Raw genomic sequence first — 288,358 nt, 5'->3', positions numbered from 1 at the left:
CATCCCTCCAGCTTTTGGAGACCAAAATAATAATCATTTTTAAGGCCCAAAAAATTGCCCACTCCCTGGGCTGGATGAAGGACATGGATGCCCAATGCTCTAAGAAGGAAATTGTGTTAGCTCATCATTACAGAGCTGTTCACATCATTTTTCCAACAGCTTTTTTTCTGCTAACAAAACAGTGGGACTAAACCCACCAGAGATCCTTGTAAGAGGTAAGAGGATTTTAAATGAAAGAATCCTTGTGAAACCCAGGTTTGGTTTTGCTAAAACCCAGGGTTAGGATACCTGGGGTGCCAAAATCCAGACAACTGCTAGCTGGGAGCAATGACATACAGAAAACTCTATTCCTTCGCTGCAGTTTAGAGACTGTCCAGATTTGTTCAGCTCAGATAATATGATAACTTAATATAACCCTCCTGCTAGATTCTGAGACAGGTGAATCTTGAAGCCTCTGTTCTATTTTCCTCCCTAAGTTGAACAGAGCTCATCAAGGTATGATGTTGATAGATGTCACTCCAGCAAAGGTAAATTCCATGTGAGTGAAACAAGAGGGTCCAGCTCCTCTTACAGATCTGCCAGGAAATCCATTAAAAATGTCTGTTTCATTGTGTAGCCAGCCATCTTTTGTCATTCCTTGTTTTGTCAGGCAAGCACCAGGCCATTCATTTTAATGTATATTTGTTCTTCATTCCTCAGCACAAATAAAAGGGGTAAATAAGACTGAAATCAGGCTTAAGTGCCTGGTAGTAGATCCTTGTGAATGCTGACTGTTATTTAGATTGGGGCCAGAAGTACATGACCACACGCATATGCGTGTGTGTCTGCATGCATGCACACACACACACACACACACACACACTAGCACAATCCTTTTTTTCCTGGTGTCTATAGTTAAGTGGTATTAATTGTTATGTATACTACTTAACCAAGTATATCACAAGCAGCACAGAAGAAGTGCTCTCAGCACTGGTGTTATGCATCTGGCAAGTATGCAGTATGGGAATACATGATTACAGAAATAAAAACAAGCTCATCTTTTTCTACAGCAGGTTAACACTCCGGATACCATACACATAGCAGTCCTCATTGCTGGACCAGGGAGTGGCCCATTCAGTGTAATGACCGCCTTTCAAACACGGTTGCCCTGACTTCTATAGCACATACTCTCAATGGTTAACCATTGTTGTTGTTGTTTTTTTAAGTTATTCTATTTTTCTCCTTGCCTTTCCAACAGAGATCAAAGCAGCCTACAGGCTATTCTTTCTCCCATGTTTATCTTCACAACTACTGTTAGGTGAGTTGGAATGGGAAATAGAAATTGGCCCAAATTCACCCAATGAACATCTTCTTTATTTAAAGACATTTCTCTTCCTTCAACGAGGCTCCCAGACTACCTGGCATAATGTCAACAAGAAGCCATCTTTCTCTCCTGCCCACAGCTTCTGGGAGGGAAGAAGAAGTTCCTTCACAGTTTGGTGAAGCAGCAGCAGCTAGAGAAGGTGATCATGGCAATATGCCACATTAATGGTCCTTTTGTTTTCTTGGAGAAATGGGGATATGGACCCTGTCTCTACAAAACACTCTGCAGTACAAAATGTTATAATATGTACATAATTTTATAATATGTACATATAAGATACATAATAAAGAACACCACACGAAATATGTCTTCTACTTTTCTTCTCCCATGAAAGGGACTTCTGTTTTCTACCATGACCTCAGAGTTCTTTCTTTCAAATACATTTAGAAGATGTTTTGGAGCTTCCTTCATTGTCGTGAGGTTGAAAAGGGTTGACATTGCCTTGTGTCTCTCTATCACTCTTCAGCCTCCTTGGCTGCTCCTGCTTCCGCCTTTGAAAAAGTGCTATCGGAGAAGTTCTCTCAAGAGGGTTTCCATTGCGATTTCGCTGAAATGTGGGAAGCAGATCTTTGGAGAGATTATTGTAGAATTAAAGATACAGACATCCTTTGTCCATTTTGTTACTAAAGGTACATGCAAGAATCCTGTGGTACCACCAAAAGAATTTCACCAAAATCTTATTTGCCTTTGAAAAATAAATCAAAAGTGATTTCTTTTCCTAATGAGATTAGTAAAACAAAGAGTCAGATTCAGTACAGCTCATATGCCATTGAGGTTACATTTTAGATTAACATTTTATCATATATTTTACTACCTTTTCTAATGCACAAAGGAGAACCAATCAGGAATCATTCCCCTTGCATGGCACGTAAATTTACTTACGCTTTACAGGTAGTCGTTTAAATGCTCTGCTAATACGTGCCATCTTTGGAAACCAACAGAGTTCTGCTCTCTACAGAACTGGTTTGAAACAATTTATCATAATGTATGCAGGGAGGAATGTACAAAGGAGTCATTTTCAAATCTCTTTATATTTTTGGGATTTGTATATTCAGAGTTTGCAAAGGAAAAAGGAAGGCAAGTTACTTCAACGCAGTGCGTGTGTGTCGGTGTGTGTTTTACAGCCAGCTCACAGAGTCTTACAATGGCGTAGGCTGATCTTCCTGCAACAGTCTGACGGTCTATTGATAGGAAGAGGCAAAGCAAGCAGATGCTTTCAGCAGTGCTGAATTTTGAAGGAGGCCAGCTGCTTGAGGCGACAGACTATTGTCTGAAACGTGAAATTTATTACACAGGACAGCACACACAGGCAAAATTAGGTGATCCAGAAGGGAGGAGGAGGGCGGCAGCAGCAACCGTGCTCTGTGTGTGTGTGTGTGTGTGTGCACGTTACATGTCTGTGGAGCTTGTCTGAGCGAGTTCATGGTGTGAGGCGGGCAACAGGGGGGCGGCACAGTTTTTTATAACATTGCCTTTGAGATGGCATCATAACGGGGTTCCTTTAAACTAACACCTCGGGAGTCACACTCCAGTGGCCAGTGAAATAAAAAGAGCAAACAATAAAGACAACCCAGGATTTGCAGAAACAGGGTTTCATTCTCCCACCCCCACCAAAGGGAGGTGGGGCTGAAGCCAGGCTGGGGCCTGTCAGTTTGTAGAAAAGTTTAATAAATTCCATGTCACTCTAAAGACCATCATGTGCCGAATTGCCCAAGGCTGATCAAAGCTGATCAACCTCTTGATAGGCGACTGCAACGCTCCAGCACACGTTATTGCTTGGATACATTATACTGAGGGGAAAAGGGTGGTTGGGTGGTTTTTCCCTTTTTTTTTTTTTACTGCTAGTTTGTTTGCTTGAGGTGTCATTTGTGGGTGTGTGAATTTGTGCTTTAAATATGGGCAGACAGTTTACAACGCTCTTTCCTGTACATTTTTCAAGAAATGGTAAAAGCACTTAGGAATGTTAAATGTGTAGCTGCCATCTGCAGCTACTTCACTCCCTGAAGTGAATTGGAGCTCTGCAGAAATGCCATCTAGCAATCCATGCGTAGAAGTTTGTGTAATCTTCTCCTTGCAGTAGGAAGGAAAAGGGCGTCTTTGATATTCTGTTCCAAAAGGGTTAGACCCTGTCCCTTTCAGACATATTAGGATTTTTTAAAAAAAAATTTGGGTGCCTTCGAGTCAGTGTTGACTCCTGGCAACTGCCTGGATTAGTCCCTGAAGTTTTCTTGGCAAGATTTTCAGAAGTGGTTTGCCTTTGCCTGCTTCCTGGGGCTGAGAGAGAGTGGCTAGCCCAAGGTCACCCAGCTGGCTTTGTGCCTCAGGTGGACTAGAACTCATGGTCTCCTGGTTTCTAGCTTGCTGCCTTAACTACTACACCAACTGGTTCTCTGTATTAGTACAGTTCCCACAACTCAGCTAATGACTGGAAATCCAGAGACATTGTAATCTCAAACACATCTAGAAAGTACCAGTTTGGGAAAGTCTGCCGTACAAAATAGCTCCAAGCCAGAAAAACCTCATGCTGACATAATCTACATATATCCTTTATTTGGTTCAGAAGTGATGCTCACCTGCATTTGAAACCATTCTTTTACACATGATGAGTGATGGAAGCCAATGTTGTGTTTCCAGGCTCAGAAGTTCAGATACGAGACCAGCATTATGCTCATAATGTTCCTTTTCCGGCTTTGATTTTAATCCAAGCTTGAGAAGAAATCAAGTTGTCCCTCTCTTTCATCTATTTCTCCAGTTTCCTTTCCATCAACATGCTTCTTTGGTACGAAGGAAGGAAGGTACTTTTCCCACTCTGTGATGTAAGTGGGAATGACCTTGAGAGACAGGAGGAAGAGCCGCAGCCTAGATAACAGTCTGATAAACAAAATTTGAGTCTGAAGGAGGAGGGCTGGTGAAAGCATCTCTGAAGGGACCCTCCTTAGTTTTTGGGAGAGTAAAAGTGGAGGACAGGAGGGGTACTTTTAGGCTTGCAAGATTCTGTTAATGCAACCTTACAATAAAGATAGAGCTAGTAATCATAGTTTCACTTTTTGTCTGACTACCTCCCAAGGCTGATACATTCTAACTGGGAAAGTTTTCCTAGTGCTACTTCTATTTCACAGTGGTAATAGATAAAAACATTTCAAGGAAAAAAAACCCCACTAAGTTCTCACAGCTAGACTCAAATGGAGAGACATCTCCTCTCTTTTATCATCACTAGAGCATCAATCCAGAGAAGTGGTGGGTTTGGCAAGAGAGTAGGGGTGGAGCTTGCAGAGAGGCAGCAGGCTGGAAGATGAAGGTTTAAGAGGAAGTTGGTAGGTTCTTGGGGGATCTACAAACCATTTTGCTCCCACCAACATTGTTGGATGCACAACAGGCCTGTTTGCGGAGGTACCTGTGGGGGAAACAAGAGTAAATGGCGGAAACAGTGTCTTGCCACCATGATCCAAGCTCTGTGCCATCATGATACGCTCTCTGCTCCTTCTGGATGTGCTTTGTGAGTCACACATATACAAAAGGGGCAGAGCTTGTGTTACAACTGACCCCGTTTCAACATTTTGATGAAAGCCTTCAATCCTGCAGAGGCCTCTGCCCAAATGGGCTGAATCTGGACTTCGAATGCATTAAATTGATTTTTGGAACTTGCTGAGCCAAGTTACAAGCCCTGTGGAAGCAGCTTGGAATAATGCCTCCAGCGTCCTTTTCTCCTCCTGATCAAAGTATTTAAAAGCCAATGCAAAAGAAAGAAAATAAGTTTGGAAAAATGCTCCCAGTTGATTCAAGCCAGCAAGCCATTCAACAAAAAGCCAAATATTAAAAAGCATACAGAAAATTGCTATATAAATATATATTTTTTAAATGTTCCTGTTATATTTTATATTTTTCTGCAGCTTTAGTTTGTATGCTTTCTGACTTGGGAGAAATAAATGTTGTACCTGCTACATTTGTTTAAATGTAGTTGGTGTGAACTGTTTTCTGAAAATAATGCAGTTTAATGAATAAAAATAACTTTTATTTCTGTTTAGAAAGGAAATGCAAAGCATACTTTTAGATATGTATACATATGTCAAGCCCTACTTTTTCCCCCTATGAAATATCAAAAAGTTCAACGTTTAAAGCAAACAGCTTTGAAAACCCAATTTCTGCTTCACGTTTCCATGCTGTTCCAAGGACTTTTTTCTCAGCCTGCATCAATTAAACTTTCATATTTGTGTGTGAAAGTGTAAGACTATTTTAATCTTGACTCATGCAGGAGTAAAGGGCTGTCAAGCATTCTCAAATGATGCAATAGAGTAGAAACATCAATGGTTTGCATTATAAATGTTTCAGCAGAGTGACTATTATTAGAAATGTTTCTGTTTATGCTAATTAAACTCAAGCCTGAATGCAAAATCCAGAGGGAGGGTGGTTTAAAAGGAGCTGTTCTTGTCTGAAAAACTGTGACCTAACCTTATTCCTATGAAATGACAATGATACTGTATCTCCTCTATTTCTTGTGAAGCCAGCATAGTAATACTCCATGACTGGTACATACTCAGTAAAATAATCCTTACGTGCGTGTCTTTTGTTTTGAGCCAATGTTTACTTATTAATTTATTAATGGACTAAATCCCATGCTTTAATAAAGAGTAGCATAGAAAGTTATAGTATAACCAGGAAATAAAATGGCAGAAGTCATGCAAACACAGAATATATATACTGTGTGTGTATGTCTGTATGTCTGTATGTATATGTATATGTGTATGTATGTATGTATGTATGTATGTGTATGTGTGTGTGTGTGTGTATATATATATGTATGTATGTATGTATGTATGTATGTATGTATGTATTTAAATTGGATTGATTGATTGATTGATTGATTCCCAGTCCCTAGGGAGGGAAGATCTTTTCCAGGCATGGAAAAAAAAGAAGCCTGCTTAGGGAGAGCATTTGGTATGCCTGACACCACATTCAAATCTGTCTGTCTGTCTGCCTCTGTTGCCAGTTGCAGAATTTCCAGAAAACAATTAAAATAAAGGGCTAAAAAAAAGTAATTAAAGGCCATTTGAATGTTTATTTATTTCATCAAAGTTATTACTTGCCATAATCATAACATTTTTGATGAGTTATAGTGATGAAACATAAAAAGTAAACCATTCATGGTACAATATTAAAATATTAAATCATCCATGGTACAATATTAAAAAGTGACAAAACCATAGTATCCCCCTCCCAAACCTTAGTACAGTCATACATCCTAGGCATGATGTATGAACCCTAGGTCCTTCAGAACAAGTCTTGTTTTCAATCATTTCTGGAAGACCAAAATTGCAGAAGTAGGGGTATCCTCAGGGGGAGGTTAAGAAAGTCAAGAGGGTAGCTGAAACTGTTATGTGATTGAAGCCCTCCTCTTTTGGAAAGGGGTGGGACTTCAATCACACAGTCATGGCCACTATTTTAGCTTTTTTGACTCTCCCTCAGTTCAAGTTAAAGGTTATCCCACTGTATGAGTGCTGCCATAAGAAAGCAGCCCATAGTATGTAACTCACTGTACAGTATAAATGTCCATAGTACGTAACTCACAAAAATGGGAAATTATCAGCACTTTCTTTGGGGACAAGCAAGTTCAGTGGGTTAATTCCAGTTGGAGAAAGTAGTCCTAAAGATACCAAGCCATATAGGGCTTTATAGATCATGATCAGCATCTTGAATTGCACTCAGAAGTTGATTAGAAACCAGTGCAGACTTAGAGCACAGGTGTAATATGTGTGTAGTGGCAAGTCCCTGCCAATAAACAGGCATTCTGGACTAAATGAAGCTTCTGGTGGTCTTCAAGAGCAGCCCCATGTACAATACACTACAGAAATCCAGAGACATGGTGATGATGGCATGAATTTCCTATTGTTAATATCATTAACAGCATGGGATAACAGGATATACTGGCCTTTTTAAAGATGATATAACTATTGTACATGAACAGGTCTGTGGAAAAATTCCATGAGAGGAGGCATCAAAATAGACAAAAATCTTGTGAGGAAGATGGAGAAATAAAGCCCCACTTGTAACCTTTCACATGCTAATTTTCTCACTGAAATAAACATGCATGGGTAAGTACTTCAGCTACTTCAAACCAGCATGAATTTATTCAACAAATTATACGGCCATGTTTTTCTTCTTCTGGTCTTTATTTCTTGTAAGTTTCCTCCCTTATATCAAGCTGGTTAAATGTGTAAAGAAACTATTAACAGCCATCACATCACTGTCCTCAAGTCAAGCCCCAATTTCCTTTTTTACTGTCTCAGTCAGTTACCCAGTTCCACTGTCTTTCCCTGACAAAGGGGGTACCACTTAGCTTTCAGAGTAACCATCATCAAGGGTCCTTTCCTATCTTCATTTATCCCTTTGTAAGATTGCCCAAATATTCCCTTTATGAGATGCAATACATCCTACTGGGCTTGAATTATGCAATGCTCCTTATATAAATATAAAAGATTACTTTGCTAAGTTCATCTCATCAGTAGATTCCCTTTGGTCAAAATCATACCCGCCAAAGGGAAAGAGAGGGTGAAGACAGCTTTCTCTCTCTCTCTCTCTCTCTCTCTCTCTCTCTCTCTCCCTCCCTCCCTCCCTCTCTCTCTCTCTCTCTCACACACACACACACACACACACACACCATTGGATTTGTCATTGGAGAACTGATATTATTCTGGAGCTACTACTCTTGGCTTGTACATATACTTATTTGGCACTGCAATCAGTTGTAAATCAACAGACTGTACAAAAACAGTAGTCTTCTGCCTTCTGAATGAAATAGTCTAAATTCTCTGGTGCTTGGAACTGAAGGGAGAGTGAAACCATCTTTTTTCATTTTAGGAAAAAAAATGACTTTTCTTTTTAAATTGTATGGTGCTCCGTGGGGAGAAGGGGAGAGAGGGAGAGAAAGATTTCAGATCACATATCTATTCTTTCAGAATAGATCACCTGTCCTTGGCTCCTTTCTGCTTCTCTGTGCTATTAGCTCAAGTATTTGAGCTAGAGATAGATTGGATTTCTCGTGTGGGCCTGCAGAACTGTTACTTGGATGTGATGGGAATGAAATGCATTTTACGTGGAAGCCTGCAAGGGGAGAGAGGGAGAAAGTATCTGCAAATCTTTAATGTTGCCCATTTTTCAAGAGTGTTCACTTTGTACATCATAATCCCATTTTCTGCCTTCAATGTGTCATTACTGCCCACCGGATTTGGGGTGAGAGGAGGAAGAAATGAGCTGGAAAAACATGAAACAGGTTTTTAAAAAAGAAAAAGAAAAAAAATCATTCGCACTTTACAGATACTTAATGAACTACACACAGTTCCCACTGTAGGTAAGTCTAATTCTATTTGTGGATGGAAAGAAAGTGTAAATACACATACAAGCATGGCAAAGGATTGGACTTCATTTAGGAACCCCAAGAAGTAAAAAAAAGTTCTTTGTGTATAATGTTGTTCTGTGTCCATTACTGTCAGAAGGCAAGGGGTTTTCACTAGTATTTCAATTAAACAATCAATTTTGCAACTCAGACCTGCCAACCCTCCTTCTTTGGCTCATAAGCTAGGACACGGATGTGCTGACCTTGAACATTTCAATCTTATTGATTTGCTCCTATTATTCTTTCATTTTGTTCTGCTCTGTTAACAAGTGCTTGCTTCTTCTTCAGGGATGTAGGACACAGTGCTGGGTTTCTGGGTGATAGATTCTGACACAGCTTTTCCGGTACAGGAATCATTGAAGAAAGAAGTTTTAAATTCCCTCACACACACACACACACACACACACACACACACACACACCCTTCCAATCCTGCTCACTGATCAATTGTACCTCTTCCAGCCTGGCAAACAACTGGGTGGAGAGGATAGCAGTATCTCCTAATGAAGTCAAGAGGAGTTTGCTTTTTCCCAATGCTGCAGGGAAAGTCTCTTCCTGTGTGTGACTGGGGGATAACTCAGACCTGTGCTCACCTGATGAGGAAGTGGTGCTTCTAAGCATCTCACTCAAATACATAACAGCCCTCAAGGAAACTGCTTGCTCCTAGCCCTATGCAGAGCTTTGAGGGGGTACTTCAGTTTGATGAAGGTTTGATTGAATCACCTCATTCACTGAAATTAAAGCAGAGATCCACTTTGATCTGGCAAAGTGAATCAGCACAAATTCAGTGGCTTTTCTTCTATTTCTGGGGGTTAAACAACATGCAATATGGCAGTTTCGCATCCATACATGGAAAATGCTGAGAGAGATGGGTTGAGTTTCGCGATGGGCCTTCTGATATGAACATGTTTAATAATACTCTCATGGAACCACACAAATCAGTGATCAGAAGAAGCCAAGCTATAGCTGTCCACAGACAAAAGATAGATAGATAGATATTTAGATAGATACTGTAGATAGATAGACAGACAGACAGACAGACAGACAGACAGACAGACAGAATGTGAAATGCCTGCTAATGTCAGGCCCAGCCCAAGAACAGCGATGAAACAGTCCAGTCTAGTACAGTTCCTTTATTTGCTTACACCTTATAGACAGAATCTTGCCAAACTAAATCTATACTACAGCAACAAGTGGATATACCCTGTGAGGTTATAGGGAGTGGCTATCCTGAATCTCTTACTCTTCTCATGCTCCTCCTGCGGACGATGCTGCCTCTTGTCTCCTTTCTCCTCCTGGAATGCACCCCCTCCTTCCTGATAGCCTTGATCTCCCACATTACTCTCCTCCTTGTAGATACATTCAATCACATCTAATCTTTCTTCCTTCCCCCACTAGGATTGCACTTCCACATACTATGAACCTTGGTTGTCTGTAATTTTCAAATGTATAACAACCTGATCTACCACAGTGGCTATGATCAGTAGCTTCTATTTCCTATAGTTGCCAATCTGTGGGATCGCTAAGCATTCAAAGTCCATTGTCCTTGTGCATGATCAAATGTTGAGTTCTCTAACCCTTTTGTAACTCAAGAAAATGAAAAAGATCTACTGATGGCATGAACTGGATCGTATTTATTTATTTACTTTTATATTTAATATGTTTATATACTGCTTCCTATGTTGAAGCAAATATCTCGAAGGAGCTTATAATCAAAGCTGCAATAAAATCCATAATAAATAGTACATTTTAAAAATTAAAGCAATATTTAATTTAAAAAACCCAAATATTAATTGAAATGATGGATAGGAAAGAGAAACAGAGAGAGAAAGCCTTCCAACATTCATACCGGGAAGACTTAGATAAAGAGATGAGCTTTTAACACCTACTTTCCCGAATTCCTAGAGAGCCTTCTCAATTATCCAGCGAATATCAGCTATAATTTATCTGGTTCTTGGCCTTTTGTAAAGCCAGCATGAATATCCGGTATCCTCCTTTCCATATAGGGCTCTAATCTTCATTGGATGATCCTAAACATTGTTTTGCTAGCATGTGAAATTAAGGGTATTCTACAATAGTGAGCACACTCTGTTAAGTCTTCTTTCTTCGGTATTGGTACGTAGACTGATGTCTTCCAATCCGTTGGCCACCATGTTGTTCTCCAGATTTGTTAGCATAGTTTGGTTAGAGCCTTTGCATTTTCTCCTTCTGTTGTTTGTCATATTTTTTTAGATACTCCATTAATTCCTGCAGCCTCTCAATTTGGTAATTCCAATTTTCTAATACTAGAGATTCTTGTAAGTAGGGGATATCTTCTAAGATATCTTGGATATTGAAAGTGCCAATTTGAGGTTGGGACCTCCTTCTGAGTTTGGAGATTTTTGGAAGACTTTCCATGGTTTTCCATCTTTTTCCTTTTCCATCTTCAATGTCTTTACAGATGCCATTCTTATACTGCTTCTTGTCTCTTTTAACGACTCTCTGAAATTCTTTGTTAAATTCCTTTCTGAGATTTTTGTCTTTCTTGGCTTTGGCCTCTCTCTCTCTCTTTCTCTCTCTCTCTCTTTTTCCTTTTTTTGAGGGGGTAATTTTCACCATTTGTTCTAACATCTGGTTGGCGTTCTTCTGTTTATTGGTCTTTGGCAGCCTTTTTTCATGTTTTATTCTGAACCAACTACTTTTATTTCATTCTATTCATTTAGGTTTCCTGGGCCATAGAATCCAACTATGTTTTCCTCCTCAATATTTCCATATTTGGCATTCCAGTCTCCAACAATAATCAGCAGCATATCTAACATGCATGTTCTGTTTATGTTATATTGAACATGACCATAAAACTTATGAGCCTCCTCTTCTACATTAGTGGCTGGGGCATAAATTTGAATGTTCATTACATTAAAGGAAGGTAATAAATGAAAGGAAGTCTGATTGATATTATTTGGTCGCTGATTGCATTTTAGCCAAGTACTATCTTTCCTATATCCTTCTTATGAAAGTGGTGTCATTTCTTCTTTGTTTTTGTTGTTGTTGTTGTTTTGGTTTGTTTTGGTATCCTGATCATACTAAACAGTATGATCTTTTGACTGAAAGTGTCCAATTCCAGTCCATCTCAATTCTCCGATGCAGTGTTTCTCAACCTTGTCAACTTTAAGATGTGTGGACTTCATACATCTTAAATGAAGTCCACACATCTTAAAATTGACAAGATTGAGAAACACTGCTCTGATGCATAAGATGTCAGGGTGTGGTCAGTTCATTTCATCTTTCACTACATGCAGCTTTGGATTTTCTTCTCCTGCATGGCAACATCATCAATTAGACATACTATGCACTGATCACTTAATATTGTCTATCCATGTGATTTTTCTTGGTAAAACACAGAAGTGCTCTACCACTGCCTTCTCCCATGCAATATGAATTGATGCCTTTGCCACTGTCACTAAAGTGATCATCCACCTCCACCATCTTCCTATATCACCACTGCCCAGTATATAGATGCCTGCTTTCTTTAGCTGGGCGGTCGGGCTGATCTGCATGCCTTGGGTGACCCTGGTGCAAATATATACTCTTGGCACACTGTCCTGGCATTTTTCACTCATTCCTCCCAGGAACCTGCCCTTTCCTGATAAGGCAGCACTGTGGGACTTGGGGGAACTGTATTTGATTTACTAACACATAAATAATAAGATGGTTGGCTGTGCTACCTTATGCTTATGGGAGTTGAAATCCAAACATCTAGGGAGCCCTTGAATGGGCAAATCTGGCCAAACAGTTTCTTTGCTTCTTAATATCTCTGTTCTAATAATGCATCCACCCCTCTTTAGAAGAGGTATCCCTTTTCTGAAAGATGAGTTCCAGTCAAGAGTAATAAATAACTGGTAAATGTATTTAGAGACTGTGTTTAAAGAGCCACTCTGAATTGCCTTCATAACAGGATAAATCCTTGTACCAGTTTGCATTCATTTCCTTTTGAAATTATGCTTGGCTATAGGGCATGAAATATTATTCTCCTTCTTACCACCTTCCTTCCATCTGTTTCTATTCAGATTTGATACTGAGTAGCAGCAGCAGCAGCAGCTGTGTGTGTGTGTGTGTATACACATAAACACTCATTGCTACATACATACAGACATACCCCTTCACATATACTCACGCACATAGATATAGAAGATTTTGAGGTATTTGTTATTTTTATCCATAACTTCCCCTTTATATAAGTGGTAAAGGTATGAAAAGCAAAGGAGAACTAGAAATAAAAAGAATAATTTAAAGTGATCTATTTAAAAGGGGTTGTTTATTATTCTCTAAGATTCATCCATGAAAAGTAACACAACACAGACTGAATGGAAGATATAGAAAATGAATTTCCTAGCCACAACAATATCATCATCACCGCCGCCACCACCACCACCACCACCACCATCCCACCGATTCTCATTTTCTTTGCTTTGGAAATGAAAGTGGTCAAGGCCAATTCAGAAAGGATGGTATTGTAATGTCTGGTGGGCACAAGGTTAATATCCATTTCGCTCCCTGGCAGTAGCAATTTCACGGATCTTGTCATCTGTGGATGGGTTGCAGGAAGAGAAGATCAGCAATGACAAATATCCACATTATCTCCTGGGTTTAAAATACCAGGAAAAGTTCTTTTAATATGAAGCTGTCAGTTGATCAATGATTTGATTATAGATCAGGCTTCAGTTTTAAAAGTATCAAGGTTATAAAGGAAAATGCAAAGATAGCTAAAACGTCCAGCCTTTCAGCTAGGGGTTCACTTACTTTGAGGAGTATCTGGTTGATACCTTTCTGCAATTTTAAATTCCCTTCAGGAAAATGCTAAATTTTTTACAAAATTACAAATATTGTAGCTTAGAGTCTTCTTCAGTTGCAAATTGAGAAAATGGAGCAAAACAGAGGAGACAAAGTAGGATTTATTGAAAAAAAAACTTTAATCAGAACTAATGGATAAACAAACATCCTCACTAATATTTACATGAGCTATAACCTCTTGTACCACAGCTCTGCACATCTCCTTCAACATTCTTCCATCACAAAGAGCACAGAACACGAACGGTTTCTGCCTCCCAATTGAATCACAGATATTAAAGATGGATTATAGGGTTTAACAAGCCCCAAGCAATAGGAGGTAAACCAACTCACTGCAGGAAATGTAGATGCTGTACTGTGATTGCCCCCTTCAAACCTCTCCCATACGAATTTAAAGCAATGCCTTGCTTGTTCAGACTACATGGGTCTGCCATTAGGTTTGGTTTGAAAATTACATCTGCAAAATTCTGCTACTTGGTCATTTGATGCATACATACACACGCACAGTTTGGGCAGAAACCTTTGAAGCTCAGATCAGCTTCAAACTAACATAACCCCTTGTAAAGATCTGCCTGGTCATTAGAATCATGAGTGAAGGCCCTCCTAGTTGTGCCATCTCTATAGAGATATTCATTTGGCATCAGTAGCTTTTCCCTTCGTAGTGTCCCACTGTGGGAAATGCCCTCTTCCTAGAGATAAAGCATGTCCCAGACTTAATTTAATTACACACATACTGAGACATTTGTGGTTTAGTATTTCATGCAAACATAGCCAGTGAAGGAGGGGATTTCTCCCTAAAAAGTGGGTCCTTCCCAAGGGATTCTTCCCACCCACTCTCTTTTTAAATCATATCCCAGAAATTCCACTTTAGATTGCCAATTTTATTTTGGAAAGGTGCCGGCACTTTTAGCAGCTGCCCTGATTCTAACAATTAAATTAGAACAGAAAGCTTCTACTATGATGGGAAACCTCCACTAGCTGGACTACTAAAAGCTTAGAACACCTGCTTGGCAGAAAAAAAGAAACTCTGAGAATCATAGCATTGTCATGACTTTCCATCTTCTTGCAACACTTGCTCAGGCTCACTTAGATAAAAATAACCATTTTTGTCATTTTAGCAGTAAGTAGCCTGTCTCCACTAAAATGCACGAGTGCTAGCTATGGCCTAAACAGTATTTTTACCTCTGCTGGTAGAGAATCTCACTTTCCAGTCCCAATCATTCCAACCATTTCCCCAGCACATCACTTCTATTTAAACTCAAGCTATCTCAAGTTTTCTCTAGCTGTAGGCATCTTAAAAAACTGTTTGCCAAGACATATGAAGGGATTGAGAAGAGGCATGGATGTTTTTTAAAGCCTTGTCTCTAGATTGAGACAAGTCATTAAGGATTATAAATAGCTCCTCAAGGTTTAGGAGATGTGGGCCTCAACCACATTAATATCTTTTAAACGCTTCCAAGAAAGCTCTGCTCTAATATTGGCATTTTATTTATTCATGCATTTCACCTTCTCTGAGTGCGTATGCTATTTCAGGGAAGTCTCATTGTGTCTTCCCCAATACACTCTATTAGCATGAAACAAAAAGCTTAGTTTAAAATTTAGTCGCCAATGTAACAAAATTTAGAAATTTGAAAACTGAAAACTGTGTGCAACAAAAGTCTGTCTCATGAAATTATCTAGCCAGTTGCACCAATTTGTGAGAACTGATTGTTGCATACATAAACAGCATCATACAATAATTGCTGCAACAAACAACTATAGTATTCCATGCTTGAAGCACATCCCAAGCCAGGATTGTCCACAGATGGTCACCATGACTATGTGTTTGAAGGTCCCATCTCTATTTCACATCTCTCTTGTGCAGTCCCAGTCATCATATTTACTTTTTGAACCAAGCCCCTGTGGATGACCCTGTGCAATGCCATTGCCAAACTACAAATAACCTTTCAGCCTCTTCCTTTAGAAAGCTCACCATCCACTTCTGTGTTTGATTACTCAGAAAAAATATCCACCTCAGTCAATCATTATTTCCAAATGTGTGTGTAGATAATTACAGACTAAGCCCTGAGAAGGGACAGGAGAACACAGGAAATGGCTTGGGGACTAGATGAGGAAGGTGGCTATGCATTTTGCATGTGAAAACAAGTTCCTTTTTCTGCAACTCGAGCTTTCTGCTGCTTTTTCCAAAAAGACAACCTGTGGTAAAGATCAGGAAGAACGCTGTGCCAAGTATGATCATGTGACCCTGCATAATATGCCAAATTGCCATTGTAAGTGGTTATTGCCTAACGTTGATCACATCCCTGCTTCAAATTGGGACTTTCCCCACCGGTAAGTGAAAGTGTTCTCCACCCATCCTTGAGCTGGAAGGAAACCATGTCAACATGAAATATGCTGCCCACCTTGCTGGTCTCTATCCTGCCTCTATGGCCACTTACAGGGGAACAGACTAGCTTTTTTTGCACAGTGCTGTGCCAAGAGTGCAGCATCCCTGCATCCAGCTCTTGAGGGAGACAACAGCAGAATGGCAACAGACATGTGATGGAGTGGAATTATGAAGGCCAGGCTCAGGGCAAAAAACATTTTCTTTCATCTCCTGAGGAACGTGGGAGATACAAGAGAATGAGACTGGCACCTCCCTGAGGAATTCACAATGTTGTGGCTGGCATTACTTGGGAGCTGGGGTTTCAGTCTGGGAAGATTCTTGCTAGAGGTTGTAGCTAATAAACATAGCTGGACTGAATTTACATGGTCTCTTGGAGTTCCATGAGCTAGGCCTGACATCACAAGATTGAGCAGGGCGGGCACGTGCCCGCAATAACCTGGACCAGTCAATAATGCCTCTCTGATCCCATCTACTACTAGCCACCTGATTTTGCCTCCTACATAATGGACAGCAAAGCATAACAGATTTCATACAACTTGCTTTTATTGGATGCTGTTGTCTTAAGAGTGAGGGAAGCTGCTTCCCCCCCCCCCCCCAAGGCAACAAAGAACAACTTAAGCCTATCTCACCCATGGGCTGGGGACAAGCTGAAGGAACAATCACAGCAATATTGCCAGAATATGTTTGTTTCTTGCTTACAACCAAGTAGGGACATGGCCAAAGGACTTAGGGAGGGAGGAGGAAGCAGGAAAGGAGAGTGGTTGAAATAAGCAGGAAATGGGAAAATATGATTTTTACTTCCTGTTCTCCTGGTTTTTGGAACAATGCCCAAAGGAGAGAAGTTGCATACATCTCCCATGAAAACTGTGGTGAGCTTTACTCCTTATAGTCAAGTGCAGGTGGTTGCCAGGTTAAGGACCCCCAGTTTAAGGCTGACCCATAATTAAGGACGGAGCCTATTGTAGCAAAATTCAAGTTAAATACACAATGATTCGAATTAAATACACAACAGTTCAAGTTAATTACACAATACTTATACAGTATTGTACAATAATACTGTTCCAGCTTACATACACATTTAACTTAAGGACAGAATTTGGGAATGGAACTCATTCTTAAACTGGGGACTACCTGTATCTATTCTTAGGAAAGATATTTATGTTCCTAATTCTGATATTACACAAGAGGTACAAGGAAGATTTCATGCTTCCTTTCCCATATTTCTGCTGTAACAGCCAAAGATGCTGTGCGAGCAAACAAACATTCACACTTTGTACTGAACTGTTAATTACTATGGATTTATATTAGGGATAAGCGTTAAATTTACTCAGTTTTGAAAAGCAAAAACTAACAGTGTTATGGCTTTGTTCACCTATAAGAAAAAGTTGGTGGTGAAATAGTATTGAACAGCCTTATTCACTTCTAAAAAAATTCTAAAAGACATCTCATCTGTCATAGCTTTTATTCTTAATTCTCTCTATATTACATGACACAATTACTAAATATGCTGTTATATCTTTAATGCAATGTAATTATGCTTGATATGTTATATGCATCTTTCTTTCCTTCTTTCCTTCCTTCCTTCCCTTTAGGAGAAGTGTAGAAATATAAGACACATATGCTAATAGATGATCCCCTGGCTAAGTTTTATTGTAACAGGATTGACATTTACAATACATTTTCAGGTATTGATTTTAATTTTTTTCTCCAGTGCTTGACAGAAATGGGAGATACAACAATAGAAAAATTTGGCAAGGAGATTTGAACAGATCTGAGATTTCCAAAGATATTTGACTGTAGCATGCAGCCAGTTACTTCAGATGGTGTCTTTAAGGGAGAAGGCAGAGTATTTTTATTTATAAGTGGTTTTATGCTGCTTCAATTAAGATGCATCGAAGCAACTTCAAAAGCTAGATACAATAAGAAACAATACATATAATAGTAAAACAATTGTTACCTAAATAATGTAGATATATATTTTTATCTGTTACCTGTAGCAGACTGGACAGTTTTTCAGGCAATAACATGTTTTGTAGCAACTCCATTTCCAAATCATATCACAACAACTTTAGCAGTAGATGTCTTGCAAGTTAAAATAACAAGCAGTGAAGAACAAACCCTATCAAGCAATTGTGCCCAAGTTCATTCATTAACAAGCTCAAATTGTTCAGTGGAGCTTACTCCCAAGGAAGTGGGCACAAAGCTGTAGGCAACCTTATCTGTTGCTTTTGTTTGCTAATGTTACTCTCTAACTGCACACAGTGTGAATTTTCGCTTTGTATTATGGACATAATTCACCAACAATCCAAGCATTCAAACACCCATTCGTAGGCACAATGAGACAAGCTGGTGTTTCGAACAAGGAGCTATTCCCAGGATGTGGAGAAAAGGTGTCTGGCAGTAAATTTACAGATTTCAGCAGTTGCTAATCGCCAGGAGGTGGCCACATCTGTTGTGTTTGCCACTTCCTGTAAATGAATTGGATTGTTAATCAGAAAGACACCTGTAAGAAGTGATAAAGTTGAGGGACCAGCAGCTGCTTCAGGCTCTGCCTTTGCTCATCACATTCTATATTTTGTCAAAACTTTTACAAAAACTATTGTTCTTCTTAAACATGAGGACAAGAGCAAGGGAAAAGTGAGGTGTCTTTATACTGCGTTTGCGTTTAAAGTATGTAGTGTATCACAAAGCCATTTGTAGTCATGATCTGAGAAGTCATAATGACAGAACACAATGTGGATTCTGGATGTTCTTACCTAGGATACCATGTGATTCAAAAACTTTAGTTCCTTCTTCAGGATGTAGAGTATGGCAAGGCCTTTTGTCTCATGAGGGTTATAGTAAAATTCTATGTCAGCATGGGTGACATAGTATTTCCAAGCAGCACCACGGTCTTTCTCCCACCTGACAGATGCTTTAAAAATAAGCAAGATTTGGGCATTTTGCAAAAGCCTGTAGCAGTGTATTTATTTGCAGCACTGTTATTGTAACCCATAAAGATCTCACTGAGATAGTGCTGAACTTCCTGAAGGGCTAGATCTTCTGGAAATGTGTGTGCATGTGTGAGAGAGATTGACCGGGCTCACTGTGGCAGCCATTTTGTGAAAGGAAGTCTTCCATGACAGACTTCCATTTTATCAGTCCACCCACCACACAGTTTCAACAATCCAAATGTGCCCCAGCTCACTCGTCCCTCCCTTAGGACCTGACTTGTATGTTTTTCACCGAGTCCCTTTGCTCTAAAAACCATAGGGTCACTTATTAAAAGAAAACTCAAATAACTATTACCTTAAAGAATGGAAACCATTGATGGACTATTTGCAAAATGCAGGCAGGGCGACACTTACATGGGGATTTGAAGATTAGATTATAAATGTAATGGGATATGTTTTGACAAAGAATTATTCCTACTTAATGCATTAAAAACTACCATTTATGATACTCTTATTATTCCTAAGACCAGAGATAGATTGGAAGTTATATATTTTTCATATCTTGTTTCTTTTTCTTTTACTTTATTTCACTTTTTCTTTTCCTTTTCTTTATAATTTGTATTTTCAATTTTCTTTTTCATTTCTAACTTTTAACTTTGTAATTTTAAAATTTCAATAAAATACTATTAAGAAAAACCATAGGGTCACCAGATCTGAGCTGCAAAAATCATTAGATGAAAGCAGAGAGCAAGAGTTTTCTGCATTTTATTGAGCAGATCCTTGTGGCCCAGATCTTGTAGCCCTGATGTAGTTAGATACAGACATATACTTCCTTATATTTTAGATTAGAATTGTTAACAGAACTACTACAGTACTCTAGGGTTGAATATTCTACACATGGCGCACTTGCTTAGTTTCTACTGCTATAGCTACATGTTTTTTTTCCATAGACTGGCACACTGTTTTTAAAAATTTCAGTTTTTAATTATGTTCCATGAAAACTTCAGTAGACTTTGGAAAGTGATATGTGATTCTTTTCCTTGCCACCAACCTCACAGCACCAAGAACAAGGTGTTCTCTGTCACAAGCTGCTGCACTTTCTGCAGCTAAAACAAAAATAAAAAACACACAAAAAGAAACCCAACCCTCCAACCCTCTTGCCTGTCCCTTGCAGAAAAGGAAAGAAAGACAAATCATAAGAGACACACAACTCGCAACCCATCTGGTGATTTGAATGCAGTTTGTCACCTGGGGAAAAGGATTGATAATAGAATGCAGCATGAATATCTCAAGAACAAGTCTTATCAGATTAATTGTATTTATTTTTTGATTGGTTAATTTTATGAATAGATTGTGGGAATGCCATAGACACAATATATTTTGATTTCAGTAAATCAGTTGATGAAGTATCCATGCTATTATGATTAACAAACAAGATAGTATTAGCATGGGCTGGGTGATATCTCTGTTAGGTGAACTGGCTGGCTTGAAAGCCAAACCCAAAGAGCATTCATCAACAATTCCTCATCCAATGGACTTGGAAATAAGTGGGGTGCCCCTGGGTTCAGTTCCAGGACCCATCTCCTTCAAGGTTGACATTAATTACTTGTAATAAGAAGAAAATTTTTCAAATTTGCAGCTGGGACATTTTGAGAGTCTCAGGACTTGCATGGAGCTCCTCATTGGTGGGATGTGAACAACAGTTATATTGCTTTGCCAGGGAGTTTCTACATTAGTGATCCAGTTTACATAGTGTAGTACAACAGGGCTTTTGTGGTGCTTATGGCATACTGCCCGTGATATGTCCAAATTGACTAGTATTTTTGGCAGGAAATTCTGCATGTGGCATGGGTATGACTAAGACTGATAATAGCCTATGTTGTTGTTGTTGCTGCTGCTGCTGCTGTTGTTGTTAAAAAGCATTATATGAAAGCCTCACTTGATCAAAAAACATGATGCAAGGAAGAAGTCAATATCATGGGCCCATCTCTTGACAACCATGGCAGATGGAAGCTTGTGACTCGGAATGTAAGAGGATGATATGGTAGAGAACACAAATTAACAAATGAAAGAAAAGAGAGAAAAATAGATATGTCATATGTTTATGAAACTAAGGTAAAGGTAACACAGAAAGTGGTCTGATCTTGTGAAGCTGATACATACATGCATGGAAGGGAAGGTATACATTTAATTACAAATGAAAGGGGCATATAAAGGAAGGACAATTGAAAGGATTCAGTGTGGGCATTCTTACTGTATCTGCTGGCGATTCCTTAAAGGAGATCCACCTTTTTCTGAGTTTGCATGATAGCCATGCAACCCCAGGAAGATACTTGCTTGAATTCACCAAAGCACCACAGGATACAGTTACATGTCATCACCCTGTTTCCACTTCTTAACACCTCCTAAAGTCAAAGACATTTTTTCCCTGAGCCTGCATAGCTATCATTTGAGCCCATGAAAAGGTGCATACCTGTAGCTAAAGGTATGACAAAATATGAGTTGGAGAATATGAAAGTAGGGATCCAGGCTGCGATAGTTGCATGTTATGTCTCAGTGAATGCAATAATGAAAGAACTGGGGAAGATTAAGCAATATTCTGAATGAATGAGGCCTGGCATAAAAAGTTATTCAGTTAAGTCACATGAATCAATGTTTGAGTATGGGATGAAGGAGTATAGAAAAGATGAGTAGCCTACTTCCAGATCCAAGAATGAATGAGAAAGGTGATGTGTGATTAATATTCACTTAGAAAAAGGGTTGTTTCAAATATGTGGTTTAAGTATTCATACATATGAATGGCCAAGCAATGGATCTAAAAGCATGATTGATTTGATTGTTGATGAAGAAAGACAGAGAATTAGTGAATAGAGTGATAAGGCATTTGAATGAGGGACCAGGTGTTTTTTTGTAGTATCAAGAATAGATCTTGGGTAAAAGTAGATATGGAAAAAAGGAAAGAAGTAAAACAAACTAGAGTAAAAGTATAAGAGCTGCAGGAAGAGAATATACAAGTCCTGTATGAAAAAAGCATTAGAAGATAGAATGAAAGGAAAGTGGACATTATGAAATGGAAGCTGTTTGGGACAGAGTGGGAAAAAAAAAATCCACAGAAGAATGTGGAATTATGCTAATGGAAAGTATGAAAAAGAGTTATGGAATCTTTTCCTCAAATATAAAAAAATAATAACATGAAAGATGCTACAGAAGAGGGGAAAATGCATATAACAGAATGCTGAAAAAAATGAGAACAAAAGAAATATATTTTACAATGTGTATACAGTTATATAAAAGATTCTTGCAAATAATGTAGTCGAAGTAAAGGAGGAATGGTTAACATTAAAAGGGGTAGGGACAATGCAGAACCAAGGAAGTAAAAATGTTTTCAAAGTGGATGAAAAGGGCTAAACAAGGAGCCTCCAACAAAGTGAATGGAATTAAGAATAAATCTTAAAAAAAAAGATTGTGGGTAAAATTTATATGTGAGCATGCTGGAAGAAATTATTTAGAGAAGCCTATAAGAATAATAGTTATTATGTCAAAAAATAAAATGGAAATGAATGCATAAATGTTACTGTCCAAGGAAAAAAATGAATGAAAAAGAATTCATAAATGTTCAAAGAATGTCAAAAACAATAAGGCTGGAGGTATAGGTGGTGTTACTGGAGAAATGTTAAAATACAGACATGGTTTCTTTATGCAGTGGCTATGGGACTTGCTTATTGGGAGTGTTCCCCTATGCCTGATGACTGAAGGAATGCTGATACTGTTCTATTATTAGTTTGGTGATTTAGAGATAGCATATGACAAAGTTAATAGGATTGAGTTATGGAATCTTTTCTGCAAATATGGAGTTAAATATTGGTTGCTATATGTGGTAAGGATGCTAAATTATGGTAGTAAAGCATGTGTAAGAATAAATGAAATGCTTAGCAACATTGATCAAGGAGAAAGACATGCAAATTTTAAGATGCATGAATGCTGGTAGAAATGTAGTGGGTGGTATGTAATCTGTTGCAATGGATGAAATATTTGTCAGAAGAAGTGACAGATGTCTGCCCTCTTTGAAAGTGAGCGTTGGATATGTCAAGAGAAACATTAAAATAAGCTGAATGTGGTGGAAATAGGTTACTTACAAACTGTGTGTAGAAAATGAATGGGTGATAACTGAATGTGAATTGAATACAGAAGTGAGTGATCAGTACAAAGACACTACACTGAGGAAGTTTGATCATATAGAGAGAATTAATCAGGTAGTGATCATAAAACAAATACATGAAGGAAGAGAGTATGGGGTTGAGAGAAAGAAAATCGAGAAAGTCATGAGATCCTAAAAAAAGAGGTGAGAAATTTAAAGGGCAAAAAGGCAACAAATAAATTGACATGAGGGCATGGTAGAATGACGTTTTGCAATAAGAAGGTACGGTGAAAGCTGTTCACTATTCTGTTCACTCTTTATACTATAAAGAGGTACAGTGAATGCTGTTGACACTGTTGTACATTTAGGTAGTTTCCCTTTCCTTTTTTAAAATCTCCTGCCTCTAATTCCTTTTGCTGATTACTTCTTACCCCTCTTCTGCAGTATGTGTAACACTGCTTACCCCAAAAGAGAATAGCATGATGGGGCAGGATAGGTAAAGAAACAAAATTCAAATTAATTTTGACAGTTTGAAAAATAAACTGAAAATAACAGTATAAAATGATTTAGGAAAAAGTGATCAAATGCACAGATATAGGATGGGAAATCTTTGGTTTAAGAATAATAGATGTGAAAAGGATTATGGAATTATAGTTGATCACAAGCTGATTATGAGTCATTAGTATTCTAAGACTAGCAAAAATAAGAATGCACTGTTAGGCTTCATCACTAGAATTTAGTTTCCAAATCAAAGTAAATACTGTCCTTTTTTGTATTGATCAGAACTTTGAACAGTGTGTCCAATTTGGGGCACTACTGTACAATTTAAGAAGAATGGTGCAACAAACAGCAAGAAAAATTACAAGGGAACTAGAATAAAGTCAGATGAGACCTTGAAGGAAACGGGTGGTTTTAGCCTTGAAAAAAAGTATACTTATGAGGGATATAATATCCTTAAATTATCTGAAGGGGTGTCACACAGAAGGTCAAGTCATGTTCCCTGTCATTCAGGATGCAGGATACAGAATAACAGTTTAAATTACAGGAAGCCAGATTGCGGCTGAATATAAGGAGCTCTTTGGAACAGTAAGAATTGTTTGGCAATAGAATTGGTGCTCAGAGGTGACAGGCTTTCTTTCACTAACGTAAGCATTGTAAGGTGCTGTTGCCTTCACTTTCAAATTGAGGGAAGCGTAAATGTCAAAGGAAAATTCACGTATTTGTTCAAAATTAGATAAGCTTCATTAAAATATGAAATGAACAATTTCTCCCTCATCTCTAATGATAACTATTGTGCTAGACAAAGGGAGAAGTGGCAGGTTTTTCAGAGCATGTTTTGTGCAGTGGTTATTTTTCGGTTATAATAGAAAAGTAACAATCTTTTTCAGCATTCCTCTGGCTCAGTAATGCACTAATGGTTTAATTCGTAATTTTTAATTTGAAAATATAAAAGCATTTGTTGTAATCACTTGGGATTTCACAAAGGAAGACTGAAACAGGCATGCATGCCCTGAAATGACAATTGCCCAAACACTTAAGAGGCAGGTTCTACATCCTCCAGACACTCAGAGGCCTTCAAAATGGTCATGATTTAGTAATCCCAATATGTGACCCTGAGTAGCACAGAGTTAGTTGGGCTTATGAAAAAGTTAGACCAGTCCCTAGTCTGCTTTATGAATGCAAAGTGGTGTTGCTTGAATCTCTGTGTTTTCATGCAAAGTAAAGCTCTGAGAACTCCCCACTGCTTCTGGAGCCCCCATTCTTCAAAACTTGTCTGATTCCCCGCATTATCACTAGTGAGGCCCCTTTGATGTGTTGCGTGTTTTGTATGGCCCCCTTCCTAGCATCCGTCTTCCCAGCTGTGCGTGTGGCCTCACTCTTCTCCCACGGGAGACAATATCTTTTGTGACAGAGTGTGGCTAATGAGCTGTCCTGGGAACTGAAATACTGGCACAGGATTGATGAACTCGGCTGCTTATTTCCTGCTCTGTCTTAATCATGTGCACAGAGGGTTCTCTCTCTTGTGTGAATGTGTCTATTACTAAAAGACTATCCTTGCATAAAGCTATTCTCAAAGGCTGAGTAAGAAAGCAGAGTCAACAAGGTTTTTTCAGGATCTATGTGAATGACTAAAGGAGAAAGATAAATAACGGGACTGTGATGATCCCAACCAGATATATTTTAGGTTGGATACAGACAACCTGCTTAGCACACGGGGTAGAATAAGCATGGTGTGTGGTGGTTTGGTTTCCCTATGTGCAATATTTGAAAAAATTAGTCACCTGCATTAATAATCTAGGGCAGAGGACATGAACGAGGAAGATGTTCTCCTGAGATACAAAATCATATAGTTAGAGACAGGTTTTAAGAAAAAGCTTCTCTGCATTTTCCATCTAGTTTTGGGATGTTAAACTCAGATATCAAGACCATGTTGTTTATAGATTTTGAATGTTTGCATGCTTGTCATTTGAGAGTTGGTTCTGGCTTTATGAGCGAGCCTATGGAAGGGATGATGAATATGGTGGTGATTTGTGTTCAGCGAGATGATGGGGTTGCATGGAATTGAAAAGCAATCATGATTCTATCTGGGGTCTAATTGTACCTCAAAAGCAGGCAATGAAATGCATCATGAGGTCACTTCAAATGTGAGTGGAGGATGAATAAAAGCTGAATCTGTGATGGAATGGACTTATGAAGGCCAGGCTCAGGGAGATAAGCGAGTTCTTAGCCCCCAACAGGAGTGTGGGAAGTTCAAGAAGATGAGGCTGGCACCTCCCTAAGGAATTCACGGTGTTGTGGCTGGCTGGCTTGGAAACTAGGATTCAGTCTGGTGAGATTTCTGTCTGGAGGTTGAAGCTAATAAACGCAACGGAACTGTATTTGCATTGTCTCTTGGACTTTGGGCTGAACCTGACAGAATCATCCATTTCTGCCCTCCAGAAGCAGTTGCCTGCTGGTTCTGCACTTATCCCAACAATGTGGATAAGCCCATAGTCATTTGCATTGATAAACGTTTAACCCACACTGGGCTGGATAGGAGAGCAGCAGTGGATTTCAGACCTATATCCTTGACGGGGAAGTTCCGGGATGAATGGAAACTACTTTAATACTCTTGCCAATAAAGCTGTATAGATGTGTCCATGTAGCCAACTGGGTACAGATTCAAACTGAAAGATCCACAGTTTCTATAATTGGCACATTGTAAGTTTGTCCTCTGTATTCACCCAGAGAGCCTTTACCCTTTACTTTACTTGCACTTAATCACAACATAGACATGCCCCCCAAGTCTCCTTTTTTTTTTCCTGCTTGGTCACCATGACAATGCCTATATCTTGTCTTAGACCCATACAGTTGTCTAAGTTTAAGCTGAAATGTTCTGCTGTTATGTAGAGCTTGTTTAAGCAACCCACATGCTATACTGGTTTTACTATTGATATAATGTGACAAACTTCACCACTTATTTGTTGGTGGCTCTCTCAAGGGATTCCTGAGGAGTGGGGTGGGGCATCAGACTTCCACCTATTGGCCACTTTAGTTCCTCCAGTCCCTCAGCACTGTTCTCTAAAACCATTCTGTTTGGGGCAATAGAACAGTCCTGGTCTTTCAACCTGGGCTCTCCCTCCATACCTACCAAGTCTCCAAGATGATTCCCACCTCAGAGACATGGATCAGCCTAAATCAGATCAAATGACCAGTGGTGGAGATGGGACAGTGGAGAGCTGAACAGTGTACTTGGCTATCTCTCCGCCTTTTCATAGTGCAACCCTCCCTGCCGGACATGTCAGCTATTGTTTGGGCTGTCTTTAAACATGGGTTTTCTGCTCTTCAAAAGACCACATGTTTAGCACTACTCTGCAACAATGGTAAACCTGTGTTCAAAGTATTCTGAATAATAGCAGAGTGGCAGGGAGAGAGGTGGGCATGCCTCTTGACTGATCTTTGGGTGCCATCTATGTGTGCTGATCTCGTTCTTCAAGCCTGAGATCAGTGTGAACACCTGCTAGATAAACAACTTTCTCTCCCCCTTTACCTGCTGCCTCTCCTAGCCCAAGCAGCTGATTCCCAGGGCGAGAGAGGTGGCAGGAGAAGGGGAGGGGGGGCAATTCTGATAGACGGCTAAATCCTCAGGTTTAGCCATGTGTCAAAATCATTGCCAATCCCAGCAATGCTTTGGTTGGCAGATCTTTTTCCCATCAGCTATTGACATAGAGAAGGCGTGGGGAGGGTGGCCTTACCTGTATGGAAAATAAGGACAAGGTCCTCCAGCTGCAAGCCAGAAGACAGGCAAGTGGGGCTGGCAAGGGGGACAGCAAAATCTATGCTGGTCTAGTTTTCTGCTGACTCACAGATGAAGAAGAACACTTCACTGAGCTAGACTCAGTCAAGAGGGAAAGAATGCTAGTGAAAGAAAGGTCCATGAACTTTGCAAAGCCCCAGTAACCTCTGCTGTCTGGTAAGGAATGCCAGCCAATCTTATGAGTGTGGCTAGAAATTATGACAGAAGCTTATACTTTTGCTAGCCTAGCAGCTCAGGCAAGTAGAAAGAATCAGTGTTTTCAACCCTTCACACAAATCGAATCCTCTCCTTATATAACTCTTTCATAGAGACTCTACAGATCAATTTCTCTCCTGCTCCCATATATACATAAAAATAATTTTGATTCCTAAACTTCCCCTGGCCTTCAAAGACTTATAAAGCAATATATTGAAGAATTCTCTGCATAATAAAAAGTGTTTGATTTTGTTTTGATTTCAGTGGAACTTTAAAAAATTTTGGATTGAGATATTTTTCTATGATTAGATTCCAACCTCTTGCCCATATTCTCTAATATGAAGTCTAATACAGATAGTCCTTGCTTAACAATGGTAATTGGGACTGGAATTTCCATCACTAAGCAACGTGGCCGTAAAGCATGATGTCACGTGACCATGCTGCTTAGCAACTGCAGTTCCAGCAGTCCCCAGTTTCCATTTTTAAGTGAATGGCTGTGGGTCGTTAAGCGAAGACCTCACATGACTGCAACTTTCAACTTCCTGCTGGCTTCCCCATTGACTTTCCTTGTGGGAAGCCGAAAGGATGGTCAGGAATTGTGATCATGTGACTGCAGGATGCTGTGATGGTCAGAGATCCGGGCCAGTTGTCGAGTGCCCAGATCGAGATCACATGACTGCAGGTGCACTGTGATAGCTGAAAATTTGAGGACCAGTCATAAGTACCTCTCGCTCAGTGCCATTGTAAGTTCAAACAGTTGCTGAATAAGTCATCGTTAACTGAGGACCACCTAGTCCTCAGTTAACATAGTTCTTTGCAAGAAGAATCTTAGAACTGGACTATTTGAAAAAAGATTCATTATTTTAGATGAAGCAAGACTGGAGGAATATTTAGTCCCTCAGCCTATAAGAGATTCCAAAGAAATGGATGCCAACCTGAACAATTAATCCTAGATCAAAATTCACAAAGTTGGAAATGCTTTATGGATCTGATAGTCATGGATAGATCCATTTGATTCTGGGATAGCAGATGTTATCTTCCTTCAAAATAAGGAATATTATATAAAATTTGAAAAAGCAGTTTCATGCCATTTCCTAATATTCTAATACAACCTTAGAACCTTATGTGAGTGTAGGCTAAAACAAAGTAAGTATAAAGGTCATTTTTAAACAGACAACACCCTACAATATTGCCAAATCTTATGAGATTTCTGCATTCTTACCTCAAATCAGTATACTCTGAGTTCAGGGGAAAACCCTGGAATCTCATGAGATTTGGAGATTATATGTGTATGTATAAGTATACACACACACACACACACACACATTTTGAGGGGGCCAACTGATATTTGGGGGTGTCCCAGCACCTTTAGGTGCTGCATTTCTGACCTACATCCTGGTGGTTAGGGTTAGGGCTACTTAGAAGGTAAGCAAAAGCAAAACAATAAATGGGCTATTTTCACAATGGACTATTTTCTGCAACTAAGTGGAAGGACACAAGAGGGAGGAGGATTTGCAGCCTTGTTTTGTGTGGAGATTGGCTCTGAATTCAGTGGGCTTCAGTGTGCCTCTCCTGCAGAAGATGGGGCTGTCAGTTTCCTGCGGTATAAAACTGTAGGGAGTGGCGAAACATTAGCCTTACGCTCTCATTTGCCGAACACGACCTGCAGAGAAGCCAGACCCTGGGCGCTTTGTAACACAGTCGCTTTGCCCTCCCAGCTGGGCTGGTGTCCGCTTTGATTTATTAACATGCTGGCCCACGTTAAATTTTAATTGTCCTATTTTTCTCCTAAGATACAGTACACAGGGCAAAAAGAAACCCATATATAGGGGAGATTTTTATCTTTGCCTAAAAGGGCACTATCCTGTTATTTTTCAAAATCTCTCTTTTTTATTCTGCTGACACTTATTTTTAATTAGCTCCCTTTGGAAGGCTGGCACTGAAATCTGTTTCCTCTCATTGTTGCTGGATTATTAATAGTAGAACTGAGCTGGCAGCGTGCCCAGCAGTGTATATCATGGAATGGAGGGCGGGGGAAGGTAGGAAAGAGAAGGATAAGAGAGAAAGAAGTGTCTGCAGAGATAAAGGAAAACAATGTGGCTTCTTACTGTGAATTTCCTTATTACACCTACACCTTCTACACCCTGTGTGCCCGGTATCCGCCTCAGATAAATCAGTACACCCCCACCTTGTACAGGGCTCAGGCCAGAACTGTTATTTGATTGATTGCTGGGGGAGGCAACAGCCAGGAGAGCAGAGCTGCTCCGTCTTGGAGGTAGCTCAACCTGAAGGCTGCCAAGGAGGAGCTCAATGTCTATACTAAATCATTCATCTCTACTACTATGGCTACAAGTGGGACTTGGAACAAAGCATTGCATTGTGGGCTGTGCTTCCTGTTCAGCATTCCAGTCACTCCACTCTATCCTATTCCCTCTTTCCTCCTCCTCCTCCTCCTCCTCCTCCATGATTATTATTATTATTATTACTATTATTACTATTACTATTATTATTATTATTATATTTGTATGCCTCCCAATGACTCTGGACAGTTCACAAGTAAAACACATTAAAAAAAAGAAATAATAATAATAATAATAATAATAATAATAATAATAATAATATCAGAATAATCAGAATAAAACATGGGAAATATGACAAAAACTGGACAGGAATAAAAAAGGAATGGACTCAGGTGACCCAAAGGGGGCTTCACTCACCCTTGTCAAATGCCTGGATGAAGAGCCAGGTCTTCAAGGCCTTTCAAAACACTAGCAGGATAGGGGCTGCGGAGAGCCTCATTCCAGACAGCAGGTATTTCTACAGAGAATGTGAGCTTCCAGGATCCTGATAGATGACGTTGTTTAATTGAAGGAATCTGAAGTACACCAACCCTGCCAGATCAAATAGGCCAGGCAGATACACTGGGAGACAGGCAGTCCCTCAAGTAACCAGGCCCTATATATGGCTTTATAGGTAATAACCAGCACCTTGAATTGCACCCAGAACCAAACTGGTAATCACTGCAGCTTGTGAAGCAGTGGTATTACATGGGCATATCAAAGCATGCCCATCACTGCCTGCACCGCTGCATTCTGGATTAGTTGAAGCTTCTGGGTGGTCTTCAAAGGCAGCCCCTTGTAGACCATGCTGCAGTAGTGAAGCTGTGAGGTGAGCAGGGCATGAGTGACTGTCTGAAAGGCCTCCCAATCTAGGAAATGGCACAATTGGTGCACCAGATGAAGCTGTGCAAAGGCCTTCCTGGCCACAGCTGTCACCTGCTCATTGAACAGGAGCTCTGAGTCCAGGAAAAACCCCAGATAGTGCACTATTCTTGAATGAAACCCATCCAAGATCAGAGATGGAACTTGGTGGCCCAAATACTCTCATCCACTCAGTCTTGGTAGGATTATGTTAGAGACGGTTCCTCCTCATCCAAACCCATACAGCCTCCAGGCTCTGGGACAGAACTTCGACAGCCTTACTTGGTAGTTAATGTACCAGTGTTACCGAACCCAAACTGGTGGATGACCTCACCCAGCGGTTTCATGTAGATGTTGAAAAGAAGGGGAGAGAAAATAGAACCCTGCAGCACCCCACAAAGGAGGGGCCAGGGAGAGATCTCTCTCCCCTCGGCAACCAACACCAACTGGAATGAGACCCAGAAGAGGAAAGAGAACCACCGTCAAATGGTGCCCCCAATCCCCAGCCCATAGAGCTGGCTCAGAAGGATTCCATGACTGATGGTACTGAAAGACGCTGAAAGATCAAGGAGCACAAGATTGGATACACCATCTTATCCCGGCTCCGCCACAAGTAATCTCTAAGCTCCTCCTCATCCTCTTCTTCTTTCAAGTTTCCCCATCGGCTTCATAAGCTACAGTACATCACCTGAACACTGAAATAGAGGATATTATTATTATGGTTGGTCACACAGTCAGCCAGATGTTTAGACTGGATTTGGCATTTTTATCCACCTATTGAGTCCTTCCCAAGGACCTGGGATAGGCAGATGTGGTTGTTTGATGGTGTTAAAGGTATCGTCACAGGACATAACCTGTTCCAAGTAAAGCTGCCTTTTGCAATTGACTGATGGTGATTTTGCCAATGCCAGTGGTCTTCAAGCGGTGCTTCAGATGTTTTGGGATTGCACCCAAGGCGCCTATTATTAGTAGTAGTATCTTTGCTTTCTTTTGCCACAGTCGTTCTATTTCTATTTCCAGGTCTTTGTATTACTACTACTACTACTACTACTACTACTACTATTATTATTATTATTATTATTATTATTATTATTATTATTATTATTCCTGCTATTTTGTAAGTACAGAGACAGAAAATCAGACAATGCCTGGGGAAGAAAGAATAATTCAAGTTCTGATGTACTACACTTTCATTGGCTGAAAAATGGGGCCACCCTGATTTCTTCCCTGGCATTACATTGCTCCCAGAAGGCAGGGGATACACCCTTCCATTATCCATGAATCTTTTATAGCAAATTATTGAAGTGAGCCATGGATCTTTGGTGATCTGCAAATGTACCCCAGGTGGTCTGTATACAGGCACCAAACTAAACCTAGAAATGTTTTCTTTTAAATAGATGAAGTGTTGTGAGATCACAAAATCTCCTGAGGTGTTGGTGTTCTCACCTAAAACCTCCTGAGGGTTCTAAGAACAACACCGAAACCTTGCAAGAATTTGCAGTCTCAGAAGTTTTGAACTACATATTGTTAATTTTTAATGATTGTATTTAATTTTGGACTTCTGTTGAGAAAATCTTGTGTGCTATGCTGACCATGAATACAGCATTGTTAACCCCTAGTTTACATGATAGGCTGCAAGTAGGTTTCCAAAAGTTGGAAGCTACTTATAACAGAAGAGCTTTACCTCTTCAATTCTAGGACAACTAGAAGTTGGAACAGAACATCTTTACAATGTGAGAAAGTAAGCTTCCTCCTGTAGCTCTTCCTCCTACTGGTAGATGGACTTCCGCCCATGCCATTATATTCTTCCAAGGTAGAAGAAGTAGCGCAGCCTTCAGTGGCCATCAGTGCTGCAATGAATTCTACAAGATACAGTTGCTATATGAAAATACAGTTTCTTTTGTCTGTGCATGCTTTCCCCAACCTGATGGCTTCCAAATATACAAAGCCACCTATTTTCTACCTGGTATAAAATATGGAATTGGCATACATTCAACTTGTGCAATTTTGCTAAATTAATTTCAGTGGGTGCTCACAAATTCTAATATCTGAAAATAAAGAGGATCAAACGTTTCAATTTTCTTCACACTAGGCAGGTTTTTTTTTTTTTTCAAATTTCTAACATGCCCCTCCAGATAATCTACTTTTTAAGACTTTTCACGTCTATATCTTTTCCCCCCATACCTGATTTTACTTTTCAGTGATGAGACAATAAATGGCAGTTCAATAGTGGAACCCCTTATCAGGGGACAGAAAGTTTCTTCCCTTCAATTGATGTGGTCAAGTAGACCTGGACAGCCATTTGTCAGGGAAGGTTTAATTAGGATTCCAGTACTGAGCAGAGAGTTGAACCTGATAGTCAAAATGATTCCTTCCAACTCTATGATCTTATGATAAATGCAGTCCCCAATAAAGAGCGAGTATGAACATTCTTCAGGTTCTACTCAATGCTCTGAGCATGATCAGTCAGGCCTATCAATAGCATTTGGCTTCAGGGCTTTGGTAATCAGAAAGTGCTCTTCAAGTATACAGCCCTTAGCATTAGCCTAGACATGTTTTTGAAGCAAGGTCTGGTGTTGGTCTATGTGTGGGGAAATTTATGGCAATAAGCCTTGTTTGTGGCAGAAGACTGTCTGTAGATGCCTTTCTCTTATGCATACAAAAATCTGAAACATCAGTGGTCATGGCATCAGCAATATTCTAGAGTTTCCACTTGCACAAGAAACATCAAACCAATACAGTGTAGTGGTTAAGAAGTTAGACTAGAACCCAATTAAAGTCCAGCATCAACTATGGAGTTCATTAGGTGATTTTGGATCAGCCACTCTCTCTCAGTCCAACCTAATTCATAGAGTTGTTGTTATAGGGGACAGTTGAAGGAGAAGGTGCTATGCATGCTATCTTGAAGTCCTGAAGAAAAAATAGAGGATGATTGATTGATCCAATTTTTAAAAATGATAAAATTCAAAATATGCCAAATGTGTATTCCTTTGAGAAATACTTGCACTAAATAATTGAGAAAAAGCACCTAAGATCTGAAACTGATCTTATTTCTCCCAGGGGAAGGAATGGTCACATGTCTCTCTTTTTCTACTTTCCTATTATTTCATAAACCAATATGGCCAAGATGATGGTGGTAAACAGTAACACTAATTAAGGAATCTGAGTTTGGAAATAATTGTTCACAACCTCTTGGAAAACAAGCAGAACAAAAATGTCCCTAAAGTATAGTCCTAACGGTACAGATCATGAGACAGGAAAAAATAGATGCAGCAGATAAATAATTTGACTTTTAAAGTACAACTTAGCAATGTGAATGCTGCCTGTATCATTATTCTTTCTCAGCTCAATGTTCTGCGCGAACAGGTGTCTTTGGTTAGATTTAAGTCTGATGGGCTAACTGAGATATGAGTCTCATAAAAAAGGACTAAAATCTATTGCTGCTACTAAATAAAACCAGTGGGGGAAAGCAGGAAGCCTTGATATAATGGCACATTCATATTATCTCAACATAATTTAAAGAACAATATTGTCACATCATGCTATCATACGGCAAGATAAAACAGGCAACCAGCTATAGGTTTTTGATATTGTTCAAAGTGGCAGAAAAGGCCATGAATGAACTTGGGGCAAATATTTCATATTTGGTTATATGTTAATGAGAAGCAAAGGGGAAATACCATTTAGGGTTTTTTCAGCTTAAGCATCAAGATGACTTAAGTTGGACTTGATGCATACTGACTTCCCTTTCATGTAATTCCATTTCAGAGTAAACAATATTATGCAAAGTGCAGAAAAATAGTAGGAAGTATTAAGCCAAAAAAGTAAGGGCATAAGAAAAAAAAACTAAACTAAACTAAACTAAACTAAACTAAATCTAGTTTAAACCAACACCATTCACTATATCTCTATATCTTTCTGTCCTTGCAAACCACCCTTATTTCTACCATGTCTATACACTGATTTATATTTTGCCTTTTATCTTAAAACTTTTCACCTTTTTTCTTTTGAGGAACTCATCAATTTCTCCTTCCTCTTAACCCATTTGCTCTTTCTTCATTTATTTGTTTTGTTTTGCTGGCCTTGATGACCCATCTAAAGACTATTTCAAGCCAATTTTGGAGGACTAAATTACCATTCCATCTTTATTATCTTTCTCTAAGCGAAAGAAATGAAGAATAACTGCAACCACATTTCTTTCATTCTGAGATAGCATGTAAGGGGCACTTTTGCAAAGCATTAAAATATAACATGAGGTGGAAGAAAGATAGAAAATGTTTTTACTTTATGTTTGAAAATAACTATGATGTGTTGTAGATGGGCGAGAAAAAATTCTGGTTTGATGCTCAAAAGTTCTTCAGCCTTGAGAGGTTTTTTTGTTGTCTGTTTTTTAAACAACAGTGCAAACCTCCACAGTCCAAAGCTATTTAAGAAAAAGAGCCAGGTATTTAATGCTGGAGGATCTGCTGGAACTTAATCCCCGTAATTAATTATCAGTATATTAGTAAGAAAGAAGCAAAGATTTGAATAAGCATAACCAAATCAGAGAATTATATGAAATTACAAACACTGTTTGGGAAAACATTCAGTCTTCCATGCAGCAACTTCAGAGTGTCACACACAAACACACACACACCCCGGTCTCCTTCATGTGCGCGCTATGATAATGACACGGAAAAGTTCCTACATGCAGACTGCCACATACAATAAAATGAATATCATTCTGGAGAGTCATTGGGGAACTGGAGAACATGACAAGCTAATAGAACAGAAGCTTTAAACCAGCTAGATTTTCTCTACAGCACCAACACACCCAAAACACAGAGGACTGGCAGGGATAATCATTCATCATTCTTTCTGGGGACCTGGTCAAGCAGAATAACCTTTTGTAGGTGGTATATAAATATGCTTAACCTTTAAAAAGAAAGTTTAAGTGAGGACCAAAGGCAATGCAAAAGACCCTCACCCAAGAGAGAGATTCCCAACTGGCCACTTCTCAACTCGAGCCCATCAGGAGAAACTCTCAAAATGAGGCTAGGGGATCTTTTCCATTGATCCTCATTTATCAAACTGACAGGGCTGTGCTGTCCACTAGACAAAGCGGGGCAGGGAGGAGTGATAAGAGAGAAGGGGAAAAACACCTCTGAGGAGAATTCAAGGACAGATAAAATAATTATGGCTCACCTGCCTTGCCTTGCTACTAATATGGTCCTTGCTTTCTCCTGAAAGATCCAGTTTGGAGATTGTTTTCTTGTGACTATTTTCCAGTGGTTTTTCCACCTCAGCAAAGCCAGGCTTACCCAATTCTCATTCTAGGTTCTTTTTGCAGATCAAAAGTGAATATTTAGGGAATAAAGACAGAAGAAAACCTATGGGAATGGCATGCTACTTTTCATCCTGATCAGGTAGCCTTATGATTCCTACCTGGATTCATCAATTAGGCTTCAATAAAAGATAGTACTTTAGTGTCCCTTTTATCACTACAGTTTCTTCTTCGGTAGAAGGAAGGGCATGTTCCTCTTTTTTTTTTTTAGGACCGTGGGCAGTTCTGTCCAACTTTTTCCTGTCCTTTTAGTCACATAGATTGATTCAGATAAGAGCCAGTCACCTAGTATAAAAAAGTTTCTAAAAGAATCTTGCAGGTCTTAAAAACATCATTGTTATACATGTTATTTTAATTTATCTGGGCTGCATCCCAGCAGCCACAGAATTTGTTGGATGACCCCTTCAGAGGGAAGGTTCCAGCTTTGCACCCAACCAGGCAGCAGTTCCTTGTTGTCTGACAAAATCTGACATGCTTCCACTGACCGTTCTGCCAGTGGAACAGTCAACTGACCTGCAGGGATCAATCCTGCACCTCTGTGGCTCAAAGGCGGCAGACTCCTCTGCCTTCACTATTTGTACTTCTCTGGCTTCTTAAAGGTGATCTTCTTGCTCCTGAAATGAACTTCTTGGCCTAAAGCTGCTCCCACACATTTTTATTTGTGCATCTCCTTGATTTGTATAGAATAGTTTTTCCATCTTCATCACACATAGAAAGGAAACCAACAGAAGAGAGGTGTTAGTGAAAAACTGGATACAATAGTAACTTCCTAGTTTACATTTCTCTGATTTCTTCTTCAGAAGGAAGCCCACTTTCAAAGCAGTCACTTTTCCCTGTGCACTTGGCAGGGCAACCATAACCCAAGTCAGAAGAAAATTATTTGCCTGTACCTGCCCTTGCTACACTCCCTGAAGGCCCAGTTAAATATACCTGGATCCAGTTTATTTCCGTTCCATTTACCTCCATCTGCTTTATTTATTTAGAGAGTAATAAAATACTACAAATAGAAGAGAGATTTGTCATCATGCTCCATTTATTTTATTTTAATTTTTTGGCCTATTATATTTTGAATGAAAGAATGAAAGAGGAAAGCCCCCTGGCTTTTTAAAAACTTATTTTTTTATTTTAATCAAGTAGCATGGGAAGACAGTAAATAACACTGATGCTTTTAACCCTGAAATCTATAGAAGAATTAGTACTGTAACTTATGAATGGGAAAGGAGGCTACAGAAAATTCCAAGGTTTATAGCCCTGGCGTTTGCCCCAGTGCATGGGGAATCACACTTGTGGCCAACTCTTCTATTATGCGGCCATTGCTTAATCCTTCATGCTTGCAGGGCAGATATCTGAAATGGAAGCAGGTCCCCCTGTCATTTAAAGCTCTCCACAGACAAGGGTTTAAATGGCACAGAGGCCCTTTGGGAATGCAGCAGATTGCCAACTGCAGAAGTCATTCTCCAGTGCATGGAAATGAGCTATAAAATACTAGCGAGGAGACAGGGTCAAGAAGAATCATCTTGCTTAACCCTCCACATGTTTTAGATAGTATAAGGAATAAAACCTGGATAATATGTAAATTATACTGAATAATCTTAAAAGCTCTTGAATGCCTGCATCTTCTGTTTGAAAACAAGAGAAATGCTGAAAGGAGAACAAGGTGGTCATACTGCCCATGTCTTGAAACCTTACATGAAATGCCTTCTATGCTCATTGCTAGAAAATGCCCTCTTTCCTAATAAGGGTTAACTGCTTCCAATTCTGGCAGCTCAAATTAATCAAAAAGGTAAGAGTTAAAAAGGCAAATTCTTGATTTCATATATTGGCATAACCAACATGTCTGGCTGAATAGTATCCCTCACAATATAATTAAATGCTGCTGTTGTCATCTCTGACGCTGTTCAAAATGTAGTGGCCCAGTCAGAAAGGATAAGTACAATTTGATCTGCAAAATGTTTATTAAACCAGCTACACCAAACATCAAATAAAGACCCTTGTTGACCATTTTGCAGTGTGTTCCTTGTCACCTGGGAAAGCTATGGGGTTTTCGTTAGACTGAGTTCACATCACAGAATTCTTAAGATGGAAGGGGTTATTTATGCCTCTGAGCCCCTCCCCCCCCCAATGCTCTTGGGAACTTCTACTCACAGATTATTGTCCTCTTGCCCAGAAGGATCACATAAACTCTCACTTTATGGTTTAGTACAAGTGTAAACCCAGATTTGTAGAGCATATCCAAAATGTCTAGCCCACAGTAGACCCTGAGAGCCAAAGCCAGTATTCAGAGTTAAGCTGAAGATTTGATTTTCAAAATGGAAGAGGAAGCAACATCAAACAGAATCTAGAATTTGGATTAGACTAGAAGAGCTTTTGAGAGACAGGAGAAGGGGAAGGGGAAGGAGAAGGAGAAGGAGAAGGAGAAGGAGAAGGAGAAGGAGAAGGAGAAGGAGAAGGAGAAGGAGATTATTCTGTTTAAGCCAAATCTTTCACTTTTTTTGATCCTACAATCTATATTCAGTGCCAGGGCAAAACTCCAGAGCATGTGAAAAGAGCAATTTTGTCAAAATATCTTTCCTTCTTGTGTAGTAACTATTGCCTGCCCTACTATTCTTGGATTAAGACAGTGTTTCCAGGCTATAAATCATAGCATACAGGCTTTGTTCCCAGCACCAATCTTGTTCAAAATTAATCACTAGGGTGAAAGTGAGTAACCAAAGAAGACAGATGGAACAAATGGCAGCCACACAGAAAGCCCTGAAATTCCTCGAAAACTAACACATTTTTTACATTCCAGAGCGTTCATTAGTAGGGCCCCCCTAGAAATTGAGCAGCTGAATGATCTTTTTGGAGTTAGCTCCCTAGTCAACCATTTCATTTATCCAATAATAGGGCTGACATTATTAAAAGAAAAGGTGAACATCACCTTTATAGGAAACCAGTAGGTAGCTAATTCACTGTGCATACGTAAAAGCAACCAGGTATTTTTTTATGAAATTGCCTTGCTCTTCTAGGGTAGTACTTAGGTGCTGTAAAAGATTCCAGACCTGAGTGCTGGAATAGGCTCGAACCCTCTCAGTCATGACGTTCCAAGGTTTCTCCTATCCGGCCATAGCAAGAGGGAACAAGTATAACTGATAAAATCAAGTTCTGCCGCTAGGCTTTACATGGTTTATCCCTGATAAAACTATCCTGTAAAATATTTGAAAATGCTAGTGGAATATCCACAGAAATTGTATTTTGATTTGTTCAATGTTTTAGTAGGAATTTTCTTATCAAATCCTATTTTCTTTTTTTGGTGCCTTCGAGTGAGTCTTGACTCCTGGCAACTGCCTGGACAAGTCCCTGCTGTTTTCTTGGCAAGATGTCAGAAGTGATTTGCCATTGCCTCCTTCCTAAGGCTGAGAGAGAGTGACTGGCCCAAGGTCACCCAGCTGGCTTCGTGCCTAAGGCAGGGCTAGGACTCATGGTCTCCAGGTCTCTAGCCTGATGTCTTTAACCACTACATCAAACTGGCTCTGTCATAAATAATATACTTATTTCTTATTTGTTTACTGTTTCCTTTCACATAGCTAAACGAGTTTCCTGGAACTTAGTGTTGAACAAGTATGTGTAAGATGGTAGTCTCAAAGATCTTTAAAAATTAGGCTGTGGAAGATGATGTCTTAAGACACTGTGAAATTGCAGTACTGCATAGGCGAAAACTATGGACAACCCCATTTGAGATACAGTTTTGTTGACGAAAAGCCCCTTTATATTCCTCAGAGACAGGTTCAAGCTTTGCACCCCCCTTTAATGGTATTCTAGTGTGCAATATTTTTAGCTTAGTTCAGTAGAAATGAAGTTATAAAACATGGCTTAGAATTACCTTAGCAGTTTTTTAAAATAAATCCTATGCAAATAAATCTTGGAGAAAATAAATTTGATGTGCAATTGCTCAGTGGACATAAAACAGAGTTGAAGGAATCAGTTATGAAAATTATACCTTTGTCATTTCACTTAGAGAGAATGTTATAAGCTTAGTTTGGTATAGGCTTGATAATCATGCATTGATACTAATGGAAAAGGGTAAGGAGATCTGTCAGGCGCTGTTATGTGTGTGCCATTGCCCGGCTTGCTCCCTTCACAAATATAAAAAGTAAGAAATAAGTTTTCATATTCACTTCTTGTTGCCCATAAGAAAAGGTTTTTCCCCAAATTTGTTTAAGAAAATCTAAATAATCTCTCTAAAAGCTAATTGTACGTCATACAGAAATTTGAACAGTCCAGTCAATGAAAATTGAAAGCATAAACAGAACTGCTTTTTATAGCATAGATAACCTCATGGACAAAGTAATGCTTCTCTTAAACAACTTTTCATTGCTTGTGAAAAGTAGTGTCCACAATTGTTTCCACGTTGAATTTTTTCTCTGAAATTCCCACTTTTTGATCTCTCCAATTCTGAAGATCATCCAAACTGTACCATTGTTAAATTGCTCCATTCCTGTGTTTTTGATATTGCCCTCTCATGCTTTTTAGTGATAATGATATAGCTGCAGCATGAGGTTGTCCAGTATGGACAGAAAACATATGATTAAAGTTTCTCATAATTCCTGTACCTTTAATTAAAGCTTCTTGTTTGCACAAAGAGGTCACTTACTACTCCTTGTTGAGCACAGCAGCAGGATTACTGATGAAAAGATTCAGTTAATTGCTTCTTATTGACAATAATGAAAGTCTCCCCCTGCTTGTAGGAACAAAAACTGATTTTCAATAATTATGCTTTTCATTTTTATATGGTAAAATAATGCTATTTGAATGAACGTGGTAAGAAATAAATCACAACAGGCAGTTAGTAATTGAAGCCCACTCATCTTGCAGGGACACAGAAACTAACCCTGCATAGTAATTAAGAGGCCAGTCATCTGCTGTGGCCCTAAAAAGGAAACAATAAAATAGGCTGAACTTCCAAGGAATAAACTTTTAAAGTAACATTGGAAAAGATCTCTGTCTGAATGGACTTGACAGAAGTTGTTGAATGGGCAATGTGTGGGCACACTGTGTCCATTTTTAAAAACCACCAATTTAAAACCAGAGTGGAGGTTCTCTACTGTTGGCTGAAGCTGCCAATTGGAAGCTTAAGACTATGTACGGAACAGATCCACCCTATGGTTAGAAGTGGACTTTCTCCAGAGTAGCTATTTCATTTCATTTCATTTCATTTCATTTCATTTCATTTTTATTTTTTCCAAGAGCAGACTACTTTTATTGCAGTTCTAAATACATCATGGCTGAACATTACGAGAAGAGATTTGAATTGGCTGGCTGGGGAATTCTGGGAGTTGAAGTCCACACATCTTCGAGTGACCAAGGTTGAGAAACACTGGTCTGAGCTAAGGGCCAAAATCTCCACTATTTCTTATTAAAAAATAAAAAATAGAAGAAAAACTATTATCTAAAAACATTATAGATAAATATTAGTTTCTAACTTCCCGTTTGTTATACTCCGACTTTTAGACAAGCAGGTGTTTACAAACTTTTCAGTACAAGAACAGTGAACCAACTTAGGATCCAAGAGGCCAAGTCTTAAACATTACCACATGGAAAAAAACACACCACTTTACAAAAAGATGGTTCGTACTCTATTCACAAGTATGTTGCTTATTCTAAGCTTCCTAAAACTTCATGTGTTAGAACCATTCACATTTCTATCTTCCGTAACTTGAACATTGTTAGACTACTAGAGGAAAAACAATCTCTTGTGGCAGGAAGTCTCATAGGTTACACTGTAATTTGCCCTGTGTTTAGATTTCAGAGAACTTAAGTAGCACAATCTTGCCATGTTTGGATTCCACGTTGGTGGGCTTCTAATTATGAAGAAAATCTGCTTGTCTTTAGAAAAGCAGCAGTGTAAATATGGGCATGCATTCATAAAAATCTCAATATTTAAATAAGTATTGTTATTCCCTTAAATCCATTATCTGCATTTATTTGTGAAGAAATTCCTAATCTCCTGTCTGGGAGAACAGCAAGCAGCTGTTATAGTTACTTGACTTAATAGAGGCTCATGACAGAAAGTCTAATGAAGAGTTCCATGATATAAATGTAATTGTAAAAAAAAGGGGGGGGGAGAAAGAGAGAAAGATTGAAAAATTGCTTCCAATGGTGTGTGATGCAAAAGTTCATTTGTTTCCTCGTTCATGCACTAAACAAGACCCTAATTAATACTGAGCCTAGAAAGACAAAGACAAGATTGGCATCTTCTAAATAAGCACATACTTAACATTTTTTGAAAGTTTGAAGAGGCTCTTCAGCTTTCTCTTTTAATGGTATTTTTGCAGGGTTTTAAGTGGTTTTCATTAGACAGCCAGTGCTACTAATTGCATTACCATATATTCTTTTAAAAAAACTTTGGAGATGCAGATTAGCTTTAGACATTTCCAAAATAACCAGATTCACTTCCAAGCTGGAAGCCTCTGGGCTTTCTTTAAACTGGGACTCTCCTCTTCTGCACTTGCCCTGATTGATAGGGATGACTTTGGTCACCTGGGCCATGAAGAGACTCCCAGTTGAAACAGCCTTCCAGATGTTGTTAAGACATTGGGGTTTTTAACACACATGCTGGCAGAAGATAACACAAGCCTGACACATCACAGTCATATAGGTGAACGAGGTGGTCTCCGAGGGCACCAAGCTAAATAGGACACAAACTTTGAATGAAAGAGAGAAAAATCAACTAAAAATTAACATATTTTGCGCGGGGACACTGACTGCAGACAGCCTTTCTCAGTTCATCACTGCCTGGCATCCAATGAAGTTATTCACAAACACATGTAGATTGAAACTGCAGAGGCAGACACTTTTAGGATGAACAAAGAGTGGTTTGCTTCTCTGGTATTCTCCTTCCTTCCTGAGTGGGGCCAGAACTTCTTTAAGGCACCTGCAGTCTCCGTGGACCAGAAGTGCCCAATCATTGACAATATTTCCTTTTGAGCATTGAAATACTGGAATGAAATTCAGTACCTATGTTGAAAGCACTTTTTTGGGAGGGCTGGGGTTGTTATTAAGAACAGCATAGATTCTGTTACTCTTTTAGAAGCAGTAGGAAGAAAATGCAAATGATGTTATAATGCGCTCTCTTTCCTTGAAAATGGAGATATTGCAATTAAACTAAATTACATTGCATTGCAACTAAACTTGGTATGCATGCTAAGAGCAAGCGTCTATCATCTTCTACCTGGGTATACTGGTTTAAAGAGGAAAGGAAGAGGAGATGTGAGATACATGGTAATAGTATGTGCGATAGGTTTTCACGTTCAGAATGTACTTTTGCCTTCCACAATGGAGCACAAAGTCAATCCTTCTATTTTAAGAAACAAAGATACGTTATTAATTTCTTAACTATAATGTAATGGCAACTTTTGGAGGGGCACAAGGGAATGCATCCAAGGCTTGGGAGGATACACAAAGCTCTGGAGCTTCCAGGTTGTATACCCCTGACAGAGAGTTTTAAAAATCTCATGCATTATGATGGGAATGATCCAGCAACCAGTGCAGATCTGTAAGCTTTGGAATAATGCATCCTCAGATATACTGACATCTATATTCTGAACTGCCAGAAGAATTGTCTAGCAGTCACAATTGGTTAAAATTGCTCCAGGCCAGAAGACAAGAGACAATGCCCATGACGGAAGGCTACAGATCGAATTGGAAATGGGAACCCCAAAGACATTCAATCTAATTCTTTAGAGTAGAGGTGGCCCACTTGTTGGGAGGAGGGCCACAGTAGGCAGAGCAATAATGCAAAATGGGCTCTCCTGGGCCACATACAAGCAGATGGCTGACATTTTTCCACCTTTAGAAGGAGGATTATGGTTTCTTAAAAAGGTGGTCATGGCTATTTTAGTGGATAATGCTACCATTTTATGTGAATCTCTTATCTCTAAATGGCACACAACTATGTCACCAATTTTCTGGCAATTACACCACTGAAATTCTTTGGCCGTCCCAGGGGATGTTTATAGGGATTGCATGTGAATGTGAGGCTGTGGGTAGTCACCCCATTTTAGGAGAAATGGAGCCCTATCTTGAGTAAGTGGGATACTCTACTCTTTCTGTCAACAGATAAAATATTTTTGGTAAGTTTAGAAAGTCTTACATTTTTTGGAGATTTTTAGGGTATGATAACAATCTTAAATACCCCAAAGAGCCAGTTAGGTCTAATGGTTAAGGCACCAGGCTAGAAAGCAGGAGATGGTGAGTTCTAGTCCTGCCTTAGGCATGGAAGTCACCGGCTAAGTGACTTGCGGCCAGTCCTTCTCTCTCAGCCCAACTCACCTCACAGGGTTGTTGTTGCAGGGAAAATAAGACGAGGAAGGAGTATTAGGTATGTTCGCCGCCTTGAGTTATATAAAAAAAATAAAGGGGGGATTAAAAAAATCTAAAAAAAAAAATGTTTACATAGAAGTCAAGAATCATCTTTTGTCCCAGAGCACAAGACACGGATTAAAGGAAGTAAGTTACAGGAAGGCAGAGTCTATGTTAGAAAACCATAAGAACAGTTTGACAGTGAAACCAGATAGAGAGGACATGGTGGATCTTCTTTACCAGATGTTTTCAGTAGACAGCCATTTTTCAGGATAGCTTAGTCTGAACTCCTGCACTGAACAGGGAGTTGGACTCAGTGGTTTAAATGACTTCTTCCAACTTTGTGCTTCAATTATTGCTTTCATTAGACTTTACTCAGGGTCAGCTCTTCAAGGTAGGCCAGGTCAGGAAACAGACTTGAGAAGAAATCCTGGAACTCTATTGATATAGGTCTGATAGCTGGCTGGGGAATTCTGGGAGTTGAAGTCCACACATCTTAAAGTTGACAAGGTTGAGAAACACTGATATAGGCTATAGTAATAGAATCTTGAAAGCCTGACAGAGATTCTTATTCTATCCCTCTTATACCAAAGAGAGTCAAGGTGGGGTCACTAAGTTTTTTTCTAATGCCTTCTCCCCTTCCCGGGTTTAATTCATGTTTTGCTAACAGTCTCTGCATACCTCCTCCAAGGTAATCTGTGTGGTTTTCTATACTCAACCCAGAAGTTAGTTTAAGATTATGTGATTCATAATAGTTCTTCCTACAGGGCACTTTTATTATATAATGGTGCTAACCCAACAGAGCAAACATGACACACAATGGAATTCCTATGCCAAAATAATTTTCAACAGGGCTGTGGTGAATAAAGGAGATGACCTTGACCTTGATATGCAAGAACCATTCCATAAGCAAAGGGGGTTAAGCATTGTTTAAGTCCTGAAGCAAGATAGTATTTACCCATGATTCAACCAGACTACTCCCTAGTTCAGTGGAGTATAAGAAAGAAGCGAGGTTAAGGTCTCAGTAAAGTATAGTTCTAGCCTTCATGTGGAGTTGCTTTTCTAGTCTGGTCTATCTAGTGGGCTAACATCAATCTTACAAAACTCCAACTCTCTTTCAGGAGAAGCTGAAGATCTTACCTACATTAGGATAGATGGCTTCTGAGCTTCAGGGCACCCCATTGTCTGCAGAGGACCTTGCTGCAGCTTTGTTGCAACATCAACAACAGTTGGATTTATGAATAACTAACCTGTAAAATGCCATGATACAACTAACACAGCAGTTCAGACAGAATCTACCTCAACCACCAACAGCACAGTAGCATGCAGCATAGCCAGTATTTCTGCGTTCTCGTGGCAGTTTGCCAGAGAAGTTTGAAGGAGACCAAGACCAATTTCTGACCTTCATGACTCAGTGTGAACTGTTTATGGCTAGTCAGCCACTGGAGCTTCCCACAGACTGCACCAAAGTGATTTTCATGCTGAGTTTGCTGAAAGAAGGGGCAGCCAAATAGGTCATACTGATCACTGAGGGCAACAACTCAGTGCTAAATAATTATCAAAAATTTATGCAAAGATTTAGCATTTCCTTTGATGATTCAATGACATGAGTGATTGCCAACCATGAAATCTGCAAACTGAAACAAGGTCAAAGTAGAGTATGGACATATATTTTGGATTTTAAATTATTTGCCAGAGATGGGGGATGGAATGATTTGGCTTTGACTCACCAATTTAGAGAAGGGCTTGCTGACAAGCTGAGAGATGAATTGGTGACACAAGGCACCGCAGGTAATTTGGAAGAGCTATTCCAACATTTTGTGATAATAGATGGCCAACTAGAAAAGATGAGGCAAGGGAGAAATGGCAAGGGGAAGAGGTTTAACAGCCTCTCTTCTCCCATGGCCCCTTTCCCAATGGCCCCCTTGGAATCCAGTGTCAGAGAATACATGAAAATTGGACAAGTCAAATGATCTCTGGCAGCAGGAGAGAAACAGAAAAGGAGAGCTAGGTTTATGCTTTTACTGCAGAGCTCTTGGGCATATAGCCAGATCCTGTACAGCTAAAATTCATGCCTCTGACTCAGCTATGAAATCTACAGGCCATGTAGCAAGAAGTGCTTGACTCACTTCAAGGATGCAGCCTCAGGCCCCTCTCCCAACAGCTCTGAAGGGGGGCCTTCCAACAGTTAAGGAGAGCTCAGAAGGCCCATAGCAGGCAAGCACACTTTATTGTTCCTTTTACTCTTTTTTTTAATTCAGGCCATAAAGTACAATTCTTTGCTGTAGTAGACTCGGGGGTGGCCACTAATTTCATAAATGAGACCATTGAACAAGAGTTGAATTTGTCCACTCAGACACTCAAAAGGCCAATGCTGGTAGAGATAATAAACAGACACTATGAGTGGGATTGATGTATTGATGCACTAACCCACTGCAGCTGACAATACCAGATCACACAGAACTTTTGCCACTCTGTGTGACTGCTTCCTTGCAGGTACCCATTATCTTGGGAATTGATTGGCCACAATTATATCGAGACATGTCTTACTTACTTACCCCCAAAATGTCAACAATACTGGTTGCAAGACTTTTAATCTTCCCCTCCCCCCAAGTCACTCCAGCACAGTGGCTCTGCTACCTTGCCAGAGAAATATTCAGACTTTGCAGATGTATTTGGGGAGAAAAAGGCAACTGTATTGCCTCCTCATCAGACATGCAATTGTACCATCAAACTGAAGCCAGGCCTCCAGATTCCCTCTAAGAGGCAGTACCCCAACTCTACTTAGGCCTGGGATAATGTTAAAAAAGGATTTGTTCACCCTTCCAAATCTCCAGCATCTGCACCCACACTATTCATCCCTGAGGGAGATGGTTTAGTGTGTACTGTTCATGACTACAGACTTCTTCACTAGGTCACCATTAGGGATCTATTCCCTCTTATTGCCTACAAAAGGCATACATTTTTATAAAGTTGGACTTGAGAAGTGCTTACAATTTAATCAGAATGAAAGGGAGACATGAACACTTGACTACATTCAACACTTGGTAAGGCCAATTTGAATACACAATTATACCTTTTGGCTTGGTTAATTGTTCTCCAGATTCATGAACAAAATATTTTCTGACATTTTAGACAAATATGTAGTGGTATATTTGGACAACATACTGTTTTGTTTTGTTTTTGTTTTTTTCCCCCTGAGGACCCCTCCTTGCATGAGATTCATGTCAGAAATATTTTTAAGAGACTCTACAAACACAAACATTTTGCTAAGGTAGAGAATAGTACATCTGACCTACCCCAATTGGACTATTTGGGATACAGGATCTTTACTGAAGGCATACAAATAGACCCTACAAAAGTACAGTCCATACTTTCTTGGCAACTACCCCAAACTGTGAAGGATGTATAGCATTTTCTGGGCTTTGTTAATTTCTCTGGGAAATCATCCCTAATTTTGCAGATCTCATAAAGCCACTGTCTCCACTCCTAAAGAAGGGTCATCAGTTCATATGGTCTACTCAAGATCAGGCAGCATTTCAAAAATTGGAAAAGCTGTTTACTTCACAGCCACTGTTCAGATACCCAGACCTTATCTGCAATTTTAGAGCAGACCAATGCTTCAAATGTGGCAGTAGGAGCAGTTCTCCTCTAGGCAGAGGAGGAGGTGGGGATAGATAACCTACCATGTACTTTTTACTCCAGGTTGTTTCTACCAGCAGATCAGAACTATGACATCTTCAGTGTAGTGTTTCTTGAAGTAAAACAGCATCCAACAATGGAGGCACTTCCTAGAAGATGCTGCCCACCCAATCCACAGACCATAAGAATTTAGAAGTTCTACAGAAGGTGCAGTCCCTCACTCCTTGATAGATCAGGTAGGCACAATTTTTCTCCCATTTTTATTTTTATATCTCATATATTCCTAGCTCTCAGAATAAACATCCAGATGCCCTATCATGTAAGGCTGAATATGACCTACTCATCTCTCCCAGCCTCACTGCAACAACCAAGTTTCTCTCCAGAGGTTAGATCCTCCAGAAGGATTAGGAGCAGGGAGGCAGGCTGTTGATCTGTTGGACAAGATTAAAGTGTAGCAATAACAAGATGCTTATGCCCAGGCTTGGATGGCTGATCTCCAGGGAGCACTGCCAGATGATTTCACAGCTTTCACAGCTAAGGATGGACAGCTATGTCACAATGATCATTTATATCTTCCCCTTCCTTTAAGGGAAGAAGTATTACAACTCTGCCAGGACAATAGAATGGCTGGGCATGGGTAAGGTGTGTGTTTAAAACCTAAGCACTGGGTCCTTAGAGAGTTCTGGTGGCTAAGAGTGAGAGCAAATGTCAAGGACAATGTTTTGTCTTGTCATGTTTGCCGCTGGGCAAAATCTGTTTCTGGAAAGCCATCTGGCTTGATGCAGCCTCTGAGTTCCTTTTTTGTGACCTTTGGACTTGGTGTCAATGGATTTTATTATGGATCTCCCTCCTGTACAGGGGTATACCAGCATTCTTGTGGTGGTGGTTTGTTTACAAAGTTGACCCATTACATTCCTTGCAAGGACCTCCTGTCAGCTAAGGAAATGGCTTTTTTTAGACCACATTTTTAGATACAGAGGCTAGTCAGTCATGTGATTTCAGATCTCAGTTTACCTCCAGGTTTTGGAAGAGCCTCTTTCAGTTATTAAACATTAACATTCATTTGTTATGCACTCATTATCCAGCATCAGAGGGACAATCTGAGAAATTGAACCAAATATTACATTAATATTTAAGATGCTATATCTCTTAACAAGACAATTGGATGGAGTTGCTGTTTGCAGAATTTGCCTACAACTCAGATCATTCCTCTATTAGCATGTCTCCTTTTTAGAGAACTTGTGGTTCCCCCCTCCCCACATGTTTGTTTGTTTATTTATTTAGTCAATTTATATGGCTGCCCATCTCAATAAGTGACTCTGGGCAGCTAACAAGATTAAAAGAAAATAAAAAACAGATACATATACAAAAATTAAAAATACACAGCAGCCAAGAAAAATCACAACAACCATTAACATAGCCAGAAGATGGGGTCCTTCATACACTTGGGGCCCCAGGCCTGAGCGTTCTTGCCAGAATTCTTACATCCACAGTTCTTTATCTCTTGGACCTCCTGCTCAGCATCTCTTAAAGGAACAGCTAGATTTGGCAAAGACTGCATACAAGCAAACCGCAGACACACAGAGACAAGAGGGACCCAAGATTGCTGAAGTGGATCTGGTTCATGAAGATTTTGTCTTCTGCTCAACATTCCACAAAGCCAGACTCTAAATGTATTGGCCCCTTCCCAGTGATGAGAATGTGGTTAAAAGGACTGAAATTCACATTGTCTTATAATTTAACAGAGAATTTCTATAAAATGATGTACAGTTAGTATATGTCACCAGAGAAATTATGTAAGAAGTATAAAGGTACTTCTAATCATTGTTGGAAATGTGGAAAGCATGAAGGGACAGTTTACCATGCATGATGGACTTGTGAAAAAGTGAAAAAATATTGGACACAAATACATCTGATAATGCAGGTAATTTTAAAAATTAAAACTCAGATGAAACCAGATTTTTTTTTTATTAGGACTCATGGATAGCCAATTAGAAAAGACTCGTGGAAGATTGGTTTTATATATGGTAATTGCAGTGAGGTTATTATATGCACAAAGATGGAAAAACAAGAACTACTCTCAATGGAGGATTGGACTGTGTATATACAGTATATATATCCAGTAGCCTTCTGTTTGCAACTGCCTGTATCAATGACGATTCATCCTGTTTTCCATCAATCATTGCTTGTGTGGTGGGCACCCTCCTGCAGCTTATGGACTAATTCTGGTAGATGAAGATGAAGAGCATGAAGTGGAGGCTACATTTAGACAGATGTTCAAAACTGGCATAAATATCATACCTTTAAAGGTAGGGTGGGGAACCCTGGTCCAAGAACCAGATCTGGCCCTTGGTTGAATTTCAACTGGCCTGCAGAGTCACTTGCTGTGGTGATCATCACTGTGACGGAATGTAAATCTGGCCTGGGAATGGGGAAGGGATGAATAAACCATGAAAAGAGGAGGAGAGCTGGAAAAGATTACTCAATCCTGGGAAAGGAGAAAGGATGCAAAAGAAACTCAAAACCCTGTCTTGATTTTGTTTGGTATAAGATAACTCTGACTAACTTTCAAAGTTATTTTATTATACCATACAACAATAAAGAGCATTCTTGCTATTCCTGTTTCCTGTCCTTGCCTTCTTTGAAGACTGATAAACTTCACTATCAAACTTGGAGAAGAGTTGAACCATGCTCCTGATCTGAACCAGAGTCCATCAAGCCAGATTGTACGAAGTTGATTTCAAAGCCTTTTTTCCCTGAGATGTTACATTTCTCCTGCACCATTATTATTTGTCCAGTGTTGTAGATAGTATATCAGACAAACCATTACCAAGCACAGAAGTAGTATCCATTTCCTTGGCATTTTAGGAATATCATCTCTTTGAACAAGGGAACAAAGCTTGGAAATCCTTGGCTTGGTTCCAGACAAATTGCTTGCTGGGAACTATCTGTGGTGCAGTGACCACCAAATTGCCTCGCCATGTGGTTATTGGATAGGGGTGGATCAGAGCAGATGGCTTTAGGTCTTCAGTCCAGCCCCTTTCAGTGCCTCTTATAACTATGAACAATGTGGCTCTGCTGATTAGCTTACCTGCTCCTTGTCCCACTGGCCCCCATGGGTATCCATCATCACTGCCTTGATTAGCTGTGAGGACAGTACACCTGGCTCGCTCAACTATGAGGCAGACTTGACTGCAGCTCGATCTACTCCAACTGCGTATGAGAATGAAAGGGTGGCCACTGATTCATTTATTCCAGTAATTTGTAAACTGCCTATGTGAAAGCCACCTAGAATCTGGAATAATAGTAATATGACATCAAGGCAAGTAGCATACTGAACTCTGTTAGCAGGTACTACTTTCCTCAGCATGCCTCAAAAGCCAATTCCCTCCTCATGGACTGCATGCTATGTCTTTGGGTTTGAAAGAGTCCATTGTGGATCCAGAGTCTCTATTGTGCAGTTGGACTGTTTTGATGGGAGTGGATGGCCCCCAACCCCAAGTGCAAAGAGGCTGCAGAATAAAGAACTTAGAGGCAAAGGAAAAGCAGGTGTGGATATCTGTATCTATCTCAGGTACACATCTAGGACCCAACACCTCCTGTTATCATCACAAAACAAGTTTTCTACATTGCTATAATATTTCCTTTGGTGTTCTAGATGTACTGATTATATCTCTTCTACAGATTTCTTTATCAATATAGTAGCCCCACCCAGCACAGTACATGGTCCTCAACTGCTCTTTCCCTATGGGTCAATGATGCTTTGTAAGAAAAAATATATTCCTCAATTCTTTCTTAAAGGCACATCTTTTATAACTTTTGCATTTTCAGCTGTCCTGAACATTGAGATATGAAATATGGAATAGAAAAGCATGGAAATCCTGTGGATTATTATTTTTATAGCAGTTCGGCTGTTTTCATGATAGTCCATAGTCTTCTGAACTTTAATGAGGTTAATTCCTTGAGAGACTGTATTTGGCTAATCCAGGTGGCTTATCTAGGGCAACAGCATTGCAAACTAGATAGGATAAAATGCTTGGCTCCAAACATATTTATCAGTTGTTGATTGCTGTTGCCTGCATTGTGGTGATGGAAAGGAGGGGGAAGGCAAACCAGCCACTCTTGGAATTGGAAATGCTGTGATAACAGCCAACACAGAATCTAAATAAGGTAAATAGCTGGATCAGGGCTGGGGGGGAGTTGAACACTGACTGTACTAACATACAAATGAACCTGTCTGCTCACAAGTGCCCAAGGATTTAATACATTTTATTTACTTTATGTTTGAAGCTTGTGCCCTTGCTCATTTTGTCACTAGCAATGCCATATTTTATTTGGTGTCCATAGAACCAGGAGTCATAGGGGTTTCATTAGTTATGTTTATGCCAATAGAAATAAATCTCAGCAGTCAGTGGAGAGGTGGCTTATACTACTGGCTTTATCGAGGGAATTTGACTGGCTGCATCCTTGATGTGCTGGTGAAGCAGATACAGTTTGAGATATACTTTTGCCTTATTGATTTCAAGGCTCCTTCATTACCTCCACAGCACTATCGATCAATAACCAGGCCTGGAGCAACGTAATAGATTTTTTAGAAAATCAATTAAACAGAATATTCTTAGCACAGCTCTAGTGGAAATTTCTGGCTGCATTTGGTTCTGCCTTCCATAAGGCTGGAACAAATTTCAACTGTTTGTTTATTACAATAAAGAATCTTTGTTTGAAGAGTCACATGCTGTAGCATTAAGGTGTTTGCAACTGTAGTCACTTATTATTAAAAGCAGAAAACTCCCAACTTTTTGCTTTGTAACTCAAATTCATCATGGAAGGCTCGCTGGAAAGTAAAATAATGTTTGTGGTCTTAGCTCAATCCCCAGCGGACAATAACCCAGCTAAAATACACCGAAATTCAAGTGTGTTCTCTCTCTCTCTCTCTCTCTCTCTCTCTCTCTCTCTCTCTCATTCTCATTCTCCCCCCCCTCCCTCCCTCCCTCCCTCCCTCGAATGCAGGGAGGACAGCTCCTTTTAAATTAGCTTTCATGCTTGAAAGGTTTTTCCTGTGCATACAGAGCCCAATTCTGCTTCTACTCAAGCCAATGACAAAGCTGCCATTGATTGCTGTGGGTGCAGGATGAGGGTCAAAAACCAGATTTCCCCAAGGGCTAAATGTGGCTCATGAAGTTCCAGAGTGCAGACTCTTGGATGAGGTGGAATGAGAAGGTGGCTGATCATTGGTGAGGGGCATGGAGGTTATTTCGGACAAGCAATCTCTCTTCATTGGGGAAGATATCAATGTAGGCACATTTTCTGTTGCTGGCTGCACTTTGAGATGAACAAAAATGATGTCATTCAAAAGTAAATTAAGGACACAGTTTTTCCATGTTATATAATATGACTAATCCCTCAGGATTAGCTTTTAGACCCATTTTCAGTGTATGTGATGGAGTTGAATCAGCTTTATTTTCAGTGTGAGAACCATATGCACTTTTTCATATCTGCTTAAAAATATTTGACTTTGTACAGTATGGGTTTAATCATTTTTATCCCCTTTCTTAGTTATAGCTTTGGTCAGTTTTCCAGAAATTAGAAAAAAAATGACTATGTGATATCAGTCAATCAGAGTTGTCATTTGGGTGTGAATCAGGAGTGGGGGGGAGAGTAATTCATGGGTTTCTTCTGGCAAATAAAAGGGATCCAGTTTGTTTGAAAGATGTCTAGACTTCATTTAGAATCTGAGAGTGGCAGGAAAGAGTGGTACTCATTTTAAGAATTGGTGGCCAATCGGTTCACTGTAAACCTAAGTATTACACATGCCCACCTATTCATATGGAAATGTCACCTATAGCAACAAAATGTGAAGGGATTAAAGATGCCATATTTCTTTCACATATATCAGATATTTTGCAGGAACATGGCAGAGAAGCCACACAAGTCTGAATGCCTTCATTTTTTAAAAAATAAGGTAATTATGCTTAATTTCCCAACAGTCAAAATCCAGTATATATGACTGTATATCCCAGCTGGGCTCGAGACCCAGAGGATAAGCAACAGCAGCGCATGTTAAATAGAGTCTAAATTGACCAAAGTCCCTACGTGCAAGGAGTTGGCAAGAATTTAGATAGCATACTATAGGAGCGGACTATCTGCATTATTATCTCATGAACTTTTCTTGTGCCAGCAAAGGAACTGAGGCCTTACGAAGGCTAGAAGAATCTGTTATTTTGGAGTGAACATCGCTGTAGGATGCCAGTGGCTATTTTTAAAGGACTCATGGGTCTTTCTTGGGGGGGGAGCCATGAGGGGACCATTCTCAAAATTTGAGGGGAGGGATATGGATATGTCCTGTACTTGAGAAGATACAGAAGAGGCAGAGTCACAGCTCTTTGCTCATCCAGACAGCTGCTTTGATGTGCTTTGCTCCTCTCCTTGGCAGAAAAGTATATGGACATAAATGGGCTGAATTTTGACTGCTATACTTCAACCATGAGGCTGGGCAGTGTTGCTGTCCTTACTAGATTCACAGCAGCAATTGGAGGATTCCCTCCTGTCCTTCCTTGCCCTGTACCCACAACCCCATCCCACCCCCAGCATCACCTACTGGATGGCAGGAAAAACAATAAGCAGTTGCTCCCTGCAAGTGTGACAAGATGGGGCTGGGGAATCCAGGTACTCCCTCCCATTTCTTATACTCCTTCACCTAGCCAGCCAGAATATTTTTTGGGAGGAAGAGGGTGGACAGTTCTGTTGATCTCCTTGGAACCCCCCCCCCCCCAAAAGAAGACATTCCATTAACAGGTCTGTCACATATGAAGATGGAATCATTCAGGGGCTCATGGCCATGGGAATATTGATCTTTCAATCTCCTGGAAAATATCGAAGATCAAGAGACCAATATTCCCAGTGCCCCTGGGAATTCTTTGCAGCAAGTGATCAATGAGTCCTCCTTTAACCTTGTTGGCTGTGAACTAGGAAGGAGTGTAGGAAGAGCTCTTTCTGTTATATATACACCCACACCCACATAGTCAAAGCTGTAGTAGCACAATTTAGAGCATTTGAAGCTTTTCAGACAAGACATATTCTCTTCCCCTATCCCACAGTGCCCACACTCCAATTTCTTTCCATTCCATTCCATTTTCTTCTGTACCATCACCACTTTAAGAAGAAACTCCAGCTCTTGCATAAGTTGCCCTTCTCTCTCCCCCTCCACTATACATCTTCCTACTGCAGTAGATAACAGTAGATCGCAAGCATGATTCCTTTTTGCTTTCTATCCAGCATTAAGGAACAGTCACACATGATTTTCTTAAATCTTCCTGTAAGAAGTATAAAACTAAAATGGGGTTATTGCAGGACACAGGTTTATTTGTTTACAATTATACTTATGCCACTTTCTTCTAGGACTCTAGGTGGTTCATAATAAAATAATCATAAACATCCATTAACAAACATTAAATATATACACACATGCGCGCACACACACATATCATGTGGCTCCTATACTGCAAGATTTTGTCCCTAGATCAGCTGCTCCTAATTAAGTTGCACTAGCCCTACTAAAGTCCTTTTGAAAAAGCCTGGTCTCTTCTGCTTTCCAAAAGGATAACAGTCCAGGTGCCACTTCCTCCTTGAGGAGCAAAAGGGCTGTCACCAAGAACACATGCCTCCTTGTTTCTTCCTCCTTGACTTCTCACGGGAGGAGTCTCAGCCTACCCTCTTGGCCTGCACAAAATGAGAGGGGTGGGCAGATAGTACCTGGTTCAGATAGTCCTGAAGGTAACCAGTACCCAGCTCATAAAGAGTTGTATAGATGACAACCACTCCCTTGTACTGAATCGGGAAGCCTACCACTAACCCACAAGATTAGTGTTATTCTGCTATACTGGAATTGACCATTCAGCAGTCAGGCAGTTTTATTCTGGACCAGTGGTAGCTTCCAAATTGCCTTCAAGAGCAGCCACATGTTGAACAAATTGCAGTAATGCAAGTCATTAGTTCTAAACTACAGATTGGGTTTTAAATGACTTTTTCAGTGAAGTTTTTAAATGGGTTGAGATGTAGGCAAGTGATCCAGTGATCCTACGCAGCTACTTTGGTGGAACTTAAAGTAAGCTATGTAAGATCAGAGGTTTGATATATTCAAATTCCTTAATGTAATTTTTTTAAAGGTTGGGGGCTCATATGTGTCTCAAAAGCCCATTCTTAAGAGACTTACATGAAAGTTAACATTGCTGAATGCAAATTGAGTTATTTTGATAGCATTGTTCTCAGGACCTTTTTGAAGAGCAGTTACCCTTTCCAAATTTAATTGGAAAGAACTTTTCCTGAAATTGTTGCAACTTGCTTTAAGAATAAAACTGATTAAGACTGGGGACCATTCTTCCCATGCCTGCTTTAATGTATTTGAAAGGATTATTCTTCTGCCCAATGAATGCAAGTAAATTATCAAAGCAAGTAGAGGGGTATAATGAGAAGATAATCATTACAAGGTTACTCAACTGTTAGCCTGGGGTTTCATGGGTCTGTTGTGAGGGACTATTCCCTCAGGAGGGTGAGATTTCCATTAAAGCAACAAACAACAACAACAACCAGAGAAAAGTCTGCACAAACCAGTTGTCCTCTCTCACAACTGAGATGAAATGGCAATAGAGCTGTATAGCCAGCAATCACTTGAGAGAGGGGTTATGCCCATTTAGATGGCCAACTGAAGCTGAAAGGATCACTGTCCCCTGAGTGTGTCATTCCTGGGCTCATCACCAAAGCCCTGTAGATTGTCCCCTGGGTTAGAAGAAGGAAAAAGATTCTTACACTGGACTAATTAAAGACAAGTCTAGGTAGCTTCCTAGGCGAAGGCTGGGATACAGGGGATGCCAAGAGAACATGTCCCTCAAAAGCAGCTAGCAAAGGATCTTACAATGCAGCATGTGGGAGGTAAGAACGAGCCCTGAGTCCTCTTCTAAGTGGTGCTGAGCCTCTGAAGCAGAAGACATGATATTCTTTAGGAAAAGGGTAGGACTAATAGGACTGGTTCTGATGTATGATTAAAAGTTGCAGATAATTCCAACAGGACATAACACGCATGATCAAGCATGTTAGGAATGTTCAATTGAAGATTCTTATGTGGTTATTACATTACTTCATGGTGTTCAGTAAGGCTGTCTTAACATGGAGAGTATTCCATAGATAAAATTATACTCCAAATTAGATTAGAACAATTTTTATACGCAAGATTGTCTTAGAAAGCAGTTCAGAAATTGTGATTTAAGACAAAGTTACTAGGCTGATCATTGGGACCCAGCTTTGCAACTTTCTCCGATGGGTCCATTTCTAAGCACAGGTTGTGTACTTATTATCTTTAATTTCCTACACAGTTTGGGACTCAGTTACTTAAAGGTGCATCTAAACCCAAACCAACCTGCCTGTTGAGAGGGGTCAACTTTAGTGGTTCTCGTCTGGTGCCATTGCCACCTGAAGTGAGGTAGAATGTGGGTTAAATACCATCAGTGATAATTTTAATTTTTTCTTTCCTTTGCAACATCACCCTTCACACTTCTTTTGCCACTGTACCCTAATCCTGATATGCCATGCTGCTTTTCTTTCCTCATTCAATTGATATCATTCCTCCAAGAAATTCCAGAAGCATGAAATGCTCCTTTTGAAATACTCGTAGGTTTTTGTTTAAGGAACACATGGAATTTGTGGGGGGTGGGGGGGGGAGGGTGCAGGTGGAAGGGAGGGTATGTTGGAAAGAGTGATTTGTTTGCTTTGGTGCTACCGAGCTCTGCTTTGGAAAGACAGATGGAAGGCACTTTTTATTTGCTGCAGACACTTGATGATCCAAGCTGTCCATATTGTGTAAAAGAGGCCAGATGCCTTGTTAATTCATAGACATGTTTGCAGCACAGGGATCCTTAGTTAGGTGAATAGGCATGCTAAATAATTATTAATGCTTGCTTGACAACCGTCTGCCTTCTGACTGAAACTGGAGCAAAGCTTGACCTTTTCTAGGAGTGCAAGATATGCTGGCACATGACAAGTTTTGAAGACTTTCTGTGCCTTAGGAAGGCAGGCATGAGTAAAGCTGTAGCCTTGGGAGGAATTTTTTCCCCCTTCTTCTTGTAAGATTATGCCTACAGGGAGACCTCTATTCCTAATATAATTCAGGAGAGGGTTTGTTAAAGAGTGGTCAGTCCTTGCTGTCTGGGGATCATGTCTTCCTTATCTTTAGCTTTTCCAAAATGTGGGATGCAATTGCTGTCTGTTCCTCTGCGACTGTTGTCCCTCTCCCCAACCCACACAGTATACTATAGAGCAGAATTAAAGTGAGCAAGTATGTTTAGGAGGACTAGGGAAAGAGCTCCAGTTTTGTGGGCAGAAATTGCATGATGTCATCCCTAGCGACTTCATGCAGAGCTAGAAAAATTCCAATCTGAAATTCTAGAAAGATGTTGCCAATCAATGCCTGGGTCCATCGCGCTTCCTTGTTTACAGTCTAGGGTGTTCTTTGAATCTACCACAATGGTTTGTAAATGATGGTTTATGGTTCAATGTGCCATAAAATTCACTCAAACAGCCAATTATGGTCATTTAAATACACTGTGGTCAGTCAAGCCATGGCTTAACATGATGTGTGAAGCCAGCCTATGTCAACAATCCTGAGCTAAACGATCTTGATTCAGAACAAAATCTTCCTATGTTTTTGCGTACAATAACTGTTGTTGCCTCCCTCAGTGTTTTGAACATCTTGTGCAGAAATGCCACCCCTCCATGCCCAAACCTCAAGAATGCTGAAATCTGGATGTTCTTGCATGAAATTTTGCAGGCTCTTGCAAAATCTTATAAGATTTTGTTGGACTTTCAAAGCATTATTAGGATTTCTATTTTATCTGGGGGAACCTTACACACCTTGAAGTGCCAACAGATGCCCTTATTGCCTGCAGGTGCTGTGTTGCTGACCTCTGATCTACCTCTATTGATTTGTGGAGTGTAGACAGAAACCCAACTGTGACTAATATGGCACTTAGTCATTAAAAGCATCTCCAGTTGCTGCCCAGCTTCTTGACATAGTTGACACCACATTTGTATGTCAAAAAGATCTTGAAATAGCTTCCTCTGTATCAAATTTTAGACTGTAAGCTCCTCAGGGCAGACACTGGTCCTCTTATCATCTGTAAAATGCCAGGCACACTGGTGGTCCAAATAAACTATCTGGATGAGACTATGAATAAATAATGCCATTAATATTAATATTGAGTATATTAGTCTGACATTCATCAGTCAGTCAGAAAAGGAGATGCTTCAGGGAACTTTTCCCACTTCCTGCATCTGTTTCAGTAATGAGATCCTTTTCCTTAACTTATGGGAAAGTACATTTTATGTAAATGCAGCATGTGCCTTCCTAATTACAAGGATTTTATGTTATATTGTGGGCAGAGGAAATATTCTTTGTGATTAGAACTTTCTAAAGTCTTTAATGGACTACTAGCCACTTCAATGTCTCAAACGTGCAGCTTTCTGAAGACATGAAAAATCCGCCTGAAGAAAGGCACCAAAGTTGCTGGCATTTCCATCCAGACTCATCACTATATTCACTAAGCCTACTGTTGATTTCTCCACCAAAACATGAAAAGGGGGGAGGCTCTGTGCTCCCTGTGTAGCGCTGTCTATTTGGACCAAAATAAATAAATAAAATAAAAATAGAACTTATTTCTGTTGCTCTGTTCTAGGAGGCAAAGCAGGGCTGCAAAGCCCAGCCTTTGACTATTGGGCATGTGGCATTACATCTGGCTGAACAAATTCACCAGTCTCTTGTCCTTGAGTGGAGTGGAAAGTGGAAACTAAAGAAGCCACATGGTTGTTACACAGCCATATTCAGGCAGAAAAATCACATGTGCTGGGAAATGGAAAATCCAAACCTTCTTACAAGCATTGTCTCCTGGCAGGAATACCAGTACAAACACAATTTACTGATTTTTTTAAAGTTTAAAAAGGGATATATAACTGCCACCTCAGTACTAACTACTGTTTTGTTAAGTTCTTTGAGTATATTTGAATTTTAGCTTAACACATGGTTGCATTCGTCACAGTTCTCTGAGCAATGAGAAGTTTCCTCTGAAAATTAGCTTTTTTCAGAATGAGGTCACTGTAAATCAGGGATATACAACCTATGGGCCTCCAAATGTTGCTGATCTACACCTCCCAGTATCTGTTGCTAGTAATCCTTCTGGCTTGGACTGATGAAAATTGTTCTTCAACAACATGTAGAATGCCATAATTCCTCTTGCCAGCTACAGTTTTACTGGTATTTTGCATATTTGAGAAATATGCTCATTAAGCAGTACAGCAGGAGATATCCTGAAAGATACAATACCTCGGTTCACGAACGCTTTTGTTCACGAACAATTCGGTTTGCAAAAAGCCACATTCGCAAAATTTTGCTTCCGTTCGCGAACTCCGCATCGGGTGACGAACATGACCCGTGGCCATCTTCCCTGCTCTGACACGTGGTCGTGGCTTCCTCTAGGCGAGATCGCAGTCGCAGACAGATGCTTGCTGTGAAGCTTTTGGGTGTCGCGTCAAGCAAGGTTAGTGTTCTGTCTCTTCATACTGTACTGTACTGTACTTTGTTTCATATTTTTGTGATTAAAAAATATATATATGGTTCAGAACGGATTAACCTTATTTACATTGAACCTTATGGGGAAATTTGATTTGGTTTGCGACCAATTTGGTTTGCGACCAAAACTGTGGAACAAATTAAGTTCGTGAACTGAGGTACCACTGTACTCCAAAATCCAATGCGTCTGCAATACATTTATAGTAGAGGAAGGAACTCCTACAGCTCAGTGTTTCTTTCTCAGGCAGTATTTCTGCAAACAGTGCAGCAAATCTTGATTTAGTGGGTTCTTGAATAAGCTCCACAATTGGCTTGATTCACACATCATGCTAAACAGTAAACCATGCTTTACTTTTTTTTGTAATAATTTCATTAAAGTTTACAAATACAAAGATAAAAGACTAATACAAATTAAATGTAAAAAGTGATGTAAAGAAAAAGAAAAGTGCAAAGAGAGAGGAAAAAGGAAAGGAAAAAGGAAAAAAATAAGAAAAGGAGAAATATATATATATATATATAAATTACTACCCCTTCCTCCAGATAAGTATAAACAACTTCTGTAATTTAACACTTTCTCTAGTATTTCAATTAAAAAAAAAAAATCTTCTTCCCATATCTCATCTCTTATCTCTAAACAAATTGTAAAAACTCATCATTCAGTCCTATTCAGCAAAAGTCCATTAAGAGCTACCAGAAATAACATATATATTTTAACCTTAATGAAATCCATTTTGTATTGCAACTTATCACTTTCCCTGAAGAATAAAATGAAAGAAATCTCTCCCCATTTATAAACAAATCTTCAAAGCCTCGACATTCAGTCCTGGTCAAGAAGAAATTCCATTAATAGCTACCAGAAACCACAACATATGTATTTTAATGCCGATCAAATAAATTCACTTTATAGTCCTTCCGTTTACTTTTTAAAAACTTGGTCTTTAATCCCACCAAGTAATATCCCATAAGTTGATTTCTTATCATTTTCTCTTTGTCTCCTCTCAGGAACAGCCTCAATAGTTTAACACAACCCTTTTGTAAATCCAAGATAAGAAGTAATTCTTCTGATTATTTTTATGTTCAGTTATTAAAACATCAGCCAGTTTCATTTGTAAATCCAATGTGGCATCTTTTCCCATATCATAATCTGTAATTTTTAAATCTGTTTTCAAATCCACATCATCTTTTTCCATATCACTCTTGTAGTCTGGCATTTTTTAAAGATCCATTTTCAAATCCACATTTGGTCTCTATTTTGTCCAGATTTTACTGATTTTACAGTTCCTCTTCTGTAGTCTCCATTAAATCAATTTTTATAGTGGCAGATAATCTTGAAAGTAATTTTTGAGTACAGTATTTCCAGACAGCCTTAATTTCTTCTGTAGTCAGATAACTGTATTGTACCATTGTATTAAAGGTCTCTTCTCCTTTAACTGTAGTCCTTAATTCTCTCTGGTTCCCTCTAGTCAACTTTCAAAGTCCCCTTTTATCATATGTTTATTTTTCAATCAGCAAAACTTTCCCATGGGAGGATTTCTTACAGTTAATTTCAAAATCTTCATATATACAGTACTTTTATAAACATTTAAACAACACATAAGAATTATTCTTTCAGGTCTGTCTGGCTCCTTAACTTTCCAAAATCAACATTCTAGTCTTTTGCTGTTTTCCAAAAATTAAAAAATCTTTTTAATCCTTTTAATCTTTTTCTTTTTAATCCTTTTTAATCCTTAAATTTGCATGAAATTTCTTTCATCCAGGACAGAAGGAAGCTATCCTGGTGTAATGCAACTTATCCTTCAGAAGGTTCTTAACATTCAAAAGATCAATAACAAGCAATTTCCTAAGGTAGTTAAGAGAGGAAGAGGGCAAATCCAGTGTTTATTTGAAGGTGCCGAGCCGCAGATTACGCAGGATGATTTTCCCCTGGTTCCCACAGCTCTCAAACCTGCTGGAGATTGCTATTTTGTGGTCTTATCACAGGCGAGCCCCTATATGGAGCAAACTTGTGGGCGATCCTAGTCCTCTCCTTCATCTGGAGAGGGGTTCTGAGGAGCCAATCTATTCACCAGCAACTCTTTCCGCCTCAGCCATCAGCTCCACTCTCACAGTCATCTTCAGTCTGCCATTGCTTCCCCAGAAGTCCGATAAACCATACTTTACAAAGTTCAGTAGCTAGGTTCATAGAAGACCCAGAGTCCAAACTAAAGAAACTACATTAAGAATTAGCACAACATATCAAGAATCACAACTTTCCTTTCCCCCTATGTATTTTGGTGAAATTTGGATGAAATATTATGTACAATTATATTGTAGAGAATAAAGAAGATGACCTTGGTGGAGATATACAAGAGCTGTTGCCTGGGTAAAAGGGGCTGAAGCATTATTTAAGTCCAGAACCACCAGGTAACATTCAGAAGCTGTTTAGACCCTTCCCTAATTCACTGAACTGTAAGGAGGAGGAGGAGGAGGAGGAGGAGGAGGAGGAAATACAGTGCAATTAGACTTGTAAGATTCTGTTATTATAGCCAATAAAATAAAAAGCTATTTATAGTTAGCTTTTTATTTTATTTGGCTATAATCAAATAAAATATTTATAGTTTTAGTCTTCCTATTGAGTTGATTTCTTGGCCTGGTCTACCTAGTGGGGCTGACATACAGTATATGAAATATTACATATGTTATAGAGATATCTGATGAAAGAAATGATGGATGGGAAATTTTCTTAAGCCTTTCAAGTTGACTTGGAGGAATTTAGAGTATTTTGCTTCTTCCCTGTGTTTTTTGTGGCAGCATGTATGCAGGCATGACAAAGATGCCCCTTAGGAAGTAATCTGTAAAATTCTATCAGGGCTTTTATTGCAAGATCAGCCTACAGAGTTGGACTTTCTAAAAAGAGATTCATATAGCTTCCCCCATATTTTATTGCATGTATAAAGAGAATAATCCTGCAAACTTTTGGATAATGAAGTATGGGGAAGCAGAGTTATAAAGAACATACATGGATTTAGGGGAGATGTAGAATTCTACTTTATTGACAGGACCAAGCTAATAGAAACTCTGTCATCTGTTATGGAATGGAGGCATAACAGTTCAGTGAGGAAAGATATGAAAGTGAGAAAATAGTGGAGGGGTAGGCAAACTTTTCAGGGCCAGAGGCATGTTGGGAATACGAGACCATGTAATAAGTGCACTTGCAAAATGGCTTCCATGGGAAACTTGGCCATTCACAAAATAGCTGCCATGGGAAAATTGCCCACAGAGAAAATGGTTGGCAAAGGAGAACCTGCCAAGTTACAAAATGGGTGCTATGATGAACTTGGCCATCATAAAACACCCATTTGACAGATGAATTCCCCACACTTGCAAGATGCTCTGAACCACCTCAGTGAGACCTTTGTTGTGTTCAGGAACATTCCTGTAAATAAATATGATGCTACAGGCATGTGTTTGGCTTTGTAGCATTTATGTTCTGGCTTATTTTATTTTGAATTGAAAAAATCCTTAAAAAGACAGGCGGGACAAGAAACCTAGTGAGCACCAAGAAAAGTCTCACGATGATGCCTGTAGGCACCATAGTGCTCATTCCTTCAGGTGAGCTTTTGCATACTGCATAGAGCAATGGGAACTTTTAAAGATCAGAGAATTTTTCAAACACTGCCTCCCCACTCTCTTTTTTTAATGGGCAATGGTTGTGTTTTTGCTGTATTCAATGCTAAAAAAATGATCCTGGCAAGCAAAAGGCCTCCTTGCTAATAAGACCTTCAGATAGTCCCATCCCTATACATGCAGGGTGGAGGGCCAAGTGTTGAAATGCGTGTCTCGATGTTGTTATGCAAATTTTGCCCTTTACACACTTGTGTGGGCTGACATGATACCCATAGGAAAGGATGGACCTTTCCTCAAGTTGCCCGTTCTGTCATTTTGGCATTGTCATGGCCAGGAATGGATGTCTTATAAGCTTTTGTACAGGAAAGAAGGCTTCAAGAAAAAATTGGACAACCATTTGTCCGAGATGGTATGAGGACTCCTGCCTTGGGCAGGTGTTGGACTAGAAGACCTCTGGGGTACCTTCCAATCCTATGATTCTATGATCCTAATTAGGCTCAAGATATATCTGAATCCAGGGCATATCCCATACCACCCAGTTATATTAAATTTAGATTAGGTTTTCAATTCCCATTTGTCAATGGAATAATAAATACTGTAACTCCATAACATAAACCAGTTAGAAATATAATAGAAAGGTTTTTTTCAATAATAATTCAGAGGTAGGAACTTGCCACAGAAAATGGTGATGAAACAGAATTTGGAAAACATTTATAAGAATTCTTTGGCAGAATTCCTGCCAATAATGTATTTATATATGTTGCTTTCTACAACTGTCCTGAGGTCTCCAGGTAGGTTGCAACATGTATAACAAGTAGATAACTAGATCAGTACAGATATATGTATTGCATCACTGTAATACAGAAAGCTTAGACTAGGAATGTATAATTTTTCTAACTGCCCTTCCCCTGTTTGTGTATGTTGTGGAGGGGAGGGAGAGTAAAAAATGTAATTTGACACCATGGGGAATAAAACATAGTTTACAATTTGTAATTGAGAAATATGATTATACTGAATTAAAATACTACAACGATGCAAGACATCTGTCCAATCCAGCCAATTCCCATAATTTATCTCTTTCAAAATTGCAGGGGAAAAGAGTGGTAGGTATCCACAATATCACATATCCATACGAGTACATGCTTTCACCTGACATGCACCCAGGATATCACTTCAGAGTCTTAGTTCTGTATCTGACAGAAAGAGACTAGCAATAGCAACTCAGGAGCAGCAAACTGAAAGTGAGACAAGCCACATGAACGTGTGACTCCTCCTTTCACACATTCCAGCAATTCTCAGCATGAAGGAAAACCAGTGCTCATGATTTTCAGATGCCACAGAGCTTTTGGTTTTGTGGTGAATGCAATCAGGCAGCTATTCAGTTAGAAGTAGGCTGCCATCCCTAGACCACGTATTTCACAGGTAGTGTGTGAGATTTGGAGGAAAGTGGTCTGTGGAATGCAGCATGTATAAAAATTGAACAAGCCTCTCTGTTTCTTCATATCTATAACGCATTTTAGAAGTCGATTTAATTATAAAATGCACTGAGCTTTCCAAAGTGCTAATTGTGACCTTCTTAGCAGGCGTGGAACTCACACAGACAGGCATGTGTTCTCCTTCGGCCACGTTCTGCAGCTACATTGACTGCAGTTCCTACGTTCATCCGCTTCTGGCTGGCTTTCAAATCTGTGGATGCTGATAGACTTAAAGATGGAGGGGGAGCTGGAAAAAGAAAGCAAGCACCCAAGTGGTCTTTTCTGAATGGGATGAGAGATTTCCCCCGCTCCCACCCAATGTGAATGTTATTGTCAATGGAATTAAGTAACAGGGCTCGCAAAAGAGAATACTGGAGAGAGAAATGCAAGGCAGGCTGAAAGAGAAACTGGCAGAAAGAGAGCAGGGATGAATGAGGCCTTTGTTTAACCTTCTCAAGCCATGAATAAGCAGCCTGCAGCTCTTAGATTCTTTGCAGATTGCCTGCAGAATGGAGGAGGAGCAAAGGCAAGAATGCAATTCACCCTCATTCCAAGAACTTGCTAGCAGAGGAACAAACTCAATTTTCTGTTGGAGTAAATTCCCTGGTCAAGAGAAAAGAAAAAGGCAAAGCAGGAGCACTTTATAATGCAGTGAACCTGCAGGCACAGGAATGAAAGGAGAGAGCCTGTGTAGCGCTCTCTTTTTTCATAGGCAATTCAGCATGCCAGTCTGGGGCTCTGGTTCTTGAGATCTCTGAAGGGGCCCATTCAGTCACTCAGAAACAATGCCAGTGCCGGCCACACTTCCAAGGGAGGGTCACATGGGGATCCAGAGATGGACTGGATGGGTGTGGGGTTTGTTTTTCTATTTCTGGGAATAATGATCATGTGAGTTACATGTGAGCGTGATGCTTATTTGAGGGGCTTGTGGTGATGGCAGAGCTATATGATTCTCCCAATTTAGATTTTAAAAAACGGCTGCTTCTCTCAGGCCTTCTGTAAGGGTGTGGGAAACTTGTGCATTAACTTAGGGATGGAAAGGGCCAAGTTAAAGGGCTACCCACCAGTCCTTGAACAAGCAGAAAACTACACTGGCATAACATTTGCTGTCCACACTGATGAACACTATCCTGTCGTAGGCACAATGCCAACAAGCGGTACTGTCAAGCCCCTTAACTGCCGAGCACGATCAAGGAACCAAGATTCACAGAGTCTTTCTTCAATTAGCTTTGATGCCGAAAATCAGGAGTCAGAGTACAAAATGTTAAGAACTGAGATAGGAACCCTCCAGCCCTCCTTAATCAGTGAGTTCATTAAAGTGGGGGCTCTTTGAAGCTTTTCTTCACAGAATGTTTGCATGAGTGCATATAGATCCTGTAACAGGATCTTCCATCCCAACTGTTTGTGTTTAGAATTATTTCTCTTTATCAAATTTAGCTTAATCTCCGATACAAAAGTATAATCTTCTTTTAGCTTAATCTCTCACAGGTACATGGTAGACAGGGCTTGCTAAAGACAGGAATTAGTAGGTTCCTCTGGTTTTTTCCTTCTCTCCTCCCACCAGATGTCATTGGCTAGTGGGAAAAAGAATTCTCTTTAATGTGAGATGAGGCTGGGGAATGTTAGTTTGACAGATGACTAGACCATTTATCAAAGCTTGCTCTGTTTTGTGCAGGTGCATTCAAAGGGGCCTGACATCTGCTGATAGTTGGGGTCCTTCAGGTCATAGGTTTGGTGGCATTCTGGAACACTTCCTTCAGCTCCTTGCCCAATTAAAGGGGAAAATGCTACTTTAACAAAAGAACAGCTAAGGATGACTAACCTGCCTCAGATACAGACTGGAGATGAGATAAAAGTCAAAAAGAATCTTTGCAGGATCTGTTCATGCCATGGTTAAGTGTAACCGGGAAAGGCCACAAATCAGGTAAAGACACTAATAGAGGTGCATTTTGTGAAGCATTTAAGTGCTGTGTTTTAAATCTGCCTACAGTATGTGAGCTGCAAACAGGATCATGCAGGGGCTCAACTTTTACAATACAACACATAGAGGATGAACTAAAACAGAAGAAACACCAAAACAAAATTGTACAATGTCTGTAGTAGACTTTGGTCTTTGCCAAAGTCTGAAATTCAGTTCAGAGATGCTGAATGGGAATTAAGTTACTCACTTAACTTGCAACTTGCAGCAAAGAGATATAGAAAACTGCCACCTAGTGGTCATCCAGATCTTTGCAGCCCAGATATGGTAGCGCTACTTTTGTGAATCTAGGACAGGTGGGTAGTTTATGGGACATTGTGTGCATAAACCATGGTTAAGCAAGTTCTGATACCATGACTTCCTAAAATGATAGATGTGTGTGCATGGCTCCCATCTCATAAATGATACTTGTGATTTCATTGGGGTTAAGGTTGGGCAAAAAATAAATATAACACTTACGTTTAATAACTCAGTTTTAATCCATATCTCAAAACAATGCTAACTTTGCTAACTTTACAAGATTTTAAAATAAAGCAGATAAAAATACTGAACTCTAACACATACTGTTCTATAGATGCTCCAAAGGCTATAGATATGCTATTACTCACAACACCAAAGGAGATATTGGAGAGACATAAATATTTCCAAGAGAAGCTGATCCAGCTATTGATGATCAGTGCGTGTATCTAATAATATTTTTTTCACATGATCAATAAGTGTCAGTTGTTATATTCTGCAGAAATGTCCATTTCTGTAAACAAGAAAAAAAGTTTACAAAATACATTACGCTTTAATCAAAGGAAGTTACAAAAACTATGTCAACATGTTGATATAACAATAGATTTAAATGGGTATCTTTAAACATTTTGTAAAATGAATCAATTTTATTAAGTTAGAATTAAAAGTCCTGAACATAAACAATAATGGAAAAATACAAATGTTTGGCAGTTCACAGAATTCTTGTGTCTCTGCTAAGAAAAGGAAGCAGATAGAAAACCGCTTAATAATACTCAAAAGTTTGAACTTCATTACCATGCCTGAAACAAAATGTTTTTCAATCTTGTGACCCCCACTCTAAGCTATCTGCAGCCCCTCTGATGGGGGGGGGACATGACTCACAGTTTGAGAACACCTGGTTTCATGTTTTGCTAACACAAGAGTTGAAAGGCCTGCATTCTTCTTTCTTCCAATGTAACCTTCCAAGAGAACCGTATTGCCAAAGATTTTTCTGGACTCCCTCCAGCAACATCACTTGAAGGAATTTTTGTAAAAACCTTACATAAAATAAGTTGATGTGTGTTTTAGACTGTGACTTGGTAGTAAGTGGGAAGGAAGGAAGGAAGGAAGGAAGGAAGGAAGGAAGGAAGGAAGGAAGGAAGGAAGGAAGGAAGGAAGGAAGGAAGGAAGGACGGACATGCTACTTGCTGTTTAAAGCCAGAGTTCAGGATCAGTCTTATCTAACCTGGTGCCTCACAGATGTGTTGGACTACAGTGTTCAACTTTTCCAAGCAATTGTAAGAATTATGGGGGCTGTTGTCCACCACCACTAGAGAACACTAGTGTGGGAAGTTAATCCAGTTAGTCTTCCCTACAACCTGGACTACAACTCCCATTATACTTAATACAGCAATTGGAGATATATGGGGATAATGGTATATGTAGCCCAACATATTTGCAGAGCACCAGCCTGAGAAAGACTGACTTAGTTCAATATGCTTCTTTTGCAGTGGCCCATCAGATGCCCCTGGGAAGTCCTGAAGCAAGGTATGTAAACAGTAGTTTCTTAAGCCACTTTTCCAAAATTGTGGAAGGTGACTGCACTTTGGGAAAATTCTGGGCAACTAGAGGGTTTGTGTAAAACGTGTGTATGTAGTATCTGCAGAGATGCAAGAAGATTGCAGGGATACAGCCCTCTGATGACAATTGCCAATCCATTGGGCCGTAAATGTGATTGGAAGTGGGGAGCCAATACAAATTGGGTGGTGGAGGGAAGGGAGCTTTTGACTTGTTTCCTGCCTGGCCAAATCACTCAGGCAGGTGTGAACTCACCCAGGTTACAGGATCTAGCCCTGCCATAAATGCCTGACTGCTGATATCTCCTGAGGTACGGATGTTGCAAATGAACATATTTGTTTCTGCTTTAGGGATTTTGCTGTGCATAATAATGCATCTCTCGTAATGAGAACTACAGGAGTTTTATACATTTAAATTTGTCCAATTAATTATCCAGGAATGTTTTAATAGGCTTTATCACTGTAATTTCATTCTGAAACAAATATTTTTTATTGGATCAAAGATTAGTTTTTGTTCTTGTTTTTATCCCCCTTACCATTTTCTTTGTGGCATGGCAGCATCTTCTTATACCAAGGGGGGGGGGACCCTCTTCTTCATCTTCTCCCCACCCTATTCCACTCCTATATTTCAAGTACAAAAAGTAAACATAATGGTTAGAAAATAAATCATATTCTTTCAAAAAATCATTTTGTAAATTACTTTGCAAAGCAACAGCTATGCCATGCAATCATGAACAGCTTTCCATTCATGCATACAAGGAGATTTTAGTAATATACCCGGTGGCCATTCCACATGGGACAAGATGACAGATCAAAATATCAAAACAGGGGTGCATATTTTGCCCTAAGGGTGATTCCGGAAGCTATGTGAACCTTCTCCCTCACCTTGACCATCTCTCAGAATTTTAGACAAGTCAAGAAATATAAGAAACAGCAGTGGGAACTGGATTGTGCGCAAGAATCTTTGGGTCAGATTTCTGCACTAGCCAAGCTATTTCATAGAATTGTTTGGATAAAAAGGAATGACTTCAGGAACACTGTCCTGAGCAACTTGAAGGAAGTATGTGATACAAATGTAAGCAATAATATGTTTAAATGTAATAATAGCACTACGTAACAGCCCCCCAGGACCAAATTATTATATATGAATGAATGAATGAATGAATGAATGAATGAATGAATGAATGAATGAATGAATGAAAGTTGCAGTGGGCTCAATGTAAATCATGAACATGTTGGTAGAAGTGGTTGCAGTAGGGGAGCAAATACGGTGGTACCAATCTTTTTGTTTGGCTGGTTACTATATTTATATCCTGCTTTTCCTTTAGGACAGGAATGGGCAACATGCTTTGGCCATTTCTCATTTGGACTCTTGCAATGCAGTCTACATGGGGCCACCTTTGAAGAGCACTTGGAAGCTACAGCTGGTTCAGAAAGCAGTGGCTTTGGTAGTTATGGGCATGTCATGATTTGCCCATGTAAACCTTTTCCTCCCGAGCTGCACTCATTATAAGATTGTTTCCATTTTAAAGCCTTGCATGGTTCAGGTTCTTATCCTGAGGACCTTCTGGGATCTCATAGGTGGGTCTTTTCAATTGCTGCCCCCTACTTTGGAAAAACATTTCCCATGAGATCCATATGGCTCCAATCTTACTGGGTTTCAGAAAGGTTATGAAAAGCTTTTTTTTTTCCCAGCAGGCTTTGGGGACGTTATTCAGCCTTAAACAACAGTCATTATTTACAGTCATACTTTTGTGGCGCTCAGATAATTCAAGCTGTGATAGACTCCAGATGAATGCTTGGAAATTATTTCAAATGGATGTTGTTTGTGTACATACATTCCCCTTGTCTTCCATAATACTGGTTACTTCATGGGATCATTGCAAGAGTAAATTAAGGATCCATCTAATCTCTCATCTAGTTTTCACACAAGCCAAATTGTGAGATACTAGAAGCTGAACACACAAAGAATAACCCTTCCTCAGTGAACTCACTGAAGTTCAGTGTTAAAGGATGCAGGTTGAGGATGCATGTTCTCTGTAGTCATCATGGCAGAGAAATGTTAATAATTAATTGGTCTAATCCCTTTTTAAAGCTATGTTAAGTTAGAGCCATTGTCAGAAGGCAATGGCAAACCACTTCCGTACTGTCGCCAAGTAAGTTTCATGCATGTGTCCATGAAGCCACAACAAAGTTGTTATTTCACGTTAAACTAATGACTATCACAATATTTAGTGTTTTATCTAGTGGCAGTGAACTTCAAAATATAATGACTCAGTGGCTGCACACCTACTTAGACATCACATTTACCTGCGTCAAAGCATTCATCTCCCCTGCCCAGACAAGGGTTATTGGATGCTTTAGATGTATATGCATGACTAGGATCAGATCTATGATTTATATTTGCAGTTACTGTGTACATAATTTGTTGTTACCATTAGAATCCCATGAACCCTAGGAGAGCCTCAAGGGAGAAGGGTTGACCTGAAAAGATTTCAACAGTATGGAATAGATGTTCATGACAGTGTTTAGAACCATGAACTCAATGTGTGTGCTTGTTTTTGTACATTTTTTTATTGCAGTCAATGAACAGTCAATGAAGTCAATGTTTCTAACAATAAATGATGGGCTATTTCCAGTTTGTTCAATTTTGTGGGCCTCCATTCACTCTACTTAATCATTCTTATTACATTGCCTCTAATACTTAGAAAGCAAAAAGAAATTAATGAGACTATGCTATCACATAATTTGTATGATGTTCCTCACTATCTCTGTCCTACCTTCAATGCAAATTTGACCAGAATTCTGTATTCTGTATTCAAATCAAATATGTTCATGCCAGTAACAGCAATCAATATTTATTACATATGTAGACTCCCATATGGCATTTAGGTATTAATAAATCCAAAATTGGCTCAGAGAGCCACTTCACATATTTGGGCTGGATCCAGACTAAATTAGCAGAGCTTACATCCTATTGAAGTCAGTGGCAAAAATTAGTTATGATTAAGCCCTGTTGACTTCAGTAGGATCCAACCCACTACAGTACATTGGGAAAGAATTATTTTATACCCAGAATACCTTCAATACACACTTAAAATGGCAAGTATATCTCTGCAAAACTGTATCATTCAAGTATTCTTGTCAGATTGACTGCAGGCAACTTAAAATTCTAAAACAGTCTGTGAATTGGCTCCACTAATTTCCCATTCAGCTTTCAGAATATTGTTTTGTTTCTAAAGGAGATTAAAACTTTGGTGCCACCAAACAGCTAAGGAGCATGCCAAAGCAGTAACTGGAGGACATACTTTGTGATCCCCTGATATTTCATATATAACTCTGCAATAATCTCTGCTTTATAGTATCTTAACTGACTAATCTACATCTGTGCAGTGAAAATATTGTTTATTAGGCTAATTGCTATTGTAAAAAGTATAGCAGATATTACAAACCAATCATAGAAGGTTGGGGAGGGGGGACAACTAATCTAGTTCCATCAGGCAGCCCAAATTGATGCTGATCATTAGCAATCTCATAATTCTACCTTGCACTGCTGGAGTAATAGAAAGGTGATGAAGGAAATTATCAAGAGACTTGCTAATGTTTGCTTGAAAGCTCCTCTCTGGTTCTCTGGCTCTTCTCAGCACAGAAAGCACATTGCATGCAGATAGTGCACTGCACTACAACCACACAACTATACCAAGTCACTTTATAGAGGACCAGTAGTGTCCCGCAGGTGGAGTTCTTGAGAGCATTGGAATGCAAGAATGCATAAATAATTGCTTTTTTTTTTTTCGATACAAGTAAGGCGAGTCCCCCAAGCTCATTAAAACAAATTGAAGTTTTAAAACCTGTATTACTTCAAAAAATTAATTTACAGCTGTAGGGCTCAATGGCCCAGAGAACATTAAAGTGATAAATCCAGAAAGGTGATGTGATTAGAAAAGAATGCTTCTTTGGCTGCAACATGCAGGGCAGAGCAGGAACGGAGCAGGGATTTGTGTTAGAGTTTTACTTTTGCTTCACCGTTTCTGGATTTACAGGGGTAATGAAAGCAGATGAAAATTCAACTCATACAAAGCATGCACTATACATATATATTGTGTGTACATCTACCTTGCACACATATACACACATAGATAAATCCATTAATTCAAAACTGAATTATTTAATCCCCCCAGTACCTGACTGTTTATTATCCAAGCACTTTATATAACTTTAAATTCATTCACACATTCTATTTTATATTAAGCAGCATCACTAGTAGTAATAATCCAAATTTAGCAGCTATATTTTAAAAATGCAGATACTAAATTGTATTAATTAATGGAATTTATCTGCCGGCTTCTGTTGATTGGTGGTGCGTTAATTTATTTCATGTGAACTACTGAAAGTGCAAATATTTTATTTTTCCAGAGCTTTTGAAGAAGAAAGCAGATGATTATTTAAAACTGAAGAATTCCCAGTCATAGGGTCCCAACAAATCTGGAGCTTACCAGGTCTGACAGTCTGAACTAAACTGTCAAAAAAGTGACATGGCAGTAACTCACCAGAATGATATCAACATGGAAAGTACACTCCCAAATTATAACCAAAGGATTTAATGAATATACAGTGGATATAACAACTGCCCAGTCCTCTTAAAGAAATTGTAACGAGAATGAATTAGCCCTTGGACGAAGTCCTTGGCATACAGTGGGTCAAAAAAGTATTTAGTCAGCCACCAATTGTGCAAGTTCTCCCACTTAAAAAGATGAGAGAGGCCTGTAATTTTCATCATAGGTATACCTCAACTATGAGAGACAAAATGGGGGAAAAAATCCAGAAAATCACATTGTCTGATTTTTAAAGAATTTATTTGCAAATCATGGTGGAAAATAAGTATTTGGTCACCTACAAACAAGCAAGATGTCTGGCTCTCACAGACCTGTAACTACTTCTTTAAGAGGCTCCTCTGTCCTCCGCTCGTTACCTGTAGTAATGGCACCTGTTTGACCTTGTTATCAGTATAAAAGACCCCTGTCCACAACCTCAAACAGTCACACTCCAAACTCCACTATGGCCAAGACCAAAGAGCTGTTGAAGGACACCAGAAACAAAATTGTAGACCTGCACCAGGCTGGGAAGACTGAATCTGCAATAGGCAAGCAGCTTGGTGTGAAGACATCAACTGTGGGAGCAATAATTAGACAATGGAAGACATACAAGACCACTGATAATCTCCCTCGATCTGGGGCTCCACGCAAGATCTTACCCCGTGGGGTCAAAATGATCACAAGAACGGTGAGCAAAAATCCCAGAACCACATGGGGGGACCTAGTGAATGACCTGCAGAGAGCTGGGACCAAAGTAACAAAGGCTACCATCAGTAACACACTACGCCGCCAGGGACTCAAATCCTGCAGTGCCAGGCGTGTCCCCCTGCTTAAGCCAGCACATGTCCAGCCCCGTCTGAAGTTTGCTAGAGAGCATTTGGATGATCCAGAAGAGGATTGGGAGAATGTCATATGGTCAGATGAAACCAAAGTAGAACGTTTTGGTCTAAACTCAACTCGTCGTGTTTGGAGGAGAGAGAATGCTGAGTTGCATCCAAAGAACACCATACCTACTGTGAAGCATGGGGGTGGAAACATCATGCTTTGGGGCTGTTTTTCTGCAAAGGGACCAGGACGACTGATCCGTGTAAAGGAAAGAATGAATGGGGCCATGCATCGTGAGATTTTGAGTGAACACCTCCTTCCGTCAGCAAGGGCATTGAAGATGAAACGTGGCTGGGTCTTTCAGCATGACAATGATTCCAAACACACCGCCCGGGCAACGAAGGAGTGGCTTCGTAAGAAGCATTTCAAGGTCCTGGAGTGGCCTAGCCAGTCTCCAGATCTCAACCCCATGGAAAACCTTTGGAGGGAGTTGAAAGTCCGTGTTGCCCAGCGACAGCCCCAAAACATCACTGCTCTAGAGGAGATCTGCATGGAGGAATGGGCCAAAATACCAGCAACAGTGTGTGAAAACCTTGTGAGGACTTACAGAAAACGTTTGACCTCTGTCATTGCCAACAAAGGATATATAACAAAGTATTGAGATGAACGTTTGATATTGACCAAATACTTATTTTCCACCATGATTTGCAAATAAATTCTTTAAAAATCAGACAATGTGATTTTCTGGATTTTTCCCCCCATTTTGTCTCTCATAGTTGAGGTATACCTATGATGAAAATTACAGGCCTCTCTCATCTTTTTAAGTGGGAGAACTTGCACAATTGGTGGCTGACTAAATACTTTTTTGCCCCACTGTACATCAAATATCCAAAATCTGTGACCCACCAAACAGAAGGTAGCAGGTTAGCAAGGGATGTTTGTCTTTATATTCTGAATAGTGTTATACTAGGTCATCTTAATCCCTGAAGAAATACAGTCCAAGCAGTGAATAAATATGCAACACTGAGTGTGTGGCTTTCTTCTGAAAATTCTCTTTGGACCATACAATAATTCCCCTAAGCCTCACATTGTGACTAATTGGTTACTCTCGCTAAACTGACTGAATTATGCCTTTCTCTTAGAGCAGTCTATCATGATTAGAGAAGCCGGATTGCCTCAATATTCACCTTCATTATCTTAATATCTCTGAAACAGACCTCTAATGATCTATTGCTCTAAAATTTCAAGCTTGGTGCATGTGGGTCAGCGATTTGTAGAAAATAAAAGTGCCCCCCCTGCCCAGACAATTCAGGAATGAATTTAGAAGAATCAGGAGAAAGTCAAGTTTATAGCTCTTAGATGTGCATTGAGAACAAACTATGTCAGAAGTGGAGAACAGCAGGGTACTTTCCCCTGCTGCCACCAAACTCTCAAGAATTTTTCATCCTTCCTGATAGCTGCCAAAATTACTTTTGTTATGAGACTATCTAAAATGTGGTGGTCTTAAAAGAGTGCAATTTCATTTCCTTGCTTTAGGACCACTTGTTTTAAACGTGGCTGAAAAAAGCACTGCCGTTTCCAAATGGATTTTGCTTGGCTTGATGACAGTTTTCTGGCTTTACAACTAACATTTTCATGGGTCCTTACAGTGAGTGCAACAGGATAGACTCTTCTCTCACTGCTTCCTAGGACAGTACTCATGCTTACTTACATGGAATTACTGGAGCAAACTGTCAAATAACTAAAGAAGAACTGATGCAAAGGGAAGTTATTCTACAGATTCCAATGATTTCAGAGTCTCTGATTAATTTGGATTTTTAGAGATGTTCCCAATTACTACAGAAACACCATAAGCCAAAGGTTAACTACTTGTTCCAGACTTAGGTTCACACTTAGCCATTGAATTGCTTATCTGGGAGATTGCACTTCAAAATATAGTAAGTGGGTTCAAAGCAAAACCTAAAAGTGAATTCATTTAAGTTTAAAGTTAATTGAAAATAAATGTAGTTAATATGAATAATCTCCTGTCATATGTTTAAACTTTACTATGCAGTAGTAGCAACTTTTGGAGGACTCCAAAGGTCTCACCTTAAGTTTTGGGGGCTGCAAAAGACTTCACTGAGACATGTTCAGTATGAATTTGAGAAAGGCAGTTAACTCTACACTTTTTGATTTAGAGAAAGCATATGATAAAATGAATAGGTTTATATTATGGGATGTATTATGCAAGTATAGAGTCAAAAATTGGTTGCTGAATGCAATTAGAGCAGTAAGTGAAAGAAGTAACACCTGCATAAGAATAACTGAATGCTTAGGAAATGGTTCAATATGGAGCAGGCAGTAAGACAGTGATGTATGTTATCCCCTTAACTGTTTAATGTATTTATGAATAACTGTATAAGAAATGTTGTGGTGAAATAGTGCTGTATTGGTTAAGGTTTCCATTTGTTAGTTGAGAACTCAAGTGACTTGTGCATATTAGATAGATTGCATGATGCAGTGAGCATAGATCTGAAATTTAATGTATCAAAGACTAATGTAGTTGTGTTTAACAGGGACAATGGAGTGAATTATTGCAAGTCATATAAAAATGGCCCCGTCATTTTTATACGACTTGCAATAGTCATATAGAAGTCATATAAAAAAAGCCAAAATAATAAATGTGTGTTTTTACCACCTTCCTAAATACTGGGAGAATGGGAGCGAAATACATCTCTTGAAGAGCACATTCCATACCCTGGAAGCCACAAAGAACACCTTTCTTATTTATTTATTTGATTTATATGACCACCTATCTCAAATAGATGACTCTAGGCAGCTAACAATGTTAAAAATAGGTAAAACATATACAAATACACAGACAAAAAATAAAACACACAGCACCAGGAGAAATCACAAAAACATCAGTTAAAACAACCAGGAAACAGGCTTTGTCACACACTCAGGACCCTAGGCTTGAGCACAGAACCAGGTCTTCAAGTCCTTATGAAAGGCCAGCAAAGTCAGGGCCAATCTGATCTCTGGAGGGATGATATTCCAGAGGTTGGTTGGGTACCATACCTAATAGTCTGACAGTGAGGACATCTCCTGCTTGGTGGGTTTATACCAGGAGAGAATGATTCGACACATAATCAGACTCTAAACCATTTAGGGCTTTAATAGTCAACACAAACATCTTAAATTATGCCAGGTGGGCAACTGGTAGCCAGTGGAGGTTTTTCAGTATAGGTATCATATAATGTACTTTATAATGCACAGCAGCATATGCTTAGCACCAATTGCAATTTCCAGACAGTTTCCAACAATGAACTGCATATAAAGTGAGACCGTAAGAGATGCTCATGAGATATGCTGCCTGTAAATTTGCTTCTTCCCTAAGTCCATTTCAGAACTGAACTGACCTTGATTAAACTTAAAACTGAAAAACACAATTAGTAGCTGATATATATGCTTCTGAGTCCCCCACTATGCAGGTTTCTTCAAGAGTGTTGAGATGGCACCTCTGAACTACAACTCCCCATGTTGGCTAGGATTCCTGGGAGTTGTTGTCCAAACACCTCTGAAGAATACCAGACTTGTGAAAGCTTTATTCAACTGAAGGTATGAGAGAAAACCTTTGAATCCTTCCCAAGATAGATGACTTCCCTCCCTCCATATATCATACTAGCATGTCAAGGAAGATGCCTCAGGCTAATAATGTTAATGTGCACAAGAGTTAGTTGCTTGTCTTAAATACAAGCAAACATTAAATCATCTGATCTGCTGTCCAGAAACCAAAACACTGCTGCTCTATTTTGGCTCTCACTGAAGCAACCTCACCTAGACACCCTGTAAGAAAGAATGCGGACCAAATGGGTTGTGGCTGGAACACTAGCAGGGCTGCGTAGAGATCCTGTGTGCTTATTGCCTCAGCAATTTAACACATGCAGCAGGGACATATTTCTCACAGATGACACTAATAGTAACAAGTGACACTAGAATAGGCTTCTGCTGTCAAGCTTGTCACCCATGTGGTCATCACTCAGTAGAGCTGACGAGCCAGCAAAATTAAGAGCTTCTTTATGGAGCACAGTTGTGACAGAACAAGATATAAAAACTAATCTGAGATGGAGTAGATTCATCTTGGAGAGTTGGAAATGGCTGCAACAAAGGCTAACCTTCACGGAGCCCCCCCCCCCCCGCCATCTAGAAGGTTCTGTTGAGCACTCGTAAACAGGGGCCATGCAGAATTAAGGTAAGTCGGAGTACAAGGAAACTAAACACATATGTGAATCACATATGTGAGATGGCGGCTATATAAATTTAATAAATAAATCAAATAAACACTACTTCATTTGCAAAAAGATGTGCAAAAGGGGACAAAAGGAATAACTTGAAATTTGAACTTGTGATAGGAGAATGACCTCAGGATAAAAGTAGAAGTCTCTAGCAAACTCTGATAATAATCACAGACCTGGGATGATACCCAATCAGGAGTTTTCGAACTGCTGCTGAAGTTAGACTATAAAAGGCTCAAAACATGTTTTCCCTTGTTTGTAAATTCTCATTGTGCCTCATGCTTCTGCTTCCTTGCTCTAAAATCCCATTCATAATTCAGATTGTGATAAACAATGAGTTTTTGTGACAATAGTGCACCTGCACAGCTCATGGTCGTCAGATCCTGCATCCAGAGCTATGAGCTACCCTTAGCCCATGTGAAGAAATCTATTCCTTAACCAAGAGGCACCATATTCATTATTAATATGCAGTCCTTAATAAATTATCCTAAGGGAATATGGTCCTTGTCAGAAAAATGTTTGCTTCTCATTTCGATTTTAACTCTTCATTTACAAATTGTACAAACATAATCAGCTGAAATATATAGAACATTTCCATCATTGGGCTACTGTGATCACACAGGAATATCACTTACCTTTTGTGTTTGGATCTGTGGTACCTTTTGTTACAGCTCAAACTCAGCAATTAGGTTTCCTTATGAAATATGGGGAAGCTTTGGGGGTATTTCATGATAATTTGTATTGGTTGTACACAATAAAGTAAACCAACTTTACCACATTTGGTTTTGGTTTATGGTCCCCCCTGGTTTTCCTCCTCCACTATAATTCCCAAATGGCACTGAAATTTTGCAAAACACAAAAACTGTGAATCAGGTTAGTATTCTTGAAAAAAGGTAAATTATATTTTTGGAGCATTCAGTGATGACAGTGTATAATCCAATTACAATTAGAGTCAAGGAAACTTTACATATCACTAAAGGATTCAACAATTGGATCTTTAAGTTAGAAAAGATAAATAAAAGGAATGACCTCCCCATAAAGCTGTTATCGAATAGAAAATTCAAGGTCTTGAGTTTCACTCAATACTTATAGCAGGGTATAATGAGCGATTGTCCCAACACATTACCCATCAAGATCTCTTCACCAAAGGTTTATGATCATAGCTACCACTACCACAAGAACACTTGGATTGTATCCAACCCTATTGCTAGATTAATAGTTATGCCTATGTGTAATTTTAAAACAGTTTAGTTCCAGTTAGAAACCATTTTTGTAGTAGTGATCAGCAATTTAATTTCATCAACAAGATGTTATAATCACTAATCTGTCTTCTAACTTTGGGTTCTTACTGAGAAAGAGAGATGCTAAAGGCAGGAATATTTAATTCCTGTCTCCCAGCGTCTGGCACTTGAATATATAGTGGATAAGTACTGCAAAAAGAAGTTGTTTCAATTCATAGTATCCCAATATTCTGGAATCAAATTGCAGGCTCCAGTGGAGATTATGGCTAGCCTTTTCTAGTCTCAGAAGCTAAATAGGATTGGTCCTGGTTACTATTTGGATGAAAATCTACCAAAGAATACCAAAGCTATAAGGCTGGACTAGAAGTCTTTTTAAAAATCTCAAAAGAAGATAATGATGGATTGTTTCTATACTGTTGCCAAGAAAACTGCATGGATACAGCGGTACCTCGGGATATGAACGCCTCTACTAACGAACTTTTCGGGTTACGACCAGCTCCAGCCGCAAAAATTTACCTCGATGTGCGAACTCCACCTTGGGGTATGGTCATTTTTCCGCCCTGACACATGGTCTGTGGCCATTTTTCCGCCCCTGACACGTGGTCCGCGGCCATTTTTCTGCCCCTGACACGTGGTCTGTGGCTGTTTTCCCGCCGCACAGCGCGGCGCCCGGCCATTTTCCCACCCCTGACACATGGTCCGCGGACGCCAGAACGGATTAACGGTAATTACATTGAACCTTATGGGAAAATTTGCTTCGGGGTGCGACCAAATTCGGAGGGCGGAACAGATTAACTGGATTTACATTGAACCCTATGGGGAAATTTGCGTCGGGTTACGACCAACTCGGGATACGCCCAGAGTCACGGAACGGATTAAGTTCGTATCCCGAGGTACCACTGTATGTGTTATCCCAGCATATGACTGTCTTATTTTCTGTAAGCATCCTAAAATACCTATAGATTATCAAGAAAACATTACAAGATTTTGTTATTATAAACACAGAAACAAACAAAACCTCATGATCAGTCTGTAACCAACCTTGAAATAATCATTGCTATGCAAAATTAGCATTGGTCAATTCTCAATTCTCCCTCTTCCTATAGATCTATTTAATCCAACCCACTGCCCTTCTGATTCACTGGGACTACAGCATTCAGAATTTTGATCTGTGGCCATCCTTGTAGGGGAAATTTGGGAACTTAGCAACCTGGTAAATTGTGTTGGAACTAAGATTGCCATAAACCACAGACATGAACTTAGTTAATCAGAATAAAACAACAAGGCAGTGATGGTAAATGTTTTTCACTAAAATGAAACTGCCTTGTAACATATTATGCAAAAAATCAAACAAGGAACTTTTGTATTTTGTCTCAAGGAGGCTGTTAAATAATGGAGAAGCTGAATGGCACCCCATGAACAGAAATAACCTAAAACTTATCTTCTTCTACCATATCTGGCAGATTGGAAAAAGGAAAAATCTTGCACTTAAGTTGAATGACTATGGCATAAATATACAGAAGAACTGAACAAAAAAGACCCCAACACCAAAGATATGAGCAAAGGTTTGGTCACTGGATATTCTGGATATTTAATGTTAAATGGGCCCTAGAAAATATTGCTAACATGAAAGCTGCAGGAGTTGATGAAGTTTCAATAGAACTGTTTGAGATGATGTTGTTAAAATGCTACTTGCAGGTTGGAAGCAGTTACAGAAGATAGCAGTGGCCAAGGGACTGGAAAAGGTCAATTTGTATTCCAAACAAAAAGAGGGGGGGGCAGTGCAAAACAATATTTAGACAATTGCATTTATATGAGTTCTAACCTCCACAATATGACAAAATGAGAACGAACCTTAGGTTCCAGTCTACCCTCAGCCATGGAAGCTCTCCAGCTGACTTTGGGCCAGTCATTGTCTCTTATCCCAATCTACCTCACAGGGTTGTTGTTTGGGAAAAAAGAGGAGGGGGCGGTATATATGCCACCATGAGTCCCTATACAAAAAGCAGGATATAAATCAAATAAATAAACGTGCTAAGGGTACCACTTTGATGACTGGAAGAGAGAAAGAACTGAGGAAGTCTTCTTAAAGATAAAAAGAAGAGAGGTCAAAAGCTGGTTGCTGCTCAGTATTTTTTTTAAAAAAACAAACCTCAGATTATGCCAACAGGCAGTGCCAAGTGAGTACAAATAGGGAGAAAAGAACCTGAAGTAGCAGCAAATTTTATCTTCCTGACTAAATAATTCATAGGGATTGTGAACGTAGCCATGAAATAAAAATATATCTGCTATTTGGGAGAAAGACTGACAGATCTAGACAAGACATTAATGTGCAGTGACATCACACAGACAAATAGGCTGTAGGCTACAGCTTTTCAAGTTGTAACATATGGCTGTGAATGCTGAAAAGTGAATGAAGAAAATCAATGCCTTTGATTTGTGATGCTGGAGAAAATGGTTGAGAATACTCTGCACCGTAAAGAAGAACAAATTATTCAGTGCTAGATGAAGTAAAACCATACTGCTCATAGAAGCACTAATAATGAAACTAAAGCTTAGATATTTTGGACATATAACTCAAAGGCAACAGTCAGTGGAGAAGACCCTGCTGTTTGGAAAAATCAGAGACAATTGAGAAGGAAAAGATCAAAGATGACAAGATAGTTAGATAATATCACTGTTGGCACAAGTATAACTTTACAAAACTCAACAAAATTATTACTGACAAACAATCCTGGAGAAATGCTATCCATCCAGTCATGAATGAACAATAGCAAAGAAGTCTTTGTTACTAGGAACATGAGCTGTTCAAAATGCTATTATGGTTTCATCTAAAATTTAAGACCAGCTAGATTCCCTGCAGATACATTGATGATGGTCTTAACTAAGTATTAGTTCAGCATTAGAGATAGGAAAAAGTACTCTCCTATTGGAAGATCTTCTTTCCAATACTGTCAGTTAAGCCAATAGCTGCCTTCCCATCCCCTGGCTAGATAATCACATGTATAAACTAGAAACTAAGCAGAGTAGGAATAGCTCTATGTGAAAAAACCTGTATCTGGTCTAACTGAAGATTAAGTCATGGTCAGTATAGATTTGATCAGGAAAACTGTAAAAGGATTGTAAGATTAAAGAATCAACAAAACTTTGCTTTATTAACGTGGAATATATACACATTCTTGTTTTGTTAAGCCTCTCCAAAAATGTATCAGGAAATTAAAAAAAAAAAACAAGCAACATTTTGGTTTTATGAAAACACATAAAAGCTTAGGGAAAAAATCTAGAGTGACTCAGCTTCATAGAATCCTAGATGAAACAGATGGTCTGAATTTGGACCTGGTTATGGGATGGAATAATTATTAGTTGCCTTGACAGACTACCTTTGTCGGGACCACGATGGAGGAAACTACTCACCTCCTGGTCCTTTTAGATCTGTCAGTAGCTTTTGATAATATCAGTCATGGAATGCTGCTAGGATGCCTGTAGAGTTTGGAGGCACTGATTTAGTGATTCTGCTCTTACCTGATTGAGTGGTTCCAGTCTGTTACCATGAGGTATTAGAGGCTGTGGCTGCTCCAAAGTGCTTGCTGCTCTCCCTATCTTCTACATAAAGTTGATAGGTGAGGTCTTCTGCTGATTTGAAATGAGGTGCTATCATTAGGCTGATAATACTCAGCTGTACATTACCACATTACCAAGTCAAGCTGAAATGCAATGAAAAGTTTGAACAAATGGAGGCTGTCAGGGTCTGAATGGGGCAAAATAAACTCAGATTCAATCCATCCAGGGTTGAGTTGCTATATGTCAGTAAGTACCCATGAATATTGATAGTCACTCTGGATGGGGTTCTGTCCATCCCAAATGAACTGATTCAAGAGTTGGGAGTCCTTTTGGACTCATGACTATTGCTCAAACAACAGGTAGAGGCTGTGGCCCGGGAGCTTTTGCCCAGCTTAATCTTGCTTGCTAGTTTCAACCCCACCTGGGCCAGGAGACTTTAGAGATGGCAAGCCACCTCTTCAGCATCATCTGGTTTGATTAGCGTAATAGAGCACATTATATGGGACAGCCTTTGCAGATGATCCAGAAGCTGCAGCTGGTCCAGAATGCGGTGGCAGGAGTCCTGTGAGTCAGTTTACACTACTGCAAGATTCCAATTGCAGTGCTAAAATACTTGCATGGCTTACCTGCAGGCTTTTGGGCCCCATTCAAAGTGCAGGCCATCACCTCTAAATCATTACACTGTACAGGCTAGCACTGCAATACTATGCTGCCTTGTCAGCAATGAATCTGCCCATCTGGAAGGGACATGTTACGAAGGCTTGCTAAAAGTTCCCCCCATCCATCAGAGGTCACAGGGGCAGGGACGAGGTGGCAGACATTTCTGATGCGGCCCCTACACTCTGAAACTCTCTTCCCTAGAGGTCTATGCAACCATTTCAAAAAGCATCCCAAACAGCCCTCTTCCACCGAGCTTTTTTAACCCAAGTTGAGTGCTAATGGTATCCATTGGGGAGTCACATGCTGCTTTGTATTGATTAATATTTTTACTCTGTTGTAACCCATCTAGAGTCTTGACTGTTAATTTACAGTTTTTATAGCCCACTCCCAACAAATAACAACCCAGCTGGGTGGCAACACCGATGGCCCCAAAAGCTGGGAAGAGAGAATAATGGCTTTCCAGTATTGGAGAAAGCAGTGAGTGAAAATGTACTCAATCAGTTTTAACAGATGTTCATTAATTTGGAACAAGCTAAGAGAAGTTGCTTTTGTCCTTCATTTCAGTTAGAAACATTCAACCAAATTTGATTCAATATGAATAAGTACTATGAACTTAAGAGATTTTTTTAGAAGACTGGGATAGCCTAGTAGTTTCCTTTTCTATCAAGTCTAAGTAATGAATCACACACAACTATAACACAACCACAATATTTGGCATTTTTAAATGTAACAATAGCAATAATTAAAATTAACCATTCCATTTTAAGTTCTTGAACATGATCTTTTATAAAACCTTAGAGTGGAAGCAAATTTCAATTGGCACGTTTCCTTATAATACAGCAAAACAAACCACTTTCATCAGGCAACAGCAATGTATATTATTTAATCTGTGGACACTAAAATCACATTCAAGCCTGGTAATTAGATTGTAACATAGAGCAGCAATGATGTCACATAGTTGTGCCCTGTTCAGTTTGCATCAGACTTTTGAGTTACGTCAAAATCAAAATCCTTTCAGAAAGTATCAGTAAGATAATTTTCCACTGCTCCTTTTGGGCTGCCAGCTAGGAGACAGGCACTGCGGTTGCTGACCTACATTTATAAGCACTACAAAATGGAATTCCATTTGCTATTTTTGTTGTTCAGTTACTCCCTTGCAACTTATTTGTCCCCCATTTAGATTTAGATGTGCAGCAAACAAAATCCTGCCCCCATCCATCATCAGTAAAGTCAAGGTTGATTGGTTCCTCTCCCAAACCGAGCCATTTCAATACAAGTATAATCAGATCTGCTGAAAATTGCCAGGACCTGAAAATGCTTATTTTGTATCGCTAGTACTTTTTTTTTCTGTAAAAAGCAAAAGATTACTTCAAATTTGGCTGCTAAAACACTTTGTGCATAACGACAATGTTGTCTAGCCTACAAAGCTTTTTAGAATAAATATATAGCACAATTTTTTTTTCTTTTTTGGCTTTGTTCTGGACTTCTCTTCCTATTGCTTTCTTGAGCAATGTGGTCTCCCTCCAGTGGCAAAAAATGGTTCTAATTACATTTCAGTCTGTAAATCAAAGACAGTATCAGACTTATCCTCTACTGATAAAAATAGAGCCATTGTGCGTTGATGGGGGATGGGAAGCCCAATACTTCATATTTGCCAATCCATCTTCACCGGTATCTGTTATATCCATCATACAGAGTTCTAAGATTTTTTTTCTTGTATGCCAGGGCAAATGTCTCTTAAAACAAAGAATTCTAGCAGTTGTTTGCAAGAACTATGATCAAAACTCAGTAGAAACTGTAAAATATGAAAGAATATGTTATTGTAAGTAAATAATAAAAACTACGAGCCATCTGGACAAAAAATTATTCATTACAAATGGCGCACACACAAATTATGTCAAAACAGAAAACTCATGGATCAGTTTGATCCCTGTCTTCTTAGAGGAATTACTATGTTTAGTAGTAATATGGCAATATAGGGAATCCAGGCAAGTGTGATCAAACATCTGGTCAAATGTCTCATGAAGTTTCTGATGCTTAAAAACTGGCTTGTTGAAAAACAACTGCCTTTTGAACACTTTAAAAAGAATTGATTTATTCAGAATAAATGTTCATTGTACTGTAGTTAAATAAAAATGAATTTGAACTTGAAAATAAGGTGGGGTTTTAATTAGAGATACTATCATAAAAACAATCAAAAAGTTGCAGTGCTGAGCTTCATGAAAAAAAAAGTTTTATTCTGTTTTAGTTGGAAATGGCTAAACGGTAATAGCAACATTGTGTATCCCTGCCTAAAAGAGATCTGGTTTTGTGTCTAATTTAATTTTCAGATATTTAAACATTCAAACATTTACTAGATCTTTTATCAGCACAATAATTATAAAAAACCTCTAATTCTTCTCATGCTAACCTTTTAAATCTTTTATTACCATCAGGATCAATACCTGTTGATGCTGAGTCAACTTTCATAATCCTTTAGCATGCAATTGCTTTTAGCCAAAACGTTGAGTGCAAGACACCATGAGGCATAGTGCTCTCATGCCAATAATATTCCATCTGGGTGGAAAAAGAGTAAGGAGCTGAGAAATCATACTGTTATGCTTTGAACTCTCAAAATCCTGGACAATTATGTCATCTTGTAAAGGAGTCTAAGATGTATATTTCAGTTGGCCCAAAGTTTGTTGCAGCGTGTACACATCAAGCTTTTTTATTTGTTTCTACCTAAAAGATAAAGATGTGCTTGAGACTCTTGATGACTGCATCCCCAGAGTTTTCTTGGCAGTGGTTTACAATTGCTTGTTTTTGTTTTTCAATTTCCCAGTCCAGCCAACAGCCCTGGAATGCCCAGGCGATTCTTCCACCCAAATACTAATTGGAGTCAAACCTCCTTAGTTTCTGAGATTAACCAGGGTCAGCAAGGTGTTGCCACTTCCTAAGGTGCACATTAACTATTAATGAAAGTTGTCTGGTGTCTGTGCTCTGAGCAAGTATTGGACCAAATGTAATTCTATGATTTCTGAAAGAGTTTATTCTTATAGAATTGCGATTATGTGATTTCGAATGGCCTAAAGCTTTATGATGGGATGCAAATGACCAGTTCAATCAAAATGATACATCTATGGAATATACTTTTAAAAATCTTCATGATTATGTCTTTAAATAAGGAAATCCGATGTGATTTTATATATGCTTATTCTGTAGTTCATACCACTGAATTCAATACTTGTAGTTAACATTGTCTTTTTTTTGCCACCTAGGAAATACATCCTCCAGTTATCTATCAATGTATACCAAAGCTGGCTCTCCATATGGCTAGGTTCACACAATACACTAAGCCAGATTTTGTTTTAACCATTTTTTAAAAATTAGGCCCTGTCCACACATAATGTTAATCCATACAAGGTAGTTTATAAATCCCAGCAATTGGTTTTACACATTGTGCTAAGCTAAAATCACACATTAGGGGTTAGTACGATATGAGAACTTACAGTGAGTGAATATGAGAACACTCCATGAAGACAGCTTATTTGGAGATGTAGCACTTCCAAGCCTGCACTTTGTTCAAAATGAATACAGGCTACATTTATAGACATAGCTGTCTTCAATAAACTGAATAAAACCAAGAATAAGGCTTTCCTCTAAATGAGTGTATCTTTCTCTTTTCGCTAACTTTTTGGACAGCGAGAAACCAAAACATTTATTGTAAAAAAATACTATTCCCTTTCTTAGCCCTGTGATATTGCTGGTTCTTCTCTGAAAAGTAGCCTGACCAGCCTTTGGCTGACACTACCCAACCAAGCCATGGAATTTAAAAGATTAAATCTATTGACTTCACCCCAAACCTTTGCAGTCTGCAGGCATTACATTGGAGGCACTCAGTTTAATTTGGTGCTCCCTTCAGGTTGGAAAGGTTAACTATCTTTGGCTGCGATTCTGTGAACTTAATTGAGAGTAAGGACCACCAAAGCGAGGATTATGCCATTATTGATTCTCTCACCTCCTCTCCAGCTCACTACAGACAGTATATTAAACAAACATCAAGCCACTCCCTCAGCTTGGTGCCTGTTCAGCTCAGCAGCTGGGTGAATCCCAAGGCTCACCCACCTTTTCTGAGGCCAGGCAGTGGACCAACAGGTGTAGCCTACCTTGTGCATGACATCCTGGCAAACAGGCTTATTATCCTAAACCGAGCTCTATAATGGGAGTGGGTTGAAATCAAATTTGCCAGGTATCCTGATTCTTCCACGGCAATGCGAGGTGACTGCTCAACAATCCACTGTTTATGACAAACTCGGAAGAAATGGGCTAAAGCTTTTTTTCTTAAAAGCGGGTAATAAAATTATTAAATAGCAGTGGCGTTGCATCTTAGTTCTTTTATTTTAGTTCTCCTTTCAGCCACTATACTGGACGCTTGTGTTGCGAAACAGATGCAGGCTACTAAAATGATGATTTCAGCGTACATCAGCCAAGGATACAGTTACATAAACAAACAGGCAGAGCAGCAAACTATTTTATTTTCCAAATGGTCTTATCGCAACAATCCTGCTGGGGCTGCTGCGTTTTCCCTTGAAAAGTTACCAAGACGAATGCCTGCGCCGCCTCGTTCACAGCCTGGGTTTTGTTTTGCTTTTCTCCGTGCAGAGCGGCCGGAACGACACGCGATACCTACTCCCTCAATGGAGATTTAGGTAACACACAAGATGGACGGAGCAGGCAAACCTTTCCAGCCAGCGAGAAGCCTCGGCGCCAGCTCTCACGCGACGAGACAAGGCTGAGAGAAAGGCGGGGCTCGCTAACTGCTCCCGTCGCCCCATTGGCTCGCCTTTTTATCTTCTTTGCATGTCTCGGAGCCTTCTTTTATGCGCTCGGCTTTGCCATGTGATCAGAGAGGTGGTTGGGACTTCCTGTTTGAGGTCAGGGAAGGGAGGGGGAGGGATTCTCGCCTCTCTTTCTCCTTCTCTTTTGCTCCCTCCCCCTCGCCCCGTTGTGGTCTCGCGCTGGCTGCCTGGCGGGGCTCTTGTCAGTTAGTAACAAAATGGCTGCGGTGGCAGCAGCTCTGCTCCTGAAGCGGAGGGCACAGGCGGCGGAGGCGACGGCGGCTGCTGCTGCTGCTGCTGCTACTGCAAGGAGGAGTGGAGGGCCGGGTCGGCGGCATCACTAAACCCAGCGGCGTTGCTTGTCCCGCCAGCGGCCCAACCCCTTTCCCTTACAAACGAAAGCTCGGTCCGAGGAGCCATCCCTGCGGCCGCTGCCTCCATAAATCCCCCTGGTTCCCCCAGAGAATCTCTCGTCAATCGCTGGGGAGGGACAGGAGAGCTGCTGCTGTGGATTCTGCTCTTAACTGGGTGGATCCCACGGGGAGAGCAAACGACTGACGGACCTCCTTATGAGAAACTCAGCTGCGGGATCGCCCCGGGTTCTGCGGATCCTGTCTTTGTGAGAAAGAGACTGGATTTTTGCCTTCTCTGGATCCACCTATGTTTGGCTTGTCTGGGTGGATCCGCATGAAAAAGAGTGGTGGGGTCCCTCCTCACCACGAAGCCTATTTTCTGGATCCTTTTAGGATCCTTGTACATGAGAAAGACTGCTGGAGCTCCCTTCCTTGGATCCACATATGAAAGGCACTGCTGGTGGATTTCCCTGGCATTTGTGGATCCTTGCCTGGATTTTTCTCCCCCTTGGATCTTCCTGAAAGAAACTGCTAGATCCTTTTTTCTGCTTGTGTTCTACGTCTTGCTTTTCTTTTTTAAATAGACTCTACTGGGTACTTGGATCTCTGTCTCAGACTCTTCTGGCTCTTTTTTGTTTTTCCTGAGCTAATCTCCTTTAAACTTCTGAATGGGTTCAATATTATCCATTTTAATTTGCACTTTTGAAAACAAAATATTCAGATGCTCCTCCATATAAACTGAGAATCTGCCAACACATTTTTAAAAGCCGTACTCTGAACAACTACAAAGCATACAGATTTCACGCTCATCCTGACAGTATATTTTTGCTGCAACCATCTATGTTTAATTTTAAAAACAATTCTCTGTGCAGAATTCTATATGAGAACTCATAATTGTGAGTTTTGCTTCATTGGAGAAAAAAAAATCTTGTTTTGGAATTGGACCTGCTTCTGCTGCACTTACCTTCTGGGCTGGAAATAAAACTGGAGCATATAGCTCTTCTACTGTTGGTTTCTTGTCTGATTTTCCCAACCCCCTTCCTCCTCTTTTGTGGCAGGATATTTTTGGTGGTTTTTTGTTTTTGTTTTTTAATTTGGAACGGGCATAGATATTTAAAAAACCTGACTTTATTGGCCGTGAGAGATTTTTTTCATATTCAACGTGAAAAATACGGGTATTTTTTGTAAGAAGAAGCATTAAAGGAGCACGATAGTGAAACTCCCAGACGCCAGACAAAATATTCACTTGTTCGTTTTAAAGGAGACTGAGTCAAAAGCTGCCAAAGAGCCCCAGAAGGAAACGAAGCAAGGTAAGAGAAGGACCAACCACATTCTTAATATGGAAGCAGAAAAAGTTACAAAAGGAAAAGACCTCTTATGAAGTTCAGTGCCTGCAGTTCCCTATGCGGTAGGTCTTGATCAGGAGTATCTAACTGTAATCTGTTTTTTTAATCATTATGTAATTATTAAAATGAAAAATTAACAGAGTACTTTCCCCTATCGAGCTAATGTATTCACAAGCTAAAATATCCCCAATTGACAGCTTCAGGTACTTAAAAAACTTTAGTACTTCTCATTTTCCTTGCCACTATTAAAAAGTCCAAATGCCTCATTTTTGAAAAAGTATGGAAGAAATAGGAAATAATGAGAAATGATTTCTTCTGAATTATTAGAGTTTACATGGTGTTGTTAGTAACTCTTACTATCATGTGATGTGCTGTTTGGAAAATAGTGATAATTAGTCTTGGCAATTTCAGTTTAAGTGTTGCTACCACGGAGAAGCTGATTGAATGTATCCAAGTGGTCAAAACTTGAACTTCATCTATGATTATTTACAGTTGGGCATTTAAAAAATGGACAGGACAATTCTGTATAGACTTATTTGAATTAAATTCCAATGTGTTTAGTAGGACTTACCAATTGGTAAATGCATAGGACTGCAGTCTTTTTTCCCCAGTGTAGTTTTTCTGATGTTTCCATTTCTTTGCTGGAGTATTCTTAATAAAGCTAGATTTCTTCCCTTTTCATAATATGTTTTTATTAAATGTAACAAACAGTGAATTATTGAAATAAATACAGTGGTATAGTTACAGTTTGTGTGTAATTTTACCTATGGAACTTTGCTGAAATCCTAAGTTTTTTAAAGTCAGAGTCTAAGCTCTCTAGACATGTAATTCATACATAGAAAGGTATTATGATGCTTTTAAAAGAATATTAAAATGGTGATTATGACTGATTTAAAATTACTAAGTATTTTTGTCATTTTATAGATGCTAAAGTATGATTTGATTACTTAAAAGTCTGCATGTGGAGCAGCAAACAAAATAACATCTCTGTAGTACTCTAGACAAATGTTTTCATGTCAGTAGATTCATAGCACAGAAACCTAGGTTGTGGAAAAAAATCTGCATAGGAAATAAAGCATCTATATTTAATAATTGCAGAAATGCTTTTAAAAGCCTATAATGTGTTTTATTATGATTTCTGCATATTTGAGCTTTCTTTTCTGTTTTGTATAAGTTAGTTTTGTCCATATACTATAATTATATCATTTCTATCAGAAATTAGAGAAGGAAATAATTGAACAGTTTTTCACAGGATAAACTCAGGACTTAATATAACTTGTTACAGGAATTTCTGATTATCATCAGAGTCGAGGGTCCCTTTCCTTTAGGTTCTGTTTCAACTCTATATTCTCAACTTTGATCTAAAATAATGCCTCAGAAATATTTAACATATCTTTCATAGATACAAACATGTTTTATTCCTATTTTTTCTGTTATCTGACTAAATTTTCTTTTCTGTGCAAGCATTTTAGTAACCCTTAACAAAATATTTCTCATAGATAACTTTTGAGAAAAAGGAGGCTATTACTTTTTTAAAAATCGTGTTTTCTGATGTAATTCCTAGGTAGTTATAGTTATTGATACATTTTTGTTTATTTTTTTAGCATATTTGTAACAACATGATACAATGCTGTCCATTTTTCACTGATATGTTAAATAGATTATGAACAAGATATAAGATTTCTAATTTTGCAATAATTTTGTTGGATTCTTAATTTTAATGAGAATATGTTTCCACTGATCAAGGATTAGATGGACTTAATGGATGATAGGGTTCAAATGTAGCCCTTTTAGTGCAATATAGAAGACAGAAGTGCGTTCTGTTTTCCATTATTGATTTATTTTCATATTTTCTGAAGGAGAATAGTCAACCTGAGAGTGACTGACCAGAGCAAAGGAATAGTGGGTTTATAATAGATATAGCTCAATGAACATGTCAATGCAGTGCGCAGCAGCTGTGAAAAAAATGTGAGTTCCATGCTGGAGATCATTACAAAGGAGTCGCAAATAATACTGCACTGTAATGCTCTTATACAAATGTATAGTGTGACCATACTTGAAATGCTGTATATACATCTAATAACTGTATCCTAAAAAGCATATTATAGAACTGAAAACGGTGCAGAAAATGGCAACCATAATTATTAGACAGTTCTATATGTTCTCATATGTAAATTATCATTTAGTGCTTTTTGAGAAAAGCAGAGTAACTGAGAGCAAAATAGAGGTATATAAACTGTACATGGCATAAAAAGAAATTGATGGCTAAGTTTTTCTCTTTCATAATACAAGAATCAAAGGTTATCAAATGATGCTGAGCGGTGGAAGATTCAGTGGTGGAAATGCTTCTCCACATAGCATATAAATTCTGGAATTTGGTATGACAACATACAGCTATAGCCATCAACTTTGATAATTTTAAAAGGGATGATATATACTCATGCAGAAGTAGACTGCTACTAGTAAATGAGGCTATATGCTACCTTCAGGATCAGAGATAGCATGCTTTAGAATATCAGTTGCTGGGAAACAGCAGCAGAGGAAGATGTTGCCTTCCCTTCTTGTTTGTGGGGTTTCCATAGGCATTTAGTTGGCCATTATGGAAATAAATATTGGACTAAATAGGCCTGTGGTTTGATTCAGTTGGGTTCTTGTTTCATCAAGCAGTCTGTAAAACACTTTAAAAATTTATTATAATACCCTAAACGTATGTTTGTTCTTCCTCACAATATGACTGTTGGACGTCCAGTATTGATATTTTAAAATACTATGTCAATGCCTCTTTATCATCTAAGCAGACACAAACTCATGAAGGGTATTTGTACCCTTAAATCGTAAGTTCTAAAGCATTATACTGTATCACTTTTGTGTTTGGATTGTCCATCATGCCTTTGTGAAATTCATCACAATTCTTGAATAGGTAAGGAGATGAAAGATGGATAATGCACTTACCTATGGATATAGCTTTTGATGAGAAGTTCTGCTTTGAGCCTCACACTATGTTTTTTAAATGTGTAGTAATAAGAGAAATATCCTATATTTTGAAATTCCATTTCTTGTAAATCTTCAGTATTTTTTATTGTGTGAAAGAGATCCTTTCACACAATAAAAACCACTAATTATTTTCCCTGATTGTAAGAAACTAGTAGTTTTTAATTTTTTTTTCTGAAGTTGGAACTAATGTACCCATTTAGCAACAATGATTGATCCTGCTGGGCAGACAGATACTAGGATATTAATTAAATATTTCAATTTTTCTTTACTGTTTTAAATATTTCATCAGTATTCAGTGTATTATAAATTCAAGGATCACATGGCAAGCTTTGGAGTATCATATATCTAACAACAGGTTTTTGGGTGTGATGTGTTTGGATGTGTGCCTGATATTCAATATTTTAGCCAGGTATGAAAAAAGGGCAAAAAGGAATGCTCACTGTAGCAAAGCGCGCTTATATATTTTTCCTTGTCCTAGTTAAAGATGCAAACAAATTTCCATCGATGGAGAATTCACTTTTATTTACAAGGGTAATTGTTGCCTTGATAGTAAGCTGTAGAAATATAGTTGCTAAAGCATCAGTGTAGATATAATTTGGAACTCGGCATCTTAATGGAATAAAAAAACAAGGCCATTGGTAAGGAAGAATGAATAATACCTAAAATTACATTTAGTTGTTCTCTGCAGCTGGTCTTGTTGAGATAAATATGCACTTTTCCCAATACTGTCATCTGGCTCCTTTCCAAAACAAGCTGGAGGAGGAGGAGGTCAGGGGTGGGGCAGCCTTTTCCTTCAGCAAAGGCGGCTTTCAGATGGAAAGAATTGCTAAGAAAGTCTCTGTGAGAACACTACAGACTTAATGCTTAGCTTCCACTCCATTTCTATTCATCCAAAGAATAAATGCTAATTTCTTTGCCTTTTCAAATCTGCCACTATCCTAGTTAATATCATTAGTTTATATAAAGCAGTTTTAAATGTTAAATTTAATACATTTTGGTGAAGCCCAAAATACACTATGAACTATAAAAGTATTGCTTTGTATTCTGTTTAGGATTTGCATTCCTTATGCTGCAGGTTGTTAGCTTGTGATACACCATCATCATCACTGTTGTTAAAAAATAAAGTCCAGATTACAAGATAATGTCATACTTGAGACCTTTCCCCCTCTGGTCTTGAAGCTGTAGGAAGGAACTGATCAGTCTATTTTAGTACTATAGATGAATGATAAGAAACCTCTTAAGTGCCTGATGCTGCTGCAGTCTAGCCAATTTAGTATCAGCTGATGCCTTTTAGTGATAATGTCTTGAGATTTGCAGTAGCTTCATACAAATATTAGCCAGGTCAGAAGTGAAGCAATTTTAAAAGATATTCTGCTGAATTATAATATGCTCTGGATATAACAAGCTGATTTACCAAATTAGTTTTCTATTATGCATGACTTCTGTACTTATGGATAAATATAGCAAGTTGTAGAGAAAGATGAGTTACCATGTGAAAAACTTTCAAAATTGGACTGTTTCATTGATTTCAGTGGAACTTTAAGTATGTGTACTAAGAGCTGGAATTCAAAGAAAGCCGCGAAACACTTCCACTGACATACAGGGAGATAGCAAATTTTTACATCTCTTCATTCTTCTAGTTGTACTTCTCTGGAGGGGCCCTTGAATTTTGTTTGTTTTGGGGGATCAGATGACAGTGCAAAACTAAAAACACTCTTGGGCGTTTGGCATGTATGGTTCTTTGAACTTTGATCAGCATTCCGAATTAAAATAATATTTTCAACTGTGAACTTCCAAATAGAAATGTGTTTAAGTATGTTTCTGTTCTGTAGTCATACTGTAAGCAGTATATTTGCAGGAGTGTAAGCTACTTATGTCAGTAACAACTATTATGAAAGTTATTAGATGTTACTATGTAACAAGTAATTTTTATATTTTTATTTTCTCTGCAGTTCTAGAAAGTTAACCCTGAATGCCCAGTTGGGTGTGGCTTTGTATCTAAAGAAAGGATTCAAAGTGAAGGATACAAACTTTAGCCCATGAATCATAAATAGTCTAAGGCATACAGGCTGGTTACCAGAGCTTCTTCTCTTGTTATATTTTACAGCTGTGGATGGCTTAAGAGTGAAAGCAGAATCTGCTATAGAAGTAATGTTTTATGGCTGGCTGCCCAGATTGTCTAGCTTTGTACACAGCTCTGCGGTTTGTCTTTGGAGGGCTAGAGAGGTGAAATGTATTCTTAATAAACAGCTTTATCTCTGCATAATTACTTTTTTTTTCTTTTGAAATGATGCTTCTGTCATCTAATTTCTTTTTTTTAAATAAACTGTACAAAATCATAAAACCGAACTAACAAATTCTAGGTTAAGTTTTTTGTTTTTTTAACATTTCTAGATTTTTTCTGCTCATTATTCAGGTTGAAAACATTTTTCAAGAATGAGTGATCCTAAAAATAATTTTAGCTTTTTTCAAAATAGTTTGATTTCCTTTGAATAACCATACATATAATGCCATTACTGCTACTTACTTGACATAAAAAAAAAAATAAAGATACTGTATTGTAAACCCTTCTTCTCACATTCTCTCACTACTGTGGCACATTACAGACAAGGAGAATCATTATATGCCTTTCTATAGCAGTATTAGTAATCTTTTGTTGGTAAAAATTTATTAATCCCTCTTTCCCTTTGCTTGATCTTGATCCTTTATCTTAAATTAGGGTGTTGGGTTTTTTTTTAATGAATTCAGATTCTATTTTGTTTAATCTTTGAGAGGATCTTCAGGAACTAGGTAAAAAAAATTAAACCTGTTTGAAGTGTAATTAATAGATAGCAAAGAGAGGCATTTAATCTTGGATTCCATCTCTCTCTCTCTCTCTCTCTCTGGATATATGTTTTGAAATTTTAGGGAAAGTAACTATTTGTTCTGTGAATGTACTGTATGAGGGATCCTAGAAAAGTGAAAGGCTCAGCACAGTAGCAGACCTGCTTTACTGCCCCTCCCAGCGCCACCTAATTATCAGTCATATGGAAATAATATCTGCCTCCTGTGTAGTTGAAGGAACAAATACTTTATAGGTGTACACTTGAGGAACAGCTGAAAGAACTAATAACCTTTTCCATCTTGTTAAAAATATCTGCTAACTTTGAAAGTTGTGGATAATATAAATTGCTGTTGGTTCATCTTCAAGAGTGCAGTTACAGAAATATAAAATGAAATATCTATTACTGTATTTTCCTGTATTACTGTAATATCCACAGTTTTTTTCAGTCCCTAGTGTCTGATTTTTTATTTTTTATTTTTTGTGTGTGTGCTTCAAGTCAGTCCTGACTCCTGGTGACTGCCTGGACTAGTCCCTGCAGTTTTCTTGGCAAGATTTCAGACGTGGTTGCCATTGGCTCTTTCCTAGGGCTGAGAGGATATGACTGGCCAAAGGTCACCCGGCTGGCTTTGACCCTAAGGTGGGAATAGAACTCATGGTCTCCTGGTTTCTAGTCTGGTGCCTTAACCACTATACTAAACTGGCTCTCCCATTTGATTTTTAGAGGAGAAAATTAATTTAAAACAACTATTCAAGCACAGTTTCTCTATTAAAAATATAAGGATAGTATGAAATGTGAAAATATAGTGAGCCCAGTTTTATTTCAGTTTAGATAATCTGTTTGATTCACCTTTTAACTATAACTGTTTTGCTCATTGTTTTCAGAATTGTAATTTGGAACCAGCTGAGGTAGATTTTGTACATCAAAGCTTCACAGCAAAATGGGGATGTATTGCCATTATTGCATCTTTGAAAATCTGTTTTATTTTTATTTTATTTTTATTAATTCTGGACTGTAGAATTAATTGTTATGGCCCTGCTGGACTCATCTTCCAATGAGGAGGAGAAGGAAGTAGAGCTCTGCTTCCTCCTCCTCCTCATCAGAAGACAAGTCCATCAATATTGTATCTTGTTAATTGGCTGGTTTGTTCAAAACAAGCAAAGAAGCAGTACTATATACAGATTTACTTCTGTTGCTGTGAAATTTTACTGAAAAAGCATTGGTTGAAATATTTTAAATGATAATACTTCATAAAGACTCAGGATTAGTTCATATGCTGTTCAGAAATTGATTTTCAACTGGAAAAATTATAGCTTTATTTTGCTGTCTTAAAGGATTTAGTTTATCCATTGAAAAATAAATGATGCACATAAGCATGTCTGTATTCACATTGCAGTTGTAAAGGTAGTGTTCAATGAAAAATTATTTAAAACTTCTTTGAGTAATATTTGTGCCTGTAAGATAATGAATGTCTGTATTTTGCATTCTTATGTTTCCGAAATAGTGCCACATTTAGAATTAAGATTTAGATATAACTAGAAAATAATGCCTCTGTGTATGTGTGTGTGTGTGTAGAATACTTTGACTTACTTTTTGTTACAGTTTTAGTACTTTTTTTCCTTATTCCTTTTTAAAAGTACAGATACTACAAAATCTCATCCTTTTAATTTTCTTTTACATTTATGAACTATACTTTATATTAGAATCTCTATTTAATGCCTGCAACATAATTTTCATTGTCCTTTTCTAAATGTATATAGGGAGATCATGTTAGCTGGAATTAGGCCACGTGAAAGAGATTCCTTACTCTTTCTCCCAAAGACACTTGCACTTGATCAGAGCTTTTGGGATTTGATAAGTAGGACTGCTTCATAAAAGTGAATATCCTTCTAATATTTTGAAGTGAATATTTTCTGAGCTTTCTCAGAGGAAAGCAGCCTGATGCATTGAACATTATCTCACATCAGCCTGGTTAAATTATGCTTGTAGCCCTTTTTAACCAGATCCCATCCAGTTACGTTTGGTGACAGTTTCCAGAATTTTCAGCTACCCCATGAGTATAACTACACAGACCTAAATGAAGTAATCCACTACACTGATGATTTATACTTTATACTGAAATGTATTTGTGAGAAACATGCTCCCAAATGAAGAGTTTCCTGACCTTGGAATGATACCAATTTAGAAATTATTCCAGTTTATTTGAATGATTCTTCTAAGAATAGAAAACATCTTTTGTTTTTGGGTTTACTGTACACCTGTGCTCTGCAGATGCATATTCAAATATAAAATTAAAGAATATGGTTTCAGAACAGGTGCCACATTATCGTTCATTGTTTCATTTCAATATTCCATGCTTCGTTTAAAAAAAAAAAACTTTCAATAACTCAGATGAAAAAAATTGATATCCCTTAATGGATAGTAAGTGATGGCAACTAATCTGAACAAACAAAAGCATTTATTGAAGTGAGAGCCACTATTTTAATTTTTGTTGGAAATCGTTTTTGCTTGGTGAACTTGCTTGGCACTCATTTACTACTAGCAAAAATGAGCATGTTATGAACTCATAGTATTTGAGAAGCTAGATGAATGAAAGTATTTATTTAATTCAGCTTTGTTACTGAGACCTTTATAGTTACTATCTTTCCAAGAACTTTAACTGCATGCTTTTTATTTAAAAGGGGGCTTCTTTTATTTGGATAAAACAAGTAACCCAGAATCAGAAGAAGAAATGAGGTTCTCTGTCTTTCTTTCACTCTGTAGTCTCTTGCCATTCTATATTGGCATGAAGGAAAGGTTGTTGAATTGAAGCAGGCATAGAGCATTTTGGCCCTCATTCATTAGCTTGCTCACTTGCCCGAAGAAAATTCCATACACTCAACTACATATGGAATTCCTAGTTGGAGTGATGATTGAGTAGTAGTAGTAGTTGTTGTTATTTTTATTTTATTACATTTATTATAGTTGCATTATCAAACTTACTGAAGCCACAGTACCAAGCTTAATAAAGTCAAAGTATTTCACAATATAGTCCAAGTGAAGTGTAAAGCCAATCTCAATATAAAACATTTTTAGAGTTTGTTGTTGTAATACTTAATCATATATTATTTAAACTGCAATATATTTTAGTATCCTATTAATTATTTGGGTTGTATATTCCTGAAGGCTTACAGAAAATAACATGCCCAATTAAAACATAAAATCTAAATAAGGGGTACCATATTAGTACTGCAAAAATACAAATGACCAATAGAGGACAGCAATGGGTTACAGTTTTCTGAGTGTTTGTTCTGCCATCTAGTGGTCATCGAGAGCTTTGCAGTAAATATACTATGCTGGGTTTATTTTAAAAACCTTTTTCCCATCTGTTTTTAATACAATAAAATATAAGAATAAAGAGCAAAAATATAAAGAGATTTCCCTGAAATTAAATATGAAGCAGCCTGGGGCCCTCAAAATATTTTGGATGATAACTCTCATAAACCTGGTCACTGTAGTCAGTGATCTAGGCTTATTGTACTTATAGACCAAAAATAGACTGGGACACAATTTTTGCATATCCCTGCAGTAATCCAATGTATGCAAGTGATATATTAATAAATACAGTTCAGAGAGAGTAATTTTTACAAAGTCGGATTCACAATCACTGCAGTACAAATTTGGATATACCATCACAGCCAAATTATAAATATTGGTTCCAGTTTGGTTAATAAGGCTAATGAAAAATCACCACATTTCTGAAGATACATTGTTGTAACTTCCTCACTGCACTGAACCATAATCCTGTAAAAAGAGTTTTAATGTTCTTCCTTGCAGAATGATTTTTAAAAAGTTGCTTTTCTGAGCAGGTGCACCAAGCAGATAAATTAGCAGGAGAGAATTATTGAGTAGTACCACCAGAGGGCATAAGGCATAATACTGTCAATAATGGGTTTCATAATGGACAAAATCTCAGGCCTAAATGAGTGGATTTTAGAGCATTGCCACCAGGTGAGAAAAAGTGGAATCTTAGCTTCACATTGCCATCATGAAAGAAAGAGAAGGCAACATTCAGAAAATCTGGAATATCAGGTCTCCTTGTCCTCACCTTGAAGGCTTGTTCTTTGACATTGGTTGTGTTTGCATAATGCATCTTTGCCCTTGCTAGCACTTCCCTTATGTAATTAACCTAGTTCCATGCAAGCAGACAACTGAAGAAAGCAAGAACAACCCAGTTAAATTAGGAACAATCTCCAGCTCTTGTTTGTTTGTTTTTCCATACTATTGGAAATAATTATTTTAAAAAGTGGCTTGAGCAAGGTCAGAGGCTCTGTTGGTGGAATGAGGGAAGGCTTGGTCTCTCCCATCAACTTTCTATTCTTATTTCATTTTCCCCTGCATACCTGAGGGATGATTAAAAAAGGATTCAAAGAAGAGGCACCTCTATTATTTTGCAAGCCACTCTAGCCTTCAATCTCTGTGTTAAGAGACCAGAAGAGAGAGAAATTTCAAATTGTTTTTTTTCCTCTGAGTTCTTACAGAATAGGCAGGACAGATTATACTAAAGTATTTAGCAAATACTCTTGGTAAAAAACCCACGTTCCTCCTAACTTGGAAAAGTTGGGCTGTTAGTCCACCCTTGATCTTTATAAAACTATATGTGACTGTGGCCATTCAGAGAAGAGAACAGAAGATTAAGATAGCACAAATTTCATGTTTTTTTAAGAAAAGACTTTGAATTTAATCATTTATAAATACGCAGTATGCTTTAAAACACATATGACTATGGAAAGAAAAAATCTTCTAGGTGTTAGAGATACAGAAATAAGAAATTACAGGATGTTCTGGCTTGTATTGTAATTGTTCATCCTTGCTAGTTATGAGTGCCTACTGTTTTAAGGCCTTTGGTCAATTCTTGGAGCAAAATAGTTGCCTTAGGAATGTTAAAACAGGTAAAATGGGGTGTGCATGTCTATCTTTCTCTGTGCATTTCAGATCATAGTGAAGGAGAAAGACTTTCTCTTTAGATGTACTTGTCTTTCAGTTAACACATTATTGTTTCTAAAATAAAATGTATTCCAAAGTTCTGAGGTCGGTCAATCTATTGATTGGATTATACATCACTCTAACTATGACCTAGTTAATCATGGTTTATTGAGTCAACCACAATTGGTTGGCTTCACAAACCATGCTAAGCTATTAATCAAAAGTTATAAACCACAGTGTCTAGGTTCATATAACATTCGAAGCCCAAACCAATCACACCACAATATAACAAAGAGCTCCATGTGTAAGAAGTTCCAAAGAGTGTTGTTTTTGTTTATCCCAGCCGCCTCCTGTCATTTTCAAAGATTGATTGCTTATCTTGTGTATTTGGGAATATGACTGTGATGATTGCTAGATTTATATCACCCAGTTAAGATCCAGCAGTTTCATAACCATGACATACTTTTTTCTTTACAATGAACCAGATAATTCCTGCAAAGAGAGAAATCTTGTATTGTCTAACTGAATTGCTGGGACCCCAGAGCTGGTCCATATTATTTCTGGAAATGATTCATACATTATTGTGAGAGAAAATGGGCATCACATTCCTGTCCCACTATTAATTTTGAATCCATCTTATCTGGTATTTTTTATTTTCATATATATCATGGGCTTCCTGTAGAGAAATGTGCTTATTCTGATTAATTTTTGGTGTCCTTCATATAGTTTGGATCAAATCTCATAAATTTATTTATTTAGAGCATTAATATGGCTGCCCAACTCAACAACATGGCTCAATAAACCCAGCTACTTTGGACAGTAGTTAAGATTTATGGGAATTATTATTTGTTGAATTTATATTTGCCTTTCCTTAACAAGTTCAAGGTGGTAAACACTGCATTCTGTCTTCCAATTTTCACATAATGAAAATTATGTGAGGTAGGTTGGTCTTAGAGATAGAGGCAGCCCCAAATCATTCAATAAATTGCCTGAGAATGGACGTGAATATTACTACACCATACTGGCTTTATAACATTTATTTCTATATATAGCATCCATATATAAAGTCACTGTATTTTAAAATTATTATGAATCAAAAACATTCACTGCAAAATACACATGCACGCAAACATACATACATACATACATACATACATACATAAAATAAAGTGGGAGGTGAAAGGGGAAGAACTTCCCACATAGGCTTTATTTGTACAGTATGCTGCACATGATCTTTCCTGTGTGAAAGTTATGCCTGACTAGGCTGAAACATAATTGGTTAGATTGTAGCCTATAGTATTGGGTGAACTAAGCAACTGAATAAATATAGTAAGCTATGGATAAGTATATTCATGAGGTGCCTAAAACACAAATTTAGGGAAGGGCAATCCAGGAAGCAGGTTTTGCAGATAAAATCATCTCAAAGGCAATAGGTTACTTCTTCCTGTCCTAGAGAGTATGCACCAAATTTCATGCACTTTTAAAGTTACAACAGGAAAATTAAAAATTTAGGAAGTGCTGAAGCCAGCTGACAGATCTCCCTTAAAGCCTGATGTATTGCTCCTAAAATGATGGTATCAGGCAGGTTTCCATTAACTTTGAGTAGCATGATAGCTGTTGAGAACATTTCTGTTTATATGTTTGCCTTTGAATAAGTGTCGTGATTCCCAAACTCTGTGTTGCTGTGCCCCAAGGCGCTACAGCGAACTCACAGGGGTGCCACAGGGTATTTTACTATTTAATAAATGGAATTGTCCTAACTGTCCCCAGAGCACCATGATGCACAGTTTGGGAACTGCTAGGCTTGCCATGAAAAAATTACTGAGACACTAAGGGTGCCATGAACCGAGAAGGCTTGGGAACCTCTGACATAACACACAAATTGTTTTATTAATAAAATATTTTGTAAAATGTTGGGACATACAATGAGATGCTATTCGAACTTGGATTTCTCATACATAATTTATATTTTATCCTTTCTTAGTTATGCATCAAATATCTTGTTGCAGTGGCTGCTTGGATATTCTTTTCATTAGCTCTTCTTCCCCATTCACCTTTGTTTCAAACATAGCAAGCATAATTGAACTATTTCTTGACTTTCAGAAGTTACTCATCTAGGGTAGTCACTTAAATTTGAAGGTTGGTAAGTTCAAACTTAAGGTTGATAAAGTGTTTTATCTTGGTTTTTACTTACCTGAGTAAGTATCTTGTACTTAAGTGCTTTAAGTACACATTTTGTTTAAAATTTTTCAGATGTATAAGAATATCATATAATGTAATATTCTGGTTTACTGTTCAAGTACAATTTTCTTTAGGTCAAGCTTCAGTTCTAGTGAATTTATAGACCTGTTTATGTAACTTTCTTAGCAGCAATATGGAAGTGGGTATTATTTCTGGGATGTTTTTGACTCCCCAGTCTAGCCTTCCCTACGCTATTTCCTGCTGGACACCATCCGTATATGAACTGTGTTCACCCCACTTAACTTTTCAAGGTTGGCTAGGTTCTGCCACCTAAATAAGCTTGATTTTTCAGTTTATTTGGCATAAAAACTCTATCTGGAAATAAAGACGTGGATGTTTTTAATGGTAATTTTATTTATATTATCTCAAACTCTAAATCAGTTGTGATACATTTAACACCAGAATTTCAACTTAATATGTGTTTAAAATACTAGTTAAGCAATACTTAATTGTCTACTAAAGAGACTTGGAGAAGACTACAGAATTGAAAACAACATGAAAACAAAGCCCATCCGCGGATAAGCAGAACCCAATTTTTTGGGTGCATTTTGGCACATAAAATTCTCAGTTTATTCACAAATATATAGATTAGTCTGTTGAGCAAAAACAAAGAGAATTTTAATAATTAAAAATGTGATACATTTATTTTAGAAGCATAGAATGTAAGGGTTGGAAAGAATCTTGAAGATCCTTTCCAACCTCATTAGCCAATTTAAGTCCCTGACAGTCTACCATCTTTCAAGGCAGTCTGTTCTATTTTTAAATAGCTGTGTTAAAAAAAATGTACCCAATACCCAGTCAGATGATAGTTTGTTATAATTTGAACCTATTGCATCTTGTCCTTTTGGAACGATTCTGAACAATTCTGTCCCACCTTCTACATGATAGGGATTCCAATATTTGAAGACAGCTATCATTTCTTTACAATTTTCTATTCTCCAGACTAAGCAAACACAGTGCCTCCAAACATTCCTTATATGTTTTTCCCTCCAGACTCTTTACCATCTTGGATGCTCCTTTCTGGACATGCTTCACTTTATTAATCTCCTTCGTAAAATCTGATGCCCAGAATTGGATGCAGTGTTCTAGGTGTAGTCTGAATAATGGAGAATAGAGAGGAATGATGGCTTCTCTTGTTCTTGATACTGCACTTCTGCTGATGGAGCCTAGATTGTTTTGCTTTTTTATGCAGCTGTATCACATTGTTGCTTCTTTTTGGCATTTGATCCACCAAGATACCCAGTTCTTTTTTACATGTACTGCAGTCCCTCAGTCCAGGCCTTTAATTTTTCCTACCTAACTGTATAACTTTGCATTTGTCCCTGTTGAAATTAACCTTGATGGTTTCTGCTCATTGCAAGTTTTGCAAGATCCTCTTGAATCATGAAATTGTCTTTGAAGCTGTTACTATCCCTGCTCCCCATTTTTGTGTCATCTGCAAAATTGATAATCCCATTTTCTAAACTCTCATCCAGTATGCCACTTGAAACTTCCCTTCATCTTGACACAGAGCCATTCATTTAGCTTGGCCATTCCAAAACATGGAATTTCTTCTATTTCAGTCTTTTTTTTTTTTTTGGTAGATTTACTTGTGTGCTTAAGATTGTTGTTGTACTATATGACCATGACCCAGATGGATACCCTGACATTCCCCTGCAGAATTTGCTCATACTTTCCAGGATCCATTGCTCCTACAATAATTGTGAACCATCTAAGTCATGAGGCTGCAAAGCAGCCCCAAACTATTGACTCCTACTGCTGTGCTGCATAGCTGGGGTAAGGTTCTTATGTTGGAATGAATTGTTTCATTTTCTCCGAACATCACATTTCTCATTATTGGCAAAAGTTTCTACTTTCATTTCATCTGTTCATAAAACATTGTCCCAGTAGCTTGCTGGATTATCCAGGTGATTTCTGACAAACTTTTTTTTTTTAAATTACAAAAAGAAGAAAAAAATACATAAAGTAGTTTAACAAAAAGAAAAAGAAAAAATACAACAAAGAGAAAAAAATGTTAATATATCAAAGCAATTAACAATTTCACTTCTATATATACTTATCTAATACAAATATTATTCAAGTACATATATATTTCTAATAGGTTTATAATAACTATAATATATTTTTAAACTACTGTATTTTGTATAAATGAGTCCCATATTTCAATATACTTGTCCATACAAAGTCTACATCTATAGGCAATCTGCTCATAAGTGGCAGGCACAATCAGGTCTTCAATCCATTGAATAAATGAGGCCATACATTTATTTTTCCAATGCTGCAGTATCACTCTTTTGGCTATAGTAAGGGCACGGAGAATCCAATTTCTGGCAAACTTGAGCTAAGAGGCTACTGCTTTCTGAAGAGTGATAGGGTTTTTTTTTTTAAATACTTCTATGCATACCACTCATGTTCATTGTTTCCCTTATGATGGGCTCATGAATAGTGACATCAGATAATGCAAGAGTGACCTGGATTTTTTGAGACTCCCAGAGTATTTTAGACCTTATTCTTTGTATGATTTTTTTTTTTTTACAACTACTTCTGAGAAGAGTAATGGTGATGTTGCATTTTCTTTACACTATCTGCCTGACCATGGACTGATAGAAGCCAAAGTGTTTGGCAATGATTTCTAGTCTTATGTTTATTCATTCTTTTTACTGAGTTCTGTACACATCTCGTTGATTGGAGCATGAAGTTCATGATACACAGTGGAGATTACAGTGGTATAGCATCCATTGTGTATCTGGGTTCCCCCCCCCCATAGGTGAGGGCCCTGCAAATTTCACCTGATAGTTATCTCATTGATTGAAACATCTGATTCAACCTACCTCTTCAGAGAGTTGATTATCCTAGAGTTTCATGTATGTTTACCAACAAAGACAGTGAATATTGGCCCAGTGATATCATTAAAAATGTGACACAGTATGTTGCTTTGGTGGTGATGTTCAGTCAGTGTCTATTATCTATTAATAGAGCTTAATTGATGCTGTGATCGCACTGTAGGTCGTAGTACTGCAAGATTACAGTTATTTAGAAAGGGTTCTCAAGCCTCATCACTGTAGCCATGGCTGTGTGATCTTTTGCAAACTGATATCTATTTACCAAGAGAAGTTCTGTGACCTGTATTATTTATATACTGTAAGTAAGCTATGCATAACTTCCCTTATTTTATATAATTTGAGGTTCTGTTACAGAGGCAAGGGTGTTGATATTCCTGCTCCAATTACTTAGTATTATTAGTAATAGTATTATTTGGTCATCATTCTGGCTTCTAGGATTTCAGTAGACATTGACAACTATTCTTGCTACTCTTTCAAATAGAGCTTTTCCACCCTTTAGATAAATAAACACACACTCACACATACTTGAACGGACACTGTTATTCTCAGGAAGTAGATGTGCATCCATTTACAACTGTATTATTTCTTTGCTGCTTCAGAATTGCAGCATCTACACGGCCCTGCTGATAGCATGCTTTTGAAGAAGCTTCAGTGTCCATAACTGTAATAAAGTGATGTAAATATGAACAGATAACCTAATTAAGAGTTACCTTAAATGCTGTAAGACTTTCATATATGTTAACAAGTTCCTCATTATAGGTCTTGTATCTCCTATAAAACTCTCTTTTCAATTTAATTTGGCAAACTTAAACCATTCAGGCAGAGAAACATTCTGTGAAAAGCTTTTTGCCTCAGGCTGAACATGTACTGTAAAGTTTCAGGGTTATGGTTCAGCCATTTCAAAAGAACAAGATGGGGAAAATGAGCTCTTTTAATGCTTCTATCTTTTGGAGAAACAGAAAATGAAAAACAGAATTCCTTGTGACAACTTGGTTAAGCGTACTTGCTTACTGCTTTCAACTATATAGTTGTTCTTTACAGATCAATGTGACAGTCCCCTTAGTAAGCATGTTCTGTTGTTTGGATAGACATATAGTCTATTTTTACTTGCTTTTGCAAACAAATGACATGATCAGCTTCATAATTTTAATTTTAAATATAATTAAAATAAATATAATTTTAAATAATATATGGAGTGTAAAGAATAATCATAATCAAGGGGATTATGAAGGGGAACAGAAATAGTTCAGAGAGATATGTTGAAAGGAACTGAAAAGAAAGTTATGCAATCAGTGATGTAAGACAGGACTTTGTCCTTTGGATGTTGCTGATTTCTTGAGTGGAAGATGCTTACAGAAAATAAGACAGTCATATGCTGGGATAACACATACAGTGGTACCTCGGGATACGAACTTAATCCGTTCCGTGACTCTGGGCGTATCCCGAGTTGGTCGTAACCCGACGCAAATTTCCCCATAGGGTTCAATGTAAATCCAGTTAATCTGTTCCGCCCTCCGAATTTGGTCGCACCCCGAAGCAAATTTTCCCATAAGTGTAATTACCGTTAATACGTTCTGGCGTCCGCAGACCATGCGTCAGGGGCGGGAAAACGGCCGGGCGCGGCGCGGCGGGAAAACAGCTGGGCGCGGCGCGGCAGGAAAACGGCTGGGCGCGGCGCAGCGGGAAAACAGCCGTGGACCACATGTCAGGGGCGGGAAAATGGCCACGGACCACGTTTCAGGGGCGGGAAAATGGCCGCGGACCATGTGTCAGGGCGGAAAAATGGCCCTACCCCGAGGCGGAGTTCACACATCGAGGTAAATTTTTGCGGCCAGAGCTGGTCGTAACCCGAAAAGTTCGTTAGTAGAGACGTTCGTATCCCGAGGTACCACTGTAATGTCAGCTGAACTTGGCGAAACACAAATTAGTGTTTTCCAGGCTACTATGTAAACGTATCTCAGAACCAAGCAACTTGCCAAGTGTCTGTTAATTCAGAAGGCCAGAGGAAGAAGTCTAGAATTTAAAACCTAAAACATGAATATATACGTTTCTGATTTCTTTGCAGCGGGGTATTAACTCTTGTGTTTGAGATTTACTTCTTGTCTACAATAAATATTCTAATTCAACTAAGTTGTGTCTTGGAATCCTCTGCAAGTCTAGGCAAGGATTGAATTACAGGTTTAATATTTGGAGATTAGTGATTTGCTATCAAGTCTGGCAATAAAGCTGAAACAAATTTGTAGCTTAGCCTGTTGTTGAACCCAACTAATGTAGTTTATTAAAACCATGGTTAAACTGGCATAGTGTATTGTTTGGACAAAGTCATAGGATTCAGGTAAACCTTCGTTTGCCTTCTTTTAGCAAGTAACAGAGCAGGCCTGCACAACATGCAGCCCACGAAGCATCCTTGTGCAGCCCACTGGTGTTTTCTGAAAACTTAACAAATCCACTGCTGCCAAATATTGCCGCCACCAATGTCTAGTTTCTTGCAGCCACCTCTGCCCCCAAAGACACGCTGCCAAGCACCTTCAACACTTCCAGCCTTCATCATCAGCTCTGTCGCTGTTAGCTGCTGAACGGCTGATTGGTGTGCCAATATTCCTTTCTGACCTGCAGTTATTTTTAAGGTATCAATCTGGCCCTTTCCCATCTACAAGTTGTGCAGGCCTGAGGTAGAGATTCAGCTATTTTATGCATATTTAAATTATATGTATTCAGGAAAGTCTCAGTATAATAAAAGATAATGTTTTATAAATTAATCTGTATTACCTTAGGCTGCAGTCATAGAGATACTTACCTGGGAGTAAGTCCCATTGAGTCCTGTGGGTTTGTACAGGTTCAGCATACACCTGTACTTTTGTCTCCCACTCCACCAAACAGAGATTTCACTGTGACAGTGATTCCCCTTATGCTGATGATTGACACATCAATTCAATTGCTGTTTTAAGTGATAAAAAAAACTTTGTGGCTCTCTGATTATGTGTGATTGTTATTAAATAAGTCTGTATGAGTATGTCCTGCTAAGTAGCACCTGTATTGTATTGTCGAAGGCTTTCACGGCCGGAATACGATGGCTGGTGTGGGTCTTCCGGGCTGTGTGGCCATGTTCTGGAAGTTTTGTTTCCTAACATTTCGCCAGCATGGAAGACCCACACCAGCCATAGCACCTGTATTATTTTGATTGACTCCAAAAAGCTAAGCAGAGCCAGTCTGGATCTGGTTTGCATTGAATGAAAGCCACCAGAAAATACCAGGCCTATAGACTAGACAGTGAAGTAAAAAAATGTACAAGTAGTCCTAGCTTAATGACACTAATTGGGACCAGAATTTCCATCTTTAAGCAAAACAGTCGTTAGGCAAAACATCACATGACTGTATCACTTAGTGACGGCAGGTCCAGTAGTCCAGTCCAGTAGTCCCAGTAGTCCCAGTTGTGGTTGTTAGAGCAGGACTGTGCTGTTGTTAGGCCAGGACCTTATGCTTGTCCTGCCCTGCCACGCTCGCCTCCGCTTCAACTCTCCCCACCCACCTGTCTCCCCCATCTCTGCCCTTTTGGTCACCCTGCACTCAGCTGCCTACCCCTGCTGCCCCCAGCTGACCTTTGCCATCTTCCTCCTGCTGCTGCCCCAGGATCCAGGCACTGGATGAGGATGCAGCCCTGGGATGCGTGCATCAAGGGGTAAGTGTGGCAAGGTGGGAGAGCCTTGTCTGCTGAAAAGACCTTCCCCAGGGAAGCGGCCGCCACTGCCTTGCCATCCCATCCCTCTGCCTCCTCCCTGGCCAGGTCCAGCAAGCTCCCTTTAGCAGATGAGGCTTCGCTGCCCTGCCACGCTTGCCTCACACATCCCCGGGCTGCACACTCACCCAGTGCCTGGATCGCGGGCCAGCAGCAGGAAGACAACAGTGAAGATCAGCTGGCAGTAGCAGGGGCAGCAGGGGTAGGCAGTAGAGTGCAGGGAGTCCAAAAAAGGCCAAGATGGGGAGGAGATAGGCAGGTAGGGGGAGAAGTGTGGGTGGGCTGCCAAGCACCCAAATTTTGAACACGTGACCACAAGGGTGCTTCAGCAGCCAGAATTTCGAGGACTGGTTATAACATTCCTTAACTTCGAATTATCACTGAATGAATGGTTGTTAAGCAAGAACTACCTGCATCTTGGAAAAAGATTGCTACCAAGAATACCATATGGATGTCTCCATGAATTGTATGTATGTTCTTTTGTTGGTTGCTGATTTATAAATTTAATTTTAGCAGCATTTTATGCATTCTTTTTGTATTCTTCTTTTTTACTGTTGTTTATTAGTCATGTGATATTTTTGGCTGTATAATTGATATCAGAATTTTTAACTGAAAACTTCATTATTTAAAAAGGAAAAAAATAATATCTACATGTAAAAAGAAAAGACATATTTATGTTTAGTATTTTAGTATTTTATTTATTGAAGATGTCTAACAATAAAAACAGATTAAAATATTTAAAATACTATTAAAATATCAGTAGAGAATTAGAATTATAAATGACATTGAAATAGCCATCAAGAATCAAATTAATTATGGTGGGAAATAAATGCAATAAATAAATAATAGAAAGTATGTGTTGTTAGAACTGTATAAGATATGAAAGTAAGAAAATATATGTACTGTATCCATTGTGTATTGCTCATGTTGAACCAGAAGATTAAAAAAAAAATCCTGCAATACTGAACAAATGAGCCAGCAGGATGTTTGTAGATCAAAACAATAAATAAATATGATAAAGGATTTTTGCATCACATGGATTTAAGCCACTGGTGGTGGCCAAAAATTACCCTGAGAGTTGGAGGACTAGAACAGAAGCCAAGAAAATGGGAAAAGAATGACAGCTAATTATAACCAAATTGTTCCTATGAGCTGGAAATAGATGTTGCTGTGTAATCTGATCCTCTCATAGATATTCCAAATTAATCTTTAACACTTCAAATGATGTGATTCTGTAACCTGACCAGTAAGCACAATCCATATTATGTTGCAGAGATGTTGGCTTGATTCTCATAAAGTTCTCCTTAAGTTCTGTAAATTAAAAGGGCTGCACTCTAGAACACAGCTGAGCGAGGATAAAATGTATTTCTCATTCTTTGTAATAAACCACTATAATTTACTTCCTAGTAACATCCTTAGTAAGACTCTTTGCTTTTATTATATAATTGACTGGCCGTCATTTATTCCTATACAGTTAGTCCTCGACTTACAACTGGAATTTCTGTCGCTAAGTGATGCAGTTGTAAAGCGAGATGTCATGTGACCACATCACTTAACAATGGCAGTCCCAGTTGCTGTTGTTAACTGAGAAACATGGGTTGTTAAGCGAGTATCCACCCCAATCCAGCCCTGAGCCTCAGTAAGGTAAAGACTGCCTCTAGCTAGCCCTACCTGCCTATCTCCCCCCAATCTCTGCCCTTTTGGCAGTGTGGCAAGCAGTCCCAGAACAGCATGACTGTGGGGCTGCTTGCCACACCCCAGGAAGCTGCAGCCACCCCAGCCCAGTCCCAGCCGCAGTTGCCCTCGCCACCCTGCTCTCTGAGACCTCTACCACACTGCGCTCCACCACCCCAGCTGACCTTTGCCATCTTGTTCCCACCACTGACGAGGCATGCCTGACCTGACTGCTGGGCCAGGCTGGGGTTGGGCTTCACACTGTGGGGGAAAAGAAAAGAAAGAAAGCAGCTCCTGAGCCACAGCACCAAAAAGCCTCTTTGTGTGAGGGCTTTTTGGCACACTGCAGCTGAGGGGCTGCTTTCTGCTTTTTTTTTGGAGTACAAAGCCCAACCCCACCCTGCCTAGCAGGCCAGACATGCATCAGCAGCAGCAGGAGCAAGAAGATGGAGACTGTCAGCTGGGGCAGTGGAGCACAGGGCGGCAGGGGCCCAAAAGGCCATAGATGGTGGGGAGATAGGCTGGTGGGGGGAGTTAACGTGCCCCTGTACTCAGTGTGGGTGGGATGCAAAGGGCCCAAATTTTGATCATGGGGGTACTACAATGGCTATAACTTTGGGCACGGGTCATAAGTCCCTTCGTTCATATGCACTCTGTATTGAAACCATTATTGAGGTTAACAGGGATCATCCTTCCCTTTTTGAATGCAGTTGCAATATGAGAAAGTGGAGCAAATAAGTTTGTCATATTCGCTTTCCCTCTCTCCTTTCCACTACTGGAATAGAGGAGGAAATTTTATGGAGAATATTTTAACTATGGAGTCCTTGGTGCTCTCTGAGATTGATTGTTTTTATGAGATATTTTAACTATCTCTGCTGCCAGCATGAATGCAGCTTCTAAATTGAAAGTAAAGTATATATATTTAAAAACTATACCCTATCTTTATGTTCTCAGAGAATGCTCGAGGAAAGTTATAACTATCAAGGTTCAATAAAACAGTAAATCAGTAGCAGTTTTCCATAATGTAACAGCAACATAATAAGAAAACAAGAAATAATGGGTTTTAGCTGTAACTAACTCTTAATTGTGATTTTTAGTAATAACTATTTAAAAATATCTTGATATGGTACTTGTAAAGGAGAAAGGACACGATTGACTGATTATGTGCCATAAGTCACTTTTGACTCCTAGCAACCACACAGATAGATTTTCTCCATAACAATCTGTCCCTAACAGATTGTTTCAGATCTGCCAGTGGTGCACCCATCACTACTGTAACTGAGTCCATCCACTTTGCTGCTGGTTGTCCTCTTCCACTCTTTCCTTTCACCTTTCCCAGCATTAGAGCCTTCTCCAGAGAGCTGGGTCTTTGCATAATGTGTCTGAAGTATTTATTTAAGCCTGGTCATTTGTGCCTCTAGTGAGAACTCTGGGTTGATTTGTTCGATGATCCATTTGTTTGTTTTCTTGGCTCTCCATGGTATTCTCAGAAGTCTTCTCCAACACCAAAGTTCAAAAACATCAATACTTTTCCTATCCTGTTCCTTCAGACTCCAACTTTTGCTTCCATAGAATGTCACAGGGAATATAGTTACTTGCACAATTCTGATTTGCAACAGACATCACAGCATTTGAATATCTTTTCCAAGGCTGTTTTACCAAGTGCTAGTCTCCCATGTATTTCTTGACTGCTTGTTCCTTTACTCCTGATGGTTGATCCTAAAAGGCAGAATCTATCCACCATTTTGGTATCTTCATTGCCAATTCTAAGGCTGGTTGTTCTATCTGTTATCATTAGTTTGGTCTTCTTTATATTTAATTTTACTCCCATTTTTTCACTTTGCTTCTTAACTTTTATTACTAGAGCTCCCAGATCCTTTATATTTTCAGCTATCAGATAGTGTCATCAGCATAGCACAGGTTATTGTTGTTTCTTCCTCCAATTTTAAAACCATCCTCATCTTCTTCCAATCCAGCTTCCCTTAATTTATATTCAGCATATAGGTTGAATAAATAAGGGGAGAGTATACAGCCTTGTTGCACTCCTTTGCCAACCTGGATCCAGTCTGTTTTGCCATGTTCTGTCCATAATGTGGTTTCCTGATCTGTATATAAGTTTCTCATGAGGACAATGAGATGTTCTGGGATTCTCATTTTTCTGAGCATACTCCACAGCTTGACGTGATTGACACAATCAAAGGCCTTTCTATAATCAATGAAGCAGATAGTTACTTCTTTTTGGTATTCTTTGTTTTTCTTAATTATCCAGCATGCATCAGAAATAATGTCTTGTGTTCCTTAGCCTTTTCTAAAGCCAGCTTGAACATCTGGCATCTCTTTTTCTATGTAGGGCCCCAATCGGTGTTGGATGATCCTAAGCGTTATTTTACTAACATGTGAAATTAAGGATATTGTACAATAGTTTGCACACTCTGTTAGGTCTCCTTTTTTGGTATTGGAATGTAGATTGACCTCTTCCAATCTATTGGCAACTGTGTCATTCTCCAGATTTGCTGTCATAGCTTGGTTAGAACCTTTACTGATTCTTCTTCTGTGGCTTGCCATATCTCAGTGGGTATTCCATGAGTTCCTGTAGCCTTCTGATTTGGTAATGACCAGAGTGCTAATCTAACCTCATCTTCTAGTACTAGAGCTTCTTATAAGTAGGGAATTTCTTATAAGGTATCTTGGATGTTGACCTCTCTACTGTACAGTATTTTGTTATATTCCTTCCATTTTTCTTTGATCTTCGTTGAATCAGTTACTATCCTTTAGCATACCAATTTGAGATTAGAACTTCCTTCTGAGTTCAGAGGTCTTTTGGAAGACTTTCCTTGTTTTTCCATGTCTGTTTACATCTTCAGTGTCTTTACATATTTTGTTGTGATGTAGCTTCTTGTCTCTTCTATCAGCTCTGAAATTCTTCATTAAGCTCCTTCCTGAGATTCTTGTCTTCCTTGATTTTGGCTCCCCTTCACTTCTTGGCAATTTCCACCGTTTATTCTGACATCCAGTTTGCTTTCTTCTGTTTCTTCATCTTTGGCAGTCGCTTTTCACATTCATCCTTAATGACTTCTTTAAATTAATTCCATAATTATTCTGGTTCTCTATCATTGAGGTTCAGGGCTTCAAAGTGATTCCTGATGCTCTTCTTGAAAATGGTGGGTATATATTCAAGATAATATCATGGAAACTCACTGGCTATCTTCTTCTTTAATTTAACTTGGAACTTGTACCTGAGCAGTTTGTGATCTGTTCCACAGTCAGCACCTGGCCATGTCTTTGATGCTATAATTGAGTTCCTCCACCTCCTTTTAGCAATAATATAGTCAATTTGATTTCTATGCATTCCATCTGGTGATGTCCATGTATAGAGGCATCGTTTTGGTTGTTTGAAGACAGTGTTAGCTATGAAATAATCATTGGAGTGGCAGAAATTGATAAGTTGGTCTCTTTCTTCATTTCAGTTTCCTAAGTCATACAATCCAACTACATTTTTCTCTTTAATATTTAATATTTCCAACTGCAGCAATCCAGTCTCCAATCACAAGCAGCACATCTTGCTTGATGCTTGAGGAATATATACTCTTGACATACCCTCCAGGTATTCTTTGCTTATCCTTCCCAGAAACATACCCACCCCTGCCACAATGAAGTAGTACAGCAGGACTTGGGGGCTGGGGGCTGGGGAGGACATAATATTTCCAGTAAAAATAAATTCCATATTCTGGATGCCATTATTGCTAAGGGCTTTTTGCATGCATGTCTATAGAATTGCTTTGTACTTTGAATTTGAAGCATTATTTTAGAGAGGGATCTCAAGGTGTAGGAGGTTTCATATTTGAGGAGGGAGCACATTTCTTCTAGAATGCTGACCCCAGACTTTACGATTTAAAGGGTAGTAGCTGGTTTAGTTTTCTGAACTAGGAGCTGGTGAAGATAATACTTCATTAATGCTATATAGTCTAAAAAGCTAGTTCTGATAGTAAGATTGGCCTCTGTACTCTGCACAAATAATTTGTAACACTTTTCAACAGTATTTTGGTATAAAATGTTGTAGAAATCTAATTTAGATACAATCAAAGCATAGTTAAGAATGATCATCTTCTAAATGTGCGCTATTGGTAAATAGTTTCTGGCCGTATTTGCTATCTAATTCCCTAACAGCAGATCTGACTTTAAGAATACTCTTAAAGTCAGGGGGGTGGTTGGGTGTGAAACTTTGTCCAGTATCTAACTATTCCTTTACTTCATATCAAAAATATGTGTAAGAAGTTGATTTAGGAAAAAAATAAGTCTTTTTAAACTTTTAAAAGTTTTTTAAAAAGTTAAAAAAAAACATGTACAGTAGTTGTATTAAGACTTTAAAAGCAAGATAAGAATGAGCCTTCTTCTGAACACCTTCCCTTCCTTTATGCCATTGGGGGAGGAGGGAAAAGCCAAGAAACTACAGTTGTGTGAAAAAGAAAATACACCCTCTTTGAGTTCTATCGTTTTATGTATCAGGACATAATAAAAATCATCTGGTCCTTAGCAATTCTCAAAAGTAAGTAAATACAACCTCAGATGAACAACAACATGTAACATATTACATCATGTCATCATTTATTTTACAAAAAGAAAGCCAAAATGGAGAAGCCATGTGCGAAAAACTAAGTACACCCTTACTGCTTCCATAGGTATGAAGAGGCTGTAGCAGCCAGGTGCTGCTAATCAAATGCCCTTGATCAATTGATCAGCAAGTGTGACTACCTCTATAAAAGCTGAAGTTTTAGGAGTTTGCTGGTCTTGAACATTGAGGTGTGTGTTAACACAGTGCCAAAGAGTAAAGACATCAGCAATGATCTTAGAGAAGCAATTGTTGCTGCCCATCAGTCTGGGAAGGATTATAAGGCCATTTCCAAACAATTTGAAGTCCATCATTCTACAGTGAGGAAGATTGTTCACAAGTGGAAAACATTCAAGACAGTTGCCAATCTTCCCAGGAGTGGATGTCCCAGCAAATGCCCCCCAAGGTCAGACTGTGCAATGCTCAGAGAAATTGCAAAAAATCCAAGAGTTATATCTCAGACTCTACAGGCCTCAGTTAGCATGTGAAATGTTGAAGTTCATGACAGTACAGTTAGAAAAAGACTGAACAAGTATGGTTTGCTTGGAAGGGTTGCCAGGAGAAAGCCTCTTCTTTCTAAAAAGAACATGGCAGCACAGCTTCGGTTTGCAATGTTGCATCTGAACAAATCACAAGACTTCCAGAACACTGTCCTTTGGACAGATGAGACCAAAGTGGAGATGTTTGGCCATAATGCACAGTGCCATGTTTGGCGAAAAACAAACACAGCATATCAGCACAAACATCTCATACCAACTGTCAAGCATGGTAGTGGGGTGATGATTTGGGCTTGTTTTGCAGCCACAGGACCTGGGCACCTTGCAGTTGAGTCGACCAAGAACTCCTCTGTATACCAAAGCATTCAGAGTCAAATGTGAGGCCGTCTGTCCGACAGTTAAATGTACATTGGCTGACATTGGGTCATACAACAGGATAATGATCCCAAGCACACCAGCAAATCTACAACAAATGGCTGAAAAAGAAAAGAATCAAGGTGTTGCAATGGCCCAGTCAAAGTCCAGACCTCAACCCGATTGAAATGCTGTGGCGGGACCTCAAGAGAGCTGTGCATAAACAAATGCCTGCAAACCTCAGTGAATTGAAGCAATGTTGTAAATAAGAGTGGGCCAAAATTCCTCCACAACGTGAGAGACTGATAAAGTCATACAAAAAACAATTACTTCAAGTTATTGCTGCTAAAGGTGGTTCAACAAGCTATTGAATCATAAAGTGTAGTTAGTTTTTCACACATGGCTTCTCCATTTTGGCTTTCTTTTTGTAAAATAAATGACGACATGGTATAATATGTCATGTGTTGTTCATCTAAGGTTATATTTACTTACTTTTGAGAACTGCTAAGGACCAGATGATTTTTATTATGTCCTGATATGTAAAACCATAGAACTCAAAGAGGGTGTACTTTCTTTTTCACACAACTGTATATTTAAAAAGAGAACTACCATTAATGGTTCCCATATAAGGTAGACTGTAGAACAATGATTTAAACTCCTTATGTGTATTCTAGCTTCTCAGGAAGCCATTCCTCATAATTTCTAGCTTGAATATACTAGGGAGCTGTGATTAACTATGACTTTCCTCTTTTATTTCCCCATGTATAAGATGTTGTTGCATGTCAGTACATATGAATGTATTAATTTAATAAACTGAGATTTGATCATGTAAATGTGTCTGTTGATTAAAATTTGTTACAAAAATATTTTATGCAAATCAACAGATTTAAAAGTTAAATGTTTGGATGTTGCATTGTACTGATTTTTTGAAACACATTTTGATTTTGTTTCCTGGATATCTGAGTTTGCTATCCCTTAACAATACCAACTGCTTTATCTGCTGATGTAGATTTATCTGCTGAATCACTTCAGTGTAATCACTCTGAAGTTGCAGCTTGGCAACCAGAAATTGACTGAGGCAGCCAGGTTGTTTTGCTGTATCTTCCTGCTCATGAATCAAACAATTGAAAAAATAAAAATGAATTCACCTGTTCACTACTATATTTCTTGCATTTCATCAGTTATCTGTACTTCTTCATCAACACCTCTGTTTTGGGAACAACTCTTTTGTTTGTGTCATGTTTTTGGTAAACTGAGATAGAGACTCAGAGTTTGCAGATTGGTAGCAGCTCTCAACTCCTTGTATTTATCCTTGGTGAAGGAAACTGTGATGAATAGTTTGAATTTGTTCTAATTGCCTAACGAAATAATTTCCCCTGAATCTTAGTGTTACAGATCTTGATGGTTATGCAAGGTGTGTATACGTACTCTGGGTACAAAAACATTTCATTAATGATCAGAAGTAGTTATTACATTATATGTTCATGGGCCAGTTCCTTGCTGAAAAATAGGTTTTGGCATGAGTTATATCCACCCTTGCATCAAGTTAAATGATGCCAGAGAGAATATTATTGCCTTCAAAGCTGTCTACAATACTATGTTGCCAGTTTAGCAAAAAAAAAAAAAAAAGTTTTGTCTTTGAATGATTTCAGAACTGATACTTACACATAATTATTGTGCTACATCATAGTAGCTTTTTTCAAATTAGGATGAGATCCCAACATTGTGAGCCCAAATAGCTGCGTTTTGGACTTTCCCTGGAAAACCACGCATTAGCAAATGCATGTGACTACTGCTCTGTTTTTGGCATAGAAAAATTAAACTGTTTCCATATCTTGTTACTTGATTTATTATTATTTGTGTCATATCTTGGGAAGTTCAATCTGGTTCATAATGAGCAGATCTCTGTAATCATTCAGGACAAGGACTCCTGGTAAGTCCTATCCCATGGCTTAAATGATGTCACCTTCCTCAAAACACTTACAAATACAATGTGGAGGTCTGCATAGTGAAATATTTTGCATATACAATTATATCCACATTGATTTCCACATGAACAAAGACTTTGATTGGCTTATTTTCCCATCAGTTGATTATGTAGTTTCATTTTAGAGAGAGTAAAATGTAATATTCAATAGGTTTTGAGGGGGACTATCTATGAATATCATGTTTTAGCTGTTGGACTTACAGCCCAATTTACTATGAACTATGTTCATTAAAAATACATTCAAATCTATGGAGATCTCTTGGATGACAGAGGAAGTAGCTGTATCAACACTTCTTTACTCTGGGATGTTTGAAATACTGGCAAAATCACCTCTTCTATAATCTAGTGAAACCCCAATATACTGTATGTATGAAATTTTCAGCAGAAATCATATTAAGCAGACATTTACTTCAGTGCATAACTGAATTCTTTCTTAAATAACAACAAAAAGCCAACATGGCTGGCTTCAACAGATGATTAGAGAAATTCCCTTTTGAAGCCAGCCACATTAGCTTTTTGTTGCTGTTTATTCCCTCCATCTGAATTTATTCTTAATGTAAGAATAAATGTTGTTTAAGAATAAATTCGGACAGAGGGACTAATGTAAGTGGCTTAGTCCTTATGACTGTATATTTCCCCTACTATCAGAGATAAAATTCCTCTCAATACCATCTGTTAAAGAACAAGGAGAATGTTATTGTACTCACATCCCAGTTGTATGCTTCCCAAAAGCATCTGACTGGAAAGAGCAGGAATAGAGGGGTTTACTAACCAGCAGGACTGTGCAATGCTTCAGATTCAGTTTAGAAAGGTGCTTTAGAGGGTATATAACAGCTCTTTGCAACTCTTTAAGCAGCCTAATTTTTCCTCAGGATCAAGTGGCAACAGTGCATTTTCAGGAGAAAATGTAGCTGCTTTAAACAGTTGTAAACAGATACTGTTTTGAACCGTGAAGCATCTTTCCAACTTATTTCCAAAAGCACACTGTAGCCCATTCAATAGCCCTTTGTTTGATGTAGCATGGCTCTTTTTCCATTTTATGTAATTCTGTTGTGTTTCTAAAGTTTTAGGAAACACTGGGGTCTTACCATCATGGTTTTAAGGGTTCATCTATTAAAAATGTACAAAGGGCCAGAACAGAGCTGTTAGATACTCTCTCAATGAAGTAATAGGAGAATTGACATATATATTGGTGACATGTATCTTGGTGTGCTCTTTGTTACTATGAAGCAGGTAGCCTCAGGTAGATCACATTGCAGTAGTCCAGGTTCATGGTAATGCTCAAGATAGAGATGCAGCTGGTGGACCAACTGAAGTTGAATAAAGGGCTGCTGGTCACAGCCGCCACCTGCCCATGATACAAGGCAGTGAGTCACAAGGTACACTAAGTGACAGACCTGCTGTTTCAGGGGCAATGCCACATCAAGAGACAATGCTGGAACAGTCAAAGGCCCTTGAGGAATGAATACCAAACCCTTTTTGCTGGGATTCAACCTCCACCTGCTTCATCCCATCCAGGCCCTTACAATATCGATAGCATCTTCTGCCCAGCATACTGATGCTACTGCACCCTGAACTGATAGAGTACCTTTCACAGCAGCTTTTGTAGATGGTAAAAAGCAGGGGAAGAGCACCAAACTTTGCAGTACCCCACAGTGGGCAACTGCCCAGCTGATCTCTCCACTATCACCTCATTACTGACTGGAACAACCCTCTGAGGTGCTCTGTAGATGCCCAGTGACTAAGTCTTGATAATCTTTCCCAGAAAGGGTAAATTAGAGATCGGGGTAATGATCAAGAATGGCTATTTGAATACTAGGCATAAGGAAACAGACTTGCTGTCTTTCTGGAGCTGGTAAGAGCATCTTTTTAAATGTTTCATGCACTCTTTTCTGCCTAGATTCCTTTGCACCAACGATATTGGCTTATCTTCATTATCAAGCCCCACAGAATGCCATACCAGTATTTAGACCAGAGAGGGAGTTTGTGGGCCTCCAAATATTGCAGAACTAGAATTTCCAACACCCTTCATTGCTGGTCACATTGGCTTGGTATTCAACTTATTTATAACAATACTTTTAGATCACATAAGGATGCTTTAATATACCTTTCATGTCTATATGATGATCCATTGATTTATTAGTAGAAAAAAAGGACTGGAAAACTACCCAAGGTGCTCACACTATGGAAGATGAAAAGGAATTAAGGGAAGCTATATTCTGACCTAGTGTCAAAAACACTAAGAGGCTGACATTCGCCCCATTTGCTAAATCATTTGGCAGCTGATAAGTTTATTTGGAACATGGCAAGGCCACAGCTGTCAGTCATTGGTAATAAATGGGCTGAACTATTCAGAATGGAGCACTGGCCTTGGGAACAGAGACTTCATCAAATTCTCAATATCAAGGGAGGAACTGCAGCACTGAATCTAGAGCTGAAACATATGAGACCTAGTTCATGCTGTCAGATCCAGAAGACTTAGTGACTTTTCTCCTGGATATGGAGTTGGCAGCAAATAGCCCAAAAGTTACACTTCCCAAAATTTAGAAGTAAAGCAACCAGATCAGCCTGGTGAAAATCCAGCATTCACACTGGTTGTGAATAGATTTTGTTTGCTGATTATGACCATCATGCTTCCCATCTATCTGAAGGTTATCAAGGACTCCTGGAAGAAACTTTTGTCTATGCAACCATACTGTATTGAGAACTTGTATAGGGTCTAGTCCAGTGGTGTACTGCTAGCCACAGAACAGCTGATCAGCACACTAGGTCAACTGGCTTGCAAAATTCCTGAAAATTTAACAATCAGCTCTTGCCAGCTGGTATCAATTGGCTCTAGTGCACCACTGGTCCAATTGCATAATCACACATGTCTATTCCAGCAGCCTTCCAGTTATGGTGGAAGTTTCAAGATTTTAATGGAAGCAATGTTCTATGCCTACTGTTAAAGAAAGCCAGAAGGTAGACACCATGGAATGGAAGTACTATGCTTCAAGTACTTTATGCCTTTGGGTCACCGGTTATCAGGCTCATATGGCAAGAATATCAAAAACTCTGGAACAAAATCACATTCTTTTTTTCCCCCAATCTCTCAGATGACAGATAGAAACTATTCAAGTCTTCAGTGCTGAAGCCTCCCCACATGGCAAAACAGCAAATTAACATGCCCTCTCATAGCAACAATTCTTGTTCAAAAAATTGTATCTCTAGTGATAGCACTGTTTCTTCATATTTGGCCATTAACCCAGGAAGGACACTCCAGGACTTACTTTTGAGAATGGTAGTCTGTTTAGTACCAAGACAGATTATAGCACCAACCACTTGCAGAAACTGGAAACTACTGCTTAAAGGACTTGGTTTTCAAATGGTGTCACATTTAGTGCTTCACTGTTGCTCTTGGTAGTGGTCACATATACATCACACTATTTGTGTGTTAGTTATGGACTTAACAGCAGTGGAATCAAATGTGTCTCTGTCAAGTTCAAGCTGCAGTTCACTTGTCTGGAAGACCATTGTAGCAGTCCCAATGGTGTCATGGAATTCCTGGAATTTCATGTTTGGGGAATACAGCGGAACCTCGGGTTACGAATTTAATTCGTTCCATGACTCTGATCACACCCCGAATTGGTCGCAACCTGAAGGAAATTTTCCCATAAGGTTCAATGTAATTACCGTTAATCCGTTCTGGCGTGGAGGACAGGGAGGCGGCTATTGCTTGGAGGGAGACTCCCCCCCCTACGACCACGTGTCAGGGGCGGAAAATGGCCGCGGACCACGTGTCAGGGGCGGAAAAATGGCCGCGGACCACGTGTCAGGGGCGGAAAAATGGCCGCAGACCACGTGTCAGGGGCGGGAAATAGCCGCGGACCACATGTCAGGGGCGGAAAAATGGCCACAGACCATGTGTCAGGGGTGGAAAATGGCTGCGGACCACGTGTCGGGCATAAAAATGGCCACGGACCACGTGTCGGGCGGAAAAATGGCCGCAGACCATGTCACGGGAGGGAAAATGGGCGTGTATCCTGCTCGTATCCCAAGGTGGAGTTCGCAAATCGAGGTAAATTTTTGTGGCCGGAGCTGGTCGTAACCCGAAAAGTTCGTTAACAGAAGCGTTCGTAACCCGAGGTTCCACTGTACCTTGCCCATTTCTCTAGCACCGGGCTATGAACTTAACAAGGAGTCTTTCTGATATTATCTAGCAAGCATCACGTATAGTTTCAGGATATTACTCCAAACCAGCACTTCCTATGTGCTAACCATCTCAAAGTCCCATATGCATTGCTTGAAAAAGAACATGGATCTAAAAAAAACTCACTGACTTCTTCCCTTAAGTAGAGATTTTATTGCCTGTCTTTTCAACACCATAGAATGGGGAAACTTTAAACCAAATACGGATCTGAAGGATATTCAGTTGTACTTGGTACTGACCAAAATCTGTATGGTCACTTTGGCATTTATCTCCATTGCATGAGGACCATTCATGTCCTCTGTTTACTTAACAGATGCTTATTTTCATATATCTATATCACACTACAGGTAGTCCTCATTTAGCAACCACAATTGGGACTGGCAACTCTGTTGCTATGCAATGCGGTCATAAAGTGAGACATCACATGACTGTGATGGATTAATGTCACTTTCCCCATGGTCATTAAATGAATCACTATTCATTAAGTGAGATGTCACATGACTGCGACTTGTAATTTCACTGCTGACTTTTCTATTGAGACTGCTTGTTAGAAGCTGGTAGTGAAGTGCACAACTGATTATCATGTGACCATGGGATGCTGCAACGGTTGTAAACACCCACTGGTTGTAAAGTGCCCGAATCTCAATCATATGATTGCAATGACGTTGCATTGATTGTAAGTGCAAGGACCAGTCATAAAGTTACTTTTTCAGCACTGTGGTAACTTCTAACAATCACTAAACAGGGTAGCTGTTAAGCAAGGACTCCTTTACTAGTAGAAACCAACTTTTTTCTTCCCTTTGAGTGGCTGGGAACCACAATTCAGTCTCCTGATCTACTGGAGGCTTTATGATGATGCAGTGATGTGGGGGCAATTTTTAAGTTCTTTTTTAGGATAATTTTCAGCCCTGTTTGCTTTGCTGGTTCTCCTGCTTCCATTCTTTTTATCTTGGAGAGGGGAAAAAGCAAAAGAATATGTTGTTGTTGTTCAGTCGCTAAGTCATGTCCGACTCTTCGTGACCCCATGAACCATATCGCGCCAGGCCTTCCTGTCCTTCACTGCCTCCCTGAGTTTGCTCAGTTTCATGCTCATTGCGTCAGTGATGCTATCTAACCATCTCATCCTCTGCCGTCCTCTTCATCTTTTGCCTTCAATCTTTCCCAGCGTCAGGGTCTTTTCCAGAGTCTTCTCTTCGCATTAGGTGACCAGAGTATCTGAGCTTGAGCTTCATTATCAATCCTTCCAATGAGCAACCAGGGTTGATTTCCTTTAAGATTGACTGGTTTGACCTCCTACCAGTCCAGGGAACTCTTAAGAGTCTTCTCCAGCACCACAGTTCAAAGGCATCAATTCTTCGGCGCTCAGCCTTCTTTCACAGCCATACAGCCTTCTTTCACAGCCTTCTTTCACAGCCATACAGCCAAAAACCATAGCTTTGACTATGCAGATCTTTGTCGGCAAGGTGATGTCTCTGCTTTTTAATATGCTATCTAGGTTTGCCATAGCTTTCCTCCCAAGGAGCAAGCGTCTTTTAATTTCATGGCTGCAGTCTCTGTCTGTGGTGATCTTGGAGCCCAAATAAATGAAGTCTGTTACTGCTTCCATTTCTACCCCTTCTATTTGCCAGGAATTGATGGGTCCAGATGCCATGATCTTAGTTTTTTTAATGTTGAGTTTCAAGCCAGCTTTCACACTCTCCTCTTTCACCCTCATCAAGAGGCTCTTTAGTTCTTTCTGCCATTAGGGTGGTATCATCTGCATATCTGAGGTTGTTGATGTTTCTTCCTGCAATCTTAATTCCAGCTTGTGATTCTTCCAGCCTGGCATTTCTCATGATGTACTCTGCATATAGGTTAAATAAGCAGGGTGACAGTATACAGCCTTGTCATACTCCTTGCCCTATTTTGAACCAATTGGTTGTTTCGTGACCGGTTCTAACTGTTGCTTCTTGGCCCGCGTACAGATTTCCTTGCCCATCAGCAGAGTAAAGGCATTAATACAGTTTTTGCTTACACTTTCAATACCCATCTTGTACTCATTCTGTTGGGGCATGTTGTATTCTGTAGTGATAATTTTGCTAAAATGCATATGTGGGTCCTCCATATGCAGAGTTCTAGTAAATCCACTTGAAATTCAGTGGCAATAGCCTTTCAGGTCTTTGTGGACCATTTTCTTTTGGGTTCTTTTTCCTCTGACAACACTTTCAATTATGGAAAAAACAGAGGCTTCCATGCTGTAATGGGGAGCCTACTGTCAGTCCATTTGGCCAAAAGGAGCTAGAGCTCCTTTACTTAAGTTGAATCCCTTTTTTGAATCCCTCTTTTAGAACAAAATTTCTAGATTATGACAACTCAGCCATGGTATAGTTATGAACAAACGGGTGAATAAACCATTTCCTCTTCTAGATCTTTTCTTGCACTTTTGAAATTGTTATTATTAATGGATAATCTAAGGCATAACTGTTCTCTTAACTGGCAAAAATAACCAAGAACCACAAAGCTTGAATCACTACTTCAGATCCTGTCATGAATGGGTCTGGAAGCAAAGTATCCTAGGAATGATTTTTCTCCCCAAATGGCACTCCAAAAGTAGACATATTTATTAATATTATAATATTTATAGCTTGCCCCCATCTGGGTGGAGTACAACAAAATCCCCTCAAAAGAAAAACCCATTAAAATAATATAAATAATGAGAATTTTCAGAGGATGACTAAGGATAGGAACCAAACCAGACTCTCACATAGCTGAGATGTTAAAGTCAAATGTATTACAATTTACAGAGGATTATAGCAAAGAACCGGTGGAATTTGTGTTTATATACAGTGTCTTGTTCCTATTCTGTGAGTGCATGTGTAAATATCTAAGGATAAGAATAATGTAAGAAAACATCCTATATATTTTCATCAAGTCTCTGTGAAAAAGTCAAAAAGTTTCTTAAATTTTAAACCCTAATTTCAGGGTTTGGTATGCTAATTCCCTCCTCAACCACTTTTGCAAGGAACTGAAGACTGGAAACTGAGCAAAAGTTGTCAAAAACAACTAGGTACAGGGAGGGACTCTTCAGGAGAGAGCGTGCTGCCAGGTCATTTAAGGCAGGTAGAATTATCTCTTTGTATCAGAATCACATTTTCTGCAGCAGAGAAAAGTGGATTGTGTCTTCCTTGGGGATGTTTTCCCTTTTCTATGGGACTCTTCTTACCAATCCCCCTATACAGGAGAATCATATTGAAGATAAGGTTCAGTTCACTTGACTACATTATTATAGCTTATGGAGGCTGCTGGCCTTGGTCTGTCCCTTTCAAAACTAACTTTTCTTTAGCTTCCAATGCTCTTGGGCAATCATACTCTCACAACCAACCACCCAAGAGTAGTAGTTGTGGGAAAAATAGGAAGAGGGAGTATTGTGTATGCCACCTTGACTTCTACAAATAATGGTGGGATATTAAACATAGAGACAAATAACTGTATAGTGCTGCATTGAGCACTTGGGTCATATTTCTTTCCATGTCATAGTGTGGTTGTTCAGAGTGCTGTTGATTTTGTTAGCATCCGGAAAGCCATCCACCAAACAGTCACGTCACTCACAGACACTTATACATATACATACAATAAAGAGATTTTGTTAAATTTGCAGGAAAAAATTAGAAAAAAAATACTAATGCTCTTATATCTATTTAGAGTATATTCTAGCATCCTTTATTTTCTGTAAAGAGCAAGGTTTGTCTTTTATTTAAATAAAGGTTTTTCTGTCAGTGATTTTAGTATCCTGTGCTCCGTTTGATAACACCCCCATTTCCCCATATCTATTATATTTAAACTTTTTTCACAGTGTTGATCAACCAATATATTCTAGTTGATTGGAACTTATAACTGATTCTTATCATACCACATCCAAATCTTTTGAGTCTGTGGTTGCCTCTGCTTTCCAACTTGAGTCAGAAGTCACTTACCCTGATTGTTTTTCTGGACCCATTTATGCCATAGGTAGTAATGTTCTACAGGTAGTTGTTGCTTACTGACCAATTGTTCAGCGACCAAAGTTGTGATGGAGCTGAACGAGCAGTACTTATGACTGGTCCTCAAAGTTCCAGCCGTCGCAGCACCCTTTTGGTCATGTGATCACAATTTGGGTGCTTGGCAGTCAGCTTGCACTTATGCCAGTTGCAGCATTCTGCAGTCACATGGTCACCATTGGCAACTTTCCCTGCCGGTTTCTCCCAAGCAGAGTCAATGGGGAAGCCAGCAGGGAAGATCACAAGTCACTCTGGTAAGTCTCCCTGGCCTTCCTGTGCTGATACACAGCCTGAGCTGGGCCTCCCAAGCCCTCTCCCAGCCTCCCCTATGCCCCTGTGGCAACCTCCATCCCCCTGCTGCACCCTTCCATCCCCCTGCTGCACCCCAGCACTCCTTACCTGGGACTCCTGCTGCTTCCCGCTTAATGCATCTTGGCGTTACAATGGCAATCTGGACTGCCGGATTGTTGTCACGAAGTGATGCAGTCACATGATGCACACTTTAGAACTGCATTGCTTAGCAATGGCAATCCCAGTCCCAATTGCCATCATAACCTGAGGACTACCTGTACATATAACAATCAGATTCTTTCCATCATTGACTTTTCTTGCTTAGGCAATCCTGAAAAATCAGGTGATACCATCCCAACAGTTCTGAAAGTCATCATATTAGTTACCTGCCTTGGTGGCTGTATAGTCCTGCAGAGCAGCCATTTCAAGATGTATCAAGATGAAAAAGAATTGGTTACTGTGGTGTTTCCTTTCATTTGGCTGACTTGGGGGAAGCTAGGCTCTTTCCAAAATCTTAGTTCTGGAAAGTTCTGGGTAACACAGAAGTAGTGTAGATGAATTGATAAACTATCACTTGAAGAACCACAGTTAAAGGGAGTTAACCATTTCCTTCCAAACGCTTTGAGTGCAAGTGTATTAACGCTTTTTTAAAAAATGCATTTTATACATCTTCTTATAATTAAAAGAATGCAATTAGGAATACAGGGACCAAAATTCTCAACTACACAATCTTTATCAAAATTTCTTTATAGTGGTTTGTTTTATATTAGGTATTTCCTTGTATATTGCTCATATTCCCCTTTGAAAAGGATTCATATCAAGCTGTAATTGAATAGAGAGAGATATGGAGTTTTGAATACTGTATATTTTAAATCCCTATTTAGAGTAAAGTTCATGGCTGCTGCCAGTATAACAGCATAATTCACAGTTTATTGATCTTGGTTGCTCAGAGCTGTGGTACAGGGTCAGAAGTTTCATCTGCTATTGCAACAGGTCAAGATTTTGTACCCTGGATATTTGACACTGAGTGAAATTGGCAGAATGATAAACTGCCTATTTTCTCAATTTTGCCAATGTACAAACTCTAGCACAGTGCCCATGAGAGAGACAGTTTTGTTACTAGCCAGGGAAGAGTTGGGAAATGAACTGTAACTGTGCCTGTTGAAAAGCAGCATGGCAATATACTGTGCAGAAATTTTTAAATTTAACATACTTTGCAGATTTAGCTTAATCCAAAGACAATTATTAAATCAAAATTATTTAAATTAACTAGATTGTAAGTCATGAATTAAGTTGTCAATATGTATAATTTCTGAATTCTATCTGAAAATGCAGATTTATTTATTTCCTATAAAGGTCCCATGTTCTTTCTGAAATCTGCTCTGGGGGTTCCCCCATTTTGTAGTATAGACTGGGGAATCATTTCTTTTAGGAATGTCTTTCTGCCAACATTAGTTTATAACTTGATCTTTTGGTAATAAAATGTTTGCTTATTTTCAAACAAGTATAGTTTTAACATTCTTTGTAATAATATAGAATAAAAATGGTTTTTCAAAATTTAAAAATAAGGGACTGTATGCCTCAGAGTCAATAGACCATTCCTGTGCAGTAGACTTTGAGTAAGGATAATTCACAAAGTAGGTTTGGGAACTGCATAGGAGGAGGGAAACAAAGAATCCAGTCCTCTGGCAGATGATGTTCTGTCAAAGGAATGATAGTACAGGCAATCCCCATTTAATGATCATTCGTTTAGTGACCATTCAAAATTACGACAATGCTAAAAAGGTGGCTTACAACCAGTGCCCAAAGTTATGACTATCACAGCAGCCCTACAGTCATGTGATTGTGATCCAGGTGCTTGGCAACCAGCACTCACGATGGTTGCAGCATCTTGGGGTCACGTGATCACCATTTGCAACCTTCCCAGCCAGCTTCCAGCAAGCAAAATCAATGGAGAACTGCATGATTCACTTAATGATCGCATTGATTTGCTTAATGACCACCACAAAGAAGGCTGTAAAATTGGGTCCAGTCACATGATGATTTGCTTAATGACTGCATCGCTTAGTGACCTAAATTCCAGTCCCAATTGTGGTTGTTAAGTGAGGATTACCTATACTCTATTGGATAGAGCTTACAAAAAGCATGAATGTGTGCTTGTTTTTAAAAATATTTTCTAATCCACTTTCCTTCCTACAGCCCCCCCCCTTTTTTTTGTCATTTTGCAGTTAGCTTTTTCTAATTACAGTGAAGACATTCTGATTTTTATTTCACTTACACTTCCAGTAAGATTTACATTTCTGGCACACTGGAATTGGCTATGATTTCTGTCAAGATTTTTGACTTCCACCCCATCTCAATTTATAATTGTTTTTGTTTCATGTTTTTTAAATTAGGCCTTTATATTCAGCACAAGAATCAGGCCCAAACAGCTAACTGGAACATAACCTCTAATTCTGTAAATTATACTACTGGATGCAGCTGAGGGAACAAATTAAAAAAAAAAAAAGGAAGGAAGGAAGGAAACTTTCATGTTACTCAGGTCTATCATAGTAGTATTAAGATAGTAGATACCATTAAGAAGATGGAATCTGATCAGTTTCAGAAAAATAATGGTAGGCTTTGGAGTAATTGTGCCTTTTTAATTTTTTTAATATAATTTGATGATCAAACTGATTCAGTTTCAAGCAAATATGTAAGGGGATGCTTTGTGCAAAGGGAGTTTTTAATGGATAGGGAGAGAAGTTTATTAATCCATTTTTTCTGTTTGGTAGACAGGGTATATGAGAGGGAGATTTTGCAATGACTTCCTTACTATGGCTTACTATGGCTTCCTTACATCATCTCCTCCTGTTGTGTGTTTTTATAGTTTTAATAATTATTTTATAAGTATTTATGGGTTTTTTAATTGAGTGTTGTATGCCGCCCAGAGTCACTTTTTTGTGAGATGGGCAGCAGTATAAATATGATAAATCAATCAATAAAAATTGCAGAATGTGTAATGGGTACCCATTGGCAAGAAGCCTCTAAAAATTACGAGTTGTTTTTTTTTTTTTAATTTCGGGAAAAGTAAATAAGATTCACAGGCAAAGAATATTTGTTTCAACTTCTCAAAAGAGTGTGATCAGAAACCTCCTGAGTTCTTGTTCCCTATATTAGGCAATTAATTTGTCAATCAATTCCATTAGTCTCTTTCTTCTCCCCGCCCAGAAGTTTTATGTACAAATGAAAGTTAAATATAATGTTGGAAAGCGGGGTTAGACATAGAGTCAGTTTTTTGCAGTCCTCAGAACGACTGAATTGCTCATAGCCCTTTTGATTTCTTCTAGTTGTTTTAGAGATACATTGGAGGTACATTTAGAGCTACATTAATTTTGAGAGCCACAGAAGCAATGTGAAGTGCCCTGGTTTGATTTAGAAAGCACTGCAACTAAGTCTGATGCCCATTCCTGCCTTATATCTTTCTTTTTTAAACAGATTGGTGTAGTTGGACCTGATTTTATAATGTTTCTGTTAGTGTTCTGTTAGTAAGCTGCAGGTAAAACAAATGACAGCATGTGTAACATGTAAGAAGTGTCTCATATATGATTGTTAATTTACATTAATCTAAATTCTATTGATGGAAGTAATTGAAATTTGTGGGGTGGTGTATAATTTTGGTGTATACTGTAAATCAGGCTTCCCTTATTTATATCATTCTCTAAAAGAGGTTCAATTCTCTTTTATAAATAGGGAAAAAGAACAAACACAAGAAGAGGAACATTTGATGGAAGAAAAGAAAAAGAAAAAGCAGGAAGAAAAGAAAAAGAAGGAAGGTGCTCAGAAAAAGGTTTGTCAGGATATCAATTATATAATTTTAACACTGTTAGGCAATTTCATTAGTATGACTTGGAAAAAATACTTTTGTAAATAGTTTAATTAGGTGTTACCAGCATATATAAAAATTATCAAACATTATGCCTAAGTTTGATCTTATTTTCACTTCTTCAGACCACTGTATTCTGTTATATGCAGATCTCCTCCTGGCCTGATCAAATGCTTTTATTAAAGCACAGTTTAAGCAGTCCATGAACAGTAGCTAAATATTACTATCTGAAGTAACTCCCAGGTGAATTACATATTTCAGCAACATGAAAACAGCCTGGAAACTTACAAGTTATGTTGCTTGTAATATTTCATAAAATCCTGTAATTAATAGATTTTATTTATTAACAAATATTCCTTTCCAGGTAATAAAAGTTTTTCAGAAAAACATACCGAGCACAGATGAGTTTGTTTTCCTATTTTAGAAATTCAGCTTTTATAATTTTCAGCTTCTGTAGTATTTAGATAAAGGCACTATTTTGATTAAGGGCAGGAAATAATAATTTTCTGTAGAAATGTCTGGTATATCTTTCAGATTTTTAAAAATGACAATCACATTCCCATGTTCACACAATAGGGGTAAGAAGTGGAATCAAACAATCGAGTCAAATAGTACTTACTATAGACAATGGCATGGTTCCTGTCTAGTCCAGAATTTAAGTCAACAAGATGAAGTGTTAATAGTAAAACTGTCAGGTCCAGTCAGAGATTAGGCTTTTCAGAAAGTTGTACAAGATTTCAAGCCAAGACTGAAAATTAAAATATCATAAACATTATTTTAGTATTTGATTGGTCTCAGGCGGAAGCTTAAATACTGGAAGAACTTGAACTCCGTTCAGATTCAAGTAATGCTGATCAAAGCTAGCTGAAGAAACTAGGCTACTTAGAACTGACAACCTATTACTGCATAGTTCTTAACTGCCAAGTAGACCATTACTCCCAATGTGCTAAAGCACCTCTGCGCTCCTTCTTTTATCTGCCATTTGGGGTTTGATACAGTGACATTGATTTTCCTACAGGCTTGAAGGCTCAGGGTCGGTAACAACTGAGTGCAGGTAAAAAAAAAAAAAATCAGAATCTCAGAGATGGGCATTAACACTACTTGATCAGACTTGAGAGCCATTTTTTCCAGTTCCTGCTCCCCCCCCCAGAAATACTAATTGATATCAGGATTAATAGTTTCTTACTCTTTTAAAAATATTGCTCTTTTTAATAATATGCTTTATTCCATTATTTAACATGTTGCACAGATTGTGCCAAGAATACACCTTCTGTCACTGGTTATTAGAAGTAGATGGAAGATAAAATTCTCCTTCTATATAACCAATAAAAGTTCCATGTGTCCTTTTGATATCTATATCTAATCATCTTATAGAATGGTTTTCTAACTATGGAGAAATAGAAAACAAAAACCTAATATGTGCTATTCCATTATTTTATAACCTCGTCTTTTTCTTTTTTTTAATGGGGATGGAACAACAAATCCGGGTTGTTCTTTCTCACATTGAAATGACAGGCTGTTTCAGTTATATATGAGGTTAAGCCAGTGGAATATTTTTGCTGGCTGAATGGAAGAATAGATGACCTTCATCAGTGCCTTCTGTCCTGGTTGGCAATCCACCACAAAGTGTTGGTGAATCCTCCAGAACAATGGTGATGCTTGCAGTGGAAGTGTTAGGACCCATACTTCCACATACTCCCCAGCCCCAACTTTGCTATGTTCTGCTAGAGGACTACAATGAACTGTACAAAATAGTTCCATATACAATATGTAGTATATATATAGTAGTATGTATATACTAAAACTTGGAGCTTGAGCTTGTCACACATTAGCTCCTATGCAAACTGTTATTGAAGCAGCTGGTGGTGGGATGGTGATGGTGGTAATGGAGGTAATTATAGTAAAACTATTTACTATAATTATTTACTGTAATTTCCTTTCTTTTTATTGGCATACACATGGTAACTTACAAAAATAATGATACAATATAAAATAATAAACATAATGCAATAAACTAAAGTGAAAATGTAGCAATTTAAACTATCAGAACGCATGATAAAATCAGACATGTAAAACAGCCTTTTTAAATAAAATTGTTCAAGGCAGGTACAGAGAAGGAAACAGACTTCTCTTAGAAGACTGTTCTGTATTCTATTCACAGTAATACGGTATTGAAATGTTTAAAGCAGCAGAGGGAATCCAAAACTCCTCTGAATATGTTCAAGTCCTTCACGTCGCTAAAATACTTGTCTGAACCATGCCCATTATAAGTTACAGTATTTAATATGTTTAATATCAGTTCATTCAAATGTTAATGAGATACTTAAATAGTTGAATTCTTTCTGTGTCACACTAGAATGGTTGTAAATTATACTTTGTGTTTGTATATACACATATATATACATATACACACACATGCATACCCACTAATGTACATTACCTAAATTAATTAAATCATAGACACTCTAGATTCTTTTTATAGCTTAATTTGTATAATTATTTAAATACATGTATAATTAATGTGAAGAGTTCTATATAAATATACTGAAGTAAGTTATTTCATAATATATCATTTTAGCACATGTACTGTACATTCAATTACTTTCTAGTGTCAAAGCTACAGTTTATTTTGATCACTATAAACTAAAGCCAGTATAAATTACCTGTGTGTTTACTGTGTTTCTTCCATTATTTGTAATAAAAATATTTTGAGCCTATGCTTTTTGAATGGGGTTATGTATAAAATACGACATATGCTGAAGGAGAAGTGAGCAACCTGGTGTTTTTTAACTGTTTAATTCTTGGGTTTGTGAGGTTTACAGTCAAAGATTTCTGAAAGACCCAAGCTTGCATACCATTAGGCTAGAGAGTCAGGAGTCAACATTCATTCTTGCTTGTCCTCATGACACTAAATTGGTTCTGAAAGCACTTCCATATTTATATAACAAGTGGAGAAATCCATTCCTCCATATAGTTACAATGGTTCAAAAGCCACTAATAGTAAAAGTATAATTAAAGCCACAGTTGAAATATAATTAAAATACTATTAAAACACTAAAACAGAATACAATAAAAGTAATTAGGCATGAAATGTACATATAATATTAACATACAGGCTGACATTAAAAAAAATCTTCAGATGTTCTGCTGTTATTCTGATCTTCCTTCCTACAAAATCACATGAAGTATTAAACCAGCAATTGGACAGACCATATAAACATGGTGATCATGTTTTATGTATGATATTACTGATTGTTGGGGCTACAAGTTTTTTCCCCACAGTTGTCTTCAATAAAAATCTGGCTGCTGACTGATCATTTTGTTGTTTTTGTCTTTCAGGCTGCTGAACAAAAAACCAAAGGTAATTGAAGATATGATTTATTATAGAATTCTTATGTTGATTTAAATAGTTTCAATGACTATATAGCAAGAACATGGTATGTAATAATATGGTAAGAACATTTTCATAGTATTACTCAACTTTTGGATTATAAAGTGGCTATAAAGCAACCCTGGTATTGATTTTAATTGAGTTCATAAGCAAGTTGGTAACTTTATTGCAGTTCCAGACCAGCGACAAAAATACCAATACTTAAGCTGCATGAAGTGTGGGTGCAGAATACATAGCCAAATTGCAGATGATAGCCAAATTGCAATAATCTTTTGTTGGTTTTATTAGCTATTTACTATCTTGCTTATAAAGGAAAAAAAATCATTTTCATGTCCAAAAACAGACAATAAAAATGCAAAATCAAATCATTTCATATATCTCTTAAAAATAATACAGGATAATATGCTCAATCATTTCAGTGGTTCTAGAACCACAGGGGAAAACTCCATTCATTAAAAAGGCCACTACAGTATTAAATCTACATCTAACAAAGCAGATGGCAGGGCATTCAAGCATACTCTGTTTCCTAGAGTTTGGGCACAATTAAAATAGTAAGGTAACAGGCTGGTTCTTGTTATTCAGGAATAATAATTATTATTTAAGTTTCTAGGTTTTGAAATTTTCAGGTACTCTGCCTAAATCATTTTGTTGTTCTTTGTCCTAAATACGTTCCCTAAGAGTGTCTCTAGCCCTGTCATAGCTCAGAGACATAGATCTAGTTTAGGCATAATAAGCAGGTTCCTCTTCATGTTCCACTGCCTTTGGATTGAGATAAACATTGCAACTGTATATAAATCAGGCAAACTGTTTTCTGCTAACTGTGTAACAAGCTTCCCAAGTTTAATCTGTGACATAGATTGTCAATCAGAGTGATAGATTTCATCACATACCAAGGTCTGAAGTGGATTTGAGACAAATCTGCTTCATCCAAATGACTAAAGCTGAGATGTTACCAGAGACTTTAACGCCATACCCAAAAAGTGAAATTAGAAACAGAACAAAATGGTGTTGAAAGTGTTTGTTTTTAAAATTTAAGGTTTCACCACTGCTTCTTTTGGATATTAAGACATTTTATTGGAAATGTAAAGAAACATTCCCCACAATTCTTACAAACTCAACTAATCCTCCTCCTTTTATAGTCAGGACCAGAACTATTGGAATAAGGATAACTGTTTTGGCCTCTGGCCTCTGTACACCACCACATTGAAGTTGAAAGGAAACATACCCAGATGGGAGCGAAGTCAGGACTTTCAGCTGTCATTCAAGGGGTTTGACAAAAGTGAGGCACTAACCATTCAGGAAGTACAGCCAGTGGCATACACACACCCCATCGTTGGTGGCTCATAAGTAATGGAACAAACCAACATCATGATAAACATAAGGATCACCTTTAATACCTGGATGAAAATCCTTTGCAGTCAATAACTGCCTGAAGTCTGGAACCCATGGACATGACCAAATGCTGAGTTTCCTCCCTCGAGATGCTTTGCCAGGCCTTTATTGCAGCTGCCTTCAGCTGCTGCTTGTTTGTGAGTCTTTCTGCCTTCAGTCTTGACTTCAGTAAGTGAAAAGCATACTCTATTGGGTTGAGATCAGGTGGCTGACTTGGCCATTGAATAACATCCCACTTCTTTGCCTTGAGAAACTCTTGGGTAGCTTTTGCTGTATGTTTTGGGTCATTATCCATCTGCAATAGGAAGCGGCGTCCTATCAGTTTGGCAGCATTTGGCTGAATCTGAGCAGAAGGTATAGCCCTATACACTTCAGAATTCATCCTATTGCTTTTATCAGCAGTCAGGTCATCAATCAACACCCATGACCCGGTTCCATTGACAGCCGTACATGCCCATGCCATAACACTGCCTCCACCATCTTTGACAGATGGTGTGGTATGCTTTGGATCATGAACTGTTCCTTTCTTTCTCCATACTTTTCTCTTCCCATCACTCTGGTGCAAATTAATCTTGGTTTCATCAGTCCAAAGAATCTTATTCCAGAACTGGGCAGGCTTTTTTAGGTGTTTGCTGGCAAAGTCTAATCTGGCCTTTCTGTTCTTGAGCATTACCAGTGGTTTGCACCTTACTGTGAAGCCTCTGTATTTACATTCATAAAGCCGTCTCTTGACTGTAAATGTTGACAATGACATGCCTACCTCCTCAAGACTGTTCTTGACCTGGCTAGATGTTGTGAAAGGGTTCCTCTTCACCATGAGCAGAATTCTGCAGTCATCCACTTTAGTTGTCTTCCATGGTCTTCCAGGCTTTTTGCTGTTGCTGAGCTTGCCAGTTAATTCCTTCTTTTTCAGGATGTTCCAAACTGTTGTATTGGCCACTCCCAATGATTTTGCTATCACTCTGATGGGTTTATTTTGTTTTCTCAGCCTAATGATGGCCTCCTTCACTCGCATGGATACCTCTTTGGACCTCATGTTGAGAGTTCCAGTGAACAGCTACCAAATGCAAATGTAACACTCAGAACCACCTCCAGGCCTTTTATCTGCTTGATTGGTCATGGGGTACCCAGGAAACAGGCCACACCTGGCCATGCAGCTGCTTGTCAGCCATTCGTTCCATTACTTATGAGCCACCAACAGTGTGTGTGTGTGTATGCCACTGGTTGTACTTCCTGAATGGTTAGTGCCCCACTTTTGGCAAACCCCTTGAATGACAGCTGAAAGTCCTGACTTCGCTCCCATCTGGGTGTGTTTCCTTTCAACATCAATGTGGTGGTGTACAGAGGCCAAATGCCAAAACAGTTATCCTTGTTCCAGTATTTCTGGTCCTGACTGTATAAGCTAGAATAGCAAAGTTCTAAACTTTTAATTCTGTGTCCTATGTATAGATTCTGTGTGCTCTGCACTTCACATAATCCTGTAAAAATGCAGAATGTAAAATTTATATAGCATAAACAGCACTGCTTTGGATCAGGAATTCAAACTGTGATTAGGACTAAGCAAATTGAAAAGATAAACCAGAATTTTCAGGACATGAAGGGACTTGGAGTCATTTTGAGCAAGTGGTTCTGGGACCCTGTGTGACAAATGTACGCACTGGAATTGTTAATGTGCTAAAAGAACCCCCCCCCTCGTGGAAAATGTTTATTGACAATTGAATTGTCAAGCTGGGATTTTTTCCTTTTATTTTTATCCTAAAGCAACAAATGAACACTATTTGTAAGCATCCACGTAAGAAGGAATGCCATTGTTTATTTGGATGCATAAATTCAGGCTGATCCTGGATATATTTTTTTTATTTTAAACTAAACAAAAATGTAAATAAATTTTGGTATTGTTTTGGAGTATTCTGGTAGGTATTTTTTTTCCTGTAAGTAGGTGTATATGACATGCTGGCAGTTGAGGTTTTTTACAGCTGAAAACAGGGTTTTTTTACAGCTAAATATTTGCATTCATGACAGCATGCACAAACCATCCAAATAAAAATATGTAGCATGTTTTCACAGATAAATCTTTGGGGGGGGAACTCTCTTCCTCTGTGTCATTGTAGACTGAGTGAGGACTACTTTAAGAAAGATTATATTCAACATAATATAGTGTGGCCAGACAGTGCTTAAAAGCTATGAGGATAATAACCATTCCCTGAAGATTAAGCCACATTTCTGGTAATCCCAGGCCCTTCAACATGAGGCTCCATTCTTAGATTTTTACTGCTAATAGCTTTTGACATATCTAACCCTCTATCAAGTTGTTTAACCTTTGTTTAAAATAATCTAAGCTGATAACTGCCATTCTATCATCATGCAGTTATTTACTTAAGTTAAATATGAGCTGTTGCTGAAATGTTCCCTGTTGTTTTTCCTAAACCTACTGATGACCTAAAATCCCAGTATAATTTCTTCATCCACTCTTCTGCTTTTTTTTCTCCTGTTCCTTACTGATCACTTTTTTTGTGTCTTAATCAGCTGTAAAATATCCTTTTTGAGATGGAGCTAGCATTTGTTAACCAAACTCTAAAGATGGGCATATCACAGATCTGTATGATAACATTGTAGTACAGTGGAACCTCGGTTTAGGAACTTAATTCGTTCCATGACTCTGGTCGTACCCCGAATTGGTCGCAACCTGAAGCAAATTTTCCCATAAGGTTCAATGTAATTACCGTTAATCCGTTCTGGCATGGAGGGCAGGGAGGTGGCTATTGCTTGGAGGGAGAGTCCCCCTCCCTACGACCACGTGTCAGGGGCGGAAAATGGCCACGGACCACGTGTCAGGGGCGGAAAATGGCCGCGGACCACGTGTCGGATGGAAAAATGGCCGCGGACCGTGTCACGGGAGGGAAAATGGCCACGTATCCTGTTCATACCCTGAGGCGGAGTTCGCAAACCGAGGTAAATTTTTGCGGCCGGAGCTGGTCGTAACCCGAAAAGTTCGTTAACGGAGGCGTTCGTAACCCGAGGCACCACTGTACTTCCTGATTTATTTTAAATTACCAAATCAACATTACTCTCATTAACAACAAATCCTATTATTGAGTGCTAATGGGACTGTAATCAAGTCAAAAGGCAAAACCAAGAGGGAGAATTCAGTGTAGAGGAAAATCCAATGTTTTTCAGCTCACACAAGGAACATTTCAGCAACACCACATATTTAACTTAAGGGTGCGGACCAGTCCTGGTTCCATCTTCCTGTCCCATCAGGTCTTACAGAAGAGATATGTTACTGGTCCCGTCTGCTAAGGAATGTCATCTGACAGGATCCAGGAGCAGAACCTTTTCTGCCACAGCACCTGCCATTTGGAGCATCATTCCACCCAAAGTTAGACTGGTCCTAACCCTGCTAGCCTTTTGGAAGGCTTTTAAGACATGGTTTTGTCATCGTGCCTAGGGATCTGGTAGGAGTATGAAGCCTGTGAGTTGGTTATATTGCTAGTAATTGTATGGTTTGTACTCTCCCACAAATTATGTTTTGTGGTTTTAAATTGTTTTAATTAGTTTTTAATGTTTTTTTTATTTATTTATAACTGTTCATTGTTTTGTTTTCTTTTGTTTTGTTATTTAATTATGTGAGCCGCCCAGAGTCATGTGTATTATTAGATGGGCAGCTAGGTAAATCAAACAAATAAGTAAAATAATAAATTCAAGCATTGGAATAAAAAAAAAAAGGCCTAGGCATATTCCACTGCATGCACAAACAACTCAAAATAACTAAATGTCTTTTTAAATTATTAGTACTTATAATTCCTATATTGATTAAAACATTCTGCAGTTTGTGGCACATTCAGTCATGCAGTGCGTAATGTCTATCTGTCACTGCTTCTGTCTGACCAGGACCCTGAGATATCTTTCCAAGTTGCCAGGTTTTGTCCTATTTGTCGTATCCTACCCATGGTTGAAGTTTAGCACAAATTTTGGGGATTTACAATAATGATGTATTTTATGTAATGTTATTGCATTTTTAAAGTGTTATTAATAATTATAGGTCTATGTATTTTATTGTTGTGCTTTCTGGCCCAAAGGCCATAATAAAGGTTTGATTTATGAAGATCTGTTGCTCCCAGACATTGATCAACTAAAAACTGATGCACCATATCTACCTACCCTTTTTCCTTTTTCCTTTTTTTTTTTTTTTAGTGTCTTCAAGTCAATGTTGACTCCTGGAAACTGCCTGGACTAATCCCTGCAGTTTTCTTGGCAAAGTTTTTTAGAAGTGGTTTGCCATTGCCTCCTTCCTAGGGCTGAGAGGGAATGACTGGCCCAAGGTCATGCAGCTGGCTTGATGCCTAAGGTGGGACTAGAACTCATGGTCTCCTGGTTTCTAGCTTGCTGCCTTAACCACTAACCAAATTGGCTCTCATCTACCTACCTACTCACTTTTTTTTTTTTTTTGCATATCTCCATTAGTTGTTTGAACTTCATTCAGTCTCTTGTAAGTACAGGAAGTCCTCAACTTACAACCACAATTGAGACTGGAACTTCCATTGCTAAGCAAAGTGGTTGTTAAGTGAGTCACACCCAATTTTACAACCTTTTTGCCACAGTCACTAAGCGAATCACTGTAGTCATTAAGCGAATCATGAGGTCCTTAAGTCAATCCGGCTTCCCCCATTGACTTTGCTTGTTGGAAGCCCCCTGGGAAGGTCGTAAATGGCGATCACATGACCCCGGGATGCTGTAACCGTTGTAAATACATGTCAGTTGCCAAGTGCCTGAATTTTGATCATGTGACCTCAGGGACTCTGCGAGAGTTGTAAGTGTGAGGACCGGTCATAAGTTGCTTTTTTCAATGCTGTTGTAACTTTGAACGGTCGTTAAAGAAATGGTCCTAAGTCGAGGATTACCTGTTTTATCACATCAGTAGCACTTTGGAAAATATCCAACATTTTAAGTACATTCATTTATCTTTCTCCTGCTTTTTCTTCTTCTATCTCATGCAATTTATATCTGTTTTTATTTCATTGCGTGATGTATACATCCTTTAATTTTAATTATTGTGATACAGATAGGTCTTCTTGCTTTCAGTGAGGTAGCAAACTTTCCACTTACTTGCTTCCTTATCTGATTGATTCTTGTTCTTGTAGCCCAAAACTTAGAATATAGGCACAAGGAATTATTCTCAACAGTGCTTTCTGTATGCCTCTGATAACTTTTGTATGTATCAGTTACTTCAATGCTTGATCTCAGTAGCTCCATTACTTATTCTACTTTTGGAATCATTTCTCATGTTTCAGGCTTTAAGCCACCAGCAGCTTTGAAAGCCAAAGGACATGACTTCTTCCAAGGACATGGCTTGTAATTTAAATGCCAAGTCCTCAGCACAAATTGATAATCTAGAGACAAGCCAAGAAACAAATGTTATGTAGATAAACTAAAATGCCTCTCTTGTGCCATTTTCAGCATCAGACTACAGTGGTTTTGTCCATGTATCATCCAGAATAAATTTAGGACACATATTTTTGCTTCGATACTGATTCAGGTTGTATTAGCTGGTAAACCTTGCCACCTATTGCTCAGAGTTTAGATCCTGAGTCTTGTCCCACTACTTTTTTCAGTTTGGATTGTCTCAGTAACAGTGTAGATATGATGCACAGGACTTCAGTAAGAGGGAAGAATTGGTCAAAATCATAGGCCCATCAGACTTAAGCAAAAATGCCTTTTCTTTGCCCAGCAGTAAATTGGATTCAGTAGTAGTCCTCCATTTTTGAAGATGATTCTGCTGCATCATTTACCTCCTACCCGCCTTTTTCCTCCACTTAGCATAAAAGTCATGATTTTCATCAAAGTATAACTCTGGCTGAGAAAACATAATAAAGGCTTCTGGCTCCTTTAATGTATTATCACACTGAATCTGAGTCATAAAGATATTTTACCTATTGAAGGCATGATCATACTACAAGGATTGTTACTTTGTTTCTCCATCAAAAGCTCCAGGTCCTTCTGCTTCCTGTTTCTTTCTTTCTGTCTCCATTTCTTTCTCTTTCTGTCATATTTATAATTTTTGTTATAGATTTTAACTTTTAAATGTCTAGATCAAGACAGTAAGAACTACTTATCTGAGGTATGGCTATCATATCTTTGGTCACTAATGGTTTCAAGCTATTCTCAACAGCAGTCTCAGCTGATTGTCATGGTATCAGAACTATTTCTAGATAGATTATACACTTGCACTGCACATTCTGTGCAATACTATCTTCATCAGGAATGATCAGATGGCCCTATCCTTTAATATGTATCATTTTCTTCACTATTTTCTAGGAGAGTCTTAATACCAGTGACTGCATTTTTGATATTATCTATTTCAGTCACTGGACATGCCTTTTTGTATGTTATACTTACATTGGCAGTGATTCATTTGCTTTTTACCAACATCATAGTCTCAGCAGATGGCAGCACCTGGCTGGCTTAAAAGCTGATCCAATTTAGTACTTGGATAGGAGATCTCCAGAGAGTATCAGAGGTACAGGCTACACTGGGAAATTGAAAAACCATTCCACAAGAAGGCAATGCCATAGTTCTATACTGTTGACAAGAAAACTACATGGATATATCTGTTAAATCACCAGGACTTGAAAAGTCAAACCCGACTAAGAGACTTGATTTTTTATTATCATATAAAATATTTTTATATGCCGCCCAGAGTCACTGGGAGTTGGGCAGCATATGAATTTAATAAATTATCATCATCATCATCATCAGAAAATTGTTTTTCCTGGATCATTTGGTGCCACTTTTCTGCTTAATCCAATACTTTTCAAATATCACAGCAAGAATGTAGTCATTCAAAGGTCTCTGTTCAGCCACTTATCTCCCATGCATTAGGAAATTGGGAAGTTCTAAATTGTTTGCCCACCTATACCAGATTCCATAATTTGAGTCTATTCCTACGTCCTTGTCTGATATTCTAAACATATATCAAACAAAATTCATACTCAAAAGTTTTAAACAACTTCTACCATCTGTTACCTTAGGTTGTGCTGACATCCCAAACATCTGGAGGGCACCAAGTTGCCCACTTTTCCCCCCAAAACTTTATTCTGTCATTGCAAGTTGAATAATTTTCTATGCTCCTCTTTGAGTGCAATTTGCAATATTTTTCTTGATTTAAAATATTTTTATTGATGCGTTGCTATTTAAAAGCACTCAGTTCTTGATATTCATGTGGAAAATTGATGCTTTCTAATCCGGTGCTTAAACATTTACTTAAAAAAATAATCATATGGATTCCTTAACAATAAACTCCAAGTAGGAATTAGGAGTTCTTAGTGTTTATTCTGTCAGTACCAAAATTCTTTGAATCAATATAGATGCAATTTTTTTTCTGCCTTTTTTTCAAGGTAGTGCTCCTGATTGCAACAATTTTTGTTAGTAGCATGAATACCGGCACTCTGATATACTGCATTTCAGTGGTCTATTTTTGAAGAGGGAAGTATGGTGATTATTGTTGTTGATGATGTTATTCCTACTATGACTGCTAATGCTAAATGGTTGAGAGTCAGAAATATATGGCATTCTACTATATATCATTCAGAGGTATATTATCAGATACTACTATACCTTCTGTTCATCCTTTCACCCCCCCCTTCTCTGAAGAAGTTGATGAAAGTACTGGGTGTACATTACATCTTCCTAGTAGAAGTTGGCAGGTTATTTCATAATTTAGTCATCAGAGTTTTGTTCAAAAGGAACTGAGTTTTTGAATCATCCTCCCCCAACACACACCCCTTAGTTAAATAAAAATGTACTTCAGATTAACTTCAATTTGTAATAGGAATGGAGGTTTTAATAAGTTTCCTTTTACAAGTTCTCTCATGATTACAATGCAGATTATATCCATGCCCTTTTCCACATCTCCTATATTTCAGTTTGGAATTCAATTAACTAAAATTCTGTACCTGACTTACTTGAATTTTCTACAGAAAAGTAGCACTGAACTTCAGTTATTTCCAGAGTGGACTTGCTGGTTTTGTATCAGATCAAAAGGTCATTCATGAAAATCAATCTCTCAGGATGGATGGATGGATGGATGGATGGATGGATGGATGGATGGATGGATGGATAGGCCTTAATGTGCTTTGCTTAGTGCACTTTGCTATGATGTGCCCAAACCACTGAAATTTTGGAAATTACAATTGTTTGAGAAATTGTATTTTACTTATTACAGGTAAGGATAGCTTGAGAGACTATGTACTCAGAGGAATTATTATCTACACAAAGGTCATTCTGATAACTTTGATCACTCACTTGATTTGCAATAGTTAAGGAAAGGAACTTATAATGTATAAGAGAGATCATTCTAGGCATGCTTTACATTTTTCAGTTTAATATATTTTTTATCATAATTCTAAAAAGCATAAGCTTTTTATAATCAGTGGAATGAGAAAGATTCGTGAAAGCCTTGCATTTGCATATATGTAGTTCCATATCTAAGAGTGGTTTAATATATACTCTCAGTGATAACAGGCATGTTTTTAGGCCTAATTCTTAGGATTTCTTCTCATTAGCTATTTTGTACATAGTTATAAATACCATAATACAAATTGTCACATACACTGATATATTATAAATTTTATAATTCATAAATATTATGAATCATTTTCATTTGCAGTGCCCAGGTGTAATGATTAGAAAAAGACACATTTTAAAAATAGGCATAGGGGGTTGTATTTTATGCATCTGATGTATTTTATGCATTTGATAAGCATAAAAGTAGAGTAGCATGAGTCTAGTCCACAGAAGCTCAGTAGGTTAATATTCCAGCTGTTTCAATACTTTTGTTTTAGAACAGTTTTGTTCTGTTGAAATGCAAGCATTAAAAAGCATTGTATAGGCATACCTCGGAGATATTGCTGGTTCAGTTCCAGACCACCACAATAAAGTAAATACTGCAATAAAGCGAGTCACCCTAAATTTTTGGTTTTCCAGTGCATATAAAAGTTATGTTTACACTATACTGTAGTCTATTAAGTGTGCAATAGCATTATGTCTAAAAAAACAATGTACATACCTTAACTTTAAAAATTCTTAAAATAAGACAACAGTGAAGTTTGCCACATCAATTGGCTCTTCCTTTCATGAAAGATTTCGCTACCGTGTGATGCTGTTTGATAAACCTAATATCTGCGAAGCTCAATAAAATGAAGCACAATAAAAACCAGGTATGCCTGTAATTGAACTTTCCTCTCATCATTCCTGCTAATAGCAAACTCAATGTCACCAGCAGAATTATAGCCAAAACAAAACTATTGAAAAATAAGGGGACACTATCCATATGCTTGGGGAAAATCTCAGGTTTACAGAAGTACAATAATATTTAGGTAGTAAAAATTAAAGGGTTAAAGAACCTCAAAACAGACTTGGGAAAATTGAAATTTTTAGAGAGAAACCTAGAGGATTAGAATCTACTATTCTGTACCTTTAATAAAAGGATCACTGCATTTTCCTCTTTGAGCAGTACCAATATCCATAGAATCAGTGATCAGAATAAGAATATTGAGTGCTCCCTCTGCTGTTTGCAAAGCATTCGTGTTTTAGATTATTCATAAAGAGGGCTCAAATATGCAGCATTTTTTTTCTTTTCATTGTCAGGATGACAAGCTATGTTAGGGCGTTGTTGATTTTCCTCCTCTGTATCTGTTCTAGATCTTGCATCCTTTCTGTGATTCTGGGACAGTCACAAATGTAAATGATCCTTCAGTTGCTTCTCAATACTTCTTAACATCTGGGACATCTTTTTTGATAGCTGTTATGCTTTGAACCAAATGCCAATGATTCTTGAGCTGGGCCTGTGGTGATTCCAAAATGTTTTTATAGAGTGCTACTATGTTGAAGTCAAACATTTTAGTGGCTAATACTTTTCTGTATATATCTACAGTTTATCTTGGGCATAAATTTATCCAGGAATGGTACCACTAATACCTGCTTTATTTGTATTCTTATTTTGGATTCTGCTTCATAAATTAGGATTTTTATTTTGTTTGGTCCAATTACAAATAGTAATACTTCTGGAAACCAATCTTACTGTTTTATATTTGGGGATGTTATCTAAGCTAGAATAAAATAATAATGTGGAATGAATGGTTTCCCTGAACCCACGTTTTTCAGTTCCTGTCATAACTTGATATAAGCAAAGCTGTAACAAATGCTGATCATTGGTTAGTTATATTGCTGCTTAATACAAAGCATGTGTCTTAAACTAAACTGCACAGAATTTTGAATGAATGAAGTAATAGCATAATATTATTAGTGGTTTTAATAAAACATTTAATTCATTTTAACATTGATGTAATAGAAACTGATTTACTGGGAGTGGCATTTAATTAATTTAATTCAATTTAGAGAGTTAACTCTATTACATATTAGTACAGAAAATTACCTCTGAACAGTCATTTCTCATTGGTGACATGCAATAAGTTAATTTAGCTCTTGAGTTCGTTTGGGTGCTTTGTGAGTTGTGCTCACTGTTGCCATGGTGATGGGTGCTCAAGCAAGAGCTGTCAACTAAAACAATAAATAGAATAAGCCAGCTCTGCACATTGGCACCATTGTTGTTAGTCTGTAAATACAGACGTATGGATTCTGTTTGCTCTACGCCTGATTTTGGTCTCTTTAGTATTTTTAGAAGAAGCCACTTGTTTATGTGTTTTTAATTGCTAAAATTGCCCTGGAAGATTTAACATATATATCTTTGAAGGCTTGTCTGATCATCTGCAAGGATGTATCTGCAAGGAAGCACAGAAGGGTTCATTGTTATGTGTGCAAAAAACTGAAAGGACAGTTGCTAGTTTTCATCAGCTCAGTGATTGTAGAACTGATTCTGCCCAGCTTTGTGTGAGTGTATACATTTTGTGTGTGAGAGAGAGAGAAGATGAAAGAGAAGGTGCTTTCCTCCTTCCTTTCTTTTATACAGCAGTGAGAATTACAAAAACTGCTGGATCTGCATTCCCAGTGTTCCTGAATAATTTAAATGCTGCTTCCCATATATGTCATTAATATATGATGGCCCTACAGACATAACATTCTGTTAAGGTTCAGCTGAATTAATGTAAACTCTTCCTGATACTGTATCATTCCAGTTTTTCACTTTTAGACACTGGAATGTGTCTGCTTTAAAAATGTATTAGCCATCTGAGAAAGGAAATTCTTTGTCATCTTAGTCCATCTTTTAAATAGTAGAAATGATAAGTATTAGTATTATATCAGTTGAGAAGTGCCCCTCCTTAGAATATATTCTTTTGAAAGCTTTTGAGTTAAAGATAGAAAGACTAAAAAAATAAAACTCCAAGGGTTTTCCTGCAGCTGTACTAAATTGGAGTGATCAGAATCAAACAACAGTCTCAATGTGTAGACTGCAAACATTAACCATATTCAGTTGTTTGCCTGCAATATATGAAAAGTTAAATGTGGGGGATGGGTGGGCAACATGGGGATACATGTAAGAAAATCACATATAAAATGTCCCAATGTGTCCAGTTATATTTAGAATAAACTGTGAAGATGTTGTAGAGATTGACAGGTGTGTTCAGTTGAAACATGTTTCCAGAGTTTCTTACATTCAGGAATGGTTTCTGATCATAGGAAGCTTGTTTAATCAAAATGCATATATAGTGGTACCTTGGGTTACGATCTTAATCCGTTCCGTGACTCTGGTCACAACCCAAATTGGTTGCAACCCGAAGCAAATTTTCCCATAAGGTTCAATGTAATTACCGTTAATCCATTCTGGCATCCGCGGACCACGCGTCAGGGGCGGAAAAACGGCTGCGGACCACGCAGCAGGGCGGAAAAACAGCCACAGACCATGTGGCAGGGTGGAAAAATGGCCGCGGACCACGTGGAACGGGCGGAAAATTGCCGCGGACCACGTGTCATGGCGGAAAATGGCCGCGGATCTGGTTCGTAACCCGAGGTAAATTTTTGCAGCCGGAGCTGGTCGCAACCCGAAAAGTTCGTTAGCAGAGGCGTTCGTAACCCGAGGTACCACTGTAAACCCTTTTTATCTTTTCATATTAAACATGTGAAGCTGTGTAAAAATAGCTAAGCAGGGCTTCTATACTCGTTCACAGCCCCTCTACTGTCAGAGACGATGTGTGGTTAAATACAGGTGATGGTGAATGCATCCATGAGGAAGGGAGTAGTTCCACCTTCTCCTGAAGAAATCATTCCTGATCCAACAGTTCTGGACAATGTTTGTTTTGCACCCAAACCTTCCCTTTTTAGGGAAGATTGTTGAGAGGTTGGTTGCAGTTTGCAGTTCCACAGGTCTCTGGAGGAAACTGATTATCTGGACCCTTTTAAGTCAGGTTTCAGAATTGGGATGTGGCACATAGGGGACATTGATCACACTCTTGGATGACCTGTGGCAGGACCAAGATAGCGATGGTTCTCAATCTCTCAGCAGCCTTGATAACATTGATCATGGTATCCTTTTGGATTGACTTTGGAGGTTAGAAGTGGGAAATACTGTATTGCCGTGGTTCTCCTCCTTCCTGCAAGGCCAGTTCCAGTTGGTGTTGATAGGATGGGAGACATCTAGCCTTAGTTCCTGGCTTTGTGGGGGTCCTCAGGGTGCCACCCTCTCTCAGTTTCTCTTTAACATCCACATGAAACCACTAGGTGAGATCATCCATCAGCATTGGGTTATTATCAGGCTGGTGATACACAGCTTTATATCTTTACACTAGATTGACCAAGTGTTGCCATCAAAGATCTTTCCCAATACCTGGACGCTGTGGAAGGGTGGAATGGGGAATAGAATTTGGCTGAACCCCAGCAAGACTGAGTAGTTATGAGTTTTAGAGCCCCCTGGATTTGGAGACTTACCAACTTTTAATTCTGGATGAGGTTCACTCCTCCAGACAGAACTGGTGTTCAGCTCCTGCTTGAAGAGCAGGTGACAGTCATGGCCAAGAGGGCCTTTACACAAGTCTATATTTTGTGCCAATTGCTCCCATTCCTGCATCAGAAGACCCTGCTAATGGTCACTTCCCAATTGGACTATTGCAACATGATCTACCAGGATGGTGCAGGATGCAATAGCATAGTTAGTTATGGGTGTACTATGGTACATCTATGTAACACCACTACTTCACAAACTGCACTGGCTTTCTGTTGGCTTTCAGGTGATTACTATCACCTTTAAAGCTCTTCATGGAATAGTGTCAAGTTATCTGTGGGATTGTCTATCTCCAATTACGTCTACCTGTCCTACAAGATCCAATAGAGTATGCATGAAACTTTCAGGCTGTATGGCCATGGTCTAGTTTTCTGGTGTCCTGATGTTTTGCCAGCACCTGTGATTGGCATCTTCAGAGCCAGAGTGAGCTGCTTTGTAGTGTGCTTCTTGGCATCTCATAGGCAACTGAACAGGGGCTGACTGGGCTCTGTGTTTGCATGTGGCAAGCTGGTATCTGATTGGTCAATGTCATGGGAGTCCAAAAAGCCGGTTCCAGATTTGTTCTTCATCTAGGTAGACTTCCAATTGGTCTATTTTGAAGACATTCCAGGACAACCGGTTCCTAATTAGCCTGTCCATGAACCAGGCTGCTGATTGGTTCTTTGCATAGATAGACTTCTGATTGGCCTATTTTGAACAATTCCAAGAGAACAAGTTTCTGATTGGCCTGTATGGAATGATGCTGGCCATGAGCCTACACCAATATGGAGCATGAATGCTTTGGGTTCCCTCCATGAAACAGCACCATCTAATGGGCCTAGGAGGTGTGCCTTTTCTGTTGTGACATCAGCTCTTTGGAACAGCACTGGGTTAGAAAGTTGGGTGAGCACATCTGGAAAATAGATTTTCAACATGTTACATTTTGGGCCTCAATTTGTGCTGTTTTATATTGTGTAGTGGTTTATTATTTATCTGATTTTTTTTTAATTTTATGTTAGCTGCCCAGAATCTCACTTTACAATTTGGGCAGCCATATAAATTGTATGTTTGTATGTATACATATATGTATAAGTACATATGTACATACCCAGCCATTAATTTAATATAAGTAATGCTGTCTGGCATATTTCAAAACTAATTTCTCTCTGAAATGTTTTCACTCAGTCAAATCTCCAAACTCAGTCATATCTGTCCTTACTTAACTTAAATGTTGAAATACACTCATAGTACCATTGTACATCCAAAGAAACCAAATGCCTCCTCTAATCTGGCTGAGTTGATTGTGAGGTAGTATTGAATATGCCAAGACTTATTATATGCATAATTTCAGCATGTATCTGGAACTAGCTTGTTATTTGACTACTGCTGTATCAAGTTTTGATTCTAAGTGGTTATATGTGCTGTTCATGCTGAAATTGTTGATGATATTGTTAGTGACATTACCCTTTGAAGGCTGAGATCCCTGGCTTAACATGGATATAGATAGCTGCTGTATTGATCGTATCGCTGAACTTTCAAATAAGCAGATTGCTGACTGTGGCAGGAACACTGCTGCACTTAAGAATCCTTTGAGTTGCTATAATAGCACAGAGTCTCCTAGTGTACATAATACAGCTCAGGTTAGAGAATGGAAGTTTTGGCTGCTGATCAGTTTGTCTTAGCACGGAATGTAGTGTATTGGAGTGGGCTTAAATTGGATAAAGGTCACTTGTAACTCAGTCTTGTAATGAGGGAACTTATGGGTTAGTTGTGTGAATTAGATCCATAGACAGTACTGGGCCACGTATGAAACTAGGATCTTGATTGCCTGTAGAGTAGTAGCATCTCCTGTTAGGAAGATCATCTGCCAACTAGGATCTTGATTGCCTGTAGAGTAGTAGCATCTCCTGTTAGGAAGATCATCTGCCATCTGTCCTCGGAAAAGCAATTCTCCAGCCTTTGTTAAAGACATCAACTCTACTGCTACCTGGTAGGGCAAAAAAAAGGGAAGTACTTTATTCTATGAAGTTTCAAGCTCATGATGATTTGGAGAACTCCATCCTGTTCTAGTTTGTTTCTTTGTTTCAGATCTGAAAACAATACTTAAACTATCATTGAAATTTTTGAGGATTAGCATAGGATTTTATGCATTATTCATCCTACTAGAACTTAAAATAGCCTCTAAAATGTGTCTCAAGATCTGACAAACTGATTGCAAAAATTGACAAGTGTAAATAAGGTTCAATAGTTGCTTTGATTTCTATCTAAGAGTTCCTGAAGGGGAACTAATTTAGGTGGGTGCTCATCCTATTCCAATTATTACCTATAGGATGACTCAGAAACTTACTTAATACTTCTGAAATCTAACACTACTTTTCATCACCAGATTTTCATGGGCAATGTAGTCTTTATTTTTATAGAATCTGACTGCAACAAAAAACTGAATGCAGATGATCAGGCTGGAGCAGACTCCAAACTATTTTAGAGCAAACACAGGAAAATTAAGCCTTTGAAAGATCACAGACAAATGAATGCTGAATCAAAGCTAAATTCCTTTTAAATTCCTTCCACATTTTGCTGAAAGTGGGAATTATTATTATAGAATATATGTACACATTGTAGGACTTGGCTGTACTTAAATATGTTCAGACAAAATTATTGTTCATGAACTTTTCATTTTTTTCTGCATGTTTCTTTTGAGTACAAAATGTAGGGATTTGTAGGAATAGAGAAGTAAGCTTTAATTCAGTAATCTAAGCAGTATTCCATATGATAAATATAAACTAGGAATGGTCTACAAAGAGCAAGCAAAAATGAAACAGATTATGAGAATTGCTGTTAAGGATGTAATGTAGGGGGAATAATTATTTTTGCTTTGCTTTGTAAGATCTAAACCGGAGCTTCATTTGGTATCACGCTGGGATTGGTTAAAAGGTAAAGCCCCCTGAAAAGAAATCTAAGCTTCTGGACTAAGTTGAAAGCACTGGTTCTCATATTACTAGTCTGAACGCCAAACACTATAAGTATACAGTCATTAATTCAGAGGACAGCTTTTTTCCCCTTGCTTTACAATTTGGCCCAAACATAGTGAAACACTCTATCATGAAATATGTCACAAAACAGGGAGGCTCCAGACACTCAGATAATATAACAAGCCTTTAAAATCCTTTGGCAGATCACTTAATCAGACATATCATATCTATACAAGCATTAAATGTATGCTGTACCAATGTAATAAACAAAAATATAATAATAATATAATTGTGTTATAGCAGTGTATTATGACATTCTTTAAAAAACAATTCTACAAAATATTATAAAAGCTAATGCTAAATAATTAGGAGGAAACATTCATTTTCCTTACTAATGGAAAAAAAGACATTCTCTGACTTAGCAGCAGAACAAAACTGTTTAAAAAACCCCTAACAGAGGCAGGCTCAGTCCTCATTCTTAAGGCTAGATGATAAATGGTGCATACTCTCTTCTACCTAAGGCTAAGGGATATGATGAGAGTGTTTTGTTTTGTTTTGTTTTGTTTATGTAATATGGACACTTATCTCTTATTTAATCAGCAGTCGAGGTACAAAAAAAGCACCAGTAACAAATTAATATAACCAGTGCACAGGCTCTGCCACACATCTGGATCCCCAAGCCCAGTGACAAAACCACATCTTTAAGGCCTTGCAAAAAGCCTTAAATTTGATATCTATTTAGTATGCAAGCCAAAAATAGTATCCCACGTACCTATATACCTATGACTCCACAAAGGTACAGAAATACTCCTTAATTCTCATACAAGCTGAACAACTACTTGATCTCATATATTATAGAACAGCAGCTCTTGCTAACTTGCCGATTGGCTGGGGGCCAGGTTAGCCCTCAGCAGAGTTCTTAATTCCGAAGGTCCAGATTTTATTAAGATGCAGTTGAAGATTCCCAAATAACTCTCAGAGACTTTTTTGGATGTTTCACATTTGTTCTTCCACTTTGAGAGACAGCTAAATAGCTTTCCTACCTTCCTCATTATGTTGGAAATAACGATTCTCCAAGATAACTTCTCTTAGTGTCCCTAACCACTATGTGTACATCTCAAGACCCATACAAATGGATGCAAACATCTGCCACATCTAGGAGGACTTTGCCAAACTCACTGTTGTGAGAGGAGTGAAACCAGCTTAATATAGATGATAGCTAATCAGTCAAGTTAACCAGTATTGTTGGCCCTTCAGCTTTTGTTCAGTTCAAAATGATATATTAAAATTAAATTTATGGATGATAGTTCTAGAGAGTGTAAAAATATATAACCAGATAACATAAATGTATTGTTCTTTGTTGCTGTTAGGCATTTGCTTGTTCCAGGATTGCTGAATTAGAGCAGTTCTTAGAGACACTTCAGCAACTCAACTGTAGTTACACCTTTTCTTCCTGCTTAGAATTATAGCATTATAAGGCCCTTTGATGCTGTAAACTTTCAGATGGGATGGACTTTGAGGTACCATCATAAGGTCCTCCAGATTTGTTTGTAAATACTTACAGCTTTCGAGGTAAAATTTGGATTATATGCAGAATGAGAGAAAATGGAATGAAATTTGGTTGGGGGCAGTCACAATTTTTCTTCATATAGTATTCACGGAAATGGCCCTTTATAATCACACAGTAACATTCTGGAGCCAGTTTTAAAGTTTACAAGAGGATTGGGGGCAGGGAGAGGAATCCTTAGATCATTTCATAATTGTTAACATGTTATTTCACCCTGAAAAGCAAATGCTTTTCTCCTCCATTCACAAGTATTGTCTAAAGTCTCACCTTCTTTATTGGATGTAGTCTGGTAATGCAACTGTTATGTAGTTGTTTGTTGAAACACTGCTGCCCTAAAGATTCTACAAATACTGATATAAGAATTATATAAGTTTTCTATTTCATATAGGATCTGTCCCCATAAACAGTATCAGCATTTTCAGGATTGGGTCAGATATAGGTATCCTTTTTCTATGAGGGCAGTTGTTGATGAGGCAATAGGAAATGTACTATCAAGAAAACTAAACAAGTTAACAAAGAAGGGAGCAAATACATTTTAAACCAAGATAGCAACACTTGTTCCATATGTTCTACTAAGATTCAATATAGATAGTAAGACAGTAAATCTCCAGGGATTCTGAAGAGATGTAGAAATAATTGATTTTTGAAAGCACAACTTTAAGAGAGGCTGTTAGCATCGAAACATATATATAAAAACAAAATGTTTAAGGCTCTCAGAATTAAAGTGCAAGAAATTAAATGCTATTCTTAGTATATTCATACATTTGAGGGACAATAAGAGACAGATCCAAGTGATTTGTATGATTTGTACAGAGTGATATGGGAATGCTTTCTGAAAAATATGATTTCTGACTCATTGTTGGAGACTATAAGTTAACATGCCCTCTCATAAAACATTGGCATCTCACTGACAACTTTAAATTCTTTCTGGATGACATATTTTCAAACAGCTTCTCTGGCACAAAAATTAGAAATTAATTTGTCTGAGTGAAAAATCACTGAATACATGGCAAATAAATGTCATTGTTTTATAATGGCCATTTAAGGTGGGTAGTTATCTGTTAACTTCATTTGATGATTGTATGTCTTGGTGTGCAGTTTTAGCATAAATTATATTTCAAACCTTGAAGCTCATTAAAAGGTACTCATATGAGAGTAGGTTAAGCTGATGTGTTGTCCTTCTAATTTAAGGCCAATGATAGAATAGGTTATGTATGTGGAATTAAAAGTAGAATGACATTGCACATATAACTTCACATGGAAGAGAAGAGGAAATATTTCTTAGATTTGTTATGGTCCTTAGGATGCATATATACTCACAAATTTAACCGCTTTGAATATACATGCTAAACCTCCTTGATTTGCATTGTCTGATACTTGCTCTTTTCTTATGTACACTGTTGGCAGGGTTGGGCCAGGATTGGGATATATTGAAAGCTGTGCCACTCTTTAAACTGGGCTGTTAATTTGATAAAATGAAGTAGAAGACATTATTTTCACAAGTTTTCTAAAGGCTCTCCAATGAAGAGTTGAGGAAGGTCCAAACTACCATTTTTAATTGATTGGTTTAAATTACCTGTAATGTGAAGCTCAGCAGAGAGCAAGAACTAGCAACTTCAAAAGCAGTTCATTTTTTTAGATTAAAAATTGCAAAGAAAGAAAGAAAGATGGTATTTATTATTTTGTGACATTCTACTTGGTCCTAATAAATATTGTTCGATTTTTGGAATTTTTTCAAGAGTCATCTTTTTCTAAATTTTTTAAAACTGTTATGTTGATAACATATTAGTCTTTTTTTACTTTGCTGGGTCAGTTTATTACTTAGATCTTCTTTGTCATGGCAATAATGGTTCTTCTTGAGATGAATATGTGAATGTAAAATTGAATAATTTAATTAATCCACTGACAATATTTTGCTATACAAAAGCCTATCTCAGTTCAGCATGATGCCTAAATGTACTGTTTGGAATTTTCAGCATGAATGAATAAATATAAACAGTAAAGTGCCTTTAAAAAAAAACTTTGCTAATACCAAGTTAGTAAAACCTTGTTTAGAAGTATTTAAAACTTAGAAGTACATGATTTTAAAGGCAAAAGTCTAATTGGAAGAGTTTTTGCCCCTCATGTAAGCTCCCACCCTGGCATCTCATTTGCAGCCTCACATGCTGCTGTTAAGGGTGGGGATTAAAGTTTGTCCCTCAAAGATCTCACATTCTCAATTCCATGCTCAAGGCATCCTCCCACCCCATTCCAGTACCTGAAATTGCTGTTTTCAGGCAGCTTAAGCAAGATACATATGGGAAAGGGAATGAGAATTGTCTCATAGGCAAACTACTCCCACCCCTATTTTATAAGGCCACAACTCTACTAAAAATGCTCAAAGAAGAATTTATCCTAGAAGAATATAGTGCAGTACTTTACGAAGCTGCTGTAGTAAATCCCAGACAGTTGTTCTCAAATAACATTAATATCTGTGAAGACTATGTACCTGGTGATCATGTTTTCTAATTTCCCAACCACTCTTATACATAAATAAATCCCTTGAGAATGAGGGCAGTGTGCTTATGAGTGAATTTCACACTTGATTCTGAAGAGTTTCCTGGACTTGAATAGCCCTGTTTGTAAGGAGACTTGAGAATTACAGCAAAAATATTGAAAGTAGCCATATAAAGATTATTTCTACAAAGCTTGTTCCTTTTTCCCCTTAAGATACCTCCAAAAATGAAATTTCATACAAGGCAGATTACTTCTTTATCAAATATAAAACATTTTATAAGTTACTTAGATTTTTTTCTGCATAGTGGATGACAAAGGAGAGTTTGCTTATATTAAAAACATAACTGCTTATATAACCTTTGTGATACTTTCACTTTTACCAGCAGATGTCACTGTTGTCAAACTTGAGAGTTTAAGAGACAAAGGAAGTAATTTTCTGAATAAAAACTCTCCATTTGAAAATGGGAATTGAGGGGTTAAAATAAGCCTTTCCAATATAAAACTCTTTCATTGCCATTAAAAACAGAACTTGGTCTATTCTTAAATATCTCACTTTTTCTGCTTGAGTTCCAGTGTTTCAGGAGAACTTGGGTAAGTTTTTCTTTGTATCTGGCTTTGTTAGGGGATACCGCTGTGTGAGCACAGTAAGCTTACTTCTATTTAAAAGGTGTTTCCTGTTTCCATTTCCTGTTTCAAGGTTGCTTTAACAACTTATTTCTGTACATACTCTATACACAGTTTTGTGCACGAAGGAAGTGGCTTCATTAAGGTTGAAGAGAAGGGGGAAGGAGATGAGAAGAGAAAAATTGGCCATTTGATTGGCTGGATGAATAGCTCTGATTTATGTGATCCATCTGTTTCCTGTAATGAATTCATAAACCCATCAAACAATGACCCAAACCAATTACAGGGGGTGGGCTGGGGGGAATACACTGGCATGCTATGTTTAATGCAGTGAAGCACTTGCATTGTATAATCAAAAATTCTTCTCACATACAGCACTTTGTAATGGAGCTGCTGTATTTAATGGAAGCTGTAAATAAACCCCGTCACAGCAGTGGCTAAGAATGTATTGCTGGCTTTAACTGTTCCGTGTCCAGAATGCTTCTTGCAGTGATCCCCTTCTTTCCCTTCTTAGTGAACAAATGATATCTTTGGGGGGTGGGGTGAGATGGGGACAGCAAAAGGAAGCATACACTGTGTAGTAATAGATGTGAGGAAATTGGAGATCCAAAAGACTAAGAAATCAATGTTGTGAGGCTTATGTAGTTTTTATGACTTCTGTGTTAATCTGTGCAGAAATGTATTTAAAAGCTAAATTGAGATCTGAGTGATTGATCCCATTCATTGCATTAATAACATCTATATGGAATTCTTTAATGCTTTTGCACAGAATTGGGATTTCTCTTAAATTCTTATAATTTGTTTCCTTCACATTTGATTGTGAAATTTAGACACTATTAAATAATGGGATTATTAGTAGTAGCAAGCAGTTAGTTTAGAACGTGGAAGGTTTTGTGGGAATATTGGAGGTATTTATTAGAAAAATCCAAAGCAATGTGGTGCAATCCACACACTCGCTTTGTGTCACAATTGGTTCCTGACCTACTTATTTTAAAAAAAGAAACAGTCTATAGTTTTAGTAAAAATTAAAAGAACATTTAGCATGCCCAGTAGAGTATATATTGTTATATTGCTCTTAGCTCCATCATGACGACGACAGACTAGATTTCATTTTTTTGTATCGCAAGCAGCTGCTTAAATGACAGCATCCATGGAAATATATTAGCATCAGGTAAAAGGATAGATAGGCATCCTCTTGTGTAGATTGGCAGAATGGCCCTTAGGTCTGATTAAATGTACGGCATGCAAGATTTTAGTGGTCTAGTCAGTCTCCACCGACTGCAACCTCTCTGCCTGTTTGTTAGATTTCTGTGTAAGAGAATGTGTTGATATATTAAGAAGAGAGACATCACTTTCATAAAGTACAATTTTGATCAAGAAAAGTGCCTTCAAATCATCTACCATTTAGAAGACATTTGTTGGATCTGCTACCGTAAAGAAAATATTAGCAAAGTTAATACATTCATTCAAATCTGCAGGCAATTTCCTACAATCCACTGTTGTTTAGCTGGGGGGTGCTACTATGAAATTGCACATAAAGGATTTTATCTTAGCATGTGTTAGAACTTTGTTACTTTAAAATACCTTTTGCAAATAATGATAATGCTTGATATCTAAAGCACAGGGAAATATGGATTCAAGTCATTTGTGATCTGTAAGATTTTAATTATCTTGGTAGTGTAGTTGAATACCTCTCTTCCAAATTCTATAATCAGGTGAACATTTTTTGGCAGAAACACTTATTTTTATTATTTAGTAGTTCCTATCTCTTAATGAATATGAAAGAAGCCTGTGTTTCAGAATACATTCAAAACTCCTTTATAGATAGTATAAATACTAGCCATACAAAACAATTTTTAAGGTCATTAATTTTAAGTTGGTAACTGATTACCTCTTTATTCCTAACCATTGCTGTCAACTGATTAGTTTTTTAATTATTTTATGGCTCTTAACTGATTGATTACATTTAAATAAATTTGCATATTTTAATATCCTAATCATTATGCCTTTATAAAGTTGAAAAGAAGATAGGCAGTTTTTGTCTTGAGATTGAAATGTAGGTTTAATTTGTGATATATCATTATTAATAAGGAATATTTTCTTTAGTCAGACACAGCCTGGTACAATAGTGTACAGGAGGCAAAAATAGCACAAAAGCAGGGAGGTTATCTGTATTTATAAGATATGGGTTTAAAATATGTGTTGTTACCTACGCCATCTTGTGCTTCCTATTGTTTAGGAGGGAAAGGTACTTTGCTATCAGCCATATTGGATCAGACCAAAGACCTGCTGGACAAAAAACTTCCTTTCTGTTCCTGCAGGGTCCAACAAATGTCTTTGGGGAACAGACAAGTAGACATGAGAGCAATAGCGCCCACTCTTTTATATACTTTAGCAACTGGCAATCAGAAACAAATTGCTGGATTTATCCTTTCTAAATAACAGTCATTGTTGTCCAAAATAATGTCCAATAGTCCAAAAGTTGTCCAAGTCATTGAGAATGATTGTACTGTTTACGTAAATGCTTTATGGAGAAGTATTTGCTTTTATCAATGTATATGCTGAATGTATATTAAGGAAAGCTGGATTGGAAGAAGATGAGTGTGGTTTTAAAACTGGAGGAAGAAACATCAATAACCTGCACTATGCTGATGACACTACTCTGATAGCCAAAAATGTAAAGGATCTGCAGGCTCTAGTAATAAAACCAAGGAGCACAGTGGAAAAATGGGATTAAAATTAAATATAAAGAAGAGCAAATTAATGATAACAAGTACAACAACCAACCTTAGAACTGCCAATAAAGTGGTAGATAGCTTTTGGCTTTTAGGATCAACCATCAACAGTAAAGGAACAAGCTGTCAAATAATATGCCTAAGATTAGCACTTGGTAGAACAGTCGTGAAGGCCTTGGAAAAGATAATTCAGATGCCATGGTGTGTCTATATCTACAAAGATCAAAATAGTGCAAGCAGTGGTATTCCCTCTGACACGCTATGGAAGCAAAAGTTGGATTTTGAAGAAGCAAGATAAAAAGTATTGATGCTTCTGAACTTTGGTGTTGGAAAATACTCCTGAGAATACTGTGGACAGCTGAGAAAACAAATGGATCATCAAACCACTTAACCCAGAGGTTTTTGCATAACATGTAGGATAATTTAAGCAAGTAGGATAATTTAAGCCTGGTCATTTGTGCCGAGAACTCTGATTTGTTCAGTGGCCCATTTTTTGTTTGTTTTCTTGACTGTCCACAGTATTTTCATGAGTCTTCTCCAATACCAAAGTTCAAAAGCATAAATACTCTTCCTATCCTGCTTCTTCAAAGTCCAATTTTCACTTCCATAGAGTGTCCCTGGGAATACTATTGCTTGCATGATTCTGATCTTTAGAGGTAAGTAGCACCAGAAAACTAAATGGCTGGTGGAAATAAGAAAAACTGCTCTGCAGAATCTGTTAATGAATCAAAGCTCTTTCTTCCCTAACAACAATATTCCTGTAAAAAGCTATCTTGACATTCATTTCCCAAGAGGCTGCAGTCAATTTAAATCATAGTGGACATTATAAACTTCTTAAAGGTCAGCTCGAGTATCAGTCCATCATGGGCAGCAAGATGTACTTAATAACAATATATATCATCTCTTCTCATACCAGATTTGAAAAAGCAGACTTCTACTATTTCATTCAGATATGACTGTAATCCCTATAATTTTGGATTTCCCTTCCCTGGACCAAAGAGAAAAGTCTGCATTGGGAGAAAACCACCGGTGTCACAAGTCTCTTCTGACTTTGTTTAAAGGAGGTATTCCTGCAACTTTCCATGGCTATTTCTAAAGAGGCTTTGGATCAAAACTTTCCCATTTCCCTGAGATAGTAATTGAACAAAGGAATAAGTACAGTGTATGCTGAATTATTTACAAGCAGATTTAGTTCATTTCAATCCCATTGGAGTCAGGAGAAAGAAAAACAAAAAGAGAAATAAATACTGGGAGGGGGGGGACAAAAACCACTGGCCAGATAAAAATTGTAAGAAGTCATTGGAAAGAGCACTGACTTAGTTGTGTTTCCCATCTGTTCCTTCTGCAAAGGATTTCAATTTAAGCATTGAATATAGTTCAAGCTGCATTTGAAAATGGTGCCATGTTTAATTGAAACACTCTAAAGGGAGATTTTGTTCCCCTTTAAATGTACAGCTGTGATTTATCATTATATGAACAGGCCTCTGACTTTCACATAGCCCTTTGTTTTTGATACTGCAGCAGCATGGAGAACAAATTATGTGTATGGTTGGAGGAAGTCAGCTTAATTTAAATTATGTTTCACCTAATTTTTTTTTTAATTGAACATTAGTTCACTAGTTGCATGAGGGCTTGATGGAAAGCTTCGATGAGTCCAATAAAAACAAAAAATGGATGCTTCTGATCTTTTCCAGATGCACCAGAGGAGAAAGAGGATACCAGGGAAGTGTGAGTCTGGGGCTTGTGTAGGCTCATTCATGTAACACTAAACATACTTTAGCATAATGTCAAAATTGACCCTTTGAATAAACCAGCTGGCTTTTAAATGCTGTTTGAGCAGATGAAGTAAAAGACATTTTTGTCTGCTTGGATAGTATAATAATTTTTAAGGCTGTCTCTTTTATTTGTTATATCATAAAAACAGATGGCAATTATTTCGATAAAGACAACAAGCATTTATTTTGACAAAATTTCTGTTTACCTACTGAAGGAACTTTATGCTTTTGATATTGGCCCTACAATTTTTTTGCCATCTAATCTTCAGTTCTGTTGTGCATCTGATATTTAGTTTTTCCAGATTGCCCCTATACAAAACACATTTTTAAAATAATTGCAGTTGGCCTTTTGCCACATCTAAGTTATTTTCTTGAGCCAGCCATGTTTATTTTTCCCTGTTGTTGGTACGCTTTTCTATGTAACCAGTAGAGATATTTCCATACCTTCTCTTTCAAGGCTCTCAAGATACAACAACTACAATATCTATCTTTGGCCAGTATTTAGAATTTCCTAGCAAGAATCCTCATGATTTTTCTTTGACAGAAACTCCTCCCTTTTAAGCCATTCTGATAACTGCTAAAAGCATTGGAGCTGTCAGTGGTATTGTGCACATAGCACTTCTTCCCTTCTAGATCTTCAGTTGCTCTGTGGTAGAAGTTGATGCAAACCCAAGCAAATTTGGCCTTATTATGTGTGACATATTTGATAGATATCTTGAGGGCAGGTCTTTATATATGTATGTGTGTCTGTGTATCTATCTGGACTAGGATGTGCATGCATGGCTGATGTAAATAAGAGAATAGGTCTGAATAAGGGAAAAAATAGCAAGCATGATGACACAAATTTCACCTCAGAATTAATTCTGCTATAATCTTGATTTCCTGTCCTAAAACACCACCTAGATAGCTTTGTAATATTTTACTTTAGGTAAAATGAGTACCTCCAGTACCTTACATTTGAAAACCTAAAGCAGTGGTGTCTCCTGTGAACAAATGACTTTCACAGAAGAGAAGATTGTAATCTGAGAAATGTATAAGGTAATAATTTGTTTTGTTTGGAATAAAGGCCTCAGGATCTTTTAATGGTAATAATGTTGGACGTGTTCATCATGTAAAGATAGCTGAATCATTGCAACCATTTCCTATTTCCAAATTTATATTCTCCTATCAGAATATAGAATGTGTTGAGCAAAAAAAACTGCTACAAAATGTCTTGATTTGCAAGTAAATGCAGATGGAAGGGCAGCTCCCTTGGTGTCTGGTCAATTCATAAAGAAACTTCAACTCAGTAAAAACAAGCCTCAGTTGTGAGTAGATTAATCAGATAACAATCATATGAAGATATCCTAAACCTTTCTAATTAAATGAGACAAAATGGTTTCCTTTGATAGTGTAATAAGTAAGTAATCTCCATGAACACCCTACCCATCTCCAACTGCTTCTAGAAAATACCTATATTCTGCTTTTATTCTTCTATTGCCTTAGAAGGCGATAGAATCTGTTTTGCTAAAAGTGTTTAGACAGATGGCCATCTGTCTAGCATGCTGTTGTAGTGAATTTTTGCACTGGGCATGGGGTTTGACAAGATGATCTCTAAGGTCCCTTCTCACCCTTACAGCCTATGTTTCTATAGCTTTAATAAGATAAGGTTTTTAAAACTTTTCAGAAGTTTAAGTCTTGCAACAAAATGTTCTGCATAAGTTGTTCCATTTCACAGTTGTGGGTATAGTGTATGATGTTGTACTGCCCCATTAATTTATGTGTGATTTCATCTATTTTTATATATTTTGACTTAGCAGGTTATGGTGAAAGAAACCAAATGTATTAACAGAATCTTTGTTCTGTTTGATGGTGCCTTGTTCTTGGATAATATTATCTCAGTGGGGATCAGGCTCTGGTTTTATTCCAGTTAAAAATTCAGGAAATGTTTCTAGTTTTGTGCAGCTGCAGAGATTTAAACAAAGTCAGTGTTTCATCTATATTCCCAGTATATACATTCCAGGTTTTGTATTAAATGTACTGCATATGTAATTCACCACAATGACTTTGAGTTTTACAAATGAAGTTGAAAAGAATGTAAAACACAAGGGCTGGTGTAAATGTTGTAGAATATTTAAGCTAATTTTTATTCTGTAGTAGTTCAGAGTAGCAGAGAAAAGAAGATTGGCATCTCTGCTTCCACCTAAGTATAAGTGGTTGATTTCCACAATGAGAGATAATTGAGGTATTTGTGAAAGACAAAATTAAATCTCCATTGTAATTTGTTAAGAAAATAGTAGGATTATATGAATATCCCTGTAGTCTTTGTTATGGTTTTGACTTAGGGTTGTGTGTACTAGGGTCACAATTTGCTGATTTTAAAGATACAGATAGTTCTTGCTTAACAAACATTCGTTTAGTGACCATCTGAAGTTATGACAGCACTGAACAAAGGGACTTACAACCGGTCCTCACACTTATAACCACTGCAGCATCCCCACAGTCACATGATCAAAATTCAGGTGCGTGGCAACCTGCATGCATTTACAATGGTTGCAGCATCCTGGGGTCATGTGATCGCCATTTGTGACCTTCCCAGCCTGCTTCCAGCAAGCAAAATCAATGGGGAACCGTGTGATTCGCTTAACAACCACAGGATTCGTTTAACAACCATGGTGATTTGCTTAGTGACTGCAGCAAAAAAGGTTGTAAAATCAGCCATGACTTACTTAATGACCACCTTGCTTAACAATGAATTTTCTGGTCCCTATTGTGGTCAATAAGTGAGGACTATGTGTATCAACTTTTACTGCTGCACTGCATTATCTTTCATTATGCCTGGTAACATTCAAATTAGAGTATATAGTGTCCTCCACGTGGCTCTGCCTTTAAAAGGGATCAGAAACATCAGTTGGCTCACAGTCCAGAAGCAAGACTTGTAACTAGATCTCAGGGCACTGAGCATATAACTATGGCAGTGTGCCATTTATGTTAATAACTGATTTGTTTCCAGTTCCGAATCAGAGTACTAGCTTGACCTTTAAGAGCTCTAAACAATGCAAGGCAGGGATATCTTAAGGACTGTCTGGTTTCACATGTGCATGGCCTTTCCGTCTGGTCAACATTTAAAGGCCTGTTCTGCTGTTCTTTACTTACAGAAATGAGGTTGGTGGGTATATAAAATAGTATTTGTTGTTTTGGTCTCCTGACTATGAAAAGCTGGTTCAGTTGCTGCTTGCCTTAAGAATACACAGTGAAAACATGGTTACTCATATGAAAGCTTTGGGGGCAAATAAATATTGGGTATTCAGATAGTTTTCTTTTGAGGTGATTTATTTTTCATGCCTCTCTCTTACTTAGTACATTTTAGTAACTGATTTATGTTGCTCTAAAATTCCTTTATAAATTGCTGAACTGTAAAGAAGGTATTAAAACATTTTGTAAATAGATTTATTATGTAATCATATGTAGTAGAATGTGATTCTAAAAAGATGAAGCATATAATAGCAATACTGAAAAAGCTTCATTTATGTTTTTTTAATTTTGGAGCTAACTAAAGTTAATTGGCTCTTATATTTTAAGGACATAAATAAGAATAGGGAAGAAATTTGTTCATTTCACATTTCAATGTGAATTTACCTAATATAGACCTACCAGGGGAATATATAAACCAAAATGCAACTGCACTTTGACATTCACATTTTTAAAAATTATTCAGTATATTATTATTATGGAAAATTGCTTCCTTAAAAATGGAGCAAAAAGAGATTAAGACTAGAAAAACTGACACGTTTCTCTATTTCTTACCTCAGCAGTTGTAATTCCATAATCTTACCGACAACTTCTTCCTATGCCCTTAAAATTTTGTGGTGCTTTATGGATACCCTGTTCACATCTGAGATTGAACCGATAACTACCCAAAGCAGGGGGATGTTGTTGTTGTTGAAGCTTTACCTTAGTGTATGTAAGTCTTCCCAAGGTTGATCTGCTCTTAATATCAAAAGACAGAAAAAAATCATCTTATTGTGGCATACTCCTGGAGACATGGGGAAAAACAATGTTAATATATATAGTATAAAGTTTTAGAAATCACTGAGATGTCCAGAAATGTTGTTTTTAAATTTTTGGTCGCAATAATATTACCATGCCTAAAACATATAACATTTATGTAGCATAAACCTTGCTTCTTAAGTGTTATATTCATGATGAGTTCACTTGTTTATTCCAGCAAAGAGCATGTTGATGGATTTTAATTTCAAGTGTGGTGGGTTTAAGGAGAATTATGTGTAATTCTCCCTCTTAATAAATATTTTCTTAACTTTTTATTTTTTTAGTGCCAGAACCTATTAAGACCAGTTTAAGCCAGCCCCAACCTGCCGGTACCAGTACCAGTACTTCCACCAGCACTATTACCAACAATAATAATGGCAAGCGTGCATCTGCCAACGGGCAGCAGCCAGCTGCATCCCGATACCTGCCTCGTGAGGTGCCTCCACGCTTCCGCCAACAAGAACAGAAGCAGCTCTTAAAAAGAGGCCAGCCTCTGCCTGCTGGAACTCTTATCAGCACGAGCCCAGCGCAAGGTACCGGACAAGTCGGAACAAGTCCTCCTCCACAGCCAGGAGTAGGTGGACATCACCACCCCAGTAAGACTCAGATCCCAACAGGTGAGTGATATAAGTTGAAAGAAGTGTGTTAGAGGCAGGACACTTGTTCAGGTGCTCAGCTAAATAGTTAATATTTAACTCAGAGTGGTTGTTTTCTGATTTAAAGCACAGTGGTCACCTAAAAAGGAAGACATGTTGTTCTCTGGTACAGAAACAGTTTCACCTGGAAAGTATGGGTGAACAGTATAGAGTCAAGACCTGAATGAAAGTAATGTAATATTGTCAGCTTAATAAACAGGAGATTCATTGGAATTCTTTGTGGAGTATTCAGCAGTGTGCCTCTTGTTGCCATAATCTAGTAGAGGACTTTTTTGTGTGTACTTCTCTGAGTTAAGCTCTGTGGAAGAGACAGAAACAAAACCAAAGCTGAAACCTATTGCAGACTTCACACTACGAAAGGATACATTTTAACAAGTACATTATCAGAGTAGACTGTAAAAACATTGTTTTGAGTGTTTTGAACTCAAAGCAAAGCTCCCATGTTAATAGAGCTTCATTTTGAGCTTGAAATCAAAATACCATATTTTTCCATCAATAAGACACCCCCATGTACAAGACGACCCCCACTTTCCCAACCCAAAATTAAGAAATCAATATTTTAAAGATAGTGCAGAACACATTTTTATTTAGTAATTAGGTAACATTGACCTGATACACTCGGTGGGAGGAGGTCCAAACCGTCTCTCTTCAGCTCTATTTCCATGCTCTTTTGCATAACTGATTACATTCAATCACGAGTGAAACTGCCGATAGTTTGTCTCTGCAAACAGACTTCCTCCAATTGGTTTGTTCAGCATCAGCTGATGTCAGTTACATAAGGCTCGTGATTGGAGGAAGTCTGTTTGCAGAGACAGTATGGGCAGTTTCACTCGTGATTGGAGGCTCATGATTGGAGGCTCATGATTGGAGGAAGCCTGTTTGCAGAGACAAGCTATTTCACTCATGATTGGAGGCTAGCAATAGGAGGAAGCCTGTTTGCAGAGACAAAGTATGGGCAGTTTTGCAACCGCGCGGTTCTCTCCTAAGCTTACTTCCTTGCATAAGGCGCCCTTCAATTTTTAGCATAAGGATTTTAGAAAAAAGTATTGTCTTATAGTCGGAAAAATACAGTATGACTGTTCGCAGTGAAATATGTATGATACAAATTGTTTGTGTGTGTGTGTGTATATATCCATGATACGCTGCTTGCGAAATGCTGCTGCAGCTTATGCAAACTTCATAACTTAGCTAGCTAGCTGCACACACACACACACACACACACACACACACAATTGGTATATATTTTTTTCAAAACTGAATTATTTTATATCCAGATATTTAAAACCAAAAAAGTTAACTTATAGAAAATATTGCTAACGCTTGCAAATTAACTCCTCAAAATCTGAGTGTAACGTTATTAGCTATTTAAGGTAAGCTAGGATTTTAGCAGTTGTTGCTTTAAGAAATGTCAGACCGTGAGTTGGCAACCATGCATATTCTAAATGCATTATGTGATATTGTAGCAGGATGAACTGCTCCTGTGAGAGTTAATGGCTTTAGTCCAGCTTATATCATAGATGAGTGGAATTACTTGTAGATCTCAGAGTGTATTCCTTCCTAAGAATAGCCTGAGTAAAGGAGAGCTGAAAAGTCTACTGAAGCTGATCAGGCAGTGTTAAATGTGGGACTTATTTGGAGCAAGTAAGTGAAAGGAGAAAGCATCTTCTATCATATGAAACAACATTCAGAACGAACAAGGATAACAGCCACCTGGTTCAGCTAGAGGGAGACTAGTAATATTGCCATGATTTTAAATTAGTTTTTAGGCTGTAACTTAACAATGTATTGTTTTAAATTTCCTCTTCAATAGTTGCTGGGGAGAAGGGGAATGCCATTCATCCCAAAATTAATTTATGGAGTTTGCAGCTGCAAAAAGTGTTGAAGCTTTTGACTTTGGAAGGCTTTGAAAGGGATTTAGGCAAGATCTTAGAGTGTGGGACAATTACAGGGTATTGGTTAATAATCTTGCTTCCTAATAGAATTGTCCTGTTCATAATGTTGTATCTTTCAATGCCTGTTACTAGCAGACAAGAGTCAGGAAAGGCTATTTCCTTCATGCTTGCTTGTAGGCTTTCCAGAAGCATTTGGTTGGACATTGTGTGAAATTATAATAGATTTGATAGACTTTTGTCTGATCTAAAGGGCTGTTCTTACACTCATGAGTTATAGCATCTTGGCCTAAGAAGTTGGCTGTTCTGCCAAAAAAGCACTCAAGACAGCTAACAGCAAAAGGTTAACAGGATCTGGAAGTGGTTCTTACAGTTCTGTCCTATAGCATCATTTTTACTGGACTGCATCTTCACACTTACACAAGATGTTGTGTTGGTTCATAAGAACAGTAAGCCACATTGTAGTTTGTTTTGTTTTGGGCTTAATATAATATGTGACTGAGAATATGTGGCTACTCATTATGGTTTACCATTATGTATGAATAAGGCTACTGTGGCTTATTCAACAAAACATGCTTTTAAAAATTCTGGCTTTATGTATAAACTCATTCCCTTTCTGACTGCACATCCTTGGTATTTTACCACAGGCACTTAGATGGAGTCTTAAGTGCTAATAAACAGGTATTTCCTAGGGCAGAGGAAAGTCTTCAGTAAGCCAGTACTGTTGTAGGGACTGCAATATATATGCAACACTGTTGGCATACTAGTTGAATATTCCTTAATGTGCTCTTTCTGGCTTTATTCAGATTTTAAATGAATATTCTAAAATAAAATATGAGATCAAATGCTGAATGAACTTGTAAATCAAACCACTCAAGAATGCATCCAGGGGTAGGGAAACTTGAAATTATTCTAGATATTTTATCCAAAAATAAATCAAAACATTTTAAAGGTTTTAAAAATTAATGTTTAATTTAATTGATGGCTGTTGATTGATAAACCACCCCATTTTTAAAATTGTCCTGGCTGATATATACCAGTCCTGAAAGCCCATTTGCTTTGCTAGCCTAAGAATGGTGGCGTCAATGGTCCTGAAGTGGTAAGAGGAAAATCACAGATTTTATGTGCTCCAAGGCTGAACACTTTTTAAAAAAAATATTGTTTTTCAGGTTCCTTGAGTCTGATTTTCATGTGTCTTAAGATTTCAAGCAATGAGAGAAAAGCCAGCTTGAAAGTAGCTCCTCCTCCTCTTCCTCCTCTTCCTTCACACAGTCAGTCAGATGTTTAGACTGGATGTGGCATTTTTATCCACCTATCAAGTCCTTCCCAAGGACCTAGGATAGGCAGATATTGTTGTCTGATGGTGTGAAAGGTATTGTCGTAGGATGTAAGCTGTTCCACCTTTTGCAATTGACTGATGGTGATTTTATCAATATATTATTTTATTATTCTTATTCTTTTCTCTCTCTCCCTCTCTCCCTCCCTCCCTTTCTCTGAGAGGGGGAGAGAAATCACATACGGTATGCCACTCTTTATTGTAAGTTATGTTTAAACCACTTTTCATGTTCTTTGATTTTTATATCTGTACTTCCTTGTTTTCCTGGTATTGTTCATTTGTTTCCTGGCTAGGCAGTCTAAGGTTGGCAAAATAGTCTTTGCTGGGTATGTTGAATATCAAACATTTCTTATATTCTTAACATTAACTTCTATATTTTTCCCCTTTGAACTTGACAACTCTGACCTAGAGAGTACATTCTGGTTTTAATGTGGGCAGAATATAGTAGCATAGAATAAAGCAAGATAGTGTCAAATGGATTGTTTATAACAGCTGTGTCAAACAGCTGTTTTTAACTATTGCAGCCCTATATCATATGCTTTATTCTGACTGTAAGATTTTCCTCATAGAGTGGGTCAACTGGAGTTGTACATGAACTAAGGTTCATCTTTATTAATCTAGGTTTAGAATAATCAGTTATCACAGTATATTGTGTATTTTTCTTTATTTAGATTTTAACTTTGACTATTCAAGGTAGGCAACTTTACAGTCAGTAAAAGCAAGCTTTATTAGATGCAAAAATAAATCTGCCGTCTGGGTTCTGAATTGGATTCTAAAGCAGGTACCACTTAAAACCAAATGATCTTAGTCTCTCGGTTGTGTATCAAAGAGGTTACATGTCTTTATGATGAAATCAGTTGTTGGCGGAGAGCCTCATGTAGATTTGTAAGTGCTGATGTTTCTGAAATTTAAATATGTAAGTGGAGAAGGAAAGAGAATGCCAGTACGGGATGTACACTTAAATGAAAGAGGACAGAGCAGAAGAGGCAGTAGAAGTGACCTTTTATTCTTCCAGTAAATCGTTAAACTACATGAATAATAAAATAATTAAGGTACAAATAAAACATCTTGTGTTTTATTTATTTATTTATTAGATTTATATGCCCACCCATCTCATACATGACTCTGGGCAGCTGACAATTAAAATAGGATAAAAACAGAATAAAAACACAACCAATATATTATAAACATAAATAGCATAAAAACAGCAACTGAGAAACTCACAGCGTTCCACAATCAATACAGCCAAGAAACAGGCCCACCCACACTATTAGGGCCCCAGGCTTGAAAGCAGAACCAAATTTTTACTGCCTTGCAAATGGCCAGTAGGGTTGGGGCAAGTCTGATCTTGGGGGGAGTGATGTTCCAAAGAGCTGGTGCCATGGCAGAAAAAGTTCTCTTCCTGGGTCCCGCTAGATGGCACTCTCGCAGGTGGGACCCAGAACATGCCTCTCCTGACAGATGTAACAGGATGGGTGCACACTACTGGGGAGAGATGATCCTGTAAGTAAACTGGCCCTAAGCTATGAAGGGCTTTAAAGCTGACCAACAGCACCTTGAATTGTACCTGGAAGCATACTGGTAGCCAATGCAGCTCACAAAGCAGAGATATCACATGTGCTGAATGACTGGCACCCATAATTGCCTGTGCCAGTGCATTTTGCACCAGCTGAAGCTTCCAAATACTCTTCAGGAACAGCCCCATATAGAGCAGTAGTCAAATCGGGAGATGACTGAGGCATGAGTGACCATGAGTTGGGACCCCTGGTCTAGAAACAGTCACAAGTGCCACAGAACACAAAGCTGTACAAAAGCCCTCCTGACTGCAATTGCCACCTGCTCTTTACGCAGGAGCCACAAGTCCACGAGGAGCCCCCAAACCTGTTAACTAATACATAAAACATATATGTATATTTATTTTTAATACATGAAACATGTGCATTCATGTGCACTATGTATGATTAATAATCATAACATTATACCACGTATAGTCCATTCTTCCAGTAAAGTACTTAGAATAGTTTAAACATGATTCACGTGTGGTCATCCTTTTAGACAGCTCAATTGTGGTTCAGTGATTGCATTCAGACCATTATGAGTATTACTTTGCATATTGCACCAATGTAGTATAGATATAAAAATGTAATATAACCAAATATTCAAATCACATCATGTTTATATTTAGATTTCCCCAATCTGGAGCTCTCCAGATGTATTGGAACTGCAAGCCCAGGAATTCTGGGAGTTCGAGTCCCAAAATATCTGGAAGCCATTAACTAAGGAAGGCTAGTCTAAAAATTAACACAAACTATAAAGTTCAGCTGAGTTCAACTTCTTCAGGATGATAATATCTGTAATTGTAGTAGTCTTTTTGTCTCAGACATATTTAAACACAAAACATGTGATATCTGTTAGGATGCAGCTTAGCTGCAAATTCACTGAGAAAGCAAAAAGAATAACTATAACTGGGATCCTTATCCTGGTTGCCTATATTGATGCTGCACTTTAACTCCCAGAATTCCTGGTCATTATGGCTAGAGATACTTGGTTAGGAATTCTAGAAGTTGTAGTTCAGCTTCTCTAGAGCATACCATGTCACAGGAATCTGATTTACCAAATTCTGCTGATCATGATAAATGCATTAACATCTCTTAATCTTGTCACATACTATACCAGTTACAGGATGTTACCCCTGATAGTTAGGAGTATAATTTTCAATGTAAACTGAACTTCATCACAGAATAAATCTTATGGAAGTGTCTATGTTATATTGTTCAAATTATGCTGTGCTAGTGCCTAACATACCAGTTGTATTACAAATGAAAAATACTATTAGTTCTTTTAACTGATGTTGTTTTTGAAGTGTTATTGTAGTCTCTCTGAGATAAAAATTCAGTTGTTACTATATTCCTCAAAATAAGCAACTATGTAATCAAGAGTTAATTCTCCTTGGTAAGGGGGATGTGGTGGTTCATTTGCAGGGCTGCACGGAGGAATTTGCAGAGCGGCTGCAGGATAAAATTGCTCGGATTCGTTCCAAGTTGGACTCCGAGCATGGTGCAGGGTCTGGGGAGATACCGGGGGATCGCTCTTGCCTAGTTATCTGGGAACGGTTTGATCCTGTGGTTCCTGAGGAAGTGGACAGGATCCTCCGGACTGTGAGGGCCTCCACTTGTCATCTGGACCCATGCCCCTCCTGGCTGGTGAAAGCAGCTCGGGAGGTGACATGTGGTTGGATCCAGGCGATGGTTAATACATCCTTGCAGGAGGGAGTGTTTCTAGCGCCCTTTAAAGAGGCGTTGGTACACCCCCTCCTCAAGAAGCCCTCCCTGGATCCTACCGTACTGGACAACCTTCGTCCACTCTCCCACCTCCCCTTCTTGGGGAAGGTGGTTGAGAAAGTGGTGGCTTCGCAGCTCCAAAGGGTCCTGGAGGAAACGGATTATCTGGACCCTTATCAGTCAGGTTTCAGGCCCGGCTATGGAACGGAAACGGCATTGGTCGCACTTATGGATGATCTCTGGCGGGAGCGGGATGATGGAAGTGCAACCATCCTTGCTCTCCTTGATCTCTCAGCGACGTTTGATATCGTTGACCACGGTATCCTATTGGGACAGCTTAGGGATATGGGGGTGGGCGGCACAGTTTTGTGCTGGTTCACCTCCTTTCTCCGGGGCCGATCCCAATCGGTGGTGATAGGGAGCGAGAGGTCTCATCCTCGGCCCCTCCTTTGTGGGGTGCCACAGGGTTCGGTTCTCTCTCCGCTCCTTTTCAACATCTATATGAAGCCGCTGGGTGAGATCATCCGTCATCATGGGATGAGGTATCATCAGTATGCTGATGATACTCAACTATATATCTCCATCCTTGGTAAGGTAAGTGATGCCGTGACCGCCCTCTCGTGGTGCCTGGAGGCTGTGAGGGTCTGGATGGGGAACAACAAGCTCCACCTGAACCCTGGCAAGACGGAATGGCTGTGGGTTAATGGCTCCTCTGCATCCGGGACGTTGTCATCATTGGAGCTGGATAGGGTAGCACTGCCCCAGACAGACCCATTGAGTAATTTGGGGGTCCTCCTGGACTCACGGCTCCTGCTCGAAGAGCAGGTGGCAGCCGTGGCCAGGAGGGCTTTTGCACAGCTTCGGGTTGTGCACCAGTTACGCCCTTTCCTGGATCGGGATGCCCTTCGGTCACTCATGCCCTTGTTATCTCCCAGATAGACTACTGCAATGCACTCTACATGGGGCTACCCTTGAAGAGTATCTGGAAGCTTCAGCTGGTCCAGAATCCAGCCGCGCGAGCAATTTTTGGGGCCCGAAGAAGGACCCATATAACACCTTTGCTCCGTGAACTGCATTGGGTACTGGTTTGCTTCCGGGTCCAATTCAAGGTGTTGGTTATCACCTTTAAAGCCCTACATGGCATGGGGCCAGGTTACCTGAAGGACCGCCTCGCCCCCATGATTTCAACCCATCCCACCCGATCTCACAGAGAGGGCATGCTCCGGACCACCTCAGTAAAAGAACTCTGATTAGCGGGGTCCAGAAGGCGGGCCTTCTCTGCTGTAGCCCCCGCCCTTTGGAACATCTTGCCCCCCGGAGGTGAGACAGGTCCCCTCACTCCAGGCCTTTCGGAGGGATTTGGAGACTTGGCTCTGCCATCTGGCCTGGGGGTGGGGAGGGAGGATGTCAGAAATGGGGTTGGCTAGCCCCTTAGCGGCCTGGTGTGGCCTCTATCGGCCTGTTGAATCTTTTAATCTCTTTTTTATCTCTGTAAGTGTGGTTCTTTTATAACTTTTAATCATCTATTTATGATTTTAATTTGATGTAAGCCGCCCAGAGTCCCCCGTTGTGGGGAGATGGGCGGGGACAAGTCCAATAAATAAATAAATTAAATTAAATTAAACTAGCTTCAAAAATTCAACTCATGAATGCTAAAAAGTGAAAAATGAAGTGAAAAATGTGGCCTTAATATATAATAATTGTAGTGCATTGAAATGGTATTCCATTGATAAAGGAAGAACTTACTTTTGGTAATTGATTAAATTTTGCATTTTTGAGCTTTGAGAGATTATGAAAACTATGATGTGTAATTGGCAGCCTTTGCTTCTCACAAAGGAATTTCTGTATATTTTTAGCTCAGCTAATCGGTTTTAACAAGGTTGAAAGTTGACCTGCTCTTTCTGCTCCTTATGTCCACTTGAAGTCTTAATCTTCTTTCAAGAACTGTATGATATAACAGCTGTCTACTGTTGGGAATGACTGTAAAGCAAATCAAGTTTAGCATTATAAATGGCATTTCCAGAGACTCTCTGAGCAGAAATATGATTTTAGAGTATCTCCAAAACCTGAGCAATAAGGTGTAATAATACAAGTAATATTTATGAAATATTAGAGATTCTTGGCTTACTGCATCTGAAGAACTTAGCAGTGGCCATGCTTATTTATATTATTTGTGATCTCAGTCATACTGATAGTATAATCACCTTCTTTGGTCTGGTGTCTTCCAAATGCATTATAATCCATCACATTTGGAGGCTGTCATCACATCAGTCTTTTCTAAAATATTTATATGCAAAGCTGTGTTGAGGTCTTTTAAAAGTGGCAGCATAACAGTATAAATTAGAGGTTTTCAAACTTTTTCAGGCCTTGGAACCATTATTTTTTTAATAAAATCTTAGAAGCCCCGATCAAGAGGCAAAGCTCTAACAACAGAAGATTGGCTGATTTTAAGTGAATCTTATCTCCCTTAGTCTTTTATGGAATCCCTTCAATTTCTTTCAGAACTATAGGGTTCCATGGAACACAGTTTGAAAAACCCTGGCATAAATCATAATACACTTTTTATGTTTGAACATGCAGAAGTAGTGTCATAGTTTCAGTATAAGAAGAGGATTGCTGTCAAATTAATTGTTCCCATTTCCTTCTATACGTGATGGTGAGTTTGGGTGCAAAACTAGAAACATGACTTGAAATCCTTAACATCATATTTTAGAGTTGCTTTGCTATATTTTTAAGTGGCACATTGGTATTTTTTTTTCTTTCGAATACAGAAAGAATATTCTATTCTACCTGTTGTGAGCTGCCCTGAGTCTCTTAGATGAGAAGGGTGTCCATACAAATTGAATAAATCATAATCAAAAACACAATACATATATAGTATATAGATTTGGAAGAGTAGCTGGTGTATACATTTTGGTAATAAAATATTCACTCCATTTTAAATTTTCTGGATTTTTGGATATGTGTGCCACTGAATGTTATCAAAACTTGTCTTACTGATACAATGTTTGATTGAACAAATAGCACCATCATTTGAAGCTTGTTTCATTTATTTCCTAAAATGTGATATACTAATGGGAAATATTGGTTGCCGTCCCCTCCCCCACAGTTCAATAAATTCAGTTAAGAGAATAACTAGGGCCATATGTATGTTCATTAAATAAGCAGGGCTGATTTGGGCTGATTTGTGACAAAAATGTTACAAATTTTGGTTCCTGCCATTACCACATAGATCCTGGAGGACATTGTTCTCTACTGAAAAGAAATGTTTTTCTTTTTTAAAATAATTTTTATTGAAAATATTAATAACAGTAGTAAAACATAATGCAAACTAAACTCAGAAACAAAAATAAAAATAGAGAATAGAAAGTAGAAAGAAAGAAAAGAAGAAGAAAGAGGAATAATTAAGAAAAGGAGAAAAAAAATATTTAAAGAAGTGACTTCCAATCTTCTTCACAAGTATAAGCAAAACTTCCTAATTTTTCACCCCCTATAATGTTACATGCAAGTATCTCTTCTTCCCTTAACCCATCCTTTATTCATATGCAAATCCATAAATCATTAACATTTCACTCCTGGTGTCATCAAAAAGTCCATAAACGGTTCCCAGAGCTTTATAGAAAAATGTCTTGTTTTAACTTTAGTCATGCAAACCAATTTTGTACTCCTTCCTTTTGCTTCTAACAGTCTTAGTCTTTAGGATTTGATCTCTCTTAAAATTTTCTCTGTTCCATCTCAAAGGCTTTTTCAAATCTTCAGCAAACCTCTTTTATAAACCCAGTAAGGAGTCATTATCCAGTTTGTTCTCTTGGCTTATTATTTCCATTTCCACCTTAACTGTCATATAATCCACATTTTTTTTAAAATTTTCCAGTATTTCAACAATTTCTTTATATTCTAAGGTTTCTGCATCAGGTGACGTTTTTTTCACCTCTTTATCCTGTAGATCTTCCAAGGTATTCTCTTTCACGTGTGTCATTTCTTCTTTAATGTCTTTTGGAAATAATCTATCCATAGAAGAAGACATGGCAGCTGCTATTTTCTGACCCCATTCTTCAAAGATCTCCTGAAGTATTTCACGTCATACCATATTCTGTCATTTTGTCCCAGTGCTGACCAAAAACAAAAGGAAAGCCTTTCTCTCTTTTCCCCCCCTTTTTCCTTTTCTGCCTGTAATCTTTAGTCCTCTCTAGTGTCCAATTTCTGTAATTATAAAGTCTCAAAATTCTGTTATGACTTAAGATAGACTAAACAATTTAGTTCCCATGAAGGTGCTATTTATTTATATAATTATTTCCAAAATCTTAAGCAAAAGTCCTAATATTCCAAATTTATCTGGTCCCTTAATTTGTTTATAACTTCCTTAACTTAAAATCTTATTTAGCTTTTTGCCATTTATTTCAAATTCTTTAAATTCTTAAACTTATAGTTAATTTTTCTTTTATTGTGGGAAGGTAAACTCACGAGGTGGCTTTGCAAACTTGTCATTTTGATGATCTTTATTAGCCTTAAGATAATTAAATAATTTCCAAAAGTGAGGTTAACGAATCCAGTGTCCTTAAAAAGGTCCTGCTGCGGTTGAGTGCTTGATGGCTTTCCTTGTTTCCCAGCACTCATACCCACAGGGAACTGCTGCCCTGCAGTCTCCTTGTGAGGAGCAACTGTCTGGAGCACAAGTGGGCAATCTCCCATCTTCTCTGTTCTGGAGAAGTTCTGTGGGACCTGTCTACTCACTGGTCCTTCAGTCGTGGCTGCGACATCATCTCCGCTTGTTTGGAGATGTGTTAGCTCGCCATTCCTCACCCAGAAGTGTCTGTTGAAAAGAAATTTCTGAATACCTTTGTAAAAAGTAATTGATGCCTTCTAGTCTGAAGCAATTTACAATATAATTTCTAAAGCTCTGGGGTTCCACTGATTCAGTCAGAGATATACCCTTAAAATAAAAAAGGTGTGGAACAATTGTGAATGTTCCCAAGGGTGGCCGTCTTGTCAAAATCACTTCAACTGGACAATTACAATTACGTGTGCACAAATGTATGTGTGTATTCATATATGAGAAGCTCTTACAGATATGTAATTTTGTTACTGTTTTTCTTTCTTCTATTTTGTTTTTCTTTCTCTGTTGTACTGTCTTATTAAACAAAGCCCACCCCATGCTCCAAATAATTGCTTCAAGACTGCAGCATAAAATCATCCAGGAATCACAGAGAACCCCACAACAACATTCAGTGACCTCTTTTTCCTTAGCTAAAGTCAGCGTTCATGACATCATAATCAGAAAAGCACTTGGTAAAAATAGGATTCATGGGAGGTAGCAAGGAAAATGCTACAGCTCACTAAAAAGAACAATTATGTTCACCTCAAATTTGCCAAAAACCACTTGGATGACCCTCCAGACTTCTGGAGGAATGTTATATTGGCAGAGGAGTTAAAATTGGAACTTTTCAGGCTATAGAATTTGGTGTGGTAGAAACCAAATTTTACAATTAGAACCTCATACTGGCTATTAAGCATAGAAATAGTAATGTCATAGTTCCAGGATGCTTTGCTGCCTCAGAACCTAGACCACGTGCCATTGTTGAACAAAACAAGAATTCTGCTTTGCGTTAGAAAATTTTATGAGAATATCAGGCCCATCTGCTTGCCCAATAATAACATCCTATATTCAGAGTTGCAATTGCAAGATGCCCATCTATATAAATTGATATAATAAATAATAAATCTGCTTATTAGCTGAAATGCAAGTAGATCATGCAGCAAGCTAAGGTTCTCAAATATATTAACAAGTCTACAAGAGAAGGGATGGGGAAAAAAAAATCACTGTTTTGGAGTGGCCAAGTCAATGTTCAGACCTAAATTCTATAGAAATATTGTGGCAGACTTGAAATGAATAGTTCATCAGGCTAGAGACCCCTCAAATGTTATATGAAGAAGTTCCTACACTCCTTTAAAAGAGCCTTGAGATCACTTCTGCATTATTGTACTGAGGGGAACTAATAATAAATTATTCCAAGGCTAAAATTCTCACTTTCTCCAAATGCCCAAAACAGAGAAGCTGGAACTTAGGTGGGCAGCCCATTGAGCAGATTAAGATCTTCAGATATTTAGGGATAGTTTTTCAAGCTTCAGGAAGCAGAAATGCCTACCTGGTTTATGTATCTCATAATGTACAGAGATCTGCATCAGCTTTTCAAACTTACTTTTTCCAGAGGAGCACAGTTTATCCCTGCTGCAGTTAAGTTGCTTGCAGCTAAAGCCTGAGCACAACTGCTATACGGGGCTCAGTTAGGACCATATAACAGCATGGTTATCTTAGAAAGAATTCAAACAAAATTTTTGAGAAGAATCTTTCAGGTTACCCGCTGTCTTCCAAATGCAGTACTTCAGCGAGAAGTAGGAGTCAGTAAACTTGAATCCAGTCTATCAGAGGATAAATATCTTTACCTACTGGCTAAAACTACACCACAATCCTAGTGGACTGACCATCTAATATTGGCAGACAGCTTCAAATCTTGGGAAACGGCTATCCAAAAGAAACCGAGCCACTGTGTCTTTTCCAGTGATGCCATCTTAAATTTAGGGCCAGACCAAGCTAGATCAATGTTTAGGCAAAGGATCTTAAATATAGAAGGCCAAACAGAAATTGTTACTTTTTCTCATAATTGTAAATAACCATATTTTAACGCCTAAACTGGCTTCATGTTTATATTATATCACAGTTCCTAAATTCAGGAGAGCCTTATCCTTAGCTTGATTTAATGTTCTCCCCACAACTGTTTTGGAAGGGAAATATAGGAAAACCCCTCATGAAACTCAAAACTGCCCCGTGACACGGTTGCTATAAAAACATTCGCCACCAGTTGATTACCCCTTTTGAATCTAAATTTCCAGGGCACTCCGATAATTTTTATTTGCACTATTTGTTAAACAATCAGGATAAATCTCTCTCTCTCTAAAAATAGCAAAATTTTGCTACATTACACGCAAGTTTCGCCCACATTGCCATTGATGTTAGGGGTTAACTTTGTTTGTTTTACTGAATGTATTTTTATAAGTCAATGACCAAAATAAAGTTTCTGTCTGTCTGTTAGCAATGTGAAAGACTGATAACCAATTACAGGAAGTATTTGATTGCAGTTACTGCAACTAAAGGCGATATAGTCAGTTACTGAATCTAAAGGCATGGGTACTTTTTTACTCAGATACATTAATGATGCCTAGCTATATATCTCCACCCCAGGTTAAATGAGAGATGTAGTAGAAGTCCTTATCTGGAGCCTTGAGGCTATCATGGACTGGTGGGAGAGAAACAAGCTCAGAATCAATGCAAGCAAGACAGAGTAGTTATTAATTCAGAAGTCTTCTGATTCCAGGACAGTACCAAGTTTGACTCTCAACAGGATGTGCTCTCCAGAGAGATGAGGCCTGCAACTTGGGGTCTTCCTAACCTCATAGTACTTGATGACAAGGGGCTTAACAGTAGGCATTCTCTGTGAGCTCTTCCCTCCTATGGAACAGTTTGTCCCCCAAGAAGAGGATGGCCCCTGTTTTTATGATGCTCTGAAGAATTATTTCAGAAGGTCTTTGGAGGTTGATTGTATACAGTCATTGGTTTCAGAATAGTTAGCTTTTACTATGATTATTATTATGTGATATTATCTTATTAAGTACCACTTCTGATGGGGGGGGGGGGAACAGATTCTGGTGGCATCTTTTTCGGCCAGCAAATTTTCTGAAAAAGCATAAGCTTTGGTGAGCTTACCATCATAGAGTAACACGGCTCTCCTCCTACAGCATGTGATGACGTGAGCTACAGCTCACAGAAGTTTATGCCTTTTCATGGAGTATGTTGGTCAGAAGAAGTGCTACCAGACCCCTTATACATTCTGCCACAAATCTCTTTATCACTCACAGATTATGGGTTTTTTAATGGTTTTAATAGTTTTAATGTGTTTTAATGTTTTTTGTTGTTATTATTGTAATTATTTTTTTAGTTATTTTTGTGTTTTTAACTCTGTAAGCTGCCCAGAGTCACATATGTGAGATGGGCAGCTATATAAATTGAATAAATATAAATATATATTTTCTGTGCAACTCAGAATCCTTTGGGATCCTTTGCGGCAATTACAAATAAACATATAATTAGCATGTTTGGTGACTTTATGAAATAAATAAAATAATTACCAACATTATCTCAAATTCCCTTTATGTATTAGTAGGGCCCATATAAAGTTATTATATTCTGTGGCACAGTAATGTAAGCATTCAGAAAATCCAAAAGGGATTTTCAGAAAATTGCGTACAGGTGCTTGGGATTCTTCCAACAGTGGCTTGATATAGACCATAGCTCATCTCCTCTCCCCAATGGTTTGAATAATTCAAATAACATAGTTAGTATTTAAAATGCTTCTTAAAATACTTCTTCTGAAATACTTCTTAAAATCATCTTTAAAAATATCCAACCAGCAACAATCTATTGTACAATTCAATCTAGAAATAAGAATCTAGGTATAAATATGGTGTGAGAGAGATTATTGCATCCCCAAGCATTGCCAACAAAAACTCAACTTGGGAAACTTTTGTAAATGGAAGTCAAATGTTTGTTTAATACACAGAATTAAATTGACTTGACAATAAGATATTACATAGCCATCTCTTGGTTTATTAGAAATGACAACATAAATTCTTTAATACTGTTTAATATTTGTTTATCTTTTCCTTTTTTATTGGAGTTTGTGTTATACATATATTTACCTAATTTACTTATTTCACCTCAGTGAAGGAAACATATTGAACACTATATATACTCTTGATTCAAATGCATGAAAGGTAGAATATAGAAATAAGAAAAATGAAGTAATAAAGAGGTCTGAATACAATATTAAAACTAAATCCATGAATCCTTGATACCAGGAAAAAGCAGTTGTAACTACTGAGAAATTAATGATAGAGCTATACAGGTAGTCCTTGCTTAACGATGGTAATTGGGACCAGAATTTGCATTGCTAAGCAGCATGATCATAAAGTGTGATGTCATGCAATTGTGCTGCTTAGTATGGCAGTTCCAGCATTTCTGGTAGCTGTCATTAAGTGAATCCCACACCATTGTTAAGTGTGATGTAACATGGTTGCCATTAGTGACCTCCTGCTGGCTTCCCAGTTAACTTCACTTGTTAACGAAGGTCTCAAATGGTGATCATGTGGCTGCAGGATGCTTTGATGTAATTGCGAACTGGTTGCCAAGTGCCCAGATCACAATCACATGACCGCATGGACACTGTGATGACCACAACTATACCACTCATTCAGCGCAGTTATAAGTTCGAATGGTCATTGAACAAGTGGTAGTTAAACGAAGACTACCTATATATTCAAAGGGATGTCATTATACATGCTCTCTCTTTTTAGAAGATTATTCATCATATATACAAATGTTACTTAAATGTATGTAACTTGCAAGTTTCAGAATATTTTTATTTTTGTTGTTATATTATGCAGAATAATTATTGTTAATATTTAGAATCCTAATTACTGAAATCTTGTTCAGTTGCACTTCTGTCTTTTCTCAATAATGTTTGTGTAATTTTAATTGTAGTGTTCCACTGCTGGTAACTTGTGATAGTAGTGATAACTTGCTTTAAAAACAAGGGGAAAAATCATAGCTGAGTTTTGTAGAAAGTTAAATGTGCACCTACATGAGCTTGGTGAAATATATACATCTTTATTCTAATCATACATTTTAGGAGCTAGTGAATGCAATTTAGGGTTCATTTGTAGTTTTTCTTTAGAGTAATTATATCTGAATGAATTACTTCTGGAGTATCTGGACTGTACTAGAACAAATATATTAAATATATAAATATATGCCCAATTCTTCTTCCAAATTATCTTTAAAATTGGAGGGTCTGGAATATGAATGGGATAGAAGAGGGGTTTTTTTTCTTTTTTCCTGATCTTAAGGGGAGGGATTCAGGGCAGCATTAGTCAATATGGTAACAGTGATTATTTTTCTGTATCTTACAAGTATAAAAATGTCATATTTTGGATCAGATGTTGGTACCATCATTCACATAAAAATCACAAAGTGTTCAGCAAAAGACGAGAAACCATTAAAAAGCCTTAACTGGAAATCTAATACTTGCACCTCCACAGTGGAACAGATGGAAATATTGAAGGGAAAAAGCACCGCAGCTTGTATTGTAATTCTGGGGCATGTAGTTACAATTCCACATGTTCACAGACTAAAAGCTGTGGTTTTTAATGCACTTGCATGCTTTCTACATTCTTGATAAAAGCAGAGAAACAATGAAGCACTTGTGGGATTACCTGGTTCTATGTCAAGTTTTTCCCCCAATATCATTGCTAGGGCTGGTGTGCCAAGTATATAGCACTTTTTTTTTTTCTTTTTAAGGGAAAGGAAGAGGAGGGTGGAAATACGAAGGAGGCAGGAATGTGTTTGGATGTAGCCAATCGGCAATATGCGGCTGTTCTTTTGGCTGACTTTCAAAACCAGAAGAAAAGAAGCCACCGTGCTAATTGTGGCTAGGTCTCGAACTGAAAATGTTTTGTGACAGTTGAAAGAATTTAAGGAGGAAGCAAGATCGGTTTAATGTCAGCTGCAATTAGATAATCAAGCTTTAAAGTCCTCATCTGTTGATGCCTTACCCAGAGTTAAGGGGGCTGTATGCTGGGGGGAGGGGGGAAAGTAGAAGAGTTTCCCTGCATAGAAAGAGCATTTCCAAAGCTAGCAGAGCTAAGGCCTGAGCAAGCTTGCAGGTTGTCTGGGTGCACACTTGCACTGAGCGGTTTTCTTGGCAGCTCTACAGGATGAGGCTCACTCTCAACACAGCCGACATATTGAAGCTGAGAGCCCAGGCGAACCTAGATGCAGAAGGGGAGGCAGCTCTGTACACAATGTAGCGTCTCCTAGGATGGTTGGGCGTCACCTTTCCTCAGGTATTTTATTACTCATTGGCCCCTTTAGAGCAACAAGAGGAAAAAAAGGGAGGGGGGCAAATAGCATCTGCTTCTGTTAAATCAGTTTATTACATAATGTTTTAGAGGCGGCAGCAGCACAGCGTCCTAAGCTTTTGGCTGCCTTTCAGGTTTGATAAAATGGCGTCCTCAGAGAAAGAGCTGCTTGCTAAAGATATGCTGCGCTGGGCAGAAAAATGAAGTTATTATTTGTCATTATCTACTGCTGTTTGGTTTTGAAGTGTTAGTATTTCACGGAGTACTCATTATCTAATAATGAAGAATGTTCTCTTTTATGCTGCTCAGCTCTTTTTCTGAATGCATTAAAGGTTCAGAGGGAACATACTTCGTTGCATACCGTGGCAAAAAGAAAAAAAGAAAAGAAAATTAGGTTTTTCCACTTGTGTGACTTAGTATTGGATTCTGTCTGTAAATGAAGCTGTTTTATTTTGGGTTCTCCCTTAACTCCTTCATATCTGCATCAGTTTTTCTGGCACAGTCTTAGAATTTAAGCATTTATACAGTCATTCTTGTTGCAATTCCCACCTAAATGTTTATAGTTAGAAATTCAGAACACAGAGACAAATACTTCACCTAATATTATAAAAGAAACAACCCAAATTCTTACAGACTTGTAACATTTTTGAAAAGGGGTTTGACCCCCAGGTTATAAATGCTGTAGAAATCAGGGGGTGCTCTTAATAATAAAGTTTGACAGTCTTAAGGAGTCCCTTTACGTATTTTAAAAAACTTTTTTTTGTCTTCATCCTGAATATCTACATTATTATCTATAAGGTTTTGTTTTCACTGTGCTTTAGAATATTGCCTTCTAACATGCCTTAACTGATATTTTAAATAAATAAGAAACCAAATGTTGGGTTTAACTGTTAAAAGCGTCTTTAATTGTTCGATATAAACAACATTGTACTAAGTTTTTATTTTGATGAATCCTCATTTAGAAATAGTTTTGTCACTTCCATCCTAAAGTTGCAAGTTATTTTTTAAAAAATTAAAAATTACCAGTTGTTTATAGAAGGCTTAAATATCAATTTTACTCTTTTGGTTTGAGTCCCAAATAATCTGTGACAACTACAGAAAATGCAGTTTATATTTAATAGTAATTCACATTGCAGAACAAAATGTTAGTGGTCTTCGTTATTAGAAATAGCTAATGTTTAATATTTAAAATTTCCTGTATACATACATGAAAAGCCTCACCCTGAACCTCCTTGCAAGCATTTTCCTTGCTTTTCCTAATCTCAAAAGCTAGCACTGTGCTTTGCAAGATAGGACAAAGGTAAGAGCATCCCTTGCCCTCTTTTCCCTCATGGTTTAGGATTATATTGACCCCAGTGCCCACACTGGAATGTCATTTATATATAAGGAGTACTAAGCATTACATCAAAGTCTTAATTTTCAGTGAAACTAGTAATTCTTCTATATTTTTAATTTTAGTATTTAAAAAACATCATGAAAGTAACATCATTGCAATGTTTGGATCTGTTAGACCTTTTGTTTCTGTTTCCAAATTCAAGACGTAAATGTCTATGATACAAAAATAAACTTTCAAAATGTAAGGTACATTATATGGACTTAGAATGAATTGGTTGTCTTCATAAATCTGTTGCAGTATTGTTGGTTTTGACAAAAACTAATATAATTTACCTTTAACTTTCTGTAACTTATAGAAAAATGTATAAGCTTGTATGCCCCACAGTATAGCTTAAGAAACTTGGTTTTATTAGTGCAAGCTTATAAGAGAAATAGAAGTATTGAATGTATTTAAAACCTGGATGTTAGCGTAGAGAAAAGTTATTTTATCAAAGCTTGGAATTTTTAGTGCATTACTATGCCTTAGAAGTCTATATTTTAATTTATATAAAAATCTGCATTTCACTCTTCTAATGTATGTCCTTTACACCATCACATAGGCTTTGTTTTTTTCAGATATTCAACTGTATGACAGGCTTTAGAAGTGGAAATGTGTGTGAAAATATTGTAATAACTCATTGTCAGCAGGTTAATTTGCATAATGTTTAATTTTTCAGACCTTGGCCACAGTGGATTGGGAGACCACTATGAGAATACTCACTGGGGACAGCAGCCCACTTTCCGAAGTGAAGCCAGTTGCGGCTGGGATAAAGTGATAATAGACAGGACTGACAAGGAAGCGTGGCCTTCCATTACAGGAACTGAGACTGAGTCTGCCTCAGAATGTACTACAGACACTGACTCTGCCTCCAACTGTGGCTCTGAGAATAGTAGCATGGCTACAGGGAGTGCCCAAGGCAACTTCACTGGACATACAAAGAAACCCAATGGCAATAATGGCACCAATGGAGCACTCATCCAAAGCACTTCTAACCAGAGTGCCCTTGGAGCTGGGGGAGCAAATAGTAATGGAAACTCAACCAGAGTGTGGGGTGTTGCCACCAATTCCAACTCTGGCTTAGCTCACTGCTCTGCCAGTGGTGGGGATGGAAAGATGGACAATATGATTGGAGATGTTAGAAGTCAGAATTGTTGGGGTGCTTCCAACTCAAATGCTGGCATTAATCTTAACCTTAACCCCAATGCCAATCCAGCTGCCTGGCCTGTACTTGGACATGAAGGAACTGTGGGAGCAGGCAACCCGTCCAGTATTTGCAGTCCAGTCAGTGCCATAGGTCAGAACATGGGCAACCAGAATGGGAACCCAGCAGGCACCTTAGGTGCTTGGGGAAATTTGTTGCCTCAAGAGAGCACAGAACCACAAACGTCCACTTCTCAGAATGTGTCTTTCAGCGTACAACCTCAGAACCTTAACACTGATGGACCAAATAACACTAACCCCATGAACTCTTCACCAAACCCTATCAATGCAATGCAGACAAATGGACTGCCAAACTGGGGCATGGCTGTTGGCATGGGGGCCATCATCCCACCCCATTTGCAAAGCCTTCCTGGTGCTAACGGGACATCAGTTTCTCAAGTCAGTGGGGGTAGTGGTGAAGGAATAGGCAATTCAGTGTGGGGGATATCCCCAAGTAATCCTGCCACAGGAAACAGCAATTCTGGGTTCAGTCAGGGGAATGGAGACACTGTGAACTCAGCATTAAGTGCTAAGCAAAATGGATCCAGCAGTGCTGTGCAGAAGGAAGGGAATGGAACAAATGCATGGGATCCTGCCAGTCCTGGAGTCTTAGCATGGGGCAGGGGCAATGGCAACAATAGCGTTGGTAGTATGCATTCTGGTGCTTGGGGACATCCAAACCGCAGCACTAGTAATGGTATTAATGGTGAATGGAGCAAACCCCCAAACCAGCATTCCAGTAATGACATCAGTGGGAAAGGATCAACAGGGTGGGATAGCTCTAGTGTTACCAGCCAGAATCCTGCCATGCAGCAGGGCAATGATCAAATAAATTCTTGGGCCAAAGCTGCAGCAACTGGCAACACAGGTAGTGAAGGAAGTAATGATAGCAATGGAAGTCAGAATGAAGGCAGTACTGGAAGAGAAGGCCCTGGAGAGTGTCGAAGAAGAGACAAGGGAATGATAGACCAAGGACAAGTCCAACTACCAAGGAGTGACCTTGACCCAAGGGTTCTTTCCAACACTGGATGGGGACAGACGCCTGTAAAACAAAACACTGCCTGGGAATTTGAAGAATCTCCAAGGTCTGAACGAAAGAATGACAATGGAACTGAGGCATGGGGTTGTGCAGCTACTCAGCCTTCAAATGCAGGGGGCAAGAATGATGGGTCCATCATGAACAGTACAAATACCTCTTCAGTATCTGGGTGGGTCAGCTCTCCACCTGCATCCGTTCCAGCTAATACAGGTTGGGGTGATAACAATAACAAAGCGCCAAATGGCCCTGGGGGATGGGGAGAGCTAACAAATTCAACTGCTGTCAATAATGCTGCTGCTGCCAAAAGTGGCCACACTTGGAGTGGGACCACAAATCAGGAGGACAAGTCGCCTACTTGGGGGGAACCTCAGAAACCTAAATCTCAAAACTGGGGAGATGGACAGAAATCAAATCCAGGCTGGACTTCAGGTGGCGGAGATTGGGTTGATTCCTCATCTATCCCTGGACACTTGGGAGATGGGAAAAAGAATGGTTCTGGATGGGATGCTGACAACAGATCAGGGTCTGGTTGGAATGACACTACACGTTCTGGGACCAGTGGATGGGGAAATGGCACAAATAGCAAAGCTAATACAGGTACAAGCTGGGGGGAATCTTTAAAATCTGGTCCCCAACAAAATTGGGCTTCTAAATCCCAGGACAACAATGTGAGTAATTGGGGAGGAGCTGCTTCTGTTAAACAGACTGGATCAGGATGGGTTGGTGGACCAGTGCCAGCCAAACAGAAAGATAGCAGTGAAGCAACTGGGTGGGAAGAGCCCTCTCCACCTTCCATTCGGCGCAAGATGGAGATTGATGATGGTACCTCAGCTTGGGGTGACCCAAATTACAATAACAACAAGACTGTAAATATGTGGGATAGAAACAATCCTGTAATCCAGAGCAGTACCACAGCCACCACCACCACCACCACTATCAACGCAAACATGGCTGAACCTCAGCCAACGCACCAGTCAAGTGCCCAGTCAAACCGGTCCCCTCTTCTTGGTCCAGGTAGGATACAGTTTTTGATTTTTTAGCATGAAGCTAATGTTGATCATACTTGTTATTGTTAACTTACGTACTCACCCTAAAATACATGTTCATATTTAAGATGAAAGTATAAGGTATAAATGTGGTTTCCAATGTGTTGCTTGTGTGAAAATGTCTGATTTATTTTACATCCAAATTTAAAGTGCACAAATCGAGCAGGCATGAAAGGCTAACAATACAGTCCTATGCATAGCTGCTCAAAATAAAATTCTAAATTCAGTAAGGTTTAATTTCAGGTAAGTGTGTATTGGATTGTCACCTGAATTAGGAAAACAATGTAATTACATAGATTTAAATGATCAGCAGAAGGGTAAAAAAAAATGGAAACAATATGCAATAAAATGAATCAGTGGAACATCTGTCACTTAAAAGAATAGCATTACTAATTCCTTGCTCTAAAGAAAAAGTGGAAAAGGTACAAAGGAAGATCAGATCATGAAATCATATTGGATAGAGACAGTACTGACTCCTTGTCTTTAGAATGTATAGAACCAAGTAAATATGTTTCGGACCATACGTTGACAATTCAGTGTAATTGGCTTGCATTTAATGTGAACATAATAGTGAGTCCATTAGCACTTATCTGTCTTCATAACTTGTGCCATATTTCCAGTCTTTTCTCAGTTCAGTTTTCTCATATGACCTGTGTGTTATCCAGTCTTTGATTTTCATTATCAGGTACTACATCTGAGTGTTTTCTGCCAAAGAGATATTTCTTCAGTTGTTACTAATCTAACGTCTGCCTAGTTGTTGGAGTCAACTTTTTTTATTCATTAGCTTTTACAAAGAGATTTTTGTATGACAATTTTGTAAGGTACATTAAATAAATAATAGCAGCAAAAAAGCATTGATATAAGTTATTACATCATAATGAAATGTCTGAAAATGTCCGAATCCTTTCTTCTTCTCTCCAAGTTTTAGCTTTTTTGACCCCTACAGGAAGAATTCAACTCATACTGAAAACTCTTTGTTATTTGGTTTTAATTTAAGTGTATTTGTGCCATTTTCTCTGTTTCACTTGAAGTGAAGTGGAACTGGAATATAGGCAGCTGCCAGTATTGTACTTTGCTTGGAGTAAGAGAATCAAGCTTGTGAAGTTTATTTTAAGTTTATATTTTAAGTTTATATTTCTAAATTGTATGAAACACCTAATATTTTGGAATAAAATAGAAATGTGCCCATGGAATATCTGCAGAAAAGTGGGTATAAATCATATTAAATAAGCAAATAAATAGTTTAATCAAAGGAATAAGGATTAAGCCAATAAGCTGCATATGTGCTTAAGCAGCTGAGAACAGATTAGGAGCAACTGCATGCATTCATCCAAATATGCCCCAACAACAAACAATACTTGCGGGCCTATAAGGGCAGCAGAAGGAGACATTTTCTGCCAGATCCTTCTGGTTGGTGGATTACAAAATTAGTTGGGTTTTTTTATTATTATTTTGCATATTTTGCCCATTGGAACCTCCATGGATTGATAAAGCTTTGTATTTGTTGGGTAGCTCAGAGGCAAATAAAATAACATGCATAATTAAAATACAACATCAAAGTGTAGAAAAAAGCAAAAATGTGTTTCCAGTAAAAAAATGTGAAAAAAAAAAACTTTATAAAGGTGGTATATAAAAGACAGAAGATGTAGAAGCCAAGGTGGTAGAGGTACATAGATTATCTCCTGTTGTGGAAATTACTAGGTGCTACAGGATTTAAATAATCCTTTTCTCTAAGGGCAAAAAGAAACCAAAACTCACCATAGCTATTGACAGTCATATCTGTAGGCTTTTCTTTATAGCTACAGAGGTATCAGAAGACACCATGGTCCTTGATGCAGACCATCTCCTGTCCCTCCAATGGCTTGTAGAATCAGACAGTTTTTGATACAGCATCAGCAGCCCTTCAGATGCTTTCAGAATTTCCTTCATCATCTGTTCAACAGTCCTGAAGCAGTATTTGCCACTCTTACATCAGAGTGGCAACAATTAAATAAATCCAGTTTGGTGTAGTGGTTAATTAGTGAGGTGGCTCCCTTATTTTTAACATAGTTTTATTCTCTGTTTTGTTTTGCTTTTTGTATTTTTTGTCTGTTTTTAGCTTTGTTATATGTGAGTGAGCTGGACAGCTATATAAATTAGTTTAATAAATAAATAAATAAATAAAGAGAAAGAAAGCAAGCAAGCAAGCAAGCAAGCATTAGGCTAGAAACCAGGAGAAAGTGAGTACTAGTCCTGCCTAGGCACTAAGCCAGCTGGGTGACCTTGGGCCACTCACTTTCTCTCAGGAAGGAGGCAATGGCAAACCACTTCTGAAATACCTTGCCAAGAAAACTGCAGGGACTAGTCCAGGCAGTTTCTGAGAATTGGATAAAAAACAAAACACATCAAAGTGGCAACAGATAAATACACTTAAGGGCACTATATTTACTATGTCCTGAGTGATTAAGGAACCGTATGAAGCTTATCTCAGTTTGTATATCATTGGGATACCAGTTTGTGTATCACTGGGATAACATTACCTAGCCTTGATTTTAGATTAGTCCCACTAAATATATTAACCAAAGACTGGTAGTACCTGTTATAAGACTTGGATTAAAAAATTCCCTCTCCTCCACTGTGCAGATGTCCCATGTGACAATTGCACAATTGTCTTCAGGAAAGGATTATATGGAGGGGCATCTGTATAGGAGGAATAACTGAGAAGCCGTAGGTCATACTTGTGATTATTGACATGGTGAAGGGACAGGGCTTACACTTTTCTACAACACATTTCTGATAAAGTGTGAATCAGACTGAGTGGATGATTTTGTCAGTGAAGGTCATTTAGTATCATTTTGAATGGAGAACTAAAAGCTATAGTAATGGAGATGGGATTTAATTATGAGAATCCTTAGAACTTTATTTAAATATATATTTATGTCTTTGAAAGAAGATTGGGCATTTCCTCACCTTTATTTGAGAAGATAGTTGATCAGTTTTTCCTAAAAATTCTAAAATAAAGTAATACTAATAACCCCAGTAGGTTAGAGTACTGTGTATTAAGAATACTAGGTATTACTTACTTTATTTGATGTCTAGCAACCCTCTTATAAGTCAAATGTAATACATTCCTAGAATGGTCAAATAAATATGAATTATATTGATCATAGGCTCCAAGATCAGGAATTAATTGTTAATAGATCCTGCATTCTATTAATATTGGGCAACTATCTATAATATTGATTTTCTTGTTAGGTTACTGTTGTATGAATGCACTGTTGCTTGTCCTAGTTCATTTGAGAATACATAGCTAGTTTAGGAAACTAGTCTCCATGAATAAATTACTAATCACCCTTTTAAATACAATTAAATAAAGAATGCTGTCCTATCATATAATCAACCTGTCAAGTGTAGCTTTTTAAAGCTAAGTCAATCTGAAGATTTGAAGCAAATTCATATTATTGTTATGGAATGGTTCTTATTTTGGACCAGCAGGAATGCTTTGCTATATGAATCAGTTTAATTTGAAAGATTACATACAAACATTATCCAGATAAAGTAATGAAAATCAAAGACTGGACAACACATGGGTCATATGAGAAAACAACTGTGAAAAGACAAATCACAGGCATTCCCCAGTCAGCTTTGATTTACTTTATCTGAATAATGTGTGTATGTAATCTTTCCAGTATCTCACAATTTGCCCTCTTCAGTAGAGATCTGTCGTTTTCCATATTGTGCCTGTGAAGAGACGTGAATGCCTAATTCTGTTGGTTTAGTTAATTTTACTAATGTCATGCTTTGCTTGCTTGAAGTGTTTTGTATGCATACGTTAATAGTGCAAATATGCATAGCTACTCTTAAAACACCAGTAGACTTTGGATTTTTTTCCAGGATTCAAATGTCAGTAACGCCCAACTTATTATTTAAGATTTTTCTTACTAACCATCACTATGACTCTGCAGTTTTTTGCACTCAGTTTGATCTCTGGAGAACTTTACAAACTATGAGTGTCTTAATGCATGTTATTGTTGTCATATAATTATAACTAATTTGGCATGGCATGAACTCCCTTGTTGTGAATAATAATTTACATAATACGTGGCTCAATACACAGTGCATTTAGTGATGATTTATACCTTACAGATTGATTGTTTTTAATAATTATTGAATTTAAGGAGAACACTGGGAAACTGATCTTTTTCTTTTTATTTAACATATGAATAGATGTTCCAATGTTATTATGATGTTGTGGTTGGTGTTACACATGGAGAAGCTGAAAGCTTTTAAAATAATACATATTACCACATTTCAATATCTTCCCAGCCACTGTTCTTAAAGGGAAATATTAAAAAATCCCTTTCAAAGACTGTGCCCTTATGAAGAAGAATCCATTGAATCTGTAGCTTGTGGCCTTTCATATTTTTCCTTCTGTAAGATGCAAGGTCCCACTTTATAGGTCCCTATTTGGCAAAGTATCCTGAAAATTACGATTTATTTTATGTATAGTTCTTTTTATATGACCTTTTACTATTTTATTTCCTTGAATGTGACTAAATTTTGTTACACCATCTGTAAAACTAGAATGCGCTGTTCACCATGACAACCTAGTTATATTTGTATGTTACTTTATTTGAAATGGGAATAATTTTATTTTATTTGAAATAGAAACAAATTAATTAATTAAAATAATAATAAATAATAATTTAAAAAATACTTTATTATTTTGTTAACTTGAAAAATTCTGATCAATGACTATGATAAAGTCTGTCTATTTACATAGTATTTACTATCTACATAGTAGCTTCCTTCATAATATTTAATTGTACTTAATTTCTGGTACGGTAATATAATTATGATGGGATATGATTATATAATCAGAAATTAGTGAAGGCTTTTAACATAAGGCCCTGTTAGGAGCAACCTCAAATCCATATGTGAACATCAGTGTTCCTTTCGTCTGAGCTCCTACTTTATGAAACTCTCCTTCTATATCCATTCTGTTTTCTCATTTTCATTCTCATTCATTCATTCATTCATTCATTTCATTCTCATCTGGATTTTTTCCATAAGCCTGCTGTTCCCCGTTCTGTTGCTTTTCAAGTTTTTCCCTCAACTTTTCAAAACCTTTCTGTTTCTGTACCCCCCCCAAAATAGGCCGCATTATACAACATACGCACGGCCACAAATAAACTGTTAACCAGGTTCTGGTTTTTTGTTGTTGTTTTAGCATGTCATACCAATTTTAATGTACAAAGTAGGTTAAAAGACTATATTATCCTTGTGGTAAGCCTCTGAGGTCACTCCCTTGTTCTTGGATAAGGATTTGTCCAAAAGTGCCCAACTGATGGCTAAACAGGGATTTGGACAAAAGTCTTGAAGAAACTCCTTCCACTACCCTAGCTTTGCGATGTACACTACTTAAAAGACTTAATTCTCTAGACAGCTCAGAAATAACTTGCCTTTTTATATGTTTGAATACAAAATGTTTGAAATGTTCCATCAAAATAGCAGTAAAATTAAACCTGCTTCCTTAACATCAGTAACTATTATCAGACTGACTTATTCAAAATAGTCAGCTTAGGTGCTAAAAGTTAAAAAAAGATTGTTTCCTGTGCTATTGGCCAAATAGTTAGCAGGATGATATATTGTACACTGTATTTTCCTCAAAGGGACCTACTGCATTACAACAAGGCATTGGTAAACAGCGCATAATGTTTGACCTTATAGTATCTGCCCCCCCATGATCGTAAGTTCTTCTGAAAATCATCCGAAGTGAAAAGACTAGAAGAGATAGGGTTGCTCATAAAGATTGCATCACCTAGTTAGCTTACAAGCTGCTTACAAAGATAAGGTAGCTCAAAACAAACTCTGGCAGAGATTTTGTTTCTGTTTGAATTAATAGATAAAGGTGGCTGTTTCAAACTCTTAAAACTCCACCATGCACAACTGAGAATAATGTTTAGACAGCATTGTTTATAATCCTATATAACCATAGACAGCAGTAGTAACCATACTGCAGACTTGCTGCCCAGGAAAAGCCCACCAGATGTGAGGAATGCTGGGGACTTTTTATTCAACAGCATCTGGAGAGCTACAGATTCTTTGCTGCCTACACACATCCATTCACACCTGTTAATGTAACCAGCATATGCAGGAATAATTCATTTTGCAGAATGTTAAAACTAGAACAACATACCGGCCTTCTTACACTAAGGTAGATGTTCTTTATCCAGACTTTACTGAAGTAGTAAGTATATTTCAACTTGATTCAGACAAAGCATAATAGTTATTTTAAATGTTACGTGCATGAATTTTGGATTTCTGCATACCACCCTTCTCTCTTCTGATATATAAGGAGGTTGTTTAATGTATTTTTGGAAGATGTTCTAAAATGATCCTTTAATATAAAACATTAAAATTTGGTATCAAATCATAAAAGTATGTTAAACTTAACAGCTTTAAAATTTACATCAAATATCTAAGAGTAGTATATAGCATAAAATATTTTAATTAAAAAACAGAGAGAACAAGTATATTAAAAGTAATTATGGATGAAGCCAGCACTGTTTTTCTCAGGATGAATTTTAGAGTTTTACTTTGAATGGACTGGGGAATGCTTGTGATTTCAGTCATCCAAATGAATGAGTAGGTGTTCTTCTTTATTTTGAGGTTAATATTTTTTATAACTAGCATTTGTAAATTTTGAAAATATTTGGATGGAAAAAGATCATTTAGCAAAGAATTCTTACCGTAGGACAGTGATTCTTGATTCTTCTTTCAGGAAAAACAAAACAAATCACTGTCTTAGGTGACTAATGAAATATTAGCTGAACTTGCTTCATGTTTACAAGTTGTCCATAATTTTTAAATAATATTATTAAATATGTCACCTTAACAATTAATTCTGTGTTTTGTTCTCAACATGGTTTTTTCAATTTCTGATTTCAGCAGGCTGGGGAGAGATGCCTGCCGTCCATGCAAAGCCTGAAGCTTCATGGGGAGAACCTTCCTCCCCTTCTGCTGCAGTTGATAATGGCACTTCAGCCTGGGGGAAGCCCCCTAGCAGTGGTACAGGGTGGGGAGATAACTCTGCTGAGTCAGCAGGGACATATGGAAGAGTGAGCGCACCAACTGCTGCCCCAGCACTGTGCAAACCAGGTAAAATGGGTAGTTAGTTCATTGATTGGCTTGGCTAAGGTGGAAGAAAAAAGAGTCCTGCTTTTGTATGTCTTTTTCAATTTAAATGGGTATTCTTTTATGTTGTGGTAGATGAAAGACTTATCAGCATCTAGAATTGCTGTCCTTTTTGTTGATTCATTTCTAAACTCTCCAGTTTTATATACTAGTAAAGTAAAATATAGTGTTGCCATGATTACAGATAGCTATATTTAAGAGAATAGGAAAGCTTACTTAAATCCTCCATTTTTTCCATAGCTTCTAAATCTTCTATGCAAGAAGGCTGGGGCAGTGGTGGAGATGAAGTAAATCTCAGTACAAGTCAGTGGGAAGATGAAGAAGGAGATATGTGGAATAATACTGCTTCACAAGAGAGCAATTCCTCTTGTAGCTCCTGGGGGAATGCCCCAAAGAAAGGACTTCAGAAGGTAGGACTGAAACAGTTGGGTTACAAGTATCAATAATTTGGTACTTCATAATCAATAATAATGATATTGCTTTCATTATTGAATAGCTCAAATCTGTTATTATTGTTATAGACCAGCATATGTTATTATTCTATGGAAGAGTAATAGCCATTATTTCCAGCTTTTTTATTGTATGGGCATGATACTCAGAAGCAGTTATGCCTAATAAAACCAGCGCATAACAAAACTGGAGGATTAGGGTTAGGGTTTTTGAACCAAGTATTATCTGCTCACATACAACACCTGACTAAATTGAAGTATTTTCCTTTCCATGCAAAAGTTGTCATGTCAAAGATAATACAGAATTTTACAACAAGGTTTTTCCAAAATGTTACAGATCATAATTGCAAAATGATGAATTAGATATTAAGGCTGTGCAGAGATCCAGATTTGAAGAGCGAATGTGATTCAGAGCATGTGTGGCTATGTACATAATACTTGTCAGAAACTTCTTAAACCACACATATCTGTATCCGGGGTCCCACACCAACTACAAAGAGCAGACATACAAGACCAAACAAAGGCATCCCTGCTCTTTGAGTCTACTTCTCTTTACCACCCTATTAGATATTGTCCCTGTTCATTGTTCTAGGGAGAGTGTTATACTTTTAATTCTGTCTTAAACCCAATGCAGTTATTGTCCCCTAACATGGGTATGTTTAAAATGGAGAAGGGGAATTTCATACCGGTTGCATGCCATTGTGGAATTCAGCTTTTGGGTTTAGTAACTACTCTTGTCAATGGTTCAATAATCTTATGGAATAAAAGGCTGATTTCATCTATTTACAAAGTGGCTGTTAATGACCTATACTTTATTGATGGATCCTCCAATAGATGAACAAATTGGAAAAAAGAATAGGCACTAGAGATAATTAACACTATCTGAACACACAATAGCCATTTGTGGGCACTGATTATGCAGAGGAAGAGTATGCATGATACAGAAAATACGTTGTTTTGAACCCAAAACCATTGCATTCCAGAAGTTCAGCCAACTCCTTTATGGGTTTTGAATTTGGGCCAAAACAAAACCTGGAATAATACCAGAGTGGTTTTACGGGGCAAGAAGGACAAGATTGGTCCACATTGTCCCTTTGTTTCTTCTTCTCCTCATGGCTCTATACAGGTAGTCCTTGGTTAACAACGGGAATTGGGACCAAAATTTCCATTACTAAGTGACACGGTCATAAAGTGCGACATAACAGCAGTTCCATCACATCCAGCTGCCATCGTTAAGCAAATCACACACCATCATTAAGCGCGACGTCATGTGGTCGCCATTTGTGATCTGCAGCTTCCCTATTGACTTTGCTTGTCAGAAGCCAGCAGGGAAGGTCGCAAATGGTGGTCACGCAAATGGTGATGCTGCAATGTCATAATTGCAAACCAGTCACTGAGTGCCTGGTTCACAATCATGATTACGGGGACACTTGGACGACCAGAACTTCAAGGACCAGTCTTAGATACCACTCGTTCAGCGCTGTCATAACCTTGAACAGTTGCTGAATGAATGGTCATTAAGTGAGAACTACCTGTACATCAACCTGCTGCCCTCCCCAACTTCCCAGCACTTTCCTTTACTCTCCTTCCCTGCTTCTCCTTAGCCACCTCTGCCACGGTCTATGTCCCAGCATGGCATGTCTTCCTGGCCCTCTCATACCTGATATTCCTAGCTTCCCTTCAGCTGCACTGGTGTCTTCATATGCCATATTGCCAAGGAAATCCCTCAGCCTTCCCTTTTTCCCACTTCCCTCCCCCCACACTGCCTCCCCTCCCTCCCAAAAAAATCATCCCCACACAAAACCACTTCTACCTGAAACAACTGTGTTGTGCTCTGTATCTGGAACAAAATCATCCTTGATGAAATATTTGCAAGGCACATTCTAGTCTGTTTTAGATGTTCTCCCTTTAAGATTTGATACTGAAATAAAAATGTAAAATTAATTCATCGATTGCTTCCTAAAATGCTATTTCTCTTACGATGTTTTAAAATCAGAAGTGTATATAACTCTTGCTTTAAGGAAATTTATTTATTATTTTATTTATATAGTTATTTGTAAGCTACCTCATCCAGTGATTCTAAGCAGCATATATTTTGTAGAACCATAAACTTGTATTAAAATATAGAACAATAATCACATCAATACAAAGAATCAGACCACTATAGTCACATCCTCCATTCTAATCTCAGTGGGCAAGAGTTCCAGTGTGAGGGGGCTACAGCTGAAAAGGCCTGCCTCCAGAGTCCCATCCCCTTCACACTTTAGGAAAGGGGGATCTACACCATGCCCTTTTGACCTCTGCCTGTTTGATAGGCAGATTCTACCTGGGGCTGACAGTCCCAAAGCTAGCAAGGATCCAAGCTATTAAGGGCTTTATAGATAATAACTAGCATCTTGGTGGATACTCTCTTTGCTTTATATCTTGAATAAGAACTTTTGCCATTATTGCAGGTCATATCAGTTGTGGATATAGTTTGCTCATTTGGATAAGCATAAATACTGAAATTATTATCTAGCTCTAAAGGGAAGTCTCATTGTTATATTACATCTTGATATATGGAATAGAGTTGTTTGTGATTGGCGTGGCCCATAAATATGATATGGGCCACGCTAATAAAATATTAATTAATTAATTAAACCTGTGGGAAGGTTATTCCCAAAATAATAGTAATTTATAATTTAGTACTCTGATTCTTGAATTAACATAAATGCAAACATAATTTAGGTGTCCATAACTTATGAACCAATGTAGGACACTGATAGTCTTACTATGATGTTGGGCATCTCTGATTTTGCATGACATACAAAAATAGGATTGAAATTTTGGAGGGACTGTAATTTATTTAGTTGATCATAGATTATGTATATATTTACATTTATGGTGGGGTTTATGCCCCACTGTAATCAATCAACTCTTGATGGCTTACAGGGAATAAAAAAAAAGATAATTTAAACATCTACATAGAATACCGCTTTTTTCCCCAAAACCCATGAAACATGATTTTTTTTTCTCCTCCTCCATTTCCCCCACTTTCTAATATTTTTGTAATAACTTTGTAGTGCTTTTGTACTTTAATCTTTATTCTGTAGTTTTGTACATTGCTTCAGGATAACTGAATATATTAAATGAATAAAATGAATTTCAAAAATAAAAAGCCCAAAACTTAATGTTAGATACACAAACTGCAGCAAGCCTTGCTTTTACAAATTCATCCTCCACTTTTCCATTTAACCACCAATAGATAGCTTCTGTTTTCAGCTTTAAAGGAACCACATTTTTTCCATATGTCCAACTGAGGAATTTTAATTAGTTTAAATGGTTAATTTAAACATTAGGATCAAACCATAGTTTACTGCACGGATTTGTTCATTAATTACAGTTTAAACTCAAGGCCCCAGAGTTCATACAACTGCCTACAAGCCTCCAAAAGTTGTTATCAGGCAGAGATTGGTTATAATAGGGAGGTCAGATTAATTAAAAAAACATCTACTTTAATATTTTTTTCTGATATATAGGAGTAGAAGAGAGGAACTTGGTGGTAGATCCAAAATTCACCGCAGTTTCTGGTTACTGCCATGTCAATATTCAAAATATTATTTTGAAGCCAAGTTTGTAACCATATACAAGCTTGGCTTATGGTATACTTGGTGATCATTTAAGGAAAAATAGATTTAGGCTGCAGTCCTGTATCTATTTACAAGGGAGTAAAGTAGGGCTACCATTGGGGCTGCAAAAAGCTCAGTGTTTTCTGTATCTTTTTGCTGCCATGTAATGATTGTCCAGATTTGCAGGCTAGATAGAACAGTGGTAGAGTAAGGTCCATTAAACTCAATAGGCTTTTTTCTGAGTACATATGTTTAGAATTTGGTTTTCTTATTTCTTTTAATTTTCATAGGGCATGAAGACATCTAGTAAGCAAGATGAGGCCTGGATCATGAATCGTCTGATAAAACAGCTTACAGACATGGGCTTCCCAGTAAGTCTTATTCATATTTCATCATATTCTAAATGTGAAACTGATTATCTTCTAAGCAAATATATAACATGTCATCAAGATCAAACTCTGGGTGAGACGATAAAAGGGTAGATGTCAGTTTTCAAAAAGATTCAGAGGAGGTCTAGATTACAAGCAATAGCATTGGGGGGTGGGCAGGAAGGGGCATAATTTCAAAAGCAGCATCAAAATGAATGTGAAACAGGCCCTGCCCCTTTTGTCCATATGAAGTAGTGTTGCACATATGAAAGAGGCTGAGCTTGTGTCACAGTGCTGCTTTTGTCATATTTATGAAAGCAGTCAATCTTGCAAAGGCCTGGGATTACGGGCTGCTAACCATAATTTCTGTTCTAGGAAAATTGGCAGAAAGCTGGTTAAAGATACAATTATTTAGCTTATAGAAGATGGTCAATGTCCTTCTACAAAACTAAGTCTTACTTTATCAACCTCTGAGAATTCTTCCAGGGTGTCAACAAAGAGAAGTGGGATGAGCCAATAGATGTATTTTACTTGAAAAGATGTTGTAAAAAAAACTCAGATTAAGGGCTCCTGAAGATATTTTTTTTGATATCATAGTTATACAATGCCTGAGGAAGTCTTAATGTGGATTAGTAACCAGTTACAAAACAGAAAGGATTCATTGGTTTTGCATTTGAATGTAAAATTACACATTTTCTTTTTTTTTATAGTAATTTTATTAAAGATTACAGTTTACAACAGTAAAAAATAATACGAACAAAAAGAAAAAACAGAAGGTTCAGAAAAGAAAAAAGAGAAAGAGAAACAAAAATAGAAAAGAAAGAAATAGTAAGAATATAGTAAAGAAAAAGAAAAGAAATATATAAGAAGTGACTTCCCCCTTCATCATAAATATAAACAATTTTAGTAACTTATCACCTTCTCTTAAAATACAACAAATGATCTCTTCTTCACATATCCCATCTCTTATCTATAAACAAATCGATAAACAAATCCATCCAAGCCGCCCAGAGTCACCCATTGGGGGGAGATGGGTGGCATACAAATTTAATAATAAGTAAGTTAATTAATTAATTAAACCTCTTTATTTCAGTCCTGATGTCAGCAAAAGTCCATTAAGGGTTATCAGATATAACAATATATCTATTTTAACCTTGATCAAATAAACCAACTTTATATTCCTTCCTTTTGCTTCTAACAACCTTGATTTTTAGTCCCTTCAGATAATGTCATAGAACTTGATTTCTTTTCATTTTTTCTTTGTCACTTTTCACAAAATACTTCAAAGATTTAACAAGCCTCTTTTGTAAATCAAATATAGGAAATTAACCAGGTCATTCTCTTGGTTTGTACCTTGTATATCCCTTTTGATTATTAAGACATCAGCCGGTTTCTTTTATATGTCCAGTGCAGCATCTTTTTCCATGTCATTCTTGTAGCCTATCATTTTTAAATCCACTTTCAAATCAGTCTCAATCAGGTTAGGTAATACTTGTTTCTCTTCCATAGCATCTTTTAAACACAGTCTATCTATAGAGGCAGACACTTTTAAAATTAACTTCTGGTTCTGTTGTTCAAAAATATCCTTCAATATGTCCAGTGTTAAAATATTTTCCTTCATTCTGTATTAGTAAGTCAAGTTTGAGTATTCTTCCCCTTTAGTTGTAATCTTCAGTTCCTTCTAGTTCCCTCTAGCATCCAATTTTTAAAGTCTTGTCTTATTTTTTTTTAAAAAAAAACTCAAAATGAAAGCATTTTCCCTTGGGAAGGATTCTTTATAATTAATTCCAAAATCTTATTTCAAATTTATCTGGACCCTTAGTCCATTTGTAACTTTCTAAAATCAAAGTTTTGCTCAACTTTTTGCTGTTTATTCCAGAAAAAAAAAATAAAGTCCTTAAACTTGTTTTTAAAACTTTTTTGCTGAGAATTGAAGGAAATTCATCTGGTACTGTTAAATTTGTCAATCCAAAGGTTTCTAATAGTTGAAAAGCAATTAACAAGCAATATCCAAAAGTGATTACAAAAGGAAATATGCAAACCCAGTGTACTTTGAAAGGCACCAACTGTGAGTTCAGCAAGATGGCTATTCCCTTGTCTCCCAGAGCTCTAAACCCTCCAGAGACCACTTTCTTGCAATCTCCTTGCAAGGAGCAACTGCCTAGAGCACTTGTGGGTGATCTCAAGTCTTCTTGTCCGGAGAGGAATTACAAAGAGCCAGTCTACTCGCCAGCTCTTCATTCTGCCACAGTCATCAGCTCCACTTTTCATGGAGCTGTCTTCAGTTCTTCATTTCTTCCCCGGAAGTTTTCCTAAGCCATTCCATTTAGTTGTAGGAGATAATATAAAATAATTTGATATGCTGGTGATATTTTGCAATTTGCGATAAGTACTCTACTTTTTTACCTAATTTTATAAAGGTAGTACAGTATTTCAGAAAGTACTCTGGCTATAAGATTAACTGGGATAAACCTTGCTTACTTTTCTTAAGCTCTAACATCTCAACACAGTTATATAAAGAGTTTGGTTTTGTGATTTCCATATATTATATTAAATATCTTGGACTTTATATTCCTCCAAATGTTTCTAGATACGTGATGTGGAAGTAAATATGTTTATAAATAATTTGCTTTAGAGATTATGCTCCAAAAGGGGGTAGCCATAATAATCAAAATATCTTGAAACTTTTAGAAAAAAATGAACTAGATATAAATTGTGGGGTAAAATTAATATTATTAAAATGAATATTGTTCCTCACTTTATGTCCTTAGAGGTATCATAATATTAATACCAAATAAATATGTTCTTCAAATTGATAGACTACTTAGGAAATTCATTTGGGATAGTAATCCACCAAAGTTTCCATTAGCTAAATTGAAATTACCATTTGAGGAGGGTGACTTTAATTTATCTAATTTGAAGAATATCATTGGGCTTATATTTTATTAGCACTCTCAAATGAAAATTTAATGGAATATCATCCTGTATGGGCTATGTTGGAATGTTATTATTTATTCCCCTTACAGTCATGGCAAGTTCTTGGAACAACATCTGTTAGAAAATATGGTTATTTCCAGGAGTGTAGGTTGTGAGAAATCTTGGACCATATTGGGGCATAGATTTGGTTTTGATAATGAGACTTATGAATATTTAACTCTTTGGAAAATTTCAACTTTAAAAATAGATGGTAAAATGTTATTGGAAAGTATGGCAGAAGCTGGGATAGTGACTTTAAATCAGTTATTGTGCAATGATTATATTAAGGATTTTTCCCAATTCCAAATTGAATTTGGTCTTCCTAGTTCACAACAATGGTAGGATTTTCAACTTAAGCATTTTTTGATGGCTCAGGAAGGGGCAGATGCTTTGGCCACTTCAGAGGTACCTGAAATGCTTTCCTATTAGATCCATGACAGAAATTATGGGATATGGTTGCCCAACAAGCCTATGAGGTAGACAATTATTTTCAGTTTGTAGGTGGGCACTGAAACTGAAAGGGGACTGGGGGACTTACTAGATGGTACATATCTTTCCATAGTGGAGTAAAATGTAAAGCCAGGACCAGTTCCACTTTCCATTCCAAATGGTGGTTGAACCTAAAATTGATATAAGTTTGCCAGCTTTTCATTATCTCCAACTCTTGCACTTCTAGATATAACTTGATCTGCAAATCTTGGAAGGTGATTACTGGTATGCTATGAAAAACTTCATCTTCTGGTTCTGGCACATAAACTTACTGCTTGACCATAGACCACACTTTCCCCCAAAATTCAGTTGCAAACTTGGTGCCTTCTGAATATTAACTCTTGAAATATCAGTTATTATGACCTCTTAACATAAGAAGGAGAGTATACTTGTGCATGTAAAGTGTTCTTATATGTAGTTATAAACTTTGTATTGTGTAGTTAGGAACAAACACATTTTCTTATTTTTGCAGAGAGAGCCAGCAGAAGAGGCCTTAAAGAGTAACAGTATGAATCTAGATCAGGCCATGAGTAAGTATTTTTGTAAGTGATATTGATATGGGTGAGGGTTGTTCTGTTTCAGTGAAATAAACTGCATCATGTTTCATTTTATGAAAAAATTGGGCAGGTTATAAATATATACCAATTCAATGCTTTAAAGGAGAGCATTTATTTTAAATTTCAAGTTTTAAAATGTATTAATACTAAGGAAAGTGTACTAAAAGCAGTATAAGTGTAATTTTATTTTGACTTGGATAAAGTTTCCTAATTTTCTTGTGACATTTTCATGTTTGCTTTACCGTTTACAGGTGCTCTGCTGGAAAAGAAGGTGGAAATGGACAAGCGTGGAATGGGAGTAGCTGACTACAATGGAATGGTCACCAAACCCCTTGGCTGCCGCCCACCACCGATCTCCAAAGAGTCTTCCATGGACCGCCCCACCTTCCTTGACAAGGTAGGTTCAGCATTGTGGGGTTAAAAAAAAAAAACATTAGTGGAAGATGACAACGACTGTTAAAAGTTTGATTAACCAAGGAGGAAAAAAACAGAGGGAGTTTTTGTTCTGTTCTCTTTATTTGTCTCTTGTCGATTAATCTCATTCTTCAAACTCTTTAACTTGCTGCAGTAAGATTGCAGGAATAAACAGGGTGCCTTAATCGGGAGGGTCATACATGATTTAGTAAGTTAGAACAATCAGATGACTTTTTCTTCTCTGTCTATAATTTAAATTCTAGTTTCCTTAGTCTTTTAAACTTACGTTACTCTTTGAAGTACCATGTGCAATGTATAAATAATCATGAATTGAATATATGAGCACTCAAAACACATTTATTTATTTATTTATTTATTTATTTATTTATTTATTTATTTATTTATTTATTTAAATTTATTGGCTGCCCAACTCCAGTTTAAACCTCTTCATGTCGCCAGGTAATAGAGAAATACTAGCAATTACTTAAGCTTTTCCAAATTATTGACCTGGATGTCTTGCTGCACTGGCTGCATCAAAATTTTCTCTCTGATCATGGCAATTTACATTGTTTCAGAGGAAACAAAATCCAGGAGCAGCAGTTCCTAACAATCAGGAAAAAAATGTTTTAATCTTAGGAAGCTGTAATTGAGGCATAAAAATAATATAAAAATCATAAACTCTTTCTGAAAGTGTTTATACTTGCTGTTTGGTCTGCGGAAAAAACAGATTTTCTGCACAGCATTTATTATTCAGTATGAAATATCACCCAGCTTTGTCCTTTAAGAGTGATAAACACAACAACTGATATTATGGATGCTACTGACTTTCCTTTTAGTCTTTATTCCATGATATTTTTATTCATTAACATGGGATCTAACTGTTGTGGTTGCAAAAGGCATACCTTTCCCCCTGGAATTACTGCATAAATATGTTACATGAAAGGTCTTTTTACTGTAAACGATGCAAATAGTCATATTTATCTGGCTACTAAGTTAAGGGATCTTTCTCCTTTCCTGCATAGGCGTGTGTGTGTGTGGGGGTGTTTCCTAGCTTGCTTTGAACAAATTACTTTGATACTACTTGGGCTTTGGGTCCTTTTAATAGCATAGATTTTTAATAGGTATGTAGTTGATAGGTATCTTTGTAGAAAGATCCATAACCAAATTATTGGATTAAATTTCTCCAGTATGTGGCAAGTTTGTATTTCACATCTGCTCTTATCAGAAGTTGATAAAAACGAAATAAAGTCAAATGCGCTAAATTCTTTCAGGGTTTTGGCTGCCATTCAATTTAGTTTGTACATAATTTTTTCCCCAGGAAATAGAAGATTTTAGTGCCCAGAGCAGTTGAGACTTGCACTTTTAACCAATTTTTATGTATTCAGTAAATATTGTACAATTAAAACTTTGCTGCCCAATTTTACATTGGCACTTATCAAAGAGATTGTGTGTTCAAGTTTAGAGCCTTTATGTTAACTTCTCAACAGCATTCCATGATATGTTGGATGTAAATAGAAGCTTTGGTTTACAAAGTAGAACACTCATGATTAACAGAAATATAGGGCACTGAATATGATTCTTATTTGAGACTCAAGATAGGATGCAAAGAGCTCATAAGCAGAGGGGAGGAAATCTTTGAACCTGTTACTGTCATGCAAGCTGCAATTTGTGGAGCATGATGGATGTTCTTGCAGAATGTGAAGCATGTTGAGCTGAAAGACCTTGAGGATATGACTAGAAAATGTCAGTGTCCTCCCTCAGGGCTTTCCAGCAGTAACTAAACATCAGTTTGGTTGATAATAAAGAAAGTTTGAGGCTTCTGGGAGTAAAGTGGAGAGGAGAACCATTGGCAGAATTTATTTAGAACGTCAGAGGTCTTTTATATTTGATTGGCACAGAACATCGCTTCCCCTGCTTTAGGAACATAGGGTATTCCCTGACAGTTAATAATCTGAGTGAATAGTAAGAAGATGATGTAGGTTTTTAAAATCATTGTTTTTAATAAGTTAATGAAGCACATGTATTCTTGAAGCTGCTTTTATCTGCAAAGTACAGAGCAGGTTTAAGACTTCTTTTCTGCCAGGCTTCAGACTTTAAGTTGTACAATATTTCTTTGCTTAAGAGGATATTTAGGCATCAGAAAAAAAAAAATACCTGGCTCCACAAAAAGCAGGACTTTGATTCAGCATTCAGTTGCAGTCTTTGATATTAACACAGTAATATTTACAAAAAATTTTCTGAAACACAGTCCAAGGACAGAAGCTCAGTATTTATTTCTTTATTAGTATATCTACATACCACTCATTTGCAGAGACTCTTGAGTGGCTTACAGTATTAAAAGCAAAAATAAATCAATACAATTACAACCAATCATTCTAACCTGTCACTGTTTGGGGTAACATGATCCTATTTGTCCTGAAATTCTTTTCTGAAGAGCCATGTTTTTATGGCTCTCTGAAAATATAGTAAGGAGGAGGTGGTCTGCGGTAAGCTTTGAGAGGGGGAACATTGCTGAGAAAGCTTGAAGCAGGGGTTCCTGAAGATGGCATTCTCTAGCTAGTGTGACTCTTAGCAAACCCTCTCTCCCAGATCTTACTAGACACATATTCAACTCTGACAAGACATTCATGGAGATAATCCAGACCCCGAACCATGTTTAAAAGTGACAACCAGCACTTTAAATTACAACTGGAAATTAATTGGCAGCTACCGCAGTTCCTATAGTACTGGTATTACATGGGCATTTTTTGGTGCACCTTTCATTACCTGTGGGTATCATCAGCATATTGATGATAGCTCATCCTGGGCTGGGGGATTACCTCTTCCAGTGACTTCACATAGATGCTAAACAGTAGAGGAGAGAAGATGGAGCCTGTGGCAGCCCCATAATAGAGTGGCCAAGTGCCTAACCTCTTTCCACCCATCATCGCAAACTGAAAACAGTAACTCACGAAAGAGGAGAACCATTAAAGGACAGTACATCCTACTCCCAATTCTTGTAGTTGATCCAGGAGGATACCATGGTCAGTGATTCTGAAAGCTGCTAAGAGGTCCAGCAGGACCAGGATAGTCACATTTCCTCCATCCCAGTCCCATCAAAAGTCTTCAATTTGAATGGCCAGTGTGGTTTTGGTCTACATCTTGGCTTGAATCCTAACTGAAAAGGGTCCAGATAATCCATTTCATTCAGGACTCACTGTAACTGTAATCCACCACCTTCTCCACAAGGTTGGAGACCAGTTGATAGCTGTCTAAAATTACTGGGTTGAGTGATGGTTTCTTGAGGGAGGGATACATTACCACTTCTTTCAAGGCACTACAGATAGTGCTCACTTAATGACCCTATTGGGACCAGCAACTCTATCCCTAGGCAGTCATTAAGCAAAACATCACATGACTGCCCCGCTTAGCAACAGCAGTCCCAGTTGCAGTCATTAAGTGAATCACCCATGTTTGTTAAGCAAGACATCATGTGACTACAACTTGTTATCTCCTGCCAGCTTCCCCACTGAGTTTGCTTGTCAGAAGCCAGCTGGAAGGTTGCAAATGGCAATCACATGATTGCAGGATGCTGCAACCATCATAAATGCACAACAGTTGCCAGGTGCCCAAACCATGATCATATGACCGCAGGGACGCTGCAACGGTCGTAAATGTGAGGACCAGTCACCACTTTTTTCAGCACCGTCATAACTTTGAACAGTTGCTATACAAATGGTAGTTAAGCGAGGGCTACCTATACTTTTTCTTTTTGTATGAACTTATATGAACTTATGAACTTACATAAATTCATCCACAGCCTGTTCAACTGTAACACTTAGGTCATAGTTTCTGTTACATGTAAGAGTTGCTAGAAGCTTTGGGCTTGTGCATTCTGCCTCCCACCTGCTTCTCTATTGTACAAAACCAGAAGAACTTATCAGAATTTGCAATATTCAAAAATAGTTGAGATAAAACAGGATATTTTCTTTATAATGCTGGTGTGTGTATTAATGAAATTTAAAATAGTCAGAGTTTTTAGAATTTGGAAGTAATTGATAATCTCTGTTACATGTCAGAAGAAAAGGAGAGGAAGGAAAGAGCACTTATATCCAAAATTTGCTCTTATTCATGTGTTTATTTTTAAATCCCAGTAATGTGCTTGTAAATTTCATGTTGAATTACTATAATCTGTTATATAAGATTTTGACCTTAGAAACAGAACCAGGATTCTACAGGTTCTAAATGTGACTGCCAGGATTTTAACTAGTTGATTTTGATTGACCCATATTCTACTAATTCTAAAACAACTACATTGCTTTCTTGTTTGCTTCCATGTCTAGTTCAAACTAATAGGGATCATTTGTCTCCCAGTCATTGGCACTGAGGTCTTCAAAGGCTCACCATACAAACATATATTCAACTGAGTTTATGTCATAAACTGAGAATGCAGAAACAGCATTGGTCGCGCTTTTGGATGATCTCTGGCGAGGGCGGGATGAGGGTTGTGCATCCATCCTTGTCCTACTTGACTTCTCAGCGGCTTTTGATACCATCGACCATGGTATCCTTCTGGATTGGCTCAGAGGATTGGGGGTGGGCGGCACTGTGTTGTGCTGGTTCACCTCCTTCCTCCAGGGCCAATTCCAGTTGGTGGTGGTTGGGGAGGAGAGATCCCACCCTTGGCCCCTCTTATGTGGAGTGCCACAGGGTTTGGTGCTCTCCCCCTCCTATTTAACATCTACATGAGGCCACTGGGTGAGCTCTTCCGTTGCCATAGGGTGAGGCATCATCAGTATGCTGATGATACCCAATAATACATCTCTGCCCCTGACGAATTTAGAGATGCTGTGAATGTCTTATCCCGGTGCCTGAAGGCTGTGAGGGTCTGGATGGGGAACAACAGGCTTCAAGTGAACCCTGGGAAGACTGAGTGGCTTGGGTTCTGGGGTCTTGTGATGCTAGAGTTATGCCCTCTTTGGTATTGAATGGGGTTGCAGTGCCCCAGACAGACCCTGTGCGCAATTTGGGGGTCCTCCTGGACTAACGACTCCTGCACGAAGAGCAGGTGGCAGTCGTGGCTAGGAGGGCCTTTGCACAGCTTTGTGTTGTGCGCCCATTCCTAGATCAGAGGGACCTAATCACTGTCACTCATGCCCTGGTCACCTCCCGTTTGTATTTCTGTAATATGCTCTGCATGGGGCTGCCCTTGAAGAGTATCCGGAAGCTTCAACTGGTGCAAAATGCAGTGGTGTGGGCAGTTATGTGTGCCTCTAGGGTGGTACATGTTGCACCTCTGCTTCACAAGCTGCACTGGTTGCCAGTTTGCTTCTGGGTCCAATTCAAGGTGCTGGTTTTGACCTTTAAAGCCCTTCATGGCATGGGGCCAGGTTACCTGAGGAACCACCTCTCCCTGATTACATCTGCCTGTCCCATCAGATCATGCTGCAGATCCTGTCTGCTAAAGAATTACATTTGGTGGTTCCCAGGAGGTGGGCCTTCTTTGCTGTGGCGCCTGCCTTGTGGAATCTTTTCCCGCCAAAGTGATATTAGCTCCATCCCTCTTAACATTCCATAAGTCCCTCAAGACCTGGTTATGTGATCAGGCCTGGGGCTCCGAGGGGACCAGGGAGATTTTACAATGGCTCCCTTATTAATTTTATCCCCTCCTGTTTTGTGTGTTTTTACAGTTTTTTATGTGTAATTGTTTTTATGTATTTATTTTTTAATTGTTGTACGCCGCCCAGAGTCACCTTGTGTGAGATGGATGGCTATATAAATATGATCAATAAATGTCATACTCCAGAGATAATTGTTGAATACTTGCTTTTGGGATGGATGCAAATATTATGCAATCCCTATAGCAGTCTTCCCAGTGTGATGCCCTCTGTATGTTTTGGAACTGTGATTCCCTGAATTGTATCCAGCGTGTCTAATGGCCATATTCACTTGAAAGATGAGGAACTGTAGTTCTGAAGAGTAAAGAGTACATCTGAAGAGTGAAGTATACCAAAAGAGAAATTTGGACCTTGCAGGCAAACCTGGCTAGAAAGAAGAAACTCCTTTCCAAGTCCCTTCCATCACTCCTCCTCCTTCTTGAATATGGTTTCCTTAATTTTGAGACAGATCATAGTTTAACACTTCAACCAAATTGGCAAACTGTGATTTGTACATCTCTATAAACCAAAATGGAAGCCAGTTTCTACCTGTTAAGGGATAGCTGGCCTTTTCAACCTTAAACTGTACAGATAGTCTTCAGGTTACTATGGCAATTGGGACCAGAATTGCCATCACTAATCCACACGGTCATAAAGCGTGAGTCATGTGACCCTGTCACTTAGCGATGGCAGTCCCAGCAGTCCAAGTTGCTGTCGTTAAGTGAAGACCACAAAGGTTGTTAAGCAAGGACCTCATGTGACCACCGGGACGCTGCAACGGCTGGAACTCCAAGGATTGGTCATAAGTCCCCTCGTTCAGCACCATCACAAGTTTGAATGGTCACTGAACGAGTGATCATAACCTGAGAACCACCTATAGTCATCAATCCTGCCTTGGGGCCCTACACAAAGTAGTTTACAGTTTGAATGTAGAGGTTTGTCTGCAGCAGTGGAAGGAGAGGAATAGAAGTATTCTTGGTTGTTCCTAGGATCAGAAATATTATGTTTGTCACTGGAACTGAAATAAGTCTTCTTAAAACTTAGTATCTATTGCTTCAGCTTCTTAAGAAATCTATCATTGTTGGAAATATAATTATATCTTGGTTTTTGTTGAGACAAGCTCACTGTGGAGAAAGTTATCTAGAGAATTATGCACCAATATTAAGCCTAAATATTTATGTTCAGTCCTCACTGAACAGTGAGATCTATATAATTGTGTTTATGCTTTAGACTGTAATTGACAATTCATCCAAGAACCCTGTTGCTCTCAAATATAGTATTTAGATTAAGGCACCCTGCTTTGAGATGAATTGTCACAGCAATCTCCTTGTCTTCTTCCCCATTTCTTAAACTACTAACTGATTTAAAAAACAAAAACTTTACTGTTTTACAGTGCTTTCAGCACTGTGCTAATATATACTTTTTAAAGTCTTAATCATTCACCTAGTGAACAGCAGACAGTACAGAGCACTGATAGAATGTATTTTCCTAACAGCTTTTTTGCAGTTTAGAATTTACCTAAACTACAGATGATTATGCATATTGCCAGAGGCCAAGTAAAAGAGCTCACTGAAGTTTGGCAGTCTGCAGTTTTCTTTAATGTCACAAAAGTGACTATGTTCCAAAATAGTAATGCTACAAAAATGCAGTGTTAGATTTTTCAAAAGTCCTGTATGTCTTTGGGGTAGTTTTAAAAAATTGTAAACTATTAGAAAAGAAAATAAGTTGTCATGAAAGTAGAAATTGAAAATAGAAATAGTAATCTCTTTTTTGGCAGGGGGAGGGAAGGCATGCTGTTGTTCCAAATGAGGCACATAAGTGTTTGCCATGTAATATTCCTATTTTAAAAGTGTTTCAACAAGAGTTTGTTGCTTTTCATATTTGAGAACGATTATATATTTACAATTATACATTTACAAAATGCAAAGCAAAAAGTAAAGACAAACAGTATCTTAATTCTGTTTCTCTTTTTCTTCTTCCTTCCACTCCATACTTTTCATTATGTATTCCTCATGCCTTTTTAAACAATATTTTGATCTTTTATTCATCCATGTTTCACTTATATTTCCATGGGAAACTGTTTTGTGCACTGTCTGTACCTGGACACTGCACACAGCTCACCCTTTCTTTTTTCAATCAGGATGGCGGCCTAGTGGAAGAGCCCACTACTTCACCATTTTTGCCTTCACCAAGCCTGAAGCTCCCCCTTTCAAACAGTGCACTCCCTAATCAGACCCTGGGTGGGATTGCCTCAGGGCTGGGCATGCAAAACTTGAATTCTTCTAGACAGGTAAGGTACCTTTTCAGTGTCAACTGTGTGAAAGTTGGTTGCTCTCTTAGTAAAAGGAATATGGTTTTTTTCTCCCTATTTCCATTTTCAATATCCCTTTTTCAAATGTAAGTAAATGTGTCTAAGTCAAAAACTAATTTGGCATCTAAGCCATTTTCAAGCGACAGTCATTACTATTGGAGATAAACAAGGGTCTTTATCTAGAGATCATTATGCCTTTGCCTTACTGCTGCTGCTTCTCTCCACAACTTCTCAGCTACTGCTTCTTTTTCTTTCCTCCCCTGCTGCTTTTCCACAGCATATCTGGATAGTGTTACTCTTTCCTGTTGTCATGCTGATCACACTTCTCACAACCTGTAATCCTTCTCTTCTTAGGTTTCTTCTTTCCTCCTTCTCAGCTGATTATCATTTACTGTTATGCTATGTTAGGGTTTTTATATTATCCTGTCCCCCACCCCCAGCAAGCTTTCTTGACCACAGTATGTGGTTGGTAGTCAGGATTAGACCAGTTTCTATTTTTGGTTCATCCAGTCAGTAGAGTTGATGGGGCTGCCAATCCTGCCAATCCTCAGCACAGAAGAAATTGAATACTTCTGTTAACACTATTGTTTATGGGGTCTTCAGCTTTGTTAGGCAAGTGGGCACATTTGGAATTTTGAGAATATATTATAAGTACATTCACAAATCATTTGGCTTGGTGCATATGGTAAATCCAAAAGGTCATCTGGTGAGGCTTAAAAAAGCACAAATTTTCCAAGAATTGAAAATAAGACAGAGGTGAGGACTGCTACCCCAAAACAACACTGTTTTGAATTTATTTTCTTGCCTGTTTTTGAGGCCTAAAAACAGAAAAATTCATTCAGGATCTCCTCTGCAAGGCAGAGATGGGAGCTGAACCCCCAGTGTTAATTACATATACCTCCCTGCAAAACAAAATACCACTTTCTCAGAATGCAAACTGTTGATTTTAAAGAGGCATACATATACATGAGGGCATGTGAACACACACGTTCTCAATCTTCCCCATTCATTTTCTACTGCACCACCTCTAGGACTGCAAGATGATCTCTGTGAAGTCCAGCCCCTCCTACCACACACTTTTTTTCCTGGATATCTACCAATTATTTTTATTTTCTAAGAATGCCCCTGGTAAGCTGATGTTTTGCTCTGCAGCATGACTCTTTCCTATTTACTTACTTCCTTTTTGTTCAATGTGAGAAATATTTTAAGGCTATTGGGGGAAAAAAGGGAGACCCTGGCATTATGCCCGGTGAGGTTCTGCAGACACAATGATGTCCATAGGCACCACATTGGGAACCCCTTGCTTACTGCATTATGCCAGTTTGTGCTCTGATTCTTGTGCATTTAATAATTGCTAATTTATTAAATTGAGTCAGACTAAAAACCACATAGTGAGCTAATAATAGAGCAAGATTAGGCAATTTTTGAACCTTCCGTGTAGTTTGGCTGCAGCTCAGTAAACCCTCATGTAAGGCGTCAAGTTGCCTTAGTGCTCAAAGATGGTTGTAGTGATAAAGCTATAACTTTTTACTTTCATATACACTGTCCTGGGCTGGATTATTTCCAGGCCAAATTAAAAGTACCGGTTTTGCTCATTTAAAACCCAAAAGTATGAGAAAGCCTTCCTAAGAAAATGAAACATATTAAGGACTTCCTTTATGTTTTTATTGTTCTTTACAAATTTATACACTAATTTCCTGCACAAGATGTTATGGGTGAGTATCCACAAGTACACAAGGCAATTTATACAACATTGAAATAGTACAAGGTATGACTAAAATGTAACATAGAAAGGAAACAAGCGAAACCAACAAGAGTTTTAAAAAATAAGCAGCAGGTTGAAAGCAGCAGATCACTTAAGAGGTTGGCAGTTTCCACTAATATTACATGTTTTTCACTTCTCTAAGAGGTATCTCTTGCTAGTCTGAAACATGACACAGTTAAGAAAAAATATGTACCGTACAGGGAAGATGCCTCAGAGCATGTTCAGCTTGAATTTCTATGTGGGCCAAGTAATTGGCTCCTTTTTGCACTGAATTAGGGTTAGCAAGGAAGGAATTTAGCCATCCAGTGGAATACTGCTAACTTTAAAATATCTTGAAAAGGAAGAACCTGCAGATTTGTCTCATCATTAGCAGTGTGGTGGGTAGGCATAAAAGGCAGAGTCTTCTCTGTTGTTACCAAGTTTTTGGAATAGTTTTCTAAGGAACACTTAGTTTGATTCTATCCATAGTCGCTTCCATGAAGACTGTCTTATTTTATCAGTCCTTTATACTGTTGTGTTACAATGTACAATGTAGCACTGACTTCTCATTCCATTTAATTTGTCTGTATTATATATATTTATGCTCTAACTTTGTTAGACATTCTGTACTCTGAAAAAAGAACAAGGTAGAAATCTCTAGATGAAAAGAATCATAAGAGGAATCACCTGAAACATTTTCACTATAGAATCATAGAATAATTGTCACCATAGTAAGAAATCATTTTGAAATCTTAACAACTCTGTGTGGTAATAAAAGAAATGTGGTACCTTAGTACCACTTCCACACTTTCATCAAAATTGTTATACTTAAACTAAAAACAAACAAAAGTTCTTAGAATGAAATAGCTGTCTGTCTGTCTATTACTTGTCTATCTAAACCTATAAGGATTAGGGTGTGGGAAACATTGACTGCTCTTTTTATTTATTTTACTTGTATTGCTTTAATTTACAAAAAGGAGGAAAACAAAAACAAAAGAAATAAAAAAGAACAAAACCCACAATAACCAACAGAAATGAGAAAAAGGAAACAACAAAAGCATATTATATTACAGTTAGCCCCAATTTTTAAACACATCATTAAACCATAAGCACACAGGATAATTTTGATTGGTCTTTCCATTATGTTGACCAAGAGACTGTTTATAAACAGAAAGCACACATGTATTGTGATGCAAGATTGTAAATGTGGGTGGCACTGTCTTTCCTTAATTGAAAAGTAAATCTTTTTTAAAAAGAAGCCATTTTTAAAACATCCTCTGGAGAGTACAATAAATGTGAAAGAGTGTTTGTTGTTGTTGAATAAATCTAAACTTAAGATCATAAGAAACAAACTCAATATTCTTTAACACCTTTAGCTACTGGTAATCCAACTTTATATACCAAGGTTCTTGCAAATATCTAATATCTATCCTAGTAATATTTTTAGTTGTTTATAAAAATATTGTAGATTTAGAATGTGTTTAAATTCAAACTACATTGCAGTAGCGATAGTAATTCAACGATTCCAGATATTGGTTAAATATGGTCATTTTCAATTAAAACATTTCAACCAAACTGTGAAATCAAGAAATGTTTTAATTGAAAATGACCATATTTAACCAATATGCCATTTCACAGTTATAGATAATCCAGATACCTCTCGCAGTAGCTCAGATGGTTTAAAAAGTTGATTGGCAATGAGCTGATCCTTATACATGCACATGCATGTATACATACCTATCTGACATTGCTGTTTGAGGTAAACAATGTTATATAGAGCAACAGAAAAGTAATAAAAAAATAGTAAGTTGAAGAAATTAAAGGTACAACAGAAGAAAAGGAAACATAACTAAATCTAGTTTACACCAGTGCCATTAATATATGTGCCATTCTCTCTTTGCAAATCATCTTTGCTTCTACCACACCCATACAGTGCTTCATACATTACCATTTGAAAGTAATCCACAAGATTAAATTATGGCATTTAAATTTGTAATACTTTATGAGTAGAACTTTAGATTTAGGTGGTATATTATTCTGATATAAAACTTAATTAAAATCTCCAGCCATAATAGTCTTAACCACAAATATAAAGATGTTAAAAACATCTATATCTGGAAAGTCCCTAGTAGGATTATGTTAATTAATAAGCATAGTATGTTTATTAAAACTATTTATTTATTTATATATCAAAATTGTCACTGCCTATCTCATTAAAAACAACTTTGGGTGGTTTACAAAGCAGTTAAAATCAATTAAAAATACAATATAAAATGATCCTGAATAAATAGAAAATAAATATAATCCAAGAATAGATGTTAAATTGGTAGTAGCTCAGGGAGCATCATCAAGGTGTCAGCCACCCCCAGGATTGGGTAAGATTCCTGTCACCCCACGCAAGCTGTCAGAGTCAGGTCTTTAATCCTTTCCGGAAGGCTGGGAGGGTAGGGGCCTGCCACACCTCTGGGGGGGAGAATATTCCAAAAGGTGGGGGCAATGGCAGAGAAGGCTCTCCTCCTGGGCCCCGTCAGCCAATATTCTCTCGCTGCCCTCTCTGCCTGACCTGGTGGGACGGATTGATGTAATGGGGGTGAGATGGTTCCTCAGGTAATCACTAATATTTACAAAAATCTTTCTGGATCATTTATTTATTGTTTCATCAAAACCTTTAACTACTTGTTAATCAACATTATTGTACTGGTAGCAAATTATGACCAACCCATTAATAAATGAATGACCAAACCATCCCTTTGATAGGAGACCCTTCTCTTGTAGAAGAGAAACAGTTTCTTGTAAAAAATAACTTCAGATTTTAACTTCCCAATTTGGAAATACTGACCTCCTCTTGGAGGGATATCTAAGACCTTTTGTGTTTCATGAAACTAACTGTGATGCTGGAGTGAAATACAGCCTCTCTCTCTGTATGTATATATAAATACATATGCGCACCAATATTTCAGAACATCAAGGTAAAAGGGAAAGAAATGTCTGACATTTTGAAAAACTATCCCTCCCTCCCAAAAAACAAAAAATAGAAAGGATAGAAATGTTTTAAAAAGCTAAAGAGTGTAAAAACCAAAGCATACACCTCCCCCTTGAAATGCCCACTAGAATGCCTGGATGGAGTGAATTGACTAAATTCAGCCAAAGCTATCAGCTGTCTACTGCCAGCTCAGCAAGTTGCTTTCCAGTTCTCTCAAATGAGGCAGAAGACTTTTGTTTTCTCAATTTTGGACCCAAAATAAATCAAGTGGAAAACACCGCTGACCAGTAAATTAGACAGGAAAACTTTGCTTTTTACTAATTAGGCAGTAAAGCAGTCAAAAGATACAGAGATTACCACTTAGCTTGGGAGAGATCTGAAGTTGTAACTCAGCACATTACTATTTCAAACCAAAAATAGTAACTGTTCTAAACATCACATAGATTGCCAGCGGCTAGGGTAAAACGAAAAGCATTTATGTAGTTACAGAACATGAATACCTATTTTTAAATATTGTTGACACTAAATGAATAGAATAAGCTTGCATTTCAAATAACAGTAAAATCAAAAAAACTATGCTACTGTGCATGTTGCACTGTATAGAGAATCAAAAGGAAATGCATATGGCATGTTGATTATGATTTTCTGATTTTGTAAGGCAGATTTAAATATACACAACTACCTATACGGTTCTACTATATATTTAAATAATTTCTATTAGCAATTCTCCCCATATGGTTCAGCTGTTTTAACCATGCTGTTGCTAACTGTCTTCTAGTAGCATTGCAAATTAAAGTTTTAAGATAGCCATTCCTTCCAGGCACCTTACCAGAGAGGGAGGTGCCCACGTATGGCTTGGCCACATATATTTTATATACTTGATCTTTGGGATAGTTCAACATATTTGTGCAGATATCCAGTGGAACCAACATCAGTATATTGGTACCTACTTACTTACATTATCCCATTTTTAATATAACACTTCACTAAAGCATTGATTGAAATACCTAATTTTTACAGGGTGTCGTTTGTCAAGTAACGTCTAGAGCAGTTTAAATCATTGTCACAAAGTAAAATGCACTTCTGAAAGATGTGGATTTTGTCATTCTGCAGATACCGAGTGGCAATCTGGGTATGTTTGGCAATAGCGGAGCAGCACAAGCCAGGACCATGCAACAGCCGCAGCAACCGCCAGTGCAACCTCTTAACTCATCCCAGCCTAGTCTTCGTGCTCAAGTGCCTCAGTTTCTCTCCCCTCAGGTTAGATGGAGATTGGTAGCACTATTGGCAACAGAGCTGGACACAAGTGGCTGATCAAAAGTCATTGCTAAATTTGTGGAGAAGAAATTGGGTGGATGATTTCTAGGGGAAAGAAAGTTCTCCAGTGATTTCTAATGGACAGAACTTCCTGTTAGCAGTGACAGTAGCATCATTACCATGCATGTTAAGTAGAAATCTTAAGAAAGATAACCCTAAATTTAGGATATACAGCAAGTATGGTGGCATTGATTGATTGATTGATTGATTGCCACACATCAGCCACATATTTCTGTGGAAGGCATTATGAATAGCAAGATGCACAGAAAAATAGAATTTTATCTGTTCCTGCATACCGTGTGAAAAATAATTGTGACTTGAATGTTCATATTGTGTATACTCATTTTACATAATATGGCCATTTATTTATTTATACATGTATAAGATTGCTTATCTCAACAGAGTGACTCAGAGTAGCTAACAGTACAATTCTCATGAAGTATATTTCATTTGGTCTGGTACATAGCAGTTACCATCAATTCCTTGGTTTTTATTTATTTATTTATCAAAATTAACAGAAAAGAATCACAGAAAATCAGAAGTATTTTGCTTAAATTCTGGTGAGGGAGTATAGCAGTTGTGTAAATTATAGTAATAAACTGTTTTGTTCTGTCTCCAGGTTCAAGCACAGCTTTTGCAGTTTGCAGCAAAAAACATTGGTCTCAATCCTGCACTATTAACCTCGCCAATTAATCCTCAGCATATGACGATGTTGAACCAGCTCTATCAGCTGCAGCTGGTAAGTTGAAAAGCCCAAGGAAACTATATGCAGCTAATAAAGATAGTTATCTTCCTTTCTTGTTTTGGACACTTTCAGACTCTTTTTTTTTTTTTTTTTTTTTGGTGATTGTTATCAGATTTTTCTGTTCTTTAACTTCTGAGTCATATGTGCAGAAGCATTACCAAAACCATCCTAGCTGTTTCTCAGAATGTTCACCATATTTCTCCTTACCAAAATTTGATTCCTATAATTTTATCTACCACACTGTTAATCATTAGTAAGAGGTATGTATTATTTCTTCTCAAAGTATAATTGAGCATTATTTAAATCTTTTATGTGATCAACCTGTCTTTTGGTTTTTTTTTATGTGATTCAGAGCACAGAAACTACATTATCCTAAGTCACATTGCTCCAATTGTTAAGATATTAGTGTGGAATTTAATGTACTCTTTTGCAAGAGCTGAATCTAAGCCATCCTCTTGAATTAATTTAAGGGAAAATGCAGTTCTGAATATAAAACATCTTGTGTTCATCACTTCTTTGAGCACTTAGGCTCTGTGATCTAAATATTTAAAATATGGTTAATACTCAGCCACAAATCAGAATGTGACTATATGGTTTGAAGTTAGTTAGCAAATATAACTAAGGCAGCAAACCAGTAAATCTTCCCAGTATCTTACATGAACAACTCAGGAGCAGGATTTAGTTCAAAAACTAACTGCATTTTCATTGTTAGTTTCAGATCATAACTGAAATTATAGCAAGAAAGAAACAGGTTCAGCACTAAATGTTATATTCACAATGGGCCTTCTTGTTAATTTCTATTATTCTGGTGGGATTCCTCCATGCAGATACAAGCACCCATTGGAACGAGCGATTTTTTTAAGGTGTCATATACACAATCCAGATTAGTACACTTTTTCACAGGTTCACAGCAGTTGTCAGTCAAGCTCATGCTTTCTAAACTACAAAGTTGGGATATAAATCAAATAAATAAAAATAAAGAATTCCTGTTGCCTGATCAGTAGACTGGCATTGAAATTCTAATACTCCTGATTTAAGAGGGTGGAGAAAATAATTGCCAGATAACGAAGGGAGGAAGGTGGTGAAGAAGCTCAGGTAAGAATAATGGTTGAATATGAAGACATAACTGACAAATTTCTGAAAAAAAGGGAGGAAGACTAGCAGGAAAGTCTATAATTACCTGACGAAGAGGGACGCTTATGCTTTACCTGTTCCAGGGAAAGGGAAAACACAGGTTTTGTTTTCAGTCTTGTCACAGAGCAGTAAAAAAATCTATATTGTGTATCTACTACTTCTAGATTTTGGATACAGGTTTTGAAATGTGGCAAATACCCCAGATATGTATTCCTAGAAAAAGTCAATAAAATGGCTTTGGCAGTGATGGAGACTGGACAGAGAGTAAGCCAGTGCCACAACCATTTGGTTTAAAAGTAGAATTTAAAATGGTTCTTTAGTTATAGATGTCTTGAGATCTTAATTGCCAATTTCTCATATCCTGTATAATCTACTTCCCCATCACAGCCAGAAATTCACATACAGGATGTAATTCCCACAAGGCATCAAAAATTGTCCTACAGGAGGTTGTGGCCCAAAACAAGTTCACTTATAGAACCAGGTAGTTTCTTAAATGATAATGCTTTCTTAAGGCAAAAGGATTTCTGGCTGTGTCTCAAAGTGGAAGATTACCCTGAAATGAGATGAAGCATCAGAATAAAAGTTGCATTAGGCAAAAATCATGAGGAATGACCCTGGGAACCATGCAAACCCAAAGTCAATCATCTGTATTCTAAATTCTAAATAAAGCAGTAGGTAGACAAAAATACAAGAAAGGAAAAGGTAATGATGCCCAGAATCAAGGATATTTATCAAAGGATTTAGTGAATTAGAAGATGTCTTCAGTATATGTCAGAATAAAGATGTTTAAAACATAAAATATGTTTTTCCTGAAATCTAAAGATGCTTTAACAAATGCTTTAAAATAATATGATTGTCTTTAGGTCTGTTTAAGCAAAATTAGGCCACCACAGACAAAAGAGGGTCATCATATCCAATAAAATTATTCCACTGCTACTCTGATCTTCTTGAGCAATTAAAAATGGAAATGCTTCAAAACAGGCATATTTTTCCCATCAGCACTTTCATTTGAATGGTTCAAGCATTCATTTATAGGTAGATTAAAGACTTGCAATCGCTTTGGCATGGACATTATACATGGATGGATATTCATACATATTATGAATCCTTTTTTAGTTAATGGAGAAAGTGTGTCTTTTAATTCCATCAGTGGAGGTGATCCATGTTCTTGTTCTTAGTAGTCACAAAAGCCTTTTAGCTTGACTGCTCTTTTCAGAACAGAATGGAAACTCAGATCCATGGGAAATCTTCCAAGCACTATATGCAAGCGATGGACAGGACTAAAGTCCTGCTTCCTTCCTCAGCTGCCTGGCCCCCTACAAATTATCTTCCACCCCAGTACAGCAGTTGGTCTTAAAAGCCTCTCCAATGGCATCTATAGAAGGGTTTCTTTTTTCAAAATTTTTTTTTTTTATAATTTTGCTACCCTCCCCCCCCACCCAAAATGTGACCTTCTGTAAATCCATGGCAATTTTACATTTAGAAATCCAATATTTCTAAAGGAAATTAGAGGATTTTTCTAAATATAGTCCTGCGATCAAGACAGGCAAGAGGGTAGCTATGGACTGGATGAAGAGGCCTATACTTTTTGAAGTATGTTCAGCCGATGATACTTTAGTTCTTACACTTTTTCTCATTGTCTGTTTAATGCCTTATTTTCAGTTTTAACTGGCTAAATACTAATCGTAGCCCATGTTTTCTCTGAGTCTACTCAGTGCAGTTAAGGAATTTCAAGATTTTTGGGGCACCATACAGGTGAATGGCAGAATGCAGAAGTACTAAATCTATTCAAACCCTGATTAATGCACTGTAAAGTTGGGCCTCTTTGTTCTGTGACCTATGATTCCTTTCTTTCTATCTTTCAGGCATACCAACGTTTACAAATCCAGCAGCAGATGTTACAGGCTCAGCGTAATGTTTCCGGACCCATCAGACAACAGGAGCAGCAAGTAGGTGTAACTCAATTCCAGATGTACCATCACTAAAGAATTGTGTATGGTGTATAACAATGATTATTCATAAAGTAAACATTCTGTGCTGCATACTTTTATCCAGGAATAAATCAGTAATTGTAGTGGCAGATTTCAGTTTCTCTAGCCTATGCATGATACATCTGAAGTTTCATCAATGAGTTCATTGCCAGCTCTTTGGCTTATAGTCCAAAAGTCATAATCCTTTGTGTTATATGCTGTTTTTAAAATCATTATTGTTGTTGTTATTGTTATTTTGTAGGTTGCACGTACAATCAATAACATGCAGCAGCAAATTCAGCAGCACCAGCGCCAGCTGGCCCAGGCCCTGCTTATGAAGCAGCAGCCACCCCCTCCACACCTATCTTTGCACCCCTCTGCAGGCAAATCAGCCATGGATAACTTTTCACCCCATCCCCAGGCTCCTGGCCTATCTGACCTGCAGACCAAAGAGCAACAGTCTTCACCGAACACCTTTGCTCCTTACCCCCTTGGTATGTGTAGTTTTTGTAAAGGGCTTACTGCTGATAATTTAAGCATTTAATAATTTTGTCTATTTTTCTTTTTCTTTTTTTCTTTTGGTAATTATTGCTAATAAAGGCCCCCAAGCCCTTTCGCCTTATCCCTCACTATCAGATGCAGCATCTATGTTTTTCCTTCCCTGCCAATAGAAGAGTAAAATGTAGACAATTTCTGTTTACAACACTAGGTGTCAGCAAGCACAAAATTTTCTATTTGGGAAATACCATGAACGGATAACCTGGTGCCCTCTATTTTTTTCTGGATTTTGATCTCCATCAGTCCTAGCCCATATAGACAGTGGCAAGAGATTATGAGAATTGTAGTCCAGAATATCCAAAAGGTGTCAGATTGCCTACTCATGGATAACTAAAATTCCTCATTCTTTGATTCTGTCTTCCTTTAGTCTCTTCTTCTTGGTGTTCCTGTCACAGGAAACCACTTTTATGATGATCTGGCTACTTAACCCAGGACATAGAAATGCAGCAACTAAGGATGCTAGATCTCCCATGATCCTCCCAGATCAAGTCTTAAAAAATAAAGACATAACTGCAGTTGAGCTCAACTCCTGGGGTTGCATCCATGCTGCTTTCTTGGCAGCATTATGAAAGTGTCATTGTCTTCTTTGGGGAAGATTTTTTTTTAATTTCCCAATCTAGCACGTACAAATGATCCAGAATTCTCTTCTGGTTTCCAATCCAAGTAATAACCAGGGTGAGCCAACAGCTAACATCTCCTTAAACAATTAATTTTTAAAAAGGGCCAAAACTTTGCACAATCATCAAATTTCATGAGATTTCTAGCTCAATATCTCATGAGATTTCAGGACAAGAATATTGAAATCTTGCAAGATTCCACAATCTTGTGACAATTCAGCCATTTTAAAATTGAGTTTTAATTTATTTTCTTTTGTGGCAATTCAAGTCATCTTGAGAAATTGTTTGTTGGTACTTAGCATCTTTAAAAAAAGCATCACACATTTAAAACAGTTCTTTCACCCAAGTGTCTAAACTATTCAGAGCTTGCCAGGTAAATACTCTCTTCCTTACTGTCAGAAAGTAAATATGCATCACGTAATTGTTAATTAACCATTTTGCTTACTATTCATAACCCCCAATTTCATCAAAGTAAAATTAGGTCATTTCTTATACATGACAACAATTTTTATTTTTTTAAAGATAGAGAACATTATGATATTTACGAGTAAAAATCACCATGCAAGTATTTCAGTACATACAACTATTTTCTAAAGATGTCTGCTAATTGTCCCATATTTGGATCTTTTTCTTTCTGGCTTCAGACTTGATAATGGAATTAAAACAGCTTTGAAGAAGTGAATTTAGTGGACTTCTTAGTGGCATTTAAAATACTGTGATACTATACTTAGTATTTCTCTGGAGTCTCTGGCTGATACGGAATTTGCTAATGCTGCTGTGCAAGAGATTTGAACCTTTATAGTGGAATAATTCTAAAAAGTGGCAGTCACCTTTGGCATTAACCTTTGGAGTTCTTCATTTTGTCCCGTATTTTTCTTCAACATCTACAAACTTGATTAAGGTGTAGATGTGTAAAGCCCATAAATCCTCTAACTCTTACAGCTCACTCTCTTCAGAAGTATTACTCTCTTGTTCCTGTAACACCTGGGGAGATTTCTCCTGTGGTATTAAAATTTAGGATCTCAGAATGATAGAAAGTAGACTCCATCCCAGCAAAAGAAAAGAATCCTTTTACATCCATATGCTGACTTTTAGAAGTAATGAAGGGAACTAGAAAGATACTTGATTTTCTCTCCTATTTCTATTCCTAGTGCTCTTTTTTCCTTTCCATTCTTTTCCCTTCCCTTTTCCCTTCTTCCCTCCCCTCCCCTCCCCCTTACCAGTAGATATACAATGCTAGCTTATGACCTGAAATGTAAACTGCCATTAAATACCAAGAATTAAGAAAATCTGACAGTTTATCCACTTCCTTTTAGCTGGATTGAACCCTAACATGAATGTAAACAGTATGGACATTCCTGGTGGTTTGTCAGTGAAGGATACTTCTCAGTCCCAATCTCGCCTTCCTCAGTGGACACACCCCAATTCAATGGATAATCTTCCCAGTGCTGCTTCTCCACTTGACCAGAACCCTAGCAAGCATGGTAATGCACGTTCTTTATACATACATGGAATTCATTTGTCACTGACCTCTTTTCGTAAATACTCTTTGGCAGAATACTTTTGCAGAATAAAAAGTGGAATGGAGCAAAACAGAACATAAAAATAAAATGTATTAGTATCCCTATAAATATATATTTCGTTAGTTCTTTAAGATATTAATATTGTTCCTGAGACTAAGCCTATTGAACTCAGTAGGATTTTGTAATCATGCCTAGCATAACACTGTTAGAAAATTAAATTTAATTTCCTCAGAATTTCTGAGGAATATTTTGAAATATTCATAGATTTATTTTTTTCACTTAAATGAACAATTCCCAAATATAGCCTAGAGAGCAGAAGATTATTATCAACCATGCTTCCATCATTAATGTAAATTTAATGCAGATTACAGCAACTGTGTCTAGAACTATACTTAAAATAATGTATGACATTCAGAATCATATATTTCAGCTTAAGTACCGAAATTTGTATTTGGTCTCTTGTTTTGTTCTAGTTACATTTCTGAAACTCAGTTACTACTGTACTGTTTTTTAAAAATATCAGTGTTATTTACAGGTTGAGTCGTTAGCAAAATCCCTTAACTGATACTCACTTAAAATATTGTGTGTGTGTGTGTGTGTATTATTTGAATTCATTCAAATCTTTATTTTAAATAGTATTTCTAACAATAGCAAGTCATTTTTTTTTACCTTTACTTACTTTGAAATAAATCCCATTGTCCTTAACAGATCTGTATCCTAGAAAAGTATAGAAAGATTTCTGGTTTTAATTGCATGAACCTTTTGTAGTAGCCTTCTTACTCTTCCTAGTTTAATTTTCTACCTTGCCATTAAGTGTTCAGAATCATGCTGCCTTTTGTGACTGAAATGTAGCTTCATTTATTTTTGATAGTGAAATGCAATAGGAAACACAGCCAACGTTTAATTTTGTTAATACATTTATGGTCTCTTGCCTATGCTTCTTCCATTTCCAGGTGCTATCCCTGGAGGTCTGAGTATTGGCCCTCCAGGAAAGTCCTCCATTGATGATTCTTATGGCCGGTATGATCTGATTCAAAATAGTGAATCACCAGCCAGTCCTCCTGTAGCTGTTCCTCATAGCTGGTCACGTGCCAAATCTGATAGTGATAAAATCTCCAATGGCTCCAGCATTAACTGGCCACCAGGTAATCTCCAATAAGTATTGTAGAAATGTTGCTTGGAAGTAACTTAAGGAAGTTGTCCTGAGCTAAGGTGATCGCTTCAGTACTCCAATAGTTATAATGTATTAGTCCAGCTCAGCCTATTTCAGCCACCCCCAGAATTCTCCAACTTCATGCCTGCTATATATACCACATATTGTTTCCCCAGTTTTCTTGGAAACAGTCAATTTTTGGATCAAAGAGTCTGTGAAGGGAATTAAGTGTAACTTTTCCTAATCATTTACATCATCAGGTCCTTTGTCCTGAAATGCATTGTTGTTGAGAACTCAATGTAGTATGTACTGTGTTTTTAAGGGCAAAGAGATGCATTTCCTAACTCCCTCATTGTTTTCTCGTTCAGGATCCACTGAGAAATGTTCTTTTGAAGTTTTATCTAAATGGTTTAACTATACTTTTATCTTGTACTGTTGTTGGACAAAGCGTATAGAATGACAGAAATCCCAGCAGTATAACAATGAACAGCAATGAATTAGCTCTAAAATATACAGCAAAATCTACCCACCAAAACTTCCATAGATGAGAATTTTCATTGATCTCTATTTTCTGTGACTCTTGAGAAGTGAAATGTTGATTTCATCTTATTTTGCCAAGCAGAATTTCATCCTGGAGTACCATGGAAAGGATTACAAAACATTGACCCTGAAAATGATCCTGATGTTACCCCTGGAAGTGTTCCTACGGGTCCTACAATTAACACCACCATACAGGATGTCAATCGCTATTTACTCAAGAGTGGAGGTACTGTCACATTCATTTGTTCTATTGCATTTATTGTTTCTCTTCTCACATCTGTATTTTTAGAGTAGATGCTAGACTGTGTTCAGGCTCAGAATTGCCAAGTTATATAGTGGTGTGCATCTTCAGCTGGTTAAACCCCAAAACAGCTTTGATAATTAAATATTAATCAGTGGAATAGTGGGATTAGAGGCCTTTCTTCAGTAACTTTTTTTTGGCAGGGGTAGGTTTACACTCAAAATTCTCCCTGGCTGTTTCTTTCTTTAGAAAAGAAGATACACTCAGGTACAGCCCCATCTTCTTAAGCCCCATCTTCTCTGCTTAATTTCACAGCCTCCTAATGCTGAATTACTTTTTAATTATTACTTGAAAAGAAGAAATTGGAGAAAGATGGTATTGCCTCCTGCCATGTCTAGTTTGACCTTCAATCTTGTACAACTAAAAGTTGAGCTAGAATATTTCTGTACTTTCTAGAGCTTGCTCATATTGAAATATCTGATACCTTGTTTCTTTTAAATTTGAGGGGTTCAATTGAAAGATTTCTTTATTCCTCTGGAGATTTCAGCCTGTAAAAAAATTAGTAAAACTCATTTAAACTTCTTTTCTCTAGAACTTGCTCTGTTGTCCTTGGCCTAGTGAGGATTTATCTCTCACTATCTGCTCCTTTGTGGTATAGCCATAGAACCATACTTTCAGATGCAAGCTAATGTTCTGTAATTACCTTGTTATTTCAATAACCAAGATAATTATTTTCACTGAGAGGAAATAGACTCTCTGATCCCAGAATTATAATATAAAGGCAATATAAAATGTTATAGTTCTTTCGTAATGAAAGTTTCACCTTTTTATTTGATCTTTTTCAAAGATGATGGTATTAGGCCATACTGTATGTCCAAACTGGATCTTGTAGAACAGTGTTAGATAGACTCCAATGTGTGCTGACTTGGAAGGAGAACCCATTTCTCCTTTTGTTCAGAAGATGGAAATTAATAATCCTCCCTCCCTACCTTCATGCAAAGGAAGGAATCATCTTCCTTTGCTCAGGAAAGGAAGGATCCCCTTCCTTCTTCTGAACATTGAAGATTACCAGAGGCTGGAAGAGGTGTCAGTGACAATGTCCAGGGAGTGGGAGGCAAGGAGAAACAAAAGTTAAGGGTAGCTGCTTTATTTTGCAGAGAACTTTACTGCCTAATTTAAATCTGTAATACTACTAGGAGTATGTGGTTGTGTTGCTGAATGAATGAATCATTCATTCTCCCTTCTTGTTGTAATATGTGTTGCTAAGAGTGACTGAGGAGCAGGATTACCCTTAAAATCTATGTGCATTGGTGACCTGCAGGCACCACAAAGGGAGTAGAATAAATGTATATTATATATGCGCTGCCAGAAAGAATTTTCTGTTGAAGTTAAATCTTCAAGTCTTTGGCCAGCTCAACACTTTAAGGAAAATAAGCTTGAAATTAAAATGTTTGTTATATGAAATATGTGTGAACTTTGTGGACATGATACAGAGGAGTTAGATTTGAGATTCTTGATGAATAATTAATGTGCATGTATTTGTAAATATCTGATGTTTTTCCTTTCTATATGTCCCGTGATACTTTTCCTTGCTTCTAACACTGCCTGCACAATGGGCTTGTTGTATTTTTCTGCCTGCCTGTTGGCTGATTGAGGGAATTAGAAAAATGCATGGTTTTTCAGCACTTTCCCAACATTTTAGGGGAGCATCAGAAGTAGAGTGAACAATGTACATACATTTCCCCAAACCTTGTGTACAGTTCCCAGAGCCCCTTCAGAGATGCCCCTGAAGCATAATTTTTAATATGCTAGAAAAGGGAAATAAATATATACCTGAGATAATACGTTAACTGTTATTCTCATCTAATTTGTCCTTAGCCCCAACCACTTTTTGAAAGATGACCCTAGCTTACTATTCAAAGGCCAGATTACCGTTTGGCCTGAAGAAGTTTACACGCTCCTAATCTATCTGTCCAATGTGTCTACACATTCGTTTTGTTCTTCCTCTCCCTGAATTCAGAGATCTGTGATGGAACTGTTGCCGAGTTGTATGGACTGTTTTGGGTCCGAATCTGCAAACAGACTTGATAGAAATCCACAGCCAGAGCTTCTGCTGCCTTTTAAATTGTTTAATGGTTTGCTGAATGCAACGACAGAAGGAATGTTAACTGTGTAGCTTTAGATGATCTCTATTAATCCTTTGTGCTGCTTTCACTTTTGCCTCCACTCACCCCTGCTACTTGTATTGTGAGAGTAACTGTTATATATTTTCCTCATGAAGCAAAATAAAACCTATAATGGCTAGGGAAATATTTTTATCAGGAAGAAGATATGGGAGGTAGCTATTAAACTTCTTCCTTTCTGATCTGGATTTGTATCTCACCCTAGGCCTTTTATTAAATCTTATTTAAAAAAAAAAAAAAAAAAGGAAATCAAGAACATGTTGCTTGACTGCTGGAATCCTTTAGTATTTTACCTTATTGCTCTTATCAATTCTGCAAGGGAAAAGTTTTGTTTTTTTCCTGAAGCAAAATAAAAACCAGTCTCATACTGGGAGTATTTGACTGACATATTACAAAAACTTTGCCAACCACTGGTTTCTTTCTCACATTTGTATACAGAAGTCAAGATTAAATCATGGAAAGCCATTGCCAACCAGTATCAGCAAAACTATGCCAGATAGACCAGTGGTCTATCAGTATTGGGGGGTATTATTTTACACTCTATGATTTACAAAGCATATATAATTTGATGCCAGGCAATTTAAAAGCTTGCTATGAGCTTGCCTAGGATTTAAGACGGAAAAGGCCTTTCTGTCCTACCATCACTGAAGGCATATTTTGTTATAAAGTTCAAGAGAAGGGTTTCTTAATAACAGGCCTAGGTGCACACTGAGGAAAGCTGAAGTAGCTTCATCTTTAATGTCCTTTTATTAATATGCAAAAATATGCATATGTAGTGTTTGAGGACATCCTATTTCCAATACTTTCAGCAAACAGGAGCAACTGTATTATCTTTTCTGTTATTTTTTATAGATCCAAATTTTCTCTGAACAAAAATATGGGAAGCTAGATTGACTACAGGTAGTGCTTGCTTAACTACCACAATTGGGACCGAAATCGTTGAACGAAGCGGTCGTTAAGCGAGATGCCCATGTGACTGCTTCACTCAGCAATCGCAATCCAGGCACTCCAAGTTGTAGTCATTAAGCAGTCTCCCGGGTCATTAAGCAGACAGAGCGAAATTGCTGCCTGCTGAAGTATTACAGCTCCATGCAGAGCTGAAATCCTCCTGGCAGACAGCCCTTCCACTTTCAAACATTCTTGTAGCCCGCCAAAGTGTTTCCCCTCTGTCCGCAGAGGGGAAATCCTTCAGTGGGCTGCAGGAATGCAGCTCAGATCCTGAAGATTTCAGCTCCATTCTTGCAGCCCTCAGAAGGATTTCATCCCTTCTACTTGCAACCTCCTTGCCAGCTTGACTTTCTGGGGAAGCCAGTAGAGAAGATTGCAGATGGCAATCACATGATTGCAGGGTACTTGGCAACCAGTTGTAAATGTGAACTAGTTGCCAAGTGCCCAAAATGCAGTCATGTGACCGTGGGGGAGTGGGGCAACATTTTATGATGGCCATAAGTGTTTTACAGGTCATAAAGCACCCTTTCCAAGGCCATCATAACTTTGAACAGCCATTAAATAACCAGTCCTAAGTTGAGGACTCCTCACTTAATGTCCACAATAGGGACCATAAAATTGATTGTTAAGTGGGGTGGTGGTTAAGCAAATTGGACCCAATTTTACAACCTTTTTTGCAGCTGTCATTAAGCAAATCACCAAGGTTGTTAAGCGAATCATATGGTCATTAAGCAAATCCAGTTTTCCCCATTGACCTTGTTTGTTGGAAGCCTCCTGGGAAGATCATAAGTGGTGATCACAGGATCCCGTCGTAAGTGCAAGCTGGTTGCCAAGTGCCCAGATCACAATCACATGACTGCAGGGGTGCTGGGATGGTCATAACTTCGAGCACCAGTTGTAAGTCACTTTTTAGCACCATTGTAACTTTGAATGGCCACTAAACAAATGGTTGTTAAGCGAGGACTACCTGTACCACAAATAGAGATCATATTAGCAGGTTGATCACTTCCCATATAGATTCCCAAAAGCATGGAAGCTACCAGAGGACCTATACTCAAGATTTTTAGACTACGATGGGGGGTTGATTTTTTTTTTATTTTTCAGCCTTCCTTTATTCATGTGGAAGGTCTAAAGAGGATATTCATATGGTCCTAGCTGCACAGATACTTTTACTTTCCAATGAAAAGAAGTAGAAGCCCTCTTCAGGCCTTACTTCCTGATGCAGAATGGTTGCACAGTAGAGTGTCAGGGATACTGTGAAGAAGAATTGCAACCAGGTTTCTGTGTGTTTACTGTGTCAAAATGCATGTTCAGTCAAATGGAGACTCAAAATATACATTATTTTTTAATTCAGGCTATATGTGCATTATTATAAACCTAAAATCTGGATGTTCGGTTAACATAAAAGTTCACATAAAATTGTGTAAATTTTATTTGCATTATAATTGGAATGAAGTTTAGGTTTCCATTTTTTATTTTCTGATTTTATATAGTTTGAATATCATCCATGTACATCTTTTATAGCACTGGTATGCAAAAGACAACTTCCCCCTTCTAGGCAGTATGATAGATCAGGGGGAATGGAGCATCTATATATCTCTAGCTCACTTTCTTTATGCAACGTAGTACAAGTTACTTATGCTTAGAGTTAGGTATAGAGAAGGTGGCATGGATGGGCATATTGGAAGAATACAGAAATGTGTTATTTATCTTAATGTTCCGTCATGGTCTGTGCAGTTTTCAATATTTCAGTGGGGAGTGGGAATAAACTAAGTTTCTACTGAATCCTAATAGCATCATGTGTTTATAAATGCTGCTTCCACAGAGTATTTGAATCATGCCATCTGTTTTCAATGGAAAAAATGTATTTATTTTATTAATTTATACTCCACCTTTCTATCCAATGGAATGCTTAAGACATCAAATGTTAAAAAGCCTTTAAAACCTAATTAGAATACATAATTTTCTAATTATGTTTTATGTTTAAGTTTGAGGATGAATTCAGGATTGAATATACTTGCAGCTAATGTACACTAATCACAGATTTTATAGTAATATGTCATAAGCAGGCCATGTATTTCGAAGGATTTCTTCACATCCCCTAAATCAGACACAGTCATTTCTGCACTGATCTTTGAACATATTTTGTGATGTGCAAACTACTTAAAATGTGGGAGTGATGTTGCATTCATTCTTGATTAATTAGAATAGATGTTTTTGTTGGTAAAGTAACAGTAGTAAATTGTGTATTACTAGATTGGATTATTTGGAAAGATTTTATACTAAAGTTTATTTGTTGAAGTGCACGTTAGGCAGAAGACATGGATATAAGAATCATGTTTACATTTTTTACCAAGACGCATATATACATTCTGAAATGATTTGTGTCACTTTCTCAAACAAGCATGACAATAGATTTAGAATTCCAGATGGTTTGTAGCAGTATGATCATCTTAAAGGTGGATGGTTTTCAGCAAGTCTATTGCGTAGAATCTGACATTTGGTTTTCAATGTCTCCTTGCATAATGCAGCAATCATAAATTTACCCTGTGATGTGGTATAATATTGAGTATCCATTGTTGTAGCCAGGCTTGCTAGAACACACATTTCAGCAAACCTGCAGGAGTGTGAGGGGACAAGATTGATCAATGATGGTCATTGCAGGGATTCTTAAAGGCAAATGGGACAGTGATGTGCATTTTCTTCTGAAAATGCCTAGCATAGAATGCAAGGCAGATTCATCATAATTAGCATGGCTGCATTTTCATATTTTTCATATGCAATTCATAACTAGTAGATACAATGGCAGTGAATGTCATTGAATATGACAAAGTTAAGAACAGTTAAGGGGTATATATTTCTGCATGAACACCATCATCTTTGTCTCTGTGTTGTCCTTTTATAATGAGTTCACTGCATTGGATCATGCTTTCTATAACATTTCATGGCTAGACTTCCAAGGCAGGGCTGGACTAGCATCTTCCCTTGCATGATTTTTGTTTGCATGTGATGGTGTGAGAATTGCATATGCTATCGTAGACACCATTCTGCCCATCTTTCTTAGTTGCTTCTTTGCTGGTTCTGCAGGGTCATCCCCAACATCATCTCAGAATGCCACGCTGCCTTCATCGAGTGCCTGGCCACTTAGTGCCTCCGGCTACAGTAGCTCTTTCAGCAGCATTGCAGGTATGACCAATGGCCTTTCTTCTTAGAGGCCCCTGGGAGAGGAGGTTTTGACAAGGCCTCTGTTCTTTGCTGTAACGATGATACCACAGGTGTGCTTCTTGTGCATACTGGGCTCCTTTGTTCAATTAACTATCCTAGGAATTTAGCAATAGTGAATATGTAATGGAGATACATGAGACTGGCAATACCAGGATATGCATTGCTTCAGGATGAGAAACAGTCATTCAGTATAATGCTAATTTCTGTTAAACTAATTTCGGGACATAAACCTTTTTCTCATACACCTAGTATACATACAGTTGCCAACAGAAGTTATGCAGTAAAGAACACAGTCTGTCCAACATTGAACATCTTATTTTGGGAGGATAACTTGATCCAAAGAGACAGTGTCTTCTGCTCTTCCATGCCGTCTCTCCATCCTTTTCTCAACTATGTCTTGAAAAGAGTAGAAGTAATCAAGGTGGTCATGATCAATTTGTGTAAGGCTGAATGTCCATAGCTTCTGCACTTACCTAGCAGTTTTCAAGATGCTGGCAGTCATCTTATTCCTAGACCATTAGTGCAAGTGGGAATTCAAAGATTCATGAGGAGGGTGTGGGAGAAAGATACTTGAAAGCAGCAACACACTTAATTGTGTGTGTTTTTGTCGATCTCTAAACTCTGACATAGTGCTCTTATTCATGCTTTTTATCACATCTTGTGTATTTATAGCCATCTCCATCACCAAGGAACTCTAGGTGGCTTATAAAGGCTTAAAACAGGCATCATATACCCAACAGTAAGAAAAATATGACTCACCTGTATTGTGGAAACAAGAATGTTCCATAGTACACGTAAAATATCTTGCCAAACAATAGATAGCCTGATTTATTAACAAACAATAATCTTCATCATCATCTGCCTAATGTTTTACATGATTTAAGGCAAAAATGCCAGCTGTGGTCCTCATCATGCACTCATTGGTGGGTTGGAAAAAGCAAATTAAAAAAAACATGCATAAATGGTGAAAACTATGGACCTGCCTTTTCTAGCTCAGTGCATATTGTTTATCAGATAATATTGGACCCAGTACTGTCGCTGAAAGAATATGCTGGCTACTTTCTTCCTCAGCAGCAGCTCTTGAGGAGTTTGTTGTATTTGTGCATCTGAGCTATTTTTCAGTCTGTCTTTGCTAGTCATAGTTAATTTGCCACCTGAGGTGATGGGATTCCCCCAATTTCCAGGATGGGACCCAGAAATAAAGAATAAGAATAATTAAAGAATTAGACCTAGAATTAAAATAAACATAATTTCTGGGAGCCATCCAAAATACCATCAATACTATAATTCTGTAGTATGTCTTTTTAATTGGTTGACTGAATAAAAGTAAGGTAATTAACATCTCATCAGTCCTTCAAAATTGCAGTCTGTTGTCATGACATTGTTTTATTTTGGTTTGTAGACTGAATTACCTAAAAGGATTAGATTTCATCTTAACATGGAAAAAGAACATGGAACAACTTCTCTACAGCCACATATAAATCTATTTCCTCCTCTCTGTCACATTAGCCTTTACAGTTGCTACCCTCCCTGATTCAAATTACCTGTAACCACGTCCATAGATATCTGAAGACTCATCTTAATCTTTAATTCCAGTTGGAATTAATTAGATTAATTAATCTTAATTTAATTAAATTGGCAGTTAAAAGATAAAATTTGAAAGTTCTACTGAACCTTCAGTTCAAAAGGTTTCAAAATAAGCAAATAGTTGCCATTTATTTTACCAAGTATGCCCTTTCCTTTGGTGTGCCTTTTTTTTTCTTCTGCATCGAACTTGATTCAGATCCTAAGGTTGATTTTTCAGGATTTACTGTTTCTATGCAAAGAATTGATCTTTCTGGAAATGGAGAAATAACTGCATATTGGCAGCAACCTAGTTCATACAAGCATGATAACTGAGACAAATTGTGGGAGAAGCCATACTTAGATGATGGCATACAGTGGGAGTGTTCTTTTTATTTAAACTTAATGCTTATAACACAATTCAGTATATATAATATATTAGAAAGTGTGTTCAGGCTTGCAGTTTTAGGCTGTGTATCAACCCCTTTCCTTTATAGACGTTGGGAAATATTTCAGTGATAATCTGTTATGCTATATTTCTATTAACTGACATCCAAGTATGGTTTATTCATATGATTGATGTTTGAATATATGATTTTGTTACCTTAATCAGCTTTCAGATGTTTCACTGTAGATTTATCATCTGGTGTAGAAATTCAAATTGTGTAAATGTTAGCACATTTGTGATAGTGATGATAAAAATTAGTCAGAAATATGTGATTACAGGCATGAATCTTTTGTGATAAGGACTATCTGGTGAAAGCTTTGAGAAGCGCCTCTTCTTCATTCCCTGTGATAGTTAATGGATAAATGAAAATAGTAAATGAAACAAGTTGAAGTCTTCGCATCTAGCTTCCTCCGGTTTTGCATGTTATCCTTCTTCCTCACTTTCCCATTCTCTTTTAATAGGGAAAGGAAGTTTAACATATTATTAGGCTGTGCCTGATGCATTCTCCAGATCATCTAAAAATAGTTAGAGAGCCTCTAAGGTAGTGGAGGGCAAACTGAGGCCATAGAGCTCATGCAGCTCCCTGAACTCTTTTTTTTTTTTTTTTTTTGGCATCCCCAAAATCATGTTTGATCACAGTTATCAAAAACTGGTAGCATTGTTTTCTGCCAGGTTGTGATGGGAAATGAAAAAACACAATGTTAGCCCTAAAATAGTTTTAAAATTAATTAAAAATTAATATAGAGACAGAAAAATGCAAAGGGAAAAAAATGGAAAACTCCTGGCTCAACCCACTTTGCTTCCACATGCTAACCATAAAATATTAAGTGCAACCCCCAGACACCCAAAGTTTGCCCACCATTATTCTAGGAGTAATTGTTAGTAATGACTTCACATATCTATACTTGGGTCTCCTTTTTGGAAAGAGGAGAAGGGAAAAAAGAGATAAAACATGGTGGGACAAGAAAGGGAGTTTGCCTACAGAACATATCTGAAGCTGAAGGGACCCTAATCTACCACTCATTGGGTATACCTTCAGTCTTATTATAGTTTCTGTAATTCAGAGATTAGGCTTGTAGAATATACTTTGTTTTTACTAGGCACTTCAGTGGCTAAGGGAATCAAGCCAGTTGTTGACTCTGTGAGGTATACACTGCTATTAACTGAATTTGCAGCCCCTTGCTAGTCTTTCCCAAGGATCTTTGTGGATCCCAAAGTAGCTTCTGTATAATTCATGAAAATTAGAAATTTCTTTCCTTTTCTGTTGGGGCTGGGAGAGTAAAATGATATTATATGCTTGAAATTGGTAAACAATTGGATTTATTCTGAAGTCATGATGCTAGATGAATATCATATCTTATACCTTCCTAATTGGAGACCATTCTGGGAATCTTTGATGGATTAATGAGATTTACGCAGCAGAAAACTGAAAAGCGTTAGTAAAGATCAGCAATGTATTGATCACTGTTTGTTTGAAGTTCACCATGTTTATATATGGGAGAGCAGAAACCTGGGGATCCCAGATTGTCTCAAACTCTACATTCTGACAAACAAATGAACTGTATTTCTCTGTTACAGGTAAATTGTCAGACATCAAATCAACGTGGTCTTCTGGCCCAATTTCTCACACACAAGCCTCTTTGTCACATGAACTCTGGAAGGTACCCAGGAACACTACAGCTCCTACAAGGCCACCTCCAGGCTTAACAAACACCAAGCCATCGTCTACCTGGGGTGCCAGCCCATTGGGCTGGACCAGCTCTTACTCCTCTGGTATTCCTGGTTTCTTTTTTTCTTTTTTTCTTTTGACTTAACTGCATAGATTATATATGCCTTTCCTTCAAGAGCTTAAGGCAGCATATATAAGACTTTCGCATTCAGTTTTTTCCCACAAACACAACTGTTTGGGCTGAAAGGGGTAACTAATCTAAACACACCCAATGAACCTCCATGGCTAAGGGTGGATTAGAACCTGGGTCAGTCAAACGCCTTTTTATTGGCTAAATAAATACAATATATATTTGCTTTGTGTTTAGGCTTTTTTATGTAGAAAATCTTGACCTAAAAGTCAGTTCATATAATGGGATGTGAGAATAACCTCGAGGAACAGGAGGAAGAGCTGCAACCAAGACAATGGTCAGATAAAAGAAATTTGAGTCCAAAGCAGTAATGTAATTTGAGAAGATGTCTCAGACTTGTCCCTCCCTAGTTCTCGTGTAAATAAAGGCAGGAAGAGAGAAGGCGCTTTCAGACTTGCAAGATTCTGTTACTGTAACCCTATAATAAAGTAGTTTTAGTATTAATAACTTTGGTTCCCAAGTCTGGTCTGCCTCTATGGGCTGACAGTGCAACATTGTCGGTGTCAGTCACTCTGTTCAGATGCATCTCCCTTCTGTTTAGATTCTGAATTATTTAATTTATTCTACAACCCTATACAGACATACCTATAAATAGATTGTATTACACTGAGGTACCTTTTATATATTTATATAGGTATATATGTATGTATGTATGGCTTGGATTGCACTAACAGAAATGTAAACAAGTCTACATTGAAATGCAGTACTTTTCTTGTGGGTTTCAGCCAGTTAAGACACAGCTTAAGGATCAGATTATATACCATCATTCTGTTCTGTTCTGTCTCAAGGCAATAGAGATACATGAAAGACAAAGGAGAAGTCAATGAGGAATTAGATATGGGAAGAAGAGAGGAGGAATACAAACTGACAATTTCAATTACAATATTATTTTATCCATGTACTGTAGAAATGGATATCTAATACTCATATGGTTACCAGATTTAGCTTGCAAAATCTGCTAGAATTTTCTGGATCTCTTTGCTGCTATCTAATGGTCATCTAGAGTTTTACAACCCTGAACTGGTAGTCCTAAGCGTCCCAGTTTCAAATATAGCATACTTAGTTTTTAATTAGCTTTCTTTGCTGGATTAATAGCAGGATTTCTAGCTTTGAGTTAAGTATAGTAACCTACCTTACTTAAGATGGGCCTTTTTTGTAATTGATGCAATTGAAAAATTTGAAGCAGCATATTTTGTTTTTACCAGAATCAAGCCAAGGCTGAAAAAGAAATTGTCCTCATCTTATAAGTCCTAATGTCTATAATTTGTCTATGTCTATCATTGTGCAACTTTCAGGTTAACTGCTTTTTTTTCTTTTATATTTTACTTTTTAAAATATGTATTACTGTAAAAATATTAAAATACAACAGAAACTAAGAAGAGAGATGAGATAAAACAAAAAATGACTAATACATACAGATTTTTTAAAGAAGACATAATGAAAGAAAAGATAAAACCTTTCTGGGGATAGATAGATCCTCCCTTTCCCTTCCATTTGTTTCCCAACCACTAACCACAATTTAAGTATTAGTACTTGAATTTTTTCTAATGTTTTAATCTGTGGATTAATTTAGCACAAAAAAACAGGGAGGAGGGGAGGGAGGGAGGAAGGAAGTCAGTCAGTCAGTCAGTCATAATGGAAACTTCTCAGCAATGTATTTAAGAGTCAGCTTAAGTCATTCTAGAAAATGTACTCCTCAGGTTTGTGTCCTATATGTTCTGCTCTCTTTTCAGTTGTTGGGTTGGACTTTCCCTCATGTTTTCTTTGTTCTGTTGTAGGCTCAGCCTGGAGTACTGACAGCTCAGGAAGAACAAGTAGCTGGCTAGTTCTCCGTAACCTCACTCCCCAGGTAAATGAAACTTTCTGTATGTTAGAAGAACCATAAAAAATATTTGGCACTGTACTTGTAAATCCTTAGACCCTGCTGCTGTTGGTGTGTTTTATGAAATTTTGATAGCGTAACTATTGGAGCTTTCTATTTTAAGCATTTTATTTCTGAAGCAGCAAGTTGTAGGATTGGCCTACTTGACATTTTTATATATTAATTGCAAGGATAGCACTCAGGCAGCATAGTATCTCAGCACTGTGCATGCAAGACATTGTACTGTGTTCTTATTCAGTCCTAACCTCATTAATGTCTTAAGTTATGTGATCATAAACATGTGCAACACCCATTAATTATAAATATATATATATTGCCTTGAAATGTGAACCTTTTGAGTTTTTTAGCTTGAAAGGAGAGATCCATCAGTCAAATTCAAATTTTAGATTGCTGAAAGCCAAATATATAGTTCAGTTATGGTGCCAAAACGATAACATTGTTTTTCAGAAACAATATTAACAATCAATATCCTGACATGCTACAAAAACCCTCTCCCAAATAAACACCAACTGCATGGGGGCCATCTGCACTTCACTCCTTGAAGGCTTCTTGGAACAGCCAGATATTGATGGCCTTCCTGAATTCAATAAGGGTTGGGATTATTGTAACTATAGGGGGATAAAACAAGAGAGAGACAGCAACAAGAAAGGCCCAGTTTCATGGTCCCTAATGATTCATTCTCTTAAGAGTAGGATATCTAAGAAAGCCCTCTGTCCCTGACCTCCCTGGGTTAGCAGATATGACTGGGAGCAGTAAAGATAACCAGATCCTAAGCCATTTGTAGGGCTTTAAAGATGACAACCAGCACCTTGAATTAAACCCAGAAAGCCACTACTAATCATTGCAGTTCTCAAAGTAACAGTGTTACATAGGCAATATAAAGAATGCCAATAAATATTTGAGCTGCTGCATGCTTCAGCTATAGCTTTTGGATGGTCTTCAAGGACAGTCCCATGCAGATTGCTTTCCAGTAAAAACTGGTGCACAAAATGGAGTTGTGCATCCTCCTGGCCACAACTGCCACTTGCTCATTGAGCAAGAACAATGAATATTTTTATAATATAATAAATTTTAGATGTATTTTGTATTTTATATATATTTATGGTTTTAATGTTTTTTGTAAGTCGCCCAGAGTCCCCCATTGGGGGGAAATGGGCGGGGGAGAAATTTGATTAAATGAATGAATGAATGAATGAATGAATGAATGAATGAATGAATGAATGAATGAATGAATAAAGGAAGATCTTCAGATGCTGAACCAGTTAAAAAATGGGGAGCTCAGTTCTGTCTAGAACCAAAAATGGAGTATTCCCAGACACAGATGGCCTCTGAACTCACTCCACAGTCTGCCTTGTGGAGATGGAGACTGAGTTTGTTCCTCCCCATCCAGACCCTAACATCCTCAAGGGATTGGGACAGCACTTTGACCACATCTATTCAGTCCAGTGCCTTAATAAAGAAATGAATATCATCAGTGTACTGATGCTACCTGACTCCATGTCAATATATGACCTCTCACAGTGGCTTTATGCACCTGTAAAAGAGTAGAGGAAAGAGAGTTGACCCCTGCAAGTCCCAACACTGTAGCACCTTCTGGCTTGAACTCTTCCCTCCTACCACCACCAACTAGAACTGGCTTCAGGGAAAGGAGAACTACAGTAACACTTGCTTCCCACTCCCAACTCCCAGAGATGGTCCAGAACAATATCATGATCAGTGGTATTGAACACAGTTGAGAAATCAAGGAGGATAAAGAATGTTACATAATCCTGGTTCTCCACACATCATCAACAAGAGCAATCAATGTGTTCTCAATACAGTACCCTAGCCTGAAAGAGTTTACTCAACTAAAAAAGTCCAGATAATCTGTTTCTTCCAGGGCCCTCTGCAACTGCAGCCCGACTGCCTTCTCAACAACCTGCATAATAAAAGGAAGTTTAGAAATTGTTGATAGATTTCCAAACTATCTGGGTCAAATGGTGGCTTCTTGAACAGGAAACACGCCGATGCCTATTTCAAGGCTGGTGGTACCATTCCATCCCTCAATGATGCATTCATCAGAGCTCTAACCCAACTTCCCATCACTTCTCTGGAGGTTTTCACCAACTGGGAGTGGTAGGGTTCTAATCTACAGAAGACAGAGCTTGAACAAAAGTAGCCTGTCCCTGAAGGGAAGCTCCAGAAATAGCTCAGTTGTAGATATGCCTGTTCAGGCAGGGAGAGAGGAAGATGGAGGTGTTGTTTCATCAATACATTAAATCTCTGGGAGGAATCTACAGCATTTTATTTATATTTTTTATGATACAGTTTTGACTCTTTTATTAAAGAGCTACCTTCTGTTTGTCAAAATAGTAATGCCACTGGGGCGGGGGGAGGAGGGAGAAATCCCTCACATATTTTTTTGCTTTCCCCAATTAGATTGATGGCTCTACACTGCGTACTCTATGCTTGCAACATGGTCCTCTTATTACATTCCATCTGAACCTGACTCAAGGGAATGCTGTGGTCCGATACAGTTCCAAGGAAGAAGCAGCAAAGGCTCAGAAGTCTCTGCATATGTATGTCATTTTATTCAGTATTTACTGTTTTTCAAGGGTGGTGTATTTACTTGGCTTGCGATATACTTAATTATTGCCTTAGAGAAGAAAAAGGAGGTCTGAATAGTGAACAAAGAAGGATGAAGTATAGAGGGACAGGGCATTATGTGACCAGTCACCTTTACAATCCTATAAAAAAAGACTAAACCAAGATTGTTTCTGCTTAAGACTTCCCTATTATCCTCAGATATCAATCTAGATGTCTGCAATGTTACATCCCATATTAAATTCAAAGCCTCTTGGTCAGGTTTGCCACTGTAATATTTGCAATTATTTTTCAAAGAATGATCTAGCTCTTGAATAATATTTGACATTTAAGGGAATGCATATATTGGAGTCAGAATAAATATGTGGGCCCTGGAAAGTGTGCCTCAGCAGTTTCCCATTGAGTTTTCTCTCTGTTTTCAGGTGCGTTTTGGGGAACACTACCATCTTGGCTGAGTTCGCTGGAGAAGAGGAAGTGAACCGTTTTTTAGCACAAGGCCAGCCACTGCCCCCCACTTCCAGTTGGCAGTCCAACACTGGAACCACTCAGACACGTTTGGGCTCCACAAGCAGTTCTCATGGAATGGTGCGCAATGATGCAGGCCACTGGAATACCCCCTGCCTTGGTGGGAAAGGGAGCAGCGATCTGCTCTGGGGTGGGGTCCCTCAGTATTCAAGCAGCCTTTGGGGTCCCCCCAGCACCGATGACGGCAGGGTTATCGGAAGCCCAACGCCTTTGAATACTCTGCTCCCAGGGGACCTTCTCAGCGGGGAGTCCATCTAGGACGCCAGAAAAACAAAATGGAAGTAACAATCATCAGCACTAAAGGAAAAAAATAACAGTAACCCTTTCCAGTCCAGGGCATCACGAAGGATCCAGCTTTAATAGATCAGACTGGCAGCCCTTTTTTTAGTACCTCTGTCTAATCTCGACTATGAAACTCTGCTGGAGTCCTTGTGAACTGTTTGCATAACAGTATGGGCTCCCTTTGGTCAGTGTCATGTGCTAATGATAGATTTTGTGTGGGTTTTTTTCCAACAGCTTTTTAATTTTATTTTTATGTTTGTATGGTGTTTTTAAAGACGTATACAAGCTGCTTAGACTAGTTCTATCATGAAGGGCACTTTTCAGAATTTGGGCTGGAAAGGGTTATTTTATCAACTTGGGGAAGTTGGGGGGGGGATGAAGGGGAGGTGAGAAAGCCTATTTAAAATGAGCCTGTGATAATTATGCACATTACCAGAGGCGGATCCAGTAATCAGTGGGAGTGGCATTCGACCAGCCTGTCAGCAGCATTGGGGAACAAATCTTAACCCCCTTGGCTGGATGACTTGGATTGAGAGGTGGGGTGGAATATCCAGGTCCACTACTCCCGTGGGTCCTGCCTATGCACATTACACTTGTTTCATTACTTTTTGTGTCATTTTTTTTTAATTCTCCCCCCAAATAGTTCAAAGTTTTTTAAAAAAAAAAAGAAAGAAAAAAGAAAGAAAGAAAGAAAGAAAGAAAGAAAGAAAGAAAGAAAGAAAGAAAGAAAGAAAGAAAGAAAGAAAGAAAAATTAACATATCAAACATGCAATTATACTTGAATCCAGCAGGCCAATAACAAAATGTGAACACTTTCTATTATTACACTTCCAGGTTGGCATCAGAAAACAAAAGAACAGGCTCTAGGAATTTTTTTTTTTTTTTGGTTCTTTCTTACGTGTATGCATTGGGGAAAAATTGAACTGATGTGTGAACGTATGGATGTGTGTGTGTGCCAGGTGTACAACTTAACAAATTGTGTGACCTTTTTTCTTTTCTTCTTTTTCAGTATATGCTTTTGATTTGCTTATTGGTCAAATGTTTAATTGTTATTAGCTTCTAACTTTGCACTGAGTGTCCACAGCCCTTCTTGTAGCTAATCCTACTTGTTTTTTTTTAAAAGAAAAATTAAAAAAAAAACTGATAGGAGGGGCTGGCGACAATTCACGTGTAAATGTTTACTCAAGGACTCTTACCGCATTTTAAAAACTTACAGTGTGTATCTCTGGAGAATAATATGTATATCTACCTTTAGCAGCTTTTTATTGTGGACTAATGCAAGAAAATAATTACCAGAGTATTGCACCATTTTTTTCCCATTCGGAATATAAAGTTTAAAAAAAAAAAAGGAAAAAAAAAACTCTTGTTGAACTGTGGCCATAAATACTTGTAAAGAGTGGATGGTTCCCTGCAAGCCGGAACAGAAACAAGCACTTGGACATAGGTTTTGACTGCTTTTGGAGGAGCCTACGATTTCAGCTCCCACCTGTTTACAAACCTTTTTTTTTTCCTCCTTCAAACTTTAAAATAAAAAAAGGAATTGAAAAAAAAAGAAAAAAAAAAGACTTCCATCATAAAGAAACCTATTTTCAGAATGAAGATATGCTACTTCAGAGCTCTGGGATTGAACAGTGTTTGTTGTTGTTACTGTTGTTGTTACTGTTGTTGTTGTTGATCCTTTTCTTTGGCCATTGCTGTGTACTCTTTTTTTTTTTTTTCCCCTCATCTTCGTCAGAGTGGCGAAAAATATTGTGATCACTATCTTGCACATGGTGGAAGATGTCTCAGGAAAGCCGGGTTTCCCGAGGAGCAACTCCACACCATTTCATGTATTTTTTAAACCCAACTCCTAGCACTGAAGATATTATTAAAAAAAGAATACAAAAACAAAATAAAAAAGACAGTAAGAGAAGAAGAAAAATACCTAATCTAATGTGTAGCAGTTACATATTTACCAAATAATGGACTCAAAAGAAATAGATGTTTGAAGAGTGCTTTATATATTAAAAATTGCTTTATGTTTAAAAATGATCAATGTTTTTGATTGTTTTGAAAGGAAGAAAGACAATGGAATAACATACCCTTTGAGTATGTTTTTAGAAATTATATGAACATTTGTGCTCCCTGACTGCTTGGATCAGGAAACTTGTGCATTACGTTTTGTTTTGTTAAAGGTTAGCTTTTTAATGGTTTTGTCGAATTAAAAAGGGTCCTGCAAAATTGCAAATCAACAAAAGCTGGTTTTTTAGAGGATCATGAACTATGCACAGATTGGGTTCCAGACTTGTGTTTTCTCAAGTTTTCATAGTGTATTTAGCTGAATACCCTTTTCTCAGAGTGATTGCATCTCATTCTCATTACACGCACTCTACATATGTATTGTGTATATATCTCTCTTTTAACACACACACACACACACACATATTATATTTATATATAAAATACATATGTGCCTATGTGCGGATTGAAATAGTCAATACAATTTTCCATGCTAAAGTTTAGTAATGAATTGTAGAAAAAGAACTCACAATCATTTAAAATTGGAGATGGACATTTTTAAAATAATTCCTGTTGAATTTTTATTTTTTATTTTATTTTAATGTTTTGCCTTTAATTTTGAATTCAAGATGTCTGTAACTCTGAGATGAAAAGTTTTTAAAAGTTTGTGGCTTTTAATGTTATTTCTCCTCATAGAATGTGATTGTTAAAAACATGCACCAGAAGTTGCTTTCAAGAGTACGAAGATTCTTTGAAACTTAATAAATTGCAGTTTTTCTTGGCTGTTAAGAAGGCATGTGTATTTTTCTTGTGTACAGAGAAGACTGTTAACAGATAATCTCCTAGCATTTCTAAGGCTTGCCCCATCCATTACCTGTTAATTGTTCAACCAGCAAATATCCGAAGTGATTAAAATGTCACCTTCAATGTGTGTATACTGCTTGTGATTGCTTAGTATTGTTATTTATGTTTGCTAGTTGCCTTCTCAATTTCACACCTTTTGACAATATAAGATAGGAATGGATTTTTATATGAAAAAGTTGTAAAGTCATTGTATTTTTTGTTAAATGCTGTTTCTCTCCCCCTTTTTTCTTTTTCCTTTTCCTTTTTTTGTCTTTGACATATTGTGAAAAACTTTTATCACTGCTCGTTATTCAAAGTATATACTTTACAAACATACTGTTATACTTCTGGCTAGTATTCCTTTTGCTTCAGCACCTCTTGAGAACAAAGTTTAATGTTTCCATATCTAGAGCTGGGAAGTTCCAAACAAAATATTGTTCATGGTTTAGGTATACCAATGCCTCCTGGACTTTTTTTTCCCCTCCCTTTATATTTCAGTTTTCATAGGAGCTTTGGTTTTTTCCGGTGAACTCAATTTCATCAACATAACATTTTCTGTCTTTTATACAGGTTTCAGAAAGGAAAGGGTTTGTAAAATACTAAGGGGTCTTTTTTGGCCACAATAAGCAATTCCACATGAAGGTCAGGTTTGCTGCACGATACTCCAAAGCCATGTTTACTTTTTAAGACTACTTATATATATTGTCTTGATCTAGCCTGAAATAGTGAAATACCCATTTTTAAAAAATTGTTATGTGTACAGTACTCTATTCAATGTGTATGTTCCACAACAGTAGGATTAGTATAAATGTTGGGATAAGTATTTTAAAACGACTCTGTAAATAGTTTTGCTTTACTCAGCAGAATGGCCAGGAGGGCTCACAGGTGGGGCAACAGGACCATGTAAAACCTCACTTTTGAGAGAGGTCCAAATATTTAAAAAAAAAAAAATACTAACCTTGGATACTAGTATATTGATTTTCACAACTGTTGTTCACCTTCAGTGAGCCTATGGACACCTACCTTGGCACACCAGAACCCATGCCTGACCTGACTCAGTTTTCCTTAATATTATTTTAAGTTATAAAACAAAGCACCGGCTTCTAGCACCATCTTTATTTACAACATTGCCTTTGGGCTTCCAAATGAGTTCCATTGGCCTTTTCAGAAAATAAAATAGCTTCAGCATCATGCTTTGAAGATACATACACCAGCCCAGAACAAATGGCAACGGTGATGTGTGTCCTGCAGGACTAGAAGAAATAGAATGGGATCTCCTCATTACTTTGATTTAGGAAATGGGTGGGGGTTTTTTATTGATCACACCCACCAGGACAACCAGTGGCAAAAGGCCTTTGGTGGGATACTGCCAGATATAGTATTTTCCTGGACTTCAGGAAAGCTGGCAGATACGCTTATGTTTTAGCTCACCAAATAATATGTTCTTGAATACTACATAATTAACCAGTCAGGGTCATATTCCTTACTGTTATGATGTGATGTATGTATTTTCAACACTGATTCCTTTGTTAATAACATCAGATGGATTGGAAAGAAATTGCACTTTTCCTATTGGAATGTGTGTGTGCATTACACCAGTTTGTATACTACCTACTCCTTAGACTCTGGTAAAAAAAATTAAATACCTTCCACTGATGTCAACTACTGAGGACTTTCCATTTAGAAAGACCTATGACAAAGGCCTCTTCACCTTCCTAAATGACAAAATGATGGGAGCCATCCTGACCTCGGAGGACAGAGAATTCCACAGTAAGGGGGCTGCTGCCTCCTTTATCCCTTGGGAGTGGGTATCTGTATCACCCCATCCTACCTAGACTGCAGGGGGCAGGCAAATTCCATCTAGAATAGATAGTCCTAAAGGTGACAAATTAGGTGATCACCAGCATTCTTGAATTATGCCTGGAAGCCTGCTGACAATGAGTATCATTCCCACAAAATAGGTGTTATTCTATGAACCAGTTAATACCAGTCTGTAGCTAGGTAGCTGTGCTGCTGTGCCCGTTGGAAATTTGGGATCTGCAAGGGTGGGTGCTCAAGAGAGCAAACTGCAGGAATTTGTAAGATAAGGCATGAGTTACCATCTCTCAAATGTAGTAGTGTTTTGTTTTGGTTTTCATTTTCCAAGTAAGTAGGCAACAAAGTCTCTCAGGCCTGGTATGATTCTTCCTCTTGCCTACAAAAGCTCCAGCAGACTTTATTCTGATGATTAAGAAGCATCTTCTACCAATCTCAAAGCAGCTGTTTTGTTACATTGGAGGGAGGGTACAAAAGCAGAGGCCAGGTACCCCCCACAGCTCTACCTTCTATACTTGGCTTGCTCCAGCATGCCAGTTTGTGCTGCTCTTTGATCTTGAGATGTGAGAAGAGTCAAGCCTTGGCCATGCTATCCGGGCTTCCTTTCTGCAGGAAGGGAGCTGGCAGTGACTGACTCTCACAAGGAGGATTAGCTGTTTTGTCAAACAAACTGCATACTCATCTTCACCACAGTTTGTATCATAACTAGGACTCTAAACGAGCTTAACCAAAATGGTCAATTTGCAAAAGTCATATATAGCTAAATCCTTCGCATCCTATTCCGAGACACCAGACAGCGGTACCCACAGGGTCAGCGTTGTCCCTCTGGAAATCTCACACCAGTGGAGGTTCACTGCTGATCCTGATTCTCCTTTAGCCCCATTGCTGCTTTTCCCAGTGTTGATCTAGAGGAAGTTCTCAGCCAGCAAGAGGCAAACAGGAGCTGCAGTTGTGAGGGCAATATTTCATGTTCATTGCCTTTAACTTGCAGTTCCCAAGTAGACATATTTAAAGTAGGAAACTACACTGTCATTGTTTTAATGGGGCTACTCATTAAATATGGATGCAACACTTTAAGCAATCATGGCCAATTATAATCAAGAAAATATCTATGTAAATCTAGTTTCCTCTATCTCACAGAAACCTACTGTACTCTTTCTGAAAGTCCCTTAGTAGTTTCATCCAAAATAAATATATGGTTGTAGTCTCAGCTGACTATAACTTAGTACTCAGTTGTACTGACCAAAGTTTCCAGGACATTTTTTTTAAATTGTCCATGAATTTGGAGAATTTTTGGACCTCCAACTTTAAGAGGATTATTGAACTACTTATAATACACAGTGATATAGAAACCCCAAATTTGATAAATATTTCATCAAAGGCAGCATACCTTTTTAAAAAATATGAAAATTATCATTTGATAACTCAGATGATACCTCCAAATAATTAAGATACTTTGGGCCAAATTCAAAATGTCAGAGGTAAAACATTAGTTCTCCCTTCTCTTCAATATTCATTTAAAAACAATGTGACTATGGAATAGGATTTTGGCAATGAGAATTTATTACATACTCCCTGTGGTCTCAAAGTATTTTGAAAAAAATAAAAGATGCAGTTATAAAGTCTTCAATTTATGAATCTGGCCTAGTTCAGCCCCAGCGCACTAAATAAGTTTATTGAAATAATGTGTTATTTATTTATTTATTTGTTCATGTATTTATTTAAATAAGATATAGTTGTGAAATATCCTTATTAAACCAAAGGAAGACATCAAGTCTTCAATTTATGAATCTGGCCTAGTTCAGCCCCAGCGCACTAAATAAGTTTATTGAAATAAGTGTGTGTGTGTGTGTGTATGTGTATGTGTGTGTGTGCATATAAAAATAAAAAGATGTAGTTGCAAAATATCCTTATTAAACCAAAGGAAGACATCAAGTGTGGTGTCACGAGCTCAGCTTTGGGCCTGTATTCTTTAACATTTGTGTCAATGACTTGGAGGAGACAGTGGAGGGAATGCTTCTCAAATCTGCATATGACACCAAGTTGGGTGGAACAGCTAATACCTTAGAATTTGGAAATAAATTTCAAAACAAACTTGCTAGGTTAAGAAAATGGTAGAAAATGATATAATGAGGTTTAAAGGAAAAAGTGCAAAATTCTTCACTTAAGAAACAGAATTCAAATACAGAAGTATAGGATGGGGCATAACTGGCAGTGAGGTTTACAAAAACTATTTTACAGTAATGGAATCATAGAGGTAGAAAAGGTCATCAATCCCACCTTCTGTTTGGTGTAGGAATCTGTATGAAACCTCAGCAGATGGTGGTTTAACCTCAAGCTAAATGGCCCCATACCACTCTTAGGGTGCTACTCAGAGTGAATGATATTACCAAGGTTTTCCAGTCACAACTTATGAGGGACAAACAGTGCCTTGGGTCTGTGATTCAGTGTTCATTATTGGGGTTCTCTTCCAGAAGCTGGAGAGCTGAAATAATAGATTCTGTAGGAGCAGAAATGTTTGCTTGGAAATGCAGCAAGTTCAAGTCTTCCTTTTTCTGCTCCAGCCCTTCTCAAATACTACAAACACAGATGAATTAACCTTAGAACAGAGGTACCAGCGGAGGATCAAAAAAGTCATGATGGAGTGGTTACCACACAGTCAAAGCCCCACTCCTTTTGTATTGATGTTCTCCCTGTTTAATAGCACCACAATGGTAGTTGGATGATCCCAGAACAGCGTTTCTCAACCTTGGCAACTTTAAGATGTGTGGGTTTCAACTCCCAGAATTCCCCAGCCAGCATGTCCTAGCAGATGCCACAAGTCCCTATTGGGGAAATAGCCTTGCAGCTGGACATAAAACACTCTTAGCTGCAAGCAGAGTTTGGATCCTTCCACAGTTGTTGCTTTTGAAGAGACAAATTCTAAATTTTAGATGCCAGCAACACTCAAGATTTGCAAACAATTCATATATTATATGCTATAGAGTTTTTTTTTTAATCCGTTCAATCGTGTCCTATTCTCAGAGACTGACTGCCTGGACAAGTCTCTGCAGTTTTCTTGGCAAGGTTTTTTCCAAAGTAGTTTGCCCGTGCCTCCTTCCTAGGACTGAGAGGGAGGAACTGGCCCAAGGTCACCCAGCTGGCTTTGGGCCTAGGCAGGACTAGAGCTCACGGTCTCCAGGTCTCTAGCCTGATGCCTTCACCACTGCACCACGCTGGCTCTCATGCTCTAGAGTATCCATGCCTAAATCTAAAATGCAAACTGGCCCGTGCATTCTAGCAAATAGATATATTTGTCTGAGTGTTGTGCAGGAGAGATGTATAGCAGTTTGACACTGTCCACAGATCTGCACTAGTTGGAGATACAATATGCATGCAAGACAATTTACAAACATTTGCATTACTGGTTGTATGATAACTAATAATTTCAGATAAAGCCACTAGAGGGAGCAGTTGATTTGAGTTCAAAATTGTGCAGGCAACAATTTTGTATGTAGTTGTCATCTTCTGACCTACTTAAGCCTCTGTGTGTTTGCACACATCCTTCTCTTTCCCTTTGGTAATTTACAAAGGAGAAGCAATCAGGATTACTTACAGCCATAGAGAAAATCATTGCAGTCGCTGATGTATAACTGCACTTGCAAGACTTGAGGAAATAAATACCAGCAAAGCCAAGATTCCTTGGCTAATAGATACATTTCTAGTTGCCCCAGGTTCCCTGTGCATCCCTACATAAAACTACCATGGAAAGAGCTATTGAGTGCTCAAGTTTTCTAGTGGCAGAGCTAGCCATGATTCTTGATGCGATTCCTGCTGCACTTCCTTGTTCCCAAGGCAGAGCCTGAAGCAAGGGATCCACTAAGCTGCTGTGATCCCTGGGATCAAGAATGGAAATTGTCATCAGGCTGTTACAGTGGCCCGCAAATCTGTGAAGGCCAGGCGGAAGGAACCAGGGCTATGTTTCCAAAAGATTCCCACCTATATGACAAGAAAAATATCAGCACCTTAAATATGCATGGCCAGTAAGGTTGCGGCACTACCCTTGATTCTAGAAAAGGTGCTTTGTTGCTCATGGGGGTGGGTACAAAGCAGCTGCCTACAATTCCTTAAAGCAGCTGCATCTTTAGGCTCAATACAGGAAAAGACATGGCTGTGTTAAACAACAGAAGACAGAATTATTCTGCTCCTGCATACTTCAAAGTACCTTTGGGGGATGAAAGCTAAATCATGGCATGACCCTCATACACAGATTCTCATTCTGTGGAGTCCTTGGGGTTCTCTGAGCTTGGTTGTTTTCTTGCAGATGTCTAACCCTGAAGATGTTACCTAACTGGGTAACAAAACATCTGAAAAAAAACAACCAAGCTCAGAGAACCTCAAGGACTCCACAGTTCAACCCTGAGCTACAAATATTCTCTTCTAGAGTCTCATTCTGTTACATGAGGCTGCACAAAGATCCATGCAAATTCAAATACACATTACCTTTTAACATTTTGGGGGGGGGGGGAATGTAGATTTCAGTTCCTTGAATTCATATTGGAAATATTGACTATATGTTGCTTTCCTTATAGATTCTCTTGCCTTCTGAACAGGAACCTGAGAAGCTTTAGTGTAAGATGTTAAAACAGTGTGCAAACTCTCCGAGTGCCTAATCATGGCATGAACATGCCCAAGCAGTCCCAAGGCCCCACTTCCCTGTGCTTCTTAAATTGAGTTAATCATTTGAGTTACATTTTGCTGTGGAAGGCAACCAAAGGACAGGAGATGAGGCACCAGTTGGCAGCCAATTTTTGCAGCCTCCATTGGTCAGGTAGACTGAACCCTGATTGGCTTGTTGGGCACACTGAATGTATTAGCATTCAGCAGATGTATTAGCAAGGACAGTTGCAGAGTGGGGTAAAAATGGTACCAGGTGAAACCAGGACTGTACGGATGCACCCTCTGCTACTAGTTCCATGCGCTAGGTTTTGGTGTCCATAAGTAAAGATTTTTTTTTTTTTTTTGTATATAGCCTGTCTGGTTGAAACGGCTGTCAGTTCTAAAATGTAGGAAGATGAATGGCTAGTGCCTCTTTCAAAATCATGATAGAGGAAGTGCACCTCTCAGTTGCAATGTCCAAATCATGCTCTAGTTATGGTGGATTATACACAGCAGCTCAACTTGTAGGTGAAGAGAGAGAGAGAGAGAGGGAGGGAGGGAGGGAGGGAGGAAGGAAGGAAGGAAGGAAGGAAGGAAGGAAGGAAGGAAGGAAGGAAGGAAGGAAGGAAGGAAGGAAGGAAGGAAGGAAGGAAGGAAGACTTAATTCCCATTGATTTTGACAGGACAGAAATTAAATGTACACTACTTTTGCTGAGGTGGACCTTCTCTTTGGGCAATCAGGGTAGGGCCAGTCATGGCTCCGCTGTGCTCATCTGAACTGTCATTCCTAAGACATGGCCAACCTCAGTCATTCTATGAGGAAAGTTAGTCTCCCAAGTTCATTCTAATAGAACGCTGTGTTGCACATGCTGTTGTCGCCCCGTCACATCTGTAGATCTGTCTCTTCTGGGGGAACATTGTGCTGCTTCTGCATGACAGATTCACAACACATTCCCTCTGCAACCAAACCAGTAGCGAGAAAGGCTGTCCTGAGGAATCAAGCACTCCTTGATCCCCGTGTATGATCTTCAACAGTTCCCCACAACCAATCAGGATACAGGTATTAATCTGTGAAATGATTCATGGAGGAAACTTTGAGCCACCCATTATCTTATCTTTTTAACACAATTATTCCCTCACTAGCAGCTACCCTCAAGGCCAGAAATGTACAGGGACACTGAGCCAACTCAGTGGACAGTTGAGGAGTTGGACTGCTTTCCTACTATATTTGGCATTGAGCCAATAACCCAGAAGAGAGAGTTTATGCTTATGTTCTTGACAGGCTGTGTGTGAGAATGAGAGATTCATCTGCTAGAACTACAGCTAGTAAAAAGAATCGGGAATTGAAATACCAGAGGGAGCAGCAGCCAGAAGTAGGAACATTGCTTTGACTCATAAATGCTTAAATAAACACCAATGTAATAGTTACTACTCTGGCTTAATTTATGAAGATGCAATTACTAAAACACCTTATGGTCACCAGCTATAACCCTCTCCTTTCTTCTGACTGTAACTGTGTTTAATATCAGTTTACTGTATTTCTGGCTTTGTTTTATGGTGTGAAATATCATTTCTTCAAAAGATACGCATTGTTTCTTTTCTGCTGGGACAGGACACAGAGCAAATTTACCTAGTTCCTATTGTAGTAAAACTCTGAAGGCAAAGTGCTTCTTATTAATCTTCATAGTTTATGTGAACTGAAATCCTAAGGCCAACAGTCACAAGGGTGCTCCCCTGATGCCAACAGGACTTTTATCCTAGCAACTAAATGTAATTGACTGAATAACGCACAACATTTCTTTCATATCTTCCTAACTAGTAAAAGGGTTCACCACCACTCCCGTTCTGCAGAAACCCAACTGAGAGAACAAGAGACTCCAGAGTCCATGCCCGCAAGGGTACAGATAACAAAGAACTGCAGTCGATGTCTCTTAACCTCTCAATCTTGCATCTCTCCCAGAAAGCCTAAGAGCATAGACACATACACAAGCTTAGCAGTGTGAATGACCTACAAACCTAGGAGAACAAAAGCATAAAGCAGAATGTGGAAATAAGGGCAATAAGACCTGGTGAGTTGAACCTCTTCTAGTTACACCTCTTACAACAAGAATACAAATACCATGTGCTTCTGGCAGCATTACTGCCAGGGTTTGTCTTTTCTTTTATTGGATACAAGCTTTGAAAACTTCTTTTTAAAAAATCAGAATTACATTCAGGCCAACTGACCCACTGGGTGATGCATCTCTCTTTCCACAGCGTAGAGGCAGAGGTGCCACTAAAATGGGTTAGCTCAGAGTAAACATAATCACTGCAAGGACACATCCATGCAAATATTAGAAACAAAAACACTGTTGTCTAGGAAGCAACACACACACATCTGCTGTTCAATAAACATGACATTGTCTCCCCCCTCTTCAGGCAAAGTCTACTCAGCCACCATAAAATGCAAACCATAAGTAGATGTCCCCAGAATAAAATGTTCTTTAAGAGATTCCTCAAATGCTCGCCTTTGCAGTTCATGCGATATACCTTGCTGATCTCCGTTATTGTTTCAGACGTTAGCCAATTGACTCATATTCCTTCATTCAGTCTAGCTTAGTCATAGAACTCTGTGACATAAAAAAGGCGTCTCTTCCACTTTACAAATTACAGCCTTAATTTGGTGAGGAGATCGCACTGGATTTAGAGGTATGACATTGTTAACAGAAATTAAAATGTCTCAGTGATACTGATATTGACTGGGTTTTGCAAAGAAAAAAAAAATCATCTTGATGCTGTCATTCTCACATAATTCAACAGACAGTGCAACTATTTGCTTTGTTCATGGGGGGCCTCAGTGGGGCTTCACTGGAGAAAGTTTCACGTCTTCTCCGCATGGCAGGGCTCAGCTGGCTGGGCAGGTTGGCTTGTTGAAGCAGCTCCCTGAAAACTTCCATCACATTCTCATTGTCCTTGGCAGATGCCTCCAGGAAACGGTTGTTCCAGTCAAGTTCCACCAAGGAGAGAACATCTTCAGGCAACACTTGTCTAAGCCCACCAGCTTCGGCCTTATTGCCCACTACTACAATCGGTGGGAATTTATCCTCTTTCAGCTCAAGGATCTCCTCATGTAAAGTCTTCACACACTCAAAGGACTCTGCATCGTCCACAGCATAGACCAAAGCAAAAGCATCACTGTTCTGGATGGAGAGCTTGCGCATCGCTGGGAAAGAGTAACTACCACTAGTATCCAGGATCTCCACCTTGATGGTAATTCCACTAACCTCATACTCCTTGCTGTGCAGCTCTTCTACTGTCCGGCGATGCTTTGTCTCAAATGTGTTCTGCAGGAATCGCCGGATGAGGGATGTCTTGCCAACCCCAGCTGCGCCCAGAAACACCAGGCGCACTTGGCTCTTCTTGACCGCCAGAGACATGCTTCTCTGGATCTTGCAGACAGGTGGAGGCAAAACTCTCAAGTCCCAAACACAAAGAAAAGCAAAGCTTGCCTGGTCTTTAGGTAATCTGACTTCAGGGAACACTGTTGCCTTGCAAGTCACTTCCACTCTTCTCGCCAACTTCGTCTAGTTACTAGGAGAACTGCAACGGTGTTCACAGTCTCCCCGCTTGTTTTCCCTCTGTTTACACTCTTTCCTGCCACAGACACAAACAGAGAGAGAGAGAGAGAGTCTCAAGCCTCCCCCAATCTGTGCTGGAGAGAATGTTCAGGGAGGGCAAAATGTAGGAGAGAGAAGAAAAGTCTGGACCAATCCGCTGAATGCTGTCTCTGAGGTGAAATCCCAGCCTGTGGAGGGAGAGAGAGAGAGAGAGAGAGAGAGACTAGAAAAGGCTGGATATTGTAAAGGCTTGCCTGCGTCTCAGCTGTCATGGATGCGCAAGACTTAATTTTGCTCAGTTCTGAGATTAGCCAGGATAGCTAGCACAACCATCGTGCCCTCTGCATCTCCTAGCATATTCAATATCCTTTTCTCTCCTTGAACTGGAAAACTGCACCATAGCGAAGAGCTTAGGCCAAACAACAAAATGTATTGGTGCTTCAGACAGAGCCACTGAGTATTTTAGATGTGTAAAACCTACACCTGAATTGGCGGGGGTTGGGGGGCAGGAGGGCTGGAACTAAAGGAAGAATAATATCAGAATGTTCTACTTGCTTGGCTAATATGAACAGCCCTGTGAAATTCAGGCTGGATAATTAAAGAAGCCTCAAATATTCTGTTCTGGTTGCTTAATTTGCATTTAGAGTAATAAAATTGTTAAGTTGGAAGGAATCTCAAGGCCATCTACCCCAGCTCCACAATGAAGGGAGAAAAACCTTCGCATACACACACACACAGAAGCACACACAGTCTTCCCAACTGACCTTCATGGGCCCATTTAGGATCACCAAGTTTTCAGTGCAGTGTCAGGCAATCCGGAGCCTTCAGTACAAGGGGTGGACACAGTCAGGGAAAAGGGAGGCCTGAGTGGAAAGAATTTCCTAAATTCAGCCAACCCGGTGTGAATAAGCAGAACCCGCTTGTCTCTTTCCTTCCCCAGCCTAACTGGGGATATCCAAATAAGGATATCTGAAGCCGGTTGTGGGGCATCCTAAGGGGATGACTGAGGCACCAGGTTTTGGTTTTGGTTTTTTGATTTTATGGTTTTTTTATTTATGATTTGATAGTTACTGGGTTTTATTGTTACTGTTGTGTTTGAGATGGGCGGCCATACAAATCTTTTAAATAAAATAAACAACAAATAAAATAATTGATTCCTCTCAGGTTGGGCAAGGGAGGGGAAGACAACCAATGTGTTAAACATAATAATGCATTTGTACTTTGTTCGAGATTCCAAGAGTAGTGGATATAGGTTCACTTTTATCATAAATTCTCAATATCACCTGTATATTTAACCTTGTTTGTTGGTCTTTGGAAATACATTCTTTTAAGGGGAAATTAGTCCATATCTCTGCACTGAAGAGGATTTCAAGGCAGTGACTCCTTCTTCTCTTAAGATGCCCATCTCAAGCCAAGAAAAAGACATTGCATTGAACAAAATAGGAAGGAGTTATGCTCACCATATTTGCCTGCACATGTTTCAAGGCCAAGATTGTTCCTTCCATGCTGAAGGAAGGGCTGACAGTGAGTGGGGAGCAGAAGGTCTATGAGCATCTTGCCAGGCCTCCTAAGCATTTAGGATAGGCATCCCATTTCTCAGTTCCAGGGTCTTGTGTGATGGCTGTTTGACACTTCTCCATGGATGCCTCTATCTCTTGTCTCAGGTGTAATCGTGCTCAAATGCCACTAACGGTAGCAGTTCCTTCGCAAGAGCGCATTTGGCAAAATTTGCATTATCATCCCATTTATTATACAGTTTACTTATTTATGCATTATTGACCATTAGATTAATATTCTGCCTTTATTCTATAGAACTCAAGGTGGCATAGATAATGCTCCAGACTCCTATTTCCCACACAAGAAGAACCCTGTGAGGTGGGTTGGGCTGATAGAGAGTGAGTGGGCCAAAGTCACCCAGCCGGCTTCCGTGCCTAAGGCGGGACTAGAACTCACCGTCTTCCATTTTCTAGACCAGCACCTGGACCGCTGCACCAACCTGCCTCCTCCCCCGCCCCAGAATATGCTCTTTTTACAGACTACATAATGTGTGACTCGACACTAAGAGGCTATCCACACTAGCAATTTGTAACTTCCAGCCCCATCACCATGGTGTCTTTCTTGCAGACAGGCTATATATTGCCCCAGCAATGCAATGGCTCAATGAATCACTCATGTGGGCAGTTTCTAAGTGAGCTGAGAGAAAAGACCATCTCTGTGGCATATCTCTGCTCTTATTACTGGAAATCCTGCTGTTGAAACTATGCTACAAGAGCTATGATTATTCTTCCAAACAGCCTCTGTTCCTACATCATGAGCTGTTTTTAGATAATGCTTTGATATAAAATGGTCTTTTATGATGTTATTATGTGAGCATCTTTGTAGGCAGCATGCCCAAAAAGGCATCCCTCCCACCCAGAAGAGTTTTTAAAATACATAATTCATGTATTTGCTGTAAAGAAAATGCAAGGACAGAAAATGAGTTGGAAGATCATAACTTTGTTTGAGTGAAAGGAGCTGCATGGGCTTCAGGCCGCTTTTATGCTTTTGCTGCTGGACTTAGGATCAGGGAAACCCAGTTCAAATCCACAGCCATGAAAGCTCCCTGGGTGACTCTAGGCTAGTCACTCTCCCTCACCCCAACCTCCACTGGAAAAATTTGAAGGTGGGAATGCTAGAGAGGAAAGCCTTGAGCACCTGGAGGAAAGCTGGGTTATAAATCTAACAACATCTTTAAAACAGTTCAGGTAGGCTGATGAGGGAACCATCAAATAGCTGCACACCACAGAGGAGAACATGGGCAATTCTCCACAAATACACAGCCCAGAGAGTGAGTGAACAACGTGTATGTATAATAGAGGGGGCTGATCCGGATTAAAGGAAAGAAATACCAAGGGGTGGGGTTGGGGTGGGGGAACGGGTTTATTCCACTCCACAAATTTCCTCAGGATAACCTTTTTTAAATATAAGCAATTTTTAGAAGACAATTTCCATTGCTTCATCCCAGTTACTGTTAAGATGTTGATCTGAAGGAAAAAAAAAAAAAAAGACACCACATTGAAAGAAGTGGGAAAGAGTTACCCTTTCCATACATCCATATATATGTTTCAAGGCCAAGATTGTCCCATGCCTGAGGAAGGGGAGATAGTGAGTGGGGAGAATAAGGGGACTTTGCATGGAGAGAGGTCTTTGAAATTGTTATTGCACCTGTCAATGCGAAGTTTGAGATCCTTGATCTTTCAATGAGAACATAAGAAATATCTTTTATGATGGCTCTCAGATATGCTTGCCTCATATCTATCCAAAGTTCAGAATAGATCTGGCAATGGTTTTCCCTGTGACATTTTATGGAAGTGGAAGTTGGACTTTGAAGAAACAGTATAGGAAGAGTATTGATGCTTTGCACTTTGCTGTTGGAGAAGACTCCTAAGAATACTGTGGACAGCCAAAAAACTAAACCAATGGATCATTGAAGAAATCAACCCAGAATTCTCACTCAAGGCACAAAGACCAGCCTTAAATTATCCTACTTCAGACACATTGTGCAAAGCTGTCTGGAGAAGGCTCTAATGCTGGAACAGGTGGAAGGAGAGAGGAGAAGAGGACAACCAGCAGCATGGTGGATGGACTCTGTTACATGGCTGCACCATTGGAAGACCTACAGGACCAGGTTAGGGACAGACTGTCACAGAGAAAATCTATCTATGTGGTCATGAACAGTAACACATAATCGATGGCACATAATCGATCAATTGATCAATCAATCAGACATGTCCAGAAAGGTAGGAAATCCCGGAGCTGGAGCCAACATTATTGCATGTCCAGTGTTATAATGGCCCTCACTGCAGAAATCTCAGTGTAATAAAAGTGGATGGAGAACCTTATTTCTCTCTATATTTTGCATATGCAAATAGGAAACAGTTGTTATATTACTATTTTTCTCCCATCAAGGACAAGCACAGATTCATGATATATTTTTCTTGCTTGAATTGGGCACCCTAACCTGCTGCTCATTGGTCCAGGGAGAAAAGGAAAAAAAAATATTGGCAGTAAATGGTTTCTTTCCTTGGCCATTAGCTCTTCCTTTGGATTTCTTTGATGTATGCTTTATTCAAGGAGGCTGACAAAAAGGTAAGCAAAAGAAAAAGCAATATCTAAAATGTAAAAACATAAACTAAAAACAATACTAAATTTGATAGACTGTTGAAAGCCTAGTGAAAGAAATGCATCTCGACAGATTTTCTAAACACTGAGAGCAGGGGTCCAATACAAATTCTGAGGGACTTGATTCCATAATCTAGGAACAACACAGGAAAGGCCCTCTCCTATTCATCAGATGTGTGAACAAACCTCTTTAGAGACGGTCTCCTTTAACTCTCCTTTAACTCTCCTTAAGAAGTTAATCTGGACAGGTGTCTAGTGGGAGATGCAGACCCGTAGACAGTCAGGTCCTAAACCTTTTTTAGGTTTAGGATTAATACCAACATCTTAAATTGGTCTGAGGAGCTAATTGGCACAAGGCAGGTTTTTCAATCCAGGGCCATGTACTGTACTTTAGCCACTTAGCTTACACCAGCTGCAACCTCTGGACATTTTTCAAGGATGGCGCTATGTAGAGCACATTGGAATCTCCAAAATGGATGTAACCCAGATGTGAATAACTGCTGAGTTATCCAACTGGCTCAGGAAGAGTCTCAGCTGGCACACTAGCCACAACAATCAGGAGTTAGGTAGCACTTTTTCTGACCACAAGATTTCCTTGAAAGGTGGATGGTGGGCCAGCAATGCCCCTTTGGATTTTCCATTTTTGGCTGCTCCTGGAAACTGTCCATGAATGTCATGGAAGGAAAGAAATGGTTACTGATTTCATATTTATAATTGTATTTTTATCCCTCTAGGGAACAAAGGAGATAAAAGGGACCATTCTCCTTGCAAGGCACAAGAGACAAGCATTCTTGGTATTATTGATACATGAATCCATTTATACATTTCCATGTACATTATTTTCCTGAAGCTGAACACCTGAGATTTTAGAACTATGTTACAGTATTTGTAGGAAAAGAGAGAGCCAAAACTTAAATTTCTCCTGTTAAACCAGTAGTTCAAAGCACGATCCAATGTTTAATTCCAAAGAGATATTAAATGATTCAATAAACTCAGCATCTGTTCTTGTTCTTTATCCCCTTTTGTATTCCTTTGTTATTATATTGTATTTTATATTTTGTTTGGTTTTATTGTACACTGCCTAGAGTCATCTTGGAGTCTGGTGGTGCCTAAATTGAATAAATTAAATTAAATTAAATCAATGAGAAGTCAGAAACTGCATTACAAGAAAGTAAGCAGATAATTTCTAGTTAATATCACTTTGGTCCTATTTTGAAAACTAGATGCATGACCTTGCAAACAGATCGTTTTCAGCAGATGTACAAGGATCACAGGACTCAATCTGGAAGGAAGTAGTAGAGATTCCACCGGCAAAGACAGAGACAAAAAAGCCTTTTCTCACTTGCAACTAAGTGCAACACAAACATGCCCCAACAACCCCTTTTTTCTGCTGTGGCCTCATTACCTTCACCTGACCCCCAGTCCTTATCTGAGCCCGCTCTAAGATGATCTTAACTGTGCTGATGTCAAAATACCCCCTTTATCCCAACACAAGTTTTGCTAGCATGCAATCTGATGTGCTGTTGGTGTTGCAATCAAATGATCCCTATTGGGTGACGCCTACTGGCCACTTTAGGCTGGTGTAAGTATGCTCCTTCCCCTCCAGTCCCTCAGCACTATCTTCCAGGGCTTTCTGCTTTGGGCACCTGGAGAGTCTGCTTCTTTCAAGTCAGTTTCTCTCAGCTAGAGATTGTCCAAATCTCTAACTGACCCCTGCCTTGGAAGCCAGCTCAAGCTGAACAGCAATGAACCAGTGGTGGGCATGGGGATGGACTACATGGAGAATGATAGAGGAAAGAGAGAGAAAGAAATCTGATGCTGCACTGCACAACGTCTTGTGCCTGTCAGCTGTTGTTCTGGATATTTGTAAACACAGTTTTAATCATCTTCTGGAATAGTATTAAACCCATGTCTAATAGGAGCTTCATTATCAGCTAATGATCAGAAGAACACTATCAGCTGATAACAGATGAGTGTTATTCCTGAACAGCACTATTATGGTATAGCATTAAATCCATGCCTCCTGATACAATTTTTGGTATGGATACAATCTAGCACCTTCACCAACAATGGGGTTGCTGATACAGTAAGGGGTGAGACCTGTCCAGTTCTTACTGGCCACTGAAGCTCAAAGCTGACAACTATCAACGACGTCTTAAGTATGAGCAATAGGATGGGATGTCATCAGTGCAGCAGTGCCACCTCACTCTAATGCCCTAAATATTTAGATAAAAAATTAAACAGCATGGAGAACAACTTGAACCCCTAGGATTCCTCATAGGCCATCATAATATGAAATGGTATTCTTACACTAAAAATTTCTGAATATGACAGAATGAATTACAAATCCTGAATACAATGGCCCAAGGACCAGCATTGCCAGGCAATCCAGAAGCTTGATGGCAATGAAAAGCACTGCAGTGTCGAAGGGATTGAATAAGACGATGTCTTTCCTCACCCACTGTGGTGATCAAAGCAGTCTCACTGCTGTAGGCCTAAGGAAAGCCCATTTCAAATGGGCAACGTCCAGGGGAAGAGTTTAGCAGTTGAGGGGTCCCTCCACTGGCCCCTGGGAGACTATCCAGCTCTTGTAGCTCTCCACTTAGCAGGCATGTGTAAAAACTCAGCAAGGTCTTCTATTTTCTGTTGACTGGGCACGTAAACAATAACCTACAAGAGGCAGTGCTCATTCCTAGACAACAGACTGCCACAAAGCTGATAACAGAGCCAAACCATAAATTAGAAACTCTCCTGGTCTATCAAAGATTATTGGCTGGCAGACCTCTAAATAAAGGCTTGTCCTTTATCCCCTGGGGTTATCCTCTTCTTTAATAAAGGAAAAAATCATTCACTCGAGAGAGATCTGGCTTCTCTTATCGGTTTCTCTCTTGTGATTGTTCTACTTATTCATTGCCATGATTGCCCTGGTCCTAGAGAGCAAGTGGAGATGACTGCACCTGCAGCCGCCTCCTCCTCCTCCTCCTCTCTTCTTCCTTATCTTTCATTGCTTATTTAATGCAATTAAACGGGGAGCTAATTTTCCAACTTAAGAACAGCCATGGCCAGATCAGCCATCACACTGTGTTATTGACCTGATATTGCAATTGCTCCACTGGCTTGGCCACCAGGGTGCTGAGCAACTGGGGGAGGAGGGGATTGCAGAGCTGTCAAGACACTTTATTTCTAGGACACAATCATGCCTTACTAATCAGCAGTGTTCTCTATTAGCCCACAGGGTCTATGTCTGGACAGCTGTATCAACAGAGGGCTGAGTATATAATCCTGCTTTTCACTTTCCTCTTTGGGGCATGCTTCCATCAGACTCTTGAGCCAGTGAGCTTGAAGGAACGAGGACTCCATGTAGTACCTATCTAGCCTCTTTGTTCTCACAGTGACTGATACAGGATGCCAGCTTTAGAAAGAGACACTGCCAATTCCATGCTAGAGTTATTAAGCATCCTTGGTTTATCATCTAGTTATCCCAGATTGCCCAGCCCAGGGAACCATCTAACCATGCTTTTCTATTCATAATATACAGCCAGGAGAAGTACAAGAAGGTGAGCAATTCACACAATAGTGTGGTTCCTTCCAATTTTCTGTTCTTCTTTCTCAGCCTTAGTTTCCCATCTGTATAGGAAGCTAACCAGGATGGAGGGTTTCTATTTAAAGATAGTCAGCCATGCCAGATCCCTTGTATGGAGAGCAGCAAAGAAAATGCAGGTATCTACTACTCTGAAATGTCTTTAAAGTTCATTTTTAATGATTGCGTATCAGGCACGGCATGGCTTGAACTACTGTTCAGGAAAATATTGCAATTCTGAGCATAATAATTTATTCTGCTCTTAAATCACATGATGATTATTAATGGTATGCCTTGGTTAAATTTATGTCAAAGATGCCCTATTCCTCCTTTTCTTTTAAGTATGTCTTTAGAACCTCTTGGTTGTATAAGAAGAAATTCTGAAAATATCAATGGAATTTTGATAGAGGGCCAAAGGATAATATTTTATTATATGTTGGTGATATTTTATGATTTATAAATAGACTAGAAACTTCTGTTTCTAATATTATTTCATTAATACCTGAGATTGGGATCCTGTGAGGTTACTCTGTAAACTGGAGTAAATTAAACTTGATGCCTTGGCCCTGAGTCAAAGTAATGATTTGGAAAAGTATGAAAATAGGGGGGTTGGGTTATGTTTTGACTCTTTTATTTGGCAAAAAAAAAAAAAATCTAGGAATCCTTTTCAACTGGTAAATTGAGTGTATCCTTGTTTTGATAATCAGATGAAAACCAATCTTGACAGGTGGTGTAAAATAGGGCTGTCTTAGTCATTCAAAACGACCCAGAAACTTCTCTTGGTATAGAAGGCAACAGCCCACGTGCTGGTGGTTGAGAGTGTTACACACATATTGTGGGTGTACTACCAATAGTTTCTAAGTACAATTCAAGCTGCTGGTTCAGATCTACAAAGGCTGCCTAGAAGATCATCTCTACCAGATAAAACCTACCCGCCATGTTTGAGCACCATGAGTAGAGATGCGTCAGCTACCCTCTCCTCAAGAGGCAAAGGGGATGGAGCCTGGGAGCAGGTGTTCTTGATCACCGCCCATCTCAGTGGAACATGCTACTCCCAAGATCCAGATGACCTCAATCTTTTAGTGTTTTGCAAATCAATGAAAACCTGGCTAATCCACTGAGGACTGGGGGTTCTCATGTTTGTTGTGCAGGGCAATTTTTATTTTTTAACATTTTTTTCTTTTTTACATCATTTTTAATGATTGGGCATTGTATAATTTATTGTTCTTGAATATTTATAGCCCAATAGGAGCTGCCTAGAGCTTGTTCAAGGGGGCAGGATACAAATTATGCAAATAAATACATACATTCCCTTGGGTATTGGGGGTAAGTTATGTGTGATTTGATGAGTATAACTCAGGGTTGATTTATATTTTGAGAGATCTTCCCATATGCATTCTATTAGATTATTTTAAATAAATTGATAAGGTATTCTATGAGGTTTCCATTGCATACATTACATTTTCCTGTTGAGAATGGTGGATTTAACTTAACAGACTTTAAGATTTATCACTAGGCGTTTATCCTAGTTTCATTAACTGTCTGGATTTTTTTAAAAATGCCAAAATTGAGTTCTTTTTTTGGGCTCACCTTGAGAATTTTTATCTAATCCTATTGAAATCCTAGCAAGAACGGGAATCACAATCTGCAGGGATTGCTTTCAATACCTGCCCTGAATGCTGCAAGGCATATATGAAAATATTAAGCTGCAGATATAACTTTGATCCATTTATAAATGTAAATCTTATTTGGGGAAATAATCTCAGTTCAATTAAAGTTTCTAAATCAATTTTTTGGATAAATTCTTGTAACATAACTGAAAGGAAGTGGTTTCTAAAACTTGCAGAATTAAAAAAAAAAAAACCACCTTTGATTTACCTTAGAGTGTTTCTTGGTAGTACCGGTACTCCCTGAGTTAAGAATGCACAGTTTAAGGATGACCCATAGTTAAGAACGGAGCCTATTGTAGCAAAATTTGAGTTAAATACATGATTCAAGTCAAATACACAATGGTTCAAGTTCATTACACAATGCTACTTATACAGTATTATGCAATAATACCCTTCCGGCTTACATACAAATTTGATTTAAGGACAGATCTTGGGAACAGAACTCGTTCTTAAACTGGGGATTACCTGTATACAAAGTACTAGTTACTTGGTTTAGTTTATTTGGATGCAACTGCTGCTTCTGAAGTTCCACAGTGAGCAGAGATTCTCCAGGAGTTCTCTGTGGCTCCTAAGCCAATGATTCTTCTTCACTGAGGGAAGTTGATGAAATTAATATTGCTGTGTGTTCTTTGAAGTAATAAGCTATGGAGTCCTTGGGGTTCTCTGAGCTCAGAGAATCCCAAGGACTCCACAGTTCAACCCTGAGCTACACATATTCACCTCTATTAGTAATAAGCAATCAATGGAAGATAGTTTCCTATGACCTTCAAATGAAGTTAGCTCAACAACAATAAAAATTGCTGCGTGCATTCAGCAGTTTAACATTTAATACAGATTGGTTACAATCACCTGGCTCCTGGAGAAGGACCTCAGGAGTTAGAAAACTAGCCAAAATCATACTAACTAGCCCTTTTGTTTGGGGCTGTTAATATGCGTTTGTATCATACTAGGGATGCATGTCATGATGCATGCATTCTTCTTGGTGTTTTGAAAATTTTATATGCCTGTAACTTGATTCATTTTGTTACTTCTATATTATTGTAGCTCTAAAAGAAAAGCTTCTTCTCATTTTCCTTTGTTTTCCTCATGACCATCTTAGGTTTCAGAAAAGGACAATTCTACCTCTATATTTCCTTCCTTCTTCTTCCTCTACCCATGAACTTCACTCCCTGCTTTTCCACTGTTATTCCAATGTATCCTCAGTATTCCTGGATCTTTCTTTTTCCCATCACTGAAAAGATTGTCTCTCAGAGGAAGCCCACCTAAGACTGACCTTTACCTGATTATGAGCGTGCATCGTTGAAAATCATTCCTGCTCACAAGCCTCAAGACTTTTGTTCAGTGCCTCGGTCTGAGTACTGCAATCCTTGGGGAAAGTACCATTCTTCACTGCAGTTAATAGCTCAACCATGTGACCACTAAATCTCCTCTGCCATTGTTTTAGGATTTCCTCACCTTTGCTTGTATTGTCCTATTGGTTTAAAGGTTTCCAGGGTGTAAAAATGTATAAAAACCTGTATCAGTGTGCTATAAAGAGGAGGGGTATAGTAAAGTAAAGAAAGTGATTTCTGTACTATGCTTTCCCCAGTTCTGGAATTTAAAGGGAAATGTCTTTGCCTTTCACCCCATCTGCATTTTTTCTTAACATTGGCTACATCCCCTATATTTGGAATCTGCAGAGAAAGCAAGAATATGGGGATGGGGGGAGGTGTCGCCTGTTTCCAGCATTTTCCGGTATCACTGCTGCCCAATACAGGTACCTACTTTCTTAAGTTGGGCAGCTGGGAGGTCCTTCATGCCTTTAGTGACCTTGCTGGGATGAATATGCTCCTAGCATATACTCTTGGTGTTCTTTGGTCACCCCTCACAGGAGCACCCTATCACCATTACGAGGCAGCATAGCAGGACTTAAGGGGGGTGCTTTTGAGGCAATCCAAACCATTGTCATTGCCTTCATCCTGGGGCTGAGAGAGAATGACTGGCCCAAGGTCACCCAACAGGTTTTGTGCGTAAGGCAGGACTAGAACTCAGGGTCTCCCAGTTTCTAGCCTGCTGCCATGACCACTACACCAAACTGGCCCTCTCAAATCCTAATAGTCGCCTTTAAATGACCTACAGACAAAAACTTGTATAACTTCTGGAGAGATTGGATATAGGAATGCAGCAGTATGTAACCTCTTGTGAACTATGGGGCTACTTTTTAATGAAAAGTGCTTCTTTTTCTCTCTCCTAAAACTGAACATGCCAGATCTACATGTATACTGACATTCTAAGCACTGGGACACATATAATGGCTGTCTGGTGACACGACAGGAAAGTGGAGCATTTTATGTTCTGTATGAAAATCATTACAAAATTATCATGGAAAACTTCACATTGAGCTCTGAAATATTACCTTAAAAACAACCTTCAGGACGGTTGTGAGGAAGACTTCCAAATTCTTTTGTGCCATCCTATGTACAGAAAATAGGGCTTGAATGCCCACTTCTAAAATGCAACCCCAGTAATTTGTTTTCAAAAGCACTTTCTGGATGTGGGCTGGCCTCAGAATAAATATTTTTGAGACAGGAGTACTGTACACCTGAATTATTCATTTGTTTTTGGAAGATGTTCTAATGGTGGTTTTCAGGAATGTTACAGCATAGTAACAAAAGCAAATGAGATAAAGGTGAAAAATGGGATTGAGGTTTGGAGCAAGAGAGTAAACAGGAGCAAAGCTGACAAAAACCTTTTGACTGGATGTGCATATCTAAGAGACAGCGGGGATCCTGGCTCACGCTTCAATTTTTTTAAAGCTCCACCAAGAATGGGGAAACTTAATGATGCCCCTTGACAGCAGCTCCAGAGTTCTCTTAAACAGAATAGTTGCACCACTGAAAGAAACCTGAACGTGCATAATGATTATGAATCTCCTTCTCCCTCCATTAGAGAAAACAAAATTTTAAAAAGGATGTTTGGTAACTGTGTTGTGAAATTATTAAAGGGTGCAAAATGTCATCCTCAGGGAAATTTATTTTCCTCTTCAAAGGGGCCACTTTTACTAGAGTTAGACTAGCAGTGAAGCGTGTAATTCTGCAATCCTTAGGAAGTATGCCAGGGACCTTAGCAGGACCCCTTGGGGGTCAGAATGAGAGTTCTGTCTTCTGAGATTTTCCTTAAATAATGGAAGCATTTTCTTACTGCTGTGGCAGTAAAGGGGTGGTGATAAGATCAAAGAGACATTGTTCCAGGAGTATATCGAGAGTTTACCTAGAGAAAGGGTTCGATCCACTGGGCATCATTTGAAAATTCACCTGGATGAAGAACCAATCAGGAATCATCTTTCTCTGACTCCCATGAAATAATCCACTTAAAGAATGGTTTGAATGAATGATCAAACATCAGCCGGAACAGCCGAGAATTACGCTACTGAGCAGTTCACTTCGCCTCTAAAGATGTCAGCCACGGCTGCCAGCAAAATGTCAAGTTATCAGAAAATCAGACTGTGACCATTTAGCCTGAATACTCATCACCATTTAATTGATGTTGGCCATGAAAGCCAACACTATTATAAAAAGAAAACAACTCTCCCTTTGCAGGGCTTAGGAAGTGATATTTCTTCTACCATTGAATCGCCTTCCTCTGATCCCACAAGATTGCTTTGCCTGTTCCCTTTAATGTCTTAATCCAACATTCTGCCCAAGTCTTCTCCAGTCTGAGAATTCTGGGAATTGCAGTTCCATCACAGCTGAAACTGGATTGGCCATTTTCATTTTTAATACTCCTTGAATAGGGAAGGCTCAGCAAGTCTTGTTGGATCCATTAGATTGAAAACTCAGGACATGGCGTGGTAATTAACTCACTGTTGTATCTGGGGAAAATCATAACCTCTCAGATATAGCAAGTGAAATCTTATGTGTTATATTGACAACAGAAGGACAGGACAAGGCATTGAGTGGCAACAGGTAAGCAAATGTTAAGGTTGGGCTGGATCTGGTCACTGACAAAAATTTTCCTTTAAAGGGAATCTTTTATTCCATTAACTTATTGTTTGAAGATGATGGAAGGTGTTGTATCTTTCCTCCTTCTATGTGTTGTATCTTTCCTCCTCCACCACCTCTTCCTCTTCTTCTTCCTCTTCCTCTTCCTCTTCCTCCTCCTCCTCCTCCTCCCTCCCTCCCTCCCTTCCTTCCTTCCTTCCTTCCTTCCTTCCTTCCTTCCTTCCTTCCTTCCTTCCTTCCTCCCTCAGTACTGGTGCCCAGGTGTTCACAGGATCTTGCTGTTTTCACTGAAATAAAAAAAGCAGGTTTGCACTGTCATACCACAAGCACTGCCTTTTTTTGGTGTTATAGGCCATCACAACACAAATACAAAAGGGACTGACAAAAGCAGCAAGATCCTGTGGACCCAGCTGCTGGTGCTCCTGGCTATTATTCCACTGCTTGACAAGAAGACTCACTTGTCAAATGAACACATTGAATAAATAGAGTGCCCGAATAAGCTGTGGGAAGAATCTACAAAACAGAGGCTATAGAACACTTGGCATATCCACCTGGTATAGGAAAACAGCTAAAGTGATTAAAGAATTGTAACCAAGAGCTGCATACCAAAAGGCCAAATCCCTCTGTAGTGTCATTTCCCCTAAGTCACTCTTACTGGATTAGGAGCAATCAGATTTCCATGAAATTTCAGCACATAATCTATCTTTTTTTTTTTTTTTTAGCAACTGTCTGCACCATGGGTTACTAGCATTATTGTTATTATTTCAGCAAAACTTGTTCCTGGTTGTATCAGCCAGTTCCATGAATGACACATTCTGGCAGCTGGCATCTCTAATGAAGACAGGAGAATTTAGCATGAAAACCGAACAAGTCTGTGGTCAGTCAACGCTGTCCAGCTAGGGGCAATTGTACCATAGCATTTGCCCTGACTCTGGGTGTCAGACAGCCATGGCTTTGGGTCTGAAATGGCCAGGTGTCCTTAGGGCATTCTGAGCCTGTTCTCATGACCTCTCTCAATGTACAGCATGCAATGGACAGTTAAGTAAAGGCACCATGGACCTAGAAATCTAGGAACTTTTGTCTAACGTTAGTTAAATGTGATCGTCTTTCTTTGCAGAAGGGATGACTCCGTTCAGAATTACAAAGAGGGAAATGGATCCACTGAGTTAGGACTGTCAAAGAACAAAGTGAGGCTTCTGGAAAATAGCTAGGTGTCAAAATCTTTGTCGATACACCATTTGGGCATGCTGCAAAGAAATATCTGAGGACAACAAAAACCTTATATGCTACGCCTGGTTTGTATATACTTATATCCCCATATTAATATCAAATTCTAATTTAGTTTCCTAGAGGAGTTTGTCAAATTTCCTTGCAGAGTGGAATTTAATATAAAGAGACTTGAGATGCTTCCAGACAAAGCTTTCACTCAGCATTCTTCCTGTCCCATTCATGTATCTTCATGGGCTCCTGCCATTGTCTTCTATTTGCAACCTTTGGGTTTCCCAGTCAGAAGATACTGCAGGGGGAGAGTCATGTTAGTCTATGGCACCAAAAAGCAGCAGGAGTCTGGTTGCAGTTTTTCAGACTAACACGTTTTATTAAAAGGGACTCCGTGCATGTATTAAAGTAAGCTGTAGCTCAAAAAAGCTTACTAACATTTGAAAAGAAGAACCAACTTAATAAGCAGATTAAATTTAATCAGTTAAGAACTTGGCTATTTTTGTTGGTTCAGCAATCACACCAGTTTCACAGCAAGAAAATAATAAATAAAATGAGCTCTTAGAGTTCAAAATGATAGGCAATGTGTTCTGCACAATATATTCTATATGGTTCACTTTACACTGCAGAAAAGATCAGGTCAAAAAGCAGCCTTCTTGGGTGCCCCTTAGTTACTAGGCAACATGAATGCTCAGCTGTGAAACTAGGTCTGCTCTCCAGTTTCCAAGGGCATTGAAGACACCAAGGAGAAAAGAATGCTTAGTTCCAAACGAAGTAAAATTGCCACTGCTATTTCAACATCTCCTCCTCCTCTTCTTCTTTCTACAGACAATTGGTTAAGAAGGGACAGAGAAAATAGCTGCACAGTATCTTTTCACTAGAACCAATATGCTTCGTCTATCTGGAATTACACTTGCAAGCAGGGCTTCTGTGGGGTGGGGGGTGGGTCAACAGCATCAAAATGGCAGGCATGACCAGGTGATCAAATCCCCACCCCATTTAAGGTGAATCATATCCATTGCATATACATCAAAAGGATTAGAGTTTTGATTGCTGGTCATGCCACACACAGATGCCCCTTGCTTCAAATGGTGACTAATTGTTTTAGGATAATTATAAAATTCATATACACTTTAGCTTAGGGAGTAAACAACAGTGTTTCTGTTTCAGCTTTCAGTCACCTTGTATACTTGGTAATTTAAGCAGACATATTGGAGGCTATACACCAGGAATCTATCAATAGTCAACTAACATATTTTCCCAAAATTCCATTTAATATCAGATTGGGCCAATGTAACATTGCTCAAGGTTCGATCTTGTAGGAGAAAATATGGCACTGGTCAGGACAAGTGAAATAAAGGAAAAACATCCCCTCTGTATTTACCTTCCAAGGGATTTGAGAAACAATAAAACCTGTTAGCTCAGCCATAAAACATTTAGAGGGCCAAGGAATATTGATAAAACCAAGAGAAGATACTAGGAGGTGAGCATTAGCTTTGGGAAACCAAGGGCCGTTTAATAGTAACTCACTAGAAAGGAACTACTTTCATGAAATACTGTCCCTTTGTTCTTTCAAAACCATCATTTTATTTGTAGTCCTGCCCTCTTCCTCTCATAGTTCCACCCCAACAACAGTATCTCACTAAACTCCTGATGAGCTGCTATATCCAGTCAAACACTTTGCCAATGTATCTAATCGCATGTATATTCCAGTTTGCATAATTCTATATAGAGGGTTGTATCCCTGCCCCCTTTTTAAATCAGCCCTGCTTCCTTTGGTACCAAAATAAACAATCTGTGCCTCAGTGAAATCATGTGCTGGTCTGCAGTGTTAAACAAGTTCTTGGAAATTTGTGAGAGGTATTTTTCCTACAATTTGATGTCAAGTACTGTAGTCAGGATACTGATTACAGCAGCAGGCACACCTTGTACATTTCACTTTGATACATTGAGAATAACCCTTTCAGAATTTTTTTTTCTATAATTGCTCTTAATCTTGCCAATCCAAATACTTATCAGTCATATATTTTCCACACAGACAGTAGAGAATGCCTATATTATATTAAGGGGAACTGCTTCCTTTGGAGTCCAATATAACCAGGAGTATGTTTTGCAAACCATATTTATTGTGGTCTTTTCCAGACTGGGTACCTTCCAGACAAATGAATTTCAGCTCCCAAAATCTCCTAACCATGGCTAAAGCTGAGAATTCTAGGAGTTGAAGCCCACACATCCCTACAAATAGGCTGGGGAAGGTTGAGCAGAGATAAGGAGGTGAAATCATGATGCTTGGGCAATAACATTCATTGCATTGTATGCCTTTTCCCAAATCAATGGAAAACACAGGGGAAGATAGGAAATGGATTATTTTGCAAACCATCAGCTACAGTCTGATCTGACCATAATTCCGCATTGGATCTGCATCCCAGATGGAAATCCTTTCTTAGCCTGTTCTGACTAGCACTGGGAAGATTAGTTGTTAGATCATTGTGCACATTTTTTTGAGCTGGAGGGCATTAAACCTGAAACAGTTGAGTCATTTTAGGCCAGAAGATTCTATTGTTTCAAATATGTTCATGTTGCATTTAGTTCAGAAAAATAGCATGAAATCATGTGAAATAGCTCTTGAAAACCATGGATCTACAAATTAGAAGCTACCCAGGGATGGGGTTAGCAAAGTTTCTGCCAACATCATTTCAGGCTTCCAAGGACAGACTGAAGAAGGCGCCACAAAAAGGGGAGCCAATGTTTGTGGCAATGAACAGGGAGCTGACAAGTATATTGGTGGCTCTGACCCTCTCTGGATAAAGAGTGGACGCGAGATTGCCCAAGCTGTTCTCCTTACAGTTGCTCCACATGAGGAGACCACAAGACAGTGGTCTCCAGAGGATGGGAGAATCGGGAGACAAGGGAATTTGCCATAATTGCTCCAGATGCAAATGGAGCCTTTTTAAAGGAGGTTAAGTTCTCACTTCCCTTGCTAACCACTTTCAGAAATTGCCTATGAACTGCTTCAAAGAAGTTAGACATCTTCAAAGTGACAAGGCTACAAACACTGGGTGAGTGCCTTCAATCCTTAATACAAAGCAATGAAGATGTATCCAGAGTCACTCTGCAGTGAGATGGGTGGTAACAAATTTGAAATAAATATAAATCTTTATAATCTTTAAGAATTTAAAATAAACAACAAAAAGCAAGACAAGGTTTTGGCTATAGAAAGTTTTAAACTGATTAAGGGCTCAGAAAATGTTGGAATAGTAGACTTTGAATATTCAGACTTTGAAATTAATCCTAAAGAATAAATGCATTTTTGTGGGAAAGAAAAACTCTTTTTGATATTGGAGACATAACAAGTAATTTATAATGATGTTCAGAGTTATTTTTGAGGAACTGCACCAGGAACAGCAGAGGGACTTTGAATAAGTTATGTCAGCTATGTTGTGTCTTCTTGGGAACAGTTCGTTCCCAGAAGAAGTTCCTTTACAGAAAAAGATATGCAACAAAATCTACCCAAGAACAACATGAAAGAGAATTTGAATAAGAATTTATCATCAGATATAAAGAAAAAATTGGATGAGGCTTTAAAAGTCAAGAAAGAAATAAAAATGACAATCCCAGAGAGCAATTGGAACAATTTCTTTTTGCTGGACTCACAAAAGAGGCTGTATAAAGTATTGAAGAAATTCGAAACAAGGATCTACAACCATCTGAATGGATTAAAAAGCAGGATTGTTTTGTATAAAAAGAAAGAATATAAAGTTGGCTTATTTGACCAGGGCTAAAATGGGATATGTTGCTATTTTGTGGTTCTTTTTGGATTGCTGATATCTGGACTGGAAAAATGATGTGTATTGAATTTGCTTACATTTAACATGGTGTTTAAGCTTTTTTCTCTACAGTTTCTTTATATATCCTAATCTGATAGCATTTAAACTGGCTCTGTGTTTAACTGTCTTTTTACTTAAAGTAAGGAAGAGAAATTATCCCTCTTTGTCATGTTAAATTTTAGCCCTTTGTTTATATTAGGATACTGGGATCACTTTATATTTGCTAAATGTGGATTTGTTTATAGTGAAGAGTTGAGAAATGGAATGTTTATTTGAATGGGATATATTGTTATTTGGGGTGGCTCTCTGCAAATCTTGGCATTTGGAATGGAAAAATGTTGTTTATTCGGCTTGCTTACAGTTAACATGATGTTTAAACTTTTTCCCCCTATAGTTACTCTAGAAGAGGGGTTATTTGTGTGTGTGTTTTTTAGGAGAAATGGTCCCTTTTTGTCATGTTAATTTTTAGTTTTTGTTTACATGAGGATACTTTATGCCTTTCAAATGTGGTTTTGCTTACAGCCAAGAGTAGAGATGTCGAGACATGGAATGTGGGGTTTTATATATGTTAATTAATGTTATTATTTTAGGGCTCTGTTTGGACATTTTGCTGATATTTGGATTGGAGAAGACATTACTTATTGTATTTGCCTATAGTTGAGAGATGAGTTATAGAATGAAGAGTTTTACACCTGTTAATTAAGAGGAGGTGAAGAGATAGTGAAATTGTTTATACTTGTGATGAGGGCGGGAAGTTGCTTTTTAAATTTTTTTTTTGCTTCTTGCATCTTTTTTTCTCTTTTCTTTTTTTTCTTTTTTAGTTTGTATTATTTGTATTATCTTTTACTGTTGTAAATTAAAACTTTTATTTAAAAAATCATTATAAAAAAAAAAGCAAAGCTTCTACCAAGAACTTCCTATTGTCTTAGAGAACGTCTGGAGATTAATTACTGTAAAACAAAGGTTCTAATATTCCAGGAAATGCTTCAAGTCCCCAGTTAGTTGGAAAATCAATGGGAGATGGAAGATCTCTTGCTCAGGTTGTGACTTTTAAGTATTTAGGAATTCACATTTAGTCCTTTACTTGCTGGACCAATCAAGCAAGGGAGTTCCTTATAAGAATCCTTTGCAATTATTAAATAACATCAACATGGCAAAATATGTACCAGCAGCTATTAAAAATTATTCAAGGCTGAAGTTTTAGGTTCAATAGTATGGCATGCAGATATGTACTGTATCTGTAGGGACAGTTCCAGCTTAGAAGTTATCCAGTCTAAATTCTTAAAGGCCATTTCCTGGGTTCCTTATGCTGCATTTAACTCTCTTATTCCATTAGAATTAAGCTGCATCTCTTTTGAGGCCCATCTGAGGCTATACCACCTCAGATACTGGCTGAAGTAAATTCTTTGGGGGATATCCTTGGCTCATCTTATCTTATTTGATAGATTTGAATCTTCCTTAAAACAAATCAGTCTTTGTTTGGCTTATTGTGGCTTTTCCTTCCCATCATTGGTTGCTCTCAGCTCTGATAAAATCATAGCTGATCTCAAGCAGAGGATATGGGACCTAGATCTTCAAACAGATAGAACAAGAGTTTCCTATTTGCACTGTGACTCAATAGTTACCCCTCCTTGTTCCATTCTCAGTTACTTTTTAAAAATGTTTTACACATTTCACATAGAAGACTTTTTACTTTGGCCCGAATTGGCCAGATACCTATTAGAGCAACAGCTGGGAGATATATCAGCATCCCCTATGAAAAACATCCCTGTATATGTTCTGATTCAGTCGTTGAATCTATATGTCATGTACTGTTAGAGTACCCATTATATACAAAGTGGAGGACATAACTTATAACACCAATGGTTAGAAATATTAATTGTTCTTCTGAGCAGAAGGTCACTGTTTTCCTCCTATGAGGCCAAACTTCAGCCATTTCCGGAAAGGCTGCCAAATTTCTAATAATAACAATAACAGAACAATAGCTATGGCTTGTAGAAGTCACCTGGTTCCTCCTTCATACTGCTAATTGTTTCAGGCTTTCCTGCACAAGTTGATTGCGGTTTTATATTGGCTATACTGTTGTCATGTTTTTAAAAATTGGTCTCAGACCATGTATGTATGTATGTATGTATGTATGTATGTATGTATGTATGTATGTAATGCTAATCACAGAAGGCCACATCAACTGTGTAAGCTGAAGTAGAGCTATGATTCACAATGTCTTTCTGTGCCTGGGGGAACTCTGCATAGTTGCTAGTTTGGGTTTTGGACAAGTGTCCTGTGACTGGAAATTTTCTCTGTCATCTTCTCTGACAATATGTTGTGTTTTGATTCTTGCACTGCCTCTTCCTCTCCTGTTCCTCAGCAATTAATATCCAAAGGCCTGCTGCTTCTGATGCTGCGAGGAGCACACAGTAATCATGACAAGAAGCCATTTTACTGCCTTATCCTCCATGAATTTTTCTAATCCCCTGTTACAGACCTATGCAAGAAACTGTTCCTTTTGTCTGTTGACAGCTCAGTTGCACTTGACACTATTCATGTGGCTTGGATGGTCAAGAAGAATCATGACCCCAGCACAGAGGAGACATTCATCTTTTCCCTTGCCAAAGGGGAGAAAAGTTAGTGCCTTACATCTGCTATTAACTCTGGCATCGGTGGGAGTTTTCCTCCTGCTGCAAGTATCACTTGTAGGGTAATTCCAATCAAATCAATGGCAGGAATAAAATTGTGTGACTATGGCTGTGCTTCAGATTGGCCTGAATCCTGCACTGAATTGGATATTTTGAACTGATTCTGTGGTTAGAACTTTATTGTGTCTTCAAAAATTGTTACTTTCAGCTTCCAGCTCAAACTGTGCAAACTTGCATAGTTCATTCAGGCTCCACAAGTCCACTTTAACTGGCTTCATATAACATTTCAGGGTTTTTTTTTAGCACTATATACATTTTGTCCTAAATATTCATCTGCAGTTATTTTCAACAAGAGGTATGAATATAACTGCATGAATCACCTGGCACTGATACTGAATATACAGATCGGCACCCTACTTTGAGCTGAGATATAAATTATGAAATTCTTTCAAGGTCTAAGATTCTGGTCTATGCATTTGCCAGATATGAAACCAGTACCCCAGTCTTAAGGCAGAACGAAATAGCTTTCTGTGTTTGCAGATTATGCTTATAATTTAAAAATAGCCCTTTGTTAGTTATTTAATTCATTTTTGCTTTGCTTTCTGTTTCATGATAGCAAGGAAACAACCATGTGTATTTTTCACCCTAGAGTTAGCAACTCATTTAGAAAAGGTCCTAAATATGTCAAATGCAAAAAAGAAACTTTTTGAAGGACTTTTTAATGCCCTTCTGTGCAGATTATAAGGCTGATGTCCCTGTCTGAAAGGGCACTGGCTACCACTGAACCAGCAGAAGATGCAGGAGTAGAACAGCTGGGCTCTTCTTTAATGCTATAAATACTGGTGTCCATGATCTCAATAAGTCAAAAACTGCATGCTGAAAATTGAACAAACTGGCCGGCAAATTTGTTCCTAAGGTTTTTCCCAAGGGTCAGTGCTGCTGACTGGAGTGCAGCTCCTTCTTGATGATATTATTCTTCCCGATCTCAACCTTGACTTCTCCAGCCGCCTCTCCTCGTAACTCTATAGAGACAATACATGCAGGTTTCTCCCTCCCTTCCCCTTTCTTAAAAGACAAAAGGATGTATGATTCTATAGAGGCCTGCTTGAAGCAAGCTTGAGGCAACTACAGAGTTATGTCACCATATCCTGTTTGATCTTCCAAATGAGAGAGCAGAGGCAGCTCCTTAAATGGATTAGCATGGGAGTCTCTGATGGATTGCCTTAGCCAATTTCTTCTTTCTTCACAGCCCAGTGTGGCAGCTGGAACTGAGCTCTAGTAGTGGCTTTGGGATTGACGGGAAGGTCTGGATTTGGGCTTCAGCTGGTCTGCTCATAGACTCTGCATTGGATAGATTTTGGCTTCTCCTACTATGTGCCAGGCACCAGAAATGGACCGCTCCATTAACACTGAGCAGCAGGTCTGATTAGTTGTTGCTTTCAGAAAAGTGGTAGGAGAAATAGTGAAACACTGTGCAAGAATGCAGCTGCTGGCTTTCTGGATGGGGCTATGCTCTCTTAATTCTTAATATCTGATATCATTCAAGTTATGAACTCATGACAGTCTTTTGCTCAATGGTGCATTTTAAAAAAATCTCCTACACAAATAAATAGTTGATAGTCATTTCCACCCAAGAGGGCAGAAACTGCTTTTCAGCAGTTATTTACTTGCTCTACGTATAGGCTTTGTGGGTGCAAGTCGATATCACAGTGACAATGTATGTGCATATGTGTGCCTATATATATGCAAATCTTTGATACCACACTGAAATGATAGGGATTTCTTCTAGTGACATTCATAAAAGCCACTCAAAAAAGTCTTATCTCCATCTCTTCAAACCAGGAATCAGTGTAGGCCAATGGTAGGGAGCACATGGTCTCCAGATGGTGCTGAACTATACATTCCAGAATTCAATAACAGCTGGAGGATGTCATGGATAGGCTACTGGTTGCAAAACATGCAATCCCCTTCCTCTTTCCATGCTAGCCAGTTGAACATCCTAAGTCCAGTCCGTATAGTTCTAGCATTGATTGGAATTGACTCTTCTTGTGCCAGATACAGATACAGGAAGAAAAAAAAAACCTGAATTAGAAAAGGGGAAAACAGCTCCAAAGTATTTAGTAGCTATACTATGAAGGAAGTATACTATACTATAAAACAGAAAAGAAATTCCCACCAACAAATCTTATCTTCCCAATTCATGGATCCAGATGCTAAAGTAGCAGTTTGTTAGCTAGAATTCTAATAATGCTGATCTGAGACAAAGTCATCTATTATTTATTACTTTACTGAATTAATATCCTGCCTTTTTTCTGGGAGCTCAAGGCAGCATATATACCTCATTTCCTCCTTCCATTTTGTTCCCATAACTTTGTGAAATATGTAGGTTGAGAGAACCCTGGCCCAAAGCTGCCCATTGTGCTAATTGCTTAGCAGGTACTTCAACCTGGGTCTTCCTAGTCCAAGGCCACATCTTAACCACTACAACACACTGATTCTAACCCCTCAAGATTTCTTTTAATAATATAATCCTTTAAATTCAGCAGTATAAGATAGCAGGCAACTTAGCAAACCTCTGTGAGGCCAAGGATCTTACATTTGGAGGCACTCCCCCATCTATTTTAGTTTAGCTGTTAAAACTAGCAGTTACTTCAAGTCTACAGTTTCCCTGGCAACCAACAAGGGTACCATGTCTCTGTCTCCACCACTCCACCTCCATATGCTGCTATAAGCCTGACCTTCTTTGGATCATAATCTTCAAAATGAAATATCAGCCAGTTGTCCTGGTTGTGACTCAGCTTAAGCAGCTGGGTGAGCAGAAACTACTGTTTCTGTATTATGGTAGGCAAGTTTGAAAAGATGCAGAGCAGGGTTCAGAAAAATGGGGAAACTGGCAGAGAGAAAAGGAGCAATATTCTTCGGACACAGGAAGGGATGAAGAATGCAAAGGAACAAGAGCTGTAATCTACATGAGCTATTCCCTTTGTAGTATAATTATAACTGCCAAAATCCCCGACTTCCCCTTCTTCCAATGCCTGCCCTCCCTTCCCCCTCCCCCCTCTTTTTCTCACCACCCATCTCAATAAATGACTCTGGGGGGTGAACTTTCTCCTAAAATCTCTCCATCAATCCTCGATGTGCTGCTCTGTAAATCCAGATCAAGTTCCCTACCTGGTGCCAATATGCATTTTAGAAAAAAAAATACCGAATACTTTATAAATAATTACACTTTGTATATTATGTATTTAGCTAAAAATAAATTAAAGCTATAATGTAAAACACAGATGCTATCCATAGCACTTGTCAGACCCTATGTGGGCCTTATTAAGATGGGTTTAATGGTCCTTCAAACCTATTTTTTGATCATGGCTTTAGCACAAAAGGTTGATTGAAAGCAGGAAAGAGATGAGTTCTATCAGCTTTGTGTATTGCTAGTGTCCTGTCACCCCTGGGCACAATGCAGTTTTTCTGCTGCTTCAGGAGCCTTCAGCACCATTGGTCATCGTATCCTCATGGATTATCTGCAAGGATTAAGAGTGGAAGGCACTGTTTTGCAGGGTTTCACCTCCTTCCTGAGTGGACAGTTCCAGTTGTTGGCAGTGGGTGATGGGAGGTTGAACCCTAAGGTCTCCATTGTGGGGTGCCACAGAGGTTGACACTCTCCCCTCTTAATGAACAATTATGTTAAGCCACTGGGGGAGGTCATCTGCCAGCATGGAGTACACAGTACACAGGTATCATCAGTACACAGATGATATACAATTTATATATATATCTTAACTTTTGGGCTTAACAGGATATATGATTACGGTTCTGTCTTGGTGCTTGGATGCTATTAGAATCTGGAACAAGCAGGTTTAGACTCACTCTCAGGAGGATGGGTGGATTTGGATGCAAAGGCCTTCTGACTCCAGAGATAATCCATTTTTGACTCTGGAAAAAATTATGCTTCTCTATGCGGAGCTAGTCAATAATCTGGGGATTCTCCTGGATTCACAGCTATCACTTCATGATGGCTTTTGCACAACTCCATCTTGTGTATGAGTTATGGTCTTTTCTGAATTGAGGCCTTGGTTACTTTCACTCATGCCTTGGTCACCTACCATTCAGATTACTGTAATGTGCTGTACCTGAGGCTGTCCTTGAAGACCACTTGGAAAATTCAAGTGGTCTAGAATGTGCTGGCTCAAGCAGTTATGGGCACCAGTTGGTTGGCCCATGAAATATTGCTGCTTCAAGAGTGTGCTTCTAGGTGTAACAAAAGTGACTGCGGTTACCAGTAGGAATGTCCATCTTGTGGAATACTGTAGCTTCCAAGAAGACGGTATTCCCACTAGAGCCAACTTTGGCTGCTGACAAGGCTCTGTTCTCTGTGGCAGCCAAAAGAGAAATGGCCATGGAAAGACAGAGCCCCATGGCTGGATAGGAGGGGGATGTCCAATGGGGGACCAATCGGAACCCTGCGGGTCTCCAACCCTCCTTGGTCTCCTCCTCCACATCAAGCACCTTGTTCCATAGTTTCCTACTGGATCACTTTGATCCTCCTTCAGCTACGACTGCCTTCTCTTCCTTCTACAGAGGCATGTTTTATTTTCCTGAAGTCTTTCTTCCTTATTTTACAGACCTCACAAATATTATGAAAAATGTGATATCCTGACCATTTTAACACAAGTTTCGTTATCAGCTATTTACTGATACATTGGATTAGACGTTTCAGCAGCTGTTTTACAGTTTGCCACTGTCTGCTTTGCTAACAATAGAGTGAGGGATGAGGATTTATTAATTTACTTATTAGATTTATATGCTGCCTTTGCTTCCGGAGCACAAAGCAGCCTGCATACCATTTTTGCTTTCATCAGTACTTCTTTAAAAATCATCCTATGAGTATGGGCAACCATGGGAATGGGACCAAGGGGGGGTGAGTGACATCATGTGTGCCATGACATCACTGCCCAAATAATAGCAAGGACCTACAGTATGTCATCTGTATCGTGATAGCATAATGTGACTGACACAAATTCTAGTATCTGTGTCAGACGATGAACACATAGTCCAACCTATCTCATAGGGTACCAGGTAAGCTTTTATTCTTGAAGGTGGACTTGAACCTGGATCTCCACAGTCCTAGAGTGTCACACACCAGTGATTTGTCATCTAGATATCACTTGGATGAAGCATCAGTAGTGCCGACAGGCTTTATATTTCCACAGGGATGGTTGGTTGACCCACATGTTTAAAAGCACATGTGTAAAAAGCCTCCTAGCCCAGCCTAGCACTCTACCTCACTGGCTCTCTTGGGCCCTTCATTCTGCTTTTGATATATCTAGAAACAAGGCCTCACTGTAACATCCGTCCCCTCGCCATTTTCCCCCCATGCTCCAGCTCCTCAGAAGACAACCTGAGTCATGATTGGACAGTGGGGTTGATCAAGCAAAAGCTGCTATGAGTGCAAATGGCGACAGGCTTGTTGCTACAGCTTCGCCAGTGGGGAGGGTTTGGGGGTTGCGATTAACTCTACCCCTGAGCTTTGAATTTGATCCATGTTGTGATTCACTGAACTTGGAACTCTCCATGGAAACAGTTTGTTAGAGACAAAATAACACACAGTGATCAACCTTGCATGAAATAAACAAAATTTAAGACTCCCTAATGATATCAAGATTGAACTGAAGAGCTGCCACAGACAAGCAAGAGGCACTGCTTCCCTTTCATTCTCTGACAAGGACATAAGTATGTTAGCATGAAAAGAAGAGAAGCCTTTGCCTGGCCATGAGAAGCCGGGAAGAATGGTGAAATTGGTGAAATTAAAAATGGTGAAATTCCTTCTACCAATCTTGGTTTCGCCTTCTCTCTCTCTCTTTCTCTCTTTCTCTCTTTCTCTCTTTCTCTCTTTCTCTCTCTGGGAGAGCTACGTCCATTGCTAGAGATGGCCTTGAACTACTTCAGACCTTAATTTTCTCTTCCCTAATTCTAAAATGTAAATGGTTTGAGAACCTGGGATGGAATCAGGCAGAGAGAAAACGATGAACATCTCAGATTCTTCTCAGCTTCAGTTAAGGGAACAGTTCCTAAAGTGGAATTATTTTACGTAGGTGCCTGATAAAGAATATCACTGTGTCTCTGGCAGAAAAGAATGAAGCACCCGCTTTTTTACCCATTTTTGTTATGAGAGTCATTCAGAGGAACAATCCTCAATTTTACTCCCTAATCCTGGTCTTTTTGCTACCTGTTAACTTAATTGCTGATTTGTGATATGATGATGGTGGTGATGATGGTGATGAAGGTGATCATAATTAAGATGATGAAAATGAAAATTATGATTTGTTAAAGACAACTTCTAGTAACTGCAACCATCCAGTTTTCTTAGCAGCATTATTAACAGGCCTTGCAACTGCCACCTTCTTTCTGAATAACTCCACTTAACAGCTGTGGAATTCTCAGGTGTTCCTCAGCCATGTATTAATCTGGGTCAACCCTACTTAGCTTCAAAAAAAAGGATAAAAGATAAAGTTGGCTAAGTACTGCCTCCTGCTGATTTTGCAGGGTAGGATCATCATTTTCCAGCCTTGGACACTGCATTCCCCACTTTTTTGCCCTAATCATTCAGCAATCTGTGGACACTGAGCATGTTCATTCTTTGCTATGATGTTCTTCAATGTGGGTTCTCTCTGTGTAGCAAGGATGATTGAAATCTTAGCAGGTCAATACTCTTCTCTGGGAGTGTTTGCAAAAAGTTTATAAATATGTTGTACCTTGGAAAAATCTTAACTTTCATCAGCACTAGCTAACTATTAGCTAACTAACTAATCCAGCCTGCTTGCAAGGTGAACTTTAGCCAAATCCCAACTTAGACTCATAGAATTAGAAGGGGGCATTTAGCTTTCAAGCCTCTGCTTCGATATATCAAGGGAAGAGAAGCTGTTATCCTTATTGTTATCTTTTCTTTGACTTAATTCCATTACTCTGTGTCCTGCATGCTGAAGAACAGAAAATAAGTATTTAATCCACAAAACTAATACTGAAAAATATTTTAGAATTTGATTAAATGTATTGGCCTCCTGATTCTTGTACTGAGATTTTGGAGGAGGGAATTTGCTTGAAGAAAAGAAGTATATTTCAAAACCTTTAATTATAGATGGACCATGATGATCTGTAGTAGAAAGGGAAGCATTTGGATCATTTGAATATGTAATATTAACTCTTCTCATTTGAAAAGAAAAAATTGCAGGAAGACATGTATCTGAAGGGCTGTCATGTAGCAGATGAGGCAGACTTGTTCAGAGCTGTTCCGGAAGACAGGAGAAGACATGGGTTTAAATTATAAGGGTGTAGATTTCATTGGACATCAGGAAAAAAATTATAATTGACTAGCACTGTTGGGAACAGGTGGCCTCAGGAGGCGGTAGAGTTTTCTTTACTGAAGGTGTTTAAGCAGTGGGTGGATGGCAATCTGTCAGGGATGTTGTTGTAGTGGATTCCTGTACGAGGCTGGGGGATTGGACTGAATGATCTGCAGGTTCTTTCCAACCTTTACATTCTATGATTCTATAATCATCAGTTCTCTTTCATCTGGTCAAGTTAAAGTTCTAGAATTACACCAGCACCTACTACTGAAATGGTAATCAGTGCTCCTCCAATGCTATTATCAAGATGATTTGCATAGTAGTTTTAACAGTAGAACAATATCATGAGCAACTTTCCACTCTAGTTTGGCCTTCATTCACTGAAAAAAACAAAGGCTTAGGTGGAGGGAATTCCTTGATTTTCACTTTCATGTGTTCTTTTGATGGTTAGAATAAAGTCCAAAATACATCAATTACTCGCATGATAATTCTGCAGATACAAATGGTATTCTATCCTTACCAGCTTTGAGGTGTTGATAGTTACCTTTAAGGCTTTGATGGCTAAGATCTGGGTATCTTCAAAATTGTCTGCTTTGAGTCTGTTCAATATGATCAAGGAGGGAAGGCACATTATGGGAATCGCCTCTGAAGAACTGTTGATATGAAGGACCCCAAGGATGAGTCTTCTTGGTAGCAACCCCCCCCCCCTCTGTTTTGGAGGGTGGTGTTTTGAGTAAGGAAGATGACCTTGAGGAAGATATGCAGGATCCATTTCCTAGGCAAAATGGGCTAAAGCATTTTTTAAGTCAGAACATCTAGATAACGTTCAGAAGAGGCTCAGGCAGACTGCTCCTTAATTCACTGAACTGTAAGAAAGAGGAGGGGGTACAACACAATCAGACTTGCAAGATTATAGCCTATCTCAATAAAAATAGTTTTAGCCTTCCTGTGGAGTTGATTTTATGGTCTGGTCTGTATGCTAACAGGCAGTGAAGAACTGGCTGTCCCACAGGGCTTTTGTGAATGGAATTAATATCCCTTTCAAGGGAAATGGCACTAGGATGATTGAGGAGGATAAGAAGGTGTATTGATGAAAATTTGTAGAGTTTCGTAGCTTATTTTGTTTATGGTTTATTGTATATTTTTAACCTTATGTACAACACAGAGGAATTGCAAGGAGTCTGGTTGATTGGAGAGGCTCCATGCCAAGATACTTCAATGTGTGCAGAGAATACGACTCATAACAATTATGTGGATATAACTGGTATTCCCTAACCAGCCAGAAACTGGAGCTCAGAGATAACATGCAACATCCAAAGAACTTCTGAAATACCCAAAACAAAGAAGTAGATTGAAGTCTTTAAGTCTTCTTGGCAAATCAAGATAGGGAAGTCCTTGCTACCCTAGGGATTCTGGCAGTCAAGACTGGGGCAAGGAACATCTTTAATACTCACAGCATAAGACAATTGTTAATTTACAATCTGCTTTTGTTGATTTTCTCAGATACTCTGATCACCAATCCAATCCACATCTTGAAAAAGTGTAGTGCATTTTTTGGATCATAATGCCTGGCCTTGAAATATGAAGAACCCTTACAACAGGGCAAAAGAAGTTGTGTAGGTGGTAGTGGGAGGGTAGAACAGAGAAAGGGGGCTAATTTCTACACTGGGAAACTAATTGGAGGGGATTTTGGAAACACCCAGCTGTTTCTCCAGCATGGCCCTTTTGTGTAATCATAAAGTGAAACATTTCACTGGGCATGCTAACAATCAGATTGAGCAGTCTCCTTCAGGTACATATTTGCCTTCCAGCTTTCTAATCTGTTCCACAATTGTAGTTTCTTTTCATCCAAACCAGGATTCAATTTATGAGTAATTACAGAATTGAGAAGGGCTTTAATGAAAGCCTAAAGCCCCATCCTCTGGCTGCCTTCATTTTGGCTAAACCATAACACCCCATAATGTTCCACAATTAGTCCCAAGGAGTACAAATCCGTTCTGCCTCCCTCCAGGTTATTCACACTTTGGAACAAATATCCTTGATAGGGAAGGAAGGGAAATCCTTTGTAGAAGTTGTGGAAGTGTGGAAATGGGCTCTATGTCTTGGCTAGGATCCACACACTGCATTATGGCATTGTTTATTTAACCATGATTTGATAATAAAGCTGCAATGGTTGGATTCATACAACACACTAAAGCAAAGCCAAACAAACCACTTTATGGCTCAATGTATTGTGTAAATTCAGCATTATGCAGAGTAGGGTTTTGGAGCAAGTGCAATTTTCTTCCTCCTTATTGCGTCATGAGAAGCTGTGCTTGTTAACATTTTGATTTCTGACCTAGGGTTTGGTTTTGTCCCTCTCTTCAGACTTCGGTATTGAAATGTCTGAAACCAGGGAAAGCTTTTCCCCTTTTCTGATTATAGATGCAAACTCTCAGGTTGGTTTCTCCTTGGCCCTCACACCCCAAGCTGTTCTTGTTTTGCAATCTCATTTAGACAGGGGGCAATTAGCTACAGTCTGAGTTAAACTGAAAGCTGTGCTCTTAAGCAGTTATTGATAAATAGCTGTGTTGCTAACATGGAGCAATTAACATCCAAGGTTGCCGTTCCCTAATTCAAGTTTTTATAGCTTATTATCAGATGATACAAATGCTGGCTTCCTGCGTCCAAGGTGGTAATGACAGCTCTCCACCAAGAGCCTTCATCTTGGATATTAAAGTTATTGGCTAAATACAGGCTCTTAATGTGTCACCATAGCAACGAGAAAATAGTGCTCAGCATTTCAGTGGCAATGGGAAAGGTGGGTGTTCTGTTCCCTGAACTGACCATTTCTGGTGGTTTTAAGATCATCCTGCCCTCCTGGCAGTATGAGAAGCAGCTAGTCCCATCTGCTGAGCGGAGATTTACCCAACACAGCTAATTCCCTAGTATTAGCTGCCCTTCCCCAACGTAGTGTTTTCCAGATGCAGTAGGAGTGGCAGCTCCAACAGAGACGGAGGGCATCTCGCTCAGGAAAAGCAGCTACAAAGAGGAGATCTGAGGCTGCAGCTGTGACTTTACCATAACAATAACAAAAAAGTACTTTTTAAAAAGTCCTGTGATTAGAGAGACCAATCTATGAAGTTGTTTTGACAACAATATGGAAGGGGCTTGCCATGGCTTTTACCCTGACATTTTTCAATAGCCTATAGCTCCAGAATTATCTGGCAGTCTCCCATCCAAGTCCTAACCAGGATGAACCCCGTTTAGCTTCTGAGCCCAAACAAGGTTGGCCAGGTGCCACTCTTTGCTGAGAGGCTGATTAATTACATTCCCCCATCATTTTTGGTTTGGACCTTTTCTCATTAGTGTCAAAGGGCTAATTTAGAAATTTAACCTAAATGTCCTAGTTGTCCCCAACATACTGTATAATTTCAGGTTTTTTTCCTCTGGATAGAGAAGAGAGGGTATGTTCACTGAGCCATTAAAATGCTTTACTGAAAAACCTACAGGCACGCTCATTTTTTAAAGCATTTTAAAGTGGCTTCATATTTAAATGCTATAAACTCAGTATGAAAAGAGCATATTCCAGAGATAGATGGCTGTCCATGGGAAAATGCCTGGGTAATTATAGTCTTCTGAGAGCTTTTTCTGAGGTAACTTGATGAAAAACTCAGTTCAAAATCTCTATAGAAACATTTACAGAGCAATAACATAATGCCCAATATTATTTTTAATTGGGCAAATTCTCCATTTATTTTTTTAGGTTCCATTAAAAATTTTTTAAAAAAAATCTGTGTTACTGTCAATAATTTAGTGGCCACGTCAGTATTTTTCTCCCAATAAACAGAACCACCAGTTAAGAAATATACCGCAGACTAGCAGCAATGAAGGTTTTGGAAAATATATTCAGATGCCGTGATGCGTCTAAAGCTACAAAGATTGGAATTTTACAGGCAATGGTTTTCCTTGGGACACCCTACGGAAGTGAAAGTTGGACTTTGAAGGAACAGTAGTTATGAAAAAGCTTTTGAACTTTGGTGCTGGAGAAGAATCCTGAGAACACCATGGACAGCTAAGAAAACAAACCAATGGATCATCGAACA

At 38.4% G+C, this 288,358-nt stretch overlaps 1 protein-coding gene, 1 long non-coding RNA gene and 1 pseudogene across 10 annotated transcripts; 1 reads left to right on the top strand and 2 right to left on the bottom strand.

Annotated features, from left to right (window-relative positions):
* Positions 1-68,141: 68,141 nt before the first annotated feature.
* Positions 68,142-90,846, bottom strand: LOC112540287 (uncharacterized). 2 transcript variants are annotated; one of them, XR_003084345.2, is made up of 4 exons: positions 90,792-90,838; positions 83,959-84,069; positions 70,035-70,119; positions 68,142-68,456 (listed from the first exon to the last, which is right to left on the bottom strand). It is a non-coding gene; the product is annotated as an uncharacterized LOC112540287 (long non-coding RNA). The 2 variants fall into 2 exon arrangements; XR_015794684.1 differs by having other exon boundaries at positions 68,143-68,456; positions 83,959-84,066; positions 90,792-90,846.
* TNRC6C (trinucleotide repeat containing adaptor 6C) lies at positions 89,634-245,901 on the top strand. Of its 8 annotated transcripts, none has more exons than XM_025164658.2 (24): positions 89,635-91,137; positions 132,124-132,220; positions 135,596-135,617; positions 166,453-166,785; positions 184,149-184,286; positions 186,353-188,929; positions 195,892-196,101; positions 196,378-196,547; positions 200,485-200,565; positions 204,500-204,557; positions 204,836-204,981; positions 212,775-212,924; positions 218,786-218,932; positions 219,609-219,728; positions 222,734-222,817; positions 223,101-223,332; positions 225,330-225,497; positions 226,490-226,681; positions 227,312-227,455; positions 233,689-233,787; positions 237,416-237,610; positions 239,475-239,545; positions 241,997-242,136; positions 242,584-245,901. In XM_025164658.2, the coding sequence occupies exons 2-24, from the start codon at positions 132,158-132,160 to the stop codon at positions 242,942-242,944; spliced, it is 5,901 nt and encodes a 1,966-aa protein (XP_025020426.2). In that variant the 5' UTR covers positions 89,635-91,137; positions 132,124-132,157; the 3' UTR covers positions 242,945-245,901. The 8 variants fall into 8 exon arrangements, with proteins under 8 accessions (XP_025020427.2, XP_025020426.2, XP_007425099.3 ...); XM_007425037.4 differs by having other exon boundaries at positions 89,635-91,235; positions 195,895-196,101; XM_088133415.1 differs by having other exon boundaries at positions 89,635-91,235.
* Positions 245,902-254,051: 8,150 nt separating this feature from the next.
* Positions 254,052-255,980, bottom strand: LOC103057893 (GTP-binding protein Rhes pseudogene; annotated as a pseudogene).
* Between the last annotated feature and the right edge of the window lie 32,378 nt (positions 255,981-288,358).

The sequence above is a fragment of the Python bivittatus genome, unplaced genomic scaffold, assembly GCF_059951505.1.
Source record: "Python bivittatus isolate LINGU-HERP-01145 unplaced genomic scaffold, Pbiv_v1 ctg000080_np1212, whole genome shotgun sequence".
NCBI classification, from domain to species: Eukaryota; Metazoa; Chordata; class Lepidosauria; order Squamata; family Pythonidae; genus Python; species Python bivittatus.
The sequence above is the reverse complement of the archived record's forward strand: the minus strand, read 5'-3'. Positions and strand labels throughout refer to the sequence as shown.

Coding starts and splice junctions, on each gene's coding strand:
- TNRC6C (XM_088133415.1), top strand. Junction 196,548..200,484: donor CAAAGAAAGGACTTCAGAAG/GTAGGACTGAAA, acceptor TAATTTTCATAG/GGCATGAAGACATCTAGTAA. Junction 225,498..226,489: donor CCAGAACCCTAGCAAGCATG/GTAATGCACGTT, acceptor TTCCATTTCCAG/GTGCTATCCCTGGAGGTCTG.